A 288,358-nucleotide genomic window follows, 5' to 3' on the forward strand; every position below is an offset into this window, starting at 1 on the left:
CTTATTCCACCCCATAGGCACTCGTACGCCCTGCGCTGCTAGTCACCAGATCTCGCCCTCGATCTAGTCGAGCCCGAGATCTTCCCTTGTAAACACCCATAATCAATAAAGAGAAGCAGGAAGTAGGCTTGTTACCCTGCGGGGGGGCTGAACCTGGGTAAAACCCTTGTGTGCTCCTCATCTCGATCCGCGGATGGCTACGCTTCCCTTGCCTCGCTCTTCCGATCAGCTCGACTCGCTACCCCCGGTAGCATCTGCCGTGGTAATTCCCACGACAGTGGCGCCCAGCGTGGGGCAAGGGGCGTCAAGCCTTAGATCTGCGGCGAGACCCTACTCGCCAATCGTCCGGCCCTTCGCGACTGGCCGGATGATCGCCACCGGCTCCATACTGCACATCTAGCCGAGCTCCTACGTGCCGGCTACTGCGCCAATCACCCATGCAGTGATGCTGCCCATAGGCACCATCAATCTGTATGTTGGATTCACCGGGTCGTCAGATCCGGCGGATCCACTCCCCAGATCGGTTCCACTCGACGGGCCATACGCGTACGACGACGGCATCTTCAACCACGTCGAGCCGATCGCCGCCAACACCGAGCCCTTCCCCTCCTCGGGGGAGGAGCACGCCAGGTCATCAGATCTGGAGGACGATGCCGACTCGGCCGTCCCACCTCAGATCGCCAGATCTGAGGCATCCCCGACCTCCGAGGTCGGGTCGATCGTGGCTGCCTCCATCAACGAGTCAATCACGCGCGTCTCCAACGCCAGCGACTTCGCCGAGTCCGTCCACTCGCTCTGCGAAAGCGGGTCGGACTTCGACTCCGCGGATCTACTCTACGACGAGCCCCTGCACCCGGCCAGCGTTTTCATGGCTGGTTCGGGAGAGAATAACGAGGAGCCCGATCCCTTCACCACTCCTCTCCCGCCCAACACGACTGCGGCTCAGGTGGAGGAACACCGCAAGCGGCTCGACGCCGCGAAGAAAAAGGAGGCTGAGGAGCGCAACAAGTTCCGCCTGGAGCTGGCAACGGCGGAGCGACTCGCGAGCTACCACGACTGCCGCATCCGCAATCGACTCCGGGACACGCAGCCTATCACGCGCACGCTCGACTTCAGCTCGCCCGGCGACCCGAACGCCGGGCCTAGCAACCGTCCTGCACCAGGAGGAGCTGCTCCACCACCTCCACCACCGCCGCCAGAGCAGCCGCGGGCCAACCCGCCACCTCCACCACCGGAGAGGAAGATCGACCCCGTCACCAAGCTTCCTCTTTTCTCCACGTCGATGGATAACGTCATCGCCATCGAGGCAGCCATCGCCGACCTCCAGCCTGAGGGTGATGACGCCCTCAAGATCAACTACGCCAAAGCGCTGGTTTCCAAGGCTGTCGCTCAGCAGGCAGCGGCAGTCGACTCGCGCGGCCGCATGTACTCGCGCTCCTCGGTGAGTCGGGCTGCCTCTTCTGCCGCTCGACACGCCGGTGACGCTACGGTTGCCAATCTGCAAAACTGCCCGCCGCCTCAGCCGCGGCAGCAGCAGGTCGCTCCGGCCCTCTCCATCAACAATGGGCCGCGACCAGAACGTCGTTTCACCGCCGCCAACGGGCAGCCAATCGACGCGCGCCAGCACATCATCAACGACCAGCAGTGGCGAGCTGGCCAGCCACACGATTTGCGGCACATGCACAGCGCCAACCGCGCACACCGCGACTCCTACGGCGACGCGCCGCAGGAACCGACCGGCTCCCTCAGCCGAGTCGGGCCCAAGTGCTTCGGGCCAATGGTCCGAGGCGAGCACTACCCAGTGCCCTTCCGGGCACCGAAGGAGATCGAAAAGTACGACCCTTCCCAGGACCCAAACACCTGGATCGAGTCCTACCTCATGGCTATGGGGATTGCCGGTCACAGCGACCTGCTCGCGGCACGCTATCTGCCGCTCATGATGGATGGCGGCAAGCGCCAGTGGATAAACACGCTACCTCCCAACAGCATCGACTCCTGGGAGGATATGCGCCTCGCCTTCATCAAGCACTTCGAGGGTTCCTACTCGCATGCCACCACTGTGGAGGACCTGGAGCGCTGCATCCAGGGCCGGAACGAGTCGACTCGGAGCTGGGTCAGGCGCTGGCAGGAACTATGGATGCACGCATACGACATCCACCCCCAGCTCGTGATCCACTGCTTCAAAAACTCCTGCCGCTACGAACCCCTAGTCGCCAATTTCAAGCGCGACTCCGACCTGGTCAAAACAGTGGCCGATGCCATTACCATTGGCAAGCGCTATGCAGAGGAAGATCCCAACCAGGGGTCAGATGACGACCGCGATCGCTTCCGCCGCTCGACTCGCTCAGATGACCGGCGTAGCGAGATGCGCTACAGCAGCACCCGCCAGACGGGCAGCAAGAGGCGTAACGATTATGGTTCCGACCTAGTCGCCAATGCAAACTCCTCGCCACAAGATGGCAAGTCCAGTCGCTACGGCGGCAGCGGGGGCAATCGCCCCTATAAGAAGTTTAACGCCGACTCGCTCCTAGATCAGCCATGTGTCTATCACAACAGGGAGGGTTTCCCGTGCAAGCACACGATGGCCGAGTGCTACTCGCTGAAGAAGATCGAGAAGGCTCGACGTGCCAAGGGCAACAATGGCAACAATGGCCATAACCGCCGCAACGACAAAAACAAGGGGCCCGACCCCGCGCAAGAGCGCAACGCCGACCCCGGATTCGGGCGAGATGCTGGCGCCCTCCACACCTTCATTAGCATCGACAACAGGCACGAGAAGAAGGTGCTCGCCCGCGCCATCTCCGTCAACTCCGTCGCCGTCGACACCCCGCGCTACCTCAACTGGTCCGAGCAGCCGATCCAGTGGACTCGCGAGGACCATCCCCCGCGAGTCGAGTACCCAGGGAGGTGCGCCCTGATCGTCAGGCCCAAAGTGACTGACTACTGGCTCTCCAAGACGTTGATGGACGGCGGCAGCACCATCAACATCCTCTATTACGACACCTTCCGCCGGCTCGGCCTGAACCAGTCGGTGGTCGAGGCTCCAACTGCACCTTCCATGGCATCGTGCCGGGTCGCAAGGCCTATTCGCTTGGCAAGGTCACCCTGCCAGTGACCTTTGGCACACCGGAAAACTTCCTTACGGAGAAGATCACCTTCGAGTTGGTCAACTTCCGCAGTCCTTACCACTACGTGCTTGGGCGCCAGGCCCTCGCCAGATTCATGGCGTCTAATCACTACGCCTACAACACCATGAAGATCCCGGGCCCAAATGGACCCATCAGCATACACGGCGATCCCGCTATGGCGATCAAGTGCGAGCAAGAGGGCGGTCGAATGGCTGATGCCGTCATTGCTGAGGAGGAGAACAAGGCGGAAGCACTCGCCAAGTATACGGACGGGATCGACTCGAACGATCCCTCCATCCTGAAGAAGCCCATCACGCCGAGCTCCGCGCCGGCGCAGTTCGAAGCTTCTGCGCCCACTCGCCGCATCGGGCTCAACGACGGTGACTCCACCCACGAGGTCATCATAGGCACCGGCCTTACTGACGCATAGGAAGGCGCGCTCATCGAGTTCCTCCGTGAGAATCGCGACATCTTCGCATGGAAGCCATCTAACATGCCTGGTGTCCCGAGGGAACTCGCTGAGCACAAACTCCATGTCGACCCACGAGCTCGACCAATCAAGAAGGCGTTCCGACCTATGAACGAGGAGCGCCGGAAGGCAATTGCCATCGAGGTGAAGCGGCTACTCGACGCCGGCTTCATCGTGTTTATCAAATGCCCCAAGTGGCTGGCGAATCCAGTCCTGGTGCAGAAAAAAACGGCACGTGGCGCCTTTGCATCGACTACACCAACCTCAACGCTGCGTGCCCCAAGGACGAATTCGTCCTCCCCCGGATCGACCAAATCATCGACTCAACCGCCGGGTCGGAATCCCTCTGTTTCCTCGACGCGTACTCCGTGTACAACCAGATCAAGATGGCTGTCGAGGACCAGGAGAAGACGGCGTTCACTATGCCCTTCGGCTGTTACATGTACACAGCCATGACGTTCGGGCTCAAGAATGCAGGTGCCACCTACCAGCGCTGCATGACCGAATGCTTGAAGGACCAGCTCGGACGCAATGTCCATGTCTACATCGACGATGTCGTGGTCAAGTCGACTCGCACAGACGACCTCATCGCTGACCTCACGAAAACCTTCAACAACCTCCGGCGCTACAAGATCAAGCTCAACCCGGAGAAGTGCACGTTTGGGGTGCCCACCGGGCAGCTCCTTGGCTTCGTTGTCTCCAAGCGAGGCATCGAGGCGAATCCAGTCAAGATAGCAACTATCCAGCGACTCGGCCCGCCCGAGACGTTGAATGACGTGCAAAAGCTCGTTGGACGAGTCGCGGCCCTGAGCCGCTTCATTCCCAAACTAGGCGAGAAGGCAATGCCTCTCTATCGCCTAATGCGCAAGTCAGAGGGTCCATTCGAGTGGACCAGCGAGGCGGACGACGCACTCGCCGCCCTGAAGAAGGTCCTCTCCGAGTCGCCCGTCATGGCGGCCCCTCAGAGCAAGGAGCCAATGCTCATGTATATCGCTGCCACCAACCGCGTCGTCAGCACCGTCATGGTGGTCGAGCGGCCTGAAGAAGGCAAGGAGCGTCCTGTACAGCGCCCCGTCTATTACCTCAGCGAGGTCCTCACCGAGTCCAAGCAGCGGTACCCACGGTGCACGAGCTCGTTTACGTCGTCTTCCGCGTGACTCGGCGCCTTCCGCACTACTTCCAGGAGCACCCGATCACGGTCGTCTCCTCTGTCCCACTCGCAGACATCATCCGCAACCGGGAGGCGACCGGCCGAGTCGCCAAGTGGGCCGTCGAGATCGGTGTCCACAACATCAAATACGAGCCACGCAGAGCCATCAAGTCGCAGGCACTCGCCGATTTCCTCGTTGACTGGGAAGAAACGCAGTTGCCCGAGCCGACTGAGGACAAGCAAGGGTGGACTCTCCACTTCGATGGTTTCAAGGCCCATGAGGGCGCAGGTGCAGGTATAATACTCACCTCTCCTAAGGGAGACAAGCTCAAGTATGCTCTGCAGATCACATTCCTGCCCTGCACCAACAACGTTGCTGAATATGAGGCGCTCCTCCACGGCATGCGAATCACCAAGGAGATGGGTGTCTCCAGGCTGCGCTGCTTCGGTGACTCCGACCTCGTTGCCAGCCAAGTTATGGGCACCTGCGACGCTACCGACCCCAATATGATCGCCTATCGCAGGGCCGTCGACCAGTTCGGCGGCTCGTTCGCCGGATACTCAGTCGAGTGGATCGACCGGCGCAAGAACGAGGAGGCCGATGCGCTCTCGCGAGTCGGGTCCTCCAAGCTACCACCTCCAGCGGACGTCTTCCTCGACAAGCTTGACCGTCCGTCAGTCCTCCCTCCGAAGGAGGTCGACTTGGGAGTTCCACTCGCTCCTGACCAGGCCCTCATCGCCGTCGCCGAGTCGACTAAGGACTGGACCGCGCCTTACCTAGCCTTCCTCGAGCACCAAATCCTCCCGAGGGATGAGACGGAGGCCAGGATGATCCAGCGGCGCTGCAAGGCCTTCACCACTATCAACGGCGAGCTCTACAAGCGCAGCGTCACCGACATCTTCCAGCGCTGCATCCAGCCAACGGAGGGCCGGAAAATTCTGTACGACATCCATGCTGGAGACTGCGGCCATCACGCTGGTGCCCGCTCCCTAGTCGCCAAGGCGTTCCGCTCCGGCTTCTACTGGCTCACCGCACATGCAGATGCGACTGCAATTGTGCAGCAGTGTGTGGGGTGTCAGAAATATGCAAATCAGATTCATCTCCCCAGCTCGGCACTGAAGACGATCCCCATCACCTGGCCCTTTGCGGTCTGGGGACTCGACATGGTGGGCAAATTCAAGACAGCCCCATCTGGCTTCACCCATTTGCTTGTTGCAGTCGACAAGTTCACCAAGTGGGTCGAGGCCAAGCCCATCAAGAAGTGCGACGGAAAGACCGCCACCAAGTTCCTACGCGAGCTCATCTACCGGTACGGCTACCCGCACAGCATCATCACCGATAATGGCACCAACTTCGTCAAGGGGGAGATGGCAGAATTCTGCAAAGAAAAGGGGATTCGACTCGACGTCGCCTCGGTCGCTCATCCTGAAGCCAACGGCCAGGCCGAGCGAGCCAACCAAAGCATCCTCCATGGCCTCAAGCCGCGACTCCAAGTCCCTCTCGAGCGCACACCAGGATGCTGGGTCGAAGAACTCCCTGCTGTGCTATGGGGCATCAGAACCTCCGTTAACAGATCGACTGGGTGCACAGCTTTCTTCATGGTCTACGGAGCTGAGGCAGTCATGCCAACCGACCTCGAGCACGACTCTCCGCGAGTCATCCATTACGTCGAGGAAGAAAACGAGCTCGCTCGCCAGAACGGGCTCGACCTGGCTGACGAGGAACGTGACCTAGCTCGCTCTCGCACGGCCATCTACCAGCAAGGGCTCCGCCGCTACCACAGCCGCCGAGTCCACAGTCGCACCTTCCGGGAGGGCGACCTGGTCCTGCGACTCATCCAGGACAAGAAGGGAATGCACAAGCTGTCCCCTCCATGGGAGGGCCCCTTCATCATCAGCAGAGTATTGGGTAATGACTCATACTACTTAGTCGACGCTCGCAAGATGGACGCCGACGACGACGAAGAGACGACTCCAGCTGAGGTCGAGCGACCCTGGAACGTCAACCTGCTTCGCCGCTTCTATACTTAGAGCAACAATTGTAAGCCTCATTGGTAATAATCAATAAAAAGAGATTTTGCTCCACAATTGTGCCAACTCTCCATTCCTTCGTGCCATGCTGCACTCGACGACTCCGAGTCGCTAGAGTCGCCAAAGTGAGCTCTGCGTCACGCCACGCATCTCACCATTGGGAGTCCTCGTCCTTCGGGACAATAGCCTCATCAACCTTTGGGAGAGAAGCCCGAACCGGCTAAGTAGCCGAGCCCGAGGCATCGGTTCCGTTGCAGTCGCAATTCCAGGAATCAGTGGCAGGCCGAGCTCCGGCTCGACAGCTATGACGCCGGGGGAAGGACCTCCATTGGAGTTGCAAGCTCGACTGACCTCACGGGTCAAGATGACCGGCTCGGCTCTGCCTCCGGGCACCCATGTCCGTCTCTTCCTTGGACAGAGCGACCTGAAACGCTAAGTACTGCGCTAACGCGGTCGCCATGGCGACCCAACGCGTCCAGGAAAAACGCCGAGTACGGAGCCCTCCTTGGGGTCGCTAAGCGACTGGCCTCCCGGGCCACGAGATGCGACTCGCTTCCGCAGTGAATGAAGATAAGCCCTCACTATCCCTGGATTGAGCGTTCGCACGGCTAAGTAGCATGCTCGGGGACTCGCAAAACGAACCTCGCCGCATTCGCAAAAACAGCCAGTCGAGCCCGTCCACGCTGGAGTCACATGCGACTGGCCTAACGGGTCACGGTGAGTGGCACCGCTTGAAATACAGCGCGCCAACCTGTTGTCATCATCCACGGTTGAGGCTTCCTGAAAGGCTAAGTACTACGCTCGGGGACTCGCCATGAGTGACCCGCAGTGTTCAGAAAAAGCGCCGAGTACGGGAGACACCCTGGAGTCGCCTGCGACTGATCCTACGGGTCAAGATGATCAACTAGCCACAGTTATCAGGCAATCAAAGCAAAGCAGGATGCTCGGGGACTCGCAAACAAGCCCGGAGTGTTCAAGACAAACGTCAATAGGCGAGTCGATTAGCCAAAGCTGGCAATATTCTGCCAAGTCCAATGGGACCTACGCAATAATACAAATAACTAAGTACCAAGGAAGCTTGGGAAATAATGTTGCAGATATACACTTAGTCGCCATGCGACACCATTACATAAGGTTCAGAATTCTGGCCATTACATACGGACTGCAAAACAAGTTTGTTCATTTTATTACAGGCACAAGTCCAATATCGACGGCCTACTCGCCATCCCTAGCACCAGCGTCCTTGGCATCTTCTTCCGCATGGGGGGCACTCGCTTCCCCATGCTCCTCTGCAATAACCCATTGATAAATGGGGAAGGTGGTGAGCTGACCGGCTCGTGCTGCTTCAAGTGGCCGCTCGACAGAGTGGTCACGCTCTTCTGCAGGCTCGTCCCCTGGCGCGTCCATGGTGGCCTGGTAGGGCACCAGCGTGTCCATCCGAAGAAGGCGGTCGGCGTACGGCGCTGCTCCAGCTCGCAGCGCATCCACCTCCTCCTGGGTCACCGAGCCCGACTCGGAGGGCTAACCACTCGACATCTCGTCGTGGTTCCAGTCGGCGGGAAAAAAGGCGGCCCCAAGCGCCAGCCCTGTGGTCGCTCCGCGCCGGTACGCTGACCTCTGCAGCCATTCGAAAACAGCAGGCAGGACCTGCAGACTGTGTGCTACGCCTTTGTAGTCCTCCGGGACGGAGTCGGCGCTGCAGATTGTTTGCACCACGGCGCGGACCTCCGATGTGCAGTGCACGATGCGATCCCGCATCTCCTTCACAGCAGCGATGGGACCGAGCTGCCGAGTCGCCTCGTCAGTCACTCCCAAGAAGTCTGCAACCAAGATGTCAAGATGAGAAAGGAAGTTCAAGATGCAGAGGCTCGGGGACTCGCAAAAGAAGCAGTAGCGCAAAACCAAACACAAGGCAGAGAGGCTCGGGGACTCGCGCAAATGCCAAGGAAAGTCGAGCTCACCTAGTGCACCTCGGAAGTTCTTCAGGACATGGCCCTTCACCTTGTGGTACTTATTATTGATATCGTCCACGAGCTCGTCGCAAGCGACTTTGATCTTCTACACCTCATCCTGTGCGGCCTGGGCTTTGTCCTTCCAATCTTGTCGCGAGGTGCGGGTGGTGGCGAGCTCCCTCTCAAGCCGCAGTCGCTCCTGCTCCACTGCGGCGAGCTCCTTCTTCGCCGTGGCCTCTTCGACATAGCCCACTCGGGCATTCTTCAGGGAAGCCGCATGCTCATCTTTAAGAAGACAAAGATTACAGTCAATACTCAGAAGGGCAAGTTAAAGCATAAGCAAAAAGAGGAATGGCAATGGGAAGTCGAACTCACTTGCTGCTGCCACTAATTTGGAGTTTTCCTCCTTTAGAGCGAGTATCTCCGCCTGTGCGACTTCAATCACTCGGAGCTGCTCCTCTTGCTCGCGCTGCATCACAAGTTCGACAAGTATTAAAAAATTAGACTCGACCCGTTTTCCACGAAAACGCCTCGAGCCTCGGGGACTACTGCCTAGCATATTTGGGCAAGTGGAGCCTTACCCTGCACGCAGCTCCGAGCTGCCGATATATGTCTGGGAACCCGGCGGACGCTAGTGGGAATTGCCCAAGGCCGCTAGGGGCCACTGGTGTCCTCTTCGCCATCGAATCCACCACTTCTGCGAATGGCGACTGCGTCAACACCAAGTCTTGGGCGGGCTCGACTCGAGGTGTCGAGCTGGGTCTCGCCGTCACTTTGGCAGCTTGGGGAGCTTCTGCAGGAGTTTCCTCCCTCATTTTGCTCCTACGTTCCTTAGTCGCAGCTCGCCCCTCGCGAGCTGCCTTCTCCCTCTGTGCGGCAATTTCCGCGTCTTCGCCCTCGTCAGACGACGCGGGTGCTTCTTCGTGCTGCTCCGGCACCGCATCGTGAGCTTCAGGCTCTCCTTCCGGAAGGTCAGACTCCGGTGGAGTCGCCTTCAGCTTCTTCAAGGACTGGGCATCAGCGCTGGTCGACTTGCCCTTCCTCTTCGTGGGGTCGACTGGCGAGTCGACCTTTCTTTGCGTGACCTTGCGGACGGCTACCCGCAGTTTCGACCTGCAGGACACAATAGTGTCAGGATACGATCAAAGCAACTATGTTCTACATCAACAATGGTACTTACTTTGCTGCTGGCGGGGGCGGCGCCGCTCGACTGCCGACTGGCTTCGCGGCAGCTGGGGGCGGTATCAATGGTCGCTGGATTCCGCGGCCTGCTTGCTTCTTCGATGATGAGGCAGGAGGCTCTTCCTCCTGGGCCGCCCTTCTGGCTCGAGGCGGCGTCTTCTCCAGCGCTTGCACGCTGCTCGACGACGACTGCTCTGAGGAGCTCGACTCCTGGCTTTCAGGGGGAGTCACTGCGGGCTGCTTCATCGCCAGCTCCTTCAGAGTTTGCTGACGGGTCTTCCTGGCGGCGGGGGCTTCGGCAGGTGGGGGCAACTCGCTCTCAGTCCCCTCGTCGTCTTCTTCTCCAGACCCGCGGGCCGCCTCCTCCTCGGCGTCCTTAATTTCATCAGGCTCCTCGCCGTCGAGCGGTGGGAGCCAGTCCTCCACATCGCGAAAGTTGCCTTCCTGCGACCATTCATCAAAGTGAGCTTCGAGCTCGCACTATCTACAAAAGTCAGTTGATATTGAATTGACTGAAGCTTACCGAGGGGAGTCGATTATCAATTCCGTCGAAGGCTTGAAGCGGCTCGTCCAAGGATGTGAACTGTAACACCCCAAAATTTTGGAAAACAAAAGAAAAGGCATTTTTGCCATTTATCAAAAAAATTGGAGTCAACAAAAACTTTCATATTCAAAAATCTTGTGCTTTCTATTTTAAATAAATGGGTGTGGGACTTGTGTGAAGTGACTTTGAACCTCAAACAATAAACTTTGGTTCAAAGACAAACAAACCAATGGAAAGGAAAATATTAAGAAAATAAAAACAAAATCAAATAAAAGGCATGCATATGTCACATATGCATTTAAATTATTTTTCTTTAAATGAGGGAAATGTCACCTTGCCATGATAGCATGGTATGGAGTGTTTGAAAACATTTCCTAACTCATTTGACAACTCACTGAATCAAAGAAAACCAAAAAGAAAATAATGACTTAGCCAAAATTTGCATTTGGTCATTTTTGACCAAATTCATCTGATGCCCACTTTGAGCATCCACACAAACACTCTTCCAAACCAAACCTCATGAGGATTTTACATAGTTGCTGAGACAATGTAAAAGTAAGACTCATGACACTTGCTATTTTTCTAAAAAAATCCATTTTCTGATTTCAAGAAAATTCCAAAGTCTGAATGTTATATTCAGATACAGATCACTCACTTTTGGGATTTTCACCAAAACAATCCCATTTTGAAAACCAATGCTACCAAGTGATGTCAAATAATTCAGGCGTCACGCCCATAAAATTTCTTGCCAAAATTCAAAAGTTTTTCTCTTGCGGCCATTTAGACAAACACATTGCAGGCAGGAGGTAAACTAGAGCCCATACCCCCTCCAACGTGTCACCCCGACCATCTCTGCATCCCTGCGTCACCCCTGCCCTTCTAGCATCGCCCCTGGTCCATTTGAATCAGCCTTGAATCCCTCTCTCTCTCTTGCACCTCGTGGCATGGTAAGAAGCTCACCGTGTGCCACCACCTCTATTTGCACCGAGCAAAACCGTGGGCGCCCTCCTCAATCCAGTGCACCCAGCCGCCTCCTCTCATCTCTCTGACCACACGCTCGCACTCGCCGCTCGACTGGATGCACTGTTCGCCACCGCCCAAGCCGCGCCCACGCCGCAGAAGGACATGACCGTGCGCAAGGACGCCGACCAGCCCCGACGAACCACGCCTCGCCTCGCCTTCACCGCCCGTCCGTAGCCGCGTCATGAACCCAGAAGGCCACTAGACATGCCCGTTGGCCCACGCTCGACCTATACCCGCCGCGCACGAAGACGACCGACGACATAGGCGATGACGATCGAGCAACCTGCACCACTGTGCTTGACCACCGCCCGCTGTGCGAGGACGACCGTGACGAACGCCGTGACACCGTGAACAGAGTGCCACCCTCGCCCATGCCCGTAGCTGGCCCGAATTATCACTTCACCGTCCGCCACCGCGATGACCTACGGCCGCTCGTCGAGCCTATATAAGGCGACCTTCCCCGCACGATTTGAGCACACCAATCTCTTCCCCTCACTCCACTGATCGTTCCAGCACCGCCCCTCTGCCCAATTTCACCCGAGCCCGCCGGATTTTCATCAGAGCCACCGCCGGAAGCCGCCGGAGCAGAAGCAAGGAGGAGGTGAAGATCCCGACCACCTCTGGAGCCGCCGCTGGTACCAGTCGAACCGCCGGAGCTTCCTCAACCTCCTGAACCACTCCCCGATCCCCGCCAGACCTCCGGTAAGCCGCCGACCCCCTACCTATGCCGCCGTTAGGGTTAGTGCCCCGTCGGTCCTGTTCGTGGATAGAGATGATCGACAGCCGTCGATCTGCCCTCTAATCCTACGGCTATCGTCTCCATACCGGTTCGGTGTTTTAAACGCCACTGACGGCTGGGACCCTCCAGTCAGGCCACCCGCGTCTCCGCGGAGCCCAACTGGGCCGGCCCATTTAGTCTCCCCTGGCCTGTTTACGTTTCCCGCCTCAGCCCACATATTCAAAAATGCACTTTTCTTTTTAGTTGAGATATAATTCAGAGACCCCTTTTCTAAAATGCATAGAAATTCCTCCACAGATCCAAATTGAGTGAAACCAATTTCTATGGCAAGCTTAGGACTTTAGCTAACCCACAAAATTTGTTTCAACCTCATTTTAATTTTAGATCATCTACAGTGAAAATATTAAGGCAGTCACTTTGCTAATTTCAAACATTTATTAAAAATCAACCACAAGTCCTTTTGAGTTGATTCAAATTCTCAAATTTCACATTTCAGATACTCTATCTGAATATGTAAAAATATCATATGGGTATTTCCCATGATCATGGGCTAGACCTAAATAATGGCTATGTAGTCATTTCTAGTCCATTTAAATTACCCAAAAATATTAGGCAAATATTACGAGAGGTGTCCTCTCATTTAAATCACATTCCCCAAATTGATATGAGGTGATGACATGAGTCAACATGATCCCATATTTTATTTTGGAGAATATTAAATCTGAGTAATTTTCAATGAGTGGAAATTACTTTTCAAAGATGAAATAAATCCCAAATCCTAGTATTAAATCTTTTGGTGATATTAGATCACTTATGTGAGCAATGTGTGATCAGTAGAACTTAAGTATTGATTGGTGCTTGTGTATCCCGTATTTATTTATAGACGCTAGCCCCGAAGATTATCCGGAGGAGGAGAACATCTACGGAGAAGAAGAAGAACACTTTGATCAATACACCAACCAAGGCAAGCTAATACCTTGCAAGATACACTGATGCAAGTTAAACTAGTGCAAACTAGCAAGAGTTTACCATTGCAATTTATTTATTTAGGACACTGTTACCTATCCCCAAATTTTTATCTTGCAAGCTTTATTTATCAAAGTCTTTTTATAGTTGATCTTTGTTTGAGTCTAGATAGCTACAATGTAGTTAGTTGCCACTCACTAGTAGATCTCATCCAGGACTAGTTGCTAGTGATGAAGTTAGATATTGATCACTCTAGATGGGAACACTTGAGTCTAAGTGACTTGAAAACCTTAGAATGATGGAGCATTCTATTGAAAGTTTTGAAGGTGAATATGACCCTTGTTGAACAAGGTGAATGTTGACCAAAAATTGATGGTTGGGTTCCGATGCGATACCATTCCAATTCTACTGTACCCCCACAATACCTGAAAATGGGTAGGGCTTAACTGGAAGTTTATGTACCTTAGTATGGGTTCCCTCCGAACAAGCGTGGCATTGGGGTTACGCCGAAAGCTGCCTCCAAATGGCTGCGTGTTATCAAGTTACTTTAGTTCGCCTATGCATGTCCCAGACTGGCGATTTGTCATTACTGGGGGGCCCAGCTCATAGGGGAGGTGCCTGCACTAGGGTATGTAAGTGAAAGGTTATGATTGATGATCCGTTCAGGACGTAACCGGGACGGATGGATGCAATAGTTGTGGCACAAGTGTACGACCTCTGCAGAGTGTAAACCTATTCGAATAGCCGCGCCCGCGGTCATGGGCAGTTGGAAAGGCCATACTGTTCCGTCATCAGATGTTTTCTAAATTTGAACTGTGACTTGAAAGTTGGAAGTTGACTTGATCACAACCGAGTTGTGGGAATGACACTAATGTTCCCACATGAGTAACTTTATGCAAGTAAGAGTCTTTTACTACTAAATGCTCAGGAATAAAACTAGCTTTGTGCAAAAATAAACTTAGAGCTTAGGACACCCCTTATAGAGAATAGTGCTTACAGATTTGTTTGCAAGTACTTATAATGTACTTACAGTAGTAATAGTTTGCGAGTACTTTAAAGTACTCACGGCTTTGTCCCTGGCTATTCAAACGGCCAGACTATGAAGAGGAGAACCCGGAGGATGGACAGCAGGACCAGGACGTCTACGACAACTAGGACCGCCTCCAGGAGTAAACCATTGCTTGTGGAACAGATGGACCCTACGACGTTTTATCCGCTGTGTGACTGCACTGAAGATGGACCGCTACTACCTTTATTTCCGCTGTGTGCTTTTGTATTTGGTCTTTAGACCCACTACTGTAAGACTTGATCTTTCGAGATCTATTCGTAAGACGATTATGGTTTGTAATGAATGATGTTCTGTGATACCAATCTATTATGTCTCGCAAAAATGATATTTCTGGGATTGCGATGTATGGCATAATAGACGGCATCTGGACTTAAAAATCCGGGTGTTGACAAGTTGGTATCAGAGCCATTGTTTGACCTTAGGAGCCCTAGTTAGAATGGACGTATGAAAACCATAGTTTCAAAAACAAATGAAGAAAGTATTTATGAAAACTTATTCTCCTCTTATCTTTAAAACCTTTTCAAAAAGAGAAATACATGTTCTACTTTTTCTGGTACTTCTACTTAAAATTTTGCACACTTCTCTAATTTACTCATCCTTTGCTCAGAGATGGAGTACAACTACGAGTTCTATAAGCTGGGCCACGGAGGAGACCTAATGTTCGAGAAGGATTTGGAGCAGCTAGTTGAACATCTCAGACGCCCGTATCCTGAGTTCTTTGGAGTGCCACTCAACAATCCGTCAGGAGGACCACCTCAGTGGGTAGTTACTGCAGACCTTAGAGGAAAGATGGGATCCCCTACCTGGGAAACCATATGGTTTTCTGTGAAAGGAAACAACTGGAAGGAGGCAATAACCAAAGCTATGCAAGAAGCGCTCGCCCGTCTGTGTGGACAGAATGTGAACAAGATCAAGAACACTCGCTTCTTCTACTACCCAAGACATGACCCCATGGGAAGACCACTTACCATGCCACCACATCCGGAGCTAAGCCACTATGTTGCCTACTGTTGTGGGTATACTTCATGGGTGTACCATCGACAGTGCCTAGATCCGGCAAGCCCGGGTGGCCCACAGACGGTGATGAGGCATGTGGCCCATCGGGCGGCCCAGTTGCTGTTGATCATGAAGGAAGAAGTCCAGCCCAGGATCAGCAGGCCGGATCCGTACCGACCTTAGGAGTAACCCGGATCCAGGGAGGCCCATAAGGAACCCGGATCCAGGACCACGTGTATGGAAGGCGGATCCGTGACGTGCACGGCAAGATATTGTACCGTAGCTAGGTTATCTGTAATCCAGCTAGGACTCTCCATGTAAACCCTAGATCCGTGCGCCTTTATAAGCCGGATCCCGGGAGCCCTAGGGGCACAACCACAACTCATTGTAACAACGCGAAAGCGCCCAGATAATTCCAGACAAGCAGCAGTAGGCCCTGTCATCGTGCAGGTGTTCCGAAGCTGGGTAACTCGCGTACCACCGTCCCGTGTGCACTCCGCCCTATGGCCCCTACTTCTTCTCCCCCTCGTGAGGATCCCTCCTCCGAGGTACCGTCGATTAGGCAACGACAGTTGGCGCCCACCGTGGGGCCTGTGGCGTCTGGAGGCCGGAACCGGGAGGGTTCCACCATGGGAAGCTACGACGACACCATCGCTGTGGGGCGCGTCCTTTACGCCGGGAATCTGCCGATCGTCCCTCCGGATGAGTGCTGGATTCCGGCTAGGACAAACCCTGTCAAGCTCTCCATCGTCCCAATTGGCGGCATTCACATCTTCATCGGGGAAACCGTCGATTCCGACGGAAACCCACTGGTAAGTAACGCAGACGCGACCGCCGCAGAGCTGGACGCTGTCGCGAAGATCCGATCTGAGACGCAGGAGCTTCCCAAGGAAGATTCCGCCTTGGATCTGGAAATTTCAAAGCCCACCCAATCCGCCCCTGAGCAGGAAACAAAGGTGGAAGACCAATACAGATCCGCCTGGGTCTCCCAGGTGTTAGAAAAGCAGAGGTGCCACTTCGTACACTTCTTGGCCCATACCGCCGGAACCGCCCCTCAAGAAGACGGAGCTGGTCCTGAGCAGGTAGAGGTACCGGAAAACGGCGCAGATCCGGATCAGGCTCAGCCTGTCGGAGAAAGCGAAGCTCCGGTTGAAGAGTCGATTTTAGGCAATCTGAGCCCAATTTCCGGCGACACCCCGTCCATGGAATCTGATGACTTCGTCCGCAAGCTGGAGGAGTACGGTCTCGGCGATCAGCCTGAAGTCGACTCCGCCCAGCCTAAGCAGGTTCTCGCAACGGTAGCAGCGCTGGGACAAACTGGATCTGGAGACCAAGTCAGCCAATCTGACCCCCAACCATCTCATCAAGGATCTCCAATGTCTCGGGTGCGACCCCAAAGGGATTCTCCCTCGGAGGAAATCTTGTCAGCAGAGGAGGTGGCCGCGCGAGCAGTTCTTAACACACCTATAACCCCGGGCGACGCCGCAGATCTGGAGGCCCTAGAGACCGCCAGAAAGGAAATGCTGGCCACAGCCAAGAGGCTCGCCGATACCGAAGCTGCGTTAAGGATAGGAAGGGCAGATCATGCAGCCTGGACGGAAAACTTCGAGAGACAGGACCGCGAGATTACTGCCACACTCGAGCTGGTCAAGAACATGAGGGCTGAGTGGGAGGTAAAGATGACCTATGCGCAGGCGGAGGCCGATCGAATTGTTAGAGAAGCAATTCCGCCTCGCAGAATACCCTTCAACACGCCCGCAGATCAGCAGCCGCTGGAAACTCCAAAGGACAACATGCAGAAAGCAGCGGAATTGCTGAAGAAGAAGGACAAAGAAGTTGACATCAACTATCTCCGCACACTTGTCGCTTCAAAGAATGCAGCGAGAGCAAGGCAGATACTTCGCGCAGGTTGGAATCCAATCCGGATAACTGTGTATCTACCGCGCAGAAGGACGATGAATCGCACACCGGATCCTCGGAGCGCAGAAGAAGGGCCAGGGAGCACCCAAATCCGATCCCCGTTCCGTCACAGACGCCTCCGTCGGATCCAAGGAAGGGAAAGGACGCGATGTACTCCGGAAGAGACAAATACCGCAACCCCTCACCTCCACCCAACGGTTACCCGCGACCCCCTCGCCGCCGTAGTCCAGCCGGAAACACCAGGCCCATAGGGCATGGTGCGCTTGTTATCCGCGACAACGTGCTGCCAAGAAACAGAAACAGGGAGCGCTCGCCGGAACCTCGCCGGAATCAGAACAATGTTCATGAGCCCGAGCCCAGGAGGAGTCGGAATGAAGACCGCGGTCCAGAGCCTCGCCGGAACCGCGATCCAGAGCCTCGTCGGAGCCGTGACCCGGAGCCTCGCCGGAACGACCAGGGCAGCCAGCGCCAAGGCGAAGGCAGCCACAGGAGCCGGAATCAGCACCAGGAAGGCAGAGGAGATTCAGATGGCGGAAGCAAGAAGTCAGACCGCCCACCTCGCAGGTCTCCCTCACCACCACCTAGCGGTGGCGGCGGAGGTGGAGGCGGAGGCAATGGCCGGAGATCTCGCTCTCGCTCAAAGTCTCCTCGCCACGGCTCGCGCGACGCGCGGGACCGCCTTAACGAGTACGTAACCGACTACATTGGCCCGAAGTGCTTTGGAAGGATGATTCGAGAGGAACCAAAGCCAAGGATGAACCTCAAGCTACCCGGAAATCTGAAGCATTATGATGGCACCGAAAGGCCGGATACCTGGATTGAGGATTACTACAATGCTGTAACCTTCGCCGGAGGAACCCCTAACATCGCTCGCCGCATGCTCCAGCTTGTACCTTGTAGGTCCAGCCCGGATCTGGCTCAGCGACCTCGAGAAGAACTCCATCTTTTGCTGGTTCGACCTGAAGAACGCTTTTGAGAAACACTTCAGGGGCACCTACAAGAGACCTGCCACAACAAGCGACCTACAGGCTTGCATCCAGAAGAAGGGCGAAACATCGAGGAATTTCCTCACCCGATGGTTGGCATGCAGAAACGAGTGCGAGAACGTTGACAACCGCACAGCAATGCACGCCTTCATTGGGGGCTTGCAGCGAGGAGGATTGCTGCGACACAAGCTAACCTGCATGGTCAATGCAAATCAACTGACGTTGGATGACATGATCACCATCGCTAGGGATCACACTGCCGCCGATGACGACGCAGGCGGTGATCTCGCAGCTACAGCAATCCCCCTGCACCAACAAAAGAAGAACCGTGACAACGGCGGCAGCAGCAGCCATAAGCGCAAGAACCCTGATGACCAGAAGAGTGGCGGATCCGAAATGGTCGCCATGGCGTTTCAACGCGGAGGTCCAGGAGGCGGAAGAGGACGCGGACGCGGAGGCGGAGCCGGCAGGGGTCAGCAGCATACCTCCGAGGTCACCGCTGCCGGATCCCGCGCACCGCAAACCTATGAGGAGTACGAGAGACATGCCCTGCCTGGCCCATCTGGATCCGGTTACAGGGAAGTCCACTCATACCAACCGCAACTGCAAGTGGGTCAATGACCTAAAGAATGACCCGGAGGCCGGATACAAGCGCGCCCGGAAGCACCGCCCACGCGGAAAAGGTGGCAAGGGCAAGAACAAAGACAAGGAGGATGATAGTTCCGAGGCGATGGATGAGGATGATAACTCGCCGGATCCCAAGGCAGAGCCGCAGTAAATCCAATCCATTCGACAAAAGAGCGTGGGGGCTTACCACACTTTCCTCGGAACCCCAACAAGACGCGCTCCAAGTCAGCTACCCGGATCCTGAACGCCATAGTTCCGGCTGTGCCGCAGTACGTCAGGTGGTCGGAAATCCCGTGCACATTTGATCGAAAGGACCATCCCGCAATTGTGCCAAAGGAATGCTACGCCTTGGTTGTAAGTCCCCGCATAGACGGGTATGACTTCTCCAAGTGCCTCATGGATGGTGGAGCCAGCTTGTACATCATGTACCTGGAGACTCTAGAGCGGATGAACCTCACCAAGGAACAGCTCAAACACAGCAACACTGAGTTTCATGGCGTGGTTCCGGGTAAGAAGGCAAACTCCCTCGGCAGCATCACACTTCCCGTGGCTTTTGGCGATGTTCATAATTTCCGCGAAGAGAAGATCACGTTTGAAGTTGTGCCCTTCAAGAGCTCCTACCACGTCATCTTCGGCAGGCCCACCTACCACAAGTTCCACGCAAGAGCGTGCTACATCTACAACAAGCTCAAGATTCCGGGTCCTAAAGGTATGATTACCGTATCCGGAGACTACAAAAAGGCTCATGAGTGCGAGTTAGGCGAAGCCGCCTTCGCAGAGTCTGTGATATCCGGAGAAGAGATGAAAGGCTACAGAGCCGCGGTGGATCCGACTGAGATGCAGACCACCAAGAAGCAAATCTCCGAGCAGAAAACCTCCTTCAAGCCCGCGATAGAAACCAAGAAGCATGACCTCATCCCAGGTGACTCTTCCAAGCAGGTTTCAGTCGGAGCCAACATGGACCCCAAATAGGAAAGCGCGCTCGTCGAGTTCCTCCGCGCTAACATGGATATCTTCGCATGGCAACCTTCTGACATGTCCGGAGTACCTAGGGAACTCGCCGAGCACTACCTCAACATAAATCCGGGGGCCAAACCAGTGAAGCAAGCTATGCGACGCTTTGGAGATAAGAAGCGCCGCGCCATAGGGATGGAACTAGCAAAGTTATTAGAAGCAGGTTTTGTAATAGAAGTTATCCACACCGATTGGGTCGCGAATCCCGTCCTTGTACCCAAAAAGAACACTGAAATACTAAGAATGTGCATCGATTACTCTGGCTTGAACAAACATTGCCCGAAGGATCCGTTCCCCTTGCCGCGCATTGACCAAGTCATTGATTCGACGGCGGGGGCGGAACTTCTGTGTTTTCTTGATGCGTATTCCGGGTATCATCAGATCCGGATGAAGGAATCTGACCAAAAGGCGACTTCATTCATTACTCCGTTCGATACTTACTGCTATGTTACTATGCCCTTTGGTTTGAAAAATGCAGGTGCTACCTACCAACGTACGATGCAGCGGTGCCTGAAGGATCAAATTGGCCGGAACGTGCACGCTTACGTCGACGACATCGCGGTCATGACCCGGAAAGGATCCGACTTGATCAGCGACCTCATAGAAACCTTCGACAACCTCCGCAGGTACAAGATGATGTTGAATCCGCTGAAGTGCGTCTTTGGCGTGCCAGCCGGAAAACTCCTTGGCTTCATAGTCTCTCACAGAGGCATTGAGGTTAACCCGGAAAAGATCAAGGCAATCCTGTGTATCAAAAGGCCAACTTGTCTCAAAGATGTGCAACGACTAACTGGTTGTGTTGCAGCAATCAGTAGGTTTGTTAGCCGTCTTGGCGAGAAGGCACTACCTCTGTACAAGCTGCTGAAGAAAACAGACAAATTTGTCTGGGATGACGCAGCCGACGCAGCTCTTCGAGGGTTGAAGGAAATACTTACCTCCCCTCCTATCTTGGCAGCTCCAGTAGAGTCAGAGCCAATGCTCCTTTATCTGGCAGCTACCAACAAAGTCATCAGCCTCGTCATCGTGGTGGAGCGAAAGGAAGAAGGTCATGAATATGACGTCCAAAGACCTGTCTACTACATTAGCGAGGTGCTGACGGAGTCAAAACAGAGATATCCTCACTTTCAGAAGCTAGCTTATGGCGTGTTCCTAGGTAGCCGGAAGCTGAGGCATTATTTCCAAGAGCATCCACTAACAGTTGTGAGCAAGGCTCCGCTGTCAACAATTCTCAACAACGCTGACGCAACAGGACGTACGGCTAAATGGGGCATCGAATTATCCGCCTTCGACATCGCTTACAAGCCAAGGACTGCGGTAAAATCCCGAGTTACGGCAGATTTCGTTGCAGATTGGACGAAGCTCCGGATGCAAGTCCGGAGCCGGAACCGAGAAACATGGGTCATGCACTTCGACGGATCCAAGCAGCATCAAGGCTCAGGAGCCGGAGTCACCCTGAAATCCCCTACCGGAGAAGAGCTGCAGTATGTTCTGCAGATCCACTTCGAAGCTACCAACAACATGGCGGAATATGAGGCTCTACTACACGGTCTGCGCATCGCTAAGGAAATTGGGATCAAGCACATCATATGCTGTGGAGATTCCGACCTGGTGGCACAACAAGTAGCCGGAACCTGGAACGCCAGAAATTCCGTCATGGCGGCCTACAGAGACGAAGTTGACGAGATCGCCAAGAGCTTCCTCGGATACGAAGTCAAGTACGTCAGAGAGACGATAACACAGCGGCAGACATGCTATCCAAGCTCGGATCCGGCAGGAAACCAATTCCGCCTGGCATTTTCCTGGAGCATCTCCGGATACCCTCAGTTAAGGGCGCTAACCCGGAAAACCCAGAGGTGGCAGTATCTCCGGCTAAGGAAGTGATGGCCGTCACTCCGGCTTGGACACAGCCTTTCCTGGACTACCTCATCGATCAGAAGTTGCCAGAGGACGAGGTCCTCGCACGACAGATCGTCAGACGAGCAAGAACCTACACAATAGTTGATGGACAGCTCTACAAACGAAGTGCAGCAGGGGTATTTCTTAAATGCGTCTCCAACCAAGATGGCATTGAAATCCTCGAGAGAGATCCACGCAGGGGACTGCGGGCATCACGCCGCTCCCGGATCACTCGTTGCAAAAGCTTTTCGGTTAGGTTTCTATTGGCTTACAGCTAAAGAAGACGCTGACAAGATAGTCAAGACCTGCCGAGGTTGTCAGTACTACGCTACTCAACCAAACGCTCCAGCCCAAGAGCTGAAGACCATACCTATCACCTGGCCATTTGCGGTCTGGGGGCTCGATATGGTTGGTAAGTTAAAAAGATCATCTCCTGGCGGTTTTGAGTACCTCCTGGTCGCTGTTGACAAGTTCAGCAAATGGATCGAGGCTAAGCCAGTGAGAAAAGCCGACGGTGCTACGGCACTAAAATTCGTCTGCAGCCTCGTGATGAGATTCGGCATCCCACACAGCATAATCACGTATAATGGCACGAACTTCGCTCAAGGAGAATTGAGGGACTAGTGTGACACAATGGGGATACGCCTCGACCTCGCATCAGTGCCTCATCCACAGTCCACGGGTCAGGTTGAAAGGGCTAACGGCCTAATATTATCAGGAATTAAACCACGCCTTGAAGGACCGCTGCGACGAGCAGCTGGAGCTTGGGCTGATGAGTTGGAGGCTGTTCTGTGGAGTTTACGAACTACCCCTAACAGATCAACAGGGTTTACCCCTTTTTTCCTGGTATACGGATCCGAAGCCGTGCTTCCCTCCGACATCATCCACGATTCACCGCGAGTTTCCGCCTACAATGAAGAAACAAATTGACGAGGCCAGACAGCTATCTGTGGACCTGATCGAGGAAGCTCGGAACTTAGCAGACCAGAGATCCGCCATCTACCAGCAAAAGCTCCGACGTTATCATAGTCGTCGAGTTCGGAAACGCTCCTTCATGGCAGGAGACCTGGTCCTCCGCCTTCGACAGGTGAAAGACCATAAGCTGCAATCTCCATGGGAAGGACCCTTCGTCGTTAGCAAAGTGCTTCATAACGGGTCGTACTACCTTGTTGATTTCCGCGAGCTAAGGGATAGACCTGCTAACTGGCACTGGAAACGCAAGCGTGAGGATCCGGATGACATCTACGATGAAACAGATCGCCCCTGGAATATCGCACAGCTACGTCCTTTCTACACTTAGCATATATTTTCCGAGTTATAAACTCTGTAATAGTTATACATGATCAATGAAATAAAGCTTCTGGTTCACTCTTTGAGTCTTTTACCTCCTTTACTTGTTCATTTTAGATCGTGTATGTTTTTCCGACTAAAACCGTAGAGCTGGATATTTCCGCCTAGGCGTGTATGAAAGTTGTGATTTTCAAAATCGTCCTTTAGGACGTAAGCTTAAGTTTTCTGATTAAGTTGTTATCTGTTGCGAACTCGTGGATTCCTAGTAGCGATTTCCGGCACCTATGCCTGGGGGCTTGTTTCCGCGGTTATGGACGGACTGCCATTGGGCTTCGTCGCTGCTGGCGAGCGTTTCCGGCTAAGGTTTTCCGGCTCGTGGAAGGTCAAGCGGGCAAGCCGGAAAATAACGAAGTCAGCACTTGCTTTCCGACATAAAACGAAACATGCACATAATATTTAACGGATAGCAGGATAAGTGTTTCCGCCCCATGCATAATCGTTTCGTTCCTAGCTACTTAAGAATTTAAAGTCTTATTACAAACCCTCGCTGGGGCCAAAATGATGCATTGTTTTTCCCGCAGGAATAAAAGTTTTCACTCCCCCTTAGCCGGAGAAGTCTTGCCCTCTGGATCCTGTTCCTTGGTGCCTTCGGCCGGAGAAGACACGTCTTCTTCACTTTCTTTTTCTTCAGAGGCAGCAGTGCTGGTCTTGGGTTCCTCTTGGGGAGCATCCTTGGAGCTGGTCCAGGTAAACTGGGCTCCGGATTCCGCAGGTCGCGCCTTGGCGTTGAGTTCCTTACGAAGTTCCGCTTCTAAGGGCTCGTCGGCGAGGACGACCTTGTCGTAGAATTCCTCGTGCCGGATCCTGCGCGCGATACGGGTGTCGTAGCCGCTCACTGCATCCAGCAGCGCGCCGACATCCGCATCCGGAGGAACGCCCGTGGTCACTTCATCAAGATCAAGACCCGGAGTATGTGCTAGGCACATGGTCAAGGCCATTGCAGCTGCGCCTCGGGCTGAAGATGCTTGCAGATCCGTCACCAGCTCCGGCAAAACATCCATCTTACCAATAAGCTTGCGCACGTCGCAAGTGCGGCTCCTCTTGATGTTCAAGTTATAGCATATCTTGCGGGAGGCGGAGATGAGATCCTTGCAGTCATCGCCCGCGAGTTGCAGAAGGTCGTCCCGTGGGAACAAATTCCGGCGCTGTTCCGGGTACCCAAGCGGCTCTGCATACAAAGATAATCAGGATGTAAGCACGCAATTTGAGCGCAAAGTAAAAAACAATCGGAGCAAATATCTTGACAAGGTTCCGATATCATACCCAAGATGTTCTCATTGAGCAAGTCCCAGTGCTGCTCCGCCGTCTCCATAAATTTCCGGAGTCCATTGAGCTCTTTTTGCTGCCTCCTGATGGTCTCGCTGTCAGCATTCTTTTTCGGTTCCAGCTCGCCCTTCTCCCGATATGCTCGGAGTTTTTCTCCGCCGGTTGCTTTTCGGCCTGCTCCCTCTTAAGTTCCGCTTCCTTTAGCTTCGTCTCCAACTCTTGGTACGAGGAGCGCAGGTTCTCAAGTTCAGTCGAAGCTGTTGCAAGGGAGGAGGATGCGCCTATAATAACATAAGTTAACAGCAAATTTGAAGTCGGAATTTGGTTAATGACGAAGAAGGCGGAAACCAACCTTGGGCGTCCGCCGATTGTTTAGCCAGTTTCGCATTCTCATCCTTCAGGGTCCGGATATTTTCCGCCTGACTCAGAGTAACGCGGCGCTGCAGGGCAATGTTCTTGTGCAGCTCGTAGTGCAGCGCCTGCTGTTCCTGTAAAGTTTAAACAGTGCAGGAGTAAAAATTCCGCTTTGTAGCAGTGGTTTCTTTAAAAGCATCATTGCCGGAACTTTTCCGCCATAATGCTTGGGGGCTACTGGTCCATTCTAAAAAACTTTCCCGGAAGTAATTTTTCTCTAAGCATTTAAGCGCTAACTACTTTTTGAGTTTCCGCCTACATGCTTGGGGGCTACTGGGGAGTACCTTTTGCTTGCAGATAAGTTGATCGCAGAACTGGCCAATGTTTTTCTTGAAGTCCTGGATTTCCGATGTCCTGGAATCCGGCTTCCCCCAGGCGTTGTTCAGCATGGCGTTGAGCAGGTCTTGTTCAAGCTCCCACTTCTCCGCCTCAGTCAGCTTGTTAAAAAACTTGGTGGCATACGCCTTGGGGGTGGAAGTGGTGTCAGCCGGATCTCCGAAGTTCTTCGGAAAAACGACCATGTCGCCAGCGCCCTCTCCAGCCTTCTCGGAAGTGACTTCCGCCTCTCCTTGGCCTTGTGTTTCCGCTTCTTCTTGGGCAGGGCCTTTGGCCTTGGGATCTTCTTCCTCCGCATGCCCGCTGCTAACCGGAATTATTTCCGGTGGAGTGTTTGCGGCAGGCGGGGGAGATGGGTCAGCCTGAGGAGGCGACGGTTGAGGAGTTGGGTGGGAAGCGCTTGGTGGAACTGGAGTAGAGGGACCAACAGCCGGAGATTTCTTCATGTACTTCGTGATGGGCTCCTGGCTGGTGGTCCGCGTGGCAGCGGTTTTCGGATTCCTGCAAACAAGTGAAAGGGTTTAGACAAGAGATAATTTCGCTAAGTTAAAGTCGCATCATGTTCGGAAACGTACGGGGCGCCGGGGATGATGGGGCGTGTGCCCTGGCCAGCCGTCGAGAGCATCCTTAGACGCGCACGCTCCGCTTTCCTTGAGTCAAGCGGAGGTGGTTTCGTCGTCTTCGGCTTCTTGGCGGAGGCCTCGCCGCTAGCTCCGGCTTCAGAGCCGGAAGCTTTGGCGCGGGGATCGTCAGACGAGCAAGAACCTACACAATAGTTGATGGACAGCTCTACAAACGAAGTGCAGCAGGGGTATTTCTTAAATGCGTCTCCAACCAAGATGGCATTGAAATCCTCAGAGAGATCCACGCAGGGGACTGCGGGCATCACGCCGCTCCCAGATCACTCGTTGCAAAAGCTTTTCGGTTAGGTTTCTATTGGCTTACAGCTAAAGAAGACGCTGACAAGATAGTCAAGACCTGCCGAGGTTGTCAGTACTACGCTACTCAACCAAACGCTCCAGCCCAAGAGCTGAAGACCATACCTATCACCTGGCCATTTGCGGTCTGGGGGCTCGATATGGTTGGTAAGTTAAAAAGATCATCTCCTGGCGGTTTTGAGTACCTCCTGGTCGCTGTTGACAAGTTCAGCAAATGGATCGAGGCTAAGCCAGTGAGAAAAGCCGACGGTGCTACGGCACTAAAATTCGTCTGCAGCCTCGTGATGAGATTCGGCATCCCACACAGCATAATCACAGATAATGGCACGAACTTCGCTCAAGGAGAATTGAGGGATTATTGTGAAACAATGGGGATACGACTGGACCTCGCATCTGTGGCTCATCCACAGTCCAATGGTCAGGTTGAAAGGGCTAACGGCCTAATATTATCAGGAATTAAACCACGCCTTGAAGGACCGCTGCGACGAGCAGCTGGAGCTTGGGCTGATGAGTTGGAGGCTGTTCTGTGGAGTTTACGAACTACCCCTAACAGATCAACAGGGTTTACCCCTTTTTTCCTGGTATACGGATCCGAAGCCGTGCTTCCCTCCGACATCATCCACGATTCACCGCGAGTTTCCGCCTACAATGAAGAAACAGCTGACGAGGCCAGACAGCTATCTGTGGACCTGATCGAGGAAGCTCGGAACTTAGCAGACCAGAGATCCGCCATCTACCAGCAAAAGCTCCGACGTTATCACAGTCGTCGAGTTCGGAAACGCTCCTTCATGGCAGGAGACCTGGTCCTCCGCCTTCGACAGGTGAAAGACCATAAGCTGCAATCTCCATGGGAAGGACCCTTCGTCGTTAGCAAAGTGCTTCATAACGGGTCGTACTACCTTGTTGATTTCCGCGAGCTAAGGGATAGACCTGCTAACTGGCACTGGAAACGCAAGCGTGAGGATCCGGATGACATCTACGATGAAACAGACCGCCCCTGGAATATCGCACAGCTACGTCCTTTCTACACTTAGCATATATTTTCCGAGTTATAAACTCTGTAATAGTTATACATGATCAATGAAATAAAGCTTCTGGTTCACTCTTTGAGTCTTTTACCTCCTTTACTTGTTCATTTTAGATCGTGTATGTTTTTTCCGACTAAAACCGCAGAGCTGGATATTTCCGCCTAGGCGTGTATGAAAGTTGTGATTTTCAAAATCGTCCTTTAGGACGTAAGCTTAAGTTTTCTGATTAAGTTGTTATCTGTTGCGAACTCGTGGATTCCTAGTAGCGATTTCCGGCACCTATGCCTGGGGGCTTGTTTCCGCGGTTATGGACGGACTGCCATTGGGCTTCGTCGCCGCTGGCGAGCGTTTCCGGCTAAGGTTTTCCGGCTCGTGGAAGGTCAAGCGGGCAAGCCGGAAAATAACGAAGTCAGCACTTGCTTTCCGACATAAAACGAAACATGCACATAATATTTAACGGATAGCAGGATAAGTGTTTCCGCCCCATGCATAATCGTTTCGTTCCTAGCTACTTAAGAATTTAAAGTCTTATTACAAACCCTCGCTGGGGCCAAAATGATGCATTGTTTTTCCCGCAGGAATAAAAGTTTTCACTCCCCCTTAGCCGGAGAAGTCTTGCCCTCTGGATCCTGTTCCTTGGCGCCTTCGGCCGGAGAAGACACGTCTTCTTCACTTTCTTTTTCTTCAGAGGCAGCAGTGCTGGTCTTGGGTTCCTCTTGGGGAGCATCCTTGGAGCTGGTCCAGGTAAACTGGGCTCCGGATTCCGCAGGTCGCGCCTTGGCGTCGAGTTCCTTCTGAAGTTCCGCTTCTAAGGGCTCGTCAGCAGCGAGGACGACCTTGTCGTAGAATTCCTCGTGCCGGATCCTGCGCGCGATACGGGTGTCGTAGCCGCTCACTGCATCCAGCAGCGCGCCGACATCCGCATCCGGAGGAACGCCCGTGGTCACTTCATCAAGATCAAGACCCGGAGTATGTGCTAGGCACATGGTCAAGGCCATTGCAGCTGCGCCTCGGGCTGAAGATGCTTGCAGATCCGTCACCAGCTCCGGCAAAACATCCATCTTACCAATAAGCTTGCGCACGTCGCAAGTGCGGCTCCTCTTGATGTTCAAGTTATAGCATATCTTGCGGGAGGCGGAGATGAGATCCTTGCAGTCATCGCCCGCGAGTTGCAGAAGGTCGTCCCGTGGGAACAAATTCCGGCGCTGTTAGGGTACCCAAGCGGCTCTGCATACAAAGATAATCAGGATGTAAGCACGCAATTTGAGCGCAAAGTAAAAAACAATCGGAGCAAATATCTTGACAAGGTTCCGATATCATACCCAAGATGTTCTCATTGAGCAAGTCCCAGTGCTGCTCCGCCGTCTCCATAAATTTCCGGAGTCCATTGAGCTCTTTTTGCTGCCTCCTGATGGTCTCGCTGTCAGCATTCTTTTTCAGTTCCAGCTCGCCCTTCTCCCTGATATGCTCGGAGTTTTTCTCCGCCAGTTGCTTTTCGGCCTGCTCCCTCTTAAGTTCCGCTTCCTTTAGCTTCGTCTCCAACTCTTGGTACGAGGAGCGCAGGTTCTCAAGTTCAGTCGAAGCTGTTGCAAGGGAGGAGGATGCGCCTATAATAACATAAGTTAACAGCAAATTTGAAGTCGGAATTTGGTTAATGACGAAGAAGGCGGAAACCAACCTTGGGCGTCCGCCAGTTGTTTAGCCAGTTTCGCATTCTCATCCTTCAGGGTCCGGATATTTTCCGCCTGACTCAGAGTAACGCGGTGCTGCAGGGCAATGTTCTTGTGCAGCTCGTAGTGCAGCGCCTGCTGTTCCTGTAAAGTTTAAACAGTGCAGGAGTAAAAATTCCGCCTGTAGCAGTGGTTTCTTTAAAAGCATCATTGCCGGAACTTTTCCGCCATAATGCTTGGGGGCTACTGGTCCATTCTAAAAACTTTCCTAAGTAATTTTTCTCTAAGCATTTAAGCGCTAACTACTTTTTGAGTTTCCGCCTACATGCTTGGGGGCTACTGGGGAGTACCTTTTGCTTGCAGATAAGTTGATCACAGAACTGGCCAATGTTTTTCTTGAAGTCCTGGATTTCCGATGTCCTGGAATCCGGCTTCCCCCAGGCGTTGTTCAGCATGGCGTTGAGCAGGTCTTGTTCAAGCTCCCACTTCTCCGCCTCAGTCAGCTTGTTAAAAAACTTGGTGGCATACGCCTTGGGGGTGGAAGTGGTGTCAGCCGGATCTCCGAAGTTCTTCGGAAAAACGACCATGTCGCCAGCGCCCTCTCCAGCCTTCTCGGAAGTGACTTCCGCCTCTCCTTGGCCTTGTGTTTCCGCTTCTTCTTGGGCAGGGCCTTTGGCCTTGGGATCTTCTTCCTCCGCATGCCCGCTGCTAACCGGAATTATTTCCGGTGGAGTGTTTGCGGCAGGCGGGGGAGATGGGTCAGCCTGAGGAGGCGACGGTTGAGGAGTTGGGTGGGAAGCGCTTGGTGGAACTGGAGTAGAGGGACCAACAGCCGGAGATTTCTTCATGTACTTCGTGATGGGCTCCTGGCTGGTGGTCCGCGTGGCAGCGGTTTTCGGATTCCTGCAAACAAGTGAAAGGGTTTAGACAAGAGATAATTTCGCTAAGTTAAAGTCGCATCATGTTCGGAAACGTACGGGGCGCCGGGGATGATGGGGCGTGTGCCCTGGCCAGCCGTCGAGAGCATCCTTAGACGCGCACGCTCCGCTTTCCTTGAGTCAAGCGGAGGTGGTTTCGTCGTCTTCGGCTTCTTGGCGGAGGCCTCGCCGCTAGCTCCGGCTTCAGAGCCGGAAGCTTTGGCGCGGGGATGCTTTGTAGGTCGAGGGGCCGCCTTGCGGGGTGCCTGGTCCTCTTCCTCCTCGTCGTCTTCCGGAGCCTCCTCCGCCGTGTCGCCAGTGACGGGGACGCGAATGATGGTGCGGAAGTTTTCCTCCGCCAAAGTGTTGAGCTGGAAGGAAAATGAACAAAAGTTAAAGTTAGACATCAAAAAACTTGTGAAGTTTGAAGCAACGGAAAGAACAAAGCTTACCGGAGGACACTGATCGTTCGTGTACATATCTTTGAAAAGTTCCGGGACCTGTTGGCCCCTCGGAATCTTCACCAGCGTCTTGATCCTTCTCTTCAGAGAATCAGCCGGAAGATCATGGCGGGTAACCCGGAGAAGATCGTCCGCCCCGGTATAAGCGCACATCAGGCGCGCGTTGTAGCGAAGAGGCTGGATTCTCCGGGAGAACCAGCTAAGCGTGAGCTGGGCTCCGGTCAGTCCATCGTGGACTAGCCAGGAGATTCTCCGCGCAGCTTTCTCCAAGGTTGGGGTCAAGGCAAGTGGAGGCACGAAGCTCCAGCTTGCAAGTTCTTCTGGAGGTTCGTTGACGAATTGGGGGAGGCTTTCGTGGACACCCGGAACGGAAACATTCTTCTCGTAGAACCATCCGGCATTCCAGTACCGGACGGATTCGTGTGAATCATGGGGAGGATACATGCGGTTAGGGCGGAGCATGAACGTCATGCTTCCGCAGTTCACCATTGCTTTGTCCTTGGTTTCTTTCTTCACTCGGAAAAAGAATTGCCACAACTTGACATCTGGCCGGATCCCAAGATGTCCTTCGCAGAGAGTCACGAAGTTGGACAAGAGAAGGTATGAATTTGGGCAAATGTTGTGGGGCTGGAGCCCGTAAGTGTTGAGGATGGAGAGGAAAAATTCCGAACAAGGGAGTGAAAGTCCGCGTTCCACCCAAGCCTTGGTCATGACAACTTCTCCGGCTTCTGGCTTGGGGACGTCGGAGTCACGAGTGAAACTCCAGTGTGTGGAGATCATGCCCTCGTTCTGGAGCTCTCTAAGCTCCACGTCGGTGGTTGCGCAAGGCCACCATTGACCCCGTTCTCCTTCGCGGATCCGGGCCTTGGACGCCCTCTTGTTTTCCGCCTCCTGCACCTTTGCTGCCATCCGAGCTTGTCCCTCGAGTTCTTCTTGGAGCTCTTGGAGGGTAGGGATCCGGCTTGGAGCGGTGCTGGAAGATGCGGAAAAAGGTTGAGCTAGTCTGATGTCGGAAACATACGGTGGCAAGAATGATATGGGATCCGGGCATATGGGTTCTATTTGGTTGGGATCCGGGCTACTCGAAGAGCTACCAGTGCAAAGTGACGATTCGTGTGGCATGCTTCCGGCTGCACCCATACAAAGTGTTTGAGTACCCGGATCACTAAGCCTATCTTCTACACTAGGTTGTCTTCTACAAGTCCGGCGTACTTACCGCTAATGGCGCGGTGGCTCGACGGAGCTCCGGCGGAGATGAGGTCGCCGAACCTGAAGGAAATCGACCTGCGTGACCACGAATCGGCGGCGGAGCGAGTTTCCCGTTCAAACGTGAGAATCTTGGTGCGAGGGGAGCCTTGGTTCGGCGGCGCGCGAAGTTCACCGGGGCGAAGCTCGCCGGAATCAAGATCTGGCGGGCGGCGCGGCGCGAGGAGGAAGACGATGTGGTGAGAGGGGGTGAAAGAATGAATTTTTACCGGGCCGCGGGGTATTTATAGGCCGCGCTCGGAGATTCGGGATCCGGATCCAACGGTGGAAACTGAACGGTCGCGCCGTTGGATGGATGACACGTGTTTAGGTCAACTGCGGTAAAACGACGTGGAGGTAACTTAACCGTGCACTCCCGAAAATTCCGGCTGAAGATTTGCATCTGCGAAAATTTAGCGCGGGAAATGAGGAAGTTGTGCGCGGGGAATGTGGAACTTCCGTTGTTAAGTATGATCTAAAGGTGAAGGATTTCCGAAACCGTTTGAGTCTTTTAAGATTCCGGGTAACTTTGTGAAGATAAGATTGGCTCTCGTTAGAGCAGGGAGTAACCCGGAAATGTTCTTTAGAACGTCGATGGATGAAGTCCCGCGGGATGGGAGCATTTTCCGGCTATAAGTTGGAAAGAGAAGAAAATGCAAAGTTGGAGCTCTTCAAGTTTCTCCGCGTTACCAACGTTTGCCGGAGATCATGATGGACCAGCAAGGCGGAAACTGCAGGGGAAACTCGGAGAACTCTGGGGGCTACTGTTGTGGGTATACTTCATGGGTGTACCATCGACAGTGCCTAGATCCGGCAAGCCCGGGTGGCCCACAGACGGTGATGAGGCATGTGGCCCATCGGGCGGCCCAGTTGCTGTTGATCATGAAGGAAGAAGTCCAGCCCAGGATCAGCAGGCCGGATCCGTACCGACCTTAGGAGTAACCCGGATCCAGGGAGGCCCATAAGGAACCCGGATCCAGGACCACGTGTATGGAAGGTGGATCCGTGACGTGCACGGCAAGATATTGTACCGTAGCTAGGTTATCTGTAATCCGGCTAGGACTCTCCATGTAAACCCTAGATCCGTGCGCCTTTATAAGCCGGATCCCGGGAGCCCTAGGGGCACAACCACAACTCATTGTAACAACGCGAAAGCGCCCAGATAATTCCAGACAAGCAGCAGTAGGCCCTGTCATCGTGCAGGTGTTCCGAAGCTGGGTAACTCGCGTACCACCGTCCCGTGTGCACTCCGCCCTATGGCCCCTACTTCTTCTCCCCCTCGTGAGGATCCCTCCTCCGAGGTACCGTCGATTAGGCAACGACACCTACCTTGAAGTCATGCTGTACAAGACCCGCAAAGATTTGGATGACCTCCGTGCCTTTCACCAAACACTTTAACTCTGAAGATGAAGAACCACCATTCCAGATGAAGCGTAGTATTCTCTAGATCACTGTGGTAGAGCTTACACCTACGTAAGAGAGCACTAGTGTGAGTTTGTATCCCATCCCTTGTATCGTAGAACGATGAATGGTTCTTCAAACCAACGGTGTGTTAGCATTGTAATATATGATGTTTGGTATGAATGAAAAAGTGTTGTTGGTTTTTACCCCCTCAACACTACTCAAGTTTTCAAGTTTTGAACTTTTCAAATTTTACCTCAAATAAACCATAGAAATTTCCCTCTTATCCTATGATCTCCCTCATTGTTCAGATGGCCCCTCCAACCCGCGGCAACACTGGGAGCAGCTCAACCCAGGACCCAGTGCTGCAACTTCTGCAAATGATGATGGCAGATAGAGAAGCCGACAGAACCGCGCAGCAAGCCAACCTTGCCGCACTGCATCAGATAGCCCAGATGGCCCAGAACAACCAAGGCAATGGAAATCATGATCACCCCGGATCTAGGTTGAAGAGTTTCCAGAACACCAACCCGCCAATGTTTAGCAAGACCGAAGAGCCACTTGATGCTGATGACTGGCTCAAAACCATGGAGAACAACCTGGAAGTTGCAGGAGTTGAAGAAGCTGAGAAGGTGTTGTTTGCCACCCACTATCTGTCAGGACCTGCCAGAGCCTGGTAGAGCAGTACCCGTGCCCTGAATGGAGGACAGATGATGACCTGGGAGGAGTTCAAACTCAAGTTCAGCCGATACCACGTGCCCCCGGGTTTAGTCTTGAAGATGAGAGATGAATTCCGTGATCTGAAGCAAGGAAGGATGAGTGTGGTGGAATACCGTGACAAGTTCCTCACTTTGTCCAGGTATGCCCCCGATGGCTCGGATACCGTCACCAAGAAGAAGGAAAGATTTCTGAATGGACTGCATGATGAGATGCAGACGGTGCTAGTGAATATCAAGTTTCCTGACCTGGAAGAATTAGTTGATTCCGCCATCCAGATGGAAGGGAAGATCAACCAAGCCAATGACAACCGCAAGCGCCGGATGATGCACCAGAATGGACCCAACAATACCCAGAAGTACCGCACCAGTTCACCTGCATGACGTGCATCAAGACCCCCAATGTCAGGAGGGAACAACGACAACAATTTCAGCCGTGCACCACCAAGACCCCCGGCAACAACAACCACAACGACAACAACCATGGCAACAACAACAACAACAACTTCAACAACAATGCCCCAAGGACTGGAAGCAACGCCATACCTATTGACCCGAGAGACAAGTCCAACGTGACATGTTATGAATGTAGAAACAAGGGTCATTACTCCAATGAATGCCCCCAGAAAATGATGAAGGCAGCTAACAATGCAGCCCCCAAGCCCAATGAACCAGCCCAACAGCAGCGCCGCATCGCAGCCGGAAGGAAGTCTGGCCCAAGCAACCCGAACAACCGCAATGGCCGTTTCTACAGCATGAGAGCCACAGAAGCACTTGAAGCCCTCGCCACTGCTCTGAGTATGTTTTCTGTTAACCCATTTGCCCAATCTCTCGTAGGTTCCTAACTTTTCTTGAATCTCGGGACGAGATTCTGTTTAAGGGGGGAAGGTTTGTAACACCCCCAAATTTTGGAAAACAAAAGAAAAGGCATTTTTGCCATTTATCAAAAAAATTGGAGTCAACAAAAACTTTCATATTCAAAAATCTTGTGCTTTCTATTTTAAATAAATGGGTGTGGGACTTGTGTGAAGTGACTTTGAACCTCAAACAATAAACTTTGGTTCAAAGACAAACAAACCAATGGAAAGGAAAATATTAAGAAAATAAAAACAAAATCAAATAAAAGGCATGCATATGTCACATATGCATTTAAATTATTTTTCTTTAAATGAGGGAAATGTCACCTTGCCATGATAGCATGGTATGGAGTGTTTGAAAACATTTCCTAACTCATTTGACAACTCACTGAATCAAAGAAAACCAAAAAGAAAATAATGACTTAGCCAAAATTTGCATTTGGTCATTTTTGACCAAATTCATCTGATGCCCACTTTGAGCATCCACACAAACACTCTTCCAAACCAAACCTCATGAGGATTTTACATAGTTGCTGAGACAATGTAAAAGTAAGACTCATGACACTTGCCATTTTTCTAAAAAAATCCATTTTCTGATTTCAAGAAAATTCCAAAGTCTGAATGTTATATTCAGATATAGATCACTCACTTTTGGGATTTTCACCAAAACAATCCCATTTTGAAAACCAATGCTACCAAGTGATGTCAAATAATTCAGGCGTCACGCCCAAAAAATTTCTTGCCAAAATTCAAAAGTTTTTCTCTTGCGGCCATTTAGACAAACACATTGCAGGCAGGAGGTAAACTAGAGCCCATACCCCCTCCAACGTGTCACCCCGACCATCTCTGCATCCCTGCGTCACCCCTGCCCTTCTAGCATCGCCCCTGGTCCATTTGCATCAGCCTTGAATCCCTCTCTCTCTCTCTTGCACCTCGTGGCATGGTAAGAAGCTCACCGTGTGCCACCACCTCTATTTGCACCGAGCAAAACCGTGGGCGCCCTCCTCAAACCAGTGCACCCAGCCGCCTCCTCTCATCTCTCTGACCACACGCCCGCACTCGCCGCTCGACTGGATGCACTGTTCGCCACCGCCCAAGCCGCGCCCATGCCGCAGAAGGACATGACCGTGCGCAAGGACGCTGACCAGCCCCGACGAACCACGCCTCGCCTCGCCTTCACCGCCCGTCCGTAGCCGCGTCATGAACCCAGAAGGCCACTAGACATGCCCGTTGGCCCACGCTTGACCTATACCCGCCGCGCACAAAGACGACCGACGACATAGGCGATGACGATCGAGCAACCTGCACCACTGTGCTTGACCACCGCCCGCTGTGCGAGGACGACCGTGACAAATGCCGTGACACCGTGAACAGAGTGCCACCCTCGCCCATGCCCGTAGCTGGCCCGAAGTATCACTTCACCGTCCGCCACCGCGATGACCTACGGCCGCTCGTCGAGCCTATATAAGGTGACCTTCCCCGCACGATTTGAGCACACCAATCTCTTCCCCTCACTCCACTGATCGTTCCAGCACCGCCCCTCTGCCCAATTTCACCCGAGCCCACCAGATTTTCATCAGAGCCACCGCCGGAAGCCGCCGGAGCAGAAGCAAGGAGGAGGTGAAGATCCCGACCACCTCTGGAGCCGCCGCTGGTACCAGTCGAACCGCCGGAGCTTCCTCAACCTCCTGAACCACTCCCCGATCCCCGCCAGACCTCCGGTAAGCCGCCGACCCCCTACCTATGCCGCCGTTAGGGTTAGTGCCCCGTCGGTCCTGTTCGTGGATAGAGATGATCGACAGCCGTCGATCTGCCCTCTAATCCTACGGCTATCGTCTCCATACCGGTTCGGTGTTTTAAACGCCACTGACGGCTGGGACCCTCCAGTCAGGCCACCCGCGTCTCCGCGGAGCCCAACTGGGCCAGCCCATTTAGTCTCCCCTGGCCTGTTTACGTTTCCCGCCTCAGCCCACATATTCAAAAATGCACTTTTCTTTTTAGTTGAGATATAATTCAGAGACCCCTTTTCTAAAATGCATAGAAATTCCTCCACAGATCCAAATTGAGTGAAACCAATTTCTATGGCAAGCTTAGGACTTTAGCTAACCCACAAAATTTGTTTCAACCTCATTTTAATTTTAGATCATCTACAGTGAAAATATTAAGGCAGTCACTTTGCTAATTTCAAACATTTATTAAAAATCAACCACAAGTCCTTTTGAGTTGATTCAAATTCTCAAATTTCACATTTCAGATACTCTATCTGAATATGTAAAAATATCATATGGGTATTTCCCATGATCATGGGCTAGACCTAAATAATGGCTATGTAGTCATTTCTAGTCCATTTAAATTACCCAAAAATATTAGGCAAATATTACGAGAGGTGTCCTCTCATTTAAATCACATTCCCCAAATTGATATGAGGTGATGACATGAGTCAACATGATCCAATATTTTATTTTGGAGAATATTAAATCTGAGTAATTTTCAATGAGTGGAAATTACTTTTCAAAGATGAAATAAATCCCAAATCCTAGTATTAAATCTTTTGGTGATATTAGATCACTTGTGTGAGCAATGTGTGATCAGTAGAACTTAAGTATTGATTGGTGCTTGTGTATCCCGTATTTATTTATAGACGCTAGCCCCGAAGATTATCCGGAGGAGGAGAACATCTACGGAGAAGAAGAAGAACACTTTGATCAATACACCAACCAAGGCAAGCTAATACCTTGCAAGATACACTGATGCAAGTTAAACTAGTGCAAACTAGCAAGAGTTTACCATTGCAATTTATTTATTTAGGACACTGTTACCTATCCCCAAGTTTTTATCTTGCAAGCTTTATTTATCAAAGTCTTTTTATAGTTGATCTTTGTTTGAGTCTAGATAGCTACAATGTAGTTAGTTGCCACTCACTAGTAGATCTCATCCAGGACTAGTTGCTAGTGATGAAGTTAGATATTGATCACTCTAGATGGGAACACTTGAGTCTAAGTGACTTGAAAACCTTAGAATGATGGAGCATTCTATTGAAAGTTTTGAAGGTGAATATGACACTTTTTGAACAAGGTGAATGTTGACCAAAAACTGATGGTTGGGTTCGTATGCGATACCATTCCAATTCTACTGTACCCCCACAATACCTGAAAATGGGTAGGGCTTAACTGGAAGTTTATGTACCTTAGTATGGGTTCCCTCCGAACAAGCGTGGCATTGGGGTTACGCCGAAAGCTGCCTCCAAATGGCTGCGTGTCATCAAGTTACTTAAGTTCGCCTATGCATGTCCCAGACTGGCGATTTGTCATTACTGGGGGGCCCAGCTCAAAGGGGAGGTGCCTGCACTAGGGTATGTAAGTGAAAGGTTATGATTGATGATCCGTTCAGGACGTAACCGGGACGGATGGATGCAATAGTTGTGGCACAAGTGTACGACCTCTGCAGAGTGTAAACCTATTCGAATAGCCGCGCCCGCGGTCATGGGCAGTTGGAAAGGCCATACTGTTCCGTCATCAGATGTTTTCTAAATTTGAACTGTGACTTGAAAGTTGGAAGTTGACTTGATCACAACCGAGTTGTGGGAATGACACTAATGTTCCCACATGAGTAACTTTATGCAAGTAAGAGTCTTTTACTACTAAGTGCTCAGGAATAAAACTAGCTTTGTGCAAAAATAAACTTAGAGCTTAGGACACCCCTTATAGAGAATAGTGCTTACAGATTTGTTTGCAAGTACTTATAATGTACTTACAGTAGTAATAGTTTGCGAGTACTTTAAAGTACTCACGGCTTTGTCCCTGGCTATTCAAACGGCCAGACTATGAAGAGGAGAACCCGGAGGATGGACGGCAGGACCAGGACGTCTACGACAACTAGGACCGCCTCCAGGAGTCAACCATTGCCTGTGGAACAGATGGACCCTACGACGTTTCATCCGCTGTGTGACTGCACTGAAGATGGACCGCTACTACCTTTATTTCCGCTGTGTGCTTTTGTATTTGGTCTTTAGACCCACTACTGTAAGACTTGATCTTTCGAGATCTATTCGTAAGACGATTATGGTTTGTAATGAATGATGTTCTGTGATACCAATCTATTATGTCTCGCAAAAATGATATTTCTGGGATTGAGATGTATGGCATAATAGACGGCATCTGGACTTAAAAATCCGGGTGTTGACATGAACTCCGCCTTCGTCAAGCCCGTGACAATTCGCTCATACTCCTCCGCGCTCCATGACTCATGGAAAGTGCGCATATTGTCGAACTGCCCGGTGTAGTCGCACATCAAGCGCGGCCGGGTCCGGAGGGGTGGCAAGTGCCGACCCACCCAACAGCTGTAGACATTTACTGCCTTCAGCCCTTCAAACTTCAGCTCGCGGAGGCGATTCAGCATCACCTCCACCATTGCTTGCGCTGCTTCAGGCAGCTTCTTCACATTGAGCCGGCGAGGTCGACTCGGCTCCATGGTGAACTCCGGGAGGGCGAGCTCGCCCGATGGAGTCACTTCCTTGTAATAGAACCAGCGTTTCCTCCAGGTGCTCTCCGCCTTGCCAGGGAGCTCCGGTTTCAAGAATGCGTCATTCTCTAATTTGCCAGTGTGCATCTGGAATGTGATGCTGCCGGAGGCGATCAAGTCACCGCCTTCTTCTGGCTTCTTCCGTTGAGCTCGACCGTGGAACATTGCGAGCCAGAGGGGGAAGTATGGGGGGCACCCAAGGTACCCCTCGCATAAAGTCACGAAGAACGAGATTTGTTGGAGGCTCAGCGGACCGAGGTCGCTGAGCTTGATTTTGTAAAAGTTGAGAAATTGGCGAAGAAATCGAGAGGTGGGAAAGGAGAGCCCACGCTCGAGATAAGAGGTGAAAACAACGAACTCACCGGGCATTGGCATCGGCCATTGCTCCTTGCCCGGGATCCGCCATTGATTTTGCGCTTTCTCCGGGATCACCTTCGAGTTGATGAAGCCCCGAAGGTGTTCTGCCTTGCAAACGAATGTGCACCAGCCACTGTGCACCGCCATATCGTCGGCCGGCGGTGGGATGATCGCTCGGGATGTCGTGGCGGTGGAAGGAAAGGATCGCGAGGAGGAAGCTGACTGGGGAGAGCTCGATGAGGGCGCGAGAGTGAAGTGACTGCTTTGGAGGGGCATCTCCTCCTTTATAGGTGGCGGCGCCCGCCGTCACCGGCGCTATCCGTTAAGGGATCTGTTCCCAACGGCCGGGATCGGTCCGCCAGATCCGCGCGAGGTTCGCGTCCGTCGAAGATAACGGCACCATCTTCGGGTGACGCCAAACGGTCATATTGCCGTTTGTTTGACCGTCTCAAACGGCTAGTTTGACCGTCCATCGGTCCGACTTCCGGCGAGTCGAGTGGCTCTGTGCCGAGTGAAAACTCCAACCGCGTCGACTTCGCCAAGTGCTACACTGCTACAAGCCACTAACGCCTTGTACCTTCTACATGCTGTGCTTGCTTCATTTCAGAGTCCACCAGCGATTCGACTTCATCTTCCAGCTGGACTCGACTGCATCGACCCCGCCTGAAGCCTTGACGAATCACAGGCGCACTTGGGGACTACTGATGGGGATATACCTTTCGGGGTATGCCCATGGAGGCTATCTATTTGACGAAGTCCTGGCCCACCCGACTGGCCCAGGAGGGAGCACGGCGTGTGGAAGCCCAGAAGCCTAGTTGTAGCCCAACTCGACTCGGCCCTGCATGTAACTCGGGGTCGAGTCGGTTCATACTTGTAAACCCTAGCTGGAGCGCCTATATAAGCTCCCTAGATAGACCCTCAGAGGGATCGCATCCTTATTCCACCCCATAGGCACTCGTACGCCCTGCGCTGCTAGTCGCCAGATCTCGCCCTCGATCTAGTCGAGCCCGAGATCTTCCCTTGTAAACACCCATAATCAATAAAGAGAAGCAGGAAGTAGGCTTGTTACCCTGCGGGGGGGCTGAACCTGGGTAAAACCCTTGTGTGCTCCTCATCTCGATCCGCGGATGGCTACGCTTCCCTTGCCTCGCTCTTCCGATCAGCTCGACTCGCTACCCCCGGTAGCATCTGCCGTGGTAATTCCCACGACAATAAGACACCACTAGCCGACCCAAGCTACTTATGCATCTCGTCCACCACACAGAACCAAAGCAACTCCCATTTTCCCATTCTTCCTCAAGTTCACAACCAAACCAACACAGCAACCTCTCTGCCGTGTTATCAAATCACAAGACCTATTCCAGTGAGATCAACCACAAATCCAAAATAATTGAAATCAAGAAGAAGGAGATGATGGACTAGCTGGAGCAAGAGGAAAAGGAGCACGTCCAGGAGGTGCAGGGCAGGCTCAAGGAGGAGAAGGACATGCAGCAAGCAACAAGAGGACATCAAGATAATAGGAGATCAACTTTAATATCTCCAATCACAAGCAAATCTTTCGAGGAGATGGAATAAGGTAATAAACCAGGTCCAAAGATCCATCCAAATCATGCATCAAATTAACAAGGAATCAAACATATGGGTTTGATGAATTATATCATCACTTGGTTATTACTGCTAACCTACTGGCATCACATTCTGTGAAGTTTAATAGAGTCTCACGAATTAATGGATAAAACTAGAGCTATGCATCCTCAGGGAGGTACCACAGCTTAGTAGTAACCATTTTTATTGAGCACCATCTAAATCAAACACAGAAGGGTCACCTAGTAAGGTTACTAGCTAAACCATCAGAGTATGGTTCTAATAAGTTGAACTTATTATTAATGAACCATGGATTTTAAATCAACTTGAGGGATTAATGTAATTGCAGTGATACTCAATAGTAGAGCACCTGCTACAATACCAACTAACTACCCTTCAACTAGAATTTTCATCTAGGAGAATAGAAAGTTGGATTATCTCTCAGTCTAGCATAGAAGTGCTATGCTAAGCTCATCACAGAGATAAAAGGCAATATAGTATCTGTTCTCATTTTAAAACTGTGCCTCAGCCTCTGCATCATTGGCTAGGCTAAAAGATCAAGCCATCATTTGTTCTTATCTGAATACAGAGAGAAAGAGTGAGGATCACTAGGTCACAAGCAAGAATAGATAGCACCTAGAATCAACAGAAACCATAAATGTCTGCAATTATATAGCATAACCGAATTTTGGAGTATCAAATCCATTCCAGCAAGTTAAGTGACTACAGAGAATCATAGTGTACTATCCAGGAGTCAGACTAGCAGCACATCAAGCTTAACTTAATGAAATGGTATGAACATATCATCATACATCACAACAGTAAATATTAACATATGTATGATAGCCTAAGCATTAAAAGTCAATTAGATGAATAGGAATGAACTACTCAATTCAAACCAACGAAACAACAATACTTAGGAATACAAGGCAGCATTCCCACTTTTGTAGCACTTAGGCTTACACTAAACTTGGCATAACCAACATGTTAACTAGTTGATATTTAATGCAACCTAATCATGCATGCTTTAAAATTTAAATTCACCAACAAGCCATCAAATAAATTTTGTATTTGAAAGTTACAATACTTGCTTCTTATATATCATGTAAACCCAATAAGAATTAAGCAGTAGCATAATTGAATATCTACAGCTAACTGAAACTGTCAAACTCCAATTGCATCAGTAATAACAATACAACTAGCCATATATACCTGGGATGAATAAACATCCAAATAGAGTCCTTATAATAAACACCAGTCATTTGTTAAATGTAGAAGAGTTTGTCTATTCCTCTAACAACACATCGCACCATATCAACACTACAAGCCATTTAAGTCAGGGATGATTAACTCATCCAAGTTAAGGCATTAGATCAAGCATCATATTATCACAGCATGTCACATCATGTAACTTATCATTTGAAAGTAATCATCTTTGTATCTTATTGGTCAATCATATAGGTGCCTACAAAGTCTAAATCTCCAGTAAATTGAACTATCAATATTCAGTTGTGTCAGCGTTAGCTTACACCAGTCAAATCCTTATGCTGAGGATGTTTAAAACATCCAAATTGGAACATAAACAATAGCCAGCAGCAATACATTGATAATCTACTCATCAAATCAGAGAGCAGTAGTTATTCCACTACCACTGCCCAAATATCCATCAATTAACTAGAATCATACTAACATCATACCAACAGAGAGCAGAAGGCAAAGTAGTGAGGAGAGGAAGTATAGCTCACAGTGTAGTAGGGGCAGAAGTCGACGCCGAGGTTGCGTTGACAGCGCCGTCCCATCGGCGTCGTGGTGGTGTAGTCGAGCAGTAACAGCAGCACCATCACCACCATACTAACATCGTCACTACACCCAGCAGCATATCACCAGCAATACCAGGGCAGCACCACCACGAGGGAAACCATCACTGCATCATCAAACTGAGGCGCGGGATGCAACATCGTCTGCATCGACGAGACTGAGTCACGACTAGGGTTTGCGGGGGAGCACGTGAGCGAGGGCATAGTGAGGAGGCGCTGGTGGGGTTTGAGTGGTGGAGGTGTTGGCAGAGGCTCGCCAGACAGCATCGGCGCCAAAGGCGGCCGGCGTCGGCCAGACCGGAGGCAGAGTCGGCGGCATCGTCGGGGCCGTGGGCGAGCGAGAGAGAACGAGAAAAACCAATCGAGTAAATGGGGATGTAGAGCATGAGGAGACAGAGCTTTTGCCCATTTCTCCGACGCCGGAGCTGGCCGGGAGTGGCCGGGGGCGAGCGGCGACGCCGCGACGGCATGGAGGTCGCCGGAGAGGAATGTGTTCTGTGCGTGAGTGTGAGGAAAGAAGATTGGGGGAAGTGAGAGAGGTGGGTAGGGCCAAGCCTAACTTGGCTGATCCAGTTGGGCCGATTCCGTTGGACCGATTCGATTGGACCAGTTGGGCTCATTCTAATTAGACTATCCACATTTTTTTTAGAAAAGAATTCTTCAAATAAAATTAAGGCATATGAGGATTTTTAGAAATGAATTAAAAAAATCATCTGTAACTCAAATAAAACCAAATAACATTCTTAGAAGCTCATAAAAATATTCTCTATTACTTAAAAATAAAACCAAGAGAGGATTGTAATTTTTATAAAAATCATATGTTTGATAATAAAATATTGTTCTTTCCAATAATAGTAATGTTTACTACCAAAAACAAACCCCTATATTCCAACATGTATTTCAAATGGGATTCTTAATTCAAATACAAACTCAAGTATTAGACCCATTGGAAATTACTAATCATAATTAAATGACCTAGTATTTTATCGGTACCTTAATAATATATCAATACCTTAGTATTATACAAATGCCTTAAGATATTAGGCTAGAGGGTAAAACACACAAACAAGTTATACCGGGGGTAAAACACACAAACAAGGTATTTATTTATTTATTACTTTCTCTTATCAATAATAAAATATAGAAAGAAACTTAAAGAAATACTATCCTACATTCAAAAGTTATTTCCTAACTTTAAATTCCTTAGACCTTATTATTCCTATAATGCCTCCTTATTCAATCATTAAAAATGGTTAAACCACTTCAATAATCACTTAAAACATGATGAACAACTTTAATGGGACGAATACCATTTATGTTCAACTAAATTGTACTAATGGAATGAAATGTAATGTAAGCCTATATTCAAACCTTAACGCAACTTAATTGATATCCTCTTGTTCTCACAATAGCCCTTTAACCTGTCATAATAGTAAAGAAATATTGTGAACCCTAAAATACTACTTTCATGTCTTCATATTTAGTCCCTAATTTATGATCAACTAAGAATTTTAGTAAACCTAGAAGCAACTAGATTTCTTTTTAAAAATACTTGCTATACATTAATTCATATGTTCTTCAAAAGTTATTCTTTAAGATTCATAATAAGCACACAGTAAATCTTCTCTTTTAAGTTGAAGGTAAATAACTACTCTTAAAATGATAAAAGTAAGACTATAATCAACAATGTGTCAATATTATGTTGTTATGTTTTACTCTTTAACCCTAAGATATTTGCAAGTTAACCTAAAACACTAATACGAACCTTGTTTGTTTTCATCTTTAAAAAGTGCAACACATCCTAATAAAGTCACTACAACTCATCAAATCTAAACACGGGGTTTATTTGGGGTTTACCAAAAATGCATTGCATGCCTTATGCATATCATGCTGCCAGTCTTTTAAACATTGTCCTTACCGGATGATGATGATAATTTCAGAATTTGGAGTTATACCTTATATCGAAGACTTTGATTGCATAATCTTGCAATCAACCAGGCAAGTTCAATATACATTCCTTTGAGAGTCCTTTATTAAATGGTTTATAAAAGTGCTCTATCGTATCCTTCTGCACCTCAAAGCAAAGTATTTTCTAAATTATCAATTCACCTGCATTGTGTGGTGGGCACTGGAACCATGGTATGATTGATGATGGTGGAGGTTCCAGTGTACATGGTATGAACACCCAGGATTAATAACAAATGTCGTCCAGTGATTCTAGCGCCGTATATAACGCGCAACCATGAGATCTATAATGGCTCTGGAGAAGTCAGCTGTACCTTTTTCCTTTCGCACACTGACGGATGGCTAGACCTGACTGGTGTCCTGCTGGGAACCAGTGAGTTGGGAGACATGCACCTCCCCATCTGACGGGATGAGTGGTCTTAGCATCTATGATGGATTGTAGGAGACCGGCGAGGGTTACCGAGGGCGGAACTACCGTTGTGTAGGAGACCGTCGTGGGTAAATGAATACCGAGGTCGGAACTACAAAAGGGTGGGTGTGCGGGGTCGCGGAGAAGGGCAGTGATTGGCTTGGGTCTTATACTGAGCCCCACATCAAGGAAGTGTGGACGAGCATGCAACTCGGATGTGCAACAAGGATAAGATCTCTCATGGGTAAAGCAGTGCACCTCTGCAGAGTATAAAAATGTGGCTTGTCACTCCCTGTTCTGGGAAAGAACTGCGAACGCGGCAGGAAAGGAACTCCACGAAGTTCTAGTCAACCTGTGAAGACTGACGGACATAGTTCTTCAGAATAAAATACACCTTTGAAGAAATGTTTACGAAAACTGCATTAGCCTATGACTTCCTGGTCTACAGCTGTAGATAGTGCATCAAACACCCACCATATGGACTTGCTGAGTAACGCTGTTGCTCATACTACACTTCTCACCCCCTTCTAGGTTGGAGAACACCGAAGAAGAATCTTCTGTGGAACTCGAAGATGGAGGCAATGTCTACTACAAAAGGCAGAACTCATTCAACTGAGTCAAAGGAGTCAACGGAGAAGCATCTGTCATGGTGGAACCATAGAACAGCAGTAGATGGGAACCAGTTCCCTATTCCTAGAACCCAAGTGTTTATTGTGCTGCTAGAGCATCAGTACTAAGCCAAGTAACTCTAGAGGAAGCTCTAGTGTTAAGTTTAGTCCAATGGATGTTCGTTCTAGATTTCTATTTGGAGTTTACCTCATTGTAATTTAGGAGGCTGTGATATTCTTTTGTAAGAGTCAGAGTTGTAATTCTAAAGACATACCTTGGACCCGCATATGTTTCTGTTGTACCACTCTGAGGGATATAATACGGGCGAAACGGTGTTTCACTTGTGTTATATCAACGACTTGCATACTACACCATGCAGTGGTATGCTGGGTCACCGCAGCAGCCGCCCATCCCGCGCCCGCGCCCGAGCCCATCCCGCGCCCGCGCCCGAGCCCATCCCGCGCCCGCGCCCGAGCTCATCCGCGCCGCTCGCGCCCCCTCCGCCCGAGCCCCACCCGCGGCCATCGCGCCCCCTCCGCCCGAGCCTCCTCCGGGCCGCCCGCGCCCTCCTCCGCCCGAGCCCCACCCGCGCCGCCCCTCGCCGCCCGTCGACGCCGCCGTCTTCCACCTCGCAAAGGTAAGGCTCTGCTCCCTTTTTTTCCTCTTGTATCTAGCTAGTAGTAGGAATATAAACTAAATAAAATCGAAATTGGTACAAATGAGTTTAATAATGCATGGATATAGAAATTGAATGTGAATTTGTTTAATAAAAATGAAATGAAATAAAATCAAAATGGTGTATTAATTTGATTTTTGTTCATACATGTGAGCTCATACATGTAAATGTGAGCTCATACATGTGATTTTTTCATAGATGTGAGCTCATGAATGATATAAATGTGATTTTTTTATACATGTGAGCTCATGAATGATATATATGTGATTTTTTTCATATATGTGATTTTTTTCATACATGTGAGCTCATAAGTAGTATGTGCAATTATTTGAACTTCAATCTCTTAATAGATAGCATTTGTCTATTTTGACTTGTGCAAATCACATATTTATTTGAACTCCATTTAAATATAATGTATGTGCAATTTTTTGTCTACTTTGAATTGTGCTAATGAATAGTTTTTTCATCTTTTTTAGTGCGACATGGCTCCGAACCGCAACGCCGCAGGCTACACCGGTGTCCGCCCCCGACGGTCGGGGATGTTCTCCGCGGAGATTCGCGCCGCCGGCGTCCGGCAGTACCTCGGGACGTTCCCGTCGGCGTACGAGGCTGCGCGGGCATACGACGCGGCGGCGTGGGTGCTCGGCCGGCCACGCCATGCATTGAACTTCGAAGAAGTTTGGAGCCTGGAAGAGGCCCTGTCCTTCGCCGACCCGTCAGCAGACCGACTTGTTACCGACGAGGAGAGACGCCGGCACCGACATATACAGCGCCAGATTCGCATCGCCGAGGGGGACGAGCGCGCCATGGAAGCCTGGCGCCTGGCCTTCCTGATACGTCTTCGACGTATCGATAATTTCTTATGTTCTATGCCATATTATTGATGATACCTACATGTTTTATGCACACTTTATGTCATATTCGTGCATTTTCTGGAACTAACCTTTTAACAAGATGCTGAAGTGCCAGTTCCTGTTTTCTGCTGTTTTTGGTTTCAGAAATCCTAGTAACGAAATATTCTCGGAATTGGACGAAACGAAGACCCAGGGGCCTATTTTTCCACGGAGCTTCCAGAAGACCGAAGAACATACGAAGTGGGGCCACGAGGTGGCGACACCACATGGCGGCGCGGCCAAGGGGGGGCCCGCGCCGCCCTATGGTGTGGGCCCCTCGTCAGGCCCCCGACTCTGCCCTTCCGCCTACTTAAAGCCTCCGTCGCGAAACCCCTGATGCGAAAAACCACGATACGGAAAACCTTACTGAGACGCCGCTGCCGCCGATCCCATCTCGGGGGATTCTGGAGATCTCCTCCGGCACCCTGCCGGAGAGGGGATTCATCTCCCGGAGGACTCTACACCGCCATGGTCGCCTCCGGAGTGATGAGTGAGTAGTTCACCCCTGGACTATGGGTCCATAGCAGTAGCTAGATGGTTGTCTTCTCCTCATTGTGCTTCATTGTTGGATCTTGTGAGCTGCCTAACATGATCAAGATCATCTATCTGTAATACTCTATGTTGTGTTTGTCGGGATCCGATGGATAGAGAATACCATGTCATGTTAATTATCAAGTTATTTCATATGTGTTGTTTATGATCTTGCATGCTCTCCGTTACTAGTAGAGGCTCTGGCCAAGTTTTTACTTTTAACTCCAAGAGGGAGTATTTATGCTCGATAGTGGGTTCATGCCTGCATTGACACAGGACGATGTGAGAAAGTTCTAAGGTTGTGTTGTGCTGTTGCCACTAGGGATAAAACATTGGCGCTATGTCCGAGGATGTAGTTGTTGATTACATTACGCACCATACTTAATGCAATTGTCTGTTGTTAGCAACTTAATACTGGAGGGGGTTCGGATGATAACCTGAAGGTGGACTTTTTAGGCATAGATGCAGTTGGATGGCGGTCTATGTACTTTGTCGTAATGCCCAATTAAATCTCACTATACTTATCATGTCATGTATGTGCATTGTTATGCCCTCTCTATTTATCAATTGCCCGACTGTAATTTGTTCACCCAACATGCTTTTATCTTATGGGAGAGACATCTCTAGTGAACTGTGGACCCCGGTCCATTCTTTTAATACTGAAATACAAATCTGCTGCAATACTTGTTTTACTGTTTTCTCTGCAAACAATTATCTTCCACACAATACGGTTAATCCTTTGTTACAGCAAGCCGGTGAGATTGACAACCTCACTGTTTCGTTGGGGCAAAGTACTTTGGTTGTGTTGTGCAGGTTCCACGTTGGCACCGGAATCTCTGGTGTTGCGCCGCACTACATCCCGCCTCCATCAACCTTCAACGTGCTTCTTGACTCCTACTGGTTCGATTAAACCTTGGTTTCTTACTGAGGGAAACTTGCCGCTGTGCACATCACACCTTCCTCTTGGGGTTCCCAACGGACGTGTCAACTACACGCATCAAGCAAATTTCTGGCGCCGTTGCCGGGGAGATCAAGACACGCTGCAAGGGGAGTCTCCACTTCTCAATCTCTTTACTTTGTTTTTGTCTTGCTTTATTTTATTTACTACTTTGTTTGCTGCACTTATATCAAAACACAAAAAAATTAGTTGCTAGTTTTACTTTATTTGCTGTCTTGTTTGCCATATCAAAAACACAAAAAAAATTAGTTTACTTGCATTTACTTTATCTAGTTTGCTTTATTTACTATTGCTAAAATGGCCAACCCAGAAAATACTAAGTTGTGTGACTTCACAAGCACAAATAATAATGATTTCTTATGCACACCTATTGCTCCACCTGCTACTACAGCAGAATTCTTTGAAATTAAACCTGCTTTACTTAATCTTATCATGAGAGAGCAATTTTCTGGTGTTAGTTCTGATGATGCTGCTGCCCATCTCAATAATTTTGTTGAACTATGTGAAATGCAAAAATATAAAGATGTAGATGGTGACATTATAAAATTAAAATTGTTTCCTTTCTCATTAAGAGGAAGAGCTAAAGATTGGTTGCTATCTCTGCCTAAGAATAGTATTGATTCCTGGACTAAATGCAAGGATGCTTTTATTGGTAGATATTATCCCCCTGCTAAAATTATATCTTTGAGGAGTAGCATAATGAATTTTAAACAATTGGATAATGAACATGTTGCTCAAGCTTGGGAAAGAATGAAATCTCTGGTTAAAAATTGCCCAACCCATGGACTGACTACTTGGATGATCATCCAAACCTTCTATGCAGGACTAAATTTTTCTTCGCGGAATTTATTGGATTCAGCTGCTGGAGGTACCTTTATGTCCATCACTCTTGGTGAAGCAACAAAGCTCCTTGATAATATGATGGTTAATTACTCTGAATGGCACACGGAAAGAGCTCCACAAGGTAAGAAGGTAAATTCTGTTGAAGAAACCTCTTCCTTGAGTGATAAGGTTGATGCTATTATGTCTATGCTTGCGAATGATAGGACTAATGTTGATCCTAATAATGTTCCATTAGCTTCATTGGTTGCCCAAGAAGAACATGTTGATGTAAACTTCATTAAAAATAATAATTTCAACAACAATGCTTATCGGAACAATTCTAGTAATAACTATAGGCCATATCCTTATAATCATGGTAACGGTTATACTAATTCTTATGGGAATTCTTACAACAATAATAGGAATACACCCCCTGGACTTGAAGCCATGCTTAAAGAATTTATTAGTACACAAACTGCCTTTAACAAATCTGTTGAGGAAAAGCTCAATAAAATTGATATTCTTGTTTCTAGAGTTGATAGTCTTGCCTCTGATGTTGATCTTTTGAAATCGAAAGTTATGCCTAATAGGGATATTGAAAATAAAATTGTTACTACAGCAAATGCCATCCAAGTTAGAATTAATGAGAATATAAGATTAATGGCTGAACTGCGTGCTAGGTGGGATAGAGAAGAAAATGAAAAACTAGCTAAAAAGGAAAATGTAGCTAAAGTTTGGACTATTACCACCACTAGCAATGCTAATGATTCATATGTTGCTGCACCTCCTACTATCAATGGTAAAATAATTGGTGTTGGCAATGCTTCTACTCCTAGTGCAAAGCGCGCAAAATTACCTGAAACTGCTAAAACTACTTTGAAATCGCTTGTGATAAAACTGCTGAAATTTTTTCCAACCTTGGGGATGATAATCCCATTGCTTTAGATTGTAATGATTTAGATTTTGATGATTGCCACATCTCTGAAGTTATAAAGTTCTTGCAAAAACTTGCTAAGAGTCCCAATGCTAGCGCTATAAATTTGGCTTTCACAAAACATATTACAAGTGCTCTCATAAAAGCTAGAGAAGAGAAACTAAAACTTGAAACTTCTATTCCTAGAAAGCTAGAGGATGGTTGGGAGCCCATCATTAAAATGAGAGTCAAAGATTTTGATTGTAATGCCTTATGTGATCTTGGTGCAAGTATTTTTGTTATGCCTAAAAAAGTCTATGATATGCTTGACTTGCCACCGTTGAAAAACTGTTATCTGGATGTTAACCTCGCTGATAATGCTAAAAAGAAACCTTTGGGGAGAGTTGATAATGTTCATATTATGGTTAACAATAACCTTGTCCCCGTTGATTTTGTTGTCTTGGATATTGAATGCAATGCATCTTGCCCCATTATATTGGGAAGACCTTTTCTTCGAACCGTTGGTGCTACTATTGATATGAAGGAAGGTAATATTAAATATCAATTTCCTCTCAAGAAAGGTATGGAACACTTCCCTAGAAAGAGAATGAAGTTACCTTATGATTCTATCATTAGAACAAATTATGATGTTGATGCTTCATCTCTCGATGTTACTTGAGATACACTTTCTGCGCCTAGCTGAAAGGCGTTAAAGAAAAGCGCTTATGGGAGACAACCCATGTTTTTACTCCAGTATTTTTGTTTTATATTTGTGTCTTGGAAGTTGTTTACTACTGTAGCAACCTCTCCTTATCTTAGTTTTATGTTTTGTTGTGCCAAGTAAAGTCTTTGATAGAAAAGTAAGTACTAGATTTGGATTACTGCGCAGTTCCAGATTTCTTTGCTGTCACGAATCTGGGTCTATCTCCCTGTAGGTAGCTCAGAAAATTAAGCCAATTTACGAGCATGATCCTCAGATATGTATGCAACTTTCATTCAATTTGAGCATTTTCGTTTGAGCAAGTCTGGTGGCCTAATAAAATCAATCTTTACGGACTGTTCTGTTTTGACAGATTCTGTCTTTTATTTCGCATTGCCTCTTTTGCTATGTTGGATGAATTTCTTTGATCCATTAATGTCCAGTAGCTTTATGCAATGTCCAGAAGTGTTAAGAATGATTGTGTCACCTCTGAACATGTGAATTTTTATTATGCACTAACCCTCTAATGAGTTGTTTCGAGTTTGGTGTGGAGGAAGTTTTCAAGGATCAAGAGAGGAGTATGATGCAATATGATCAAGGAGAGTGAAAGCTCTAAGCTTGGGGATGCCCCGGTGGTTCACCCCTGCATATTATAAGAAGACTCAAGCGTCTAAGCTTGGGGATGCCCAAGGCATCCCCTTCTTCATCGACAACATTATCAGGTTCCTCCCCTGAAACTATATTTTTATTCCGTCACATCTTATGTACTTTACTTGGAGCGTCGGTTTGTTTTTGTTTTTGTTTTGTTTGAATAAAATGGATCCTAGCATTCACTTTATGGGAGAGAGACACGCTCCGCTGTAGCATATGGACAAGTATGTCCTTAGGCTCTACTCATAGTATTCATGGCGAAGTTTTTTCTTCGTTAAATTGTTATATGGTTGGAATTGGAAAATGCTACATGTAGTAATTCTAAAATGTCTTGGATAATGTGATACTTGGCAATTGTTGTGCTCATGTTTAAGCTCTTGCATCATATACTTTGCACCCATTAATGAAGAAATACTTAGAGCTTGCTAATTTGGTTTGCATATTTGGTTTCTCTAGAGTCTAGATAACATCTAGTATTGAGTTTTGAACAACAAGGAAGACGGTATGGAGTCTTATAATGTTTACCATATGTCTTTTATGTGAGTTTTGCTGTACCGTTCATCCTTGTGTTTGTTTCAAATAACCTTGCTAGCCTAAACCTTGTATCGAGAGGGAATACTTCTCATGCATCCAAAATACTTGAGCCAACCACTATGCCATTTGTGTCCACCATACCTACCTACTACATGGTATTTATCCGCCATTCCAAAGTAAATTGCTTGAGTGCTACCTTTAAAATTCCATCATTCACCTTTGCAATACATAGCTCATGGGACAAATAGCTTAAAAACTATTGTGGTATTGAATATGTACTTATGCACTTTATCTCTTATTAAGTTGCTTGTTGTGCGATAACCATGTTTCTGGGGACGCCACCAACTATTCTTTGTTGGATATCATGTGAGTTGCTATGCATGTCCATCTTGTCTGAAGCAAGAGAGATCTACCACCTTCATGGTTGGAGCATGCATATTGTTAGAGAAGAACTTTGGGCCGCTAACTAAAGCCATGATTCATGGTGGAAGTTTCAGTTTGGACATATATCCTCAATCTCATATGTGAATAATAATTGTTGCCACATGCTTATGCATTAAAGAGGAGTCCATTATCTGTTGTCCATGTTGTCCCGGTATGGATGTCTAAGTTGAGAATAATCAAAAGCGAGAAATCCAAAATGCGAGCTTTCTCCTTAGACCTTTGTACAGGCGGCATGGAGGTACCCCATTGTGACACTTGGTCAAAACATGTGCATTGCAAAGATCCGGTAGTCCAAGTTAATTAGGACAAGGTGCGGGCACTATTAGTATACTATGCATGAGACTTGCAACTTGTAAGATATAATGTACATAACTCATATGCTTTATTACTACCGTTGACAAAATTGTTTCATGTTTTCAAAATAAAAGCTCTAGCACAAATATAGCAATCGATGCTTTCCTCTTTGAAGGACCATTCTCTTTACTTTTATGTTGAGTCAGTTCACCTATTTCTCTCCACCTCAAGAAGCAAACACTTGTGATTAACTGTGCATTGATTCTTACATATTTGCATATTGTACTTGTTATGTTACTCTATGTTGACAATTATCCATGAGATATACATGTTACAAGTTGAAAGCAACCGCTGAAACTTAATCTTCCTTTGTGTTGCTTCAATGCCTTTACTTTGATTTATTGCTTTATGAGTTAACTCTTATGCAAGACTTATTAATACTTGTCTTGAAGTACTATTCATGAAAAGTCTTTGCTTTATGATTCACTTGTTTACTCATGTCATTACCATTGTTTTGATCGCTGCATTCACTACATATGTTTACAAATAGTATGATCAAGGTTATGATGGCATATCACTTCAGAAATTACCTTTGTTATCGTTTTACCTGCTCGGGACGAGCAGAACTAAGCTTGGGGATGCTTGATACGTCTTCGACGTATCGATAATTTCTTATGTTCTATGCCATATTATTGATGATACCTACATGTTTTATGCACACTTTATGTCATATTCGTGCATTTTCTGGAACTAACCTATTAACAAGATGCCGAAGTGCCAGTTCCTGTTTTCTGCTGTTTTTGGTTTCAGAAATCCTAGTAACGAAATATTCTCGGAATTGGACGAAACGAAGACCCAGGGGCCTATTTTTCCACGGAGCTTCCAGAAGACCGAAGAACATACGAAGTGGGGCCACGAGGTGGCGACACCACATGGCGGCGCGGCCAAGGGGGGGCCCGCGCCGCCCTATGGTGTGGGCCCCTCGTCAGGCCCCCGACTCTGCCCTTCCGCCTACTTAAAGCCTCCGTCGCGAAACCCCTGATGCGAAAAACCACGATACGGAAAACCTTACTGAGACGCCGCCGCCGATCCCATCTCGGGGGATTCTGGAGATCTCCTCCGGCACCCTGCCGGAGAGGGGATTCATCTCCCGGAGGACTCTACACCGCCATGGTCGCCTCCGGAGTGATGAGTGAGTAGTTCACCCCTGGACTATGGGTCCATAGCAGTAGCTAGATGGTTGTCTTCTCCTCATTGTGCTTCATTGTTGGATCTTGTGAGCTGCCTAACATGATCAAGATCATCTATCTGTAATACTCTATGTTGTGTTTGTCGGGATCCGATGGATAGAGAATACCATGTCATGTTAATTATCAAGTTATTTCATATGTGTTGTTTATGATCTTGCATGCTCTCCGTTACTAGTAGTGGCTCTGGCCAAGTTTTTACTTTTAACTCCAAGAGGGAGTATTTATGCTCGATAGTGGGTTCATGCCTGCATTGACACACAGGACAAGGATGAAAGTTCTAAGGTTGTGTTGTGCTGTTGCCACTAGGGATAAAACATTGGCGCTATGTCCGAGGATGTAGTTGTTGATTACATTACGCACCATACTTAATGCAATTGTCTGTTGTTAGCAACTTAATACTGGAGGGGGTTCGGATGATAACCTGAAGGTGAACTTTTTAGGCATAGATGCAGTTGGATGGCGGTCTATGTACTTTGTCGTAATGCCCAATTAAATCTCACTATACTTATCATGTCATGTATGTGCATTGTTATGCCCTCTCTATTTGTCAATTGCCCGACTGTAATTTGTTCACCCAACATGCTTTTATCTTATGGGAGAGACACCTCTAGTGAACTGTGGACCCCGGTCCATTATTTTAATACTGAAATACAAATCTGCTGCAATACTTGTTTTACTGTTTTCTCTGCAAACAATCATCTTCCACACAATACGGTTAATCCTTTGTTACAGCAAGCCGGTGAGATTGACAACCTCACTGTTTCGTTGGGGCAAAGTACTTTGGTTGTGTTGCGCAGGTTCCACGTTGGCGCCGGAATCTCTGGTGTTGCGCCGCACTACATCCCGCCGCCATCAACCTTCAACGTGCTTCTTGACTCCTACTGGTTCGATTAAACCTTGGTTTCTTACTGAGGGAAACTTGCCGCTGTGCGCATCACACCTTCCTCTTGGGGTTCCCAACGGACGTGTCAACTACACGCATCACTTCCCCGAGGACGTCATCCTCAAGGAGCAGTTCTTCGCGCGGAAGCGTGAGGAGCGCGAGGCGGCGCGGGCTGAGCGCAGGGCGAGGCGCGAGGATCGCAGGGAGATGCACCGCGCGATACGAGCGCGGCGGGATTTCGCCATTGAGCAAGTCGTGGGCGTTCAGACCATCTCCTGGGATGATCCTAGGATCAACGACATGCAGTTGTCCTCCCCCTCGGCTACGTCGGCGTCCTCCGGCGATGACTCCGAGTCTAGCTTCGACTTTGGGGATTACCCGTAGGAGAGCTAGCTATAGTGCCCGAGCCACTTATCTTATTATGTATGCTACTTATATATTATGTATACTACTTATCTATTGTTCTATATATGTATGCTTCAAATGAAATTGCATTGTCTTAGTATTCGTGATTTATGATGAATTTGCAGCTGCCAAATATTTTGTGATTTTTGGTGATTTTTCGTCCCGTTTCGCGCCATTTTTGCCATGTTTTGCGCCAAAATTCTGGGAGTATGTGGCCGTCGGCACAGTCGTGGACTGGACAGAACGGCGCCGTGTCGACGGCCTTGCGTGCCGACGGCCGCGTCCTGGCCGTCGGCACAGGATGTGCCAACGGCTGTACTCTGTGCCGACGGTTTTTTTGGCTGGCCCGACAGGATGCTCCCCCGACGGCGTAGGGCCGACGGCCACCGTCGGCATAGCTGGTGCCGACGGCCATACATGTTCTGCCGACGGCCTGCGGCCGTCGGCACCTTGCCTGGCTCCCGTAGTGTACGACAACGAGGAATAACGACGCTCCACCGACTCCTACAGGAAGCCTCTTTGTTTGAGCTTATTTTGGCTTTTTGGCTTTGGCTTATAAGCCAAAAAGCACCTAAATAGGTGCTATTTTGGCTTTTGGATTTTGGAAGCCAAAAACAAAGATCCTATTCTTTTGGCTTCCAAAATCCAAAAGCCAAAAAAACACTTATTTAGGTGCTTTTTGGCTTATAAGCCAAAGCCAAAAAGCCAGAATAAGCCCAAACAAAGAGGATATAGCAATGTGCCCGTGCGTTGCAACGGGTTTAAGTATTGATTTTTCATAGTGCTCAACTGCTCATATTGTGAGCTAATGCAATATCCGTACGTGTGAGAGAAAGCAGCATGCGGCTATTGGCTTCATGTATATTTTTGAGAAAATTATTTCCCATTTTCTGTCCTTGATTTTTTAGATATATTATGCTTCTTACAAAATGTCAGGCTCGCTTAGTAGAGAGGACACCACATGTGAAATTTAGTTGTAACATGATTTGGGAAACCAACTTATATTGTGGTATTTAATCAATCTGATTTGTTTCTTCTATGGATTTATAGCAAGAAGAATGAATATGAGAAAATAGATATAACTAAATCCCATTTTTCTTCGGCAACTTGGTGTTTACAAACTGCAATTCATGACATCGTCAGACAATAATGTTACACTACTTGATTATAGTTTTATTACCTACTCCTACACCGCAGAGCAGGTATCGTCTGCATCTGGACTGTCGCTGGCGGCGAGCTGGCCACGTCTCCGTTATACAATTTCGATCTCATTCGCTCACTTACTCCCATCTCAGACCAAGGATGGCAGCCGAAACCGGCCTGACCGCGAAGGTGGACTCTCGCCTTGTCGTGCATGGCAGGTGATGGCAAGCGCACGAGGTGATGAGTCTGAAAAAAGCCAGCCCGATCGTGCGTGACGGCAACGCTGGTCCTTCCTATGCCTACAGGCTACAGCCAGCCCGATCGTATCCTTCTCTTTTTTGCTCCTAGCGCAGGAGTAGCAAGAGTCCTAGCCGCACTCTTTTCTGATTCGAACTCAATGACTCGTATCGGAGATGGACTCGTATGTGGGAGCAGAAACAGTTCGTGACGTACATAGTTTTATAGTTTTGACGTACCGCCGCCAACCATCACCTTTAGCTATATTATATAGTAGAGATTATCTAGTTTAAATTTGTGTTTTATATTTGTTATGTTGAACAATATGTTCTTTCAATCATGTGTGGTCATCGATGTTTTAATTGTGCACATAGTTATTATTAAAAAAACAGAGGGAAGAACATCTCACAGCGAAAAAGTTTTTTTCGTCATACCCTAAAATGCCTTTTCAATATGTGTTTTTACTTGGATCTGCTAAAGTTGGTCCTACAGTGTTTGACAAGGTGACAGTACCATCGTTGAGAGCCCGGCCGGTCTGAGCAACTATTCCTCTTCAACGGGACTAATGTACTGCGCTCTCCCTGATTACTATCACTTCCCATTGTTTAGCAGACAATGGTTGCCATTACCTAGAGATCGAAAGATATATGTGGAGTACACAAAGGTAGCAAGAAAACACTTGTTTGGCACGCATGGAGTATAGTGTATTTCAGTGTATTATCCACAGTGTGTTGGGTAAAAACACTTCCATCACCCAATCCCCCGAATTCTCTTTTATCCAAATCCCCTGTAAAACCCCTCTTACAAAATATCGTTTGGTAGGGCAGAGGTGTAGAGCGGCAGAAGAGAGGTGCCAGCGAGCTGGCTGGTCGTTGTACGAGCGAGATAAGGAGCGACATAAAAACGCGAGGGGGGTGGGGTGTTTCCAATCCCGTTCAACCCGACGTATTTTAAGGTGTTTGATGGGGTTTGACCCGTCCAAAACTAGGCTACCAAACGATCAGGGAGTGTTTTAGCGTGCATTAAATTGGGCTGAAAAATTACACTGGAAAACCTGTCAAATCCGGCCTGCCAAACGAGCCCTTACTGGCGTCTAGTGCCGTATCTTCTGTATCCAAAATCCTCACTAATTACTCCTCTCAACTTAGACTGCTCATAGTGCAAGTAACTTCAAGAGTAACATCACTCTTTTCAAGAAAAATTGCTGATGTGGCAATGATTTAATGAGGAGAGAGGGGGATGGAGTAACATAGCTAGTTACCGTAACATCACACTTTTCAAGACACAGTGAGTCTATAAGCTAATTAATACGTGCATATATGATACTACCTTGATGTTACTACCCACTATGAAGGTAGTAACATAGACTAGTAACATGTGCATGTTACTAGTTTTAGTTATTCCCCACTATGAGCAGCCTTAGGGTACATACAGCCACGCCGTACGCTGACATGCACGGTCGAGACCGGAGTATGGATTGCCTGCGCCAAAATTAAAAACATTAAATTTCTGGGACGAGCGTTTGTGTCCTTTGGAAATAATGACCGTAGCGTTGTCGTCTAAGTACTGGAAATTGATACGGGAGTACTTACTCCACTGCGTGCAAATTAAAGAGACGTGGCATGCATTTGAATGGGAGTTTACAGGTTCAGTACGAGTTGCAGAATTTGCCGGCAGGAACGCCCGCGGGGACATGTCTTAAACTCCAGCCAGTTTTGTTTGAAAAACCAGTGACTTTGCCCCACCATAAAACGAGAGCGGTGATTTGGCTCCCGAGCTCCATGGAGCTCGGTATTTTTGAAAAATGGAAATTCACATTTTTGAGTTTCCAAAAATCGCGAAAAAAATCACAGGTGTAGGTCGTGTCGAGACACACACGCGTGATTTTTTTTATCTTCAAAATCGTTGTATTTTGGGCTGTGCAAAAAAGACAAATTCTGACAGATTTCAAAATTTTGAATCCGGGTATGTCGATTCAGAAATTTGTCTTTTAGATCTAGCCCAGAATAAAACGAATTTGGACTTGAAATTTGGCACGCTTGTAGATCTGGGTGATATCTACACCTGGTATTTTTTTCTCGATTTTTGGAAACCAAAATGTGCGGATTTTAATTTTTTCAAAAACCGAGCTCCATGGAGCTCGGGTTCTAAAAGGACTTTCCGACCATAAAACCCACATCCTCAAAAGTTTACTCGTGCGCGAATAGAAATGGTGTGAAATTTATGTTGGTGATCTAAGTTTCAACAAAAGAAAGAATAATCATGAAATTCTCGAACCCCGCTTTGTCTAACCCTAGGCGACTGCCAAATCCTTTAGGCGCTCTCTCGACACCTGGCATGCTCGCTGGCCGAGTCTTGCATGTTGAAGGAGATTTGTAGAGGTGGGCAACGTGGTGGTTTCTGCGAGAGGTTGATGTGTGGCAGCGCGGGATGTGGGCGGACCAGCAAGCGATGGCGGATCCGAAGCCCCCTGTCCAAATCCGTCCGGTGGCGGTCGCCAGTGCGGCTCATCGTGGTTGCCGCCTCTCCTTTCATCGACGTATGTTAAACCTCTTGACGATGATGGTTTAGCTGCTGGCTCCATTATGCCTTGACCAAACGGACCTCGGGATTGACGACCCGACCGGGAGAAATTCCCATGTGACGCTGACGATGGTGATGCTTGTAGGCGTCGTCATGGCCTTCGTCGTGGTTGCCCGCCTCGAGACTCGATCCATCATACCTGATCAGATGTTGGTGTCATTCCCTCCATTAGCAAATCAAAGAATATTTTAAAACCGGGGCAAGCTGTTAATTCAAAGCCTTAGAATCCTATTTTAAAAATAAAATAATAATGAAAATACACACCGCCGGCCGACCGTAAGTCCAGGCGGTAGGGGCGCTAGGTCCACCACTGATTCCTCCTTGGAGGCGTTGCCTAGGGAAAATAATTCTATCGGATCTGGTCCGCAAATTTATTCTCGTGGACCAACTCCAGCAAATGACACATGGCGAAGAGAGAAAAGAAATACAGTACATGATTTGTATGTCTATTTTTAGATCTGAACTGCCACAAATGACACGTGTCAGTTGCTTAAGTTGGTCCACGGGGTGAATTTGCGGACCAGGTCCGATAAAATTATTCTCCTACTACGTAAAAAACTTACATGGAAAGAGCACAAATGTTTGTTTTATCTATTTGGGAGCGGCGGAGAATAATTTTATCGGACCTGGTCCGCAAATTCACCCCGTGGACCAACTTAAGCAACTGACACGTGTCATTTGTGGCGGTTCAGATCTAAAAATAGACATACAAATCATGTATTTTTTTTCTCTCCTCGCCATGTGTCATTTGCTGGAGTTGGTCCACGAGAATAAATTTACGGACCAGGTCCGATAGAATTATTTTCCTACGTAGTACTTTACTACTTTTTTACCGAATTAAAGCCAGGAGCTCACGAGACGCTCCACGCATTGAGGCAGTATGTGCCATGCGCGTCGCCCATATATCAGAGCCATACTGAATTGCTGCTATTAAATCTTGTAATATGTGGTCTACGTCCAGTACTCCTGGACTCCTGGTTATCTAAATCTTTTGTGACTATGTTAATACTAGAAGGATAAGACGCGCGTTGCCGCGTCCGTTCTAATACAATCGATGAGAAATAAGTATTTTTTAGTGAAACATATATATGTATCAGTAAAAATAATTATAAAATAGTACCACTGGCTCACTCTTTTACAACACGATAAGTTAGACCTTCTCACATAAATATAGAGAAGTAGAGAAGAAAATCCAATTATATCAGTTGTAGCAAAGTTAGAAGTATATCGAGAACACATGACCCAAAAAAGGTTAAGCTCTCAAATACTTAGTTTGACGATCAGGATGCGGCCATAATTATAAAAATATCATTAAAATTAAATGTCTACATGGTTCTATGAAGATTTTCACAAAATAATTGAACAAACTTTCGATAATGTATAGACAATGTATGATGTATATGATGAACATTGCAGACTCAAGAGATATATTAGTCAAGACTTTATTAATCATCGAGACCTCAAGAGGTCATTAATTTATTGTAATGAAATTAAGTAGACTTTGCAGACATAAATATTACAAAATCAGTAATAGCTGGCATAATTATGTCCCAAAAACATACATCAATTGGATCGAGTACAATTGATCGATATTATGTAAACAGAAGAATTCCACCGCTAGATACTAAATAGTGCACCAAAAAATAAAGCAAAGTGAGACTTTAAACGGTTTATACCATCTTAATCTGTGAATCAGATTCAAATTACATAAAAAAAGTACTGACAAAAATAAATGGCATGAATGCCACTATTTTTTTAATATATATCTAAGTGCAGGATTGGAATGCTCATCTCGAGTTTGTCATGTTCGCTAAATGTTTAACAAGACACGCTCATTTATCATTTTACACTCATGAGTCGTGACTTTTCTGCACTCTAACTACTGCAGCGGGGGCTAGACACTCATAGGTTCTTTTCTGTGTATGTATCCAACCATCTACCAAATCACACGCAGTTGCTTACATAATCTGTCTCGTTCTCTTGATAATATAAGTGAGGGATAAGCAAACATAGAGAAAACGTTCAAAGATAAATACACACATCATCTTTCATTAATAATTAGGTGGCATCCAACAACGAGGTGTGTCTAACTCATCCTTCCACCCCCTTTCATCATCAAGTTTTTGCTCACGGTATGAACCGCAACTTCCACCACCACCGAGTCGGGCACCACTAACAGTAACAACGACATCGGCGGTCGATGCAAGAGATGACATGGGTATTCACATGCAACTACTGTGAGAGATATGTAGGAAGTCTTCCAGCCCACTAGTGTTGTGTGACCACCAGAATATGCACACCGACGAGGAGCGCACGTAGCTTGCAAGTTGACAATAGACTTGAGACGCGACATTGGGGACCGAGGTGCCCTGTATTCATTCCTAGGGGCTTGATGGAACAAAGGTGTGTGTGGAGAGACGGGAACATTTTACAATGGAATGACTATTTTTGGTAGAATACGACTCAAGGGAAGCAGATGGAGAGAAATGGTGTCACGTATAGGTTGCGTTATGCTATGGTGGGCGCTGGCGGCACAGAAAGTATAAGGGATAGAGTTTTAAACTCACTTTATCTCTTTTTTCTACAAATATCAAAACGATATATCCAGATTTCAGATTTGGCAAATAAAGCATACAACTAATTTACGTATTGTACGTGCAAGTTTTGTAAAAAAAAAATATTTTTATTTTAGGCTACACAAAAAATGGAAATTTTGAGTAGCAAATGGATTTATTTTTCCTTTTTCACACCATATTTATTTTTGTGCAGCTGAAAATACCAAAGTTTTTACCGAAATTTTGGCAAATATATTCAAAACATGTGTATGTGTCCAACAATTTATTTTTTTGTAGGTGTGAACAATAAAGTGGTGTGTATGTATCCCACATATTTTATTGGTGTGAATTATAAAGTAAGAAATGAGTGGGGTCCATCGTGTGGTGTGGTGTCACTACCCTATTGGAGGACATGAGAAGAAAGGAGAGGGCAATGATTCTAGGGGGATTGTATATGTAGAGATGTTATGTATATCATTAAATTGTTGATATATATACAAATATTTGCTACCTAAATTATTTTAATTTTTGATCATTATTTACCAAAACGACTATAAGGTCATAGCCCGCTATAGCCGGGTTATAGCCTCAGAGATTGTCGGGGCTAAATGCAATAACCGGCTATTTTAAACTATGGATATTATGTGTCTATTTTTTCTATGATCATGAATTATGTTTACATGTGGGGTAAGAAAAACTTGAGAAGCACGTGCGGCTTAACTACACAGAATTTTATTTCCCGTTACAACGCACGGGTTTCCTACTGATGATATAAGTATGCAGGGGGCACATAACCAAACACGCATGTTGTTTACGCCCGCACATCCTAAAACCATCAACGCAGGCAACCACCTCGAAACCAAAATGACTCAAATCCTGTATCAACCCACCAGGCTCAATTGGGCCATGATTTAAGAAAAAATAAGAAAAATAAATCATATGAGTTTTGGACTAAGGGCTGAGCGACGGCCCTGCATTACACCATATGGAAAATACACTACGCAGCTAGCCTACAGATGACGAAGAATACGTTCACGGTAACATTTCACAATTGGACAAGGAACATTTTTCAAACTTTGCGCCCAAAACTAAATTTCTCTTATAACATGAATGTACTCGCTGGGTTAGCGAAGTAACGCCTTCTACGCTTGGATGGTTCTGTACTACTGCCCTGACTGAAAAGACTCTGTAATATGGTGGGAGCCACATGCACAGGTTCTCCGGACACGCGGACATAGAGGTGCCTATCAAGCGTCAGCTTTTTCAATATGGTCCTGCATGTCTGCAAAAATTATGAAGGAAATGTAATGAGGCAAAGATTAGCGTCGATCTTTCAATTGTTGATGATACTGGCACACATAGACAAAGTAGGGCACCATACCTGAGGATTCAATACTTCCATCTGATGGATAACATCCTCCTGACACAACAACAGCAAAGCATACAATCAAAACTCTAGAATAACAATGCTGAGAGATAAAGCGAACCATAAAGCGAACGGGAATGCGATTCTTGAGTACATAACATACTACAAAAGAAATATGCGACTTTTTGTAAGTGCCAAGTGTCACCATTTAAAAATGGTTACAGCTGCAGCCACGTGCACTCTGGATTTTTTTTCTCGAACAGTAAGAAAGGACACAAGCACAATAAAGTAGTTTGGGTCTCGTGTATTAGGATTACGTTTTTATAAAGCAGGGTGTTCTTTCGCAGAACCATTTTATAAACAAGTTCTTTGCAGTTATAAGGATTGTGAAAAGGTAAAGCAAGTTCTCTTGTGGATCTTAATAACATAATGCTTGGTCAAAATCATGACAAAACACAATTTATTAATATGAATTAGGGTCAATCCAAGAAATTCACAACTTGCTATGCTACACAAAATTCTCCCAGTTCATAAAAAGCAGATATAACTGACAAAAGTAGATACACACCTCTACTATTCCTGGGTACTGCATGACGTAGCCAATAATACGACGAGTTAAACCTTCGTAGACGGTACTATTTGTACTGCCGTCACCATTTATCCATGGTAATATAGGGTGATAGATATGCCTTTCACAAGCATGGTGGCAATCACTCTCCCTGCTGTCTTCTGATGGAGTAGACATTGCTTCCTTATCTCCTGGATTTTGACTGCACGTATGAGATGAGCTCGACTTGCGTTGAACACTAAGAACTGTGACAGTGTGCCCATCACCAAGCATTTTTACAGTTCCCTGCTCACTAGACATGGCATGCTTCTCTTTCAGTATATTTTCCGCGCCTCCAGTCTCCCCTAATTGAGAAGCTGGATCTCGTGAACAGCTGCAGTTGCTGTATTCTGCAAGTGTGCTTAGATGATACTTTGATTTATGTAATGAGTCAACGATCTGGAAACCATCATACGCATTGACCTACAAAGCAATTGAGCACACATGGTGACTCCCATATGAATAAACAGGAATGAAATTACAGAAGCCATGGACAGCTTCTAATTTACGAAGTGATGAAATAAACAGGGATGAAATAACAGAAGCCATGGACAGCAATTGAGCACACATGGTGACTCCCATATGAGTAAACAGGGATGACATAACAGAAACCATGGACAGCTTCTAATTTACGAAGTGATGCATTGCTCCAACAACTCAAGGCTTCATCTCAAAAAGGAAAATAACACACATCAAAGTGTGAACAGTCCATTTGGCTGCTGAAGATCAGCCAAGTACATAGAACCACTAAAATCCTTAAAAGGCAAAGGTAAAACACTTGGTTTTAGAACGCGGCGTGGTCTGCACTTGGCTTTTCTCCATCTTACCACATCCGAAGTGCCTAGCATGTACAAGATCCTACATTGTCTCACATGCATTAAGCAGATATATGCCCCCTCTGTTATTTTTTATTTATTGTCTCGTAGATCAGCAAGGTCGCCAATAGACATGCTTGTCAAATATGAAACCATTTTCATTTGACAAGCCAAATAGTTTACGAATATTAGGAGTCAAAACATCAAAACTTTGACAGGACGTATTGGACGACGGAACATTAAATAGGACAGATGGAGTACCATTTATATACCGCCATCAATTAAGTTTAGAACAAACCAATATCAGAGTATCAGTACGAGAAGTATCTGAATTGAAAGCTAAACTTTCCTCATTTTAGTTTCATGTTTTCTCAGTTATTTCACTGGCATGATCATAAGTTGTAGCAGAGTCCTACAACCAACAGCAGACCTACATTTTTCTTAACTATGTTACCATCTACAAATTTCTATACATAGGAAGAAACAATATGTACATGGGTAACAAGAATACAAGATTATACCAAAACACAGACACAATAAATAGTCACACCTAGGAGTAGAATGAAGTGAATTTCAGTTATCACCTTGATAAACACTAATAAATCTGTAGATAAATATCTAGACAACTAGTCTACTATACACAAGTTTACAGCTTTACCTCCATGGCCAGATGAAATCTCTTGAGTGTATGAACAATCACATCAATTAACCGTGTGCCTGCAGTGCATAAGATCAAACAGGAATGAATTATACCTCCCCAAAACAAAGACTGTACCTTATGCAAATGTTTATTCATGAGACAGCAGGTACCTAATGGGTGCAGTTCCTGTGACAATTCTGTCAGATTAACTCCTCCTTCGCCACCTTGATGAATAACACAAAATGCATTTCTGAACAGATCAGAAGACAATATGCATGATTCAGTTTGATTACAAGATGATGACTGTAACTGATCAGCATATGTTTTCATAGCATCCCAAGGCCATCCGTTATAAGAGTTTTCCAACTGAGATTCAGACAGCATACGCCGACATGAACCGGAGTTATTTAAATACAGTAACGTGTTCTGGCTCTCAGCCTGAGCATCAACATCATTTCTGCTCATTTCCCTGGCTGAACTAAAAATAAGGCACTCTTCGTCATGTAACACTTGCGTGAGATGGCTTGTTTGAATTTCCTCTTGATTTAGAGCAACTTGGATACCAGAGAAACCTTTCTCGCGGCGATAACAAGGTTTGTGTTTCTTAGTTGCACTGCTTTCCTGTTCCACCATATCAGCCTTGCGTTTGTGAATGGCATCGTACAGTCCACTGGAATCTTCAACCAAAGAATTAGAGCCATTAGGCCCATCAGTGTCACCAACTCCTTCGCTTGGCAAGGAAGGTGAAATGGACAACTCTCCTAACCAAGCCAGAGAAAAGAGATGAACAATTTCCCCACATTCTACTTCTGGATACAAATAAATTCTATCATCAGTAATGTTCTTTTGCTGCCTTATAAGCCATTTAGAAAATTCAGAAGCCTTTTTTCCTGAACCAAATGGGAAGGGTGACTGAGAAGCCTCTAAGAAGAATTTCCGTGAAAGGGTGTATGGCTTTGTTCCATTTCCACTAACCTGCAAAGCATGGGGAGGAGTATGAACAACGATACAAATTGGGAGAGAGTATGAATAAAAGCACAAAAAACTGATGTCTTAAATCAAATTACACTTAAATCAATCTGCCTGCTACAGCTCATTACAGAACTGAATGAACCCTATCATTCCTTAGGTTGATGACAGTGAAGACACAGAATAGACTAATGATCATTTGCAGATGTTAGGAAAAAAGATTATTCAACGTAGCTCCACTGCAAACTCAAGTGCTTATACCACAGTAACAGTAAAGGCTGTAAATTTTGAACTACACGACATAAACATAAGTGTGTGCAGCACTGATCACCACATAAATAAATCGAGACGACGTTTGGGCAGGCAATCACATTTGAATATTAAGATTTCGGCTTTAGAATGAATTTCCAGTTATCAACATGAGAACCCAACATGTACTTCAAAGATGCACCCCGACCGAAAGCTTATATTTGTAGATGTTGGTTATGAAGTTACTTTCCTAATGGGGGTTTGTGATAGGACCATGTTTCAGACGAAAGTATAATTCTTGTGATTGTAAACCATAGTTACCAAATTTTAAATCCTATGAAACTGCTATTTCTAGGTACGACTATCTCTATAGTTTTCTCACAGCAAGAAATGAGAGAAAAACGTCTAGGTTCACATGCAATGAACCAAGAGCTGAGCTGAGTTCAGCATACTGAGGAATAGTAGAGACTGGATAAAACTGCATAAGTTAGCAAATACTAACCGTGAACTTCTTCTCGTTGAGAAAGGAAAAGGCAGCGACAATTTCACTCTCTGAATATAGCTGGAGAGTTGCCGTTAAAGAAGCTTGTACTTCTGATCCTGATGATGTGCTGAGAAAAACCAACTTCAGAAGCTCTATCGCATTTGCAACTGCTAAGGATTTGCATCCATCTCTTCTAGTAATTTCATCTTTGTTGACCTTAATGACCTTTTCATGAGATATACACGGTACGTCCACGCTTTTACTTGCATGCGATGCATTTGAATGTCTAGACAACTTTGCAGGTTCACGTGATCCAGTTTCTGGAATTACAGTGGTTGTACTTGTTGCACCTTGCATAACCTGATTAATTTAAGGTGAAAGACTGGTATTAAATAAGACATAGGTTGGCAGTCGAGATTAAATAGACAATTACTTACCAGCTCTTCGTGCCCACTTGGAATTTCCTCATTGACATTATTATCATTATTGCTCTTTGCATTATTATGCATAACTTCCCTGGTGTGGTTCAACTTTTCTACTCGAATGAATTTAAGGACTTCATCAAGTGCATTTTTTATTTCCGGATCTTCAAAATAATCCCAATTTAATATCTCAGAATCTGAATCTTCACAGTTCCCATGGCTAGAATTGGAAATATGGGAATGGCATTCGCTCACTTTCGATCTCCTTCCCTCTCTGAGAAGGCTACATATTCTCATTACAGCTTTTCTAACATTTATGTTTTTATTTAAGTATGCCATCCTTTTACGACATGTATGTGGTGCAGCTGGAAGATCAGAGATAGAGTTCCAATAACATTTGGGTCCGCGTGCTGCACAAAATCTAGTGTATACCATCAGCAGTTTTCTGCAGATAATAAAACTAATCAGGCTCAGCATCATTGAAAACATTGTTTAGCTCTAATGGCAAGGTCTACCGTGGATACAGAATGAAACTATACCTGTTAGACTCATACGTCCACTGGAATTTTTTACCAGCGGATGTGGATGATGCAGAAATGCTCCCTGGTACTTCGTCATCCTGGGTAGACTGGGCTGGTAGCTTTCCAGCAGAACCACTGGCTTGTAATTTTTGTTTAATAAGCCTTAGGGTAACCTTATTAGATCTTTTCCTTTTCTGACAGATCGATCCAGAACTAGCTCCTTGCTGCTTCTGAGTCGCGTGAAACCTGGGCTGTCTATTCTGAGAGGACGAAACACACAGCACCTACATTAATAGAAAAAGAAGTTGCTAGTCAGAAATACTGAATATGAACTATAAACGAAACAGATCAGACATAACAATATTTTAATAAGGATAATTAAACAATCAGACTAGTGATGGAGAGGATGGTTGGTCAAACTTGTCAAACTTTACAAAGTTTCACTTTGACTAACCCAGAACACAGGGTTATTAAAAACGGAGGGGGTAATTAATATTGGTCAAAATATGCCTTCCACGTACATGATTGCCCAGTTTTCCTGAATATGGACTGCCCAAAATCACGAAGTGAAAAGGGACTAACACAGAAGTTAAATAAATAAATAGTGCAGAGCAAGGTCAAATGCTTATCAGACTGGTCGTGCAGATCACTAGATGAAGATGGAGGGAAATTCAAAAGCATACCTGCTCTACAGAGAGATTCAACTCTCTTGCAATTACAAGACAATCTTTGAAAGGAATTCTTCCCTCCTCACTAATGTTCACAATACGCTTTTGTAACTCCAGCCGTTGCTCCATAGTCATCACTCTGCGAGAACTCCATGAACGAGGATGAGAAACCTGCAAGAAACAGGGTATGATATAGAACTCAATAAGCTAGAAGAACGGCAGACGCCAGACAATATTGTTTGAAGCAGATAATGATGGGTTTCCAGAGTACATATTGGAAAAAAAAAGGGCAATCAGTAAATGCTTGCAGGTGACAATGTATATGGTCAAGAAGAATGTAGAAGCAAGGAATTAGAAAGCACAAATCAGTATGAAGATATCAAGAACCTGGAAAGCAAGTTAAAGAACTCTGATACTGACTAGAGTTAGGCAGCAGCAATGAAGCACTCAATCATGCATACTCATGGAGCAGTTAACAGCAACAGCGGTGGCGAAATATGATATGAGTTCGTATAGAGGGTAAAATTGGAAAGCAACAAAACTAACAAACAAGACGGCATTGCACATCCAAATGAGCAGGAACATTCTTTGCGAGGGTAAAAAAAGCATATGACCATTTGAAATGGTAACAGGTAGACCAAAAGTACAATGTTACTACTATGAGATAATATTGCAACGATGTATAGCAATGATTACAAACCTCAGGTACAGAGCAGCCAGGGAAGGCACTCAATGGTTCAGCAAAGCCAGCTGTTAAATAGCAGTACTCTAATGTTTCCCAGTAAGCACCAACAAACTCCTGCTTTGAAAGCACAAAATCGTGCCGAATTTTTGGATGATGATTCACATTAACGTAGGATGGTGGAAGGATTCTTCGTGTAGGTTCCTCAATGTAAGGCCTGAGCTCCATTGCATGTGTAGGCACAGCGTCTGATGGTACACCCCACTCATCTACAGGTTCTTTTGCAAATTGGACCAACTAGCAAATATAGCCACACAAGTGCAGAACTGAGTCAATACAAATACGCTTCATCCTAGTGAAATAAGATATCATGCAGTCTGAAATGCAACAATCATGAACTTGAGTTCACAAAATAAGAACATGCAGCAGGCAAATATCAACCTAAAATAACTTCATCTTTGTATTCTTCTTACCTTAGTTTGAAAAAAAACACTCAAGTTTCTAAATTCTCGCAATGTTAACTGCAACCACTAAAGAGAAAGAACATTACCTTGAGCTTATCTAAAATGTTAATTAAGCGTGAGAGTCGGCCCTTGGCATGAGTATCCATGAGCTGGTTGTATTCCTTGGGAGGAATTTCTGAAAGCACTTTAGTTATCATGTTATCGATCTTCTTCGCTGATCCCACAACTTGTAGAAAAAGTTCGATAGGCATTTCATTAATAGCTGCTGCCATTGAAAATAAAAGACATGATTGATTAAGGTCCTTGTCATGATGCTCTCCTTTGGAATAACCAGATGGCATGCAGCAATTTGGCAAACCACTAACATAAATCCACAGAAATTTATGGAACAGCTTCGCCCGAATCATTTTCGCACCTATGAATCCATTGGCATACATAGCTTCTGTTACTGATGATTTGCTGCCCTCTTGCTGAAGCTTATTCAAAGTGCGAGCCAATGTCTTCCTATCCATCATTTCTCCATTTTCCTTTTCGAGCCTCTCTAACCATTTATGTAATTCCACCTTTAGTACAAACCTCTTTTTCTGCAAAAGAGACGAGGGTGTTACAGAACAATGGAAGGCAACCAGTCATGCAAGGGTGCACGGTCAACATGTGCATCCACATGACTGTGCATACACAAAAGAACAAACGATGATGGTCCTTGCGAGTCGGACTGAGATAAAACTATCAAGTGCTTCATTCATTACAAATAAAAACAATGAAGAGGAACAAATAAATGATAACATGAAACATTGTAAAGAATAAGAGGATATTAGTATTGTATGTTCTTATAAACTGTACAATTGCACAAAGTTATGGTTTCAATTGCATTTACCGAGCTCATGTATGCAATAGTGATGCAGCTAGAAGTATGTAAATAGGACACAGACAATATTAACACTCCTGTGAAGTGCATCAAGTCGAGAGCAAGATAACCTTCATGCCTTGATGCCACAGATCAAGCACTTAGTCTCCGAGAGGTATAAGAACAGTAATATACGACATTTGTATTTTAACAGATGGTTCATATGAATAAAATGGATGACGGATACTTAGCAGGCAACCTTCAACATGTGTAAAATCCTTCTTTGCCGTTGATCATCAGAAGTTGAAGAGGGGAACCGATGCCTCTTGTTACGACCCAAAGCAAGTGTATCTACAAGAGAAGAGAAAACATGTGATTATCTACATTGAAGTGACCTCTTTTGGGAGGAGGTTGCCCAAAGGGCTTATAGCATAGGCGAGGGGCTTTTGCAAGCCTTTTTTGCAAATATTTTTTCTATTCTATCTAATTGGGTGGCAGGATCGACTGCCTTAAAACTCAAAAAAAAAACCAAAATAGTGACCAGTATTTTCTCTCTGCAATCTATCCATATGACCAGAACATGTGGCTTTGTGCAAGTTAATCATTTTATTAGTAAGTCCCTCATGTACTTTGAGATTCAAAATTTGTGTACAAACATTTATTCAGAACGAAAAAATATTGGTTGACTGGCACAAAAGTGGTACCAACTGATTCAAATCTGAAAGTTCTTTAATGTAACCATATGGTTTTACAGTTGCTATTAATATTCTGTAAAAGAAATTAATGGTCAAGATTAAATAAGACCATTCTAAGTCAAACCACGCCTTAGAAAAAAACAATGCAGACAAAAAGGGTCACATATAAGTCAAAACAGGAAATTGTTCGCAAAATCAAGATTGACACTTTACCTCTTTTTGGCTGAAAAAGGTGAGCCCACATAATAAACTTTATTAAGAGAAAAAATAATCACAAGAGAAGGGGAGCGTACACCGGAGCAAAAGGTTACAGACTGTCTAGCCAACTAATGAGGGGGGCTCTATAATGATCCTTCATTCTCTAAGAAAGAAGGAAAATGTCCCTTTTGAAAGAGAAGGACCGAGGGCACAAACTAGTTAATACATTGTCAACAAAAATAGCGTTCCTAAGCTTCTCGATAGACCAAGTTGCAGTAGCAAAAGCTTCCATGAAGGTTTGTTATAAATGAGTTTGGCAGAAGAGAGCATGGCAGTAAAATCCTGATCATCATTGAGCTTGCTGAGTGGGGACATATTAGGTGGCTATTGCCTAAATGTTGCAAATGTGTGAAAATCATGACTAAAAAGTTTAAACTATCTGAAAATATAGGGGAAGCCGTGTTCTAAATCTCTGCAAATCTCATTGTATTAAGTGAACAGAGATTGCACTGTTCACAAAGTATATGCCTTTTTCAATCTCACAAATGCAATTGATTTGATCTTCACTTTTGCATGTTTTTAGCATATACTGTTCCATATGTACAATAAATTTGGGAACTCATGCACATGATTTTTTCGTATCTATGAGCTATCGAAACTCAAACTTCAAATCTAAAGATAATTCGAGTTCTAGACAGTAGCACGGCACAAATAGTAATCTTATGGCAGCGTGTAGTTCCCAAACAAATTTAAAGCACAGAGTCTTAGAGAATACACAGTTAGCAACAAAAATTTAGATAGCTTTACCTTTTTTGACTCCAAGACAAGCTTCATGGTTGCTTTGGAGGTAATGTCCAACTGGTTCATCGTGGCATTCCTCTTCAAACATGAATTTGTTATTAACAACAAGGTCACCATGCAGGCTATCAGGTCCTCTAGATGGAACTAGTGACCATCCATTGGAACAGCTGGCATTATCATCTGGGAGCCTCTCGATACTTTGCAGATCAGTAGCAGATTTGTAGTGCAGGAAATCTTGTTTAGTCCAAACTCGGTCCTGAGATATCTTACGTTTAACTTCGCGGACCAAAGTCAAATTTAATCTTTCGCACATGGATGACACACGTTCATGAAGCTTTCTTGAATTCTTGTGCCCAAGACGTTTGCCAAGCTAATTGGATGTTATATGAGAACATGAGTTAATATTCAAGAAATTTAAAAAGTAAGATGCCACAGTAGATGCGATAAACAATGCAAATCCATATTGCATAACGATGTGTATCAAAGCTACCCTATATATTCAACCCCCACATACTGTTGAGTTCATAGTGCAAGATTGTTTTGCCGCATGGAGCTATGTTTACCACAATCAGATGAATATTGTATTGCCAAGAACATACCATAAACAAAAAATCATGTGTCATTTAAGTGGGGAATAAATGAAAACTCAGATAAATTTGCTAAAGGCCATGCAGTTAGAAACAAGAAAAAAAGTTGTCCCACTGTATATGAGCAAGGAACAAGCCACAAATAAGTCTGCTAATAAACATTAAGACACCCATTTATATCCAATTATGCCACAAACAATGGACGGCACTACGATTAAAAAAAATTAACAGCTGTGGGTAGCAAACTAGCAATGGGTAGCCTGCAGGCTTCTATACATGTTGTGTTGCTGATAGTATTACAAACGTAGAAAGTTCTCATTATCAAATCTGTTATAACACATCAAAAAATTAGTTCTAAACCCCATTTTTAGTCCCACTAAAGGTAAAAAAATGAGGTTTATTAAAGTTGTCCCACTAACGTTGGAAGTTCTCACTATCAAATACTAGCAATGCAAACCATATAGGTATTGAGAAAGATATTTAAGTGGATAAACACTATCAATTCTATTATAACATAAAAAAATAGGTTTAAAACCAAAGTAGGCTGCAAAAAAATAGTTTTCAGGAGCTGTTCTACTCCTATCCTGACATCAGAAATTATTGATATCCACCAAGTTGCTAAATTAACTAAGCAGTTGCTAAAACAACAAATCTGTCAGTATTTCCATCTGGTAAGTACTATCCAAACTCAAGTATTCAACTATCAGAACACAGGAGGACAACATGTATGTGTTATAACTAGAAATGAAGCAGACTAGCACTGCAGTGCGAAGAAATATAGAAGGCAGTATCAATTTTCTGAAGGAATGTAGCGCACCGTGTTGCGAAATTGGAAGGTTCAGAGAAGTACCTCAACAAGAGTAATACCTTTTGACCCTTGAGCTTTGATCATATCATATATACACATATCTAATGGAAGCTCCATGACTTGATCAGTTGCCTGGTGTTTCTGGCCAATTTTGTAGTCTGGGATTGTACTTCTCGGTTGAAACTCAACTGGATCAAATTTCTTCAACAGGCGTAAACAGCGAACAACCTGAAAAGAGTCTCGCTAGTTGGTTGACAAATTACGCAATACAACAGAGTAGTCCCTCCGTCACAAAATATAAGGCGCACTATTTTTTATGTGGTCTTTGATGCTCATTGACCACTAATATACACTAATTAATATGAATGAGAATGTATAAATGGTATCGTTGGATTCGTCTTGCAAAATTATTTCATCTCGTATATTACTATACTAATTTTATGGACATATTATAAATAAAAATCATGGTCAAACATGTACGGCGTTGACCAGCGAAATTTAAGGTCGCTTTATACTTTGGGACGGAGGGAGTAATAGATTACAGCATGAGTGTAGCATGGCAGCTGAATATTCTGTGAAGTCTTACACCAAATATTATTATATAGGCAATACATAGTCAAGCTACAATTATAAGTTCTTAGTTAGCTATCCATGGTTTGGTTGTTTTTTAAATATGCATGACTGTATCTGCTGCCATGCTGGTCTCTAGTCTGGCCTTTCCTGTCTTCAAATTGGAGGGTAATGTCTTGGCTCTGAGGTTACAGCTACACCACCTGCTCTGCTTCTGTTTGATTTATAAAACACAAACCTCGGACCTGGGGGGGAAGGGGGGGGGGGCTATCGCACCATTGAGCTAAGACAAAATGCAAATTTCTCGTAGGACCTGAACAAGGGTATTGAATAGTGCTGGTAACTGTAACTAATATGGTCTAGCACTCTACCGTTACTGGAGATTGCAGGAAGAAAAGACTTCCAACGGACAGATGGTTTGTTAACTACAAATTCAAATCTTCAAATTCCAGCTCTTGACGGGAAGCACCAAGAACCACAAAAATGATCTCAAAATATATTATACAATGACACAAGTAATAACTTAAAATTACTTTCAAACATGAGGAAACATTAGCATCACCTTATCATCAACTTCGGCACTGAATTCTTCGACAAGCTGTGCGTCTATTAGCTTATGCAATACCTGAAGAAAAAGAAGTCCCAAAACAATCTATGAAGAGGGAAACCGGAAAGTAGAGAATATATGCAGTACACCATCATAAATATACTTACATTTCTCCATGCTCTATGTCCATTTGCCATCTTGTAATCTAAATGAATTTTTATGTCTGACACAACAAGAGCCTATCCGGAAATAACTGCACCAGGTCAGCAAGCGTGCAATCATAAACGAAATACAACAGGGTATCAAATGGAAAAAAGGTAAGAGTTGACCTTTCCACTGGCATTTTCAAGTTTGTCACATATGGCTTCCATTGCTGGAAGATAATCATGAACGGATATGTCATTCTTGAAATTTACACCAAAAGCTCCATCTTCTTGCAAAGCATCTATATTGGCCTCTTCATTGGGTTCATTAGTCCCCAGCTCTGTAATCTCAATTCTTTGGTGTGAATTCATGTTCATGCCTTTGGCATATCGGGACAGATATAGTGAGTTGGTGCTAGTAACCTTCTTATTCCGTGAAGCCTCAGCCCCATTGTCTTTACCCTTTATGATAGTTTGTTGGCTAACTATCAACCGTTGTGATGCAAGGCTCTTTACAATAAAATGAAAGTTCTTTGGTTGCATGTCCAATTTCTGGGCTAGATCTCTCTGTGTTACACAACAAGTCCTATGGCAAAAAGTAAACAGGAAGATGCATATTATTGCAGGCGCTGCTATTAAAGTCATAATATCTTATTGCCTATTTGCAAACACATTATGAAAACAAAAGACAAGTTACCAACCAAAGAATAAAAGGCCAATAATTATCATGTTGGAAAAATTTTATTATGCTAATTTACAGATATAATGTGTGCCGATGTTCAAAAGCATTTGTAGCGTAATAACAATTCAATGTTTAATATGCAATACACCCTTAGACGTCGGCGGTTAAATTTGAGAAAATGAACTTTAAGCTACCTATAAACTTGGCAACTGAGACACTGGACCTCAAACTTTTAGCAGTCGACTTTAATCAAAACAAACCTACCACATGACTTGGTTAAACTTAAGAAACAGACTTTAAATGTGCTAAAGTTAGCCAATGTGCCAATGTGGGACTAAAACTTATTTGGCTGGCAAAGAGTGATAGTAAGTACGAGAGAGAGAGAGAGAGAGAACCTGGCTTCCCCGATATATTCTAGCGTCTTCCTCTGCGTGTCAGATAGCCTCGAAGAGGAGTGGCGGTGGTCGTACAGCCCGAGGAAGTTGTCCCTGAGATTCGGGGTGGCGAGCAGTAGAGCGCCACGCCGCTCGGCCACCTCCACGTCCTTGTCCGGCAATTGGACGAGCCGTGGCGGCTCACCGTCCACCAGGTTGATGACAGGGAGCGCCATGAGACGGGCAAAGAGGACGCGCTTGACGGGTAGGTCGGGGGGGAGGCCGGCCACCTGGAACGCGCCGGAGAGTGCGGGCCAGAGGTCTGCCACTGGGAGGCCGACAGAGAGGCGGGCACACACCTCCTCCAACGCCGCCGAGACGAGCGCATCCATGCCACCCCACCCCAGTGCAAATCGATCGAGAAAGTAGAGCAAAGCAAGACAGAGCAAAACGGAATCTTTCCTTACCCTTCTGAGGCCTCGTTCGGTTGCGCGGGTTCAGAACCACTAGTGGATCAAACCACGGGAGAGTTTGGGTGAACCCCAACAGATCACCCGAATCCCCCGTAACTCCTCTCCCTGTATTCCCAACTAACCCGTGCTGTTCGGTATCATTCGGTTAATCCCCGCAGACAGCAGGCAGCACAAGTCAACAGCACGGAGTTGGAATCGCCGGATTTACCTCGCGCCGCTCGGTTGGTCGCTCTGCCGCCGGTTGGAGAGGGAGGAGGGAGTGAGAAGCACGCGTCCTTGATCTGCTAAACTGGCTACACGCTGGCGTTCGTCAGCCCCCGCCGCCGCACTGCCGACCCTTCCAGATCGCCAGAGAGAAATAGATCGGGGCGAGAGGAAGACGAGACAGTCGTACCGATTCGGGGATGTGTTCCACGGGCTAAGGGTCGTGTGTGTATTTCCCGGCGAAACGAAGGGGATTGAAGGGAAATAAGGCGGGGTCGAATTCCGGACGGGGTTAACCGAACATATCTTACAAGAGCGCCGGGATTAAACCACCGTGAGTCTGATCCCCACTAATCCACGCGGGTTTCGACCCGATCCCGGCCGGGTTGGGATGAAACGAACGAGGCCTCAGCGGGAGAGAGAACCGACGCGGGGATCTGCAGTAGTCAGCGGCACCGGGAACGAGGACCAAAGCGCCGCCGATCTGGCGACTGGCGGCGGTGTTATTTTCTCTTGGGAAAACTCGCTACAAGACAGCATTATTTTCCGGCGTTCGCCGAAAACCTAATCTCTCCTATAAAACCCGCTAGGGTACCCGCCTCCCCAGGGCATCCTCAGGCGCGCGTCGATCCGGACCATCCAATCGCGTTGCTACAGTAATTTCCCCCGCTCGTTTCTACAGTAATCTGCTACCTCACGTATGAGATCTACATGTTTTATTTTCATGTATGCTTCAAATCAGTGATTTGCTACCTCTTGCTCTGTCCTTTGATTTCCTTCGGTTGTGGCAATGGTGTAATCGAAGAGTTTGAGGTTGCTGTTGTTGCTTCTGATTTAGGCCGGACGAGGAAGACCATGCCACAGCGGACGACTTGCTGCTCCTTCATCTCCTCCCCTCCACTCAGTTGGGTGGCCAGGAGGTGCAGCGAGATGTCTTGCACCGGTGATGCGCAATGAGGAGATGGTGGGGACTTGAGGCGTGCTTGCGGCGGCGACTCCCTTGACAGTGCGGTGTCCTTGGTCAGTCCTGGGCGACCTTCCCAGCAACCTCGCCATCTCTGATGTGTCCCTAGGTATATCAGCTCCCATCATGATTTATGCTCAGTTTTAATCTAGATTATCGGCTCGGCGGTGTGTGGATGTTGTTGATTTTATCAAATCTGGTAGCATGGTTGCTGTGTTGTAGATGAACCTTGATGCATAACTGTAGTTGCTGATTAACTAAAAAATGTGAATATGTGCAGTTCTACGATTCAATAAATGTTCTTATTCTACAAATCACCAAATATGTAGTTGCTGATTAACTAAAATAAACGGGTGTTATTTGTGGTGGGACTAGAAAGATAGTGCAATTTTACTCCTTGGTGCTTGCACATTCATGACTAGACAGATTGAGAACTTATTAGAAAGTAAATTGCATGCTTTGGTAGCATGCTAGGCTGGATTAACCTATGTCAGTTCATATTCGGTCACATGTGGTTCACTGAATAAAGTAATTGTATATAAGACACAAATTAGGATAAGTATAGATTGTTCTATAATTTTTTCTCTTAAAAATCATGTGATTCCATGGTATAATTTTTTCACCATCAGGATAAAGATGATGGTCTCAATGCTTCAATTTTCGTACCTCAGAATTGGATACTGATGGTTTGATGAGCTTACTTTTCTTTCAGTTATTTTATTAAGGATTTTCTGCAATATGCAGGAGCAGAAGTCGTTTGATGAAAAGTTTGTTAAGATCTGATGTACCTTCCATGATTACTTGGAAGCTTTTTCGCTGCTACCAATTGTGCTCGATGCAGAATACGGAGGTAACTACTATAACAATAAAACATTCATAATCCCTTGATTTCAAAGTTGAATGGCCATATTTATCTAGCTTTGACATATGTTTTGAGCTCCTCATTTTGATTTGTTCCTCCCCAATTTCATTTTTATTTTCCATTTAGGGTTTAGGGTTTAGGGTTTAATGTCCAACTGGTTCATCGTGGCATTCCTCTTCAAACATGAATTTGTTATTAACAACAAGGTCACCATGCAGGCTATCAGGTCCTCTAGATGGAACTAGTGACCATCCATTGGAACAGCTGGCATTATCATCTGGGAGCCTCTCGATACTTTGCAGATCAGTAGCAGATTTGTAGTGCAGGAAATCTTGTTTAGTCCAAACTCGGTCCTGAGATATCTTACGTTTAACTTCACGGACCAAAGTCAAATTTAATCTTTCGCACATGGATGACACACGTTCATGAAGCTTTCTTGAATTCTTGTGCCCAAGACGTTTGCCAAGCTAATTGGATGTTATATGAGAACATGAGTTAATATTCAAGAAATTTAAAAAGTAAGATGCCACAGTAGATGCGATAAACAATGCAAATCCATATTGCATAACGATGTGTATCAAAGCTACCCTATATATTCAACCCCCACATACTGTTGAGTTCATAGTGCAAGATTGTTTTGCCGCATGGAGCTATGTTTACCACAATCAGATGAATATTGTATTGCCAGGAACATACCATAAACAAAAAATCATGTGTCATTTAAGTGGGGAATAAATGAAAACTCAGATAAATTTGCTAAAGGCCATGCAGTTAGAAACAAGAAAAAAAGTTGTCCCACTGTATATGAGCAAGGAACAAGCCACAAATAAGTCTGCTAATAAATATTAAGACACCCATTTATATCCAATTATGCCACAAACAATGGACGGCACTACGATTAAAAAAAATTAACAGCTGTGGGTAGCAAACTAGCAATGGGTAGCCTGCAGGCTTCTATACATGTTGTGTTGCTGATAGTATTACAAACGTAGAAAGTTCTCATTATCAAATCTGTTATAACACATCAAAAAATTAGTTCTAAACCCCATTTTTAGTCCCACTAAAGGTAAAAAAATGAGGTTTATTAAAGTTGTCCCACTAACGTTGGAAGTTCTCACTATCAAATACTAGCAATGCAAACCATATAGGTATTGAGAAAGATATTTAAGTGGATAAACACTATCAATTCTATTATAACATAAAAAAATAGGTTTAAAACCAAAGTAGGCTGCAAAAAAATAGTTTTCAGGAGTTGTTCTACTCCTATCCTGACATCAGAAATTATTGATATCCACCAAGTTGCTAAATTAACTAAGCAGTTGCTAAAACAACAAATCTGTCAGTATTTCCATCTGGTAAGTACTATCCAAACTCAAGTATTCAACTATCAGAACACAGGAGGACAACATGTATGTGTTATAACTAGAAATGAAGCAGACTAGCACTGCAGTGCGAAGAAATATAGAAGGCAGTATCAATTTTCTGAAGGAATGTAGCGCACCGTGTTGCGAAATTGGAAGGTTCAGAGAAGTACCTCAACAAGAGTAATACCTTTTGACCCTTGAGCTTTGATCATATCATATATACACATATCTAATGGAAGCTCCATGACTTGATCAGTTGCCTGGTGTTTCTGGCCAATTTTGTAGTCTGGGATTGTACTTCTCGGTTGAAACTCAACTGGATCAAATTTCTTCAACAGGCGTAAACAGCGAACAACCTGAAAAGAGTCTCGCTAGTTGGTTGACAAAGTACGCAATACAACAGAGTAGTCCCTCCGTCACAAAATATAAGGCGCACTATTTTTTATGTGGTCTTTGATGCTCATTGACCACTAATATACACTAATTAATATGAATGAGAATGTATAAATGGTATCGTTGGATTCGTCTTTGCAAAATTATTTCATCTCGTATATTACTATACTAATTTTATGGACATATTATAAATAAAAATCATGGTCAAACATGTACGGCGTTGACCAGCGAAATTTAAGGTCGCTTTATACTTTGGGACGGAGGGAGTAATAGATTACAGCATGAGTGTAGCATGGCAGCTGAATATTCTGTGAAGTCTTACACCAAATATTATTATATAGGCAATACATAGTCAAGCTACAATTATAAGTTCTTAGTTAGCTATCCATGGTTTGGTTGTTTTTTAAATATGCATGACTGTATCTGCTGCCATGCTGGTCTCTAGTCTGGCCTTTCCTGTCTTCAAATTGGAGGGTAATGTCTTGGCTCTGAGGTTACAGCTACACCACCTGCTTCTGCTTCTGTTTGATTTATAAAACACAAACCTCGGACCTGGGGGAAGGGGGCGCTATCGCACCATTGAGCTAAGACAAAATGCAAATTTCTCGTAGGACCTGAACAAGGGTATTGAATAGTGCTGGTAACTGTAACTAATATGGTCTAGCACTCTCATCACATACTGGAGATTGCAGGAAGAAAAGACTTCCAACAGACAGATGGTTTGTTAACTACAAATTCAAATCTTCAAATTCCAGCTCTTGACGGGAAGCACCAAGAACCACAAAAATGATCTCAAAATATATTATACAATGACACAAGTAATAACTTAAAATTACTTTCAAACATGAGGAAACATTAGCATCACCTTATCATCAACTTCGGCACTGAATTCTTCGACAAGCTGTGCGTCTATTAGCTTATGCAATACCTGAAGAAAAAGAAGTCCCAAAACAATCTATGAAGAGGGAAACCGGAAAGTAGAGAATATATGCAGTACACCATCATAAATATACTTACATTTCTCCATGCTCTATGTCCATTTGCCATCTTGTAATCTAAATGAATTTTTATGTCTGACACAACAAGAGCCTATCCGGAAATAACTGCACCAGGTCAGCAAGCGTGCAATCATAAACGAAATACAACAGGGTATCAAATGGAAAAAAGGTAAGAGTTGACCTTTCCACTGGCATTTTCAAGTTTGTCACATATGGCTTCCATTGCTGGAAGATAATCATGAACGGATATGTCATTCTTGAAATTTACACCAAAAGCTCCATCTTCTTGCAAAGCATCTATATTGGCCTCTTCATTGGGTTCATTAGTCCCCAGCTCTGTAATCTCAATTCTTTGGTGTGAATTCATGTTCATGCCTTTGGCATATCGGGACAGATATAGTGAGTTGGTGCTAGTAACCTTCTTATTCCGTGAAGCCTCAGCCCCATTGTCTTTACCCTTTATGATAGTTTGTTGGCTAACTATCAACCGTTGTGATGCAAGGCTCTTTACAATAAAATGAAAGTTCTTTGGTTGCATGTCCAATTTCGGGCTAGATCTCTGTGTTACACAAGAAGTCCTATGGCAAAAAGTAAACAGGAAGATGCATATTATTGCAGGCGCTGCTATTAAAGTCATAATATCTTATTGCCTATTTGCAAACACATTATGAAAACAAAAGACAAGTTACCAACCAAAGAATAAAAGGCCAATAATTATCATGTTGGAAAATTTTTATTATGCTAATTTACAGATATAATGTGTGCCGATGTTCAAAAGCATTTGTAGCGTAATAACAATTCAATGTTTAATATGCAATACACCCTTAGACGTCGGCGGCTAAATTTGAGAAAATGAACTTTAAGCTACCTATAAACTTGGCAACTGAGACACTGGACCTCAAACTTTTAGCAGTCGACTTTAATCAAAACAAACCTACCACATGACTTGGTTAAACTTAAGAAACAGACTTTAAATGTGCTAAAGTTAGCCAATGTGCCAATGTGGGACTAAAACTTATTTGGCTGGCAAAGAGTGATAGTAAGTACGAGAGAGAGAGAGAGAGAGAGAGAACCTGGCTTCCCCGATATATTCTAGCGTCTTCCTCTGCGTGTCAGATAGCCTCGAAGAGGAGTGGCGGTGGTCGTACAGCCCGAGGAAGTTGTCCCTGAGATCCGGGGTGGCGAGCAGTAGAGCGCCACGCCGCTCGGCCACCTCCACGTCCTTGTCCGGCAATTGGACGAGCCGTGGCGGCTCACCCTCCACGAGGTTGATGACAGGGAGCGCCATGAGACGGGCAAAGAGGACGCGCTTGACGGGTAGGTCGGGGGGGAGGCCGGCCACCTGGAACGCGCCGGAGAGTGCGGGCCAGAGGTCTGCCACTGGGAGGCCGACAGAGAGGCGAGCACACACCTCCTCCAACGCCGCCGAGACGAGCGCATCCATGCCACCCCACCCCAGTGCAAATCGATCGAGAAAGTAGAGCAAAGCAAGACAGAGCAAAACGGAATCTTTCCTTACCCTTCAGCGGGAGAGAGAACCGACGCGGGGATCTGCAGTAGTCAGCGGCACCGGGAACGAGGACCAAAGCGCCGCCGATCTGGCGACTGGCGGCGGTGTTATTTTCTTTTGGGAAAACTCGCTACAAGACAGCATTATTTTCCGGCGTTCGCCGAAAACCTAATCTCTCCTATAAAACCCGCTAGGGTACCCGCCTCCCCAGGGCATCCTCAGGCGCGCGTCGATCCGGACCATCCAATCGCGTTGCTACAGTAATTTCCACCGCTCGTTGCTACAGTAATTTCCCCCGCCCGCTTTTCACTGCAGCCGTTCGATGCGGTCAAATTTTTCCTCACTCGTTTAGCATTCCAGGGTGTCTATGACGTGTGGGACTGGATACGTGCGGGGTCCGGCGGTCGGAGACAGCCGCGGGTGCTCGTCCGGGTCAGCCTCCTTCTCCACGCGTGGGGCAGGGGTGATACCCAATCCGCCTTCTCACTCTCCTCCCCAATCCCTCCTCTCCTCCTCCCGAATCAGCCGCCTCCTCTCTTCCTCCCAATCGGCCGCATCCAGAGAAACTACGGGAGCCCCCGACGGTGGCTGCGGTCGGAATGGAAAGGGGCGGCGGCGAGAAGGGCAGGCACGGGTGGTCGTCTCAGCGGCGAGGAAGATCTCGTGGTGGCCCGAGATGAGATGAGGAGAGGACAACCACCACCTCCTCGATGACTCCACCTCCTTCCTCTTCGTCCGTGGCTTCGCCTCCTCGTCCGCAGAGCACCGGAGCTGGCCACGCACGAGCAGGAGGGGACGTAGGTCGAGGGGGCGCAGGTCTGCGTGATGTCGCTTCTCTCTGAGATCCATGGACGCCGGTTCTTATGGGCTTCGAGCTAAGTACTTAGTGGGAAACCTTGCCTGTTTTAGATTATTATGTCGCCCTTGTTTTAGATAGCTTCCAGTGCAACCACAATACATTATGGGCTCTGTCTTAGCTAAGTACTTAGTGGGAAACCTTGCCTGGGTACCGCCAGAGGGTGGAATTTTGGGCACGGGCGGATCCGGTAGGTGGAGGGGCTACTAAGGAAAAGCTTCGTAGTGACCTCGTCCTGGCCTTAAGGAAGATGAAGAATTTTGGCAAAAAGGCTTGGTTGCGAATTGTGGGTAAAGAGCGCAACCTCTCGAGAGTTAAACCTAAGATCTTAGCCGTGTCCCCGGTTACGGACAATTTGAGCTTTCTAGGCAAGGAATGTACGGAAGAATCTCATCACCTTTTCTGAATGCATTTAAAATTTGTATCAACCTTTGAAAACTCATGGGAGATGTAACCATGTGATTATTCTAAAACCCATGGAGGATTTAGCCATGGTGTGATTTCATAATGTCATTCAAATATTTTCAAAATGTTTAGTTTTAAATAAAATATAGGATAAAATTGGCTTTATGCAAATTGTGCCTAAACTCCACTAGCCAAATATCATGTAGATAGTCATGCCTAAAAACTGCCACCATATAAGTGTCATTTGCCAGTACATCATTGTACTAACCTCCATTCGTGGGGCTGCATATTCAAACGTGCAGGATCTTCTGAGGAGAAGTACGTATTAGGATCTCGAGTCTACATTCCAACATGTCTGCCTGTGGCGCATGAAGATGATGGAGGCTCATTGCAATTTATATTTCCGCTGTGTTTGCTCGCACTCTATTATGTGAGCTAGTCCATGTGACTATGCAATTTGTAAGGTTTTACTTTACCCTCTGGATCAAAGATGTAGTAATTTGATATTATTGCACTGATTACTATATTTTGTAATGTGTGTGCTATCAGTGATCCCGGGAATAGCACTATACACAGGTATCTTACCTTTATTAAAAGGTAGGGTGCTACAGAATGGTATCAGAGCATAGTGTTGCCTGTAGGATCGAGACCCTAGGTTTGGATTAGAAATTGGAAGACCCTAGGATGAAAAAATTGTCTAATCCTATTTCAATCAAAAAAATGTGTGCTTTGTAAAATTCTAGTACTCTCATCTACCCCATGTTCAAAAAAAATGTTTTCCTCTTGCCTTAGAAGACCTACCATATGAAACCATCAAGGAAGTACAGAGGATGACCTTGTACCCGAAGTAAGGGACTAATGCTTCATATGATATTCTTCGACTCCGCAAGAAGTGCTTCATGGAAGACCAATGAAGAACTTGAAGGAGACTTCGATGCAGACTGCACAACACACGAGGATACACCGAAGGAGTGGAATAGAAAATTGATGAATCCAATATAGAAATAGACTAGACCACCATTAGTTCTCTTTTAGCGAACCAACGATAAAGTAACAAAGTATTGATCTTACCAAAATGCGGTATGACCATACTATTTTGTTTGTGTTTGAACCATGTTGCTTGATGCTTGTTAGATGATTGTTGTTTGCTGAATTGCTTTGATCTGCTGTGTTTGGGTAGGAAAATTTTTTAGAATCTTTCTATCTATTCTCATCTATACCCAACCCAGAGAATGTTTTCTCGGCAACTCGCCATGAAGACAATAGTAGTGAAACCAACCCCGATGATTCTTATCAAGGTGTAGAAGGATATAATGTGAGATACGCAAAACCCTAGTTAAGAACGATAGAAATGTTTTCAAAACAGTTCAATAATGGGGATTGAAACACTGATTCAATTCTCCATGGAAATTTTATCAAATTGTGAGGTTGACCAAGTGTTAGGATACGAGATTCAATAAATCAAATACGGAGTAATGATCTGGGTGCAGGATGGATTGATCACCATTCCTACTACTCTTATTATTCGCTTTCGTAATATTGACCTTGCGAATCTAGAGAGACATACCTACAAAAGAGATGTCGACGAATAAGCTTAAACCCTAGGGTGGATAAATATTATGCCCTTATAGTAGGCAAATGCTGCCAACCGTAGGACTACGGTGAGTTTGAAGATCCAACCACTAGTTTAGAGTGGTGGAAGGATGTCGAAGGCACCAAGAAGAAAAGGATGAAGGATCTCATGAAGTTTTCATATTTTGGTCTCCTGATTGACCCAAAGAGTGACCCATCAGTATCAGAAGTAGCTCAACAACCAACCTTTTTGGATTAGAAGCCTTACTATGAAGGAAACCTATTCGACTCGCCTTGGAGAGATATGTTGTTCACTATATGTGAATAAACATTAACCTATTGGATATAAACTCAGAAGCCCTAAGCCATAGATGTTTTCCAAATATGACCTGTTGTCAAGTCATATCCTCAGATGTGCCAAGTCATATCCAAGTTCATCTTAGCCCAAACCTAAGACCTAAGACTACCCACAAATGTTTCTTTTAAGGGTGGTAGAAGCCATACCCTTGAATTATGGATTTACACCAGATGCCGCATGAGAGGGTATTTACACAAGGTATCACAAGGAGTTCCCCATGAGTATACTCAAAGTAAAAGATAATACCCATGGGATGAGTACCCTCATATGAATGGATACAGTGGATGGTATAACCGCATATGGTTTAGTGTAACGTTTTCCATGCCCAAGGTTAACTTCCGAAATCTCCTCGGAGATGTTCGAAAAAGAAGCTAGCAATAGTGAGTATGAACCTATTAGAAGACCTGAACCCAAACCTTTCTTTCTAGCCTCTTCAAATCTCGAGGACGAGATTCCTTTTAAGGGTGGTAGTCTGTCACATCCCGAAATTTTCTAAATTTTGGAATGTAAAGTAAAAATAAATTTAATACTTGATTGTTTGAACTTGATTAAAAATTCACAAGGAATTAAAACTTTTTGAAGTTATTTAAAAGTAATATCCAAAATAATATTTTCAAAGAATTTTGGTTTCAAAGTATTCTCAAAATTAAACATATTTTAACTTTCAAGGTTTTCGAATTCTTAAAGGATTTCTATTTAAGAAAACAAAACCCTAGAAAAGTTCTACTTGCAAAATAATGCCTAGTAGCCATATAGGCTAAGTGCATATACTTTTTATTTTATTTTCACAAATAGATTAAAACAGGTTCCTTAGATTCCTAAAACTGTATTTTAATTTTTACAATTTTTTACAAATTTGTTTGATTCCATTTGAAAACCTAAAACAAAAATTATAAATAAAAAAAAGGCAGACCGGCCCAATTGGGCCAACAGCCAAAACAGGCCCAACTAGCCAAGCCGACCGAGTCATCTTCCACCTCCCACGATGTTCTCCTGCACGTACATGGTTGAGGGCACGTAGCCATAACAGTTAACTTTTCCCTCAATTCCTCCTCTAATTATAGCCACCATTTGCTCGCGACTTCAATACAAAAATTACTCCTCTCCTAAACACGGTTCCATTCAGAGAGTTTATTTCGGAATTGGTTGCCTCAATCACCCAAACCAACGCCGTGAACCGAATGCCACCCGTCGGCATACACCTCCCGATCTCCCTCCTCGGCCCATATCAATGAGAACCAAGAGGAGCACCGTGTGTCCCTTGTTCTTCTCCACCACTTTCATTCACAAAGTTTCTCCAGATGAGCTCTGTACAGCTCGTACTAACCATGCCAAAACCAGCCACAAGCTCGAGTTCATCGCTAGATTACGCCGTCCTCGGTGATCATCTCGTCGAATCCTTGCACCAGAAGACGACCCTCGTCGCGTTCTACCTCCAGAACATGGCGGTGCATCATGATGTCGCTGTTGGCCGCGACGTCTTGGGAGTTCATTGGATCGGTACGTCACATACGTTAATCTTGAGCTTGAATCCTTTCGTTCGTGGAACTTCTCTCACTGTATCCTACCTCCAGGACACAGTTTTGCGTCTTGCCGTTCACGTTCGCCCCGCCGCCTGTCTGCCGACCGCCGCTCCATTCGCCGCCACCGTCGTCCAGAACACTACCGCTGGCTGTAGCTTATACACGGAACGGACATGCGATTACCTGCACCACACATATGTGTATACGCCACGCGCCGTCATCACGGACATCGTCCACGACTTGAAGAACTCTGAAGACCGACGGAGCGCTCCATCGACCACGTCCGAGTCCCCCATCATCGTTACCTTGCCTGCTGCTGCTGGTATGCTGATCGTGATGTTCATTTTACTTGAGAATTTTCGGATCAGTCATATTCCATTAGATCTAAATCCAAGGGTGCATGTTACCCCAATCAACATATCTATTCAGATCGATCAATCCACATGAGCCAGCTCAATAAATTTCAGCAAGTTCAAAAATTTATATTTTAAGATCCGTAACTCCATTTAAGTTGATACTTCGAGATTTGAGTTCATAATCCAATTCCCTATCCGATGATACTAGTTTTCCAAATTTCCGAATATTTGTCATTCCGGACAAATTATGCTGTGAATCCCCAAAATCATATCCGGAGATCTATAAGTCAAAAAAAAAATTACAAATAAATTACCTATGAATTCATAAAAATGTGAGGAACACAATTAACAAATAAATAGTAGAGCGTTTTCTTTTTTTCCATCTAACAACTGAACCGGTCAGCCTATCATACTCTGTCAGGTTCATTTTCAGTTTTTTTTCTTGTCATACAAGCATGGCCAAACACAAGGACCTGATCATCTCCACTAGCCTCACGCGCACATAAATCAACACTAGCAGGCTAGCTGATACAGGTTATCTTGTTGCATGCATGATCGATGCCCATACATGCATCAATTAATTTCTCCACAGGGCCAACTCAACTAACTAATCTGACTTACGCATGCATAGTGCGCAGGTGAATACTTCTCAGTGAATACTTCTCAGTAGTAGGATCATGCCGATCTGGCGACTGGCGGCGGTGTTATTTTCTCTTGGGAAAACTCGCTACAAGACAGCATTATTTTCCGGCGTTCGCCGAAAACCTAATCTCTCCTATAAAACCCGCTAGGGTACCCGCCTCCCCAGGGCATCCTCAGGCGCGCGTCGATCCGGACCATCCAATCGCGTTGCTACAGTAATTTCCCCCGCTCGTTGCTACAGTAATCTGCTACCTCACGTATGAGATCTACATGTTTTATTTTCATGTATGCTTCAAATCAGTGATTTGCTACCTCTTGCTCTGTCCTTTGATTTCCTTCGGTTGTGGCAATGGTGTAATCGAAGAGTTTGAGGTTGCTGTTGTTGCTTCTGATTTAGGCCGGACGAGGAAGACCATGCCACAGCGGACGACTTGCTGCTCCTTCATCTCCTCCCCTCCACTCAGTTGGGTGGCCAGGAGGTGCAGCGAGATGTCTTGCACCGGTGATGCGCAATGAGGAGATGGTGGGGACTTGAGGCGTGCTTGCGGCGGCGACTCCCTTGACAGTGCGGTGTCCTTGGTCAGTCCTGGGCGACCTTCCCAGCAACCTCGCCATCTCTGATGTGTCCCTAGGTATATCAGCTCCCATCATGATTTATGCTCAGTTTTAATCTAGATTATCGGCTCGGCGGTGTGTGGATGTTGTTGATTTTATCAAATCTGGTAGCATGGTTGCTGTGTTGTAGATGAACCTTGATGCATAACTGTAGTTGCTGATTAACTAAAAAATGTGAATATGTGCAGTTCTACGATTCAATAAATGTTCTTATTCTACAAATCACCAAATATGTAGTTGCTGATTAACTAAAATAAACGGGTGTTATTTGTGGTGGGACTAGAAAGATAGTGCAATTTTACTCCTTGGTGCTTGCACATTCATGACTAGACAGATTGAGAACTTATTAGAAAGTAAATTGCATGCTTTGGTAGCATGCTAGGCTGGATTAACCTATGTCAGTTCATATTCGGTCACATGTGGTTCACTGAATAAAGTAATTGTATATAAGACACAAATTAGGATAAGTATAGATTGTTCTATAATTTTTTCTCTTAAAAATCATGTGATTCCATGGTATAATTTTTTCACCATCAGGATAAAGATGATGGTCTCAATGCTTCAATTTTCGTACCTCAGAATTGGATACTGATGGTTTGATGAGCTTACTTTTCTTTCAGTTATTTTATTAAGGATTTTCTGCAATATGCAGGAGCAGAAGTCGTTTGATGAAAAGTTTGTTAAGATCTGATGTACCTTCCATGATTACTTGGAAGCTTTTTCGCTGCTACCAATTGTGCTCGATGCAGAATACGGAGGTAACTACTATAACAATAAAACATTCATAATCCCTTGATTTCAAAGTTGAATGGCCATATTTATCTAGCTTTGACATATGTTTTGAGCTCCTCATTTTGATTTGTTCCTCCCCAATTTCATTTTTATTTTCCATTTAGGGTTTAGGGTTTAGGGTTTAATGTCCAACTGGTTCATCGTGGCATTCCTCTTCAAACATGAATTTGTTATTAACAACAAGGTCACCATGCAGGCTATCAGGTCCTCTAGATGGAACTAGTGACCATCCATTGGAACAGCTGGCATTATCATCTGGGAGCCTCTCGATACTTTGCAGATCAGTAGCAGATTTGTAGTGCAGGAAATCTTGTTTAGTCCAAACTCGGTCCTGAGATATCTTACGTTTAACTTCACGGATCAAAGTCAAATTTAATCTTTCGCACATGGATGACACACGTTCATGAAGCTTTCTTGAATTCTTGTGCCCAAGACGTTTGCCAAGCTAATTGGATGTTATATGAGAACATGAGTTAATATTCAAGAAATTTAAAAAGTAAGATGCCACAGTAGATGCGATAAACAATGCAAATCCATATTGCATAACGATGTGTATCAAAGCTACCCTATATATTCAACCCCCACATACTGTTGAGTTCATAGTGCAAGATTGTTTTGCCGCATGGAGCTATGTTTACCACAATCAGATGAATATTGTATTGCCAAGAACATACCATAAAGAAAAAATTATGTGTCATTTAAGTGGGGAATAAATGAAAACTCAGATAAATTTGCTAAAGGCCATGCAGTTAGAAACAAGAAAAAAAAGTTGTCCCACTGTATATGAGCAAGGAACAAGCCACAAATAAGTCTGCTAATAAACATTAAGACACCCATTTATATCCAATTATGCCACAAACAATGGACGGCACTACGATTAAAAAAAATTAACAGCTGTGGGTAGCAAACTAGCAATGGGTAGCCTGCAGGCTTCTATACATGTTGTGTTGCTGATAGTATTACAAACGTAGAAAGTTCTCATTATCAAATCTGTTATAACACATCAAAAAATTAGTTCTAAACCCCATTTTTAGTCCCACTAAAGGTAAAAAATGAGGTTTATTAAAGTTGTCCCACTAACGTTGGAAGTTCTCACTATCAAATACTAGCAATGCAAACCATATAGGTATTGAGAAAGATATTTAAGTGGATAAACACTATCAATTCTATTATAACATAAAAAAATAGGTTTAAAACCAAAGTAGGCTGCAAAAAAATAGTTTTCAGGAGCTGTTCTACTCCTATCCTGACATCAGAAATTATTGATATCCACCAAGTTGCTAAATTAACTAAGCAGTTGCTAAAACAACAAATCTGTCAGTATTTCCATCTGGTAAGTACTATCCAAACTCAAGTATTCAACTATCGTAACACGTGAGGACAACATGTATGTGTTATAACTAGAAATGAAGCAGACTAGCACTGCAGTGCGAAGAAATATAGAAGGCAGTATCAATTTTCTGAAGGAATGTAGCGCACCGTGTTGCGAAATTGGAAGGTTCAGAGAAGTACCTCAACAAGAGTAATACCTTTTGACCCTTGAGCTTTGATCATATCATATATACACATATCTAATGGAAGCTCCATGACTTGATCAGTTGCCTGGTGTTTCTGGCCAATTTTGTAGTCTGGGATTGTACTTCTCGGTTGAAACTCAACTAGATCAAATTTCTTCAACAGGCGTAAACAGCGAACAACCTGAAAAGAGTCTCGCTAGTTGGTTGACAAAGTACGCAATACAACAGAGTAGTCCCTCCGTCACAAAATATAAGGCGCACTATTTTTTATGTGGTCTTTGATGCTCATTGACCACTAATATACACTAATTAATATGAATGAGAATGTATAAATGGTATCGTTGGATTCGTCTTGCAAAATTATTTCATCTCGTATATTACTATACTAATTTTATGGACATATTATAAATAAAAATCATGGTCAAACATGTACGGCGTTGACCAGCGAAATTTAAGGCCGCTTTATACTTTGGGACGGAGGGAGTAATAGATTACAGCATGAGTGTAGCATGGCAGCTGAATATTCTGTGAAGTCTTACACCAAATATTATTATATAGGCAATACATAGTCAAGCTACAATTATAAGTTCTTAGTTAGCTATCCATGGTTTGGTTGTTTTTTAAATATGCATGACTCGTATCTGCTGCCATGCTGGTCTCTAGTCTGGCCTTTCCTGTCTTCAAATTGGAGGGTAATGTCTTGGCTCTAAGGTTACAGCTACACCACCTGCTCGCTTCGTTTGATTTATAAAACACAAACCTCGGACCTGGGGGGACGGGGGGGGGGCCCCTATCGCACCATTGAGCTAAGACAAAATGCAAATTTCTCGTAGGACCTGAACAAGGGTATTGAATAGTGCTGGTAATCAGAACTAATATGGTCTAGCACTCTACCGTTATCGGAGATTGCAGGAAGAAAAGACTTCCAACAGACAGATGGTTTGTTAACTACAAATTCAAATCTTCAAATTCCAGCTCTTGACGGAAGCACCAAGAACCACAAAAATGATCTCAAAATATATTATACAATGACACAAGTAATAACTTAAAATTACTTTCAAACATGAGGAAACATTAGCATCACCTTATCATCAACTTCGGCACTGAATTCTTCGACAAGCTGTGCGTCTATTAGCTTATGCAATACCTGAAGAAAAAGAAGTCCCAAAACAATCTATGAAGAGGGAAACCGGAAAGTAGAGAATATATGCAGTACACCATCATAAATATACTTACATTTCTCCATGCTCTATGTCCATTTGCCATCTTGTAATCTAAATGAATTTTTATGTCTGACACAACAAGAGCCTATCCGGAAATAACTGCACCAGGTCAGCAAGCGTGCAATCATAAACGAAATACAACAGGGTATCAAATGGAAAAAAGGTAAGAGTTGACCTTTCCACTGGCATTTTCAAGTTTGTCACATATGGCTTCCATTGCTGGAAGATAATCATGAACGGATATGTCATTCTTGAAATTTACACCAAAAGCTCCATCTTCTTGCAAAGCATCTATATTGGCCTCTTCATTGGGTTCATTAGTCCCCAGCTCTGTAATCTCAATTCTTTGGTGTGAATTCATGTTCATGCCTTTGGCATATCGGGACAGATATAGTGAGTTGGTGCTAGTAACCTTCTTATTCCGTGAAGCCTCAGCCCCATTGTCTTTACCCTTTATGATAGTTTGTTGGCTAACTATCAACCGTTGTGATGCAAGGCTCTTTACAATAAAATGAAAGTTCTTTGGTTGCATGTCCAATTTCTGGGCTAGATCTCTCTGTGTTACACAAGAAGTCCTATGGCAAAAAGTAAACAGGAAGATGCATATTATTGCAGGCGCTGCTATTAAAGTCATAATATCTTATTGCCTATTTGCAAACACATTATGAAAACAAAAGACAAGTTACCAACCAAAGAATAAAAGGCCAATAATTATCATGTTGGAAAAATTTTATTATGCTAATTTACAGATATAATGTGTGCCGATGTTCAAAAGCATTTGTAGCGTAATAACAATTCAATGTTTAATATGCAATACACCCTTAGACGTCGGCGGTTAAATTTGAGAAAATGAACTTTAAGCTACCTATAAACTTGGCAACTGAGACACTGGACCTCAAACTTTTAGCAGTCGACTTTAATCAAAACAAACCTACCACATGACTTGGTTAAACTTAAGAAACAGACTTTAAATGTGCTAAAGTTAGCCAATGTGCCAATGTGGGACTAAAACTTATTTGGCTGGCAAAGAGTGATAGTAAGTACGAGAGAGAGAGAGAGAGAGAACCTGGCTTCCCCGATATATTCTAGCATCTTCCTCTGCGTGTCAGATAGCCTCGAAGAGGAGTGGCGGTGGTCGTACAGCCCGAGGAAGTTGTCCCTGAGATCCGGGGTGGCGAGCAGTAGAGCGCCACGCCACTCGGCCACCTCCACGTCCTTGTCCGGCAATTGGACGAGCCGTGGCGGCTCACCCTCCACGAGGTTGATGACAGGGAGCGCCATGAGACGGGCAAAGAGGACGCGCTTGACGGGTAGGTCGGGGGGGAGGCCGGCCACCTGGAACGCGCCGGAGAGTGCGGGCCAGAGGTCTGCCACTGGGAGGCCGACAGAGAGGCGGGCACACACCTCCTCCAACGCCGCCGAGACGAGCGCATCCATGCCACCCCACCCCAGTGCAAATCGATCGAGAAAGTAGAGCAAAGCAAGACAGAGCAAAACGGAATATTTCCTTACCCTTCAGGGCTCGTTTGGTTACAAGAAACCCGGCGGAATCCCGGCCTTTTCCCGGGGAGATTTTTCCCCTAGTCCGGAGGTCGGAAATATAATCCCGGGGGTTTACTCCTGTTTTTGCCTATTCCCGGCCGGGAATATTTTCCCGGGGAAGTTTGGCCCGAACAGCCAAACGAGCCCTCAGCGGGAGAGAGAACCGACGCGGGGATCTGCAGTAGTCAGCGGCACCGGGAACGAGGACCAAAGCGCCGCCGATCTGGCGACTGGCGGCGGTGTTATTTTCTCTTGGGAAAACTCGCTACAAGACAGCATTATTTTCCGGCGTTCGCCGAAAACCTAATCTCTCCTATAAAACCCGCTAGGGTACCCGCCTCCCCAGGGCATCCTCAGGCGCGCGTCGATCCGGACCATCCAATCGCGGTGCTACAGTAATTTCCCCCGCTCGTTGCTACAGTAATTTCCCCCGCCCGCTTTTCACTGCAGCCGTTCGATGCGGTCAAATTTTTCCTCACTCGTTTAGCATTCCAGGGTGTCTATGACGTGTGGGACTGGATACGCGCGGGGTCCGGCGGTCGGAGACAGCCGCGGGCGCTCGTACGGGTCAGCCTCCTTCTCCGCGCGTGGGGCAGGGGTGATACCCAATCCGCCTTCTCACTCTCCTCCCCAATCCCTCCTCTCCTCCTCCCGAATCAGCCGCCTCCTCTCTTCCTCCCAATCGGCCGCATCCAGAGAAACTACGGGAGCCCCCGACGGTGGCTGCGGTCGGAATGGAAAGGGGCGGCGGCGAGAAGGGCAGGCACGGGTGGTCGTCTCGGCGGCGAGGAAGATCTCGTGGTGGCCCGAGATGAGATGAGGAGAGGACAACCACCACCTCCTCGATGACTCCACCTCCTTCCTCTTCGTCCGTGGCTTCGCCTCCTCGTCCGCAGAGCACCGGAGCTGGCCACGCACGAGCAGGAGGGGACGTAGGTCGAGGGGGCGCAGGTCTGCGTGATGTCGCTTCTCTCTGAGATCCATGGACGCCGGTTCTTCGTTTGGTGCGGGGATGTGCGGTGGTTCGGCTGGCCGCGGGGGACGAGGGAAGCCTCGGCCACGGCCACAGTCGGCGAGGTACAGTTCTACTTGGTCGTTTCTCATGCTTGCAAGCAGTTCGCTGGCTTGCTCTTTCATCCGCGTACGAGATCTACATGTTTTATTTTCATGTATGTTTCAAATCAGTGATCTGCTACCTCACGTATGAGATCTACATGTTTTATTTTCATGTATGCTTCAAATCAGTGATTTGCTACCTCTTGCTCTGTCCTTTGATTTCCTTCGGTTGTGGCAATGGTGTAATCGAAGAGTTTGAGGTTGCTGTTGTTGCTTCTGATTTAGGCCGGACGAGGAAGACCATGCCACAGCGGACGACTTGCTGCTCCTTCATCTCCTCCCCTCCACTCAGTTGGGTGGCCAGGAGGTGCAGCGAGATGTCTTGCACCGGTGATGCGCAATGAGGAGATGGTGGGGACTTGAGGCGTGCTTGCGGCGGCGACTCCCTTGACAGTGCGGTGTCCTTGGTCAGTCCTGGGCGACCTTCCCAGCAACCTCGCCATCTCTGATGTGTCCCTAGGTATATCAGCTCCCATCATGATTTATGCTCAGTTTTAATCTAGATTATCGGCTCGGCGGTGTGTGGATGTTGTTGATTTTATCAAATCTGGTAGCATGGTTGCTGTGTTGTAGATGAACCTTGATGCATAACTGTAGTTGCTGATTAACTAAAAAATGTGAATATGTGCAGTTCTACGATTCAATAAATGTTCTTATTCTACAAATCACCAAATATGTAGTTGCTGATTAACTAAAATAAACGGGTGTTATTTGTGGTGGGACTAGAAAGATAGTGCAATTTTACTCCTTGGTGCTTGCACATTCATGACTAGACAGATTGAGAACTTATTAGAAAGTAAATTGCATGCTTTGGTAGCATGCTAGGCTGGATTAACCTATGTCAGTTCATATTCGGTCACATGTGGTTCACTGAATAAAGTAATTGTATATAAGACACAAATTAGGATAAGTATAGATTGTTCTATAATTTTTTCTCTTAAAAATCATGTGATTCCATGGTATAATTTTTTCACCATCAGGATAAAGATGATGGTCTCAATGCTTCAATTTTCGTACCTCAGAATTGGATACTGATGGTTTGATGAGCTTACTTTTCTTTCAGTTATTTTATTAAGGATTTTCTGCAATATGCAGGAGCAGAAGTCGTTTGATGAAAAGTTTGTTAAGATCTGATGTACCTTCCATGATTACTTGGAAGCTTTTTCGCTGCTACCAATTGTGCTCGATGCAGAATACGGAGGTAACTACTATAACAATAAAACATTCATAATCCCTTGATTTCAAAGTTGAATGGCCATATTTATCTAGCTTTGACATATGTTTTGAGCTCCTCATTTTGATTTGTTCCTCCCCAATTTCATTTTTATTTTGCAGGTAGGATTTGGATGTCTAGACGATTCACTAACGGCGAGTAGCCACCATTTGTGTTCGTGGACTGCATGGCTGCTGCAGGTATGCTTCTACTCTTCCCCAACTTCATATGCAGATTGTACTTCTCAAATCAATGTGGCAAGAGAAATACTCTGTTGTGACAACACCTTAACTGTATGTGATAAGCAAGCTCTTCTACAAAATTAGCATTGCTTTTTATATTCTTGGATTCTATGAATGAGATTGTCAGCTTGGTGTTCCATTATTCATCACGCCATTTTTCGGCGTTCAGTTCTTTCATTTTTACTGTACTACTTTTTCATCACAAGGATAAGCATGATGGTCTCAATGCAGGCAGATTGCATAATTGTTACTCTTCCACGTTCAGTTCTTTTGTTTGTACTGTACCATTTTCATTTTGTAGCAATTGGTTCAAAAATAGTTTTTTGTTACTCTTTGAATTAACTCATTGTAAAGCCTCATATATATTTTTCAGTGTGTCTATCAATTAACTCGTTGAATTTTCCTGATGTCGAAGATATTTAGAAAGAGGTGTATCACAGGCACATGATAGCCAGAGAAGGCTTGGCTATGGTTGCTTAAATATGTTGATTTCTTTTGGTATGGAGTTCGTACTGGCCTTACATAGGTGTGGGTCTCTTTTGTTTGCTTTGGTTCGCTTTGGAGTTGTGTACTTTCTGGATGAATGGTACTTGATGAGTTTCTTTTAACCATTGAAGGATATGTGGATTCATTGGGAGATAAGTCTAAACGTAATGTGGTGCAATATAAAGGCCGCTTTTCTGTGACATCTGAGAGCGTCGATCTTGCAAAGGTAAGCGGATTTGGTGGATTAATTAAGGTGACAGCACTGAGCAGAGTTACTTTGTTTTTTATATTAAATCCTTTACTATACAGGTTCAGGAAATTCCATTTAGTACCATCTCACGCAAATCACCACATGTAAGATTGTTATGAACATTAGTATGAGCAGGCTATATTCAGAATATAGTTGCATTCTATAATCTATGGCAGTCGTATATTTGTGATTAAATACCTTTCTTGGTCAGGGTGTACAGCTAAGAAAATCTGCAAGTGTTGGTGATTGGATTGTGAACGCCAAACCAATGGTATAATTCTTCTATCTCAGGTTTATTTGCTCAGTTTTAGTTTCTTAAGGAAACCATGAGAAAATGTTTCCTTTTAGCGGATAAATGAAGCCTATGCACCTTATGGGCACACTGCATTTACCTTTCGAAACGGAAATAGACCTTAGAGATACCCGTATAGCATTTCCTCCCCTTTTGCAGCTTCTGTTATAGCTGATCAGATTTTCTTGATGCATGAATGCTACAGTCTAACAGAAATCAACTAAAGGAACTCTGCAATAGCTCGGTATCATCGTCGATTCTCATTCCACACCTTGAGAACATCGTGCAACAGACTACGCTTCAGCAAGTATGGAGTAAGCTTTAGCATGCTTACGAATGCACATGATGAGTTATATAAGAAGACATTAACCAATGTTTTTATTTCCTTACTACAGGATCTGATCGTTAACCTACTAAGTAGCATGCAACATAATGAGAAAGCTGACGGTATTTTCTTCCCCTTCTGGCTACTGAGTTCTCCTTACTTCTTTGGTTATATCTTTAAATCTAATGTTTTTCTTCAGGTGCACAGTCTGAAATGTCATCGCAAGTCCAAACTATGGAGAGTGAGACAATGGTAAGCAGTAATCTGGTGTATGATTTGTCGTGTTCATAAGGTTACCCTTACCTGGTAATAGCAGTTCTCCAGAAGATTGATTGTTATCACTGAAACTGTCCTTCCTATTGTTTGGCAGTTTCAAACAGCTAATACTGAGAAAGAACGGTCATTACTTGTTAAAATTTCAGAACTCCAATCTAGGTAAGCACACTGCCTTGCGAGTGATGCCACAAATAATTCCACTAACACATCTTTGCAACAGCTCTGGCATAGTATTTACATGTTCATCTGGTACATAATACTGTCATATTTAATCTTGGAGATGTTGATTTTTGGGTTGTCGTCAGATAGTACTGATCTTATTTTTTAGTTAGATGCTCTATTATCTTTATTCTGACCTATACATGCACTGGAGGATATTTTATTAAGTGACACAGTTTACGGTTTTGGTCACTTAGTGAACAAATTTATTAATTACATTTTTTCCCGCAGAATGATTACTTTTGACTTATGAGCTGATTTCAGCCAAGCTAAAACATGTTCAGGTTGGTACCAATATTTCCTTTAGTTTGTCACGGCATTTTAACACTTGTACCGTTGTACACAGTATTAGCTATCATGTATTTGGTTTTGTTTCTGTCCTCATTAGGAAGGCAATGCTCTGACAGTCAAGAGTTCCAGTAAATGTCTTTTTCAAGCAGTACCCTCTCTATTATGAACTGGAAATTACGTACATGGGCTACCAAGCAGGCCATGTGTTGTCTTGTGCAGCTGCAGAATGTGTTCGGATATCACTTGGTCATTGTTCCTTGCTGGAAGCTAATATCAGGCTGAATTTTCCATCGCATGTACAGAGTTTCAGAATCTACTCTTAGCCATGATCGTTTTTCCTGTATCTCCTTTTCTTTTATGTATATAAGCAACGTGCTTGTTTTTTAAATCTCATTTGTTTTAAAGATAAACACATGTTCAGGGAAGGGTTCTTAGGTAATCAAGTGCATTTATTATTATAGTACTAGCCAAAAATCCATCTTGGATTTAGATCGTAGCATTTGCCCTTGTATTTTTTTCAGTGTTGTTACATGCTCTGGTTTTCAAAATTTACAAATATCCAGCGAAAGAAATCGGTCTCGCATCTCGACTTATTGTCTATACACACTTGGTTTCGTGACACATTTCTTTGTGATTTGTGTAGAATATAATTCACAATATTTTTTCTTATGCCAATAAATATACGATAACTCGGACATTTGCGCCAGTCGGCGCAACGAGTCATCTATGATGGAGATTTACATAATATATGTTACCAGAGCACATGCACATATGACTTTACTTCTGGGCCAGTAGCTAAAATTCAGTCGTTTTAAGAGTATTCTATGACATAATGATTTCTATGAACCTCATAACAAATGTATATGCATTTGATCCTAATTGACTGTTTCTACATCAAATTATTTTTTTAGCTTGGAGAGAGTGTATATCTCCTTTCTGTTGTGAGTTAGCTTGGAGAGAGTGTGTGCCTTTCTTTCTCTCCAGCTGTTGTCGCCTTGACTCCCAGTTTCATAATCTAGCATTCCATCTGCATTTCTGAATGTCTCTTGCAGATAGCATAATTGCATCAGCCCAATGAAATCCGTAGAGGAGGGATACATAGTACATATTTAGATATGCAACAATAGGTTTAGCTTCTGTATTAAAATCTATACTAGCAATGTTTGTATTGTTGTACGACCTGCTCTATATGTGGTGGGATTTTGTAATTGCTTATGCTATGTTCATGTATATAATATAAAATTTGAAATTTCATGGTTGATATTTTCTTGATGCTCTGCTATGGCATGCAAACTCTCTGCTAAAGTAAAGCTAATACATCCCTGACTGTTTTTCAGTCTTCAGCACATGTCAAATACAGCATATGTGTGAATGATTTCCATGCCTTCAGTGAGTCGCTATTTCTTGTATACAAGTTTTGGCTTATGGAATTCTAATGCCTTGGAAAAAATATAGACCCAACTTACCTGTATAGTCGGTATTCCTATGAATTCCAATGGCTTGGGAAAAAGGCTTTGATGTTGTTGTTGTTGCTGTTGTTATTGTTGTATGATGTAGAATTCAACTTTAATCTATGTACGGAGCTTGTTGGTGAGTTAGTTGGTTTTCAGGTTATTTTGCACGGTTCCAGTTTCATTTTGCACGGTTGCAGTTTCTCTGAACTTGGCAATGTAGTTTGACTGTTTAATGAGTCCCTCTTTCTATTTGTTCCCTACACTCTAATCAATCTTGTGATTATTCTCTCCCAGTCTTGATGAAATAAAAAGATCCTTTGGTTGTCTTTTCTTGGAAAAAAAAACTGTGTTTGTCTTATCATGCGGGATCATTTTGTGTATTTCAGTCTTTTGATCCACTTATGCTTTCTTCATAAGGTACACAGGTTGTAGTGTTATTGACATGTAAGTTTGTCAAAACAATTATATTATATGTTGTTCAATCATGGCCTACATATTATGTTCAATGTGTTTCTGCTTATGGGTGGTGTTTTCTCGCTTTAGCTTTTGCGGGTTGCGCCTGGGCGCAACGGGTCATCTAGTCTATATCATCTGCGGAAGGTTTCTGGTGGTATGTCATATTTTATACCGACTTTGCCCCCCACCGAAATATATATTACGCACTAATGCCATGCCACCGTTTCGTCCGTTTGGTTTCTGGTGGGACAACCAAACGCCCTCGAGCAGCTCCCTCCGACGGCGGCGTCGGGCTCGAACAGCTCCCCTCCAGCGGCGGCGTCGGTCTTCGTCGTCCCCGCGCTTTCCTCCTTTTCTTCACGCTCTCCGACAACCCCTCTCTGGCGCTTCCCTCTTAACCTCCCCTTCCTTTCTCCGATCTGGATCTCTCTATGCCCGCTTCTAATCGTCTCTGTAGTTGCTGGGATTGGAGCCTTTGGGTATATCCCCTGATGCAGTTCCAGGAACTTCCACGCCTCCGCTGAATTTGTGCCAAGCTCAGTAGTCAAATTCGCCAATGCATTCATGGAAGTGGTGCAGTAATACCCGGATGCGCCTGTGCCGTATGCTCTATGGAAATCGTTGCCCATGATGAAGATCTTGCCGATCTTACGGCCCTCCTTTCAGCGCTCGCGGGCGCTGAATGAAGGCTTGCTCCCCATGGCCATGGTGAGCAGGAATTGCGCCAGGATGAGCATCTACAGTCCAGCGTGCACATGCGAGATTATTCTGCATGCCGGTCTCCATGGCCATGGTGATGCTTGTGTCATCTATGACTTTTGTATGATTAATTTCTGAATTAATCTCTCTCATATGTATTGTGCACCCGTGTACGCACTCATTAGCACCCGCTACATGTGAGTAACGATCACGGCTACACATCAATATGAATTTTGCCTTATGAACCTTGTCCTGACACCGTATTTGGAATCATCTTATTGCTTACGAAAAAAATTACCATGTTTTGACATCAAAATTATTTCTCATCACTATCTGGTAGATCGAAGTGCGCATGATGTGCATGTTCTAAAATGAAGCTTTACTCGCGTCAATGGTCAATGGTGTCGGCACTTCAACATAAACGTTGTCATCCTTGGACTTTGAATTTATGTTTGTGGTAGAATGCATAAGCTCCTGGCCAGAAAAAAAAAGTTAGAATGCATAAGCTAGAAGTAATTGTAAATGATTTACATCCAAATGACATTTGGCTTAAGCTAATCTAAGATCTGATCCTAGACGACTTTTTTTTCCTCATTACAAACCTGCCAGTCTAGCAAAAGTGAAATGCTTCCCATCTTGCTTCGTGTAACATACTCACTCCGTCCTAAATTTGTTGAATTAAGTTTGTTCAAATGTGGATTTATTTATACTTATTAGTGTCTAGATATATCCACTTTTAAACAAATATGTGTCAACTAATTTGTAACGGAGGAACTATTATTATAGTAACGTTTGACGTAGTTTAGAAGACTTGTGGCGGCGGCGGAGGGCACTTCCACATAAGCTTAGTTTGGCTCTGAGGTCGTGCCGGTGATGTCACGACGATAATCTAAAGATATAAACGGTGAGACCCATTAAGCGCACCACAGCGATTTGAGCTTTCTGGCCGTCCAATCCTTTCCGCTCCCCACCTATGCATCCTCCGATCCTGGCCGGCTAATCAAGTCGGCATGAACAGGGATTCGCAAAGTCGCTAAGCGTACCGACCTTTGTGCACTCACTCTCGGTGACGCCCTCCCCCACATCCCACCTGGAGCCAGAGGGGCCACCCGTCAGCCTCATGCTGCGCGTTTAATCGGTGTGGCAGAGGGGCCAGATTCGCACTGTCACTACAAGAATCCCTCTATTCTGTAACGGATTTGTCGCCACGGTTCTCCTATCCGTGGCTGATCTCAACTATTTTTGACGCCCTCGGTATTTCTCGTCATGGATCCATGGGCGGCCCGCTTGGTGATGCACCTAAAATGCATCTACTTTTCCAAGCACTTTGCTTCATAATTTGCTCCGGAATCTTCCCATATTTGAATAAAACTGCTGAATCTGACGCTGTTTTTAGCAAAGTCTCTTTTCTGGTTGTTTTTGCAGGAAACTAAATCGGAGAAAAATACCACGTCGATTTTTATGGAAAAGAAGGGCATCGTGCAAAAGATGGACACGAGGAAGCGTCCGAGGGCCAAAAGAGTGGGCCCCACGCGGCCAGATTCCTTGGCCGCGTGGGCCCACCCATCTGGGGCCTCGGGCACTGACGAGGGATTAACTCGTCAATGCCTACAGATTGTAAACTTAGGGTTTCGTGGAATAGAGGGCAGGTAGAACTCGAAGGTGGTCAGGCGAACAAAGGCACCTAACTAGACGAAAGTAAAGAACTACGGTTTTGCACAATGATTCGATCCTCTCTTCTGCCTCGACTTCGCCCTTATATAAGAGGCGAAGTCGAGTTTCCTTCGGTTACAAGTATACATTACGGGCCGACATTGGGGCATTTCCTTATTTTACATCGCATTGCCTAATATACAACTTGGGCCTTCCGGGATCTTCGGGTCCATGGGCTTGCAACCTTCGGGTCCAATACCTTTGACTGTATATAATCCCTGTAAATACAAAACAGGGGTGCAAATACAATATACCTAATATGCATGCCCATGTCAGTAGCCCCCGAGATTTTATTCGATTCATCGAGTCGGGTAAAATCTCCAACTCAAAATTATTACTCATTACTTATATCGAGTCTATGACCCGAAGATTTTAATTGATTATTCTTCATGGGGATATTGGTAACAAGGCTGGTACATCCGAGCGGATCGGGAAACCAGTTAATTGCCTGAGCAAAAACCCTGGAACCTACATCAAACTCAAGTCTCCGGACTCGAATCTGGGACCTGGCGTAATTCAGGACGTGCCGCTTTAGGACTTATCGACACTGAATTCCAGTATTGTTTATCGGGTACCCAACGTGTCCGCTGGGATTTTTCATCACATCGTTGATGCGGATAAAGTAGCAGAGCGCATTCATGTGCGATGCCACGCCCACCGGACGGATCCTGGGGACTTACCTTCGTGATCCTTTGCGAATCACGGCATTCAGAAATTTCACCGCTGGCGGGTTCTGAGAATAATTTATCGAATGCCTTTTGTTCGGCTGATGGATAGACCCATTTTATCGGGTTGTGTGCAATTAATGTTGTGTAAATACACAACGCTCCCGATGGGAGTATATATGAAGGGGTTATGCCAATGATCTCGAATATATATTTGCATTGAATCATTCACAGAAATTATCTCCTTTTTTTTTTACTTCCCGGAATTTTCATCGGGTGCACGACCAGTGCTCCCGATGGGAGTAGCCCCCAAGGCTATGGTCAAATACTTGTGTTTGAGCATAGGCTCAAAGCATTTTCCTTCGACTTTCTTGAAAATATACATATTTGCCTTCCTTACTCTCTTTTATCGGGTGCACGACCAGTGCTCCCGATGGGAGTAGCCCCCGAGGCTTTGGTCGGATGCACGCATCGGATCACAGGCTCAGAAAATCCTGTCGAGTCATTACTTTTTCTTTTTCCTTCCAGAATTTGTGGGTTGCTGACATCAGTGATGACGACCGTTGCTTGGAGTCGAATTATTTGACCGTTGCTAACTTTGATTAGACCCGTAGTGGGCCCAAACGGAGCGCTTTTTTCGCCACGTCTCGCCTGTTTGTGGTGGGGCCGGCGTGGTTACCGAAACGCCCGCACACGCGGCGCAATAAGCTTATTACCGTTTTCACATTTGCCAAGTGTAGGGCTACGATGGACTCTGAATTTATCCAATGGCCACGCAGTCCGCATTTGACAGGTTAAATAGCGAATCGGGGACACCGTTGCGGTTTTACCCTAACCATTCTCCTCTGTTTCTCCGCGCTCTGAGCTGTCCGCCATTGCTGCTGCCACTTCGCTCCTAGAGCTTTTCTCCGTTGATTGCTGCTAGCTGCTCCACCACTCCCGTGATGGGGAGATCGAAACAAGTCAAGTCAGCCGCTCCGCCGCCGGCGCCACTCCGGCAAAGAAGAAAGAATCTGGATGGGAGAGGAGCAAGTTCTCCAAGTCCGACCATAACAAGCTCAAAAAGTTGGGGCTTCTCACTGACGAGACCGCCGTTCAATTTCCCGGCGACGAAATGACCCCGTGCCCACCCGACAGATGGCGGGTTATTTTCCTCGACTTCCTCGTCAGAGGCTTGTCCCTTCCGGCCCACGAATTTCTTCGTGGGCTCTTGTTTGTTTACGGCGTGCAGCTCCATCAGTTGACGCCTAACTCGATTCTTCACATAGCTGTGTTTATCACGCTATGTGGAAACGAATCTTCCTCCTTCGACGCAATGCTTCGAGGGACACCATCTTCGACGTCGGCGGCACCGTCATCGCCGTGCGACCCAAAGCCAAGTACTTCGATTTGAAGTTTCCTGACTCAGTCCAGGGGTGGCGGAAAAAGTGGCTGTACATCAAGGACCAGAAGACTGGCGCCCAAGAGTACGGCCTCGCCCCTTTTGACCCGACGAAGGAGATTGTTCGGCTGAGGTCTTGGGATGCTGAAGCAACTCCCGATGAAGTTGCCTCCACCGAGCCTTTGTTGAAGAAAATACATGAACTGCAATCTGCCTCGAAGAAAGAATTATCGGGTCTGCAGCTGATGACGCACTTCCTTCGCCTTCGAATCCAGCCTCTTCAAGCGCGAAGCAGGCCTATGTGGGCTTATTCTGGTCCTGGTGATGAAGCGAAGATCTCTGCAGACATGCATGCCGATGATTTGGCAAAGCTTGCTCGCCGCTTCACCAAGCTCACCAAGAACGACCCGATTCCCTCGGAGTGCTTGGTGAAGCCATAAGCTTCTGATCATCCTCTGCCGAAGGTACTTATGCTTTTTTTTCTTTTTTTGCATGAAACTTGTTTTTTCTTGGTTTGTATTGAACTTATAAATGCCTGTCGATGATTTTGCAGAAGCATGTCTGCTTAAACTGTCCTCCTCCTCAACCCGAAGATGGAGATATTCCTGAGCAAGCTACTGCGATGGAGGACCCGCAAGAAAGCGAAGCCCCCGAGTCTAGCGCGAAGGAAGCTGGGTCCTCCGCCGGAAGGACTGATTCTTCTCGAACGGAATCTTCCCCTGTGTCCGCTACTTCTTCCAAGTCGAAGAAAAGGGCTCGGGTGGATGACGATGAAGTTTCAAGTGCCTCGAAGCAACCGGAGTTGTCGGCAAAGTCCCCCTCTGAATGTCAGAGTGGAGGCTTTGATTATTTTACCAACGTAATTGGCATCAGCTCGTAAGTTAACTTGCCTTGAGTAATTTTCCTCATCCATTACTGTTCATTTCCACACTGGATTTTGACTTGTGTGTCCTTTGCAGCGGCGACGAAGGTCACTCGACAGAAAACGTCGATGAGGCCGACGCTGCTGCCACTGAAGCATCGAAAGTTGTGACCTCCTCTGAAATGGTGAAGGAGGTGGCCTTAGATGTTGTCACCAAAAAAACAACGCCCGTGCCGAAGAAATTGAAGAAAACCAATGCCGATAAAGGCATTGCAATATCTGATAATCCATCGGGTCCACCTATGGACGATGTAAAGTTTCTTCGCCTGCCTCCTTATGTTATTATTTCTTTTAGTTTTACCAAGTTTTGTACTTACGGATTCTCTTTTTTCAGCCGATAACTCAAGAATATCTTGACATGGCGAGCCGTGCTATCGGGTTCCGAAACGAAGCAAAAACCCTGAGAAGTAATTTTCTTTCGCCTTGATGTTTTCTTTGGCTTCATGTTCTCCTTCTAATTTATACATTTCTCTTCCAGATTCTTTTAGAATTTCTCAAGAACATGCAAAGCAACTCGAACAAAAGCTAAACGCCAGCGAGATAGCTCGCAAAGAAGCGGAAGCTAAGGCTCAGGCTGCCAATGTTCTCCGAACCAAACTTGAGGCCGCTGAGAAAGCACTCAAGGAGGCTCAAGACAAGGCAGAGGCTATGAAAGATAAGATTGACCAAATTGACGCCCGCGAAGCTGGGCTAATCAAGAGGTTCGACGCCCAATCCGAGAAATTCGGAGGTAATATTCTTTGTCGACGAATTGCTTGGAGTCGACATTTATTTTTATTTGACTTGCTCTGATCATCCCTTGTACTGCAGCAGAAAGGCTCGGGGAGAAGTATACAGAGAATCTTGAAGATGTGCAAGATCCTCTCCTCGAGTCCTTGACTGTCTTGGAGTTGAACTGCGGCTTGGCACGAACCTGCTTGAAGCGCTCTCGCATCGCGTTTGACCGCCTCTTCCGCCACTTCTTTCCCACTGCAACCTTGCCCGATAAGTTTGATCCATTGGTGACAGCTTTTTCGGGTAAAGACGACCCGATTGACGGCTATCGCCGGTTGGCTGTGAAGGTTGGTGTGGAGAGCACCATTGCTCTGGTGATAGCTAGCGGTTCAGTCATCGATTGGGGCGCGGTGGTTGCCAAAAAATATTCCAAGGGTGCAATGACTGGATTTCTGAAGGAGTCGAAAAAAATTTCCAAGAGCATCCTGTCGACCATTCTTCCATCGCCTGCTCCCTCTACCAGCACCCACACTGAGGTGCAGTAGATTTTCTTTCTCTTTTGTTGTTTTAGGTCGTAGCTTCTCGTAGTGTCCCGTGGGGACCTAGCTTTATGTAATGCCTTTTGTTGTACCCTCTGTAATATATGAAGTATGAATGAAGTCGAAGTTTCCGCGAAAGCTTGAACTCGAATTTTTTCCTTGCTCTTTTTCAACCTTTTTCTGATGACTATGTTGCGACCTCCTCTGGGTCTGTTGGAAGGGCATCAAAACCAAAGGAGGTTCCCTGCTCCGAGGTTAGTGCACGTAACTTATCGAGTCGGGGAAACACAGAGTCGATAATAATCGAGTCCCTCCGAAAAGAAATTAAAATACTAAAGGCTCAGTGCCTAGCTGCGATTGCTCAAACAAAGAAATTATCGGATCGGGAGGAAGCTTCCCGAAAACGAGCAATAGAATCTGACGAAGTTGCACATACTGCCACTGCCAAGTGGACTCAGGCTGTCGAACGAGAGACATATTTGCTAGAACTTATGACCTCGTCAAGCCAGGAATTAATTGGTAAGGGTTTTGTCGACAGCCCCCGAGCCGAATTTTGCTGCAGCTTCTTCGGGTGACTAAAGCATTTTACTTTGACAGGTTGCAGATTGGACGTTGATGCTGAAGATGCCAGGTTCGATGCTCGGGTGGAAACTCTTTTGCACATCTCTCTAGAGGCTGGCTCTGATTTCTGGGCGGACGAAAACCGATGCCGAACAATTGTTCAGTTTCAGGATCGTGCCACTCAAGCTCGTGACTTCATCAATTTCTGCCAATCCTCTTTGAAGATGGTGTATAATGCAATGTTTCCACAGAATAAACAACCCGAAAGTTTTGATGAGCTGAAGGTATTATTTAAGCGCACCGAAAATATTCATCACTTTGTGAGGGCTCAGTTGGTTGGAGGTGCGAAGCTTGCATTGGCTTGGGTGCGTTATCACCACAGGAAAATCGACTTCCACCTGATTGCCAGGGGTTTCTCTGACAAGAAGAAGTATTATTTGACGAGGCATTATGATGCTATTTCCGAACCTGCCGAACGAATGATCGACAGGCTTCTGGAAAGGGATGCGAACTTTTTCTCTGAGTTTCATTATGATGCCATGGCACAAGTTCCCAATGAACTTTTGGATAAGACTAAGTTAGATGATTGGATCTAATCATTGCTATATTTTGTGGGATTACGCCACCTCTGTAATTATTATGGACGAACACGAAGTTTCATTCTTGGCTATTTTTTCAGCCTCTGTAGACTCGAAGCTTTTATTATTGCAGCAACTGTTGTTGCCTTGTATTATCGCAGCCCCCGAGTGTTGGGGTTTATATTATTATTGTGCTTATTGTACTTCTTTCTTCGTTGGACAGAGCCTCCCGAGTATCGGGTGCACGTATTGAATTAACAGTTGCGATTCGATTGGCCCATATATTATTTTTGTTCGAGAGGCTTATTCCGCTATTTATTCAGCGTTTTCAAGCCAAGGCGAGTATTTATCGGGGGAGCCCCCGTGCATTATTTATCGGATGCGAAGAAAATATGTCCTCACCATTGTATTATTTATAGACCATAATACATGTTTAGCTGAGCAAGCCCGCCTCATTAAAAACCTACCAATCCCACTTGGTACCCTGGCAGGAAAAGAGTGCGTCTGAAAACTTGCCCGCTTTTACATAGCAAGCTCATATGGCCTTGCTAGGAGATGCCAGCCGACGATTTACGCGTAGAACCGCCGCAGCTGTGCGACGTTCCACGGGTTCCCCTCATCTTTTCCTGTCTGCTTGTCCTTCAAACGATATGCACCGCCAGGTATAACTTCCGTTACGATGTATGGTCCTGTCCATGGCGATTCCAGTTTCTCGTGTCCATCCTGCTTGAGGCGAAGAACCAGATCTCCGGCCGCAAAAGAGCGGGGACGGAGTCTTTGACTATGATAATTTTTCAAGTTCTGCTGGTATGCATTTACTCGGGAGAGTAGAACGTCTCTTGCTTCGTCGGCTGCATCTACATCATCTTCAAGAGCTTTTTGTGAAGCTTCTTCTTCATATTCTATGACTCGAGGGGAATCATGTTCTAGTTCGACTAGAAGCACGGCTTCAGCGCCGTGGACCAGGAAGAAAGGTGTTTCTTGAGCCGCGTTTGGAGTTGTGCGTAAGCTCCACAGCACGGAGGGTAATTCATCGACCCAAGCGTGCCTTGCTTTTTCGAGTGGCGAAAGTAGTCTCTTCTTTATGCCGTTGCAGATAAGTCCATTAGCTTTTTCGACTTGACCATTAGTTTGAGGGTGAGCAACTGATGCGAAGTTAAGTTTTATTCCTAGCCCTTCACAGTAGTCCTTGAACTCCCTTGATGTGAAATTGGAGCCATTGTCCGTGACTATGCTGTTTGGTACTCCGAAGCGGAACACGATGTCCTTGATGAAATTCAGTGCCGCCGTTGCATCTGCCGAAGTTACTGGCTTTGCTTCAATCCACTTTGTAAATCTATCGACTGCGACCAGGAGGTAAACATGTCCTCCAGGCCATGACTTATGTAACTTGCCCACCATATCGAGCCCCCATTGGGCAAAAGGCCATGCCAAAGGAATTGGTGTTAACTCAGCTGCTGGAGCGTGTGGTTTGGATGCGAATCTTTGATAGGCGTCGCAGGTGCGCACGATGTTCTTCGTGTCTTCGACCGCTGTGAGCCAATAAAATCCTACCCGAAAGGCTTTAGCTGCGATTGCTCGACTGCTTACGTGGTGTCCACATATGCCCTCATGGATGTCCTTAAGTATGGTTCTCCCTTCTTCGGGTGTGACGCAGCGTTGGAGGATACCCGATATGCTGCGTTTGTATAGTTCACCCTTGATTACTGTGAAAGCTTTTGACCGTCGTATGACTCGACGGGCTTCGACTGGATCTGCTGGGATTTCCTTATTTACCAGATATGCTAAGTATGATTGCATCCATGGTGCTTCAATCATCATTACTTCGTGTTCCTCCTCCTCTTCTAAATCTATCGCCTCGGTGGCCGATGCAGCCCCCGAATCTTCCTGCGGCTTCTCACCCTTCTGCTTCTGTGATGATTTTTTCTTTTTAGGTTTTATTGACCGCTCACTGATTTCCTCCCAGAAAACACCTGGTGGTACTGGCAAACATTTGGACCCGATATTAGCAAGAGCGTCGGCTTCTTCGTTGCTTCATCTGCTCACATGGTTTACTTCGCACCCATCGAAGGTTCCTTCGAGATCATTATACGCATCGCGGTATGCGATCATGTTGTCATTTACAGTGTCACACTTATTCATTACTTGCTGTGCGACGAGCTGCGAGTCGCCAAATATTCTGAGGCGAGTTGCCCCGCAAGCTTTGGCCATCCTCATGCCATTCAAAAGGGCTTCATACTCAGCTTCGTTATTGGAGGCGTTGAGGAAGGTCATTCTCAAGACATATTTCATTCTATCGCCTTGGGGAGATGTGAGTATTACTCCGGCTCCTGCTCCTTCTGTTCTCTTGGACCCAACAAAATACACCATCCATGTACTCGACAAGTCTGGGGGTCCTGTGGTTTGCATCTCCATCCATTCTGCTATGAATTCTGGCAAAATCTGCGACTTAATCGCTTTTCTTTTTTCATATGTGATGTCCCGAGGGGAAAGCTCTATGCCCCAAAGGGAGACACGTCCTGTAGCTTCAGGATTATTCAATATATTCGAGAGGGGAGCCTCATTGACTACTACGATCGGGTGAGCCGAAAAGTAGTGTCGCGGTTTTCTAGCTGTCATGAAGACTCCATATGCTAGCTTCTGATAATGCGGGTAGCGCTGCTTGGATGGAGAGAGTACTTCACTTAGGAAATACACGGGTCATTGCACACCGTGAATTTTTCCTTCTTCGTCTCGTTCTACGACCAGCACAGTGCTGACCACCTGTGGTGTTGCTGCGATGTATAGCAGTAAAGGTTCTCTTTCTCGAGGCGCCACCAGGATTGGGGGCGTCGATATTACACGCTTCATATGCTCGAAAGCCTTGTCAGCCTCTTCATTTTACTCGAAGTTTTCCCCTTTTTTCATTAGAGCATAGAATGGTAGAGCTCTTTCTCCTAACCTGGCGACGAATCGACTCAGGGCTGCTACCCGACCTGCTAGTTGCTGGACTTCTTTTAGCTTTGTTGGTTTTTTCATTGTCAGGATAGCCTCGATTTTCTCGGGGTTTGCTTCTATGCCTCTTGCTGATACCAGGTATCCCAGAAGTTCTCCTGCAGGAACACCAAAAGAGCATTTTGTCGGGTTAAGTTTGATACGGAACCTGTTGAGGTTGTCGAACATTTCTCGCAGATCGTCGAGTAGGGACGATTCGCTCTTTGTGGTGATAACCACATCATCAATGTACACTTGTACGTTTTTGCCTATCTGTGTTGCTAGACACTTCTGCATAATGCGCTGGTACGTAGCACCCGCGTTTTTCAGACCGAACGGCATCGTCTGGTAGCAGAAAACTCCATATGGCGTGATGAACGCTGTATTTACTTCATCTTCAACTTTGAGCCTGATTTGATTATAACCAGAATACGCGTCCAAGAAGGAAAGACGTTCGCAACCTGCCGTTGAGTCGATAATTTGGTCAATTCGAGGCAAGGGAAAGTGATCCTTTGGGCAATGTTTATTAAGGCACGTGAAATCGACGCACATGCGAAGGATTTCCGTATGTTTCTTCGGGACCAAGACTGGATTGGCCACCCATGTCGCTTCTTTTACTTCTTTGATGAAACCAGCTTCTTGTAAACGATGAATCTCTGAGAGCATAGCCTTGCGGTTTGGCTCGGAGAAACGCCGTAGAGTTGTTGAATTGGTCTAGCTCTGGGGTCTAGATTAAGTGCATGCTTGGCAAGTTCCCTGGGTACTCCTGGCATATCAGCTGAACACCATGCGAAGATTTCCCAGCTCTCACGGAGGAACTCGACGAGCGCGCTTTCCTATGCGCTGCCCAGGTTAGCTGCGATAAAGGTCGTTTTCTTCGGGTCTGTTGATCATCCTCTATTTCTACCTCAATTTTGAATATTAAAAGTTCACATTACATCACTTTTGCATACATACCATTACCATATTTCTACAAAATATTGCCAAATACATAGTTTACTCCATTTACACTTTCTTTTGCAGGACTGATGCGCAAAGGCATCACTTCCCTACTTCATACATGTCATTTTCACCTCAAGCCTGAAACCATACAATTGAATGCAAATTCAAATTCGAAGCTCCAACTAGTCTTGGAGAAGAAGCCGGGGGTTTAGTGCAAAACCATCCAACGCCTGGGGACTTCCTTGTGCGAAATGAAGCAAAGATGAGGGAGCCGCCTGTGAAAGCAAAGGAGGGCATCTACACGTGTCAAGAACTCAGCCATCTCGGGCTCTCTGGGTGAAGGAAAGCAAAGAAGAGGGGGGCCGCTTGCAAATATTCAGCAATGGCACCCATCGCAGCAGCGGGCAGCATTTCAGGTGATCGCCATCACCACACCTAGACAGAACCACCTGGACGATACCGACTCCACCTCCTCCTGCAGAGAAGAGGCGGGAAGACGGAGATGGCGGCCAGATCGAGATCTGGCGACGAAGGGAACTCCTCCATCGACACCCATTGCTGCCGAGCCTCCTCCTGATCTCTGCTTCGACAAGTTCAGCTACAGAGCAATTCGTCAGTGTAGTGTAATTCTCCTTCTTCTGATCTTTGCTAGTTTGCGTGGGAACCTGTTGAGAACCTGAGTTTTAAACCGTGGATTTACTCTCTTACTCCTCTTGCTTTGGTGAACAAATTCATGTAATGGATTGAGTGAGTCAGTTGAGGCCAAAACCTGTTTGATGATTTGTCTGCGTTAATTTTACTTGCTGCACTTGCTTTCCTGTTAAATCAAACCCTAAGAATCTGTGAACTAGGATGTTAGAAATCGTTCCAAAGGTAGCTTGATCCCTGAGGAGAACCACGACACTTAAACCCTACTAAATTGCTTCGATCAATTTTGGCGCCGTTGCCGGGGATCAACTTCTGTTTTGGGGCGAAAGTATAGCAGATCTAGTCTTAACCTTTTTAATTTTTCGTTGAGTTGTTATTTTACTTTGGATCTCTTTGTTTTCCTCTAACCCATAACGAGATCTTGCCATCGTGGATGTCTAAGCTTTGTTGTGTAGGAATTGTTGATGAACGAGAAGGAAACTGAGGCTAGTGAGTTGTTTCAGTTTGATCCTGAGATTGAGAGGACACTGTTTAGAAGAAGAAGAGAACTCAAGCAGATACCAGTTGATCCTATTGAGAAGATGGGAGATCAGAGAGTTTTGTTGAGGGATCTGTGGATTCCAAAGGGGCAAGTCATCTCATCAGGAATTGTGGCACCAGTGATTCAGGCTAATAATTTTGAACTCAAGCCTGCTCTGATAAATATGGTATAGCACCGTCAGTTTGGTGGTTCAGCAATTGAAGATCCTCATGAACACATCATTACATTCTTGGAGTATTGCAACACCTCAAAGCAGAATGGAGTATCACCTGATGTCATCAAGTTATCTCTCTTTCCATTCTCTCTGAGAGATGGTGCAAGGATTTGGTTACATTCCTTACCACCCACCCTGACAGATACTTGGGATCATCTTCTGCAGGCGTTTCTGGAAAGGTACTTTCCACCTACTAAAGCAGCAGAATACAGAGACAAGATCACCAGATTTGCTCAGTTTGAAGGTGAGAGTCTCTATGATGCATGGCAGAGATATAATACTCTGATAAGGATGTGTCCTCACCATGGCTTGGAAAGGTGGTTAGTGCTCCAAACATTCTATAAAGGATTGACCCATCAGACCAGAGCTTATGTTGATTCAGCTGCTGGAGGAGGGATTATGAACAAGACCTTGGAAGAAGCTTTTGCACTTATTGAGAGTATGGCGTCCCATCATTTTCAGTGGTCAAGTGACAGGGCAGTGGTTCCTCATGCACCTGGTATTCATGCCATTTCTTCAGCAGATTTAGTGGCAGCTCAAGTAGAGATCCTGAACAAACAGATGGCAAGTATACTTTCTGAAAGGTCTGCAACTTCAGTGGCCTCTGTACAATTTGCTCAAGCTATGTGTGATGTTTGTGGTGTACAAGGGCATACAAATGGTGAGTGTACTTATTATTCAGCAGTTGGACCCTCTGTTTCAGAAGTGAGTTATGCTCAAGGATAAGGACCATTTTCTCAGTCCTATAACCCATCTTGGAAGCATCACCCCAATCTGTCTTATAAGCAGCCACCTGGGTCTTACATTCATCCAGGAGGGCAGTCTAGCACTGGCTCAAAGGCGAGTTTCCATCCTCAGTCTGCATATGCTCATCCTTCTCTGTCACATGCTCAGAAGCAACCTGAAGCACCCAGTTCAGCAACTTCTCGCTTAGAAGATACAACAGCAATGCTAACTGAGTTGCTGGCTAAAATGAATTCAGAAGTTACAAGTCTTAAGGATTCAATGAGAAACATGGACAATAAATTTGAGGCAGTGCTTAGCAGATTTTGTCAGAATAGAGACGATGCTAAACTACCAGCTCAGCCTGAACAGAACCCAAAGGCTCAATGTGGTGCTATAACAACTTGTGCAGTTACAACTAGAGCTGGCACAAGCACCTCTCCCATCCTTCCAACTCCATCAGCATATGTGCCACCTCATGTGAGGAACCTTAAAAAGCAAGCTCCAAATGAACAAAGAGAAGAAAGTGATGTTGAAAAGAATGAAGGAGAAACAACAGTAAATGATGTACAACCAGATAAAGTGCAAGTCTCCCAGCCTTTAAGGATTCCATTTCCAGAAAGGCTAGAGAGAAACAAAGATGATAAGCAGTATGCTAAATTTCTTGAAGTCATGAAGGAGGTGTAGGTCACAATACCCATTCTTGAGGCAGTGATGCATATTCCTATGTATGCAAAGTTCTTCAAGGAGCTGTTATCTAAGAAGAGGAATATTGAAGAGCCAGAAATTATTGCATTATCAAAAGAGTGTAGTGCCATTATTCAGAATTCTTTGCCTACTAAATTGGATGATCCTGGAAGTTTCTGTGTGCCTTGCAAGATAGGAAGCAAATCATTTGTTGCTCTGTGTGATTTAGGGTCTAGTGTCAGTGTTTTACCTTCATTGGTGAGCAAAGAATTGCAGATGGGAGAATTACAAAGCACAGCAATTACTCTGCAATTAGCTGACCGATCCTTAAGGAAACCAGAAGGAATCCTCATGGATGTGCCTGTGTTGGTGGAAAATTTTGCCTATCATGTGGATTTCATAATTTTGGATATGAATGACAAAAGTGAGGCTGTTATCTTGGGAAGACCATTCTTGGCTACTGCTGGTGCTTTGATTGATGTACAAGGTGCAAAGTTAACATTGTAACTTGGTGAGCAGGAAGTGATTTTTGACATGAAACATGCAACTCATCTTCCTCATTCCACCCAGGAATGTATGCGCATTGATTCTATCACTTCTTGTGTCAATGAGGTACATCCAGCAGAAATAGAAGACCATAAAGTAATGGAATCCAAAGAAGAATTCTCTGATGAGTGTCACTTTGCAGTATATCAGATAGCAGATGATAGGAAGTATCTTGATAAACTGACCACGGCAAGTGGACCAGAAGTTGAACTCAAACCATTGCCTTCTCATCTAAAATATGAATACCTCGGGATAGATAAGCAATTCCCTGTCATTGTCAGTTCCAAGCTTTCTAAACTGGAAACTGAAGCAGTAGTGCAGTTACTGAGGAAGTACAGAGAAGTAATTGGATATTCCATTGCTGATATGAAAGGTATTAGTCCAGAGTTATGCAATCACAGAATATTCCTTGAAGAGGGAGCAAAGCCAACCAGAGAGCATCAAAGGAGACTGAATCCCACACTCCAGGAAGTTGTCAAGAAAGAGATCCTTAAATTGCTCAAGGCAGAAATCATTTACCCAATCTCAGATAGTGAATGGGTGAGCCCAATACATGTGGTGCCCAAGAAAAGTGGATTGACTGTGGTTGAGACTTAAAGAGGAGAACAAATTTCGACTAGATTAGCAAATGGGTGGAGAATGTGTACTGATTTTCGGAAACTGAACAGTGCAACCAGAAAAGATCATTTCCCATTACCATTCATTGACCAGATGTTAGAAAGGTTGGCAGGGCATAGGTATTACTGTTATATGGATGGTTACTCTGGATTTCTGCAGATACCAATCCATCCAAATGACCAAGATAAAACAAATTTCACATGTCCTTATGGAACCTTTGCATATAGGAGGTTGCCTTTTGGCTTGTGCAATGCCCCTGGTACCTTTCAGAGGTGTGTTATGTCAATATTTTCCAAGCATATTGAGAAGATAATGGAGGTTTTCATGGATGATTTCACAGTCCATGGGGAAAGCTTTGAAGACTGTTTAAAAAATCTTGAAACTATTCTCCAGCTGTGCAATAAGCATAATCTAGTGCTCAATTGGGAGAAATGCCACTTTATGGTTGAGGAAGGAATTGTTCTCGGACACAAAGTTTCTTTGCAAGGAATTGAAGTTGATCAAGCAAAAGTTCAAGCAATTGCCAAGTTGCCACCACCTTCTAATGTGAAGGGAGTAAGGAGCTTCCTTGGCCATGCCGGTTTTTACAGAAGGTTCATCAAAGATTTTTCAAAAGTGGCAAGACCACTTACTCAGTTACTTAACCAAGATGTACCATTCATATTTGATCAAGACTGTTTGAATGCCTTTATTCAGTTGAAGGAAGCCTTGGTCACTACACCTGTTGTTCAGCCTCCTAACTGGGAATTGCCATTTGAGTTGATGTGTGACGCTAGTGACTTTGCAGTGGGAGCTGTGCTGGGTCAGAGGAAGGATAAAGTATTGTCAGTTGTCAGCTATGCAAGCAGAACCTTAGATGATGCACAATCCAACTACACTACCACAGAGAAAGAGTTGTTAGCAATTCTGTATGCTTTTGACAAGTTCAGATCATATCTTGTGGGAAATCAATGCATAGTCTACACTGATCATGCAGCTATAAGATATTTATTGACAAAGAAAGAAGCAAAGCCAAGGCTGATCAGATGGATTTTGTTGTTGCAACAGTTTGACATCGAAATCAAGGACAAAAAGGGCGCAGAAAATGTTGTAGCAGATCACCTTTCAAGAATACAAGTGGAGGAATCAAGTGCTGTCCCCATCATGGAAACTTTACCAGGAGAAAATTTGTGGCAGAGTTGTGCAGTTCAAGGTTGCTCACCTTGGTATGCAGATATAGTGAATTACCTGGTATGCAAGATTATACCTGCTGATCTGAATTTTTCACAGAAAAAGAAATTTCTGCATGATACCAAGAATTATTACTGGGATGAACCTTTGCTTTTCAAGCACTGCCAAGATGGTATTGTCAGAAGATGCGTTCCTGATGAGGAAATAAATAATGTGATCTATCATTGCCACACTGGACCAGTGGGTGGACATGCAGCCTCCTCAAAAACTCAAGCAAAGATATTGCAAGCGGGGCTGTTCTGGCCAACTATGTTCAAAGATGTTTTCCACTATGTTAAATCCTGTGATCCCTGTCAGAAAACTGGAAAGATGACAAGGAGGCATGAGATGCCTCAACAAGGCATCCTAGAGGTGGAATTGTTTGATGTTTGGGGCATTGACTTCATTGGACCTCTTCCTTCCTCAAAAGGGTATAAGCACATTCTTGTTGCTGTAGATTATGTCTCCAAATGGGTGGAGGCAATACCCACTGTTCATGCAGATTCTAAGGTTCAGACATACCATTTTCCCAAGGTTTGGTATCCCTAGAGTGGTCATTAGTGATGGTGGCTCACACTTTAACAATCAACAATTATAGAACCTGTTTAAGAAGTATGGTGTGCACAATCACGGAGTGACCACACCTTATCATCCACAAGCTAATGGACAGGTAGAACTGTCTAACCGTGAAATCAAGTCAATCCTTGACAAGGTGGTCGCAAAAACCAGAAGTGATTGGGCAAGCAAGTTACCTGATGCATTATGGGCCTACAGAACTGCATTCAAAACACCCATAGGCATGTCCCCTTTTAGACTTGTCTATGGAAAAGCTTGCCACCTACCTGTGGAGCTTGAGCACAAGGCTCACTGGGCCATAAGAAAGTTGAATATGGATTTGAGCATGGCTGGTAAAAAGAGACTACTACAGATCTGTGAGTTAGATGAACTAAGAATGGATTCCTATGAGAGTGCCAAAATTTACAAGGAAAGAACAAAGAAGTGGCATGATAAACATATTCTGAGGAGAGAATTTCAGCCTGGTCAACAAGTGCTTGTGTATGATTCAAGATTCCATCTGTTTCCTAGAAAATTTAAATCCAGATGGTATGGACCTTGCACTGTGAGAGTGGTGCACTCTAATGGTGCCATTGTAGTTCAGAGCCCTTCACAAGGGACATTTCTGGTCAATGGGCAGAGATTAAAACATTATCACCCTGGAGAGTTTGTTCCTCCTTCGGCAGATCCTGATAGTGAAGATGATGCTGAGGAAGCTCAGGATGCTGTTGCAAAGCAGCAGCAGTAACTACTCATTCTCTTGGTCAAGCTAATGACCTTAAAAGAGCGCTCTTTCAGGAGGCAACCTGAAAACTCTGTTAATATATCCTTTTTACACTATAATTTATTCTTTTCTCTTCATTCCATAATTTTATCTATATATATATATATATGTCTATTTTCCTGTCTTTTAGTTCCCTGTTTTTAGATATTCTTGCAGTATGTTGCTTGTGGAAGTTGGTGTTATGAGAGTTGTCATTGGAAGCTTTGGATCCTTCCCTTTCTTTTTGCATGCAGTGTCAGCCAGGTGAGCCAGTTCCTTTTTCAAGCTTCAGACTTCCACATCTTTCATGTACATGACAGTCATAAAATACAGTAAACCAGCATGTCATCTTTTCAGTCCTGTTCCTGGGAAGCTACTGTTGGTTCTAATAATTTTGAAATGCTCTGCAAAATACTGATAATTGATTTGGATATTGCAATTAATATTTGGTTCAGAATATGTATTTTAATTCAGCCCTTTTTCTCTGTGCCCTGTTAAATGAATACACCTGAACTCAGTGTTGATTTTTGTGTGAACCAATCCCTGTACCTAGCCTGATTTACCCTCTGTCCTACACTGAGCTTGCTGGAATGATGGCATTAAGTAGCAGCTACGGTCTGTGATTGTTAGTTTGTGAAATCTATGCCACCAGCCAGTTTGAACCATGTTCTATTTTTCCTGATATAAACAAACTAACTCCAAACCAAATTGGGCCCATGTGATCCCTGGATTGGATGTCTGATTGTGGAAATGGAGACTAACCTAAAACCCTTTTATTGTTTAACTTTATTCCTGTGCTCAGCTGAGTGTGATGGTTGAGGATTGCACACTTGGACTGAGAGGTGGAAGCTGATTTTACTAACACTCCTGCGCCTAGCTGAGTGTGATGGTTGAGGACTGCACACTTGGACTAGGAGATGGAGACTAACCAGTTCCTGATAATCTTGTCCTGCCGAAGTGCATTGTTCTGTAAATATTGGAGATTCCTGGAATTATTGATAAGTGCTGCAATTCTTGAAAAGGGCAAAAACCTGATAGTTTTGTAACCAAAATGGGGATTTCTGTGTACAGTTTTGCTAACCTTTTCACTAACAAAATTTTTTATGGATCATTGCTCAGTTTTGGACAGTTGGTAAAAATAGTTCTGGCACGTTTTGATTCACATAGTTAGTCCTCTACCAAGTTCATGTGTACTCCTTTAGCTATCACAGAAAATCTGGATTTGAACTACTTACATAATTTGAAGCTTTTTATTAAATGCCTTATCCAAATCATGTTATCTATGTTTTGAATTGTGTTTCTTCCTTGCTAGAATTACATGCTTTACTTGAGGACAAGCAAAGATCTAAGTGTGGGGGATTTGATCATCCTCTATTTCTACCTCAATTTTGAATATTAAAAGTTCACATTACATCACTTTTGCATACATACCATTACCATATTTCTACAAAATATTGCCAAATACATAGTTTACTCCATTTACACTTTCTTTTGCAGGACTGATGCGCAAAGGCATCACTTCCCTACTTCATACATGTCATTTTCACCTCAAGCCTGAAACCATACAATTGAATGCAAATTCAAATTCGAAGCTCCAACTAGTCTTGGAGAAGAAGCCGGGGGTTTAGTGCAAAACCATCCAACGCCTGGGGACTTCCTTGTGCGAAATGAAGCAAAGATGAGGGAGCCGCCTGTGAAAGCAAAGGAGGGCATCTACACGTGTCAAGAACTCAGCCATCTCGGGCTCTCTGGGCGAAGGAAAGCAAAGAAGAGGGGGGCCGCTTGCAAATATTCAGCAATGGCACCCATCGCAGCAGCGGGCAGCATTTCAGGCGATCGCCATCACCACACCTAGATAGAACCACCTGGACGAGACCGACTCCACCTCCTCCTGCAGAGAAGAGGCGGGAAGACGGAGATGGCGGCCAGATCGAGATCTGGCGACGAAGGGAACTCCTCCATCGACACCCCTTGCTGCCGAGCCTCCTCCTGATCTCTGCTTCGACAAGTTCTGCTATAGAGCAATTCGTCAGTGTAGTGTAATTCTCCTTCTTCTGATCTTTGCTAGTTTGCGTGGGAACCTGTTGAGAACCTGAGTTTTAAACCGTGGATTTACTCTCTTACTCCTCTTGCTTTGGTGAACAAATTCATGTAATGGATTGAGTGAGTCAGTTGAGGCCAAAACCTGTTTGATGATTTGTCTGCGTTAATTTTACTTGCTGCACTTGCTTTCCTGTTAAATCAAACCCTAAGAATCTGTGAACTAGGATGTTAGAAATCGTTCCAAAGGTAGCTTGATCCCTGAGGAGAACCACGACACTTAAACCCTACTAAATTGCTTCGATCATCCGTAGGATGGACCTGCACTTCCTTTGAGTCTTTGGAGGTATCGAAAGCTTGCTCATGCAAGGATCGTCCCCCTTCTGGCAGTACATCGTGGTTTGTTGTGAATTTAGCTGCCTCAAATTTAGCTTGCATCCCGAATGATTCGGAGATTTTATTGAAGTCTCTGTCGCACTTATCTGACAGCGTGAAGCTACCTCTGATTGTTATCGGGCCTTTAGGTCCTGGCATCCTCCATAGTAGGTATGCATAATGAGGTACCGCCATGAATCTTGCATACGCAGGTCTTCCCAAAATGGCGTGGTACTGCGATGGCCAGTCCATCACTTCGAACTCGATCTTTTCTTTCCTGAAGTTTTCTGCCGACCCGAACTGAACGTCGAGTGCAATCTTTCCCAAGGGATAATTTGGCTTTTCCGGCGTGATCCCGTGGAAACGTGTTTCTGTCGGGGCGAGGTTGCTCAGAGAGATATGCATTTTCTTCAATGTGTTAGCGAAAATGAGGTTGATACTGCTTCCACCATCTACAAAGACCCGAGGGATATCATACCCTGCGATCTGTGCAGGAATAACCAACGCAGAGTGGCCTGGCCTTGGCACCTGTGGCGGGTGGTCTGCCCTGTCGAACCCTATGGGCTGATCCGACCAATTCAGATATTCGACTGTCAGGGGAGGTGCTAGTACTGCCATATTGACTTGCCTCGTTATTAACTTCTGCGCCCTGTTTGTTGGCCTCGCCTTCTGGATCATCTGCAGCGCTCCCTTCGACTGGGTGTATCCGCCATTTGTGTTGCTGGGACCCGTAATTTGCAGAACATTCTGCTGGTTGCTGTTTGGAAACGCTGGTGGTGGTGGTGGTGGTGGAAGATGCACCTCACTTCGAGGACCGTTTACGAATCCTCGGTTCACTGCTTCAACTTGAGTAGCGCTTGTGGCTTTCTGCAGGGCTCGCCAGGTTCGGCAATCCTTGAGGAGGTGATTAGACTGCCTCCTTCCCTCTGAATCTATATAGTAGTGCATTTGACATGGGTCGTTCAGCAACTCCTCTGGTGTCATATTAAATTCTTGCGGAGGTCTAGGCCGATTTTTCGGCTTGCCAGAACCAGGCGTGTCTCTATTGTTGCATCGATACCCGTCGCTACGGTAATCATCTCGACCATTATTGCTACTATGGAAGCCAGCCGCAACTTGGCTAGGACCATCGTATTCATGAAAAGTTCGGTAACGTCGACCACGCGGGTAGCTATGTCGTTGACGATCTTCTTCGGGTGATCGTGGCCGTTTGGTTAGGACAGCATCTTCCCCGTTGGCCCACTTGGTGGCGATATCCATCAGCTCAGCGATTGTCCTCGGGTTCGTCCGGCCCAGTTCTTCGACTAGGTCTCTTCTGCGGAGTCCATTGGTGAAAGCGTCGATCGCCCTTTCATCGGATACGTGTTCTGATGAGTTTTTTATGATGCTCCAGCGCTGGATGTATGATCGCATGGACTCGCCTGATTTCTGCACACATGTGTGCAGTTCTTCGATTGACGATGGCCGCTTGCATGTGGCTTTGAAGTTCTGAATGAAGACCCTCTCGAAGGCTTCCCAGTTATCTATCGAGTCTTCTGGTAATTTCTTCAGCCAAGACCTCGCGACTCCGCTGAGATGGAGCTCTATTGCCCCCGAGGAGTTTTACTGTTTCAAGATAATCGACCAACCAGTCCTCGGGATCCTGGAGGCCATCGAATTTTTTAAAGTTATCGGGCAGCTTGAAACTTGAAGGCACTCGAGTTCTGCGAACCCTACGGGTAAAGCAGTTGACTCCGCACATATCTTCGTCATTATATTCTCGGGTATCACGCTCTTCGCGAGATCTCTCCACACGTGATTTTGTGATGTTATTTCTTGCATCTCCTGTACGCGTATTGTTTTGCGCTGTTCTTGGCGATCCAGATCTTCGCCTTGCTCCTTCTCCTTGCCGAGGATTAATGTGACATCGCGGAGTTCTTTCGGGTTCTACACCAGCTATTGCAGCTCCCATAATGCCAATACCCGCCATTGCGGTATTGTAAAGGGCTGCTCGAGGATCATCGTCTTGTGGTTTTGTCGCCATCATGTATGTATGAGCTGCCATATACGTGGCCTCCGGCGTTTTTGGCGTGATGTGTCCTCTAGAATCGACTGACATGAAAGTCAAGTCTAGGTCTCGTATCAAATGATCCCCTCGATTATTTTCGGGGATGTTATTCATTCGGGGCACTGTTCTTCTGTTCCGCCCTCTATTATTTGCTCCGGAATTGCTCGACAGGTTGCTTAGTTCGGCTCGGCGCTTGCTAGATTCATCGGCTGCAGCTTTTCTCGCGTCGAGCAGCGCCGTTGCCTTGGTTATTTCACGTCTGACCCTGCTCAGGCTATACTGATACGCCATGAGTTCTTCGGCACTGGCTTGAGTTGTCATAGGGACTGTGCCATCCATAGCTTGCTTTGCTCTGCTCCAAGCTGCTTGGGATATTTTTATTTTTTCTCGGGGAGGACCCCCTTCCACAGCAGGATATTTGTTTCCTGTTCCTCTGGTTAGATCTGCGGGATCGATGTAGGGTTACCCTGTGAGTCGAAGGCCTCAGATTCTTCAGCTTGCTCATTATTTTCACCGTTCTGTGCAATGATCACACATATCTGATGACGTGCGGAGTCAGCACAATCCTCAAGTTCAGGATCAGATGCAATCTCATTATTTTTATTCGGTGTTAGGCTCGGAAGCCAGACACTTTGTGAAGGACAGGTGACACCGTCGCTAGGATCGGCGAAGACCTCCTTGCTTTGTGTGAGGTTGATATTGTCGATGGAGCTGTGGTTGGATCCGAAAGCGATCTTGTCGAAGATTTCGACGAGCCCCCTGCTTTCGACGGACTTGATGTAGTTTGGCGGGGGACTCCCCTCACCAGTCGAGTTGATGAGAGGTGCCGATGGTTTCGGCGACTCGCAGTCCTTCGCTGATGGTCCCGAAAAATCCGGGGCCAAAAAGCGGTGCGATCCTTCAGCTCCGAAGAGGAAGCGATGGCCCCCGAACGTCAGATCCATCTCTTCTTTCTGGTCGGCCCGGAGGTGCAGACGAGCAGAGGGGTAAGGTTGAAAATCAACGAAACCAGATTGGATCTGTTTACCTCTGAAAGAACATGTGCCCCATGTGTGGTTTTGGTAATTGATAACAATCACTATGGACTAATGTTTGCATTGAGTTTCACTCGAAGGTTTTGTCCATAGTCAATGCTTGAACCATATGTTGGTGTCAAGGTTGAAATAAGAAGATCAAGTGATGACCAATGTGTTATTCAAAGAATAATCCAAAGATTGGTCATGAGATGATTGAGCCTATAGCAAGTATGTCTTGAAGAATAATATGAAGTGATATATCATGTGTCTCTTCAAGAGATCAACATAATGAAGAAGACAAAAGTGAAGAAGATCAAGGATGACCAATATGTTCAAGGAGTGATCCAAACAGTGGTCAAGTGGGAATTGATCCTATGACAAGTATGTCTTGAATATGAAGATGGAGTGTGTAAGGGTATTTTACCCTTAACCATTATTTTGGTAACAATGACACCGTTGCTAGAGTATTGGACTAATATCAGTTGCTAGTATATCATCAGGTTTTTAGTTCATCAAGTAATTCTTGTATATCAATGGAACAAGAAGGAAAAAGGAGACCCCTCATTTTCTGTGTGTGTTGGTCGGCGCCTCAGCCGGTCTCACCGGATTCAGCACCGGGATGTCCGGTGCCTGGGCCGGCCTGCCGGGTTACTCACCGGGTTGCCCGGTCCATACCGGACCACTCGCCAGGCTCCACCGAAGCTTAACAGAGAAATGCCCGGTGCTTGGCCCGGCGCGTCGGATGGTGAACCGGACGATCCGGTCTATACCGGACCTCACACCGGACTCCACCGGACCACAACAGAGAACAGCCGGCGCCTGGCCCGGTCCACCGGACTGTATGCCGGCCCATCCGGCGGGGCGTCCGGTCTGCCGGGTTCCTCGACTGATGCTGAGCTGGATAAGTGGCCAACGGTTGGATTTTGAGCTGAAGCTATAAATACCCCTTCTTCCAGCTCTGGACAGTTAGGCATTACAAATATCTGTTCTTCAAGCTCACTTGCTCTTGCTCCATTGTTGTGAAACACCAAAAGCTTTAGATCTCCCTCCTCCTCCACTCAAACTCAAATCCCTCCGGGGAATAGCTAGAGGAGGTCCCGATCTACGATCCCACCGAGCCAAATTTCATTCCTTCTTGTATTGCTCGAGCTGCTAGGGTTTCTTGCAAACCTTAGGTGGCAAAGGTGGTCCGGAAGCATCCGGGCTGTGGATTTGCTCCTGAACAAGTTGTGAAGGTTTGGAGGCTGCCTCAAAGTCTACCACAAGTGAAAGGGCTATTCCTTCGTGGGATAGGCTCGGAGAAGAAGGTGAGCCTTCGTGGCACTTGGGAAATCCTTCGTGGGATCCCACACCTCTCCAACGTGACGTACCTTCTTGCAAAGGAAGGGAACACGGGAATACATCTTCGTCTCCGCGTGCTTTCGGTTATCTCTAACCGAACTCTTTACTTGTGCTATTTATCTTGTGAGAGCCTTCGTGCTTGAGTTAGTTGTATCATCATCTAGGTTGCCTCACCTAGTTTATATTAGGCTCATCTTTATATTCCGCAAAGCCTAATATTGCAAAGAAAGAATTAAAATTTGTAGAAACCTATTCACCCCCCCTCTAGGTTTACCATCTCTGAACTTTCAATTGGTATCAGAGCAAGGACTCTTTTTAAGGGCCTTACAGCCTTAAGAGTGAGATGGATAGACTATTCGAGGGGTTGGATGAAGACTCGACCCTTTCGGTTAGGGAGATGAAATCCAGATTCTTAGCATATGATGCTGAGAAACAGAAAAAGGAGGATGATCTCCATAACCGAATGGAAGAGATGAATACCATGCTTAAAAACTTGAGTAGTGGGAGTGTTGTTAGTACTGCTATCCCAGTAGAGACCTACAACCAAGTTAATCATGACTATCCTAAAAACACTTCACCCATGCCTCATATTAACCATAGTGGGAATGTTCCCCATTTTGATGGAACTCACTTTTCCTTTTGGAAATCTTCTATGGAGTCCCATATTCGCAGCTGCAGTGTGGAGATGTGGGAGATCATTGCTGATGGATACTTGAAGCCAAAAGATCCCACCAAGTTGACCTCCACTGAATTCTACAACCGTCAGCTCAATGCTTCCGCTCGTGACAAGATTAGAAGTGCAATTCACCGCAGGCTGCTTGACCAAGTCAATGATATTGATTCAGCCAAAGAACTGTGGGACAGAATTGTGGTTCTTCAAGAAGGAACCAATCTGATTCAGAAGTCCCTCTATGAGTCAGCCAAGACTGAAGCAACCATGTTCATGATAAAGGATGGAGAGTCTATTGCTGATGCCTATGCAAGACTTGGAGCTCTTCGTGTCAAGGTCAAGGGTCTTGGATGTGAGAAATATAATGATGGCTTTGAGATGAATGAAGAGTTCATAAAGTGCAAGATTATTGCAATGATTGCTGTCAAACAAAAGGATACCAACCTAGCTCTCAACCTGCGAATCCTCACCAACCAAGCAGATTTATCCGTAGACGATCTAGTGTCTTATGTGGCTGCCAATGATAACATGGCCAAGGAAGGAGAAAGACTCATGGTGATGAACCGTGCCGATGGATCCTCCCACAATCTCGCTTTGAAGGCCAAGGCAGTCCTAGCAAGGGAAGAAGACTATGAGATTGAAGAAGAAGAAGAGATGACCTCAACTAGTGATCTTGGCACAGATTTTGCATTCTTTATCAAGAAACACAGAAAGAAGTTCTCAATGCCCTCCAATGACAAGAAGAGGACATGCTACAACTGCGATGAAGATAATCACTTTGCAAATGAATGCCCTTATGAGAAGAGGGTTGACAAGCCAAGGTTTGTCAAGGGTGTCAAGCCAAAGCTGAAGCCAAACCCAATAAATGAGAGATTCAAGAGGGGAAGGGCATTTGTCGGTGCTGAGTACACTTCCGATGAAGAGGGAGAAGATGAGGAGAAGGAGGCCGGAGTGGCTGGGTTGGCTTTCTCCGAACCCGGGTCACTCTTCACCTATGATTACCTCAAGGATTACTCCACGGAGTCCTCTACTTCCAATGTTATTGGGTCCTCCTTCATGGCAAGAAAGACTAATGATGACTCCGATGACTCCTTTCCCTCCAAGGTTGTTGGCTCTTGTCTCATGGCAAGGGAAGCAAAGGTAATGCAATCCCCACCATCTCTAACTAGCATTCTAGATGATGATGAAACTGTTGATCAAAATGAGCTTGCTATTCTTAAAGGTCTTTTCAATGTTAGATGCACCCTTCGTGGTGATGCTCTTGTCAAGTTCGATTTCTTGATGGACTCCCTCAATGAAAGGGATGAGTCCATTGAGGAATTGAAATCTCATATGGCAGATGAGAAACGGAGATTCAATCTCCTAGGACAAGAGCTGAAAGATGAAAGGTGCATATCTCAAGGTCTTAAGCAACAAGTTGAAACTTTTGAACTTGATAAAGTGAAGGACCTAGAAACTATTGAGAGGGCTCATTTAATGGCCCAAGAGCTGGATGCTTCAAAGAAGGAACTTGAAGTTGCTCATGCTTCTCTCACCAAGGATCTTGACCATCTTGAAAAGGCTAACAAGCTTGTAAAGGATGAGCTCAAGAAACTTGGAGAGAACCATGACCTACTCCAAGTTTCATATAAGAAGGCTCTTGGATCATTGAGTGATCCCATTGTTGTTGAAAATGTTGCTAGTTCGACTATCTCCTCTACTTGTGATCATGCTAAACTTATTGAGGAGCATGCTGAACTGAAAGAAGATATATCGATATATATTGAGACCAATGAATATCTTGAATCTTTGGTGACTAAATATGGTCTTATCTATTATCCCAAAGACTCTACTTGTGAACAAGCAACTATTCTTGAGGAGAATGTTAGGTTGACAAAAGAACTGGCCAAGTTCACTTCCTCCAAGAATAAGATGGGATTGGATGACCTTTTGAGTAAGCAAAGGTCAAACAATAAGAAGTATGGACTTGGGTATGTTCCCAAGCCCAACAAGAAGAACAACTACAAGAAGGAGATGCCCGCTCAAGAAAAGAAGAAGAAGGTCACTAATAAAGGCAAAGCCCCAAAGGGCAAAGCCACAAGTGGTGATCGCACGGGACCAAACAATCACTATGCTTTATTTAAAGAATATTATGGTGATATTTATGCTGAATATGTTAGTCCTCGCAATGGCTATGCTTTTAGAGGGTACTCAATTTGGGTACCAAAAGATCTTGTTGCTATTGCAAGGGAGCCCATCAATCGATGGGTTCCTAAATCCTCTACTTGATTTTGTAGGGATTTTCCTCCGGCGGTCCAAAATGGGTGTTTGATAGTGGATGCACCAATCATATGACCGGAGGAAGAGGTGTGCTTGACCAGTTCATAGAAGATATCAATAAAAAGTCAAGCATCACCTTTGGTGACAATTCAAAGGGAAAGGTACTAGGGTATGGCAAGGTGGCAATCTCTAAGGACTTGTGCCTTGAGACGGTCATGCTTGTTGAATCCCTTGGTTACAGTTTGCTTTCTATTTATCATCTTGCAGATGCTGGTTATGATTCCTATTTTACTAAATATTGTGTGAAAGTCTTTAGGAGTGATAATCTCGATTTGGTCCTTGTTGGACATGTGGAGAACAACCTTTACGTGGTTGACCTCTCAAAAGAGAGTTCTTCTCTCCCCACATGTCTAATGGCCAAGCATGACGAGGGTTGGCTGTGGCATCGCCGCCTTGGTCATGTCAACATGAGAAATCTTAAACAACTCCTAAAGGGTGAGCACATTGTTGGACTAACCGACATTTCTTTTGAGAAAGATCGTGTATGCAGTTCATGTGTAGCTGGGAAGCAACTCAAGAAGAGACATCCTATCAAGAGTATCATCACCACCTCTAGGCCTTTGGAGCTCCTTCACTTGGATCTCTTTGGGCCATCTCATTATGATACTCTTGGTGGGAGAAAATATGGACTAGTCATTGTTGATGATTATTCAAGGTATTCCTGGGTCTTTCTCCTTAAGACTAAGGATGAGACCTATGAGAAGTTTATCATCTTCGCCAAGAAAGCTCAACGAATGTATGAAGCTGAGATCAAGGCGATAAGGACCGACAATGGCACCGAGTTCAAGAACTACACCATGCAAGAGTTTGTTGATGATGAGGGCATCAAGCATGAGTTCTCAGCTCCATATACCCCTCAGCAAAATGGTGTTGTGGAAAGGAAGAACCGAACTCTGATTGAGATGGCAAGAACCATGTTGAGTGAATTCAAATCACCCCATAATTTTTGGGGAGAAGCCATCTCCACTGCTGCTCATTATTCCAACCGGCTCTTTCTTCGTCCATTGCACAACAAAACTCCATATGAGCTTCTCACAGGTAACAAGCCTAATGTCATGTACATTCGTGTCTTTGGATGCAAATGCCTTGTTAAAAACAATAGAGAGAAGCTTGGTAAATTTGAATCTAGAACTATTGAGGATATATTTGTTGGGTATGCGGAGAACTCTCACGCCTATAGATACTACAACAAGTCCAATGGGGTTGTTGAAGTATCTTGTGATGTGGAGTTCTTGGAAGATAATGGCTCCCAAGCGGAGCAAGTTGTTCCATGTGCTGCAGGTAATGATGATCCTTCCAATGCCATCAAGCTTATGGGTATTGGGCACATTCGGCCCACGGAGATCCATATTAATGATCAAGCTGATGGAGAGGAAGCTTCAAGCTCAGCCCAAGTAGAGCCCAGCTCTACTCAAGCTGAACCATCAAGTGCAGCCCAAGATTCTCCTCCAACTCAAGATGAGCCACATTCCGAAGAACAAGAAGAAAACCCTCACCCTCCTGAGCAAGACCAAGTCACTGATCAAGAGTCATCCTCATCCCATGGTCAAGCTCAAGCCGCCCCTCATGATCAAGGTCTAGCAAGAGATGAATTTGTTGATCATGAAGGAACCATCCGAAAGATCAAGGCTGCTTCAAAGGCAAGTGGCATGAAGGTTGATCAAGTCCTTGGAAGCATCTCTAAAGGAGTGGTAACTCGTAGACACCATGCATTACTTGCTAGTTATTGTCAACACCATGCCTTTGTGTCTAGTTTTGAGCCACTCAAGGTACATGAAGCCTTGGTTGATACGGATTGGGTGATTGCTATGCAAGAAGAATTAGAGTGTTTCACCCGCAATGAAGTGTGGTCTCTAGTTGAGAGACCTAATGATCATCGCATCAATGTCATTGGGACCAAGTGGGTTTTCAAGAACAAGCAAGATGAGAATGGCATTGTCATAAGAAATAAAGCAAGGTTAGTGGCGCAAGGGTTTGCTCAAATAGAAGGTATGGATTATGAGGACACCTTTGCACCGGTTGCCCATCTTGAAGCTATTCATCTTTTGCTTGCATTTGCATCTTTTCATGATTTCAAACTATATCAAATGGATGTGAAAAGTGCATTTTTGAATGGTCCCCTAAAAGAAACTGCATATGTGGCTCAACCCCCGGGTTTCGAAGATCCATACCGTCCCAACCATGTGTATTTACTCCATAAGGCACTCTATGGACTCAAGCAAGCTCCACGTGCTTGGTATGAGTACCTTAGGGATTTCTTACTCAAGGATGGGTTTTGCATGGGAACCGTCGATTCCACCCTTTTCACCAAGCGGGTTAAAGGGGGTGGCCTGTTTTTATGTCAAATATATGTTGATGATATTATATTTGGTGGAACTAACCCTGAACATAACAAGGCCTTTGAGATGTTGATGACCAGGAAATTTGAGATGTCCATGATGGGGGAGTTGAAGTTCTTTTTAGGCTTCCAAGTGAGGCAACTTGCAAAAGGCACCTTCATCTCCCAAGAGAAATATGTGAAGGACATGCTTAAGAAGTTCAACATGACCGATGCAAGTCCAATGAAGACACCCATGCCCGTGAAGGGGCAGCTCGGCTCATGTGATGATGAGAAGGATGTGGATATAAAGGTATATCGATCCATGATTGGATCCTTGCTCTATCTTTGTGCTTCTAGGCCGGATATCATGTTAAGTGTTGGGATGTGTGCTCGTTTTCAATCTGCTCCTAAGGAGAGCCACTTAGTGGCGGTCAAACGGATTTTAAGGTACCTTGTTCTTACTCCTACTCTCGGGCTGTGGTATCCAAAGGGGTCAACCTTTGAACTCATAGGCTTTTCGGATTCCGATTGGGCTGGTGATAAGGTTGACCGGAAGTCTACCTCCGGGGCTTGCCAATTTATTGGTCGGTCATTGGTGAGTTGGTCATCCAAGAAACAAAACTCCACTGCCCTATCCACCGCCGAAGCCGAATACATATCCGCGGCATCTTGTTGCACTCAGTTGTTATGGATGAAGCAAACCTTGAAAGACTATGGTATGTCTCTTGGTACGGTGCCTCTTCTATGTGACAACGAAAGTGCAATAAAGATCGCCAATAACCCAGTACAACATTGTCGCACCAAACATATTGACATTCGCCATCACTTCTTGCGTGACCATGTTGCCAATAGGGACATTGAACTCACTCATGTGGGAACAATGTATCAATTGGCGGACATTTTCACTAAACCTTTGGATGAAGCCCGGTTTGTGTCATTGAGAGGAGAACTCGGTATTCTTGATCCTAAAAACTTAGATTGAACAACTTCTTGCACTATATTCCTGCTCTTAACTTGCTATCTAGCTCAGTTGTGCAGCACATGTGGGGATAGTCATCTCACCATTTCTTGGTTTGATGCATACCTAGGTGTGCAACATAAATAGACCTAATGTCAAAATATGGACCCAAGCATGTCTCTTCGCGGTCTCATGACATTTGTGCTTTAACATAGGGGGAGAAATCCCTCGCCACTCATTAGCCTCTATCTTTCTAAGTGATTTCATCTTTTGAGGCTAACTGAACTTATTGCAAAATTATTTGTTCAAAATGTTTATGGTTCTTGATATCTTTCGAATCATGCCCATTGTTGCTATTTATATCTTGTTTGGATTTCTATCCAATGGGTATGCCTAGAAAACATGTGTTCTCTACCTCATGTCTATGCTCCTCTTTCCATATCTATCTATCTATATTGTACATGTCATCATTTGTTTCCTACAAATAGCTCAAAAAGAAAAATCAGTTTTGGCTCAAAAAGAAAAATCAGTTTTGGAGAGGGCTTTTCTGGTGCCTAGCCCGGCCTGACCGGCTCTACTGCCGGGCAGCCCGGCTCCTGGCCCGGTGCACCGGCCTGTCCACCGGGCGCCCGGTCTGTGGCCCGGTCGACCGGATTTTTCTGCTGGATTTGGTCGTGAGGGTTGGTTTAAGTGTGGGCAGTTACCCCCTCAAGGGGTATCCTCCCCATTTCCTCCCCTCACGATTTGCAGCCGCCATGGAGGCCTCCCTCTGCCATCTCCACCTCTCCTAGACCATTTCCACCACTAGATCCTCCCCATAAACCACTACCATCATAGATCAAGCCCTTTGAAGCATCTCCACCAAAGTTTTTGATCAATTTCAAGCTTTTTGGGGGATTCTTGAATCTCAGCCCTCCCTAGGAGTTCTTCTTGCTCCTTTGATAAAGAAGAGCAATGTCTTCGGGTAATGTATCTTTTCCTCCTCCCTATCTCTTAGATCCCTTTATCTATTACTCCACATTTGAGGGATTTAAGTTTTTAGGGTTAGGGTTAGGGTTAGGTTTTAGCACCTCATGCCATACACATCACCTCACTATATCCTAGTTTCATAAATGTACAAGTACTTGAGAATGTGTATGATCTTGTTACAAAATTTCTGGACAAATGCAAAGATGTTATATGCCCCGGTCTGAGATCCGGTCTGCCGGACCCTGCGCCGGCTGGGCCGGTGCCCTGCCCGGTCGACCGGCTGTTGGACCGGCCAGTCCGGTCTACAACCCGGTTCTGCCGGCTGATGCACCGGCTCATCCAGACTTTTTTGTTTCAATTCCATCACTTCACTTGCACATTTGTGATTCTTTTGGCCTATTTATTTTTCCTGATGACATGTACACTTACCCCACTGCTACCTCTACTATATGCTTATTCACAGGTGGTTCCGGTGAACATTTCCGTGGTCCTTCCAAGAGGGGCAGATCTGTGAGCAGTGTGAGGCCTCCAGGGTCACGTACCAGTAATATGAAGCCTGTTCAGCCAAGAAGGGATAGTGATATGCCAGGTGGTTCTGGCACTGCTAGCCGCAAGCCCGCTGGAAAGAGGAAGAAAGGCAAGGATACAGCTGCAGATGAAGAGGAAGAGGATCTGTTGATTGAGAAGGTGCCAACTGAGAACACTGCCGTGAGCATCAAAACCTGGGGAAGACTTAGGGAATTCAATCCCTATCAGTTTGAGGAGAGAACATACTCCCGTGGTGACAAGATGTTCTGGACTAAAACTCAATACTGTTTTTGGGAAGATTTCTATAACAATCTAGAATACACGAAGACTGGATCATTTGTGCAACCCAAGGCCATCAACCAGGAAGAGCTGAACTTATATGCTCCTACTGAGTTCCGATTTGTGATTGAGACTCTGAAGAAGCTGGGCCTTTATGACCTTGTATGTCTGAAGCCTGGAGATGGTACTGGTGTGTACTGTCCAGATCTTATCCGGCAGTTCCACTGCACCGCCTACTTTCATGAAGACCCAGCTCGCACTATCACCTGGATGTCTGGGACGGAGCAGCATTCCTGCAACTATATTGATTTCTGCCAGGCAATGGGTTTTGGTGCTGGTCGCGCTCGTGGATTCAAGATCCACTCTGAAAAATCATTCACTCATGGTGCTATCTCCTTCTGCTACCCTCCTGTGCCACAGCATCCTCTCCAATGGTTTCCGGGATGTACTACTCTTATCAGCTACTTTCCAAGATATTCCGTGAGAGTCTGGTCAGCAAGTCTGGAGATGCAAGTGATGTCCGGTCATATCATCTCAACCTCATGTTCTTCTGTCGCCTGGAGAACGCTCGACAGATTGATGGCTGTGATTACCTCTACAATGAGCTGAAGCGCTCCATTCACAGGCGCATGACTCCAAACTTTACTCAATACGTTCAGCAGCTGATTGACACAGTTGTTCCTGCTCCTGGAAATAGAGTGGGCCAACAGATGAAGATGGAGCCCTTCAAGATCCCATTCCGTGGTGAGCTGCCGGAGGTTCCTGAGATGGAACCCCAGGAACCTAGGACCAAGGCAAGGCATGATCCGGCTGCTAGCTCCAGCTCCTCTCTGCGTCCCCAGTGTGGTGTTGCTCGATTCTTCTCCAATCTATGGGCCATGTGCAAGAACACCAATGATGTGGCACACCAAAGTCTGGCCATGAACTAGGAAACTAGAAGACGCCAGAATGCCTTCTTTGCTGAAAGGAATCACCCTGTTCCTCCTATTGGTCCTGAATTGGATCCTGTTGTTGCTCCTGCCTGGGAAATGCCGCCTCTGGGAGATGCCATGTTCCAGAACTTTGATCCACTACTGTATGCTCCAAGGGCTGGTGCTTCCTCTTCCAGGACTCGGTTCAGGACTGCTGATGCTACTGATGATGATGACGGCTCTGGCTCTGGCTCTGGCTCTGGTTCTGGTTCTGCCTCTGGCTCTGATGATGATGATGGCGAGGAGGCTCCTGAGGATTTGGACTTCATTTGAGTTGCACGATAGCGTCCTTGCTCTCCTCTGCCTTTTTGGTGTTCCAATGCCAAAGGGGGAGAAGAGAGTAGAGTCATAGGATTACGGGGTCATGGTGGGCTGTTTGCACAAGCCAAATTGCTACTTTATCTGCTTCTTCATTGGCTTGTGCTCCTATTTGATTTTCATTTCCGGAACAATTTGATGAACCATTTGGTGTGTTTATTATCTATGTGTGTGGACAAGTTATTTGTATGCTTAATCTATCTAGGATGATTATGCTTGCTATTCCTATCATGTATACATGTATTTACTTGTCTATACCATGCTTGCTTCCTAAAGATATTGGGGGAGCTTCTCATGTTTTAAAATGATGCACTTTGCATTCAAACGCAAACTCTCCAAGTGCATACATTATGGGGGAGCTGTCCTAATATCTTTGATGGATTCAAGGTTTTAGAACCTATCATAATATCTATATATGACTCTAGCTCGGTTTGTCATCGTATACCAAAAAGGGGGAGATTGTAAGGGTATTTTACCCTTAACCATTATTTTGGTAACAATGACACCGTTGCTAGAGTATTGGACTAATATCAGTTGCTAGTATATCATCAGGTTTTTAGTTCATCAAGTAATTCTGGTATATCAATGGAACAAGAAGGAAAAAGGAGACCCCTCATTTTCTGTGTGTGTTGGTCGGCGTCTCAGCCGGTCTCACCGGATTCAGCACCGGGATGTCCGGTGCCTGGGCCGGCCTGCCGGGTTACTCACCGGGTTGCCCGGTCCATACCGGACCACTCGCCAGGCTCCACCGAAGCTTAACAGAGAAATGCCCGGTGCTTGGCCCGGCGCGCCGGATGGTGAACCGGACGATCCGGTCTATACCGGACCTCACACCGGACTCCACCGGACCACAACAGAGAACAGCCGGCGCCTGGCCCGGTCCACCGGACTGTATGCCGGCCCATCCGGCGGGGCGTCCGGTCTGCCGGGTTCCTCGACTGATGCTGAGCTGGATAAGTGGCCAACGGTTGGATTTTGAGCTGAAGCTATAAATACCCCTTCTTCCAGCTCTGGATAGTTAGGCATTACAAATATCTGTTCTTCAAGCTCACTTGCTCTTGCTCCATTGTTGTGAAACACCAAAAGCTTTAGATCTCCCTCCTCCTCCACTCAAACTCAAATCCCTCCGGGAATAGCTAGAGGAGGTCCCGATCTACGATCCCACCGAGCCAAATTTCATTCCCCCTTGTATTGCTCGAGCTGCTAGGGTTTCTTGCAAACCTTAGGTGGCAAAGGTGGTCCGGAAGCATCCGGGCTGTGGATTTTCTCCTGAACAAGTTGTGAAGGTTTGGAGGCTGCCTCAAAGTCTACCACAAGTGAAAGGGCTATTCCTTCGTGGGATAGGCTCGGAGAAGAAGGTGAGCCTTCGTGGCGCTTGGGAAATCCTTCGTGGGATCCCACACCTCTCCAACGTGACGTACCTTCTTGCAAAGGAAGGGAACACGGGAATACATCTTCGTCTCCGCGTGCTTTCGGTTATCTCTAACCGAACTCTTTACTTGTGCTATTTATCTTGTGAGAGCCTTCGTGCTTGAGTTAGTTGTATCATCATCTAGGTTGCCTCACCTAGTTTATATTAGGCTCATCTTTATATTCCGCAAAGCCTAATATTGCAAAGAAAGAATTAAAATTTGTAGAAACCTATTCACCCCCCCCTCTAGGTTTACCATCTCTGAACTTTCAGAGTGATCACTCATGTGTATCTTCAAGACATCAACATGATGAAGAATGAATAAATAAAGTGCAAGTTCAAGATGAGCATCTAGAAGAGATCATATGCTTGAAGCTTGCCATCCTCATGGTGATCATTGATATATGAAGACATTCCCAAAGAAGAGGGTCTCCCATAAGATTATGGGGGAGCAATTTGCAAGTCTTCAACAAGCAAGTTCATGGATATGTCAAGACATGCCCAAAGAAGAGTCTCTCCCATAGGAGTATGGGGGAGCAATTTGCAAGTCTTCAACAAGCAAATGCAATCAAGAAAGAGTTCCATCTTGAGGTGAACAAGATCGTCATCATCAAGCTCAAGTGGAATATGCTCAAGGCAAAGGTATGATCTTGATAGGGTTTATCTTTTACCGGTCTCGTGGTGCTAGTTGTGAGACTGGGTTATAGGATAAATAGCCGTACTATCAAGAGGGGCTCTCGAGTGAGTACCTTCACCGTATCGTTCGGAGAGAGCTCAAACCTTTGCATCATTAGCATCATCTTTCTTGGTTCTTATTTGGTTCTTATCCATGAGAGGATTTAGAGCTTTGTGTTAGTCTCCATGACAAGCTCTAGTTCATCGAAAACGGATTTCATATGCATCCTCTATTGCGTTTTCGATATTGGTGGTTTTACCGATTTGTCTTTTATAGATAAGTAAAACCTTTCTTCAAATGATTCTATCCTCCCTTGCTGGACAATGATGTTTCTATGCATATTGTTGTAGGGCTCGTCGTTGTGATTTCAACGAGCCCAAGATCATCGAAATCGGAGTCCGGAATCAAAATATATTATCGTTTTAGTATTGTTGTTTCTGCCAGTTTTTTGGGGGCCGGATTATCCGCCCCAGGGCCGGATTATCCGCCCCCCCAGAAAAGCTGAAAACGGCTAAGGGCCAGAAAACACAGACAGAAGTTGGGGGCCGGATTATCCGCCCCTAGGGCCGGATTTTCCGGCTTAAGTGACCTCCAACGGCCAGAAATGGCTACTTTTCTGGGGCTACTATATATACCCCTTGGCCAGCACGATTTGGGGTTGCCAGCTTTGTTTATCTTCAACCTTCAACTCATCAAGAACACACCAATGTGCTGAGCCACCAAATTGCCCAGATCTCCTCCCTCATCCACCCAAAGCTCTTGATCTTTGGGGAATCGAAGGAGAAGACACCGATCTACTACCTCACCAAGACGATTTACATTTCTCCCTCATTTGCTTGAGGGCCCTGTGGTTAGTGTTTCCATTGGAACCCTAGTTCTTGATTCCTCCCATGATTTTTGCATATTCTTGAGGGAAAAGAGTGAGGTGATCTAGATATTCATATCCACCAATCAAATCCCTCTCTAAGTGAGGGGAACCCACTAGTTCTAGATCTTGGAGTTCTTTGTGAATTTCCTTTGTTCTTTCTCTCTTATTCCCCCATAAGCTTTTGTAGCTTTGGTGGAGTTTGAGAGTGAAGGATTTGCCATTTGCATTTGGTGCATCGGTTTGAGCTTTCCACGAAGATTCGTGGAAGTGAAAGTGAGAAGCTTATTACTCTTGGGTTCTTGGAACCCTAGACGACTTTGTGGCTTAGTGGTGTTCTTGAGGCCTCCAATTAAGTTGTGGAGATTCCTCAAGCTTTGTGGCTTAGTGGTGCTCTTGAGGCCTCCAATTAAGTTGTGGATATTCCTCAAGCTTTGTGGCTTAGTGGTGTTCTTGGGGCCTCCAATTAAGTTGTGGAGATTCCTCAAGCTTTGTGAGGCCTTTGTGGCGATTTCTTGGGAGCCTCCAATTCAGTTGTGGAGTTTGCCCCAAGCTTTGTGCGGGTTCGGTGACCACCCTCAAGGTTCCATAGTGGATCGAGTCTTCCATCTTGGTGGGAAGGCTCGAGGAGCATTCGGTGAGGCCTTCGTGGCGTTTGGGGATCTTTGTGCCCAACACCGCTCCAACAGAGATTAGCACTCGCAAGAGTGTGAACTTCGGGATAAATCATCATCTCCGCGTGCCTCGGTTATTTATATACCCGAGCTCTTTACTTATGCACTTTACTCTGTGATAGCTTTCGTGCTTGAAGTTATATATCTTGCTATCACATAGTTGATTATCTTGCTTAGCATAAGTTGTTGGTGCACATAGGTGAACCGTAGCATAAAGGTTTTGTGCTTAACAAAGTAAACGCTAGTTTTATTCCGCCTTTGTTAAGCCCATCTCGTAAAAGTTTTTTAACCGCCTATTCACCCCCCCCCCTCTAGGCGGCATCTGTGTCCTTTCAATTGGTATCAGAGCCTCGTCTCTCATTTTAGGTTTCACCGCCTTGAGAGTAAAGATGTCGGCTAGGGGATTAGTGAACAATGACACTTTTATATTCAATGGCACAAACTATGATATATGGAAAATTTGTATGCTTAATCATTTTCAGGCCATGGACCCAAATATAGAGCTAATTGTAGATATAGGTTTCTCTCCTCCAATGGATCCCCAAAATCCATCTTTTAAGGATGAGATAAACTTATATCTCAATGCTCAAGCTTCTAATGTGCTTGTTAGTGCTTTGAGCAATGTAGTTACTTCATCAATCATGCCTTTTCGGAGCGCTCATGAATTATGGACAAAGCTTCATGATAAATATGGTGTGTCCAACATTATTGAGGAGGATTGTATTGCTTCCACTTCCGGCCGTGATGAGTTCTAATCTTCATCCAATTCACCAATTTGTGGCAAGACACAAGGTAATGATATGGTGAGTGGTGGAATTTGCAATGTTGATATTGAGCTTTCTATTGCTGATCCTTCATCTATATCTCATTGCAATGGTTCATCTTTGGACTTAAACACATCTAGAACTAAAAATGATTTACATGCTTGTGTTGATAGTCCTTGCATATCATGTGTAAATTGCTTAAATAAATCTCATGATGATATGCTTGCTATGTCTTGTGACCATGATATAAATTCTTCTATTTCCTCTAGTTATTGTGTGTCTAACAATGTAGAGGAAACCAAAGATTCTATGGGCCAAGACAAGATCTTGAATGGAGCCTCAAGTAAATGTTATTCATCTTCATCATCTCTCTGTACCCATATGTGCCTTATGGCTAAGGCTTCCACGGTATCTCCTACCATGGAACCTAATATTTCTAGTGATGATGAGGATGAGAATAATGAGCAAGTAGAGGATCAGATTGCCTCTATGCGCGAGAAGGGTGAGATTGTCTTTCATGCTCTTCGCAAAAATAAATCTGCTTGCTCTAACTTTGTTGAAATACTATCTTTTGCTATTGAGAGCCAAAAACTTATTGAAATGCATGAGGAAACCATTTATAAAATGGAAGGGCATGCTCGTGAGTATGCCGATGAGAATTTATCTCTAAGTAATGCTCTTGAAGAGGAACAAACCACCAAGGAAGATCTTGAGGAAACCTTTACTCTAGAATTGTCTAGTGTAAAGGAAGACTATGATAGAGCTCTTGAGGTGGCAAATGATTTGAAACTAAAAAATGATAAGCTTGTGTTTGTTCATGCTGAACTCCTTGAGGATTTTGAGCACCTCAAAAATGGCTCTAGGGACATTGAGAGTGTGCTCACCAAACTCACCGAGTCGCATGAGCAACTTAAAGCTTCATATTTAAAAGAGCATTCTAAGTTGCCTTCTCCTCTTGATGTTGTTAATAATGATGCTTGTGCTACTAACTCTACTTCTTGTGAAGCATCCATTTTGAAGGAGAATGTTGAGCTAAGTGTTCAACTTGATTTGCTAACTAGCCATTATGGAAAATTGGAAGAAAGTCATGGAAAGCTCTCTAGCTCCCATGAGGATCTTCTAGCTTCCCATGATTTGCTAAAATTAGCGCATGAGGCTATTATGTCAAAGGTAACATCTTGTGAGCCTCATGTGGACATTAGCACTACTACTCAAAATGCTTTATTGCCATGTGCTAGTCCTAGTAATTCATCCACTCTTATTTTTGCTCAATCATGTGATGAGTTACTTTCCTTGCCTTGTTGCTCTAACAATGAAGCTTCTACTTCCTCTAGTACTTGTGTTGTTACTAACCATGTAAAGGAAATAAAAGACCTCAAGGCCCAAGTCACTTATTTGAAGAAAGACTTGGTAAAGAGTCATGAAGGGAGGTCCAAACTTGACCATATGTTGAGTGTTCAACAATATCCCAATGACAAAAGTGGACTTGGTTTTATCTCCAACAACAAAAAGAAGTCCAAGATCAACAACAAGAAGAAGGGCCAAGAACAAGTCAAAGACTCGGCCAAGATTGTTTGCTTCAAGTGCAAAATTGAAGGACATCATGTTAGATCTTGTCCTTTGAAAAAGAAGCCTCTTAGTGAGAAGCAAAAAGGGAAGAGGCCTCAAGTTCAAGCTGCTCAACCTCAAGTTGAAGAAAGGCCACTTCCCAAGAATAATCAAGCTAAGGCTCCCATTGTGGAGAAATCTAGTAAGAAGAAGGGTAAGAGAAGAACTTGCTACATATGCCGTGAAAAGGGCCATATCTCTTCCTCATGCACTATTGGTACCTCATCCACTCCTATAATAATTGATGATGCTTATTCTCTTAGTAAGGATGTTGGTGGCAATGTGTTTGCCAAATATGTTGGTACTCAAAGTGGTTTCAAGAAAAGAACCATTTGGGTTGCCAAGCCTATTGTGACTAACTTATTTGGACCCAACTTAGTTGGGGACCAACAAGCTCAAACTTGATCAATAGGTGTTGTTGGAGGGCATTGGAGACTTGGCTATATCATGAAAAACTAAGGGATCTTCATTATTTATATATTCTCAAGTCAAGTTATTTGGATTATCATATCTCTATCATATATCCATTGCTCCTCCTTGCGGTAACATGTACTCAACTTATTTACATTGAAAGTTACTCGCCCCTTTGCATGTGTTGGTTTTGTACCTTGCATATGTTTATATATGTTGTGCTTTCTACTTGCTTAACTTGATAAATCAAGTCTATTCATGTATGTTTGCATGTCATATGTGTGTGTGTGTTTGAGCCTATTGCATCTTGCTTATATCTTAGTGGCCCTTTTGAGAGATTAATGGACTATCCCATTGTGGGGGAGTGTGATGTCCTTTGGGTAGCTCACAATCCCAATAATATGTGTACATGAGGAATACCACTTAGAATTGATATTGAAGATTATTTAGCCTCTATGTGGTATGTCACTCTCATGAGAAATTCAAATTCTAGAATGTCCATTAATCATCTCAAGTTGAATCTTATTTGCCTCTTGTGAAAATAAATGTTTTCTCACATGATGGGGAGTAATATACTTTGTGTGTATTACAAACCATAAAATGTGTATAATTGAGGTTGTGTCACATAGATTTGATATTATAGATTATCTTGCTCCTATGTGGCACATTAGCTCAAACAAGTTCCAATTTTCTTAAAAATGGCTTCATGCTAATATATTTGTGGATCTTATTTGTGAGATATTTTCTTGGTAAGGTTTTCCTAAAATGTGGACATCTACATCTAAAGTTGGAAAACCATTTGCTTCAAGTTATTCTAATCATTGCTGTGCGTGATTGATTAACTATTTGAGTTTACCAAGAATCTCTTTGTAAGCATGGTTATTAATTTCTATATCTTACCACATGCTTTTTCATTGTGAAGATGATCTTGGAGATATGCAAACTACCACCGGGAAATATTCCCTAATACCTCTTGTCAATGGACAATTGGTAATCTTTATGAGGTAGATATTTATTGATCATCTTTACATTGGCATTTGATTTTAATTGCCTTATTTCTTGCAAATAAAATGTTTTGACTCCCATGTGTCTTCCTTCCCTCCCATGGATCCATTTCATTTAATTGATCATGTTTAGTGCTCTAGTTGATATAAGTAGAGTGATGACCCTATTTGTGTGCATTTTGTATTCAAATGCAAAATCCTAAATAATGCACTAATCTTGGGGGAGCTCTCTTATATTTATTAGAACACTCTCTCTTAATGTTCTTATTTTGATCTATATCAAGTATTTGCTTTTGGAAGACAAATCTTTTTTTTGGTACTTTGTGCCATCATAAAAAGTGTGGAGGGTTTGGTTTATTTGTTGGAACCTTGCTCTCATTGGGAGTTGGTTATCTCATATCTTAATATTTGTTTTAAACTCCTTAAAATGAGATAAGTCTTTGAGCGTGTGTGTTTTGTTTAATTCATTTTGCTCATTGGTTTTTCTTTGTTCACTTGTTGAACTTTGGAATCAACTTTATGTTAATTTGATTCTTAGATATAATTTGGACAATATTTTATTGGGATACAATTTTGTGTGCTTCTTGGTTTACTTGGTGTTTTGGTCCAAATTATATCTTCCTTTGCTCCTTGAAAGTATTGTGCATGCATCTTTATTCAATATAATGCTATGGCATGTTTTACTTTCTTTGATCCAATATATAGGGTAAACTCCATCAAATCCTAATTTGGCTAAGATGTGCATGAAATTCAATTTCATATCTATATGCACATATTTATATGGAGTTTGTCCTATGTATTGTAGTTTCTCTAACTACTTTGGACCCAATTAGTTTGGGGACCATATTATACTTACCTTTGTGTTAGGTACAATGGAGATGCATTGGATGCTTGTCTTACTCATTAGGAAGAAGTAACGACTCAATGGTAATTGGAGACAAGCCAAGATGATGGGCTAATTCATATCTACTTCATCTACACCAATGCTATCTCGGTAACAAGTATCTTCTCATGCATACTTTTATTGCATCTAACCTTGTGGGTTGCATCATGGCATGAATCTCTTTATTTGCAAATGTTGTGCTTCTAACAAAGGTTCTTATAGAACCTCTCTATTGCAAGTGTGAGTAAGTTGAGATGAGTGCATATCTTGGGAATATATAGAATCATGTAAATGATCCATCAATCCCAAATATGTCAATCTAGCAATTATATTGCATATCTTTTCCTCAACGAACTCACATGTGCAATATTGAGGAAATTTGAAAATTTAGTCCTTTCTTTGAGATACTTGTTGCCTTATTCAAATTCATTCCAACTATTTCTCTTTCCCTTAGTGATAGTTGTGATGTATTTGGAGTGTTTGTGTTTGAAGTTTATTCAATATACAATTAGATAAATATGAGCCTTTGGCCGTGCTATTAAGCAAATATCTTATTGTTATATTGCATGACTTCGTTGTGGATATCTTATTCATCCTTTAGTATCTATTTTGTGTGTACATGTTTCTTTGAGGATAAATATCTCCGTGATGATGTCCACTTAGAAACTTATACACATGAGAGATGATACCTACCTATTTGATATCCTTTCTATATCTTGTGTGGGGAGGTCATGCTAAGCACTAACCTTAAATGAAGACTATGTTGATGCTCAATGCTCATCTTTGTATTAGTCTTATAATATGCTTTGTCATGTATCTCTCTCACACATTATTAGGTTGAGCTTATTCTTATATTTTCCATTACATATGCTCAACCATTTGTTAATTCCAAGTTTATGCATCTTGTTATAATATGCTCTTTTCCACATATTACTGTTTCAAATAAAGTAGAGAGAGTGAGGATTCCATGTTGTGCACATTGTATTCAAATGCAAAAATCTAATTTGTGCATGTACCTTGGGGAGCTTCCTCAATTTATTTGCATCACCAATTTGTGCGCATCATATTATTTCATTCATCTTGGTATTTTGATTGGTCTAAATAGTATTTAGGGAATGAGGATACCATGTTTGTGCATATTGTATTCAAATGCAAATTCTAATTTGTGCACAAACCTTGAAGAGTTTTCTCGTATTATTTAGAGCATTCTCTTATATCCTATCACAATATCTATCTTTCATTTGGCATCTTCATTTTGTCAATTGATTCTTGGGATCTTTTGATTGCATGCTTCATTAGTTGATGCTTCTTCACCTTGTTACCTTTTGCAATCTTTTGATCCTCAATATAGTTTTATTCCCTCCAAATATTCGTCATAGAATATGTGCATTTGATTCTACTCACATTATGAGAAATGCACTACAAAACGGAGGAACTATCACTATATTGACCTTCTAGTTTTTCTCCCATTTTGGCAATGGATGCCAATGGGGGAGAAGTCTCGAGGGTTTAAGGGAATTGGTTTTATGCTTCTTGCTTTGTGCTTAAGCATTTGCCGTTCATGCTTTGCATCATGTTGCTTTGCATAGTTGAATATATAGAGGAAATTCCACTAGGCTTTGATTGCCAATATATGCAATGAAATTCAAGTTCAGTCACACGTGCATATATTATGGGGGAGTTTGCTCTATGTATTCAACTTGTTTTGTTCTCTAAATTCCTTATATAAACCCTCTCAAAGTGATTGTCATCAATTACCAAAATGGGGGAGATTGAAAGAACATCTGCCCCATGTGTGGTTTTGGTAATTGATAACAATCACTATGGACTAATGTTTGCATTGAGTTTCACTCGAAGGTTTTGTCCATAGTCAATGCTTGAACCATATGTTGGTGTCAAGGTTGAAATAAGAAGATCAAGTGACGACCAATGTGTTATTCAAAGAATAATCCAAAGATTGGTCATGAGATGATTGAGCCTATAGCAAGTATGTCTTGAAGAATAATATGAAGTGATATATCATGTGTCTCTTCAAGAGATCAACATAATGAAGAAGACAAAAGTGAAGAAGATCAAGGATGACCAATATGTTCAAGGAGTGATCCAAACAGTGGTCAAGTGGGAATTGATCCTATGACAAGTATGTCTTGAATATGAAGATGGAGTGATCACTCATGTGTATCTTCAAGACATCAACATGATGAAGAATGAAGAAATAAAGTGCAAGTTCAAGATGAGCATCTAGAAGAGATCATATGCTTGAAGCTTGCCATCCTCATGGTGATCATTGATATATGAAGACATTCCCAAAGAAGAGGGTCTCCCATAAGATTATGGGGGAGCAATTTGCAAGTCTTCAACAAGCAAGTTCATGGATATGTGAAGACATGCCCAAAGAAGAGTCTCTCCCATAGGAGTATGGGGGAGCAATTTGCAAGTCTTCAACAAGCAAATGCAATCAAGAAAGAGTTCCATCTTGAGGTGAACAAGATCGTCATCATCAAGCTCAAGTGGAATATGCTCAAGGCAAAGGTATGATCTTGATAGGGTTTATCTTTTACCGGTCTCGTGGTGCTAGTTGTGAGACTGGGTTATAGGATAAATAGCCGTACTATCAAGAGGGGCTCTCGAGTGAGTACCTTCACCGTATCGTTCGGAGAGAGCTCAAACCTTTGTATCATTAGCATCATCTTTCTTGGTTCTTATTTGGTTCTTATCCATGAGAGGATTTAGAGCTTTGTGTTAGTCTCCATGACAAGCTCTAGTTCATCGAAAACGGATTTCATATGCATCCTCTATTGCGTTTTCGATATTGGTGGTTTTACCGGTTTGTCTTTTATAGATAAGTAAAACCTTTCTTCAAATGATTCTATCCTCCCTTGCTGGACAATGATGTTTCTATGCATATTTTTGTAGGGCTCATCGTTGTGATTTCAACGAGCCCAAGATCATCGAAATCGGAGTCCGGAATCAAAATATATGATCATTTTAGTATTGCTGTTTCTGCCAGTTTTTGGGGGGCCGGATTATCCGCCCCAGGGCCGGATTATCCGCCCCCCCAGAAAAGCTGAAAACGGCTAAGGACCAGAAAACACAGACAGAAGTTGGGGGCCGGATTATCCGCCCCTAGGGCCGTATTTTCCGGCTTAAGTGACCTCCAACGGCCAGAAACGGCTACTTTTCTGGGGCTACTATATATACCCCTTGGCCAGCACGATTTGGGGTTGCCAGCTTTGTTTATCTTCAACCTTCAACTCATCAAGAACACACCAATGTGCTGAGCCACCAAATTGCCCAGATCTCCTCCCTCATCCACCCAAAGCTCTTGATCTTTGGGGAATCGAAGGAGAAGACACCGATCTACAACCTCACCAAGACGATTTACATTTCCCCCTCATTTGCTTGAGGGCCCTGTGGTTAGTGTTTCCATTGGAACCCTAGTTCTTGATTCCTCCCATGATTCTTGCATATTCTTGAGGGAAAAGAGTGAGGTGATCTAGATATTCATATCCACCAATCAAATCCCTCTCTAAGTGAGGGGAACCCACTAGTTCTAGATCTTTGAGCTTTCCACGAAGATTCGTGGAAGTGAAAGTGAGAAGCTTATTACTCTTGGGTTCTTGGAACCCTAGACGACTTTGTGGCTTAGTGGTGTTCTTGAGGCCTCCAATTAAGTTGTGGAGATTCCTCAAGCTTTGTGGCTTGGTGGTGCTCTTGAGGCCTCCAATTAAGTTGTGGAGATTCCTCAAGCTTTGTGGCTTAGTGGTGTTCTTGGGGCCTCCAATTAAGTTGTGGAGATTCCTCAAGCTTTGTGAGGCCTTTGTGGCGATTTCTTGGGAGCCTCCAATTCAATTGTGGAGTTTGCCCCACGCTTTGTGCGGGTTCGGTGACCACCCTCAAGGTTCCATAGTGGATCGAGTCTTCCATCTTGGTGGGAAGGCTCGAGGAGCATTCGGTGAGGCCTTCGTGGCGTTTGGGGATCTTTGTGCCCAACACCGCTCCAACGGAGATTAGCACTCGCAAGAGTGTGAACTTCGGGATAAATCATCATCTCCGCGTGCCTCGGTTATTTATATACCCGAGCTCTTTACTTATGCACTTTACTCTGTGGTAGCTTTCGTGCTTGAAGTTATATATCTTGTTATCACATAGTTGATTATGTTGCTTAGCATACGTTGTTGGTGCACATAGGTGAACCGTAGCATATAGGTTTTGTGCTTAACAAAGTAAACGCTAGTTTTATTCCGCCTTTGTTAAGCCCATCTCGTAAAAGTTTTTTAACCGCCTATTCACCCCCCCTCTAGGCGGCATCTGTGTCCTTTCAACCTCCACCCGTCGAATTGCTCGAAGCCGAAGATGTTGATGATGATGTTGTCGATGCCATCGAGATCACGTCCCTGCTGCCTCAGTTCCCACAGACGGCACCAATTGACGAGGGATTAACTCGTCAATGCCTACAGATTGTAAACTTTGGGTTTCGTGGAATAGAGGGCCAGTAGAACTCGAAGGTGGTCAGGCGAACAAAGGCACCTAACTAGACGAAAGTAAAGAACTAGGGTTTTGCACAATGATTCGATCCTCTCTTCTGCCTCGACTTCGCCCTTATATAAGAGGCGAAGTCGAGTTTCCTTTGGTTACAAGTATACATTACGGGCCGACATTGGGGCCTTTCCTTATTTTACATCGCATTGCCTAATATACAACTTGGGCCTTCCGGGATCTTCGGGTCTATGGGCTTGCAACCTTCGGGTCCAATACCTTTGACTGTATATAATCCCTGTAAATACAAAACAGGGGTGCAAATACAATATACCTAATATGCATGCCCATGTCAGGCACCGCCTCTCCTTCGGCTTTCGCGTACCCCCTCATATATACGAAAAAGTGGCTGACCTAGGAGGGGGGAAGCTTTCGCGAAACAGAGCGCCGCCACCACCACGATCTTCGTTTTCGGAGACAGATTGATCCAGGATTTCTCCCCCGGAGGAGGGATTCGGAGGCCGTCTTCATCGCCATCTTCACCGCCTTCATCTCCATCGACCATGAGCTCCTTCACCATCACCATGTGTGAGTAGTCCACTGTAGGCATATGAGGTGGATGGGGATTGGATGAGATTGATCATGTAATGATACCCGTTGTCCGAGATCTTAGGGGTTTATCTTGAGGATATTTTTGTATTGTGTTGATGCACTTATGCTATGTTTAATGCTTGCTACTAGGGCCCGAGTGGCATGATTTCAGTACTGAACTTATTTTGCCCCATCATATATTTGAGTTTGGTATTTATCTGCAAAGTGTATCACCTGCTATTATGTTGAACCTGCGAACCCTAAAAGTGACATATAGGGAAAACAAGGGGGAGATGTTTTAGTTTGAGGATTCTATGTGTTCATGAAGTGTTAATGCGTTGTTCCGGGCTATTCGAAAGGGTAGACCTTAATTACCTGTAGTTCTAAGTTGGCCCCGGTGAAATGGGCAGGTAGGACAATAGATGTTGTGCAAATTCTCTTGGTTAGTACGCACAACTATTTACGGAACACATACCTACATATATCGGAGTTAGAGATAAGTCCCATTGCTATTTGTATCTTATTATATGATCAATCTTATTCATGCAACACCCCGCTATCACCTCATGCCTATGTTTTAAATCTCTGAGTTACACTTTCACTTTTCTGGTGAAAACTAGGAAACCCTTGTTTACTACTACTGTTTTATTTTGCTTGCTTGAATCATCCTACTGCCATAACTATCACTGCTGCAAGTTTATTGATATACAGGTGCGGTTGAGAGAGACGCCTCAATTGCTAAAGTCTTATTGGTATTCTTGTGTTCCCCTTGAGTCGAACTATAAATATGGGTAATACTTCCCAACGAAGATTTCAACGATCCCCTATACTTGTGGGCATCAAGACATTTTCTGGCGCCGTTGCCGGGGAACCTAGCTTTATTGATAAGACAACTTGTTATCATTTATTTGCTGCACTTGCTTGTTCCCAACTATGGGAAAGGAACAGAATTCTCCGAAGGAAGTAAGGCCTTCAACTACTCGTAGAGGTACTGATTTGCCAAGTAGGCCAAACTTTTCACCTAATGCTGCTTCTGCTATTATTGCTAAGAAGAAAGAAAAAGCTTTATCTAGTTCACCATTGTCTAAGATGTCTACTAGTATTGAAAATAATTTAATATGTGGTAGCGTAGACAAAGAAGTGACACCTGAAACATCTGAGATAACTGAAACATCTGAATTGCCTGAATTACCTGAATCTGCTATTGTTGAAAATGTGGAGTCTGAGTTGGAAGATATTGAATATTGTGATGATGAACATGAAATTTCTTCGGAGGAAGAAGATGCATTTACTATGGCTTTTATGGATTCGAATTATGATAAATTGGATAAACTTGATAGCTATAAAAATTGTCCTCTTGATGATTATTTCCCTGCTACTAAGAAAATGAATGCTCTAGCTATTAAAATTAAAGATAAAGATTATGAGTTTAGTGTTGATCCTGAAATAATTGAAATAACTTAGAAGTTTAAGTTTTATGGGAGAGATGATGAGTTTCCTTTTGAACACATTGCTGTTTTGCATGATTTATCTCTGCTATTTGGTAAAGATGAAATCCACCAACGCTATTATTTCTTAAAGTTGTTTCCTTTTACCTTGGGAGGAAATGCTAAAACTTGGTATAATCATTTAGAACCTGGATCTATTACTAGTAAAGAGGAATGCTTGCAGCTATTCTATAATAAATATTTCCCTTCAGATAAGATCCATGGTTTAACTATTGAGATTAGCAACTTTTCACAGAAAGAGAAGGAGGATCTACCCCAAGCTTGGGGGAGGTACAGTAAGATGGTTAGGAAATGTCCTACCCATGTTTTCAAGAGTAATGAAATACTTGATATATTTTACAATGGACTAACTGAAAACACTAGAGGCTATCTTGATAGTATTGCAGGTAATGTTTTCAGGGAAAGGACCGTTGATGAAGCAACTGAGTTATTGGAGACTATCTCTAGAAATTATGAAGATTGGATATTGAAGAGATAGATGGAAAAGAGATATTTCCAGAGAAGAAAGGAGGCATTCTTAATTTAAACAAAGAGACAATGAAAGAAGCTTCCAAGGCTATTAAAGATAAGGGAATTAAAACCTCTCATCTCAAGGAATTATCTGAAATGGGGGTTAAACTTCCTATTGATCAACCATGTTTTCCAATCCAAGTCAATGCTATTAGCTCTATGGAAGGTAATGAAAAGGTAACACCTCCTATTGATGTATCGTACATTAATGATTTTGCTTATTATAACGATCCTGAGGAGCATGATATTAGAATGAGTATTATGGAAAACTCTCATAAAATTAAATTTCTTCGTGAAAATTTAAATGCTAGTGTGGGAGAGGTTAGAAGAATTATTAAACATTGTGAGATGATGAATAATCAAGTTGAACAAATGGTTTCTCTTCAAAATCAATTGTATGCAAATCTTATTGAGAAGAAACAGGTTTGTGGAGTTAATACTAGAGGTGGTGCAAGTACTCAGGATCCTGACTATCCTGAAGACCATCCCAAGAGGAAAGAGCAAGAGGTTCTCAAGAAGAAATCTTCTGCAGGAAAATCTCCCAATGAAAACGAAGATATTGATGATTCTCAAGAACAAGATAAGGATATTTCTATTTCTGATGCTGAGACTGAAGATGATAATAATGAAGAAGAGGAATCATCTCCACCTGAAAAAGAACAACATGAAGCTGAAATATTGAAGAACCTGAAACTCCTGAAAAAGAAGACCCTCAACCATCTATTGAGAAGAATAAAAAGAAGAAGCATCCAAATCAACAAAAAGGTAAAGAGAGGGATCCATGGGTACAAAGACCCATACCATATCCCCAAGAGGTAATGAAATCTTTGGATGATGCTAGGTTTGAGAAATTTCTTGAGTTGATTAAAACTTTATGTTTGCAAATTCCTCTTGTTGATGCTATTAAAATTCCTCCATATTCAAAATATATGAAAGATATTGTCACTAATAAAAGGAAGATACCTACTGATGCAATTACTGCTATGCTTGCTGATTATTCATTTAAAGGGAAAATGCCTGAAAAGCGTGGAGATCCTGGTATCCCAACTATTCCTTGTCGTATTAAAGAAACTTATGTGAAATATGCATTATGTGATTTAGGAGTTGGTGTTAGTGTTATGTCTTTTTCTTATAAGAAACTTAACCTAAACAAATTAGTTCCAACTGAAGTTTCATTACAAATGGCTGATAAATCAGCTGCTATACCTATAGGTATATGTGAGGATGTTCCTATCTCTATTGCTAATGAGTTAATTCCTACAGACTTTGTTATATTAGAAATGCCTGAGGATGATAATCTATCTATTATTCTTGGAAGACCCTTTTTAAACACTGCAGGAGCTGTGATAAATTGAGCTGAGAGCAAAGTGACATTTAATGTCAAAGGAAATGAGCATACTATCTATTTTCCCAAGAAGAATCATGTTACAATGATAAACAAGAGTATGAATTCTATTCAAAGAAATACTATTATGATTGGAAGCTTTGAATTTGCACTACCACCTCCTGCACCAAAGTATGTGCTGACGTGAAGCACACGTTCGTTGGGAGACCCCAAGAGGAAGGTATGTTGTAGTTCAGCAGTAAGTTTTTCCCCAGTATGAAACCAAGGTTATCGAACCAGTAGGAGCAGTAGCACTTCAGAAGGTTGTCAACGGCGCCAGAAAAAGTCTGTTGATGGGAGTCTGGACTGTTGACGTGGAACCTGCACACAACACAATCAAACTACTTTGTCCCGACGAAACAGGAAGGTTGTCAATCTCCCCGGCTTGCTGAAAACAAAGGATTAAACGTATGGTGTGGAAAGCAGTAGTAAATTGCAGAAAGTAAAAGAGAATAATGTTTGCAGTTAGTGGTTTAATCAATGTAAAAGAATGGACCGGGGTCCACAGTTCACTAGAGGTCTCTCCATAAAAGATAACTATGGGATCCGGGTGTCAGTAGTGGGACCAACATATTATTTTATTCAAGATATATATAAATTGTGGAAAAGATTTTTTTTTTCATTACAAATATAATAAAAAATGTTTATTATTTCAAACGGGACTTCACATTTTTAAATCATATATAATTTTTGAAAAAATAATATGCTATCATTTCTAGGACCCGCATGCGAGCTTTGGGGCCATCATATTCGCGCACTTGCGCAACAGAAGCGGAGATTGGGCCAGATCATTGGACATATGTGGTCTACGCTACAAAATAAGCAGATTTGGCTTAGATTCTGTACCTGCTTGTTAAGATCACAACTCGCGTGCGGTCGCGTGAGTTTTGGCCCGATTCATCGTGTGGTGAGAGAATTGGCTATATGCTTCGTGTGGGTAGAGAGATTGGTATAATGGGCTAACGAAGTAAAATTCCGCCAGTTTATAGGACGCATAGTAGGCCATGTAGCCCATAGCTCCGCCTGTTAAGTTGGGCCTAAATCATTCACCAATCTCGCTGCGCAACACTTATTAGTAACATCGTGGTCCAAAGATGATAGGATTCAGGATGGCTTTTGTTCGGCCATATTTTGAGAATAGCGCATAATATTTGGCCCGTTAGGACATAGGTCCGTCTGCCTTGTTAGGCCCCAATAAAACGCAAATAAGCCTTGGACACGCTTGTACTATGTAATCACCGAGGGCTGAAAGCTGAAAGAAGTCGGGAGATATTTTGGGGGGCAGGTATAACATGTAGCACAATATTAGATCAGAGAATGTTTGGTCCAGTTTTTTATTTTTTTAGATTGGCAGGTGAGTCGAGTCGTAGACTAGTGTTGTAAGCACTTCCCCTCATCTGTCCCACATGATTAAAAAAGAATGTCGCTACTTTTATTTTTTACCTGAGAATTTCGCTAATCACGTTTTTGAGTTTTTGTACCTATTTCCATATATTGCTGTTATTTTCCGAAAAACTGTTGGTGTTCTTTTATTCAATCAGCTACAATTTTGTAAAGGTACAGATATGAATTTGGGGCTTGAAAACCGGCAAGGCAAGTTGCTTTTGGCTTTTCATTCAGATTATCCAATGAGGGTTGCACAATTTACAACACATGGTGAAAGCCACCCACAAAACAATCACAAGCTTCAGGTCTTCCTTTCGAAGGAGAACTAGCTGACTGGTACTACTCTACCTTACAGTAATATTTCCTACTCTCTTTGCAGTTTGACAAAGCTTCAGGTCTTCCTTTGAAAGGCGAACTAGCTGATTGGTATTCATACTAATGTTCAACAAGACCCCCTCGATCATCAGCGTTCCTAGCCCTGCTGTAGACTGGGGACAACCTAGCCTTGCCATATTATCAGCGCTGCAGAACTTGATCAAGTACCTGTCAAAGTAGAAATTTATTATTCTACGCATTAGACTAAAAATGTGGGGCAATAAGAACGAAATTTAGATAATTAATATGTAGTAAACAAATATACTGCTGGAAGCGAGCAGTGCAAGAGAGAAGTTGATACTGCTGGTAGCAGTGCAAGCAATCAATTCTCAGCTTCAGATAACAAGCAAATGGAGCACACAAGCAAGCAGTGTATGCTGCAGACCGGAGTATTTCAGTTTATTAAATCAATGAAGACCATTGCAGGAAGATAAAGGAGCATTGCTGCTCCTACTCGAATTTGACAAACATGAGTACTCCAGAAATTGCGAACATGATCATGTACCTGTCAAAGTAGAAGTTTATTATTCTGCGCATTAGATGAAAAACATGGGTCAATAGAAACGAAATTTAGACAGTACTAATGTAGTAAACAAACAAATATACTGCAGCTAGCCAGCAGTGCAAGCACGATATTGCTACTGCTGGTAGCGTGCAACCAAGCAATACTCAGCTTCAGTCAGTGAGCAAATGGAGCACACAAGCAAGCAGTGTAGGCTGCAAACTAGAGTATTTCAATTTCAACATCATTGAAAGAAGATAAAGGAGCATTGCTACTCTTACTTGAATTTGACAAACATGAGTACTCCAGAAATTTGCAAACTTGATCATGTGCCTATCAAAGTAGAAGTTTATTATTCTGCACATTAGACTAAAAACATGGGGCAATAAGAACGAAATTTAGACAGTTACTAATGTAGTAAACAAATATACAACTGCTAGCAAGCAATGCAAGCAAGAAATTGCTACTGCTGGTAGCAGTGCAAGCAAGCAATACTCAGCTTCAGTCAATGAGCAAATGGAGCACACAAGCAAGCAGTGTAGGCTGCAAACCGGAGTATTTCAGTTTATTAAATCAATGAACACGACTGCAAGAAGATAAAGGAGTATTGCTACTCCTAGTCTCCTACTCGAATTCTGGAAAAAAAATGTACTCCAGAAATTTGCAAACATGATCATGTACCTGTCAAAGTAGAATTTTATTATTCTGCGCATTAGACTAAAAACATGGTGCAATAAGAACATAATTAGACAGTTAATAATTTAGTAAACAAATATACTGCTGCTAGCGAGCAGTGCAAGCAAGAAATTGCTACTAGACGAGCTTGACGAGGTTCGTGTGGTCGACTACACCCAGTAACTGGACTTCAGCCAGCCACTCCTTGTGTCCCTGAACGCCCTTGGGGTTGAGCCTCTTGACGGCGACCGCGGTGCCGTGGGGGTGCCCGCCGGGGAGGCGGAGGGCGCCCCTGTAGACGCACCCGAAGCCGCCCTCGCCGACCATGAGCAGCGGGCTGAAGTCGGCCGTGGCGCCGCGGAGCTCCCGGAGGCCGAACTCCCGCAGGCTGTGCGCGCCCCTCTCCTGTCAGATCCCGGAATGGAATCTGACGATAATTCCTCCGATATGGAGACCTCGCTCGATCAATCGGTGGATTTCTACGAGATCTAGATGCGAAAATAAATCTAAACTAGATGAACGAAGAGATAGCGTTTAAGCATATTCTATTCGATAGCGCTGTCTTCCCACGAAGGGGGCTCATATAGCCGGTTCAGTAGTCTCGTTATTACAACGGTAATACAGAATTAACAGAAAGGTAAATGTGCCGGACGGTGAATAGTAATGGCGTCATTGCAGCCGTCCGCTTCTCTGATTCCTTCTGGACCGTCAGATCTTCATAACGTTGATCAGCTTCTATTCTTCAGGTCACAGCTAAGACAGTCGTGACAATGCTCCCTCCTGAAAATCTACTTGTCCTCAAGTAGTAGTCGAGTTTGGAAACCATGACCTGATGGTTGTAGTATAGAATGCCGGAAAGACTGATTTGATGAAATTGGCGTCTTCCCAGGACGAGTCCTCTGGGGTTAGGTTTGCCCATTCCACCAACCATTGTGTGACTAAGACGTTGTTTCGGGGCAAGGAGCGAGTCTGAAGAACCTGTAATGGCTGAGTTTTGATCTTACCATCCTCACTGATCAACGGAAGACCAGCTTCTGGCACCGCATGAGTTCCCAGATGCTTCTTGAGTTGGCTCACGTGGAACACAGGGTGAATTTTCACGCCCGCAGGCAGCTGTATTTTGTAGGCAAGGGCACCAATCTTCTCCAGAATTCTGAAAGGACCATAGTATTTACTTGTCAACTTGATGGATTGGCGAATGCCGAAAGCTGCCATTCTGTATGGTTGCATCTTGAGGTACACCATGTCCCCCACCTCCAATACTCTTTCACTGCGTTTCTTGTCAGCATAACGTTTCATTCGGGCTTGAGCCTGAGACAAATTTTCCTTGAGCTGATGTAGGAGTTGTTGTTTTTCCAATAAGAAATCCCTGGCTTCCATATCTTCTGGACCAGGTATGGAGATCTCACTTATTATTGGGGGTGCATAACCATATAAAGCTTGGAAAGGTGATACTTTCAGAGCTGTGTGGTAGGATGTATTGTACCACCATTCTGCCAGAGGTAACCAAGCTGCCCATTTTTTTGGTTTTTGAAAGACCATGCATCTTAGATAATTCTCTAAGCATTGATTTACTCTTTCAGATTGTCCATCAGATTGAGGATGATATGCTGTGGTGAGGTTGAGCTTGACATTCATGGTTTTGAACACTTTCTGCCATAGGTGGCTGGTGAAGATGGTATCTCGATCAGTCACAATGCTAGTAGGAGGCCCATGGAGTTTAAAGATGTTGTCCATGAAGGCTTGTGCAACCGTGGTAGCAGTGTATGGGTGTGCCAGGGAAATGAAATGTGCCATTTTGGTCATTCTGTCCACTACCACTAGGATGACCTTTTTCCCATTTGATTTTGGAAGCCCCTCAATGAAGTCCATTGTAATGTGTTGCCATGCCATATCTGGGCGATCGAGAGGTTTCAGCAGTCCTGGGTACTGACAGTTCTGGGACTTAGCTCGTTGGCATACTGGACATTCAGATATGAACTTCTCGGTGTCCTTTTTCATGCCAGGCCAATAGAATATTCTCTTCAGTCGCTGATAGCTGGCAACCATGCCTGAGTGTCCTCCAATTGAAGAAGAGTGGAAGGAGTGTAAGAGCTGCTGTTGGAGAGTAGTATCTTTACCAATATAGATGCGCCCTTTGTAACGCAGTATGCCTCCATGTAATGTTACAGAGGGTTGTGAGTTGGGGTTCACTGAAAGTTTCTGTAGCAATTCCTGGCAGTGAGTATCATGAATGTAACTCTTCTCTACAGAATCTGTCCAGGCAGGTGTTATAACTGTTGTGGCCATGAGATGTGTGTCTCTACGGCTCAAAGCATCTGCAGCTATGTTTTCCTTTCCTTTCTTATACTCCACTGAGTAATTGAACTCTAATAGTTTGAGTAGCAACTTGTGTTGTATACCTTCAGCAACTTTTTGTTATGTAATGTACTTCAGACTTTTCTGGTCTGTTTTTATCACTAGTTCTGACCCTAGAAAGTAGTGTCTCCAACGTTTTAGGGCTTCTAAGATTGCAAGGGCTTCTTTCTCATATGTAGACATGGCTGATGCCTTCACTCCTATAGTTCTACTGAAATAAGCTATTGGGCGGCCTTCTTGCATAAGCACAGCCCCTAAACCATTGCCACTCGCGTCAGTCTCTAAAGTGAATGGTAGGGAAAAGTTTGGTAGTGCCATAACAGGAGCAGAAGTGAGTGCTTGCTTGAGAATCATGAAAGCTGTTGTTTGGGCATCTGTCCATTTAAAGGACTCTTTTTTCAGCATATCATGTAGTGGACGACAGATCTGTCCATAATTCTTTACGAACCTTCTGTAATAGCCCGTGAGTCCGAGAAAACCGCGGTGCTGTGTCAGGGTTTTTGGGAGGGACCATTCTTGAACAGCAACAATTTTCTGTGGGTCAGTAGCCACCCCTTTTGCTGAGATGACATGTCCTAGGTATTCTACCTGTTCTGTTGCAAACACACATTTACTCTGTTTGGCAAACAGTTTGTTGTCTCTGAGCACTTGAAGTATTAGCCTGACATGCTTCAGATGATCTTCTTTAGTGCTGCTGTAGATCAGGATGTCATCGAAGAAAACAAGCATGATTTTCCTCATCCAAGGTGCAAACACACTGTTCATCAATGCCTGAAATGTGGCTGGAGCATTAGTCAGCCCAAAAGGCATGACTAAGTACTCAAAGTGTCCAAAATAAGTCCTGAATGCAGTCTTATGGACGTCTTGTGGCTTCATTCTGATCTGGTGGTACCCAGATCGAAGGTCTAGCTTGGTGAAATACTTTGCTCCATGCAGTTCATCCAAGAGGTCCTCGATTACTGGTATAGGAAATTTGTCCTTAATTGTATGCAAGTTCAATTTTCTAAAGTCAATGCATAGCCTCCAAGTCCCATCTTTTTTTCTGACTAGGATAGCTGGTGAAGCATATGGGCTTTTGCTGTGTTGGATCACAGATGTTTTGAGCAGGTGCTGCACTTGTTTTTCCATTTCTTCTTTCTATTTGTATGGAACCCTGTAAGGTCGAATTCTTGGGGGTTCTGCCCCACCTTTCAGTGGAATGGCATGGTCACACTGACGTTCAGGAGGTAACCCTGTAGGTTCTTGGAACACATCTTGGAATTCTTTGAGGAGAGCTGCAATTTCTGGATCTTGAACTTCTTCTGGAGGATGGACAACAGTTATTGGGTACAGGCAGTAACCAACAACACCTTTTTGTAATGCTTGCTTAAGTTTGGATATGGATATAAGCTGCACACCTTGTTTCAGGGATTCATCCTTTAAGTTCACTTTCTACTTTCCATACATTTTGATATTAAGCAGTCTCTTGTGGTAATCATATGTCACTGGACTGTGTTGTAGCATCCAGTCGCCGCCCAGAACAATGTCATAGCCACTCTGTAGGATAACGTTGCATAGAAAACAAAAATTTTCCTACGGCGAACACGCAATCCAAGCCAAGATGCAATCTAGAAGACGGTAGCAACGAGGGGGTATCGAGTCTCACCCTTGAAGAGATTCCAAAGCCTACAAGATGAGGCTCTTGTTGCTGCGGTAGACGATCACTTGCCGCTTGCAAAAGCGCGTAGAAGATCTTGATCACGATCGGTTCCGGCGCCACGAACGGGCAGCACCTCCGTACTCGGTCACACGTTTGGTTGTTGATGAAGACGACGTCCACCTCCCCGTTCCAGCGGGCAGCGGAAGTAGTAGCTCCTCTTGAATCCGACAGCACGACGGCGTGGTGTCGGTGGCGGTGAAGAAGTCCGGCGGAGCTTCGCTAAGCTACGCGGGAGATATGGAGGAGAGGGGGGCGGCTAGGGTTTGGGAGGGGGTGGCCGGCCACTTCAATGGGGCGGCCAGCTTGTGGTCTTGGGGTGGCCGGCCCCCTCCCTTGGCCCCTCATTATATAGGTGGATCCCCAAGTGTTGGTGTCCAAGTCTTCGAATAAGACCCGAACCAAAACCTTCCATAAGAGGGGAAACCTAGCCCAACTAGGACTCCCACCAAAAGGTGGGATTTCCACCTCCCATGTGGGGGGTGGCCGGCCCCCTATGGAGGAGTCCACTTGGGACTCCTCCCCATCTAGGGTTGGCCGGCCATGGAGGTGGAGTCCCATGTGGACTCCACCTTCCTTGGTGGTTTCTTCCGGACTTTTCTAGAACCTTCTAGAACCTTCCATAGAACCTTCCGCGACATTTTATTTCACATAAAATGACATCCTATATATGAATCTTATTCTCCGGACCATTCCGGAACTCCTCGTGATGTCCGGGATCTCATCCGGGACTCCGAACAAATATTCGAACTCCATTCCATATTCAAGTACTACCATTTCAACATCCAACTTTAAGTGTGTCACCCTACGGTTCGTGAACTATGCGGACATGGTTGAGTACTTACTCCGACCAATAACCAATAGCGGGATCTGGAGATCCATAATGGCTCCCACATATTCAACGATGACTTTAGTGATCGAATGAACCATTCACATACATTACTAATTCCCTTTGTCTCGCGATATTTTACTTGTCCGAGGTTTGATCTTCGGTATCACTCTATACCTTGTTCAACCTCGTCTCCTGACAAGTACTCTTTACTCGTACCGTGGTATGTGGTCTCTTATGAACTCAGTCATATGCTTGCAAGACATTAGACGACATTCCACCGAGAGGGCCCAGAGTATATCTATCCGTCATCGGGATGGACAAATCCCACTGTTGATCCATATGCCTCAACTCATACTTTCCTGGATACTTAATCCCACCTTTATAGCCACCCATTTACGCAGTGGTGTTTGGTGTAATCAAAGTACCTTTCCGGTATAAGTGATTTACATGATCTCATGGTCATAAGGACTAGGTAACTATGTATCGAAAGCTTATAGCAAATAACTTAATGACGAGATCTTATGCTACGCTTAATTGGGTGTGTCCATTACATCATTCATATAATGACATAACCTTGTTATTAATAACATCCAATGTTCATGATTATGAAACTAATCATCCATTAATCAACAAGCTAGTTTAAGAGGCATACTAGGGACTTCTTGTTTGTCTACATATCACACATGTACTAATGTTTCGGTTAATACAATTCTAGCATGATATATAAACATTTATCATAAACATAAAGATATAAATAATAACCACTTTATTATTGCCTCTAGGGCATATCTCCTTCAGTCTCCCACTTGCACTAGAGTCAATAATCTAGATTACATTGTAATATACCTAACACCCATGGCATTCTGGTGTTGGTCATGCTTTGCCCTAGGGAGAGCTTTAGTCAATGGATCTGCTACATTCAGATCAGTGTGTACTTTGCAAATCTTTACTTCTCCATCTTCGATGTACTCGCGAATCGAGTGGTAACGCAGCTTGATATGCTTCAGCCTCTTGTGTGACCTTGGCTCTTGTGCATTGGCGATGGCACCCATGTTATCACAGTAAATGATTAATGGGTCCAATGCACTAGGAACCACACCGAGCTCTACAATGAACCTCTTCATCCATACCGCTTCCGATGAAGCCTCTGAAGCCGCTATGTACTCTGATTCTGTTGAAGACTTCGCCACCGTGCACTGCTTCGAGCTTGCCCAGCATCGCAGCACCATTCAATATAAACATGTACCCAGATTGTGACTTAGAGTCATCAGGATCAGTGTTCCAACTTGCATCGGTGTAACCGTTTACAACGAGCTCTTGGTCACCTCCATAACAAAGAAACATATCCTTAGTTCTTTTCAAGTACTTCAGGATATTCTTGACCGCTGTCCAGTGTTCCATTCCTGGATCACTTTGATATCTGCTAGTCAAACTAACAGCATGTGCTATATCCTGTCTAGTACATAGCATGGCATACATGATAGATCCTACTGCCGAGGCATAGGGGATACTACTCATCCTTTCTCTTTCTTCTGCCGTAGCCGGTCCTTGAGTCTTACTCAATACCTTGCCTGGTAACATAGGTAAGAACCCTTTCTTACTTTCGTCCATTCTAAACTTCTTTAGAATCTTGTCCAGATATGTACTCTGTGATAGCCCTATTAGGCGTCTTGATCTATCTCTATAAATCTTGATGCCTAATATATACGATGCTTCACCAAGGTCTTTCATTGAAAAACTATTATTCAAATAACCCTTAACACTGCTTAATAGTTCTATATCATTCCCGATCAATAATATGTCATCTACATATAATATCAGAATGCTACAGAGCTCCCACTCACTTTCTTGTAAATACAGGCCTCTCCATGACACTGTATAAACCCGAAGTCTTTGATCACCTTATCAAAGCGTCGGTTCCAACTTCTTGATGCTTGCTTCAGTCCATAGATTGAACGCTGAAGTTTGCATACTTTGTCAGCATTTTTAGGATCGACAAAACCTTTGGGTTGTACCATATACAACTCTTCCTCAATGTCTCCATTAAGGAACGCCGTTTTGACATCCATCTGCCAAATCTCATAATCGAAAAATGCAGCTATTGCTAACAAAATCCTCACAGATTTTAGCTTCGCTACGGGTGAGAAAGTCTCATCGTAGTCAACTCCTTGAATTTGTCGGAAACCCTTTGCGACAAGTCGAGCTTTATAGACAGTAATATTACCATCAGCATCTGTTTTCCTTTTGAAGATCCATTTATTCTCGACAGCCTTTCGGCTATCAGGTAAGTCTACCAAAGTCCATACTTTGTTATCATACATGGATCCCATTTCGGATTTCATGGCTTCTTGCCATTTGTTGGAATCTGGGCTCATCATTACTTCTTCATACGTCGCAGGGTCCTCATCATTGTTATCCACAATCATGACATTTAGACAAGGATCATACCAATCAGGAGTGGCACGTTCCCTTGTCGATCTGCGAGGTTCAGTAGTTTCTTCGTTCGAAGTTTCATGATCATTATCATTAGCTTCCTCTGTTGCCGGTGTAGGCGGTACAGTACAATTTCCGCATCGCGCTACTCTGATCAACGAGTATAGATTCATCAATCTCATCGAGTTCTACTTTTCTTCTAGTCACTTCTTTAGTGAGAAATTCTTTCTCAAGAAAGGTTCCGTTCTTAGCAACAAAGATTTTGCCTTCGGATTTGTGATAGAAAGTGTACCCTATAGTTTCCTTAGGATAACCTATGAAGACGCATTTCTCCGCTTTGGGTTCTAGCTTGTCCGGTTGTAACTTCTTTACATAGGCTTCGCAACCCCAAACTTTCAGGAACGACAGCTTAGGTTTCTTATTAAACCATAATTCATACGGTGTCGTTTCTACGGATTTTGATGGTGCTCTATTTAAAGTGAATGCGGCTGTCTCTAATGCATAACTCCAAAATGATAACGGCAAATCAGTAAGAGACATCATACTACGAACCATATCTAAGAGAGTTCGATTACGACGTTCGGACACACCGTTTCGTTGTGGTGTTCCCGGCGGTGTCAATTGTGAAAGTATTCCGCATTTCTTTAAATGCATGCCAAACTCATAACTCAGATATTCACCTCCACGATCAGATCGTAGAAATTTGATCTTCTTGTTACGTTGATTTTCTACTTCACTTTGAAATTCCTTAAACTTCTCGAAAGTTTCGGATTTATGTTTCATGAAATAGATATACCCATATCTACTCAGATCATCTGTGAAGGTTAGAACATAACGATAACCACCGCGCGATGCGACGCTCATTGGTCCACATACATCGGTATGTATGATTTCCAATAAGTCAGTAGCTCACTCCATCATACCAGAAAATGGAGTCTTTGTCATTTTTCCCATTAGACATGCTTCGCATCTATCAAGTGACTCAAAGTCAAGTGATTCAAGTAATCCATCAAGATGGAGTTTCTTCATGCGTTTCACTCCAATATGACCAAGACGACAAGCAGTGCCACATATAAGTAGAATTATCATTTAATTTAATTCGCTTAGCATCAATGTTATGTATATGCGTATCACTACTATCGAGATCTAACAGAAATAAGCCATTCTTTTGTGGTGCTCGACCATAAAAGATATTATTCATAAAAATAGAACAACCATTATTCTCAGACTTGAATGAATAACCGTCTTGCATTAAACAAGATCCAGATATAATGTTCATGCTCAACGCGGGTACAAAATAACAATTATTTAGGCTTAAAACTAATCCCGAAGGTAGATGTAGAGGAAGTGTGCCGACAGCGATCACATCGACTTTGGATCCATTTCCAACGCGCATCGTCACTTCATCTTTCAGTAGTCTTCGTTTATTCTTTAGTTCCTGTTTCGAGTTACAGATATGAGCAACCGAACCGGTATCAAATACCAGTACTAGAACGAGAACCAGTGAGATACACATCTCTAACATGTAGATCAGATATACCTTATTTGTGGGTCTGGACAAGGCCGCTCATCGGATCAGCCCCATACTTGGACCAATTCCGCTTGGGGGGTCCCTTCTCCTTGCAGTAATAGCACTCAGCATCAGGCTTTGGGCCGTTCTTAGGTTTCATAGGAGGCGTGGCAGCTTTCTTGCCACCCTTCTTGAATTTTCCCTTAGACTTGCCCTGTTTCTTGAAACTGGTGGTCTTGTTGACCATCAACACTTGGTGCTCTTTCTTGATCTCAATCTCAGTAGCTTTTAGCATGCCAAAGAGTTTAGGTAACTCCTTGTTCATGTTCTGCATATTGTAGTTCATCACAAAGTTCTTGTAACTTGGTGGCAGTGATTGAAGGACACGATTAATCCCCAGTCTGTTAGGAATCACTATTCCCAAGTCACTGAGTTTCTTCGCATGCCCGGTCATGGCGAGCATGTGCTCACTAACGGAGCTGCCTTCTTCCATCATACAGCTGAAGAAATGTTTCGATGCTTCATAGCATTCCACGGCCGCATGAGTCTCAAATATAGCTTTCAGCTCATTCATCAACTCATGAGGATCATGGTGCTCAAAACGTTTTTGAAGATCGGATTCCAGGCTGCACAGGATGGCACACTGAACTTGAGAGTACCGAGTTTTCCGAGTCGCGTAAACAGCTTTTACTTCATCGGTTTCATCTTCTGCAGGAGGGTCACCTAGCGGTGCATCAAGCACAAATTGCAGATTTCCGCCAGAGAGGAAGATCCTCACATGACGGAACCAGTCGGTGAAGTTGCTACCGTTGCTCTTAAGTTTCTCTTTCTCTAGGAACTGATTAAAATTGATTGGGGACGCCATCTCTACAACATATATTTGCAATAGTTTAGACTAAGTTTATGACAAATTGAGTTCAAATTTTAATTCAACATAATTAAAAATCTAGGTGAACTCCCACTCAAAACAATATCCCTCGCATTGTCTTAGTGATCACACGAACCAAATCCACTGCACCTAAGCCCGATCATCACGAGAAAAGGTGTGACTTCAATGGCGAACACTCAAAGTGTTCATCATATCAACCATATGATTCATGCTCTACCTTTCGGTATCACGTGTTCCGAGACCATGTCTGTACATGCTAGGCTCGTCAAGGCCACCTTAGTATCCGCATGTGCAAAAGCTGTCTTGCACCCGTTGTATGCACTTGTTGATTCTATCACACCCGATCATCACGAGATGCTTCAAACGACAAGTCTTGGCAACGGTGCTACTAAGGATGAACACTTTATTATCTTGAGATTTTAGTGAGGGATCATCTTATAATGCTACCGTCGCGATCTAAGCAAAATAAGATGCATAAAAAGGATTAACATCACATGCAGTTCATATGTGATATGATATGGCCCTTTTGTCTTTGCGCCTTTGATCTTCATCTCCAAAGCACGGACATGATTTCCATCATCTTCGGGCATGATCTCCATCATTGTCGGCGTAGCGTCAAGGTCAATGGCGCCGTCTTCATGATTGTCCTCCATGTAGCAACTATTACAACTACTTTGAAATACTACTCAACATGAAATTTAAAGACAACCATAAGGCTCCTGCCGGTTGCCACAATACAATAATGATCATCTCATACATATTCATCATCACATTATGGCCATATCACATCACCAAACCCTGCAAAAACAAGTTAGACGTCTCTAATTTGGTTTGCATATTTTACGTGGTTTAGGGTTTTCGAGAGAGATCTAATCTACCTACGAACATGAACCACAACGTTGATACTAATGTTTTCAATAGAAGAGTAAATTGAATCTTTACTATAGTAGGAGAGACAGACACCCGCAAAGCCTCTTATGCAATACAAGTTGCATGTCGAACGAGGAACAAGTCTCATGAACGCGGTCATGTAAAGTTAGTCCGAGCCGCTTCATCCCACTATGCCATAAAGATGCAAAGTACTCAAACTAAAGATAACAAGAGCATCAACGCCCACAAACCATTGTGTTCTACTCGTGCAACCATCTATGCATAGACACGGCTCTGATACCACTGTAGGATAACGTTGCATAGAAAACAAAAATTTTCCTACGGCGAACACGCAATCCAAGCCAAGATGCAATCTAGAAGACGGTAGCAACGAGGGGGTATCGAGTCTCACCCTTGAAGAGATTCCAAAGCCTACAAGATGAGGCTCTTGTTGCTGCGGTAGACGATCACTTGCCGCTTGCAAAAGCGCGTAGAAGATCTTGATCACGATCGGTTCCGGCGCCACGAACGGGCAGCACCTCCGTACTCGGTCACACGTTCGGTTGTTGATGAAGACGACGTCCACCTCCCTGTTCCAGCGAGCAGCGGAAGTAGTAGCTCCTCTTGAATCCGACAGCACAACGGCGTGGTGTCGGTGGCGGTGAAGAAGTCCGGCGGAGCTTCGCTAAGCTACGCGGGAGATATGGAGGAGAGGGGGGCGGCTAGGGTTTGGGCGGGGGTGGCCGGCCACTTCTATGGGGCGGCCAGCTTGTGGTCTTGGGGTGGCCGGCCCCCTCCCTTGGCCCCTCATTATATAGGTGGATCCCCAAGTGTTGGTGTCCAAGTCTTCGAATAAGACCCGAACCAAAACCTTCCATAAGAGGGGAAACCTAGCCCAACTAGGACTCCCACCAAAAGGTGGGATTTCCACCTCCCATGTGGGGGGTGGCCGGCCCCCTATGGAGGAGTCCACTTGGGACTCCTCCCCATCTAGGGTTGGCCGGCCATGGAGGTGGAGTCCCATGTGGACTCCACCTTCCTTGGTGGTTTCTTCCGGACTTTTCTAGAACCTTCTAGAACCTTCCATAGAACCTTCCGCGACATTTTATTTCACATAAAATGACATCCTATATATGAATCTTATTCTCCGGACCATTCCGGAACTCCTCGTGATGTCCGGGATCTCATCCGGGACTCCGAACAAATATTCGAACTCCATTCCATATTCAAGTACTACCATTTCAACATCCAACTTTAAGTGTGTCACCCTACGGTTCGTGAACTATGCGGACATGGTTGAGTACTTACTCCGACCAATAACCAATAGCGGGATCTGGAGATCCATAATGGCTCCCACATATTCAACGATGACTTTAGTGATCGAATGAACCATTCACATACATTACTAATTCCCTTTGTCTCGCGATATTTTACTTGTCCGAGGTTTGATCTTCGGTATCACTCTATACCTTGTTCAACCTCGTCTCCTGACAAGTACTCTTTACTCGTACCGTGGTATGTGGTCTCTTATGAACTCATTCATATGCTTGCAAGACATTAGACGACATTCCACCGAGAGGGCCCAGAGTATATCTATCCGTCATCGGGATGGACAAATCCCACTGTTGATCCATATGCCTCAACTCATACTTTCCGGATACTTAATCCCACCTTTATAGCCAACCATTTACGCAGTGGTGTTTGGTGTAATCAAAGTACCTTTCCGGTATAAGTGATTTACATGATCTCATGGTCATAAGGACTAGGTAACTATGTATCGAAAGCTTATAGCAAATAACTTAATGACGAGATCTTATGCTACGCTTAATTGGGTGTGTCCATTACATCATTCATATAATGACATAACCTTGTTATTAATAACATCCAATGTTCATGATTATGAAACTAATCATCCATTAATCAACAAGCTAGTTTAAGAGGCATACTAGGGACTTCTTGTTTGTCTACATATCACACATGTACTAATGTTTCGGTTAATACAATTCTAGCATGATATATAAACATTTATCATAAACATAAAGATATAAATAATAACCACTTTATTATTGCCTCTAGGGCATATCTCCTTCACACTCAAGGGTAATATTTTAAAAGAATTGTGGAATTTGTTCCCTTGAATTGTATAGTCCATATCAGGTACTGTTGCTCCAGTTTGTAGTTCCCCTCCTCCTGCCACAATTACTCTTTGTAGTGGTTCACTGACAGTGTTGCAGTTGAGTTTAGCAGCAAACTTGAATTCAATAAAAGTGTGGGTGCTCCCTGTGTCTGCTAAGGCCAATGCCTTTTTTACCACCAATAAGGACTGTGAAGGTAAATGTGTTTGCTAAGCTTTTGCCTTGTACTGCGTTGAGAGAGATCTGCATACGAGTAGCTGGTGCAGGAGTGTCGGCAGCAGGTTGTTCAGTATTTTCCTCCTCTGAGGTATCCTGTTCCTGAAGTGTTTCTTCTGCACTTTCATAATCTCCTTCTGCCGTCATGAGATTTAGACGTTTGTACTGCTGACAACGGTGCCCAAAAAACCATTTTTGTCCGCAGTATTTACAGTTGTTGTCCCTTGGTTTGTTCTCCATCTTTGTTTCTGGTTTAGGAATGGCCCTATCACCTTCCATTCTCACAGGAACTACCTCAGTTACTTGTTTTGGTCTAGTAAAGCTGGAACTGGTGTAGTTATTTTTGGTGTAATTGTTGGAAGAGAACAGCTTCTTGCTATATTGAGCAGCAGCCAACACACTTCTTTCCATGTTGCGTGCGTGCTCTACTGCTTGAGACAGAGTTTTGGGCTCGAATGAACGCAGCTGATGCTTAATTTCAGCATGCAACCCATTGATATAGCATTTGATGTAATATGGGTCCTTGACATCTGGATTTTCCTTTTTGTAGTCAGCCATCTTGATCTCAAAATGATCAGTGTAGTCATCTACAGAGTTAGCTCCTTGCTTTATATTGTTGAATTCCTCAACAATATCATATGAATTGGATGTGGCGAATCTTGTGATCAAGGTGCCACGGAATTGTTTCCAAGTGAGTTTCTCCTTCAGAACACCTGAGTTTCTTAGCCAAGTATCTGCCCTACCTGTGATATACATTTGGGCATAATTAAACTTTTCATCCTCAGGTACATAAACCATCTCAAAGTATTTCTCTGTTGTTCGAAGCCATTCCTCAGGGTTGCTACCATCAAAATGAGGAAAATCCATTTTTGGGGCTTTGGCAATTGATTTGTAAAATTGGGCATCTCTGTCTAGAGGCTGGTTCCTGTCATACCTCTGGTACTGACCTCTGTCATAGCCCATGTTCCTCCCTCTATCCTCAGGATATCCTTGATTCCTGTGTTCTCTATCCTCTTCCCTATGTCTCTCCCTTGCAATTGTGTTGTCGATGTTGTGTCCATTGTTTTCATGCTGCTGCTGCCTCACACCATGGTCAACTACAGCTCGGTAGTTGTTGGGGTTTGGGTGTGGAGGTTCATATGTGAAGTGGAATTGGTTTTGTGGTGGTGGGTAGGGAATAGGATTTGGGTTTTGGTAGTATGAGTGAGGATTGGGTGGGTGAGGTATATTTGGTTGTGGGTAGTGTTGGTATGGCTGATAGTGGTTTGGGTGAGGTGGAAATGGGTTTGGCTGGTGATGTGGGGGAGGCTCATATGATTGTGGGTAGGATTGGTAAGGGTGTTGTGGCTCGAAGAAGTAGGGCTGGGTCTCATAGTACTGCTGCCTCTGCTCAGGTGCAACACGATCATGCTCCTGATAGGGTGGGTAGTAGTTCTCATACCTAGCTTCCTCATTCTGACCAGCATCTGGATGTGGCTGCTCATGGTGATCATCAGGTGGTGCATGCTTGCGGCGCAAGTGAGGAGGGCCATCATGCCACAAATACTCATCCTTTTCACCAGAGCCTGAAGGTGGCTGCTTGGCTGGTTCGATCTCTTTCTCAGGAGCTTGCTTGTCCATGTTAGCAGTTAGGATTGCCTCCAGCCGAGAGAATTTCGCTGATAGTTCCTCCATTTGAGATTGAACCCCATCGACCTTTCCTCCAATTTCCTCTGCGCGTGAGTTGACACTCTCCAGGTCGAGCTTGAGAGCCTCAATTTCCTGCGCGGTAGCTTCGGACGCCTTCGACTTTGGCATTTTGTCGAACACCTTGTCTTCGTTCTACCGCCGCCAACAACCGCCACCCAAGACGCACGGAAAGAGCGCGGAGCCGGAATTTTACCTCTGCGGGAGATGATCCACAGCAACCGCTCCGCTTCACTCGATCTGCGTTCGAATGATCTGCCGCCGCCACGCCGCCTCCGTCAACCACGTCAAGAGGACGTCACCACCGCCGCAACATGGGAGTGGAGGGAGGGATTTTACCTCTGCGGAAGGTGATCCGCAGCAACCCCCTTTCGTCTCACCGGTTGAATCGCCGCCAATTTCCCCGAGCCCGCGCGGAATCGAGCTCGCCGTCGCCGTCCAAGGAAGGATCTGAGAGCTCGAGAAAAATTTTCGCCGAGAATTCACTGGCGTCTGATACCAATTGTCAGATCCCGGAATGGAATCTGATGATAATTCCTCCGATATGGAGACCTCGCTCGATCAATCGGTGGATTTCTACGAGATCTAGATGCGAAAATAAATCTAAACTAGATGAACGAAGAGATAGCGTTTAAGCATATTCTATTCGATAGCGTTGTCTTCCCACGAAGGGGGCTCATATAGCCGGTTCAGTAGTCTCGTTATTACAACGGTAATACAGAATTAACAGAAAGGTAAATGTGCCGGATGGTGAATAGTAATGGCGTCATCGCAGCCGTCCGCTTCTCTGATTCCTTCTGGACCGTCAGATCTTCATAACGTTGATCAGCTTCTATTCTTCAGGTCACAGCTAAGACAGTCGTGACATCTCCTCGTACAGCTCTGGGAGGCTCCGCGCCGAGGAGCCCGAGGACTTGCTCGACGCCGGCCTCGCGCCGCCGGAGGCCTCGGATGGGCTCGTCGCAGTAACAGTCCAGGCTGAGGCTGGCGACACGTTTGAGGCGGTGATGACCCACAAGTATAGGGGATCGCAACAGTCTTCGAGGGAAGTAAAACCCAAATTTATTGATTCGACACAAGGGGAGGTAAAGAATACTTATAAGCCTTAACAACTAAGTTGTCAATTCAGCTGCACCTGGAAAAGCACTAGCAACAGGGGTGATGTGAAAGTAGCAGTGATATGAGAGCAATAGTAACAATAACACAGCAGCAGTAATAGTAATATGAGAGCAATGGCACCAGAAAACAGTTGACATGTAGAACGAGTATATGATGATGAAAGATGGACCGGGGTTCCCAGCTATCTACACTAGTGGCAACTCTCCAATAACAAGTGTTGGGTGAACAAATTACAGTCGGGCAATTGATAGGATTGAAATAGCATTAAGACAGAATATCAAGATCATTAATCATGTAGGCATGTTTTCCAATAATAGTCGTACGTGCTCGCAATGAGAAACTTGCACAACATCTTTTGTCCTACCAGCCGGTGGCAGCCGGGCCTCAAGGGAAACTACTGGATATTAAGGTACTCCTTTTAATAGAGCACCGGAGCAAAGCATTAACACTCCGTGAAAACATGTGTCCCTCACATCACCGCCATCCCCTCCGGTTGTCCCGATTTCTGTCACTTCGGGGCCTTTGGTTCCGGACAGTGACATGTGCATACAACTTGTAGATACAATCTAAGCAATAAGTATAGAGCTCAAATCTAAGATCATGCCACTCGGGCCCTAGTGACAAGCATTAAGCATAACAAGATTGCAGCAACAATAACTTCATAAACTTTGTAGATAGACAATCATAACGTAACAATCCATCGGATCCCGACAAACACAACACCGATTACATCAGATGAATCTCAATCATGTAAGGCAGCTCATGAGATCATTGTATTGAAGTACATGGGGGAGAGAATACCAACTAGCTACAGCTAGAACCCGTAGTCCATGGGGGAACTACTCACGGAGCATGATGGAGGCGATGGCGTTGATGGAGATGGCTTCCGGGGGCACTTCCCCGTCCCGGCAGGGTGCCGGGACAGAGACTTCTGTCCCCCGAATTGGAGTTTCGCGATGGTGGCGGCGCCCCTGGAGTCTTTCTGGAGTTTCGTCAAGTGGTACGGTGTTTTTAGGTCGAAAGGGATTTTATAGGCGAAGAGGCGGCGCAGGGGGGCACCTGGGGGCGCCACACCACAGGCCGGCGCGGGCCCAGGCCAGGCCGCGCCGCCCTATGGTGTGGTGGCCCTCTGGCCCCTCTCCGACTCTTCTTCGGTGTTCTGGACGCTTCCGGGAAAAATAGGAGGTTTGGTCTTCGTTTCGTCGAATTCCGAGAATATTGCCCGAACAGCCTTTCTGGAACCAAAAACAGCAGAAAACAGGAACTGGCACTGTGGCATCTTGTTAATAGGTTAGTGATACGTCTCCGACGTATCGATAACTTCTTATGTTCCATGCCACATTATTGATGTTATCTACATGTTTTATGCACACTTTGTGTCATATTCGTGCATTTTCTGGAACTAACCTATTAACAAGATGCCGAAGTGCCAGTTGCTGTTTTCTGCTGTTTTTGGTTTCAGAAATCCTAGTAAGGAAATATTCTCGGAATTGGACGAAATCAAAGCCCAGGGGCCTATTTTCTCACGAAGCTTCCAGAAGTCCGAAGGAGAGACGAAGAGGGGCCACGGAGGGGCCACACCCTAGGGCGGCGCGGCCCCCCCCTTGGCCGCGCCGGCCTGTGGTGTGGGGCCCCCGTGCCGCCTCTTGACCTGCCCTTTCGCCTATAAAAAGTCTCCGTGACGAAAACCCCAGTACCGAGAACCACGATACGGAAAACCTTCCAGAGACGCCGCCGCCGCCGATCCCATCTCGGGGGATCCAGGAGATCGCCTCCGGCACCCTGCCGGAGAGGGGAATCATCTCCCGGAGGACTCTACGCCGCCATGGTCGCCTCCGGTGTGATGTGTGAGTAGTCTACCCCTGGACTATGGGTCCATAGCAGTAGCTAGATGGTTGTCTTCTCCCCATTGTGCTATCATTGTCGGATCTTGTGAGCTGCCTAACATGATCAAGATCATCTATCTGTAATTCTATATGTTGCGTTTGTTGGGATCCGATGAATAGAGAATACTTGTTATGTTGATTATCAAAGCTATGCTTATGTGTTGTTTATGATCTTGCATGCTCTCCGTTATTAGTAGATGCTCTGGCCAAGTTGATGCTAGTAACTCCAAGAGGGAGTATTTATGCTCGATAGTGGGTTCATGCCTCTGTTAATCTGGAGGAGTGACAAGAACAACTAAGGTTATTGATGTGCTGTTGACACTAGGGATAATACATTAGTGCTATGTTCAAGGATGTAGTCACTAGTTACATTAAGCGCAATACTTAATGCAATTGTCTGTTGTTAGCAACTTAATACCGGAGGGGGTTCGGATGATAACCTGAAGGTGGACTTTTTAGGCATAGATGCAGTTGGATGACGGTCTATGTACTTTGTCGTAATGCCCAATTAAATCTCACTATACTCATCATGATATGTATGTGCATGGTCATGCTCTCTTTATTTGTCAATTGCCCAACTGTAATTTGTTCACCCAACATGCTGTTCGTCTTATGGGAGAGACACCTCTAGTGAACTGTGGACCCCGGTCCAATTCTCTTTACTGAAATACAATCTACTGCAATCCTGTTCTACTGTTTTCTGCAAACAATCATCTTCCACACAATACGGTTAATCCTTTGTTACAGCAAGCCGGTGAGATTGACAACCTCACTGTTTCGTTGGGGCAAAGTACTTTGGTTGTGTTGTGCAGGTTCCACGTTGGCGCCGGAATCTCTGGTGTTGCGCCGCACTACATCCCGCCGCCATCAACCTTCAACGTGCTTCTTGGCTCCTCCTGGTTCGATAAACCTTGGTTTCTTTCTGAGGGAAAACTTGCTGCTGTGCGCATCATACCTTCCTCTTGGGGTTGCCCAACGAACGTGTGAAATACACGCCATCAAGCATATTTTCTGGCGCCGTTGCCGGGGAGATCAAGACACGCTGCAAGGGGAGTCTCCACTTCTCAATCTCTTTACTTTGTTTTTGTCTTGCTTAGTTTTATTTACTACTTTGTTTGCTGCACTAAATCAAAATACAAAAAAATTAGTTGCTAGTTTTACTTTATTTGTTATCTTGTTTACTATATCAAAAACACAAAAAAATTAGTTTACTTGCATTTACTTTATCTAGTTTGCTTTATTTACTGTTGCTAAAATGGCCAACGCTGAAAACACTAAGTTGTGTGACTTCACAACCACAAATAATAATGATTTCTTATGCACACCTATTGCTCCACCTGCTACTACAGCAGAATTCTTTGAAATTAAACCTGCTTTACTGAATCTTGTTATGCGAGAGCAATTTTCTGGTGTTAGTTCTGATGATGCTGCTGCCCATCTTAATAATTTTGTTGAATTATGTGAAATGCAAAAGTATAAAGATGTAGATGGTGACATTATAAAATTAAAATTGTTCCCTTTCTCATTAAGAGGAAGAGCTAAAGATTGGTTGCTATCTCTGCCTAAGAATAGTATTGATTCATGGACTAAATGCAAGGATGCTTTTATTGGTAGATATTATCCCCCTGCTAAAATTATATCTTTGAGGAGTAGCATAATGAATTTTCAACAATTAGATACTGAACATGTTGCTCAAGCTTGGGAAAGAATGAAATCTCTGGTTAAAAATTGCCCAACCCATGGACTGACTACTTGGATGATCATCCAAACCTTCTATGCAGGACTAAATTTTTCTTCACGGAATTTATTGGACTCAGCTGCTGGAGGTACCTTTATGTCCATCACTCTTGGTGAAGCAACAAAGCTTCTTGATAATATGATGATCAACTACTCTGAATGGCACACGGAAAGAGCTCCACAAGGTAAGAAGGTAAATTCTGTCGAAGAAACCTCTTCCTTGAGTGATAAGATCGATGCTATTATGTCTATGCTTGTGAATGATAGGACTAATATTGATCCTAATAATGTTCCATTAGCTTCATTGGTTGCACAAGAAGAACATGTTGATGTAAACTTCATTAAAAATAATAATTTCAACAACAATGCTTACCGGAACAATTCTAGTAACAACTATAGGCCATATCCTTATAATAATGGCAACGGCTATGGTAATTCTTATGGGAATTCTTACAACAATAATAGGAGTTCACCCCCTGGACTTGAAGCCATGCTTAAGGAATTTATTAGTACACAAACTGCTTTTAACAAATCTGTTGAAGAAAAGCTTGGGAAAATTGATATACTTGCTTCTAAAGTCGATAGTCTTGCTGCTGATGTTGATCTTTTGAAATCAAAAGTTTTGCCTAATGAGAATCATCATAATAAAATTACTACTACAGCAAATGCCATTCAAGTTAGAATTAATGAGAATATAAGATTAATGGCTGAACTGCGTGCTAGGTGGGATAGAGAAGAAAATGAAAAACTAGCTAAAGAGAAGAATATAGCTAAAGTTTGGACTATTACCACCACTAGTAATGCTAATGCTACACATGTTGCTGCACCTCCTACTCATACTAATAAAATAATTGGTGTTAGCAATGTTTCCACTTCGAATGCAAAGCGCGAAAAACTGCCTGAAACTGCTAAAACTGCTGAAACTGCCTGTGATAAAGCTGCTGAAATTTTTTCCAACATTGGGGATGATGATCCCATTGCTTTAGATTATAATGGTTTGAATTTTGATGATTGCCACATCTCTGAAGTTATAAAGTTCTTGCAAAAACTTGCTAAAAGTCCTAATGCTAGTGCTATAAATTTGGCTTTCACGCATCATATTACAAATGCTCTCATAAAAGCTAGAGAAGAGAAACTAGAGCGTGAAGCCTCTATTCCTAAAAAGTTAGAGGATGGTTGGGAGCCCATCATTAAGATGAAGATTAAAGATTTTGATTGTAATGCTTTATGTGATCTTGGTGCAAGTATCTCTGTTATGCCTAAGAAAATTTATAATATGCTTGACTTGCCACCGCTGAAAAATTGTTATTTGGATGTTAATCTTGCTGATCATTCTACAAAGAAACCTTTGGGTAAAGTTGATAATGTTCGCATTACCATTAACAATAACCTGGTTCCCGTTGATTTTGTTGTCTTGGATATTGAATACAATGCATCTTGCCCCATTATATTGGGAAGACCTTTTCTTCGAACTGTTGGTGCTATCATTGATATGAAGGAAGGTAATATAAAATATCAATTTCCTCTCAAGAAAGGTATGGAACACTTCCCTAGAAAGAGAATGAAGGTACCTTTTGATTCTATTATGAGAACAAATTATGATGTTGACACTTCATCTCTTGATAATACTTGATACACACTTTCTGCGCCTAGCTGAAAGGCGTTAAAGAAAAGCGCTTATGGGAGACAACCCATGTTTTTACCTACAGTACTTTATTTTTATTTTGTGTCTTGGAAGTTGTTTACTACTGTAGCAACCTCTCCTTATCTTAGTTTTGTGTTTTGTTGTGCCAAGTTAAGCCGTTGATAGAAAAGTAAGTACTAGATTTGGATTACTGCACAGTTCCAGATTTCTTTGCTGTCACGAATCTGGGTCCACCTCCCTGTAGGTAACTCAGAAAATTAAGCCAATTTACGTGCATGATTCTCAGATATGTACGCAACTTTCATTCAATTTGAGCATTTTCATTTGAGCAAGTCTGGTGCCATTTTAAAATTCGTCAATACGAACTGTTCTGTTTTGACAGATTCTGCCTTTTATTTCGCATTGCCTCTTTCGCTATGTTGGATGAATTTCTTTGATCCACTAATGTCCAGTAGCATTATGCAATGTCCAGAAGTGTTAAGAATGATTGTGTCACCTCTGAATATGTCAATTTATATTGTGCACTAACCCTCTAATGAGTTGTTTCGAGTTTGGTGTGGAGGAAGTTTTCAAGGATCAAGAGAGGAGTATGATGCAACATGATCAAGGAGAGTGAAAGCTCTAAGCTTGGGGATGCACCCGGTGGTTCACCCCTGCATATATCAAGAAGACTCAAGCGTCTAAGCTTGGGGATGCCCAAGGCATCCCCTTCTTCATCGACAACATTATCAGGTTCCTCCCCTGAAACTATATTTTTATTCCATCACATCTTATGTGCTTTTTCTTGGAGCGTCGGTTTGTTTTTGTTTTTTGTTTTGTTTGAATAAAATGGATCCTAGCATTCACTTTATGGGAGAGAGACACGCTCCGCTGTAGCATATGGACAAGTATGTCCTTGGTTTCTACTCATAGTATTCATGGCGAAGTTTCTCCTTCGTTAAATTGTTATATGGTTGGAATTGGAAAATGATACATGTAGTAATTGCTATAAATGTCTTGGGTAATGTGATACTTGGCAATTGTTGTGCTCATGATTAAGCTCTTGCATCATATGCTTTGCACCCATTAATGAAGAAATACATAGAGCATGCTAAAATTTGGTTTGCATATTTGGTTTCTCTAAGGTCTAGATAATTTCTAGTATTGAGTTTGAACAACAAGGAAGACGGTGTAGAGTCTTATAATGTTTTCAATATGTCTTTTATGTGAGTTTTGCTGCACCGGTTCATCCTTGTGTTTGTTTCAAATAAGCCTTGCTAGCCTAAACCTTGTATCGAGAGGGAATACTTCTCATGCATCCAAAATACTTGAGCCAACCACTATGCCATTTGTGTCCACCATACCTACCTACTACATGGTATTTCTCCGCCATTCCAAAGTAAATTGCTTGAGTGCTACCTTTAAACAATTCAAAATTTATCACCTCTGATTTGTGTCAATGTTTTATAGCTCATGAGGAAGTATGTGGTGTTTATCTTTCAATCTTGTTGGGCAACTTTCACCAATGGACTAGTGGCTTCATCCGCTTATCCAATAATTTTGCAAAAAGAGCTGGCAATGGGATTCCTAGTCCCAAATTAATTAACAAAAATAGACACTCCTCCATGGTATGTGATTGTTGGACGGCACCCGAAGGATTCGGTTAGCCATGGCTTGTGTAAGCAAAGGTTGGGAGGAGTGTCATCATAATAAAACTAAAATAAAAAGGCACTCCTTCATGGTATGAGATTGTTGGCAGGCACCCGAGGATTCGGTTAGCCATGGTTTGTGAAAGAAAGGTTGGAAGGAGTGCCACCCAAAATAAAATAAAATGGGAGCCGCTCTTTGAAGGTTTGACTGGCAAGGGGGTTAGAGTACCCGCTACCATTCGTTGACAACAACATACACCTCTCAAAACTTTATTTTTATGCTCTCTTTATGTTTTCAAAATCAAAGCTCTAGCACAAATATAGCAATCGATGCTTTTCCTCTATGGAGGACCATTCTTTTACTTTCAATGTTGAGTCAGTTCACCTATTTCTCTCCACCTCAAGAAGCAAACACTTGTGTGAACTATGCATTGATTCCTACATACTAGCTTATTGCACTTATTATATTACTCTATGTTGACAATATCCATGAGATATACATGTTACAAGTTGAAAGCAACCGCTGAAACTTAATCTTCTTTTGTGTTGCTTCAATACCTTTACTTTGAATTATTGCTTTATGAGTTAACTCTTATGCAAGACTTATTGATGCTTGTCTTGAAGTGCTATTCATGAAAAGTCTTTGCTTTATGATTCACTTGTTTACTCATGTCATATACATTGTTTTGATCGCTGCATTCACTACATATGCTTTACAAATAGTATGATCAAGATTATGATGGCATGTCACTCCGTAAATTATCGGTGTTATCGTTTTACCTGCTCGGGACGAGCAGAACTAAGCTTGGGGATGCTGATACGTCTCCGACGTATCGATAATTTCTTATGTTCCATGCCACATTATTGATGTTATCTACATGTTTTATGCACACTTTATGTCATATTCGTGCATTTTCCGGAACTAACCTATTAACAAGATGCCGAAGTGCCGATTCTTGTTTTCTGCTGTTTTTGGTTTCAGAAATCCTAGTAAGGAAATATTCTCGGAATTGGACGAAATCAAAGCCCAGGGGCCTATTTTCTCACGAAGCTTCCAGAAGTCCGAAGGAGAGACGAAGAGGGGCCACGGAGGGGCCACACCCTAGGGCGGCGCGGCCCCCCCCTTGGCCGCGCCGGCCTGTGGTGTGGGGCCCCCGTGCCGCCTCTTGACCTGCCCTTTCGCCTATAAAAAGTCTCCGTGACGAAAACCCCATCGAGAACCACGATACGGAAAACCTTCCAGAGACGCCGCCGCCGCCGATCCCATCTCGGGGGATCCAGGAGATCGCCTCCGGCACCCTACCGGAGAGGGGAATCATCTCCCGGAGGACTCTACGCCGCCATGGTCGCCTCCGGTGTGATGTGTGAGTAGTCTACCCCTGGACTATGGGTCCATAGCAGTAGCTAGATGGTTGTCTTCTCCCCATTGTGCTATCATTGTCGGATCTTGTGAGCTGCCTAACATGATCAAGATCATCTATCTGTAATTCTATATGTTGCGTTTGTTGGGATCCGATGAATAGAGAATACTTGTTATGTTGATTATCAAAGCTATGCTTATGTGTTGTTTATGATCTTGCATGCTCTCCGTTATTAGTAGATGCTCTGGCCAAGTTGATGCTAGTAACTCCAAGAGGGAGTATTTATGCTCGATAGTGGGTTCATGCCTCTGTGAATCTGGAGGAGTGACAAGAACCACTAAGGTTATGGATGTGCTGTTGCCACTAGGGATAAAACATTAGTGCTATGTTCAAGGATGTAGTCACTAGTTACATTACGCGCAATACTTAATGCAATTGTCTGTTGTTAGCAACTTAATACTGGAGGGGGTTCGGATGATAACCTGAAGGTGGACTTTTTAGGCATAGATGCAGTTGGATGACGGTCTATGTACTTTGTCGTAATGCCCAATTAAATCTCACTATACTCATCATGATATGTATGTGCATGGTCATGCTCTCTTTATTTGTCAATTGCCCAACTGTAATTTGTTCACCCAACATGCTGTTCGTCTTATGGGAGAGACACCTCTAGTGAACTGTGGACCCCGGTCCAATTCTCTTTACTGAAATACAATCCACTGCAATACTGTTCTACTGTTTTCTGCAAACAATCATCTTCCACACAATACGGTTAATCCTTTGTTACAGCAAGCCGGTGAGATTGACAACCTCACTGTTTCGTTGGGGCAAAGTACTTTGGTTGTGTTGTGCAGGTTCCACGTTGGCGCCGGAATCTCTGGTGTTGCGCCGCACTACATCCCGCCGCCATCAACCTTCAACGTGCTTCTTGGCTCCTCCTGGTTCGATAAACCTTGGTTTCTTTCTGAGGGAAAACTTGCTGCTGTGCGCATCATACCTTCCTCTTGGGGTTGCCCAACGAACGTGTGAAATACACGCCATCAGTTAGTTCCGGAAAACGCATAAAAACATTATAAAGTGCAAGCAAAACATGTAAGTATTGTCATAAAACAAGCATGGAACGACAGAAATTATGGATACGTCGGGGACGTATCAGCATCCCCAAGCTTAGTTCCTGCTCGTCCCGAGCAGGTAAACGATAAAAAGAATAATTTCTGTAGTGACATGCTACTTACATAACCTTGATCATACTATTACAAAGCATATGAAATGAATGAAGTGACTCAAGGCAATGATCTATAGTTGCTAACAAATAGATAACATATAGCAAAACTTTTCATGAAGAGTACTTTCAAGACAAGTATCAAAAGTCTTGCACAAGAGTTAACTCATAAAGCAATAAGTTCAAAGTAAAGGCATCGAAGCAACACAAAGGAAGATATAAGTTTCAGCGGTTGCTTTCAACTTGTAACATGCATATCACATGGATAATTGTCAACACAAAGTAATATGATGAATGCAAATATGCAAGTATGTAAGAATCAATGCACAGTTGACACAAGTGTTTGCTTCTAAGATGGAAGGAAGTAGGTAAACTGACTCAACATAAAGTAAAAGAATGGCCCTTCGCAGAGGAAAGCATCGATTGCTATATTTGTGCTAGAGCTTTGGTTTTGAAAACATAAAGAGAGCATAAAAGTAAAGTTTTGAGAGGTGTTTGTGAAGGAGATATGCCCTAGAGGCAATAATAAAGTGGTTATTATTTATATCTTTATGTTTATGATAAATGTTTATATATCATGCTAGAATTGTATTAACCGAAACATTAGTACATGTGTGATATGTAGACAAACAAGAAGTCCCTAGTATGCCTCTTAAACTAGCTTGTTGATTAATGGATGATTAGTTTCATAATCATGAACATTGGATGTTATTAATAACAAGGTTATGTCATTGTGTGAATGATATAATGGATACACCTAATTAAGCGTAGCATAAGATCTCGTCATTAAGTTATTTGCTATAAGCTTTCGATACATAGTTACCTAGTCCTTATGACCATGAGATCATGTAAATCACTTATACCGGAAAGGTACTTTGATTACACCAAACACCACTGCGTAAATGGGTGGCTATAAAGGTGGGATTAAGTATCCGGAAAGTATGAGTTAAGGCATATGGATCAACAGTGGGATTTGTCCATCCCGATGACGGATAGATATACTCTAGGCCCTCTCGGTGGAATGTCGTCTAATGTCTTGCAAGCATATGAAAGAGTTCATAAGAGACCACATACCACGGTACGAGTAAAGAGTACTTGTCAGGAGACGAGGTTGAACAAGGTATAGAGTGATACCGAAGATCAAACCTCGGACAAGTAAAATATCGTGAGACAAAGGGAATTGGTAATGTATGTGAATGGTTCATTCGATCACTAAAGTCATCGTTGAATATGTGGGAGCCATTATGGATCTCTAGATCCCGCTATTGGTTATTGGTCGGAGTAAGTACTCAACCATGTCCGCATAGTTCTCGAACCGTAGGGTGACACACTTAAAGTTGGATGTTGAAATGGTAGTTCTTGAATATGGAATGGAGTTGAAATATTTGTTCGGAGTCCCGGATGAGATCCCGGACATCACGAGGAGTTCCGGAATGGTCCGGAGAATAAGATTCATATATAGGATGTCATTTTATGTGAATTAAAATGTCGCGGAAGGTTCTATGGAAGGTTCTAGAAGGTTCTAGAAAAATCCGGAAGAAACCACCAAGGAAGGTGGAGTCCACAAGGGACTCCACCTCCATGGCCGGCCAGCCCTAGTGGGGGTGGAGTCCCAAGTGGACTCCACCATAGGGGGCCGGCCAAACCCCACATGGGAGGTGGGAATCCCACCTTTGGGTGGGAGTCCTAGTTGGGCTAGGTTTGCCCCCTCCTATGGAAGGTTTTGGTTTCGGGTCTTATTCGAAGACTTGGACACCAACACTTGGGATCCACCTATATAATGAGGGGCCAAGGGAGGGGGCCGGCCACCCCAAAGACTATAGCTTGGCCGCCCCCCTTGAGTGGCCGGCCACCCCCTCCCAAACCCTAGCTTTGCTCCTCCACTTCATATTTCCCGCGTAGCTTAGCGAAGCTCCGCCGGACTTCTACACCGCCACCGACACCACGCCGTCGTGCTGTCGGATTCAAGAGGAGCTACTACTTCCGCTGCCCGCTGGAACGGGGAGGTGGACGTCGTCTTCATCAACAACCGAACGTGTGACCGAGTACGGAGGTGCTGCCCGTTCGTGGCGCCGGAACCGATCGTGATCAAGATCTTCTACGCGCTTTTGCAAGCGGCAAGTGATCGTCTACCGCAGCAACAAGAGCCTCATCTTGTAGGCTTTGGAATCTCTTCAAGGGTGAGACTCGATACCCCCTCGTTGCTACCGTCTTCTAGATTGCATCTTGGCTTGGATTGCGTGTTCGCCGTAGGAAAATTTTTGTTTTCTATGCAACGTTATCCTTCAGTGGTATCAGAGCCGTGTCTATGCATAGATGGTTGCACGAATAGAACACAATGGTTTGTGGGCGTTGATGCTCTTGTTATCTTTAGTTTGAGTACTTTGCATCTTTGTGGCATAGTGGGATGAAGCGGCTCGGACTAACTTTACATGACCGCGTTCATGAGACTTGTTCCTCGTTCGACATGCAACTTGTATTGCATAAGAGGCTTTGCGGGTGTCTGTCTCTCCTACTATAGTGAAGATTCAATTTACTCTTCTATTGAAAACATTAGTATCAACGTTGTGGTTCATGTTCGTAGGTAGATTAGATCTCTCTCGAAAACCCTAAACCACGTAAAATATGCAAACCAAATTAGAGACGTCTAACTTGTTTTTGCAGGGTTTGGTGATGTGATATGGCCATGATATGATGATGAATATGTATGAGATGATCATTATTGTATTGTGGCAACCGGCAGGAGCCTTATGGTTGTCTTTAATTTTCATGTTGAGTAGTATTTCAAAGAAGTTGTAATAGTTGCTACATGAGGTGAACAACCATGAAGACGGCGCCATGAACCTTGACGCTACGCCGACGATGATGGAGATCATGCCCGTTGATGATGGAGATCATGTCCGTGCTTTAGAGATGAAGATCGAAGGCGCAAAGACAAAAGGGCCATATCATATCACATATGAACTGCATGTGATGTTAATCCTTTTATGCATCTTATTTTGCTTAGATCGCGACGGTAGCATTATAAGATGATCCCTCACATTAATATCAAGATAATAAAGTGTTCTTCCCTCGTATGCACCGTTGCATTGTTCGACGTTTTGAAGCATCTCGTGATGATCGGGTGTGATAAACTCGACATACAACGGGTGTAAGCCATGTTGCACACGCGGAATACTTGGTTTTGCTTGACGAGCCTAGCATGTACAGACATGGCCTCGGGACAACGGAAACCGAAAGGTTGAACACGATTCATATGGATGATATGATCAACATGTTGATGTTCACCATTGAAGCTACATCATCTCACGTGATGATCGGTTTTGGTGTAGTAGATGTGGATCGTGTACCACTTAACAACTATGAGGGATGTTGTATTAAGTGGGAGTTCATTAGTAATTAGATTAAAACATGAACTAATTATCATAAACATAGTCTGAGTAGTATTTTGAATTAATTTTGTAGTATTGGCATCCGTTTACTACTATGCGCTAGTCTTGTTATTGAGATAGAAATACTGTTAAAATCTGACAAGAAACTTTACGGATTGGTACCGTATTGTTAAAGAATCAAGAATTGATTAAGTCCTATTGCAAACTTTTAGTAAACCTCACATTGTTGATTCAAAGAGCTATGGTTTCAATTAGTACCTAAAGTTATCTTGTCTCCATGAAACTTGAAAGTTCAAATATGTTTGAAAAATAAGGAGCTGAAAATTTAGTTTTCAGAAATAATCAAGGTATGAGATATATGTGATATCTAAGACCTTATTGCAAGATGATAGAATATAATTTGGTGAGACTACATAAACTCATAAGTTTTATGGGAATGTATGAAGGTTGAAGACGCAAGACGTCACAATCCTCCAGCTATTGGGGCACTAATGATATTCGCATATCCATGAAGTTATCATCCTTAATATGCACCGTTGCTAAGACTCGTCGTTTCGAAGCATCACGTGATGATCGGGTGTTATAGATTCTACGTGTGCTTACAATGGGTGCAAGCCTGATTTGCACATGCGAATACTAAGGTTAAACTTTATGAGCCTAGCATGTACAGACATGGTCTCAAAAAGTTGTCATGAATTGATGGATAAAATTATGAGTGAAATTGTTCATCATAGTTACTAATATGTGAAATCTAGAACACTTGTCATATGATGATCAACTTCAAAGTAAGAACCTCAAGGTTATTGGTATTTGACCAACAAACCTAGAAGTTATTGATGTTGAAATGTTTTTCTGAATAATGAGGAAAGCTAAAAGAGAAACTGCAAAAGATATTTTGGCAACAGAAAAGAAAAGACTAGAAAGTCTAGCTCAGGTGTATATAAATGATATACATGTTATGGTTGTATTCCTAGTTAAGTCACACAATGAAATTCCTGGGTATTAATACCATATTGGTTGGTATGAAGTGTCATACAAAACAACGCAATTCAAGAATACAATGGCCTAAGTGACTGACAAGGAATATGATAAGAATGTTCGCCTGGAACAAAAATAAAGTGTTATTATGTTTGTCGTTGGCATTCTATCTAGCCCTTAGAATTTATAATAAAGAGCTTAATAAATTGTTATTTTTGCTCTGGTCAAATGAAAACAATGAGTTGTTCAAATTATGACATTACTCCATGTATGATGGATAAGTTATTATAAATCTTAAATGGTGAAACACACATACATAACACTGACGCTAAAAATGCCATAAGGCAAATGATTTGAATTCCACTTATTTGTGGAACCGCAATTTAGGTCATGCTAGAAAGGATCGCATGAAGGAACTCCATGCAAATGGATTTTTGGAGTCATTCGATTTGTTGAATCGTTTGGCACTTGCAAAATCTTTTCTAAAAGGTAATGACTGAAATACCGTTCATAGGCCGAAGAGTTGAACGGGCAACTAACTTAGTGAAAACATACATAATGATATATGTGGTTCACTGGGCATAGTTGTGTGCGGAAGATTCTTCTACTTCATGAAAACTTTCAAACAATGAATTGAGTATATATGTGGATATATTCAATAAGGAAAAGTTTGAAACATTTGAATAGGATTCAAATAAATTTCAGCATGAAGTGGAAATCATCGTAATAGAAATCAAATATCTATGATTGGATCATGGTGGAAATATTTGAATTACGAGTTTTAGCGAACATCTAAGAGAGTTATGAAATTGTTCTACAACTTACGTTTCTTGGAGTATCATAGTGATGATGAAGTATCCAAGAGATATATCCAAACTTTGTTGGATCAATGATGAGATAAAATATTGATGCCATTATATTTTTGTGGATTATGCTTTAGTGACTACCGCTTTTACACTGAATAGAGCATCATCATGATCCGTTGAAATGACACCATACAAGTTATGGCATGGGTATAAACCCTAATAGTCAACCAAAATCGGATGAATGTCTTTGTTGGTTATCCCAGAGATTTAATTGGGAATTCTTCCCACGAGACAAAGACAAAAGTGTTTGTCAATGTTTCTTATTTCCGAAAAATTGTTTCGAGTGAAGTATTTGAGTGGGAGGACAATATAATTTGATAAGGTTTATGAACCTGAGCATAAAAATCAGAGTAGCGCAGCATCGGAATTGGTTTCTAAGCGGCCACGATTTATCATGGCTCTCATGACTACAAAATGTTTTAGCCATGGAGATCGAAGTACATATTGAACCTTGTAGGTATGGTTTACTTTGTGATCAAATAAATGATTTGTGGACAAAGGATTGATTTTGATCAATGATAAACCAACTACAAAACAAAGAAGTTATGATGGGCCCTGACTCCGTTAAAATGGCCATACGCCATGAAATCCAAAATAGATGAATACTTTTTGAAAGAAAATAGATCTATAAAATTGATGGACTTGGATGAAATATCCTTGAAGAAGCTTAACTTGTCGAAAAGTTGTTTACGACAAAGTTCAAAGAGTTGACTACGACAAGATTAGATCTTCCGTAGCAATGCTTAAAGTCTATATGGATTATTCTAGTAATCACTACATATTTCCTTTATGAGATATGTTAGTAGGATGGCAAAATACATTACTTATCAGAAGTGTGTATTAAAAGGTGTATACAAGATACAACCAAGAGTTTTGCTGATCCGTGGAATACTAGATAGGTATACAAACTTCAATTTGATGAAGTAAGTATAGCGGAGTTTGAATCTTCACTAGATGAAATAGTCAAAGAGTTTTTGATTTCATCAGAAACAATGAAGAGGCTTGCATTTGCAAGAAATTAAGTGGGAGCGCTAAGACACATTTATAATACTTTATGTAGGTGACATATAGTTGGTTATAAATGATGTAATTATATACTTGATTAAAAAGGTTTCATTGAGAATTAACTTCAATGAAAAGATATGGACTGAAACAAATTTAGTGTCAAGATCTATGAAGATAGATTGAAACACATAAATAAGTTTAAGTCAAAGTACATATGATGGATATTGAAGAAGTTCAATATAGAAATATTAAGAAAATGTTCTTGTCATGTGAAGGTTTAACAAGACTTGAGTGTATCTGACACTCAATGAGTAAAAACACATGAGTGATTATAGATCACGAATAATATGTACACAATCAGATATCATGTGCTATAAAGTGTTATGAGCATATACCAGAATGATTCATATGATGATCATTGGACGACAGTAAGAATATCCTTGAGTACTTTAGAAGAACTAAGGATATACATATATATTTTTTTATGAAGAAATGACAAACAAATCACTGTAAGGTGTTACACCGATATTTGTGTTGTCACATATCAAAATAGAATTTCAATCTCAAATTAGACTAAGTGTTGTTTAAAAGGTAGCACAATGAGCTAGAAGTTGTCTATGCTAGATTTAGAAGAGTTCTAAATATTGTGACGGATTCTACAAAAGAAGGCAGAGTATGTCATTATTTTGACAATGACAAAGGATGTTAAGTCAAGAGGTTCTTTGAGAACTTGGTGTAGTTCCGACAGAATCAGAACTTTGAAGCTATATTGTGTGTGACAATATTAGTGACATATTTCAGACAGCGGAATTAAGGTTCCACCAGAAGATCAAACATATTTAATGCCAGCTCATTTGGAAATGAGTGATGCGTTGAGACGCAAATGAATTACAAAATACATACATTTCTGAGCGTGTCAGATCCGATGACTAAAAACCTCTCCCGTGAGCAATACATGATAAAGCACCAGAAGGCCAAGGTGTTATATCTTTACAAATGTAAACTAGATTATTGACTCTAGTGCAAGTGGGAGACTGAAGGAGATATGCCCTAGAGGCAATAATAAAGTGGTTATTATTTATATCTTTATGTTTATGATAAATGTTTATATATCATGCTAGAATTGTATTAACCGAAACATTAGTACATGTGTGATATGTAGACAAACAAGAAGTCCCTAGTATGCCTCTTAAACTAGCTTGTTGATTAATGGATGATTAGTTTCATAATCATGAACATTGGATGTTATTAATAACAAGGTTATGTCATTGTGTGAATGATATAATGGATACACCTAATTAAGCGTAGCATAAGATCTCGTCATTAAGTTATTTGCTATAAGCTTTCGATACATAGTTACCTAGTCCTTATGACCATGAGATCATGTAAATCACTTATACCGGAAAGGTACTTTGATTACACCAAACACCACTGCGTAAATGGGTGGCTATAAAGGTGGGATTAAGTATCCGGAAAGTATGAGTTAAGGCATATGGATCAACAGTGGGATTTGTCCATCCCGATGACGGATAGATATACTCTGGGCCCTCTCGGTGGAATGTCGTCTAATGTCTTGCAAGCATATGAAAGAGTTCATAAGAGACCACATACCACGGTACGAGTAAAGAGTACTTGTCAGGAGACGAGGTTGAACAAGGTATAGAGTGATACCGAAGATCAAACCTCGGACAAGTAAAATATCGTGAGACAAAGGGAATTGGTAATGTATGTGAATGGTTCATTCGATCACTAAAGTCATCGTTGAATATGTGGGAGCCATTATGGATCTCCAGATCCCGCTATTGGTTATTGGTCGGAGTAAGTACTCAACCATGTCCGCATAGTTCTCGAACCGTAGGGTGACACACTTAAAGTTGGATGTTGAAATGGTAGTTCTTGAATATGGAATGGAGTTGGAATATTTGTTCGGAGTCCCGGATGAGATCCCGGACATCACGAGGAGTTCCGGAATGGTCCGGAGAATAAGATTCATATATAGGATGTCATTTTATGTGAATTAAAATGTCGCGGAAGGTTCTATGGAAGGTTCTAGAAGGTTCTAGAAAAATCCGGAAGAAACCACCAAGGAAGGTGGAGTCCACAAGGGACTCCACCTCCATGGCCGGCCAGCCCTAGTGGGGGTGGAGTCCCAAGTGGACTCCACCATAGGGGGCCGGCCAAACCCCACATGGGAGGTGGGAATCCCACCTTTGGGTGGGAGTCCTAGTTGGGCTAGGTTTGCCCCCTCCTATGGAAGGTTTTGGTTTCGGGTCTTATTCGAAGACTTGGACACCAACACTTGGGATCCACCTATATAATGAGGGGCCAAGGGAGGGGGCCGGCCACCCCAAAGACTATAGCTTGGCCGCCCCCCTTGAGTGGCCGGCCACCCCCTCCCAAACCCTAGCTTTGCTCCTCCACTTCATATTTCCCGCGTAGCTTAGCGAAGCTCCGCCGGACTTCTACACCGCCACCGACACCACGCCGTCGTGCTGTCGGATTCAAGAGGAGCTACTACTTCCGCTGCCCGCTGGAACGGGGAGGTGGACGTCGTCTTCATCAACAACCGAACGTGTGACCGAGTACGGAGGTGCTGCCCGTTCGTGGCGCCGGAACCGATCGTGATCAAGATCTTCTACGCGCTTTTGCAAGCGGCAAGTGATCGTCTACCGCAGCAACAAGAGCCTCATCTTGTAGGCTTTGGAATCTCTTCAAGGGTGAGACTCGATACCCCCTCGTTGCTACCGTCTTCTAGATTGCATCTTGGCTTGGATTGCGTGTTCGCCGTAGGAAAATTTTTGTTTTCTATGCAACGTTATCCTTCAGTTTGTTGTTGTCAACGAATGGTAGTGGGCACTCTAACCCCCTTGCTAGACAAACCTTCAAGAGCGGCTCCCATGAATTATTTTTATTTTTGGTTGGCACTCCTTCCAACCTTTCTTTCACAAACCATGGCTAACCGAATCCTCGGGTGCCTGCCAACAATCTCATACCATGAAGGAGTGCCCTTTTATTTTAGTTTTATTATGATGATGACACTCCTCCCAACCTTTGCTTACACAAGCCATGGCTAACCGAATCCTCGGGTGCCTGCCAACAATCACATACCATGGAGGAGTGTCTATTTTGGTTAATTAATTTGGGACTGGGAATCCCATTGCCAGCTCTTTTTGCAAAATTATTGGATAAGCGGATGAAGCCACTAGTCCATTGGTGAAAGTTGCCCAACAAGATTGAAAGATAAACACCACATACTTCCTCATGAGCTATAAAACATTGACACAAATCAGAGGTAATAAATTTTGAATTGTTTAAAGGTAGCACTCAAGCAATTTACTTTGGAATGGCAGGAAATACCACATAGTAGGTAGGTATGGTGGACACAAATGGCATAGTGGTTGGCTCAAGTATTTTGGATGCATGAGAAGTATTCCCTCTCGATACAAGGCTTAGGCTAGCAAGGCTATTTGAAGCAAACACAAGTATGAACTGGTACAGCAAAACTTACATAAGAACCTATTGCAAGCATTATAATACTCTACACCGTCTTCCTTGTTGCTCAAACACTTTTACCGGAAAATATCTAGACCTTAAGAGAGATCAATTATGCAAACCAATTTCAATAAGCTCTACAGTAGTTCTCCACTAATAGGTTTAAACTACATGAAAAAAACTTAATCATGATCTACTTGAGAGCTCAAAACAATTGCCAAGTGTCAAATTATCCAAGACATGATGAGGCATTTTCTGTTTTCAACCAAATATAAATAAGTGCAATAGCTTCCAACTTTTATCATTGAACATTAAAAGTAAAACGAAGAACACGAGTGTTCATATGAAAAAGCGGAGCGTGTATCTCTCCCACACAAGGATTGCTAGGATCCGAATTTATTCAAACATAAACAAAAATAAAAGCACACAGACGCTCCAAGTAAAGCACATAAGATGTGACCGAATAAAAATATAGTTTCAGGGGAGGAACCTGATAAGTTGATGAAGAAGGGGATGCCTTGGGCATCCCCAAGCTTAGACGCTTGAGTCTTCTTGAAATATGCAGGGATGAACCACGGGGGCATCTCCAAGCTTAGACTTTTCACTCTTCTTGATCATATATCATCCTCCTCTCTTGACCCTTGAAAACTTCCTTCACACCAAACTTCTCATAAACTTCATTAGAGGGGTTAGTACTCAAAAAATTTGAATCCACCTTGGTCCTGTAGTGGCACATTGCAAGACCTCAATAAAACATTAGCTACAGCCCTCTACGTCTAGAAAACCTCGCTTAAAGTCCACAAGAGACAATGCAAAAAACAGAGACAGAATCTGCCAAAACAGAACAGCCAGTAAAGATGAATTTTAATAAAATACTTCCGTTGCTCAAATCAGAAAACTCAAAACTAATGAAAGTTGCGTACATATCTGAGGAACACGCACGTAAATTGGCATATTTTATGAGTTACCTACAGAGAAAACAGCCCAGATTCGTGACAGATAGAAATCTGTTTCTGCGCAGAAATCCAAATCTAGTATCAACCTTCGATTAGAGGCTTCACTTGGCTCAGCAAAACACAAAACCAAGATAAGGAGAGGTTGCTACAGTAGTAAACAACTCCAAGACACAAATATAAAACAAAGTACTGTAGCAAAATAACACATGGGTTATCTCCCAAGAAGTTGCTTTCTTTATAGCCATTAAGATGGGCTCAGCAGTTTTAATGATGCACTCGCAAGAAATAGTATTCGAAGCAAAAGAGAGCATCAAGAGGCAAATCCAAAACACATTTAAGTCTAACATGCTTCCTATGCAAAGGAATCTTGTACACAAATAAATTCATGAAGAACAAAGTGACAAGCATAAGTAGATAGAACAAGTGTAACTTCAGCAATTTCAGCATATAGAGAGGTGTATTAGTACCATGAAAATTTCTACAACCATATTTTCCTCTCTCATAATAATTTTCAGTAGCTTCATGAACAAACTCAACAATATAACTATCACATGCATCATACTTTTCATGATTTCCAAACACATAATTTTTATCAAGTTCAAGAATAGTGGAATTAAAACTTTCAAACTTACTTTTATTAATAATATAACAAGGTAGTTGATCAATCTCAATAGATACGGGACTCATAGAATAAGTCAAGAACTCTCCAATCCCATTTTCATTAGTAGTACAATTAATATTATCAAGTAACATAGGACCATCATCTAGAGCTTTATCATAGACATTTGCCAAACAAAATTCTTTAGTACCATGCATTTCGACATCAGGCACAAACAAAGCATTATCATAAGATTTATCAAAGTAGCATGGATTATCATAGATAACAGTAGCATAATTATTCTCACAAGTATTACTCATAGGTACTATTTCAAGAGAATCCACAGGAACATAACATTCAACCTCTTCCGGTAAGCATGGAGGACAATCAAATAGTGTAAGAGATAAAGAGTTACTCTCATTAGAAGGTTGACATGGGTAGCTAATCCATTCTTCCTCCTTTTGTTCGTCGCTCTCCTCTTCTTTTTCATCCAATGAGCTTTCAGGTTCATCAATTTCCTCCTCTTTTTCATCCAATGAGCTTTCAGGTTCATCAATTCCTTCTTCCATCGGTTCCTGCAAATTGTGAGTGCATTCTTGTGCATTAATGTGTCTCTCTTTATAATCAAGGATATAAGGATTCCTACTGTAGCATTCTATGCAAGAATTAAGGATAGTAGAGACATAATCTTTAAGGCCCTTACAAACAACACAAGTTTCATAATTCTCAACCATGAAGGATTCTATCTCGGAGGCTCCCATAAATAAGACAAATTGTTCTACCTCTTCGAACCCATAATGAATATAGCAATTCCGATTATAGTTCTTAATTAAAAATTCCTCACTAAAGCCACATTGAAATTTAAGATGTTTAGTATCCTGTTGAGAGCAACAGTTTATATCATGGCATTTAAGCAAGATTTTAGCAATTGTATTCAATTTTTCTATCATAGCACTCATTATTCTACCAGTTCTTGATTCTCTATAACAATTATAACATTCTATAAGCTCCAAGTAGGTTGTTGGTTCTCCCATAACAGCAGTTTTTAGTTTTTTGGTTTTTCAAATTTTTATGGATTTTTGGGTATATGAGACAAATAAAACAAAAAATAAACTAAGCTAAAGTAAACTAAGCAAACTAATACTAGACAGAAATAAACTAAGCACAAATAAACTAGACAAAAGTAAACTAAGCAAAACAAAACAAAATAAAACAGAGAGGGATGTAGAGTGTACTCCCCAGGTGAACTTATGAGTAGAGCTATGCCTCCCCGGCAACGGCGCCAGAAAATAGTCTTGATGACTCACAAGTATAGGGGATCGCAACAGTCTTCGAGGGAAGTAAAACCCAAATTTATTGATTCGACACAAGGGGAGGTAAAGAATACTTATAAGCCTTAACAACTGAGTTATCAATTCAGCTGCACCTGGAAAAGCACTAGCAACAGGGGTGATGTGAAAGTAGCAGTGATATGAGAGCAATAGTAACAATAACACAGCAGCAGTAATAGTAATATGAGAGCAATGGCACCAGAAAACAGTTGACATGTAGAACGAGTATATGATGATGAAAGATGGACCGAGGTTCCCAGCTATCTACACTAGTGGCAACTCTCCAATAACAAGTGTTGGGTGAACAAATTACAGTCGGGCAATTGATAGGATTGAAATAGCATTAAGACAGAATATCAAGATCATTAATCATGTAGGCATGTTTTCCAATAATAGTCGTACGTGCTCGCAATGAGAAACTTGCACAACATCTTTTGTCCTACCAGCCGGTGGCAGCCGGGCCTCAAGGGAAACTACTGGATATTAAGGTACTCCTTTTAATAGAGCACCGGAGCAAAGCATTAACACTCCGTGAAAACATGTGTCCCTCACATCACCGCCATCCCCTCCGGTTGTCCCGATTTCTGTCACTTCGGGGCCTTTGGTTCCGGACAGTGACATGTGCATACAACTTGTAGATACAATCTAAGCAATAAGTATAGAGCTCAAATCTAAGATCATGCCACTCGGGCCCTACTGACAAGCATTAAGCATAACAAGATTGCAGCAACAATAACTTCATAAACTTTGTAGATAGACAATCATAACGTAACAATCCATCGGATCCCGACAAACACAACACCGATTACATCAGATGAATCTCAATCATGTAAGGCAGCTCATGAGATCATTGTATTGAAGTACATGGGGGAGAGAATACCAACTAGCTACAGCTAGAACCCGTAGTCCATGGGGGAACTACTCACGGAGCATGATGGAGGCGATGGCGTTGATGGAGATGGCTTCCGGGGGCACTTCCCCGTCCCGGCAGGGTGCCGGGACAGAGACTTCTGTCCCCCGAATTGGAGTTTCGCGATGGTGGCGGCGCCCCTGGAGTCTTTCTGGAGTTTCGTCAAGTGGTACGGTGTTTTTAGGTCGAAAGGGATTTTATAGGCGAAGAGGCGGCGCAGGGGGGCACCTGGGGGCGCCACACCACAGGCCGGCGCGGGCCCAGGCCAGGCCGCGCCGCCCTATGGTGTGGTGGCCCTCTGGCCCCTCTCCGACTCTTCTTCGGTGTTCTGGACGCTTCCGGGAAAAATAGGAGGTTTGGTCTTCGTTTCGTCGAATTCCGAGAATATTGCCCGAACAGCCTTTCTGGAACCAAAAACAGCAGAAAACAGGAACTGGCACTGTGGCATCTTGTTAATAGGTTAGTTCCGGAAAACGCATAAAAACATTATAAAGTGCAAGCAAAACATGTAAGTATTGTCATAAAACAAGCATGGAACGACAGAAATTATGGATACGTCGGGGACGTATCAGGCGGCAACGGATGGCGGTGTGGTACTAGTACAACCAGTGGCGTAGCTATGTTGAAGCCAGTGGGGGCCGCCGCCCCCCCAGCCCAGTACTGTTTCCTAAAGGATTTATACATATCTGGCCCATTTGCCCCCCCCCCCAGTTTGGGCCAAGACAGTGCATTTTTTGTCCTCTGAGCCCATTTGCCCCCCCATTTAACCGGCCCAAGCTCCGCCACTGAGTACAACCGTACAAGTCGTGGAAGAGGTGTAGGCAGCCCATTCCTTGGAGGAATTCAGCTCGATTGTAGAGTTCGTTTGTAGCCTACCCGTATTACAGTACAAAGGAAGAGACCAAGATTTGGTGATAAAAATACAGAGAACTTTTGCCTACTGAACTTTTGCCGCCGGTACCCTCACCTACGTCCTGGAGCACATCGCCGCCGGTAACCAGCCGCGCCTGACGATGCCATCGTGCCCCCCGCATGTTTCCTGGCGCTTCGGTGCGTCGTGGATGCCCAAGAGGATGGGCACCGGCTCGTCCTCCTCTTCGTCAGGACCCCGCCTGTCGTCCACACCCAGCTCCACGCCGCCGACGACACTGTTCTCTCGCGTCAAGGTGGAGATGAAGGAGACACCGCGTAGGAGGCCCAGCGACGACCTCATCCTTAACTCCGACCGCCACGTTCCGTCACCACCCCACGGCCATTTGAGCCTCGTCACACCGAAGACAGAGCCTGGCACCGACGGCGCGTCGTCGAAGAAGAAGAAGGCCCCGGCGATTGAGTTTTTTTTTTTTTGCCTCCATTCGACGCTAAAGGCATATAGGGTTTCCGTCTCGTCCTACAAAGGCTCCTCCCGCCGCCCCAACCCAGAAGCGTCCAAAACTTCCCTCCCCCACCACAGCCAGGCTTTCGTTCCTGCGCTCGGCTAACCCCTCCCCAAACCCTAACCACCTCCCGCCGGCCGAGTAGATCTCTCCGCCGTTGCCCGAGAGGGGCGGCGCGCGAGGTGGAGCCCTCCCTGATGGCGACGGGGGTCGCGCAGGTGGAGGTCGAGCAGCGGCTGCGCGACATCGGCGCCCGCCTCGGCTCGCTCCCGGCCACCAGCGAGGAGTTGCTCCCCAGGCCTAATCGAGGTGAGCGGCCGGCGCCCCCAGCGAGTTCGAATCCACCACTTGCTTTTGCTGCCGTTATTATCTCCCGCCCCCTTCATAGAACCGACGCGCACATCCACAAGCCCGTTCTCCAGTTTGGGAGTTACCCGTGCTATAGGGGGTTTAGCTCTAGATTGGATATGTACTCTCCGTGGTCTACCCTAGCCCTAGCTGGTTACTCATCTAACCTGGGGCTACGGTAAAGGCTGGCTATTTGTCTGGCTTAGAAACTAACAATTGCTGTTTCGTTTTCGCAGGAAGCACAAATCTGGTTGTCCAGGGTGGATCAGTCCCCGTCCGACACCATGACCGAGGCACTCAAGCCCACCATGGATGCTTTGGTTGGCAGTCAGCTACTAAACAACTCTTCCCAGGGCGTTAAGGTCGCTGTTGCCTGTTGCTTAACTAAGGTTACCAGGATCACCGCGCCAGAGCCCCCCTATGGGGATGATGTGATGAGGGTGAGTCTTCTTCTTCTTCTTCTTCTTCTTCTTCTTCTTCTTCTTCTTCTTTGTTTGATGAAACGGTGTTGTCTAGATGTACTTACGCTTCGTATTTACCTGGCTCCAGGATGTGTTTACAGTAGTTGTGCAGTCTTTTGCTAAGTTGGATGATACGGAAGGCCCCTTGTTTGCAAAGAGGGTTTCGATACTCGAAACCGTCGCAAAGGTGCAGTCCTGTGTCCTCATGTTGGATCTTGATTACGATGACCTGATACTGCAAACGTTTGACCATTTCTTGAGCACCGTAAGGTATGGAATGTATTTCTCTGTTTATCTTTTGATTTCAATAGTTTCTATATAATTTGAGTATGGGAGATGCCAAAGGGATTAAGGAGAAGAGGTAATGTAGTTGTTTTCTTTACTTTGAAATAATATGGATGATGTCAAATGAATAGGGAGGGGATATAACCTAGTTGTCGGCTTTACTTTGAAAGTTGTATGGGTGATGGCAAATTGATTAGGGAGAGGATACACCATAGTTTTGGTCTCGACTTCGAGAGATCACTAGGATTGACTGCATCACGCACATGACATGATTATAGATGTAGTGTACACTGTACTACTTTTATGCGGAACACGATGTACCCATATGGCTATTATGATGTTTCAGTTTTGGCTTTGGTTATAATGTATCAGTGACTTAAATCGCCAACTCATTGGTCACACTGGCCCTAACACTGAAAACATTCATATTTAATCCTTCACTATTCTCGTGTAGCAACTTTTTTATATCCGTGTCAATAACTTGTGTTTTTGTTATAAAATTAGTCGCTAGATCCTTTACCCAGGATTTCCGAATTTTCATCCTATTTCACCTTTATTTTAGCTCCTGAACATTACTTAGGTCCAGTTCAGGCCACGTCATAAACAAGATGAGAAGCCATATCAAATATTTGTTATTTCTGTTGTTGCTATCTATTTATTGGTTCTGAACTTGCTATCATTTTGTCTCCAATATAATAAATGTGCAAAGTACACATGATTATTTGAATTGCTGCAATTTAGGTTGATACAACATCTCAGTATGTTTTTATGAATTGAAATTGATTTTGAATTAGGAACTTGGTAAGTCATAACAGATTGCTATTTCATGGATCTTATTGTTTGTGTGTGCGTGTGTGTTTTCTTGTGCATGCTACCTCTCTTGTGTGACATGTCTTTGTTTTATGTTGTTCATTTCTTCTATTTTTGTTAACTGCATTTTTTCTCTGTCTCATTCATTTGCTTGATTTATTTATTTCAGCTCATCACATCAAGAAAACGTCATCACCTCTATGGAGAAAATAATGATGGTTGTAATTAAAGAGAGTGAGCCTGTCCATCCAGCTCTGGCATCCTGCCTCCTTCGGTATCTTAAAAAGGAAAAGAAAGTAATATATCTAACACATTGTGAGCATTATTATATAATTCATTAATTCTTATCATCTTCACTAATCCTTTTAAACATGATTTTCCAGGATTCTCTTCCAGCATCTTTTATGCTTGCAGAGAGGATAGTAGGTCTATGTCCTGAGAAGTTAAAGCCGGCATTTGTTAAGTCACTTCAGGGTACTCCTTTAAATGTTTACAGCAAAACTGTTGCATCGTTGGTAGAAGGTTCTTCAGATACTGGAAGAGATGACGAAGTTGATGCTGTTGGAGAAGACACGGTCAGTTAAACTTCTAACAGTTCACAAATCATATTCAATTATTGACGAATTTATTATGGAAACTTGTTGACCGAACAGTTTTTATTTGTTGCTACATACACTTCATGCATTTATGTGTGTTAGTATTGAATGGGCAAGGCTGCTCTGCACAAAATTTCTTTTTTCACAAGAATGGTCAAGCTGGGTCGGCCAGTGCAATTTATTTCTTCTGGAATCCATTAAATTGTTTTGCTACTAGAAACTGGGTTATACAACATATCATACTTGAAAAGGTTTGCACTCTGTTCAACAAATTGTCCTTCCCTTCTCAACAAATTCTCCTTCCCTTTTCAACACAAAACCAGTATAACTGTCACTAGCACTAATATTTCCAGCTTGCGCGATGTAGTAATACAGGTTTCCATAATCATCCGTGTCAGACTCTAAGCTGCATGAGTTAGTCAAAAAGAGCGCTACAGTATATCCTCTACTCATTCTATTTCAGTGCACACGAAAAGGGAATCTAGGAGAAATGCAAATCTCACAGTGGAAAGTTTTTTGAATGCTTCATATCCCCTTTCACCTGGGAACGGCTTGTTACTCACTGGAAGTAATATAATAGGTTTCTGCCTTGTCGCCCAGAAGCGCAATACCTTTCGCTCTGCCTTGTCCGTTGTCCCTTACCTCGCTGTTCTGACGATGTGGTTTTGTTTGTGTTTGGTTCTCGCAGTCGACGGAGAAGAAGCTGGCGAACCCCATGCGGGACATCAAGAGGCAGAAGCTCGTCCACAGCAGCGCCTCCGAGGTAGAAATTTGCCCATCTATTTATCCTGTTCCTCTCCCCGTTGGTGCGGCGCGCGTGTGGGATTCATATTAGTTTTCGTCTAGATATTTTAGTATGCTGGCTGTTAGTTTTAGTTGAGTCTGGGATCAGCAGATTGTTCTACTTCGCTTGCAGCAATCTAGCGCTGTAGTTTGTGGAATTGTGAGCCAACGATGATCTAACCCTCCTCGTCTCCTCGACACTGAGCTATTCTATCTGTGGTTTTGTCGTGTGCTAGTAGGATATGCTTTCGATACTGATGCTGCTACCTTGTAAACACTATTTTTTCCGTTGCGACCAATCTTGTATGCTCCATTTCTGATAGATATAGAGTGACCTGAACTTATGTAATCTGAGTGGCACCATAGGCATTTCTCCTATGGTGTTTCAGTCCCCTAAATAATAAGAGTGGCACCGACCATTTAAGGGTAATTTATATGAGTTTGTCTTGTCAGCAAAATACTCCTTAATTGCAAATCATTGATGTATGTAGTATGAATCTTAGGTTGAACCATACTTTTTTAACTGCTTGGTCATACACAAGCATGCTGCATAGGGATAATGTGATACTCAGTAGCGTTATCCCTGCTTGGTCATATAATCATACTTTTTTAACTGCAATTATAAAATAATAATGTGATACAGTTATATAATCTGACTTCTTTTAACTGCAATAACTAGGCAGTGGACAAAACCGCCGCGGGCGTCCCGGAGTTAAACTCAGAAACTTGGTCTGCAGTATTTCTGCGTCTTGATGCCTCAGATGTGTACAAATGTCAGTTTTTATCACCTGTGTGGCGACGTATCATCCGGACGCCAGATTTTGTTGCTAGCTACAGGGACATGGCCCTCCAATCGCCCAATCAAATGTTTCTTTTTCGGAGCTATGCGGATCCATCTTTAGATGTCAATGGCTCTTTGGCCTGCTTCACTGACATTTATGGTCTTAATGAGACTCCCCATGGTCATTGCATCCTTCGTTCTAGTGAGATATTTCTTGCCGATGGAGCTGACACTTATCATGAAGATGATGATGACCGTACTGAAATGGAACTGAGTCGTGCTAATCAGGCTTATTATATTCATGACTCCTGTGAAGGAATGCTGCTGATATCGATGGGCACCAGATTGGTGGTCTATAATCCGTTTATCCGTCGGTGGGGGCGTCTCCCGGAGCTTGGGGATATCAAGTTGGCTGATGGTAAAACAATCTGTGCCTTCTTTGCCACTGGAGAAGCCAACAACAGGGAGTTTAAGATTCTTTATAGATCTACAGCTGCCTTCAACATCTATTCGCTGAACAACAAGACACACAAAGTAGTCCCCCACATTGATGAAATTGGTTCAGGCACTACACCGTTATCAACTTGTTTGGCAGATCGTCTCAGCTATGGTTTTTCTATGGCAGCTGTCAAGTTTGAGCACTGGTTGTGCTGGTATGACGGGGGTCATCATACTCACAGTGTATTGTTCTTTGATACCAAGACAGAAGTTTCAGCTTATTGATATTCCAGAGGTTGATGAAGAACTAACAGTGTTTCAGCTTCTAACTATGAAAGGGAAGCTTGCTGCTGTGTACAGTTGGAATCCTGACAACATTGATCTTCCAATTGAACAGCGTCTGATTGGTTGGCCAAGCTCCAGTATTGATGTGTGGGTACTTGACGACATGGCGGCTAGTTTATGGAGGAAGCATCTCAGTCTAGAACCACCTGGAACAACTTTTCTAAGGGCCAACGACTATATGGGTGACATCGAATATGGTGTCCTTTTAGTCAATGATGCTGAAACTGTATTGCTGCCCTGCATTCATGATCTATTAGTTTGTGGGCTTGACTGGTCTATTAGAAAGAAAATTAGAAAAGACAATCATCATGTGATTCCACTGTGCATATCTATTGAGCAAGGATTTGAGACACACTCTTGGCTTGATCAAACAGAGGTGCCTTTTGTCTTCAGCCAATCTGATGTAAGTGCAAAGTGGGAGCTTATAGCCACTACTACATTATGAAGAATTAAAGTTCCATATGTTTATGTATTTTTTTGTCCATGTGCATATTATGATTCAATCTTGTGTTTTAGACTGATCAAGATGCAATTGGAGACTCTTCTGAAGAGAGTTCTGGAGATGATGCTGATGGAGACGGCGATGGAGATGATGTTGATGGTGATGACGCTGGAGATGATGAGAGTCACGATGACAGTGATGAGGCTGATGGTGATGAGAGTCACGATGACAGTGATGACGCTGGAGATGATGAGAGTCACGATGACAGTGATGAGGCTGATGGTGATGAGAGTCACGATGACAGTGATGAGGCTGATGAGTCTGATTCACCTCCCTCTAAGAGGAGGAAATGATGTACTGTGAGGGAAACTATCCTTGTTACAATGGTGTCAACTTGTTAGAGGAAACAATCCTTGTTAGAGTGCTGTTGACTTGTTATCCAGCAGTACTATCCTGGTAATGATTGATTATCTGCTATCTAGATCATTACCAGGATAGCCTTGTGTGGGACAAGCCTTGTTAGAATGATGTCAACTTGTAGAAAACAATCCTTTTTAGAATGTTGTAGACTTGTTATCCAGTACTATCCTGGTAATGATTATCTGCTATCTAGATCTTTTACTGCTATATATCTGTGATATAAGCCCCGCTCTCAGGCTTGGTAGTGCTGGTGTCCTTAGCGGGGACGTTGGTGTCGCCGCCAATTCCCATCGTGTTCATCACCACATCCTTCGCCCCCACCGCCGCGCCCTTCACCGTCTCCCCTGCCTACAGACAGTATCTGCACAAAAGGAATCAGTAAGAGCGTGTTTCTACAAAGATTCAATAAACACTACGACTATACGAGCAGAAAGCAATAATGTACCTGTGCGAGGAGGTTGGCCGGTCTTGTCCACAGCGGTGTCCATGGCGTACTGCTTGGCGACCTCGGCAGTCTGCTTCGTGTCCATGGGCGGTGTCCACGGTGTACTGCGCGGCGCCGGACGCCTTCTGCTTGGCCGCCTCTGTCCCCGCCGCCTTGTCCTTGGCCTCGCAGCCCTTCTCCTTGGTCGCCTCCGCCGCGCCGCGGCCCTTGTCCATGGCGCGGCCCGTGGCGTCGGAGGCCACGTCCTTGGCCTCGTACGCCTTCTCCTTGGTCGCCTCCTTGGCGTCGCCGCTTCTATCCATGGCGTGGCCTGCGGCGTCGGACACCGTGTCCTTGGCATCCCGCGCCTTCTCCTGCGCCGAGCCCATCACGTGCCCCGTCTTCTCCTGCAATGTACGACGCGAAACCATCGTAAGTGCCTGAAAATTTGGCATGTCGACAAGGTGGGAGCGCGTAGGAAACTCACCTCGGCGCGGGCCTTGGCCTCCCCGTCGCGGTAGCTAGCCTGATCCTGTCGAGAAGCCATTCTTCGCAAGCTGATGCAGCAGGCTCAAAAGATACGAACAGAAACTGGATAGATCAACAGAAGTGTGCAAACCAAAAGCTGGATAGGATTCGAAGAGTGTACTTGGTTGCTTCGGACGTTGGCGATGCTGAGCTCTTTGCTGTGTGATGAGACGCTTCGTCGCCTGGTATCTTTATAGCGATCGAGCTGGAGAGGCGTCGGGGAACGTGTCGCGCCATGGCTTGTACATGAGTGCCACGTCGGGAGTAGGGGCGGAGCCAGGAAAAAAGGTCGCCGGGGTCAAAACACAAGTAGCACTTAATATACATATTTTAGAAACCGACATATATCTCTACTATATAATCTATACTACTATTAAAAGAGCAAACATGTTGCGGATACATTAAATTTGAGTCGTTCGATATCAGATCAACTGACCAGATCGTTCCAACGCGTTGAGCACCTCAACACACCTTTTCAGTTTTGTTATAATGACAAGAATTGCCATCGGTTAAAAAAACGGGCTGAGGCGGCGTGGTGCACGATGACGCCAAGAGCGAGGTCGCCGCACAGCTGCGGCATGGTGGCCTGGACGGCAAGGAGCGATGCCGATCGTATCGGACGGCAGGGTTCAGGCGCCCGCTTCCGGCTGGTTGGCTGCCAGTTTCCTCTATGTCTATAAGAAGTAATGCTTAGAATCCTACAAAACATGCTCACAGTAATCGCAGAAAGTGTTTTTTTTGTTTCCGCAAAATGTAGGTCTCGCTCATATTTGAGTTTTAGTTTTGCTAGATTGAAAAGTGAGTTTCTCCAGCAGCAGAGCAACATTGAGTGGTGCTCTTCTCTCTGGTTGGATGTACCCTGTTTAATGATAATGCCGTTGGTTTAGGTCATTTCTCGGAATTTACCAAAAATGGGAGGCCGATAGCTACTTGAATTCAAGTGGGTGACAATATCCAACCATTTTTTCTGGCTCTTCCAAAGGACAGAGGAACGGTCTCCAATGATGAGTTCCGGCACGAAATATGTTAGGTATATATTGATGTGTTTAAACACTTTTCTGACGGTTTGAAATGTTGTTTCACCGAAGAGAAATATGGTCCATACATTGGCATTAGTTTCCTCAGGAAGTACCTGGAATCTGAACTTTTACCATAGCCACTACTTGTGAGCAGAGATTTAATTGGCCAGTTTTCTTTCATTATTTGAGATATGTATCGTGTCAGTTATAAAATGGTTATGTTTCATGTATACACAACTTCATAACGACTAAAACAACCTCCAACCAGGGGAAGTTTATTGTTCCTGTGCATTGTATCTTATTTCTCCTGCTAGCTTATACTAAATAAATATTTAAGAATGTTTGCTTGCTACTGTTTCTATTATATTGGGCAGACGAAGTATATATGGGAAGAGAGCCAAGATACCTGCCTTCTTATTTGTTTCATCTCTATTAACTATTGTATGGATTTTTTTATTGGATTCTTGCAACTCAATCTTCATAAGTTCTCTATTTTTTCTATCTATAAATATATGTAGCTCTGTTAGCTTCTAAATTAGTTTTCACAAATACATACCTATAGAGAAGAGTCTGGGTAGCCTTCTTGCTTCGCAAAGACAAGCTTAGGCCTAAGACCAAAGAAGAAGAAGCACATTGGAACTTAGACATCGAAGCCGCAAGAGCCATCTATGCTGTGTATCAGCGGGAAAACTTTCTATTGCTGGCAAGGTATAGCATGGCCTGCCCCAGGTTGCAAGTCTCCAACAACAAATATCAGTTGCTGAAGGAAATGGAGAATTTTAAAAATAAGGAGATGTGAACCTGATATTATGACAAACCTAGACTTGCCCACTAGCTGATTCTGCTGAGAAGAAACTGAGAGAGTTTGCGACTTAAATAGATGTATGATCTAAGCAGAATGTGTTTCTCAATGGAGATCTGCTTCACCTGTTTCTTTGAAGTTCCATTTCCTCACCTTTTTTGGTGCCATCAGGTGCAGGATCTTATTTATCTTTCTTTCTCTGGATCTGATGTGACTTTGGAACCAGGAGGTTGAACAGCAATATAACCTGTTGTCTGGAGAGACATAGTAGGAGCCGGTTATAACCTCTAGTTAGTTCCTACTATTTGAGACCACCCGCAAATTACAGTGAGATTTGATATCTATTTTCACACGTAGATACTCTCCAAACAACAGAGTTCAACAGTAGTGCTACAAGAATCTTACAGAAATTGATACAACATCACAGGCGCGGCGTGCCGCTGCGCCAAAGCTTCCGAGTAAATCAATATGTTCAGTTTGAGTATCCTCCTCTGTTTCCAAATATATGCAATTCACTAATTAATTTCCAGCCTTACAATTCTGTTTCTAAAAACATGTCATCCTACAGTTTCAAGGACGCCTACAATGTATCTCTTCCTAAATACCCCCCGACCACTTAAAAACTCAAATTTTCCAAGAGAAAATAATACCATGATCATGCATGAGTGTTCACAAATAAGGTAAAACAAATGGAATAGCAAAAAAAAAAAATTGGTACTGCAGTACCAATTGTGTAGTCAAATTTTCTGATAGGAAGACCTCTAAACCAGATAAAACCATGTTAAATTGCAGCTAGTACACTTGACTAAGGATCAAAGATATTGGATAATCTCATATACCTGTAATTCTTCGTCCTCTGAATCAGGTTCTAAAACCAGAAGAATTGGCATCCTCTTTGTCAACTGTCGACAACCTTGGCACAGCACAAAATTCTCCACTGCATATGAATTGCATCTTAACCATGAACAACCTGAATTATCTCTAGGCATCACAATATAGGGGAGAGCTGGAGAGCTGGATCGTGTTCGATATTTTTAGGTTTGACATAAAAAGCAACATATTGGCGAGGACAATCTTGATCTTATTTCCAGCAGAAAGCTTACATTTAGTGTAAGAAGGTAAAATTACAATTAGACTACAAAATACTTTATATACATGATTGTTCGTTTATTTGGCTATCTGCTTGCACCAGAAGCTCAACCCATCAAAGAAAAGGTGTTACACAAGAAAAATGCACACCTGAGGCATGTCCGATAGAAATAGGGTAAAAGTGCCCAGAGATTGCTTTGGGAGAGAATAACGATCTAATTTTCGAGATCATGGTTCATCCCCGAAGATCAAATTCTAGGTGTGTGAGATAGAAAGGTGGAGGAGACCGAACACACACCTTCTCGATCTTGGCAGGGTCGAGATGGGAGACCTAGCTCTAGCAGCGGATGACCCGTCCAGCGCTGCTGCAGCACGTCCTCATCCAGCGGAGCGGCGCATGGGGAGGGCCGTGGTGGCCTCATATAGCTTCGGCGTCATCCGCTCTCGGGCGCGTCCCCGCATGTCTCATCGCGGAAGAGGGAGAGAGGGTGGAGATCCGTAGAGCGGTGGGATGGCAGCGGCCTGCGGGCTGTGCTACTGCCGTGCCCATGTGGTGCGTTCATATGTCCATCTCTGAAACTGAAACCGACCTAAAAATCGACGCCGCCGACCGACCCTCCAGTCAACCAGCAGCCAATCCCCAAATTGCTTGCAGTAGGGCCCACGATAGAGACTTGCGGATCGCCTACAAGCGCTGGCAACCCTGGGAGCTTAGAGCTCTTTAGGATTTTGTCAGACCATAGCCCAGTGCGTGATTGACGATACATACCATAATTACCTCCGGCGTGGAAGATACCGTAATTAACTTCAGCGCGGATTGCGTGAGATAGTAGGATCACCACGTCGTGATTGATGATATACTGTACCATAATTAACTTTTTTTTAGATACATAGTACAAACGCAGACGCTCATATACACGCGCATACACTCACCCCTATGAACGCACACACGCACACCCTACCCCTATGAGCACCTCCAGAAGACTGAGCCGGCGGATTGGATCTTGAAATTGCCCCACAGGCGCCTCACTGTCGACGGGAACGTCGCCTCCCACTGAATGAATATTTCGCCTTTATGAGACACACAGATGTCAAACCTGGAGTTTGAACTCTGGTGGGCTGGGGGTACAACCACCCTGCTAACCACCCAACCTCAGGTATAATTAACTTGAGCGTGCACGATATTTGATGTGACTTGATCAGACGAAGCAGAAATAGGAGATTAGATTAAACGGTCTGGATGCTTTCAATGACGACCATCAAACGCGTTGAGTGACAAACGATCAACTCCAATATAATAGTATAGATAGATACTCCCTTAGTTGCAATGATAAAACTTTTTTTATATAGTTAAGCTAAATAAACTTTGAATAATTTTTTATAGAAAACTATTAATAACTTCAATATGATATATATATCATATGAAAGTATATTTCATGATGCATCTAACGATATTGATTTTGTATTGTGAATATTAATAATTTATTCTAAAAACTACGTCAAACTTTTCAGAGTTTGTCTTTTCAGAAAAAAAGTATAACCCTTATTCATCGGAATGGAGTACTTAATTAGAGAGCCATATGCATGCCCCTACCACCACCATGACATGCTAATTAATTAACTTTGCTAATGACGCCACATCAAGTCACAATTGTCACAAGATGGATGACAGAGGAACCAAACTGCATATGAGGCAGACATCATTATAGAAAGTTCGGATTGACCTGACATGCTACATTTCTGAAAGTTTCAAGCAGGGTGTGCAAAAGTTGAACCTTTCGTCTCTTTCAGCGGCAGAAAGTAGGGGGGAAATAATAATAATTATTATATGAAATGAAGAGCGTGTTGTGTCATCCCACGTGTGTGTTTCCATGCTATATTGCACAGCGCACCCTGAGTTTGACCAGAATTACAAGGATAAACCGGGGTTGGGTTGACCACGTGACCATGATCACTTGATTGTGCAAAGCCCGATAAAAGAAACGATTGATGACCAGGGAGCTTATTTTGCTTGGTGGGTATCAGTAAAAGTTGGTAACCATCGTATAATACACTTTACCAAAGTTTTACGCTATGATCATGTTTGATTTAGCGCATGTTTCAGTATGTAGTAATCAGTGTATTCTCAAGAACCAGAACATGTGCAGCGGTGTGCCGGTTTGTATGTTTTCAAAAGGAAAAGGATAGACATCCTGGTATCTACATCCTCTAATAATGCATATATTCATAAATACAGTACAATTTAACTGAAAGTAAAATGTTTTCGTGGAGTTCTGGTCCTGCGGAACACCGTCTTTCAGCCCTACGGTTCGTCATTCGGTGCTCTGGATTGTTCAACAGTTGTTGAAGCTAATGATGGTGGCACATCTAGGTGTTTTCTAGATCCGGTTTTATTGCGAGGCATGGCTGCCTTTCTGCATTCAAATACTTGTTTTTCACATATTAGGTTGGTCGGTTGGGGCCGCATTTTTTTAACTGTAGCACATGCAAATTCGGTCTTATCTAGTTTTCTTCATTGTAGTTATGTTGGCATGTCAAGATGCAAGATTTAGGCTTGATACACCGGATCAAGGAGCCTTGATGTATAATATTTATTTTAACTCTGTCATGGATCATATTCGATTAGTAGGTGGACACTAATACGGTACGACACAATGAGGTCATCCAAACCAAAGCTTGCCATGTGGCAACTTAAAAAGTTGAAGGGCCGCACTGGTGTCCTAATCGGACTGTAATTACGCACTAGTAGAGGGGCCGGACTGGGAGAAGGGAACCCGGAAGTAATAATAACAGAGGAAGGAAGCAGGGGAAAGGATCCAACACGTCAACCCATCGGCCACGCCACGCAACAAGAACAGGAACAAGAACACGAACACGAGCTGCCAAAAAGATTAGATTTCCCCTCGATACTCTTATTTCTTTGCCGAATCCGCCCTCTCCGCCGGCCAGTCCTCTCCTCCGTCCCTCCATCGCTCCGCCCGATCTGAACCCCTCAGACCCGCCTGATCAGATGGCGTCCAGCACCGGCGCCGGCAGCAAGATCCGCAACGCCAAGCTGGTGAGCCCGCCCTGATCCTGGCTTTACGTCCGTTCCGTTTCTCGGCTCCGGATGCAGGCGGCCAGGACGAGCACGCGTTACCTTTCTGGTCATCGGATTTAGGCTCATCTCGTCGCGGCTCGCTCCGTGCGTTCATGCTCGCCTATCATCTCGTTCGATTAGGAATACTAGCTGTGATCATCAAATTGATCTTTTTTTTTTTTGGGTGCTGCGAGGATTTACTTTGTTTCTCTCTGCCATACAATACTGACATATAATATATTTCTTCACTCGTTCTGTCGGATTCACCAGGTCCTTCTCGGTGATGTCGGCACCGGCAAGTCCAGCCTGGTGCTCCGGTTCGTCAAGGGCCAGTTCGTCGAGTTCCAGGTGAGCCTTCCCTCCTCGTCTGCCCGCATGCTTATGTATCTGTGTGTGCTGGTGGTGCTTAACTAACTCTGCCCGTCTGTTTGTTTGCTTGGCTGCAGGAGTCGACCATTGGCGCCGCCTTCTTCTCGCAGACCCTGGCCGTGAACGACGAGACGGTCAAGTTCGAGATCTGGGACACGGCCGGGCAGGAGCGCTACCACAGCCTCGCGCCAATGTACTACCGCGGCGCCGCTGCTGCTGTCGTCGTCTACGACATCACCAACGCGGTTAGTATGAGCAAGTGGAGCGTGTGTATGTCTTGCTTGAGAAATGAGTTTGTGGCAAATTTCTATTCGACAGTACAACACCACAGCCATGATTAGTATGAATTGCTTGTTAACTGGTAGTATGACACCACATGAGTCTGAATTACAGCGTCTAAATGACTTTTGCTTTGGAACCGAGTATGTAGCAAATACTGACTCGGTAGGATTGAAACCACGGCCATAATTTGCAGAAATTACTTGTGATTGGTACTTCTTCACTCACTCCTAGTACGTCTTTTCAATGGAAATGTCCTGGTGGGCTTGTTGTTTACTTTCCTTTCGAACAATAATATCTTGGTGGAGTGATATTTGTTTAAACGTAGTGTTGTCTTTTTTTAAACAAAAGGGGCTAACAGAGCCCCTGCCTCCTCCCCCAACTTAAAGCATAGATGATAAAACTTATGAAACATTTTGATCAAATCATTATCATTTGCACCCACTACCATGCACTATTTTCTAGAGAGCTATGCATGTTTGTCCTGACGACCATACGTGCTTCTTTATCCGAAGAATCAATCTGCAACTCAAATGTGATGATACAAAAATTGTAAGCACAGTTATCATTTTGCTGCCGTATAACTGTATGTAACTGTATTCTGGAAGATTAGTCCTGCACTAGTTCTGACAGCTTACACACTTTTATGTGCGGTCTCTGCCTGCTGACCGCTTTGTCTAAGTTGGACTGTATAGCGATTTCTGATTCGTATGGATCTATTGCTGTATATGCATAGTGCCCGTACGATTCAACAGACTGATCTCTCAAGGGACGTGCTACATTAACCTGCTGCTTCTGTGTATGTTGCCAAAGTTGCCTTGCTATACTTTAGATTCAGAACTGTAGTATGATGTTGTAGCAAACCTAAACAAACAAACCCTTGCATCTTGTGACTGAGCCAAATTCTGATCCAACCATTAGCACCCACTACCCTGCCCTGTTTGACAGAGCTATGCTTGTTTGTCCTGACGAACATATGAATCTTCAACTGAAATGTACTGACACTAAATTTATTAGCACAATAATAATTTTTGCTGAGCTGGCATATAACTTTAACTGTAATCTGGAAGAGAGTAGTTCTGACAGTTGAGCACCTTCCTGTGTGCTATCTGCCTGCTGACCTCTTACTCTAAATTGACTTTTTAGTGAGTACGGATGTATCGCTATATAAGGGTATAGGCATTGTAGCGGTTGTATGATCCAGCACGCTGATCTCTCATGGGATGTGCTGTTTTAACCCTACTTTTGCATATGTTGCCAAGTTGCTTTGCTAAACGAGAATTCAGACTGAAGTAAGGTGTAGTTCCAAATCACTTTGTTACTCCATGCCTGCATTTTGTGAGCAAGTTAAATGCAGAGAAGATGATGCTTCTTTGTTTGTTTGATTTTAGCAAAGTTATATAGTCTTTTGTGGGTTGTTATTTGACAACTACAAGGGAATCCTGATGAGGGTCTTATATATTGCTACCAATACTTAGTTATCTTAGGTTATATGTACTCCCACACAATGCATAGCTGGTGAACCACGACTTGACCTGCACCACATCCAAATTTAATTACGTACTGATTTGAACTGTGAAAATTCAAACCAACCCTGATTTGTTCCACAAGTCCACAAGCAAGTTTGAAGCCATTCTCATTTGCTCCTTATCCATATAGTGTACCTATTATGTAAAAGTAGGTGAATATATATTAGTTACTTATAACATCATCTTTCTACCTTACAGGCCTCTTTTACACGTGCAAAGAAATGGGTTCAAGAACTTCAAGCACAAGGTAATCATTTTACGCCTTTATGGTACTAATTTCTTTATTTGAGACTTGGAAATATGTATTTATGTGGCTATTGTTTGCTCAGAAAATTTGATCTTGTGAGTGCAAGGACAGCACTGCTAGTGCCTGGAGAGGGTGTTTTTGTGTAGATGTGCTGGCAGATGACAGTTTCTAAATCTAGATTGTTTCAATGCAGGAAATCCGAACACAGTAATGGCTCTTGCTGGGAACAAGGCTGATATGTTAGAGGCAAGGCAGGTGCCAGTTGAAGTATGTAACCCTGCTTCTTGAATCTCACTTCTAATTGTTTCCATGCCTTGACATCGTAACTTTCACAATTCTCTCTTACATGGCACTACCAAACCAGTAGCAGATTGCCCGTTTCTTATGTATATTTGGAGCTGTGTTCTCCGTGAAGCTAGAGAACAATGTTTAGGAAAAAAATCATTACTTTACATGAAATATCACAACTGAAAAAAAAATGTTATGCTTGAATTGCAAGAGGAGTATTATGCTGATTGGTTTAATCATTTGGGAGTTAATAAGCGACAAACCTGCAAACAAATGCATGCATCATTTTCAGCTTGTTTGGTTCTCGTAGTTTTTCATTACATGCGAGAGAACAACATTTTGGTTTCCTGTCATTGGGTTATTTGAACGGTTTATTAAGGGGTAAATTACTTGCGGTGCAGGAAGCAAAGACTTATGCTCAAGAGAATGGACTCTTCTTCATGGAAACATCTGCTAAAACAGCAGCCAATGTGAACGATGTGTTTTACGAGATCGGTGGGCATAAAATACTGTCATTCATTTTACTGTTGTCTGCATCCAAAAGAAGGAAAGTCCATTACTTGCTCCTGCAAATTTCTAATCACTACTTTGTTGGCACATCCGATTTCAGCGAAGAGATTGCTCCAGGGACAGCAGTCCCAGAACCCGCAGGCAGGGATGGTCCTCTCGCAGAGACCAACTGAGAGGATGGTGAGCAGTTCATCGTGCTGCTCGTCGTAAAATGTCCTGAAGAGACCGCTGCCAGGGACAGCTAACGGCCTTTGAAATCCACAGAAAATGTATATGCGCCGCAGATGATGATGATGATTGCGAAAAATGTGTATCCCTGCTTGCTACAGTTCTAGCCCTTGTTTCTTGTCATGTTCGTTCTGTAAATGTGAATAGTAGAATGTTTCTGCTGCAGATATTCAGATATGTTACTACAGTGCATTCCCATGTTCAAAAGTTTCTTAATGACCAGAGTGAATATTCACGCTTTGGTTTAATATGTTATATAATTGGCGCTTGAAACAAACCACAGAATTATTGGAATTGAAATTGTGCAATTTGTGACAATAAAATTGCTGATTCTATTCAGCACAATTTGTCACAAAAGTCATTAGTCAAGTAACAGAAGACAATTTTTTTTAATAAAAAGAACATCTTTGGTGATCCAAAGATACCAGAAGAGAATGAATAAAGGGAAGCCAAGCAAAGGTATAGATGCATATAATTTTTCCTTGTCAATTTTCGACAGGTTCATGTGAACACATTATTCCGACTGGAAATCAGTATGTGCCATATTCTTTTCTCTCTAATGTTATCTATGATGTTCAAATTCTTCATTCACTGGATGTAATCGTCGTTGTAGCTGTCGCTGATCACCGACACGAACCGCTCGAGCCATGGCAGCTGGTGGAGGTCCTTCATGGTGTCGACAACGTATGAGTCTGCGCATCGGGGCGGTGACTGACTCTGACTCGGGTGGTGGTCACCCCCAAGGCTGAACCCACCTGCGAGGAACCGCTGGATAAGCGCCAGCTGCGCCCTCTCCTGCTCCGAGTAGCCCTCGATGGCCGTGGGCATGCAGTCAAATGTGTCCCATGCCCAGATCTCGGACGCCTGGCATGACTGTGCCGCCGAGGGCTCGGCGATGCTATCTTCGTCCCAGAAGACACACTGGCATGTCTGCACGCCGCGGTTGTACTCCGCACCACAGGAGTAGCAGAACTCATGGCCACACCTGCCGAAGTTGCAAAGAGGACTTCAGCATGGAGGTTAAAACTAGAAAATTGCTTACAGAATTAAGTAGACTGGTACAGCAGAACTTAGTTCGACTTCTGCACATACTTGTCTAGAAACCTCATGAATCTCAGGGCATCTGAGGGTTAAACTGAAACAACCAAAAAGCTTTTATACAACCAGAAAGCATACCAGCAAGTCATATGGAAGCAGCCTTGCGTGAGCTCGATCATGCTTCGACACCCGTTGCAACGCCTCCATCTATTGTTCTGTGCCAACCGATGCAAAGACAAGTCTCCCGCGTCTCTGTCCTCAAGGGGCAGGCTCTGGTACTCATCGCAGCCCATCATGATGTGCCACGGCACTCCACAGTTGATACAGATATCCCCATGGCATTCTGGGCACTCGATGCAGTTGAGATCCGACTGACTAGACGAGCTTGCCCTCGAGAAGTGCTGGCTAAGGTCTAATAAAACCGAACAGTTCGGAAAGGGGCAATAAAATCTTTCCATCACCGACGTGCCAGCCATTGCAAAAGCCCTCTCCAGGGATTCGTAGCTGCTAACTGGCAGGAACGATTTACACTCACCAGCTGAAATGTGATATTTACACCTTAATTGCGGGCATCTTATAGGCAGCTTTGACGCGTGCAGCTTTTCCTCGACATAGGCTATCAAGCAGCTGTAGCAGAATGTGTGGGAACAGCCCACCTTGATCATCTGGGAACCCCGTCTTTCCTCGCAGCATATTGGGCAGGTGACGACCTCGTAGGGAGATACATACATGACGCCTATTGCTTCTTTGGCCAACTTCAAGGGCCTCTCGAGTTCGAAGCTAGGAAGCAGTATTAGATCGAAGTCTTCCAGCTTATCGACCAGTTCCAGAATCCTGTGTCCTAAAGCTACTAAAAGCTGGTCTTCGAGAATTTCAGCTTCTGCTATCTGTTGTGAAAAATAAGAAAATAAAGACTTGTTGAGTTTATCAAAATATGAAGAACGGGTAGTTAATTATCCAAACTAAAATAGCGCCGCGGAATAGAATGAACTATATAGCTTCTGTACAGACTACCTTAAATAGGGCACTGCATGCACATTCACTGCCTTTTCACTTTTTAGCACTCTGTTCCTCACATTATAATTCATACAAGATTTTCCATATTTCTGACTTGATATAACAATCTAACGGCTATGTATACACCTATTATTGACTAATTTGGAATAGCCACAAGGGGAAAAGGTCATTCATCGGAATTGTGGATTTCCAAGGATGATACAAATCATCCTGTGAAGTGTCATCACACCTCAAGAAAGCAACCATGATAGTCATTTTTATTAAACTGAAGAGTTAAGTGATTTTTTAAGATCAATTAAGTGACTCTTTTATTCTGATTAACAAAGACTGAACAAAGATCATATCAGTCAGTGAGCTGACTGAAACGAATTATCTCAATGTATTCAATTATACTGCAAGAATCAGAAACTCTTACCTGAAAGTACAACTTCTCCGAATTGGTGAAGGCGAAGATCTTCGTTATGCCATTCTGCAACGCAACAGACAGGCCATCCATCAGTGCCAGGTGCTCAGCCACCAGCTCGTCCACAAAGAAGTCGAGCTTCTTCTGCACCCTGAGAACAGGCACCCCTGGTGCCCTCTCCATCACCACGCCAATCCCAGACAGCTTCTTCCCCTCGGCGTCGTCCGAGCTCGACGACACGCCCTTGAAGAATAGGCGGACCGAGGTCTCGTTAAGCTCCTCGTCGGTGATGCCGGCCGTGAAGGACTCCTCCGTGTCCTCCCACTCCTCCTCGTCCCCGCAGCAGCTCCTGAAGTCGTCCTCTCCTCTCGGATTGTCGGCGAACCCGTCACTGGCAGACTGCCTCTCCTCCATCTTGGAATCCAATCCAGTCGAAATGCCCCTCACTCAAAAATCAGTTAGAAGGTCATTTCTTGCCCAATTTTGGCAATACTCATCCAATCGACCCCACGGATTGGGGAATCAGAAACTGGGGGCAAAAACGGCCAGGAGGCAAAAATCAGTCAGAAGGTCATTTCTTCCCCAATTTTGGCAATCCTCATCTTATCGACCCCACGGATTGGGGAATCAGAAACTGGGGGCAAAAACGGCCAGGAGGCACCAGGCGGAGCTCCACACCGCGAATTCCACTGCCGCGATGGCGAAATTGGCGGGGACGGCGACCAAATTCACCCAGATGCCGGAGCTCTCCACGAACCTCCAATTACTCATATATGCGCCACTCGATAATTCCAGCCTCGCGAGCAAAATTGGCCGCCACGAGCTCCAGTCGCTGAATCTGCAAGACAAAAATACCACGAACCATGACCAGAAATTAGAAAGTGTAGCTCCATCATCGACTTTGGGTGAACTCGGCCGGACAGATCTAAAAGATTTCGAGCAGTTGGTCAAAGGCTGCAGCTTCGAGCTCCAAAATTAAGAGCAAAAAAGTCGCTGACAGCAAGAGATATTCCCCCTCTCTCCCGTGCACCACAAAGAAAGAGGAATTTCCAAGAAAAAAATCGGGGATAAATCACACTCCCAGAACCGGCAATCAGTCAACAGTCCTCGAATTTCAGCTCGGAAAACAAGGGGAGAGAAAATCACCTGCGGGGGACGGGGTCACATGGAGTGCGGCGTCATCGTGGCCGACACGAGAGGGATGAGAAGCTGCGGCGGGTGAATGGGGACAAAGATGGAAGCTTTCCCTCTCGTCGGTGGGGAACGGGGAAGGTGGAGGTGCCTTCCGTGTGGCAGCGGTGGAAGAATCGATTCGGAGAGAGAGAGAGAATGAGGTGGAGTGCAGTTAAAGCAAGAACCCTAATTATTCCTTCTCATTACAGACCGTGTGTGTCGAATTATTGCCTCCATTTATTTCATTTTTACACTTTGATTAGAGCATCCCATCATATGGTGTAGGTGTAAAAAACCTGTCATATACACCACTTGGGTCCAAAAAATGATTCCCATCGGATGGTATAGGTGTAAAAAATGTGGTGACGGGGCGTGGTCTAATTTTATACCAGTGTTGTATATTTGGCCCAAGTGGTGCAAATATACACCACTTGGAGAGGTGGTGTAAAACCAACCGGCCGGCCACACGCCCGACCGCCGCGCCGCCATCGACGACTCGACCTAAATTCGGCCATCCGTAGCTCCCCCGCCGCCCGCCGACGTGTCCCCGTAGCCCGCCTCGCCCCGCCGCACCTCGTCGGACTGCCCCGCAAGGAGAGATGGCCGGAAACGCGTTGTCGCGACCGTAGCAGTCCACCGCCCGGCGGCACGATTCCGGCCGGATTCCGGCGCGCCACGCCCTTCTACAGCGGTATGTGGGGCCGCCCGAGCTAGGGTGGCGTCGATCTGCCGTCCGCGAGCCCCCGCGCGGCCAAGTGCGGCCGGAATCGACCGGGGATTGACCGGCTCCGCCTCGCGCCGCCGTCCGCCAACCCGTCGCCGCCGGCCTCGCCCGCCTCCCCTCGACGCCGCTAATATCCTATCGGCCTGCAGCTCCTCCGTCCGGCCTTCGACGCGCATGGGCACCATCGTCGAGCCCGCCTCCCATCGACGCACAACCGGTGTTCGACAGGAGGCCGAAGGTAGTTTCTTGATCATTTTCTCAATTTGATTGTGTTATTTTGATCTACTTTTTTGTGCTAGTTTGTTAATGGTAGAATTATGTTTTGTATAGATGTCCTTAAGCAAGAGTTCAAGCTCTTTTGACTACACGACGTCGGATGAGGAGTTTGACATGGAGGAAGAAGAAGACATCGCCATGGTTCTTGTGTTGCACGAGCGCAACAACAAACGTCCGAAGCGTGGCGGCTCGGTACTCGGCACGGTGAAGCTTCGCCGAGAGAGGATCGATGCCGACCAGCGGCTCATGCGCAACTACTTCATTGAGGATCCCATCTATCCCGAGCGGTGGCTCCGTCGCCGGTTTCGGATGGGGACGGAGCTGTTCAGGTTCATTGCTAAGGCGGTGACCTTGCGTGACCGCTTCTTTGAACAAAGAAGGAATGCCGCCGGCCGGCGAGACTTCGGCTCGGGAGACGACGTGGCACGTGCCTCATGACATCGTCTTCAAGATCCTGCTTCTCCTCGACATCAAGCCGCTGATGCGGTTCGCCTGCATCTGCAAGGCCTGGCACATCACCGCCGACCGGTGTTTCCAGCATGAGTACGACAGTCCCCATGAGGCGTGCGTGCTCATCGCACCGCAGACCAAGAGCAGCAGCGGCAGGGGCGTTCCTCTCACTATCACCACCCATGGCTTATACCGATGGGAGATCCAGCAGGGCGACTCCCAGGCGACCCTCGTTGAGGCCATGCACTCCTTCCCAACAGTGGAGGAGCCGAGGCGGCACACGCTCTCGCACTGCGACGGCCTCGTGCTGGTGCCGACGGACAGCGGACTGGTGCACGTGCTCAACCCGGCCACACGACGCGTCCTTAAACTGCCCCCGAGCACGCGTGGAGTTCCTTCGTCTTTCAGTAATTTGACCATGGGTTTCAACCTGGCGCTCGGTCTGGGGCACGACCCTCGCTCCGATACATACAAGGTTGCCTGCTTCTTCTACCGGTCTAGATATTCCGCCCATGATTACCGCTACATACCAGGGCTGGAGGTGTTCGCCATCGGGAGAGACGAGCACTGGCGCGACATCGAAGTGACGCCGCCGTACCACGTGATAGCCGAACGAACCGCTGATACGTCCAAAACGTATCTACTTTCCCGAACACTTTTGCTGTTATTTGCCCTCTAATTTGTGTGTTTTGAACGCAACTAACACGGACTAACGCTGTTTTCAGCAGAATTGCTCTGGTGTCTCGTTTTTGTGCAGAAATCCAACTTTTAGGAAAATTCCCGGAAAATAGCGCAAAGTTCATATTTCACCTGAAGACTCACGGAGCCAGAAGACGAGACGGAGGGGGGCCACGAGGGGCCCACACCTGCCCTAGGCGTGGGCTAGGATTGGCCGCGCCTAGGGGTGGTCTGGCCGCCTCGGCCACCCCCTCGATCTCTCCTCCCGACTATATTAAGCCTCTGACCCTAAAAAACCGAGGGGGGGTTCGACGTTTTTCCAAAAAGAGTTCCGCTGCTCCGCCGCCACCAGAAACCCCAATCCGGGAACCAGAAACTCCGTTCTGGCACCCTGCCGGGACGGGGAATTGGAGGAGATCATCGCCATCGCCATCACCGACGCCTCTCCATCAACCATCCATGATTCCCCCATCCATGTGTGAGTAATTCCCCGCTGTAGGCTGTAGGGGTGGTAGGGATTGGATGAGATTGTTCATGTAATAGCTATAAGATTGTTATGGGCATAGTGCCTAGTATTCGTTGTTAGTATTCTTGACATTGTTATAACTTGTTATGATTAATGCTTGTCACTTTGGGCTCGAGTGCCATGATCTCAGATCTGAACATGTTATTGATTCATGAGGATAATTATTATTTTTTATCATATCTGCAAGTTGTATACACATATCGTTGTCCGGAACCCGAGGCCTCAAAGTGACAATAATTGGGACAACCGGAGGGGATGGCTATGATGTGAGGATCACGTGTGTTCACGGAGTGTTAATGCTTTGCTCCGGTACTTTATTAAAAGGAGTATATTAATTACCAGTAGTTTCCCTTGATGCCCCACTGCAACGGGCCGGTAGGACAAAAGATGTCGTGCAAGTTTCTTATTGCGAGCACGCATGACTAAATAGGAACACACGCCTATGGTTATTTTATACTAGGATGATTTTATCATTGTTACATGCAAATGCCCATGCCTTGCTTATTATATGAACTATCTTATCCATGCAGCGCCCGTTCATCCATCCATGTGCCTACAATATTTTAATCATGCTGTCTACTGCAATCATCACTACTGCTGTTTTTATTTCACTACTGCTGTTACTTCACTACTGCTACTGCTACTGCTATAAAACTGTTACTACTGATAAACTGTTGCGAGCAAGTCTATTTTCAGGTGCAGCTAAACTGACAACTCATCTGTTAAGGCTTATAAATATTCTTTAGCTCCCCTTGCGTCGAATCAATAAATTTGGGTTTTACTTCCCTCGAAGACTTTTGCGATCCCCTATACTTGTGGGTCATCAAGACTATTTTCTGGTGCCGTTGCCGGGGAGCATAGCTTTATTTACAAGCCCACTTAAAGGTGATATTGTTCTCTGTAATTTATTTATTATGAGAAAAGCTCCTGAATCGAAGTTCCCTATATTGCCATCCACTACAAGAAGAGGTACAACTTTGAACACCTCTGTTGCTCTTGATTCGCCATCTGTTATGAGTAAGCTTCTTACTCCGCCACATCCACATGCTACACATACTGCTACCTCTGCTGAATCTAAAAATGCTCCTGATGATTTTGATGATGCTTCTATTGTGCTTGATAAGACTGGTTCGTTAGGTCCTTTTCTAGATACTACAATTGCTAGAGCTAAACAAATTGAAAATGCTAAAAATATTATTACACCTGTTAGTTCACCTGAAGCTAGGGGGGATCCTAGTGATGATCTTGATGCAACTTATATTAAACTTGATGATGACTTCATTGAAGAATATCATGCTACTAGAGATGCAAGTGCTATTAAAAGTCTTCTTGCAAGACGAGCTGTTAGATATAATTTGTCTCCTGATTCTAAGTTTGCCACATCTCCCATAAACATTAGAGATAAGGATTATGATTTCTCTCTGGATTTATCTTACATATCTATTGTTGAGAAAGAACCTTTCTGTGGTACTGAAAATGAAAGTGCTATAAAACATATGAATGAACTCTCTACTTTGAGCAATTTATTCTCCGATGATATTAAGATACGCACTTACTTTGTCACTAATTTTTTTTTCCTTTCTCTCTGAAAGGTGCAACTAAAATTTGGTATGATAATTTGTCTCCTGGATCTATTGATAGTCCTATTGGTTTGGTTAATGCATTTTTCAGAAATATTTCCCTGCTAGTGCTCAACATGCTGCTTTGCAAAAAATCTTTGACTTTGTGCAGGTAGAAGGAGAGAAATTGCCTGAATCTTGGGCAAGATTTTGTTCTTTAATTAGAGCACTACCTAAACATCTATTAGCTAAAAATAAGCTCCTTGATATATTTTATAATGGACTAACTGTTGAATCTAGGATATGCCTGGATAGTTGTGCTGGTTGTGTTTTCGGGAAAAGAACTCCTGCTGAAGCTGAGGAATTATTGGCCAAAATAAGCAAAAATTATGATGATTGGACTACACCGGAGCCAACACCAACACCGAAGAAAAGGGGAATGATTGAATTAAATGATGAAGTGATGAGGGAAGCCAAGAAATCTCTTAAGGAGAAGGGTATTAAATCTAAAGATGTGAAGAATCTACCACCTATAGAAGAATTATGTAAGCCAATCGCTCGTTCTTCCACTATTGATGTACACTCTCTCTACCATTTTGATAGTAGAGATATTCCCTACTACTCCAAACCTCCTGATCAATGCTTAGTTGAATTTGATAATTATATTGTTAAGCAAGATAATTTTAATAAGAGAGTGGAAAATCACCTAATGGAAAATTCTAGAGCTATCAATAATTTGCATGATATTGTGGAAAGAACCTCTAATGATGTTAAAATGCTTATTAAACATTTCCATATGGTTCAAACTCAAATTGATCAGCTCACTAAGGTGCAAAAAGATTTGCTAGTTAATGCCTCTAGGAAAAAAACATGCTTATGAAATAAGAACTAGAAGTGGTGTTTCTACTCAGGATCCTTTATATCCTGAAGGACATCTAAAGAGAATTGAACAAGATTCTCAGCGAGTTGATAATACTAGGACTAAATCTAAGAAAAAGAAGAAGACACATAAAACTGTTGTGGAATCCTCTAAACCTACTAAAGATCCTAATAGTATATCTATCTCTGATACTGAAACTGAAAGTGGTAATGATAAAAATGATGCTTCCGATAAACAAGAAATTGAAGAGGAACCTGAAAAGCATACTAAGAATACAAAGTACACTAAGGAAGATTTCATTGCTAATAAACATGGTAGTGAGAGAGAACCTTGGGTGCAAAAACCCATGCCTTTTCATGATAAGAAACACAAATCGAAAGAAGAAGAACACTATAACAAGTTCTGTGAATGGATGAAACCTTTGTTTTTGCAAATTCCTTTGACTGATGCTATTAAATTGCCTCCTTATTCAAAGTATATGAAAGATATTGTCTCTAATAAAAGGAAGATTCCAAATGAGAAAATCTCCACTATGCTCGCTAATTATTCTTTTAATGGTAAGGTTTCAAAGAAGCTTAGTGATCCAGGTATACCCATTATTCCATGCTCCATCAAAAATAATTATGTTAGAACTGCTCTGTGTGACTTGGGAGCGGGAGTTAGTGTTATGCCTTTTTCTCTCTATAAGAGACTTGATCTAGAAAAATTAATACCAACTGATATATCTTTGCAAATGGCTGATAAGTATACTACTATTCCTGTTGGTATATGTGAGGATGTTCCTGTTCAAGTGGCTCATAATTGTATGATATTAACTGACTTTGTTGTGCTGGAAATACCTGAAGATGATAATATGTCTATTATTCTTGGGAGACCTTTTCTTAACACTGCAGGGGCTGTTATTGATTGCAACCAAGGAAAAGTAACTTTTAATGTTGATGACAAAGAGCGCACGATTTATTTTCCCAAGAAGAATGATAGGAAATATGGTCTAAATTCAATTAATAATATTGATACCATCCAAATTGGGAAATTCCATTTACCTTTGCCAATGCCCAAGAAAGAGAATGATATTGTCATGATTGGGACTATGCCTATCAAGATTGAGGGAACATAATCATTTAATGAAATGCAAAGTTTTGATTCATATAAAATTGTTTTAGTAACAAGACTTGATCAACCTTGTTAGCAAAGTGATTTTGAATGAATGAAACTATGTTTTCACCTATGTACCATTGATTAATTTCATATTAGAATGTCTTAGAGTTTCTGTAGATTTGGTTTTGAATTTGTTTTTCATCATTCCATAATTGTTTTCATGCGTTAGAATCATTATTCAAATTCTAAAAATTGCCCAAAAATAAAGTTTCTCAAAAAATTCCAGAAAACATCTACAAAAAATTTACGCATGAAAAGGGGCAGAGAGGCACCTTGGGCAACCCAGGGGGACCCACTGGCCGACCAGACCATGTGGTGGTGCGGGGAACACCCTGGCCGCGCCAAGGCCAGGTGACATAGGCATCCCCAATGGGCCTGCCGAAGATGGTACCCGGGGTTTACTGAAGGCCCACGACTCGATGAATATTGTAACAACCCAAAAATTTCAAAACAAACAAAATGAATTTCCCTAGTTCCAAATTTTGGAACCAACAAAAACTTTTATTAAAATAAGATTTATACATATAGATCTTGTTTAAATCTTGTGTTTTGCCATGATGAGTGTTATTATGCTTAGGTGCTAAACCCTAAAACCCTAAAGTGATCAAGTGAAGATCACCAACCCAATAAAATAAAAGAGAAAGAAATCAAATAAGAAAAACCTTAAACCCTAATCTTCTCCAAAAATCATTTGGATTTATTTTGAGAAACCAAAATAAAATAAAAAGACATATGGGGGCATATAGCCCTAATAGGTAAATCTTGAACCCTACCTTTATTAATTATGCTAAATGGTGGTGAACCATTGTGAACCCCACTAAACCCTAAACCTCACCCCTCTTTTCACCACCCTAGTTAAATTTAAATAAAAGGAAATTAAATAAGAGAAAGGCATATGTGCCTATGGCTATTTTTATAAAACTTTACCCTAAGACTTTCTACTTTGCTTAGAGGTTTGGAAAACCTTCATACACCTTACCTAGTACTTCTCAAACCAATTCCAAGTTGAAACCAAAGAAAATAAAAAGAAACTAAAAATGCCATAGAGGCATATGAGAGTAAAATGCAAATTTGTGAATTTGAGAGGATTGACCCTAGGACTTGTTGTGAATGGTTGGATCACTTCCATATGCCATTTCAACACCCAACAACATCAAATGGGCCAAGAACACTCAAATCAAAAATCAAATGCAACATATGCATAGAAGCATATGTGGCACATAGCCATTTCACAAACTTTGACCTATGACTCTAAACCTTGACCAATTGATGGGAAACCATCTCTCAACCTAATATAACACTAAATTGACCCTAACCCATGCCCAAGTAAAGCAAGGTGAACATTTTACAAAAATATTAAAACTTAACACATCACCTCTTATGTGTTATGGCCATTTTTGCAAATCTTCACCCAAGGCCACTTTGGCTTGTGCCATTGCTTGTAAAACCCTTATATATGAATAACAAACATAAATGCATCAAAGAAACCCAATTCCAATCAAAGAAATTTGCAAATGCAACTTACATGTGATAATGGTCATGTGACCCATTTATAATATCTTACCCACTTTGCACCCCTGGCTTTGACTTTTCCCAAACTAACCTTGACCAACTCTTGCCATGTCATCCAAGACCTCATCAAGGTGAGCAACTTTTGTGTTGACCACTTTGACCAGATCATTGACCATTGACTAATAAAGTCAAGCCAAGTGGCAACTTTGAAACCAATTCTAGTTTCTCTCAAAATTTAGAAATTTTGCAAAACAACTTCAAACCTCCAACCAAGACCACCAATAAGTGTCAAACCTTACTTAGAACCCCTCCATGCAGAAATTTGGTCAAAAGTCATCACACAAGAGACCTTGTTAAACAATCAAAGATGATTCCATAGAGGTACAACCACTATTCCACCCACTCTCCATCACTTCAACTCTCTCTCCCTTGTGCTCATCCACACTACCTGGTGCCCAAAACCCTCTAGCATGACCTCACCAAGTGCATGGTCACCTCCCATCACCACCATGCTCTAAAAATCTTGTCTCATGTCACATACACTTTGAATTGTATTAAATGTACAAACCCTAGACCTCTCCAACCTGGGCCACCATGTCAACCACCATGTCAACTAGCCTGGACTCACCTCACACACCAGTGCCAAGCCCTCAGAGACCAAAAGAAAGGCTTAAACAACCCTAGAACATGCCATGCCGGCCACCCTAGTCACCCCCATGTCACCCCTCTCTCCCTTCACCTCAGCCCTGCCCAACCATGTCCTGGCGAACCCTCATCTCACCCTGCATCTGCTGGCGCAAGCCCTGGCCCAGGAGAGGACCACACAGGCCAGTCCCCGACGTGATCACCGCGTCCAGACGCGCTAGCGCGCGCACGAGCACGGTCACGGGCGCGCCAGTACGCCTGCTCGACCCGTCGCCTCAGGCCACCTCGCGACCCCTCCTTTCACCCACTTGCTCGCCAGGATCCCAGCTCCCTCCTGGACATCGCCATTGGCTCGCCAGAGCCCTGTCACCATCGTCGAGGACGACGACCGTCCGCCAATACCGCGCCAGTGCATCTCCTCGTGTGACCCGCTCAGTCCTTCCCTGTCCTCGCCACGTCGCGCTTCTGAACCGCCACGACGTCGCCTACAGGACGCCCCCATCCCTTGCCCCTTCTCCGCCTTGAAACGACGACGCCGTCGACGACCTCACCCGCAGCCACGGCCACCACCTCGCGCTATAAATAAGAGGCCACCCCAGCCGTCGTTCTGCACCCCCACTCTCCTCCCTCACCTCACAACTCCTCCTCGAGCAGCGCCGCCCCTCAATTTAAGCCGTAGCCGCCCAATTGCAAGCCGGAGTTCCGCAGCACCGCCGCAGAAGCCGCCGACGATTGCGTCCTCCTCAAGCCCTCCCTCGACCACCGTTCGACGCGCCGTCCTCGACAACGTCGAACGCCGCCGACACCCAGCCTCGCCGGAGCTCAGGTGAGCCGCCAACCCCCGCCTAGCGCCGCCAGTAACCCTGCCCCTCGTCGTCGACGACGACGACTGTGGACCGTCGATCCCAAATCTAATCCTATGGCTCACATCGCTGCATACCGGTTCGGCGTGTTAAGCCCGCTGACAAGCGGGGGCCACCGTCAGGCGGCCCGCTGCGTGCGTGGCACGCTAGCTGGGCTGGCCCAACTTTTTTTCCCCCTCTGCGGCCCAAACCCTTTCCCGCCAGCCCACAGTTTAAATTCAAAAATTCCAGATTAGATAAATATTACAAACTGGTGTCAACTTCAAAAATAAATAGGGACAAATCCACTCGGCCAAATTTTACAAATTTTATATTTTTAGAAAGCTCATGAAAGGCCCCATCCAACCACACTGGATTCAAATCAAAATATGTTGTAGAATTTGAATAGTAAAAATAACAAGGCAGGTACTTTTCTGCCTAAGAATAATTCTTAAAAATCAACCCTTTTGAATTTTGAAGTGATTCCACCTCTCAAAATTTCACATTTCACAAACTCTAATTGTTTATGTAAAAATATGATATAGGTTCTGTGTATGATCATGGCCTAGTTTAAAGATTGGCCCTATGGCTAGTTCTAGATCATTTAAATTAGGCAAGATAATTTATTAAAATGTATGAGAGCTTCCCTCTCATTTAAATCTTGTCTCAACTAATTCAACATGAGGTAGATACCATGGTTAGTTAAATCTCATATTGAATTAGTTGATGATATTAAATCATTATTATGTGTTATTAAAATGCATGAGGTGCACCACCTCATTTAAATTATGTTCAAAATTAGGATTCAAATCTATGAGGTGTAGCACCTCATTTAAATCAACTTACCAAGTGGCCTAAAGTAATGTGATGACCCTTATTGTTTGGTCTCATATATGCTCACTGGAGGTTATTAAATCAAATAGGATTTAAATAGCATGAGGTATGGAACCTCATTTAAATCATTCTCTCAAATGATAAGTATGAAGAGGTTGACTTTGGTCAACCTAGGTCATATATTGTTCATAAGAGAAATTAAATCTTAATAAGATAATGAGAGGAAATTATTTCTCTAAGAAATTGAAAGTAACACCTTAATTAGTATGAGAGGAAATTATTTTTCCTAAATAAGAAAACAACACATTTACCCACTTAATAGTAATGAGTGATGCTAGTTTACTTGTGTAAATTATATGAGGTGTTTCACTTCATTTAAATCTTGTCCCAAGTATTTTCATATGAAGTTTGAACCCCTGGTCAAATACTCTCACATGAAATACTTGGAGATCTTAAATCATAATAGGCATTATTAAATGGTATGAGGTATCCCTACCTCATTTAAATCATTTTCTCAAATGATGACGATGAATGGTTGACTTAGGTCAACAGAAATTCATGTGTGATAGTTTGAGAAATCAAATCTTAAAGAAGATTCAATGAGAGGAAATTATTCCTCAAGAACTATATGGAAACTATCTTTTACATATAAAATGAGAGGAAATTATTTTTCCCCAAAGCAAGACCACCAATGCACCAAATTGTATTAATTGTGTGAATAGAATAGTTTGTGTGAATATATGTGATGTTTGGAATAGCCAATGAATTGTTTGGTGATTGAATCCTCGTATTCGTATTTTAGACGCTAGTACCGAGGAGTATCAAGAGGAGGAGGAGGTCTACTTCCCAGGAGAAGAAGAGAACTTTGACCACCACCTCAACCAAGGCAAGCTATATTATTGCAAGCTAACACCATTGCAAGCTAATATTCTTGCAAGATAATACTCTTGCGAAGTGCAAAGCTCACCATGAGCAAGGCATTACCCCATTTACTTTATGTTTACGATCCTATTTCCCAGTTTTACTTTACAAGCTTTATTTACTTTTGTTTTATCAAAGTACTTTTGATTTATGATTCACTTGGTTAGTATTAGATTAGTACAAGAGTATCAAAGTTAGCCTAGAAGCAAAGCAAATTACTTAGCACCCCTCATCCTTAGATGCTAGTGCTAAATTGAAAATGACTACTCTAGTTGGGAACTTGTGAAATGAAATGACTTTGAAAACCTTGGAATGATGAGTCATTCTATTGAAAGATTTTGAAGGTGAATATGACTGGTGAAGGACTTGGTGAATTTTACCAAAACTGATGTTTGGGTTCGGATGCGATACCATTCCAATTTTGCAAGTACCCCCACAATACCTGATATGGGTAGGGCTTAACTAGAAGTTTATGTATCTTAGTATGGGTTCCCTCTAAACAAGCGTCATCGGGGTTATGCCAAGGGCTGCCTCCAACCAAATATGAAATGATGTGATATGACGTGAATATGAGGTGAATGTCCGGCCCAAGCCCTGTGCAGTTCCCAGGCTGACAGTTTGTCTTCACTGGGAGGCCAAGCTCATGGGGAGAGATGCCTATACTAGGATATGTAAGTGAAAGGTTATGGTTGGTAGTCCGCACACGGAGTGTGGTAAATCAGGGCCGATTAACCTCGACGGATTATTGCAAATGTTGTGGCACAAGTGTACGACCTCTGCAGAGTGTAGATCTATTCGAATAGCCGCGTCCACGGTTATGGACGGTTGGAAAGGCCATACTGTTCCGTCATCAGAATTTTTCCAAAAATATGAATGGTGACTTGTGACTTGAGTTTGAAAGGTGACTTTGACTTTGAATCACAACTGAGTTGTGGGAATGACACTAATGTTCCCACTTGAGTTAGTTGAGCAAATGAAGGTTTTTGAATTATTAAAGGGTTTACGAAATAAAACTGGCTTTATGCAAATGAAACTAGAGCTTAGCATCCCCTTCCATAGTTGATAATACTTACCTTAGTATTCATTTGCGAGTACTTTAAAGTACTCATGGCTTTGTCCCTGGCTATTCAAATGGCCAGACTATGAAGAGGAGTACCAGAACCCGGAGGAAGGACAGCAGGACGTCTACGACAACTAGGATCACTCCTGACGTCAACAGTTGCCTGTGGAATAGATGGACTACTACTACGCTACTTCGCTTCCGCTATGTGTTTTGTAATTGATCAATAGATCATCTACTATTGTAATGAGACTGGATCATGTGATCCTTTGTTGTAAGACAATTACGATGTTGTAATAAATGATGTTCTTTGATATCAATCTATTATGTCTCGCAAAAACAATATTCCTGGGATTGCGATGAATGGCATAATAGGCATCTGGACTTAAAAATCCGGGTGTTGACAAGTTGGTATCAGAGCCATTGTTTGACCTTAGGAGACCCTAGTTAGAATGGACGTCTGCAAAACTTAGCTTCAAAAACCAAAGAAGTGAATAATTGTGAAAAACTTATTCTCACTCTTATCCTTGAAATCTTTTTCAAAATGAGAAATTCATACTCTACTTTCTTTGCAAGCCTACCTAAAATTTTGCACACCTGACTACTTCTCTAATTTACTCCTCCTCTTTGTTCACAGATGACGTACCAATGGGAGTCCTATCAGCTTGGTCCCGGAAGCAACCAAGGGTTTGAAAAGGAATTGAAGCAACTAGTGGACTATCTAGGACACCCGTATCCCGAGTTCTTCGGAATACCCCTCAAAGCTCAGTTAGGAGAACCACCTCGGTGGGACGTTTCTACTGATCTACGAAGGAAGCTTGATGCCCCAGTATGGGAAACCATATGGTTTTCTGTAACGGGAAACACTTGGAAGGAAGGACTAGACAAAGCTATGCAAGAAGCAGTTTCCCGTCTGTGTGGACAAAATGAGGACAAGATCAAGAACACTCGTTTCATCTACTACCCAAGACATGACTCCATGGGAAGACCGATGACCATGCCCCCACCACAACCAAAGATGAACCCCTATGAAGCACCTCAGGACTTCAGGCAGTACAAAACCCGCAGAGATTTGGACAACGCCCTCGCCTCTCGCCAAGCACCTCACCCGTGAAGAAGAAGACTTCACCCGGAAGAGTAGTATCACCCCAGCACTTAAGTAGGTGTGAGTTGTATCAGGATCCCCTTGTATCGTAGAGCGATGAATGGTTCTTCAAACCAGCGGTGTGTTAGCTTTGTAATGTATGATGCTTGGTATGAATGAAAAAGTGTTGTTGGTTTTTACCCCCGCAACACTACTCAAAATTTTCAATTTGTGAACTTTTAAAAATTTAACAAAACAAACCATAGAAATTTCCCTCTTATCTTATCATCTACTCCAATGTTCAGATGGCCCCACCAACCCGCAACACCACCCCAGATGCCATGATGCAACTGCTGCACACCCTGCTGGCAGACCGAGAAGTCGAAAGAGCTGAGCGCCAAGCCAACATTGCGGCACTACAACAGATAGCTCAGAACAATCAAGGCCATGGAAATCATGATCACCCTGGATCGAAGCTGAAGAACTTTCAGCACACCAACCCTCCGGTATTCAACAAGACTGAAGAGCCCCTTGATGCTGATGACTGGCTCCAGACCATGGAGAACAGCCTCGAAGTTGCGGGAGTTGAAGCCGCAGAGAAAGTGCTGTTTGCCACGCACTACTTAACAGGACCAGCCAGAGCTTGGTGGACCAGCACCCGTGCCATGAATGCAGGACAGATGATGACTTGGGAAGACTTCAAGCTGAAGTTTAGCAAATACCATGTGCCCCAAGGACTAATCAAGAAGATGAGAGACGAGTTCCGGGAACTCAAGCAAGGAAGGATGTCCGTGGTGGAATACCGCGACAGGTTTCTAACGCTGTCAAGGTACGCCCCGGATGAGACCGACACCAATGAGAAGCGGAAGGAAAGATTTCTGAACGGACTGCACGACGAGATGCAAACTGTGTTAGTGAACATTCCGTTCGCTGACTTAGAAGCCCTTGTAGACTCAGCCATACAGATGGAAGGAAAGCTACATCAAGCCAATGAGAACCGCAAACGCCGGATGATGAACCAGAATGGACCCCACCATAACCAGAAGTATCGAAATAACTCCTCTGGAGGATTCACCCCAAGATACAACAAGCCAACCACTCAGAATTATCGCCCCAACTACACCAACAACAACGGAGGACCCCCGAAGCCCGGAGGGAACAACAACAACAACAACAACCGCCCCAACAACAGCAACCACAATGGAAACAACAACAACCCCAATACTGCCCCAAGGACGGGAAGCAATGCTACCCCCGTCAACCCCAAAGACAAGTCCACCGTCAACTGCTACGAATGTGGAGTTGTGGGTCACTTCTCCAATGAGTGCCCCAAGAAGCTTGCCAGGATTGCCGCCAATACCGCAGCACCTGCTCAGCAACAGCGCCGCTTTGCTGGAAGAAGGAACCAGAACAACAACAACGGCCGTCTCTACCACATGACTGCCACTGAAGCTCAGGAAGCACCCCAGACCATGCCAAGTATGTCTTCCTGTTAATAAAATACTCAATCTCTCTTGGGAACCTAACTTTTCTTAAAATCTCGGGACGAGATTTGTTTAAGGGGGAAGGGTTTGTAACAACCCAAAAAGTTCAAAACAAACAAAATGAATTTCCCTAGTTCCAAATTTTGGAACCAACAAAAACTTTTATTAAAATAAGATTTATACATATAGATCTTGTTTAAATCTTGTGTTTTGCCATGATGAGTGTTATTATGCTTAGGTGCTAAACCCTAAAACCCTAAAGTGATCAAGTGAAGATCACCAACCCAATAAAATAAAAGATAAAGAAATCAAATAAGAAAAACCTTAAACCCTAATCTTCTCCAAAAATCATTTGGATTTATTTTGAGAAACCAAAATAAAATAAAAAGACATATGGGGGCATATAGCCCTAATAGGTAAATCTTGAACCCTACCTTTATTAATTATGCTAAATGGTGGTGAACCATTGTGAACCCCACTAAACCCTAAACCTCACCCCTCTTTTCACCACCCTAGTTAAATTTAAATAAAAGGAAATTAAATAAGAGAAAGGCATATGTGCCTATGGCTATTTTTATAAAACTTTACCCTAAGACTTTCTACTTTGCTTAGAGGTTTGGAAAACCTTCATACACCTTACCTAGTACTTCTCAAACCAATTCCAAGTTGAAACCAAAGAAAATAAAAAGAAACTAAAAATGCCATAGAGGCATATGAGAGTAAAATGCAAATTTGTGAATTTGAGAGGATTGACCCTAGGACTTGTTGTGAATGGTTGGATCACTTCCATATGCCATTTCAACACCCAACAACATCAAATGGGCCAAGAACACTCAAATCAAAAATCAAATGCAACATATGCATAGAAGCATATGTGGCACATAGCCATTTCACAAACTTTGACCTATGACTCTAAACCTTGACCAATTGATGGGAAACCATCTCTCAACCTAATATAACACTAAATTGACCCTAACCCATGCCCAAGTAAAGCAAGGTGAACATTTTACAAAAATAATAAAACTTAACACATCACCTCTTATGTGTTATGGCCATTTTTGCAAATCTTCACCCAAGGCCACTTTGGCTTGTGCCATTGCTTGTAAAACCCTTATATATGAATAACAAACACAAATGCATCAAAGAAACCCAATTCCAATCAAAGAAATTTGCAAATGCAACTTACATGTGATAATGGTCATGTGACCCATTTATAATATCTTACCCACTTTGCACCCCTGGCTTTGACTTTTCCCAAACTAACCTTGACCAACTCTTGCCATGTCATCCAAGACCTCATCAAGGTGAGCAACTTTTGTGTTGACCACTTTGACCAGATCATTGACCATTGACTAATAAAGTCAAGCCAAGTGGCAACTTTGAAACCAATTCTAGTTTCTCTCAAAATTTAGAAATTTTGCAAAACAACTTCAAACCTCCAACCAAGACCACCAATAAGTGTCATACCTTACTTAGAACCCCTCCATGCAGAAATTTGGTCAAAAGTCATCACACAAGAGACCTTGTTAAACAATCAAAGATGATTCCATAGAGGTACAACCACTATTCCACCCACTCTCCATCACTTCAACTCTCTCTCCCTTGTGCTCATCCACACTACCTGGTGCCCAAAACCCTCTAGCATGACCTCATCAAGTGCATGGTCACCTCCCATCACCACCATGCTCTAAAAATCTTGTCTCATGTCACATACACTTTGAATTGTATTAAATGTACAAACCCTAGACCTCTCCAACCTGGGCCACCATGTCAACTAGCCTGGACTCACCTCACACACCAGTGCCAAGCCCTCAGAGACCAAAAGAAAGGCTTAAACAACCCTAGAACATGCCATGCCGGCCACCCTAGTCACCCCCATGTCACCCCTCTCTCCCTTCACCTCAGCCCTGCCCAACCATGTCCTGGCGAACCCTCATCTCACCCTGCATCTGCTGGCGCAAGCCCCGGCCCAGAGAGGACCACACAGGCCGGTCCCGACGTGATCACCGCGTCCCGAGGACGCGCCGGCCACGCGCACGAGCACGGTCACGGGCGCGCCGCCGCCTGCTCGACCCGTCGCCTCAGGCCACCTCGCGACCCCTCCTTTCACCCACTTGCTCGCCAGGATCCCAGCTCCCTCCTGGACATCGCCATTGGCTCGCCAGAGCCCTGTCACCATCGTCGAGGACGACGACCGTCCGCCAATACCGCGCCAGTGCATCTCCTCGTGTGACCCGCTCAGTCCTTCCCTGTCCTCGCCACGTCGCGCTTTCGAACCGCCACGACGTCGCCTACAGGACGCCCCCATCCCTTGCCCCTTCTCCGCCTTGAAACGACGACGCCGTCGACGACCTCACCCGCAGCCACGGCCACCACCTCGCGCTATAAATAAGAGGCCACCCCAGCCGTCGTTCTGCACCCCCACTCTCCTCCCTCACCTCACAACTCCTCCTCGAGCAGCGCCGCCCCTCAATTTAAGCCGTAGCCGCCCAATTGCAAGCCGGAGTTCCGCAGCACCGCCGCAGAAGCCGCCGACGATTGCGTCCTCCTCAAGCCCTCCCTCGACCACCGTTCGACGCGCCGTCCTCGACAACGTCGAACGCCGCCGACACCCAGCCTCGCCGGAGCTCAGGTGAGCCGCCAACCCCCGCCTAGCGCCGCCAGTAACCCTGCCCCTCGTCGTCGACGACGACGACTGTGGACCGTCGATCCCAAATCTAATCCTATGGCTCACATCGCTGCATACCGGTTCGGCGTGTTAAGCCCGCTGACAAGCGGGGGCCACCGTCAGGCGGCCCGCTGCGTGCGTGGCACGCTAGCTGGGCTGGCCCAACTTCCCCCTCTGCGGCCCAAACCCTTTCCCGCCAGCCCACAGTTTAAATTCAAAAATTCCAGATTAGATAAATATTACAAACTGGTGTCAACTTCAAAAATAAATAGGGACAAATCCACTCGGCCAAATTTTACAAATTTTATATTTTTAGAAAGCTCATGAAAGGCCCCATCCAACCACACTGGATTCAAATCAAAATATGTTGTAGAATTTGAATAGTAAAAATAACAAGGCAGGTACTTTTCTGCCTAAGAATAATTCTTAAAAATCAACCCTTTTGAATTTTGAAGTGATTCCACCTCTCAAAATTTCACATTTCACAAACTCTAATTGTTTATGTAAAAATATGATATAGGTTCTGTGTATGATCATGGCCTAGTTTAAAGATTGGCCCTATGGCTAGTTCTAGATCATTTAAATTAGGCAAGATAATTTATTAAAATGTATGAGAGCTTCCCTCTCATTTAAATCTTGTCTCAACTAATTCAACATGAGGTAGATACCATGGTTAGTTAAATCTCATATTGAATTAGTTGATGATATTAAATCATTATTATGTGTTATTAAAATGCATGAGGTGCACCACCTCATTTAAATTATGTTCAAAATTAGGATTCAAATCTATGAGGTGTAGCACCTCATTTAAATCAACTTACCAAGTGGCCTAAAGTAATGTGATGACCCTTATTGTTTGGTCTCATATATGCTCACTGGAGGTTATTAAATCAAATAGGATTTAAATAGCATGAGGTATGGAACCTCATTTAAATCATTCTCTCAAATGATAAGTATGAAGAGGTTGACTTTGGTCAACCTAGGTCATATATTGTTCATAAGAGAAATTAAATCTTAATAAGATAATGAGAGGAAATTATTTCTCTAAGAAATTAAAAGTAACACCTTAATTAGTATGAGAGGAAATTATTTTTCCTAAATAAGAAAACAACACATTTACCCACTTAATAGTAATGAGTGATGCTAGTTTACTTGTGTAAATTATATGAGGTGTTTCACTTCATTTAAATCTTGTCCCAAGTATTTTCATATGAAGTTTGAACCCCTGGTCAAATACTCTCACATGAAATACTTGGAGATCTTAAATCATAATAGGCATTATTAAATGGTATGAGGTATCCCTACCTCATTTAAATCATTTTCTCAAATGATGACGATGAATGGTTGACTTAGGTCAACAGAAATTCATGTGTGATAGTTTGAGAAATCAAATCTTAAAGAAGATTCAATGAGAGGAAATTATTCCTCAAGAACTATATGGAAACTATCTTTTACATATAAAATGAGAGGAAATTATTTTTCCCCAAAGCAAGACCACCAATGCACCAAATTGTATTAATTGTGTGAATAGAATAGTTTGTGTGAATATATGTGATGTTTGGAATAGCCAATGAATTGTTTGGTGATTGTATCCTCGTATTTGTATTTTAGACGCTAGTACCGAGGAGTATCAAGAGGAGGAGGAGGTCTACTTCCCAGGAGAAGAAGAGAACTTTGACCACCACCTCAACCAAGGCAAGCTATATTATTGCAAGCTAACACCATTGCAAGCTAATATTCTTGCAAGATAATACTCTTGCGAAGTGCAAAGCTCACCATGAGCAAGGCATTACCCCATTTACTTTATGCTTACGATCCTATTTCCCAGTTTTACTTTACAAGCTTTATTTACTTTTGTTTTATCAAAGTACTTTTGATTTATGATTCACTTGGTTAGTATTAGATTAGTACAAGAGTATCAAAGTTAGCCTAGAAGCAAAGCAAATTACTTAGCACCCCTCATCCTTAGATGCTAGTGCTAAATTGAAAATGACTACTCTAGTTGGGAACTTGTGAAATGAAATGACTTTGAAAACCTTGGAATGATGAGTCATTCTATTGAAAGATTTTGAAGGTGAATATGACTGGTGAAGGACTTGGTGAATTTTACCAAAACTGATGTTTGGGTTCGGATGCGATACCATTCCAATTTTGCAAGTACCCCCACAATACCTGATATGGGTAGGGCTTAACTAGAAGTTTATGTATCTTAGTATGGGTTCCCTCTAAACAAGCGTCATCGGGGTTATGCCAAGGGCTGCCTCCAACCAAATATGAAATGATGTGATATGACGTGAATATGAGGTGAATGTCCGGCCCAAGCCCTGTGCAGTTCCCAGGCTGACAGTTTGTCTTCACTGGGAGGCCAAGCTCATGGGGAGAGATGCCTATACTAGGATATGTAAGTGAAAGGTTATGGTTGGTAGTCCGCACACGGAGTGTGGTAAATCAGGGCCAGTTAACCCTGACGGATTATTGCAAATGTTGTGGCACAAGTGTACGACCTCTGCAGAGTGTAGATCTATTCGAATAGCCGCGTCCACGGTTATGGACGGTTGGAAAGGCCATACTGTTCCGTCATCAGAATTTTTCCAAAAATATGAATGGTGACTTGTGACTTGAGTTTGAAAGGTGACTTTGACTTTGAATCACAACTGAGTTGTGGGAATGACACTAATGTTCCCACTTGAGTTAGTTGAGCAAATGAAGGTTTTTGAATTATTAAAGGGTTTACGAAATAAAACTGGCTTTATGCAAATGAAACTAGAGCTTAGCATCCCCTTCCATAGTTGATAATACTTACCTTAGTATTCGTTTGCGAGTACTTTAAAGTACTCATGGCTTTGTCCCTGGCTATTCAAATGGCCAGACTATGAAGAGGAGTACCAGAACCCGGAGGAAGGACAGCAGGACGTCTACGACAACTAGGATCACTCCTGACGTCAACAGTTGCCTGTGGAATAGATGGACTACTACTACGCTACTTCGCTTCCGCTATGTGTTTTGTAATTGATCAATAGATCATCTACTATTGTAATGAGACTGGATCATGTGATCCTTTGTTGTAAGACAATTACGATGTTGTAATAAATGATGTTCTATGATATCAATCTATTATGTCTCGCAAAAACAATATTCCTGGGATTGCGATGAATGGCATAATAGGCATCTGGACTTAAAAATCCGGGTGTTGACAAATATGAAGATCCGGAAGCCCAAGTTAGTATTAAGGAAAGCTAGAGTTGTATTACGAAAAACATACTTGTAATCTTACGGGATGAGTTAGAAACCTTCCCGGACTCTGTAACCTGTGTATTGTGAATCCCTCGACTCCATCTCCTATATAAGGGGGAGTCGAGGGACAAAGAAATGATCGATTCATTGTTTCACGCAACCCTAGCTTTTACATCATCGAGTACTTTTCGGCTAAAACCTTCGAGATCTACTTGCCCTCTACTTCCGCTAAAACCCTAGTCTACAATCCGTAGGCATTGATAAGTTAATCCCTTGTCAATTGGCGCCGTCTGTGGGAATTGGAGGTGTCAAGGATCTGATCTCGATGGCACGTTCAAGATCGTCGACTTCGTCAACTACAAGCAACGCGATGGACAGAGGTAAACAGATCGAAACTGGTCTAATTGATTTTGTCACCAGGTGTGGGGCCCCCTGGCCCTCCACTTGCTCTCTCCTCTGCCATCTCACTCTCTCTCCCAAAAAAACACATCTCCATTGCTCAAACCCGTGTTCTTGTTGTTCTTCCTCGTGAATTTTTGATCTCCTTGCTCAGCCCATATTTCCTGCTGAAATTTGAAGCATTTGCTCTCCGGTATGTGACTCCTCCGATTATCCAAGTAGAATTTTGTTTGGTGGAGTATTTCTTGAGTATTTTGCTGTTGTAGATGACATGTTAAGTGAGCCTGCATGCTTGCATTATGCTTAGATAAGTTGTTTTGATGCATGTTTAGTCCTCTTACAAGTCTCCACAGTGTTCTCCTTCATTTGTTTGTCTTAAAATCACTTTTTATGAGGTTTGTTAAAAATTTCAGAGAAGAAGGATGGACAACCACACCTATGGAGAAATCTTTGAGAGAGAAGCACCAAGGGCAAAAAGGTCTTCAAGATCATCTACTCAATTTAGGCAATCCTAGAATGAAGATCTTATTGCACCAGACATTGCTGAAAGGGATGATGGAGAAGCACATCCATCCACTTTCCCTTGTGCTAACTTTATGATAGATGTAGGGATCTATGAGGATTTATTGCTCCGTGTTGGCAGGGTTGGCTTGAATACTTACATGAATGATGAGAGTGAACAATATGCTTTGCTCACTAAGACCTTTGTTGAGAGTTTTTCCTTCCATAACACTGTCTACAAGCCATATGTTGCATTTAAAATCTATAATAGGTCTTTTACTTTGCCCTTGTCGAGATTTTGTGATATTATAGGTATTCCTAATTTTGGGACAACGAAGAGGATCAAAGCCAGTCCCACTGATTTGTTGGAGCTCTACCGAGGGGTGACAAATGATGATGACCGCAGAGCTCAGCGTGGCAAGATAAGGAACATCCAACTCCCAGCTATTCGATACTTTACTTATTACCTTGCCACTAGTATTCTTGGTAGAGAAAACACTAGTAATATTTCTCATTATCACTTGGCTTTTCTAGCTACTGCACTCAACAATAGTACTAAGTACAACCTTGGTGCTCTTATTGCTCGTCGCTTATCTGCTAGAGGACCCATCTATGGGGGAATTATTGCTGCACGTATTATAGCTGCTTTGGATTTTTCTGTTGATCCAAATGATGTGTTGTTGGCACCACAGAGACTTGATCTTGCTACTATGAAATACCATCAATTTGTTACCGCTAACTCTTGTGCAGGAGGTCTGGTATATATAATGTTATTTACTGATGGGGATGAAAGGGAGGTTCCCCTGCCACAATCTAGTTTGTTTAGTGTTGTGGGTATACTTTATGGGTATATCAACGGCATGGCCTAGATCCGGCAAGCCCGGGTGGCCCACAGATGGTGATGTGGCATGTGGCCCATCGGGCGGCCCAGTTGCTGTAGATCAGAGAGGATGAAGTCCAGCCCAGGAGTAAGGAGCCGGATCTTAGCCAACCTACGAAGGAGGCCGGATCCGTGAAGGCCCATGAATTATCCGGATCCAGTACGACATTGATGGAAGGCGGATCCTTGACGTGCATGGCAATGTAATGTTCCGTAGTTAGGCAACTTGTATTCCGGCTAGGACTCTCCATGTAAACCCTAGATCCGTGCGCCTAAATAAGCCGGATCCTGGGAGCCCTAGAGGCACAACCACAACTTACTGTAACAACGCGAAAGCGCCCAGATAATTCCAGACAAGCAGCAGTAGGTCCTGTCCTCGAGCAAGTGTTCCGAAGCTAGGTAAATCGCGTACCACCGTCCCGAGGACTCTCCGCCCAATGGCTCCTACTTCTTCTCCCCCTCGTGAGGATCCCTCCTCTGAGGTACCGTCGAATAGGCAATGATAGTTGGCGCCCACCGTGGGGCCAGCGGCGTCTGGAGGCCGGAACCGGGAGGGTTCTACCTTCGGAGGCATCGGCGACACCATCGCCGTGGGGCGCGTCTTGTACGCCTGCAACTTTCCGATCGTCCCTCGGGACGAGTGCTGGATTCCGGCTAGGACAAACCCCGTCAAGCTCTCCATTGTCCCGATTGGCGGGATACACATCTTCATCGGCGAGACCGCTAATTTCGACGAAAACGCTCTGGTAAGTCACGCTGACGTGACCGCTGCTGAGCAGGACGCTGTCACGAAGATCCGATCTGAGATGCAGGAGATTCCTAAGGAAGGTTCCGCCTTAGATCCAGAAATTTCAAAGCCCACCCAATCCGCCCCTGAGCAGGAAATTACGGTGGAAGACCAATGCAGATCCGCCTGGGTCTCCCAGGTGTTAGAAAAGCAAAGGTGCCACTTCGTGCACTTCCTCGCACATACCGCAGGAACCGCTCCTCCCCAGGAAGAAGCTGGACCCATGCAGGTTGAGGCTACCGGAGACAGCGACGCCCCGGATCAGCAGGAAGCTGCCGGAGATAGCGCCGTTCTGGACCATCAAGAGGATGCCGGAGACAAGGAGGAATCGATCTTGGGCAACCTAAGCCCAACCTCAGACGATGCTACCACCTTGGACATAGAGGAGTACAATCGCCTCACGAAGGAACTGGAAGGCGACCAGGAAGCCGAAGCATAATCCGCTCTGCCTAAACAGGTGCTTGCAACCATAACTGGGCTAGAGCGGGAAGCTAACGAAGAAACTCCGACTGATGATGAACTCCTGGACCCGTCCACTTCAGAGACTCCGCCTACGCGGCCTCGCTACCGCGTCGCGCCGGAATCCGGAGAAGGGCATATCTCCGGGCACACGGAATACATGTCCGTGGACGAGCTCGTCGAACAGGTAGGCCGAGGCGCTATCGCGCACTCAGAAATCCTCAACAAGCCAATAACCCCGGATGAAGCCGCAGATCCTGAGGTTCTAGAAGCAAAAAGAAAGGAGATGATGGCCACCGCCAAGGTATTTGCCAACACTGTAGCTGCAATGCTGGAGGAAAGGCAAGAAGCAGGAGCAGTGATGAAAAGTTTCCTCAAGAGAGAGCGCGAAGCCGCAAAATGCTTGACAAATACTAAGAAACTCCGAGCACAATGGGAAACCATGATGGAGGACGCTGGTAAGGAGGCAGATAGAATCCGCCGGGAGGCCATTGGCCCCCGAAAGATCAACTTTGCAACCCCCACAAACCAGCAACCACTCGCCACCCCAAAGGATAATATGAAGAAAGCTGCGGAGATCTTGGCCAAGCAAGATGAGGAAATCGACATCGCACACCTCCGCATGCTGGTAGCTTCAGCAATGAAGCAACAGAGTAAGGCAGACACTTCGCGCAGGTTGGAATCCAACCCGGATCTATGTGTATCCACCGCGCAGAAGGATGCCTCCGGAAGACAGCATCGTGATGATGAATCGCGCACCAGATCCACGGAGCGTAGAAGGAGAACCAGAGAACATCCAAATCCGATCCCGGTACCCTCGAAAACACCTCCGACGGACCCAAGAAAGGAAAAGGATCCGATGTACACTGGAAGAGACAAGTACCAGAATCCATCACCTCCGCTGCGGAACCAGGCACCTCCCCCGCCTCCTCGCCGTCGTAGTCTAGTCGGAAACACCAGACCCCATGGGCCTGGCAGAATCAACATCCACGATAACGTGGTCCCTCAGAGGAATCGGAACATGGAGCGTACGCCAGAACCTCGTCGGAGCCGGAATGAAGAACGTGAACCGGAGCTCCGCAGAAGCCGGAACAATGGAGGCGACCGCCATCATGGGGAAGGTAGCCACCGAAGCCGGAGTCAGCAGCGTGAGGGGCGTGACGAATCCGAAGGCGGAAGCAAAAGGTCCCACAGCCCCCCCCCCCGCAAATCTCCCTCCCCGCCACCCAGTGGCGGAGGCGGTGGCCGGAGATCTCGTTCCCGCTCGAACTCTCCCCGCACCGGCCCGCGTGACGCAAGGGAACGTCTCAACGAGTACAGATCTGAATACATTGGCCCGAAATGCTTTGGCAGGATGATCCGAGAGGAGTGATACGTCTCAAACGTATCTATAATTTCTTATGTTCCATGCTAGTTTTATGACAATACTCACATGTTTTATATACACTTTATATCATTTTGATGCATTTTTCGGCACTAACCTATTAACAAGATGCCGAAGCGCCAGTTCCTGTTTTCTGCTATTTTTTGTTTCAGAAATCCTACATAGGAAATATTCTCGGAATTGGACGAAACAAAAGCACACGGTCTTATTTTCCACGGAGCCTTCCAGAAGTCCGAAGAGGAGACGAAGAGGGGCGACGAGGCGGCCCCACCCCTGGCCGCGCCGCCCTATGGGGTGGGCCCCTCGAGCGTCCCCCGACTCTGCCCCTTCGCCTATATATTCTCTCCGTCGCGAAAACCCTAGTACCGAGAGCCACGATATGAGAAAACATACTGTGACGCCATCGCCGCCAATCCTATCTCGGGGGATTCAGGAGATCGCCTCCGGCACCCTGCCGAAGAGGGGAATCATCACCGGAGGGCTCTACACCACCATGCCCGCCTCCGGACTGATGCGTGAGTAGTTCATCCTTGGACTATGGGTCCATAGCAGTAGCTAGATGGTTATCTTCTCCTCTTGTGCTATCATGTTTAGATCTTGTGAGCTGCCTATCATGATCAAGATCATCTATTTGTAATGCTACATGTTGTGTTTGTTGGGATCCGATGAATATGGAATACTATGTCAAGTTGATTATTGATCTATCATATATGTGTTGTTTATGATCTTGCATGCTCTCCGTTGCTAGTAGAGGCTCTGGCCAAGTTGATACTTGTAACTCCAAGAGGGGGTATTTATGCTCGATAGTGGGTTCATTCCTCCATTGAATCTGGGACAGTGATAGAAAGTTCTAAGGTTGTGGATGTGCTGTTGCCACTAGGGATAAAACATCAATGCTTTGTCTAAGGAAATTTGTATTGTTTACATTACGCACAGTACTTAATGCAATTGTCTGTTGTTTGCAACTTAATACTGGAAGGGGTGCGGATGCTAACCCGAAGGTGGACTTTTTAGGCATAGGTGCATGCTGGATAGCGGTCTATGTTCTTTGTCGTAATGCCCTAAGTAAATTTCATATTAGTCATCATGATATGTATGTGCATTGTTATGCCCTCTCTATTTGTCAATTGCCCAACTGTAATTTATTCACCCAACATGCTATTTATCTTATTGGAGAGACACCACTAGTGAACTGTGGACCCCGGTCCATTCTTTTACATCTGAAATACAATCTACTGCAATCATTGTTCTCTGCTGTTCTTTGCAAACAAACATCATTCTCCACACCATACGTTTAATCCTTTGTTTACAGCAAGCCGGTGAGATTGACAACCTCACTGTTAAGTTGGGGCAAAGTATTTTGATTGTGTTGTGCAGGTTCCACGTTGGCGCCGGAATCCCTGGTGTTGCGCCGCACTACACTCCTCCACCAATAACCTTCATGTGGCCTTCATCTCCTACTGGTTCGATAACCTTGGTTTCTTACTGAGGGAAAACTTGCTGTTGTACGCATCACACCTTCCTCTTGGGGTTCCCAACGGACGTGTGCTTTACCGTCACAAGCAACTCTTTTTCTGGCGCCGTTGCCGGGGAGATCAAGACACGCTGCAAGGGGAGTCTCTCACATCCAATCTCTTTACTTTGTTTATTATCTTGCTTTACTTTATTTTATTTTCTGTCTTGTTTGCTTTCTTTATATCAAAAACACACAAAAAATTAGTTACTTGCATTTACTTTATTTAATTCAGTTTGCTTTACTTATTTTTATTGATGTTAAAATGAATACTCCTGAGAACACTAAGTTGTGTGATTTCACTAGCACCAATAATAATGATTTTATATGCACTCCTATTGCTCCACCTGCTACTACAGCAGAATTTTATGAAATTAAACCTGCTTTACTAAATCTTGTTATGAGAGAGCAATTTTCTCGGTGTTAGTACATGATGTCGCTGCCCATCTTAATAATTTTGTTGAACTTTGTGAAATGCAAAAGTATAAGGATGTAGATGGGGATATTATAAAACTGAAATTGTTTCCTTTCTCCTTAAGAGGAAGAGCTAAAGATTGGTTGCTATCTTTGCCTAAGAATAGTATTGATTCATGGACTAAATGTAAAGATGCTTTCATTGGTAGATATTATCCTCCTGCTAAAATTATATCTTTGAGAAGTAGCATTATGAATTTTAAGCAATTGGATAATGAACATGTTGCCCAAGCATGGGAAAGAATGAAATCTTTGGTAAAGAATTGCCCTACCCATGGACTGACTACTTGGATGATCATCCAAACCTTTTATGCAGGATTGAATTTTTCTTCAAGAAACCTATTGGATTCAGCTGCTGGAGGTACTTTTATGTCCATCACTTTGGGTGCCGCAACAAAACTTCTTGATGATATGATGATCAACTACTCTGAATGGCACACTGAAAGGACTCCACAAGGTAAGAAGGTAAATTCTGTTGAAGAAACCTCCTCCTTGAGTGATAAGATTGATGTTATTATGTCTATGCTTGTTAATGGTAGATCTAATGTTGATCCTAATAATGTTCCTTTAGCTTCATTGGTTGCTCAAGAAGAGCATGTTGATGTGAACTTCATTAAAAGTAATAATTTCAACAACAATGCTTATAGGAATAATTTTGGTAACAACTATAGGCCATATCCTTCTAATAATGGTAATGGTTATGGTAATTCTTATGGTAATTCTTACAACAATAATAGGAGTGTAGCCTCTGGTCTTGAAGTCATGCTTAAAGAATTTATTAGTACACAAACTGCTTTCAACAAATCTGTTGAGGAAAAGCTTGGTAAAATTGATGTTCTTACTTCTAAGGTTGATAGTCTTGCTGCTGATGTTGATCTTTTAAAACTGAAAGTTATGCCTAATGAAACTAAAGATATTAAGTCATTTTCTACAGCAAATGTTGTACAAGTTCGAATTAATGACAATATTAGAATGATGGCTGAATTGCATGCTAGGTGGGAAAGAGAAGAAAAACTAGCTAAAGAGAATAATGTAGCTAAAGTTTGGACTATTACCACCACTAGTAATGTTGATGCTTCACATATTGCTAAACATCCTACTATCAATGGTAAAATAATTGGTGTTGGCAATGTTTCTACTTCTAATACAAAGCATGCAAAATTGCCTGAAACTGCTGAAACTGTTTGTGATAAAAGTGCTGAAATTTTTCAGAGTATTGGGGACAATGATCCCATTGCTTTAGATCATAATGGTTTTGATTTTGATAATTGTCATATCTCTGAAGTTATTAAGTTCTTGCAAAAACTTGCTAGAAGTCCTAATGCTAGTGCTATAAACTTGGCCTTTACAAAACATATTACAAATGCTCTCATTAAAACTAGAGAAGAGGAATTAAAACTTAAAGCTTCTATTCCAAGGAAGTTAGAAGATGGTTGGGAGCCCATCATTAAAATGCGGGTCAATGATTTTGATTGTAATGCTTTATGTGATCTTGGTGCAAGTATTTCTGTTATGCCTAAGAAACTCTATGATATGCTTGACTTGCCACCATTGAAATATTGTTATTTGGATGTTAATCTCGCTGATAATTCTATAAAGAAACCTTTGGGGAGGATTGATAATGTTCACATTACGGTTAACAATAACCTTGTCCCCGTTGATTTTGTTGTCTTGGATATTGAATGCAATGCATCTTGTCCTATTATTTTGGGAAGACCCTTTGTTCGAACTGTTGGTGCTATTATTGATATGAAAGAAGGAAATATTAAATATCAATTCCCTCTTAAGAAAGGTATGGAACACTTCCCTAGAAAGAGAATGAAGTTGCCTTTTGATTCTATTATTAGAACAAATTATGATGTTGATGCTTCTTCTCTTGATGTTACTTGATTTACACTTTCTGTGCCTAGCTGAAAGGCGTTAAAGAAAAGCGCTTATGGGAGACAACCCATTATTTTATTTCTGCAATTTTTGTTTTATATTTGAGTCAAGGTGCTTGTTAATACTGTAGCAATACCTTTGTATCTTTACTTTATTGCATTGTTGTGCCAAGTAAAGTGTTTGATAGAGAGTTGATACTAGATTTGGATTTCTGCGCAGAAACAGATTTCTAGCTGTCACGAATTTGAGCTGTTCTCTCTGTAGGAGAATCTAAAAATTCTGTAAAAATTCATGAGTAATCCTCAGATATGTACGCAACTTTCATTCAATTTGAGCTTCTTCATCTGAGCATGTTAAGTGCCTCGAAAAAATTCGTCTTTACGGACTGTTCTGTTTTGATAGATTCTGCCTTTTATTTCACATTGCCTCCTTTACTGTGTTTGAGTGGATTTCTTTGCTCCATTAAATTTCAGTAGCTTTGGGTAATGTCCAGAAGTGTTGGGAATGATTGTGTCCTCTCTGAACATGTGAATTTTTGATTATGCACTAACCCTCTAATGAGATTGTTTTGAGTTTGGTGTGAAGGAAGTTTTCAAGGGTCAAGAGAGGAGGATGATATAATATGATCAAGAAGAGTGAAAAGTCTAAGCTTGGGGATGCCCCCGTGGTTCATCCCTGCATATTTCAAGAAGACTCAAGCATCTAAGCTTGGGGATGCCCAAGGCATCCCCTTCTTCATCAACAACTTATCAGGTCACCTCTAGTGAAACTATATTTTTATTCCGTCACATCTTATGTACTTTATTTTGAGCGTCTGTACGCTTTTATTTTTGTTTTTGTTTGAATAAATTCGGATCCTAGCATTCCTTGTGTGGGAGAAAGACACACTCCGCTTTTTCATATTGAACACTGGTGTTCTTAGTTTTACTTTTAATGTTCATGGCGAAAGTTGAAAGCTGCTTCATTTATTGCTATTTGGTTGGAAACAGAAAATGCTTCATGTGGTAATTGGTATGTTGTCTTGAATAATTTGATACTTGGCAATTGTTTTGAGCTCTCAAGTAGATCATGTTTAAGCTTTTGCATCATGTAGTTTAAACCTATTAGTGGAGAACTACCGTAGAGCTTGTTGAAATTTGGTTTACATGATTGGTCTCTCTAAAGTCTAGATATTTTCTGATAAAAGTGTTTGAGCAACAAGGAAGACAGTGAAGAGTCTTATAATGCTTGCAATATGTTCTTATGTAAGTTTTGTTGTACCGGTTCATACTTGTGTTTGCTTCAAACAACCTTGCTAGCCAAAGCCTTGTACTGAGAGGGAATGCTTCTCGTGCATCCAAAACCTTGAGCCAAAACTTATGCCATTTGTGTCCACCATAACTACTTACTATGTGGTATTTCTCTGCCACTCCAAGTAAATTGCTTGCGTGCTACCTTTAAAAATTTTATTCCTTGTCTTTGCAATATATAGCTCATGGGAAAGTAGCTTAAAAACTATTGTGGTAAAGAATATGTCGCTTATGTATCTTATTTCCTATAAGTTGCTTGTTGAGCGGTAACCATGTTTCTGGGGACGCCATCAACTGTTCTTTTGTTGAATATCATGTGAGTTGCTATGCATGTTCGTCTTGTCTGAAGTAAGGGTGATTTGCCATGAGTTGAATGGTTTGAGTATGCATATTGCTAGAGAAGAACATTGGGCCTCTAACCAAAGCCATGTATCATGGTGGAAGTTTCAGCTTGGACACTAATCCTCAATCTCTTATGAGAATATTATCTGTTGTTGAATGCTTAAGCATTAAAGAGGAGTCCATTATCTGTTTTCTATGTTGTCCCGGTATGGATGTCCTCAAGTTGAGATTTATCAAAAACGAGAAATCAAATGCGATCTATCTCCTTGGACCTTTGTACAGGTGACATAGAGGTACCTCTTTGTGACACTTGGTTGAAACATATGTAATGCAATGATAATCCATGGAAATCCGAGCTAATTAGGACTAGGTGCGAGCACTATTGGTATTCGATGCATGAGGCTTGCAACTTATAGGATGTTTTATGCATAACACATATGAATTATTACTACCATTGACAAAATTGTTTCCATGTTTTCAAAATAAAAGCTCTAGCACATGAGTAATCCCTGCTTCCCTCTGCGAAGGGCCTTTCTTTTACTTTATGTTGAGTCAGTTTACCTACTTCTTTCTATCTTAGAAGCAAACACTTGTGTCAACTGTGTGCATTGATTCCTACATACTTGCTTATTTGCACTCATCATATTACTTTGTGTTGACAATTATCCATGAGATATACATGTTAAAGTTGAAAGCAACTGCTGAAACTTATATCTTCCTTTGTGTTGTTTCAAAACCTTCTATTAAGAATTTATTGCTTTATGAGTTAACTCTTATGCAGGACTTATTGATGCTTGTCTTGAAAGTACTATTCATGAAAAGTCTTTGCTATATGATTCAGTTGTTTAGTCATTATCTTTACCATTGCTTTGAATCACTTCATTCATCTCATATGCTTTACAATAGTATTGATCAATACAATAGTATTGATCAAGATTATGATAGTAGCATGTCACTTCAAAAATTATCCTTGTTATCGTTTACCTACTCGAGGGCGAGTAGGAACTAAGCTTGGGGATGCTTGATACGTCTCAAACGTATCTATAATTTCTTATGTTCCATGCTAGTTTTATGACAATACTCACATGTTTTATATACACTTTATATCATTTTGATGCATTTTTCGGCACTAACCTATTAACAAGATGCCGAACCGCCAGTTCCTATTTTCTGCTGTTTTTGGTTTCAGAAATCCTACACAGGAAATATTCTCGGAATTGGACGAAACAAAAGCCCACGGTCTTATTTTCCATGGAGCCTTCCAGAAGTCCGAAGAGGAGATGAAGAGGGGCGACGAGGTGGCCACACCCTAGGGGGGCGCGGCCCCACCCCTGGACGTGCCGCCCTATGGGGTGGGCCCCTCGAGCGTCCCCCGACTCTGCCCCTTCGCCTATATATTCTCTCCATCGCGAAAACCCTAGTACCGAGAGCCACGATACGAGAAAACATACTGTGACACCATCGCCGCCAATCCCATCTCGGGGGATTCAGGAGATCGCCTCCGGCACCTTGCCGGAGAGGGGAATCATCACCGGAGGGCTCTACACCACCATGCCCGCTGATACGTCCAATTTGCATCACTATTTTATATCATAATTTGCTGTTATTCATTGATATATTTCATATTGGGACACATTACTTATGTTATTTCATCTATTTTGCATGTTTCATCGTTATTGGAGGATCGAACACCGGAGCCAGGATTCTGCTGGAAAAAGCACCGTCAGAACGCAATATTTCGGAAGATCAACTCTGGAAGGAAATTATACCAAAAATCCTATTTTTCAAGATGACGAAGGAAGCCAGAAGGAGGAGCCAGGAGCAGCCAGGGTGGGCCCACACCCTAGGGCGGCGCGGCCCAGGCCCTGGCCGCGCCGGCCTGTGGTGTGGAGGGCCCACGACCCCTTTCGCCTCCTTTTCTTCGCCAAACCCTTCGTCCCGAAGACCTAAGCCACAGAGGGTACCTCGCGAAGAGTTACAGCCGCCTCTGCGGGGCGGAGAACACCAGAGAGAAAAGAGCTCTCCGGCGGGCAGGAATCCGCCGGGGAAATTCCCTCCGGGAGGGGGAAATCGACGCCATCGTCACCGTCATCGAGCTGGACATCATCACCATCACCATCATCATCATCTCCACCATCATCACCGCCGTCATCACCGCTGGACACCGTCATCGCCATAGCAATTTGGGTTTGATCTTGATTGTTTGATAGGGGAAACTCTCCCGGTATCGATTTCTACTTGTTGTTGATGCTATTGAGTGAAACCATTAAACCAAGTTTATGTTCAGATTGTTATTCATCATCATATCACCTCTGATCATGTTCCGTATGATGTCTCGTGAGTAGTTCGTTTAGTTCTTGAGGACATGGGTGAAGTCTAAATGTTAGTAGTGAACTATGGATGAGTAATATTCAATGGTGTGATATTTAAGTTGTGGTGTTATTCTTCTAGTGGTGTCATGTGAACGTCGACTACATGACACTTCACCATTTATGGGCCTAGGGGAATGCATCTTGTATTCGTTTGCCAATTGCGGGGTTGCCGGAGTGACAGAAACCTAAACCCCGTTGGTATATCGATGCAGAGGGATCGCAGGATCTCGAGTTTAAGGCTGTGGTTAGATTTATTTCTTAATTACTTTCTTGTAGTTGCGGATGCTTGCAAGGGGTATAATCACAAGTATGTATTAGTCCTAGGAAGGGCGGTACATTAGCATAGGTTCACCCACACAACACTTATCACAACAATGAAGATTATTTAGCCGTATGTAGCGAAAGCACTAGACTAAAATCCCGTGTGTCCTCGAGAACGTTTGGTCATTATAAGTAAACAAACCGGCTTGTCCTTTGTGCTAAAAAGGATTGGGCCACTCGCTGCAATTATTACTCTCGCACTTTACATACTCGTACATTATTCAACTGTTACATCAAACCCCCTGACTACTTGTCTCGTGAGCATTTACAATTGAATCCTTCATCGAAACTGCTTGTCAACACCTTCTCGCTCCTCGTTGGGATCGACATTCTTACTTATCGAAGATACTACGATACACCCCCTATACTTGTGGGTCATCAAGACTATTTTAAGGCGCCGTTGCCGGGGAGTGAAGCGCTATTGGTAAGTGGAATTGGTAAGGAAAACCTTTCTTGTTGTGCTGATTTTATTTCTGCTGCTGCTATAAGTCATTATGGAGAGATCTTCTCTTCAATTTCTATTTGGGAAATCTACTACTACTGCAACGGTAGTGGATGAAGCGCCAGGTGAGGAAGTGATACCATATAAAATACCTATGAAAATTATTGAACGTGTTATGGATAACCGCTATGAAGGGGATGGAACTGTCCATCCCGGTGATCATTCTTGTTTTTGCATGAATTATGCGGGTTATTCAAATGAGCAGGTATTGCCATGGAGGATGTGAGGAAGAAACTATTCTCTTTATCGCTGTCACGGTAAAGCGGCGCATTGGTATAAATTACTTGGATAATGGGGATTCTCTTGAATGGAATGATATTGTGCCCGGTTTTATTCTAAGTTCTATCCTCCAAGTGAAATTCATAAGGATCGGAATCGCATATATAATTTTTGGCCTCATGATGGAGAGAGTATTGCCCAAGCTTGGGGGAGACTGAAGTCTTTAATGCTCAAATGCCCCATTCATGAGCTTCCTGGTAATGTTATTATTGATAATTTCTATGCAAGACTTTCTTTTCAAGACAAGACCTTGCTGGATACTTCTTGTTCTGGATCATTTACACGCAACAAAGAAGAGTTTAAAAGGGACCTTCTTGATCGAATCCAAGAAAATACTGAAGGATGGGAGAACGACAAAGATCGAGAATCAGGTATAATTTATGATTATAAATGCATTGAAGCTTTTATGGATACTGATAAATTTCGTAATATGAGTGCTACATATGGTCTTGATTCTCAAGTTGCTGTAAATCTTTTTAAAGCTTTTGCCTCTCATTATGAATTGCCAAAGAAGAACTTTGATAAGTATCATGAACCATATAAAGATAAAATTGATTCATCTATTAATAAATGTGTTGTAGTTGAAACTGCTGATCATGTTATTCCTGAGGTTTATATTGAAAAAACTCCTTTCCCTGCTAAAATGAAGGAGTACTCTGTTATAAATAGTGCGGTTCATAAAAGTGAAAAGAAACCTGTAGAACCTGAAGAACAAATAAAAGTTGAACCTGCTGTTGCAATAGTTAAAGATCTTGTGACGGAAAATGTGGAGGATGGTCATATTATTTTCTGTGAAGATGCTTCACATATTGTTTCACATCCTAATAAACCCAAACAAGCTAGTGTTCCTATGCTATCTGTTAGAATTGGTGATCATTGCTATTATGGATTATGTGATATTGGTGCAAGTGTTAGTGCTATTCCGTATGAGCTTTACACGGAGATTATGCACGAAATTGATTCTTGTGAACTTGAAGATATTGATGTGGTTATTCAGCTGGCTAATAGAGAAACTATTTCTCCAATTGGTATTGTTCGAGATGTGGAAGTTTTATGCGGTAAGATTAAATATCCTGCTGACTTTTTGGTACTTGGTTCTGCTGCTAGTGATTATTGTCCTATTATTTTTGGTAGACCTTTTCTAAATACTTGTGGAGCTATTATAGATTGCAAGAAAGAGAAAATTTTGACTAAATTTGCTGGTGAATCTTATGAGTTTAACTTCTCTAAATTTACTAAAACTCCTTATAAAGCTGATTTGCCTAGTAATGATATTAAAATGGAGCAATGTGCATCTATTGTTCTTGTTCCTAATAATCCTTTGCAGCAACATTTGGAGGATAGCGAGAGCGAAATTTTTAGGAAAGAAAGAGATGAGCTTGAGGAAATTTTTCTTCGCCAACCTATTCTCAAGCATGATTTACCGGTGGAAGATTTGGGTACAACACCGCCACCAAAGGAAGATCCTGTTTTTGATTTAAAGCCTTTACCTGATAATCTTAAATATGCTCATATTGATGATAAGAAAATATATCCTGTTATTATTAGTTCTAAGCTTTCAGAGATTGAGGAAGAAAGGTTATTGGAAATATTGAAGAAGCATCGAGGCGCTATTGGCTACACTCTTGATGATTTGAAGGGGATTTCTCCTTCTATTTGCCAACATGCTATTAATATGGAAGATGATGCAAAGCACTGTTGTTGAACCTCGGCGTCGTCTAATTCCAAAGATGAAAGAAGTGGTAAGGAATGAGGTACTACGACTCCTTGAAGCTGGTATTATATATCCTATTGCTGATAGTAGATGGGTTAGTCCTGTGCACCTTGTGTTCCCAAGAAAGGAGGTATGACTGTTGTGCCTAATGATAATGATGAGCTCATTCCTCAAAGAGTAGTTGTAGGGTATAGAATGTGCATTGATTTTCGAAAAGTTAATAAAGTTACTAAAAAAGATCATTACCCTTTACCCTTTATTGATCAAATGCTAGAAAGATTATCTAAAAATACTCATTTTTGCTTTCTTGATGGTTATTCTGGGTTTTCACAAATTGTTGTTAAAGCTAAAGATCAAGAGAAAACCACTTTTACCTGTCCCTATGGAACTTATGCTTATAGACGCATGCCTTTTGGTTTATGTAATGCTCCTGCTACTTTTCAAAGATGCATGTCTGCTATTTTTCATGGTTTTTGTGAAAGTATTGTAGAGGTATTCATGGATGATTTTTCCGTCTATGGGAATTCTTTTGATAGCTGCTTGCGAAACCTTGATAAAGTTTTGCGAGAGATGTGAAGAAACTAACCTTGTTCTTAATTGGGAGAAATGCCACTTTATGGTTAATGAAGGAATTGTATTGGGACATAAAATTTCTGAGAGAGGTATTGAAGTTGATAGAGCTAAAGTTGAAGCAATCGAGAAGATGCCTTATCCGAGGGATGTTAAAGGTATTCGTAGTGTTCTTGGTCATGTTGGGTTTTATAGGAGATTTATTAAAGATTTCTCTAAGATTTCAAAGCCTCTTACTAATCTTCTTCAAAAAGATGTACCATTTGTTTTTGATGATGATTGTAAGGAAGCGTTTGAAACTCTTAAGAAAGCCTTAACAAGCTGCTCCTATAGTTGAACCCCTGATTGGAATTTACCCTTTGAAATTATGTGTGATGCTAGTGATTTCTTTGTAGGCGCTGTTCTTGGACAGCGAGTAGATAAAAAACTGAATGTTATTCATTATGCTAGTAAAACTCTTGATGCTGCTCAAAGAAATTATGCTACAACTGAAAAGGAATTATTAGCTGTAGTTTTTGCTTGTGATAAATTTAGATCTTATATTGTTGATTCAAAAGTTACTATTCATACTGATCATGCTGCAATTAGATACCTAATGACAAAGAAAGATGCTAAGCCAAGGCTTATTAGATGGGTACTTCTTTTGCAAGAATTTGATTTACATATTGTAGATAGGAAAGGTGCGATAATCCTGTTCTTTGCTAATTTGTCTAGATTGGAAAATATTGCTTATGATCCTGTTCTCGTTAATGATAGTTTTCCAAATGAACAATTGGCTGTAATAAAGGTGAGCTCGCGAGACAGTCCTTGGTATGCTGATTATGCTAACTTTATTGTTTCCAAGTACTTGCCTCCAACCTTTTCAGTTCAGCAAAGGAGGAAATTCTTTTATGATTTGAGGCATTATTTCTGGGATGACCCATACTTATATAAAGAAGGAGTGGATGGTATTATGCGAAGATGTGTTCCCGAATATGAACAACGGGAGATATTGAGTAAATGTCATGGTAGTGCTTATGGGGACATCACGCCGGAGAAAGAACCGCGCAAAAGGTTCTACAATCAGGTTTTTATTGGCCAACTCTCTTCAAAGATGCGAGAAAGTTTATTTTATCTTGTGATGAATGCCAAAGGGTTGGTAATATCTCCAGACGCAATGAAATGCCTATGAATTATACTCTTGTTATTGAACCGTTTGATTGTTGGGGATTTGACTTCATGGGACCTTTTCCGTCTTCAGAAGGTAACACTCATATACTTGTTGCTGTTGATTATGTTACTAAATGGGTGGAAGCTATACCTACAAAAAGCGCTGATGGTGAGACCTCTTTAAGAATGCTCTTAGATATTATTTTTCCTAGATTTGGAGTACCTAGATATATTATGGTGATGGAGGTTCTCATTTTATTCATGGAGGTTTTAGAAAAACTCTTGCTAGGTATGGTATTAATCATAGAATTGCTTCTGCTTATCATCCTCAAACTAGTGGTCAAGTAGAATTATCAAATAGAGAGATTAAATCTATCTTGCAAAAGACTGTTAATAAAACTAGAAAGAATTGGGCTAGTAAATTGAAGGATGCACTTTGGGCTTATAGAACTGCTTATAAAAATCCCATGGGAATGTCACCTTATAAAATGGTTTATGGGAAAGCTTGTCATTTACCTTTAGAACTAGAGCACAAAGCTTATTGGGCTGTTAGAGAATTAAATAAAGATCCTAAACTTGCCGGTGATAAGAGGTTGTTGCAATTGAGTTCCTTAGATGAATGGAGAAGTGAAGCTTATGAAAATGCTAAACTCTTTAAAGAGAAAGTTAAAAAATGGCATGATAGGAGGATTATCAAAAGAGAATTTAATATTGGGGATAAAGTCCTATTGTATCGGTCTCGTCTCAGATTCTTTGCAGGAAAATTACTCTCGAAATGGGAAGGACCATATGTTGTCGAGGAGGTGTATCGTTCAGGAGCAATCAAAATTAGCTCTCTCCAAGGCAATGCTACGCAAGTGGTGAATGGACAAAGACTCAAGCATTATATCTCAGGTGATTCCTATAATGTTGATGTTGATATTATTCAAGTGGAGACACCGGAAGATTTCATCAAAGGGCAAATTGACGATCCGCGAACTCAACTTTGAATAGGTAACAGTACTGGTAATGAAAAGTACGCAATTTACCTTCCGAACTATATTTTTGCTGTTTTTGGAAAATATGAGAAATTACGAGTTCGAAACGGAGTGGAAAGGACGCACGAGGGGGTGCCACCATAGGGCGGCGCGGCCTGACCTGGGCCCGCGCCGGCCTATGGTTTGGCCGCCCCGTCGCCCCTTTCCGACTCTGGTTCGATCTGGTACTTTCCGTTTGTCGTGAAAAATTTTGCTATATAATCCCCCGGACCCCTGGAGGTCCGTATATCGTGTTTTCGACGTGTTTTGTTTCGAGCTGTTTCTGCCAGGATCTGTTTTCGGTTTAGAAGCACCATGGTTTCCAAGAACAAGGGCAAGGAGTTTCCGGATGAAGATGATCGAGATCTTGGGTGGAAAGAGGAAGTCAAGGACGTCAAGGAAGAAGATGAAGAAGAGGTGGAGGAAGACTCGCGCGCAAGCCCGCGTGCTACCATCGCAAGCATCAAGGTGATGGACAACCCTTTTAGTGCAAACAAGAGCGCAAGAATTCGCCTTTGGAGGAGCGGTTCCACGTCATTACCTAGCTCCGAGAACATCTCCATCAGGCACTCATCACCCCTTCCACAATCTAATTTTCAATAATCAAATTGAAGGGACTCCCAAGGCAGCATTGCCTAGCCAGTGGGATATAGATCGCTCTAACACTGCTGGAGAGAGAAGGAGCACTGAAGGCTGAAGAGTGGGAAATAACTCCAAGAGCTGGGACTCGCCATCAGACAGACTCTTTAACCGCGTCGAGCACAACTCAGAGATGATTCGCAATCTCATACACAGGATTGACGAGCTTCAGGAGCTTATTGAGAAGCTTGTCAGGAATTCATCACCACCATCGCCGAAGGAGTAATTCATCATCGGTATTGGCATCCCCTTGGTTTGTTCCAAGCTTGGGGGAGTGCCGCGGTATCACATTATCACTACCTTTTACTTTTATTGTCAAGTAGTGTCATATCATGAGTAGGGAAGTTATCATATAAGATGGGTTGCGTTTGGAAGTATCTCTCCTTTAGTTGGTTGTCTATGTATCCCTTGGTGTGAGTTATCGTTATGGAATATTAATGAGAAGACTTATCATTTACATATTGCACATCTTATTTTAGTTTGCAATCTTTACTATATGATTCACCTTGTTGTTAGTATTGGTATCACTTTGGGAGCATTGAATAAATCTATTTGGTTTTGGCAAACTTAGCATGGGTCAATAGCAACAACACTTTAAGGTTTAAATAGAAAAGAGAAATACCTGTAGATGTTTCATTGTCTTTCTTGTTAGCTCATAGCTTACTATTCTGAAGTAAAATTGTTTGTGCTTACAAGGAAGATGCATGATTGTTTCTATCACATGTATATTAGTTTGTTTCCCTCGACTCTTATGCTTGCTAATTAACCTTGCTAGCCAAAGACCTGTACTGAGAGGGAATACTTCTCGTGCATCCAAACCTTAACCCAAACCTATGCCATTTGTGTCCACCATACCTACCTACTACATGGTATTTTCTGCCATTCCAAGTAAATACTTCATGTGCTACCTTTAAACAATTCAAAACTTAGTATCTCTTATTTGTGTTAATGTTTCATAGCTCATGAGGAAGTATGTGGTGTTTTATCTTTCAATCTTGTTGGGCAACTTTCACCAATGGACTAGTGGTTTCATCCGCTTATCCAATAATTCTGCAAAAAGAGCTGGCAATGGGATTCCCAGTCCCAAATTAATTAAACTAAATAGACACTCCTTCATGGTATGAGATTGTTGGCAGGCACCCGAGGATTCGGTTAGCCATGGTTTGTGAAAGAAAGGTTGGAAGGAGTGCCACACAAAATGAAAATAATATGGGAGCCGCTCTTAGGAGGTTGTCTGGCAAGGGGGTTAGAATACCCGCTACTGATCGTTGACAACAACAAACACTTCTCAAAATGTTACTTTTATTCTCTTTATATGATTGCAAAACTGAAAAAGCTCTAGCACATGATTTAATCCCTGCTTCCCTCTGCGAAGGGCCTATCTTTTACTTTATGTTGAGTCAGTAAACCTATTTCCCTCCATCTCAAGCAAGCATTTGAGTAGTTGTGATCAAACCATTATATTGTGATTTGCTACATCATGTCTTTTATTCTTCCTTGTTTAGTACAAGTTTTATCTGAATGAATATAGCTTTGCAAGTTATCAATGATCATGAGAAGACCATTATGATTGAGTATGCAAGTTGTGCCTTATAAACTCTAACATGAGAGCGCTGCTCAATAAGATAAATATAATCTGTTAGTTGTTCTCTGACCAAGAACGAAGTTTGCCATCACCAATCATGATTTCTCATGCACCTTTACTTGTGATTACCCTATACTTGTTTCAATATGAGTTATAAGAGGTTGTCTACTATAATGTCCTGTGTGAATGAATATGATGCTTCTTGTCCGTATTTTATTTATCGACTCTTCACTCCATAAACATGTGGTCATGTCTATCGAGCTCAGTTTCGCTTGGGGACAAGCGAAGTCTAAGCTTGGGGGGAGTTGATACGTCCAATTTGCATCACTATTTTATATCATAATTTGCTGTTATTCATTGATATATTTCATATTGGGACACATTACTTATGTTATTTCATCTATTTTGCATGTTTCATCGTTATTGGAGGATCGAACACCGGAGCCGGATTCTGCTGGAAAAAGCACCGTCGTAACGCAATATTTCGGAAGATCAACTCGGAAGGAAATTATACCAAAATCCTATTTTTCAAGATGACGAAGGAAGCCGAAGGAGGAGCCAGGAGCAGCCGGGGTGGGCCCACACCCTAGGGCGGCGCGGCCCAGGCCCGGCCACGCCGGCTTTGTGGTGTGGAGGGCCCACGACCCCTTTCGCCTCCTTTTCTTCGCCAAACCCTTCGTCCCGAAGACCTAAGCCACAGAGGGTACCTCGCGAAGAGTTACAGCCGCCTCTGCGGGGCGGAGAACACCGAGAGAGAAAAGAGCTCTCCGGCGGGCGAGGAATCCGCCGGGAAATTCCCCCTCGGGAGGGGAAATCGACGCCATCGTCACCGTCATCGAGCTGGACATCATCGCCATCACCATCATCATCATCTCCACCATCATCACCACCGTCATCACCGCTGGACACCGTCACCGCCATAGCAATTTGGGTTTGATCTTGATTGTTTGATAGGGGAAACTCTCCCGGTATCGATTTCTACTTGTTGTTGATGCTATTGAGTGAAACCATTGAACCAAGTTTATGTTCAGATTGTTATTCATCATCATATCACCTCTGATCATGTTCCGTATGATGTCTCGTGAGTAGTTCGTTTAGTTCTTGAGGACATGGGTGAAGTCTAAATGTTAGTAGTGAACTATGGATGAGTAATATTCAATGGTGTGATATTTAAGTTGTGGTGTTATTCTTCTAGTGGTGTCATGTGAACGTCGACTACATGACACTTCACCATTTATGGGCCTAGGGGAATGCATCTTGTATTCGTTTGCCAATTGCGGGGTTGCCGGAGTGACAGAAACCTAAACCCCCGTTGGTATATCGATGCAGGAGGGATCGCAGGATCTCAGAGTTTAAGGCTGTGGTTAGATTTATTTCTTAATTACTTTCTTGTAGTTGCGGATGCTTGCAAGGGGTATAATCACAAGTATGTATTAGTCCTAGGAAGGGCGGTACATTAGCATAGGTTCACCCACACAACACTTATCACAACAATGAAGATTATTTAGCCGTATGTAGCGAAAGCACTAGAGTAAAATCCCGTGTGTCCTCGAGAACGTTTGGTCATTATAAGTAAACAAACCGGCTTGTCCTTTGTGCTAAAAAGGATTGGGCCACTCGCTGCAATTATTACTCTCGCACTTTACATACTCGTACATTATTCAACTGTTACATCAAACCCCCCTGACTACTTGTCTGTGAGCATTTACAGTGAATCCTTCATCGAAACTGCTTGTCAACACCTTCTGCTCCTCGTTGGGATCGACATTCTTACTTATCGAAGATACTACGATACACCCCCTATACTTGTGGGTCATCACCCGCCTCCGGATTGATGCGTGAGTAGTTCATCCTTGGACTATGGGTCCATAGCAGTAGCTAGATGGTTGTCTTCTCCTCTTGTGCTATCATGTTTAGATCTTGTGAGCTGCCTATCATGATCAAGATCATCTATTTGTAATGCTACATGTTGCGTTTGTTGGGATCCGATGAATATGGAATACTATGTCAAGTTGATTATTGATCTATCATATATGTGTTGTTTATGATCTTGCATGCTCTCCGTTGCTAGTAGAGGCTCTGGCCAAGTTGATACTTGTAACTCCAAGAGGGGGTATTTATGCTCGATAGTGGGTTCATGCCTCCATTGAATCTGGGACAGTGACAGAAAGTTCAAAGGTTGTGGATGTGCTGTTGCCACTAGGGATAAAACATCAATGCTTTGTCTAAGGATATTTGTATTGTTTACATTACGCACAGTAATTAATGCAATTGTCTGTTGTTTGCAACTTAATACTGGAAGGGGTGCGGATGCTAACCCGAAGGTGGACTTTTTAGGCATAGGTGCATGCTGGATAGCGGTCTATGTTCTTTGTCGTAATGCCCTAAGTAAATCTCATATTAGTCATCATGATATGTATGTGCATTGTTATGCCCTCTCTATTTGTCAATTGCCCAACTGTAATTTGTTCACCCAACATGCTATTTATCTTATTGGAGAGACACCACTAGTGAACTGTGGACCCCGGTCCATTCTTTTACATCTGAAATACAATCTACTGCAATCATTGTTCTCTGCTGTTCTTTGCAAACAAACATCATTCTCCACACCATACGTTTAATCCTTTGTTTACAGCAAGCCGGTGAGATTGACAACCTCACTGTTAAGTTGGGGCAAAGTATTTTGATTGTGTTGTGCAGGTTCCACGTTGGCGCCGGAATCCCTGGTGTTGCGCCGCACTACACTCCTCCACCAACAACCTTCACGTGGCATTCATCTCCTACTGGTTCGATAACCTTGGTTTCTTACTGAGGGAAAACTTGCTGCTGTACGCATCACACCTTCCTCTTGGGGTTCCCAACGGACGTGTGCTTTACCGTCACAAGCAACTCTTTTTCTGGCGCCGTTGTCGGGGAGATCAAGACACGCTGCAAGGGGAGTCTCTCACATCCAATCTCTTTACTTTTTTTATTGTCTTGCTTTACTTTATTTTATTTTCTGTCTTGTTTGCTTTCTTTATATCAAAAACACAAAAAAATTAGTTACTTGCATTTACTTTATTTAATTCAGTTTGCTTTACTTATTTTTATTGCTGTTAAAATGAATACTCCTGAGAACACTAAGTTGTGTGATTTCACTAGCACCAATAATAATGATTTTATATGCACTCCTATTGCTCCACCTGCTACTACAGCAGAATTTTATGAAATTAAACCTGCTTTACTAAATCTTGTTATGAGAGAGCAATTTTCTGGTGTTAGTACTGATGATGCTGCTGCCCATCTTAATAATTTTGTTGAACTTTGTGAAATGCAAAAGTATAAGGATGTAGATGGGGATATTATAAAACTGAAATTGTTTCCTTTCTCCTTAAGAGGAAGAGCTAAAGATTGGTTGCTATCTTTGCCTAAGAATAGTATTGATTCATGGACTAAATGTAAAGATGCTTTCATTGGTAGATATTATCCTCCTGCTAAAATTATATCTTTGAGAAGTAGCATTATGAATTTTAAGCAATTGGATAATGAACATGTTGCCCAAGCATGGGAAAGAATGAAATCTTTGGTAAAGAATTGCCCTACCCATGGACTGACTACTTGGATGATCATCCAAACCTTTTATGCAGGATTGAATTTTTCTTCAAGGAACCTATTGGATTCAGCTGCTGGAGGTACTTTTATGTCCATCACTTTGGGTGCCGCAACAAAACTTCTTGATGATATGATGATCAACTACTCTGAATGGCACACTGAAAGGACTCCACAAGGTAAGAAGGTAAATTCTGTTGAAGAAACCTCCTCCTTGAGTGATAAGATTGATGTTATTATGTCTATGCTTGTTAATGGTAGATCTAATGTTGATCCTAATAATGTTCCTTTAGCTTCATTGGTTGCTCAAGAAGAGCATGTTGATGCGAACTTCATTAAAAGTAATAATTTCAACAACAATGCTTATAGGAATAATTTTGGTAACAACTATAGGCCATATCCTTCTAATAATGGTAATTCTTATGGTAATTCTTACAACAATAATAGGAGTGTACCCTCTGGTCTTGAAGTCATGCTTAAAGAATTTATTAGTACACAAACTGCTTTCAACAAATCTGTTGAGGAAAAGCTTGGTAAAATTGATGTTCTTACTTCTAAGGTTGATAGTCTTGCTGCTGATGTTGATCTTTTAAAACTGAAAGTTATGCCTAATGAAACTAAAGATATTAAATCATTTGCTACAGCAAACGCTATCCAAGTTCGAATTAATGACAATATTAGAATGATGGCTGAATTGCATGCTAGGTGGGAAAGAGAAGAAAAACTAGCTAAAGAGAATAATGTAGCTAAAGTTTGGACTATTACCACCACTAGTAATGTTGATGCTTCACATGTTGCTAAACCTCCTACTATCAATGGTAAAATAATTGGTGTTGGCAATGTTTCTACTTCTAATACAAAGCATGCAAAAATTGCCTGAAACTGCTGAAACTGTTTGTGATAAAAGTGCTGAAATTTTTCAGAGTATTGGGGACAGTGATCCCATTGCTTTAGATCATAATGGTTTTGATTTTGATAATTGTCATATCTCTGAAGTTATTAAGTTCTTGCAAAAACTTGCTAGAAGTCCTAATGCTAGTGCTATAAACTTGGCCTTTACAAAACATATTACAAATGCTCTCATTAAAGCTAGAGAAGAGGAATTAAAACTTAAAGCTTCTATTCCAAGGAAGTTAGAAGATGGTTGGGAGCCCATCATTAAAATGAGGGTCAATGATTTTGGTTGTAATGCTTTATGTGATCTTGGTGCAAGTATTTCTGTTATGCCTAAGAAACTCTATGATATGCTTGACTTGCCACCATTGAAATATTGTTATTTGGATGTTAATCTCGCTGATAATTCTATAAAGAAACCTTTGGGGAGGATTGATAATGTTCACATTACGGTTAACAATAACCTTGTCCCCGTTGATTTTGTTGTCTTGGATATTGAATGCAATGCATCTTGTCCTATTATTTTGGGAAGACCCTTTGTTCGAACTGTTGGTGCTATTATTGATATGAAAGAAGGAAATATTAAATATCAATTCCCTCTTAAGAAAGGTATGGAACACTTCCCTAGAAAGAGAATGAAGTTGCCTTTTGATTCTATTATTAGAACAAATTATGATGTTGATGCTTCTTCTCTTGATGTTACTTGATTTACACTTTCTGTGCCTAGCTGAAAGGCGTTAAAGAAAAGCGCTTATGGGAGACAACCCATTATTTTATTTCTGCAATTTTTTCGTTTATATTTGAGTCAAGGTGCTTGTTACTACTGTAGCAATACCTTTGTATCTTTACTTTATTGCATTGTTGTGCCAAGTAAAGTCTTTGATAGAGAGTTGATACTAGATTTGGATTTCTGCGCAGAAAGATTTCTAGCTGTCACGAATTTGAGCTGTTCTCTCTGTAGGAGAATCTAAAAATTCTGTAAAAATTCATGAGTAATCGTCAGATATGTATGCAACTTTCATTCAATTTGAGCTTCTTCATCTGATCATGTTAAGTGCCTCGAAAAAAATCGTCTTTACGGACTGTTCTGTTTTCACAGATTCTGCCTTTTATTTCACATTGCCTCCTTTACTATGTTTGAGTAGATTTCTTTGCTCCATTAAATTTCAGTAGCTTTGGGTAATGTCCAGAAGTGTTGGGAATGATTGTGTCCTCTCTAAACATGTGAATTTTTGATTATGCACTAACCCTCTAATGAGATTGTTTTGAGTTTGGTGTGAAGGAAGTTTTCAAGGGTCAAGAGAGGAGGATGATATAATATGATCAAGAAGAGTGAAAAGTATAAGCTTGGGGATGCCCCCGTGGTTCATCCCTGCATATTTCAAGAAGACTCAAGCATCTAAGCTTGGGGATGCCCAAGGCATCCCCTTCTTCATCAACAACTTATCAGGTCACCTCTAGTGAAACTATATTTTTATTCCGTCACATCTTATGTACTTTATTTGGAGCGTCTGTACGCTTTTATTTTTGTTTTTGTTTGAATAAATTCGGATCCTAGCATTCCTTGTGTGGGAGAAAGACACGCTCCGCTTTTTCATATTGAACACGGGTGTTCTTAGTTTTACTTTTAATGTTCATGGCGAAAGTTGAAAGCTGCTTCATTTATTGCTATTTGGTTGGAAACAGAAAATGCTTCATGTGGTAATTGGTATGTTGTCTTGAATAATTTGATACTTGGCAATTGTTTTGAGCTCTCAAGTAGATCATTTTTAAGCTTTTGCATCATGTAGTTTAAACCTATTAGTGGAGAACTACCGTAGAGCTTGTTGAAATTTGGTTTGCATGATTGGTCTCTCTAAAGTCTAGATATTTTCTGATAAAAGTGTTTGAGCAACAAGGAAGACAGTGAAGAGTCTTATAATGCTTACAATATGTTCTTATGTAAGTTTTGTTGTACCGGTTCATACTTGTGTTTGCTTCAAACAACCTTGCTAGCCAAAGCCTTGTACTGAGAGGGAATGCTTCTCGTGCATCCAAAACCTTGAGCCAAAACTTATGCCATTTGTGTCCACCATAACTACCTACTATGTGGTATTTCTCTGCCACTCCAAGTAAATTGCTTGCGTGCTACCTTTAAAAATTTCATTCCTTGTCTTTGCAATATATAGCTCATGGGAAAGTAGCTTAAAAACTATTGTGGTAAAGAATATGTCGCTTATGTATCTTATTTCTTATAAGTTGCTTGTTGAGCGGTAACCATATTTCTGGGGACGCCATCAGCTGTTCTTTTGTTGAATATCATGTGAGTTTCTATGCATGTTCGTCTTGTCTGAAGTAAGGGTGATTTGCCATGAGTTGAATGGTTTGAGTATGCATATTGCTAGAGAAGAACATTGGGCCGCTAACCAAAGCCATGTATCATGGTGGAAGTTTCAGCTTGGACACTAATCCTCAATCTCTTATGAGAATATTATCTGTTGTTGAATGCTTAAGCATTAAAGAGGAGTCCATTATCTGTTTTCTATGTTGTCCCGGTATGGATGTCCTCAAGTTGAGATTTATCAAAAACGAGAAATCAAATGCGATCTATCTCCTTGGACCTTTGTACAGGTGACATAGAGGTACCCCTTTGTGACACTTGGTTGAATCATATGTAATGCAATGATAATCCATGGAAATCCGAGCTAATTAGGACAAGGTGCAAGCACTATTGGTATTCGATGCATGAGGCTTGCAACTTATAGGATGTTTTATGCATAACACATATTAATTATTACTACCGTTGACAAAATTGTTTCCATGTTTTCAAAATAAAAGCTCTAGCACATGAGTAATCCCTGCTTCCCTCTGCGAAGGGCCTTTCTTTTACTTTATGTTGAGTCAGTTTACCTACTTCTTTCTGTCTTAGAAGCAAACACTTGTGTCAACTGTGTGCATTGATTCCTACATACTTGCTTATTTGCACTCATCATATTACTTTGTGTTGACAATTATCCATGAGATATACATGTTAAAGTTGAAAGCAACTGCTGAAACTTATATCTTCCTTTGTGTTGTTTCAAAACCTTCTATTAAGAATTTATTGCTTTATGAGTTAACTCTTATGCAAGACTTATTGATGCTTGTCTTGAAAGTACTATTCATGAAAAGTCTTTGCTATATGATTCAGTTGTTTAGTCATTATCTTTAACATTGCTTTGAATCACTTCATTCATCTCATATGATTTACAATAGTATTGATCAATACAATAGTATTGATCAAGATTATGATAGTAGCATGTCACTTCAAAAATTATCCTTGTTATCGTTTACCTACTCGAGGGCGAGTAGGAACTAAGCTTGGGGATGCTTGATACGTCTCAAACTTATCTATAATTTCTTATGTTCCATGCTAGTTTTATGACAATACTCACATGTTTTATATACACTTTATATCATTTTGATGCATTTTTCGGCACTAACCTATTAACAAGATGCCGAACCGCCAGTTCCTGTTTTCTGCTGTTTTTGGTTTCAGAAATCCTACACAGGAAATATTCTCGGAATTGGACGAAACAAAAGCCCACGGTCTTATTTTCCACGGAGCCTTCCAGAAGTCCGAAGAGGAGATGAAGAGGGGCGACGAGGCGGCCACACCCTAGGGGGGCGCGGCCCCACCCCTAGACGCGCCGCCCTATGGGGTGGGCCCCTCGAGCGTCCCCCGACTCTGCCCCTTCGCCTATATATTCTCTCCGTCGCGAAAACCCTAGTACCGAGAGCCACGATACGAGAAAACATACTGTGACGCCGTCGCCGCCAATCCCATCCCGGGGGATTCAGGAGATCGCCTCTGGCACCCTGCCGGAGAGGGGAATCATCACCGGAGGGCTCTACACCACCATGCCCGCCTCCGGACTGATGCGTGAGTAGTTCATCCTTGGACTATGGGTCCATAGCAGTAGCTAGATGGTTGTCTTCTCCTCTTGTGCTATCATGTTTAGATCTTGTGAGCTGCCTATCATGATCAAGATCATCTATTTGTAATGCTACATGCTGTATTTGTTGGGATCCGATGAATATGGAATACTATGTCAAGTTGATTATTGATCTATCATATATGTGTTGTTTATGATCTTGCATGCTCTCCGTTGCTAGTAGAGGCTCTGGCCAAGTTGATACTTGTAACTCCAAGAGGGGGTATTTATGCTCGATAGTGGGTTCATGCCTCCATTGAATCTAGGACAGTGACAGAAAGTTCTAAGGTTGTGGATGTGCTGTTGCCACTAGGGATAAAACATCAATGCTTTGTCTAAGGATATTTGTATTGCTTACATTACGCACAGTACTTAATGCAATTGTTTGTTGTTTGCAACTTAATACTGGAAGGGGTGCGGATGCTAACCCGAAGGTGGACTTTTTAGGCATAGGTGCATGCTGGATAGCGGTCTATGTTCTTTGTCGTAATGCCCTAAGTAAATCTCATATTAGTCATCATGATATGTATGTGCATTGTTATGCCCTCTCTATTTGTCAATTGCCCAACTGTAATTTGTTCACCCAACATGCTATTTATCTTATTGGAGAGACACCACTAGTGAACTGTGGACCCCGGTCCATTCTTTTACATCTGAAATACAATCTACTGCAATCATTGTTCTCTGCTGTTCTTTGCAAACAAACATCATTCTCCACACCATACGTTTAATCCTTTGTTTACAGCAAGCCGGTGAGATTGACAACCTCACTGTTAAGTTGGGGCAAAGTATTTTGATTGTGTTGTGCAGGTTCCATTTTGGCGCCGAAATCCCTGGTGTTGCGCCGCACTACACTCCTCCACCAACAACCTTCACGTGGCCTTCATCTCCTACTGGTTCGATAACCTTGGTTTCTTACTGAGGGAAAACTTGCTGCTGTACGCATCACACCTTCCTATTGGGGTTCCCAACGGACGTGTGCTTTACCGTCACAAGCAAGGAGCCATATCCAAAAGGCTTGAACCTTAAGCTACCCGGAAATCTGAAGCACTATGATGGCAGCGAAAGGCCCGATACCTGGATCGAAGACTACTTCAATGCAGTAAGCTTCGCCGGAGGAAACCAGAGAATCGCCTGCCGCATGCTTCAGTTGTACCTTATTGGTCCAGCTCGTACCTGGCTTGGCGACCTCCCGGAGAACACCATCTTTTGTTGGTTTGATATGAAGATTGCCTTCGAGAAGCACTTCAGGGGCACCTACAAAAGACCTGCCACAACAAGCGACCTGCAAGCATGTATCCAGAAGAAAGGCGAAACATCACGGAATTTCCTCACGCGATGGTTGGCAACCAGGAACGAGTGTGAGAACGTGGATAATCGCACAGCTATGCACGCCTTCATCGGTGGACTGCAGAGGGGAGGATTGCTCCGGCACAAGCTTACTTGCCTAATCAATGAAAACAAGTTAACATTGGATGACATGATCGGCATTGCAAGTACTCACTCCGCCGCCGATGACGACGCAGGAGGAGAACTTGCTGCTACAGCCATACCCCTGCACCAATAGAAGAAAAACCGTGATAATGGCGGCAGCAGCAACAACAACAAGCGGAAAAATCCCCCCGACGACCAGAAGAGCGGCGGATCCGACATGGTCGCCATGACGTTCCAACGCGGAGGTCAAGGAGGCGGAAGGGGCCGCGGACGTGGAGGCGGAGCCGGCAGGGGCCAACAGCGCACTGACGAAGTCACTGCTGGTGGATTCCGCGCTCCCCAAACTTACGAAGAGTATAGGGATATGCCATGCCTGGCCCACATGGATCCGGCTACTGGCAAATCCTCGCACACTAACCGCAACTGCAAGTGGGTCAATGACCTAAAGGGCGACCCGGAAGCAGGATACAAGCGAGCCCGGAAGCACCGCCCGCGCGGCAAAGGAGGCAAGGGCAAGAACAAGGAAAAGGACGATGATAGTTCCGAGGCGATGGACGAGGATGACGCTTCGCTGGATCCTAAAGAGGCTTCCACAGCAAACAAATCCAACCCCTTCGTCAAAAAGAGCGCTGGTGCATATCACACCTTCATCGGAACACCCACAGTCCGTGCCAACAAATCAGCTCTCCGGATCCTGAACGCCACAGTTCCGGCTGTGCCGCAGTATGTCAGGTGGTCGGAAAATCCTTGCACATTTAACAGGGCGGATCATCCGACCATCATTCCGAAAGAGTGCTACGCCTTGGTTGTGAGTCCCCGCATCGACGGTTTCGACTTCTCCAAGTGCCTTATGGATGGTGGAGCCAGCTTGAATATCATGTACCTGGAGACTCTGGAGAAGATGCAGCTTACCAAGGAATAGCTCAAGCACAGCAACACTGAGTTTCATGGTGTGGTTCCGGGTAAAAAAGCAAATTCTCTTGGCAGCATCAGACTCCCCGTGGCCTTCGGCGATGTCAATAATTTCCGCGAAGAAATGATCACGTTCGAAGTCGTGCCCTTCAAGAGCTCCTACCACATCATCTTCGGCAGGCCCACCTACCACAAGTTTCACGCAAGGGCGTGCTACATCTACAATAAGCTCAAGATTCCGGGTCCTAACGGCATGATTACCGTATCCGGAGACTACAAGAATGCTCGAGAGTGCGAAATAGGTGAAGCCGCCTTCGCAGAATCTGTAATATCCGGAGAGGAGTTGCAAGGCTACAGAGCCGCGGTGGATCCAACTGAGATGCAGACCACCAAGAAACAGATTTCCGAGCAGAAAAACTCGTTCAAGGCCGTGATAGACATCAAGAAGGTCGACCTCAAGGCAGGAGACAGCTCCAAACAGGTGTCAGTCGGAGCCAACATGGACCCCAAATAGGAAAGCGCGCTCGTCGAGTTCCTCCGAGCTAACATGGATATCTTCGCATGGCAACCTTCTGATATGTCCGGAGTACCAAGGGAACTCGCCAAGCACTACCTCAACATAAATCCGGGTGCCAAACCGGTGAAGCAAGCTATGGGACGCTTTGGTGACAAGAAGCGTCGCGCCATAGGGATGGAATTAGCAAAGTTACTAGAGGCAGGTTTTGTAATAGAAGTTATCCATACTGATTGGGTCGCAAATCCCATCCATGTACCCAAAAAGAATTCTAAAATACTAAGAATGTGCATCGATTACTCCGGCTTGAATAAGCATTATCCGAAGGATCCGTTCCCCTTGCCGCGTGATACGTCTCCAACGTATCTATAATTTCTGATGTTCCATGCTTATATTATACCAATTGCTACATGTTTTATATGCACTTTATATCATATTATGGCATTTATTGGACTAACCTATTAACAAGATGCCACAGTGCCAGTTTCTGTTTATTATGTCTGTTTATTGCAGAAAAGGCCCAAAAACCAAAGTGCTCGGAAAAATCCAGAAAAATCACAGAAATTCTATTTCGCCAGAAGACTCACGGAGCCAGAAGGGCCAAGCCAGAGGAGGCCCAGGGCCTCCACACCACCAGCCGGCGCGGCCAGGAGAGAGGTCGCCCCACCCTATGGTGTGGGCCCCTCGGGACTCTTCCGACTCCGCCCTTTCGCCTATATAATCCCTCGCGACGCGAAAACCCTAGACCAATCGACGAAACTCCAGAAAGACTCCAGGGGCGCCGCCGCCATCGTGAAACTCCGTTTCGGGGGACAGAAGTCTCTGTTCCGGCACGCCGCCGGGATGGGGAATTGCCCCCGGAGTCATCTCCATCGACACCACCGCCATCTTCATCGCCATTGCTGTCTCCCATGATGAGGAGGGAGTAGTTCTCCCCCGAGGCTGAGGGCTCTACCGGTAGCTATGTGGTTCATCTCTCTCTCCCATGTGATCTTTATGTGATCATGAGCTTTGTATCACTATTAATCTATGTGCTACTCTAGTGATGTTATTAAAGTAGTTTATTCCTCCTCCATGATGTAAAGTTGACAGTGTCTACATCATGTAGTACTTGGTGTAGGTTATGATTGTAATCTCTTGTAGATTATGAAGTTAACTATTACTATGATAGTATTGATGCGATCTATTCCCCCTTTCATAGCTATTGTTGACAGTGTGTATGCTATGCTAGTACTCAGTCTAAATTGCAACGGTCTATTATGCACTCTAGAGGTTACTTTAATATGAACTCCGGATGTTGTGGAGCTTGTTTACTCCGGCTTGAGGTGTGCTTTTATAGCCCTACACAATGAATGGTGTTTGTTATCCAACAAGAGAGTGTTTGAAGTAGCACAAGTGAAGAGAAGTTATTTATTTATGTGATCATTGTTGAGAGTGTCCACTAGTGAAAGTATGATCCCTAGGCCTTGTTTCTAAGCATTGAAACACCGTTTCCAACAAGTTCTGCTACATGTTTACTTGCTGCCATATTTATTTCAGATTGTTATTACCACTCATATTCATCCATATCACTTGCATTTTACTATCTCTTCGCCGAACTAGTGCACCTATACATCTGACAAGTGTATTAGGTGTGTTGGGGACACAAGAGACTTCTTGTATCTTAATTGCAGGGTTGCTTGAGAGGGATATCTTTGACCTCTACCTCCCTGAGTTCGATAAACCTTGGGTGATTCACTTAAGGGAAACTTGCTGCTGTTCTACAAACCTCTGCTCTTGGAGGCCCAACACTGCTCTGAGGAATAGAAGCGTGCGTAGACATCAAGCTATTTTCTGGCGCCGTTGCCGGGGAGGTAAGGTAAAAGGTATTCACATTCTCCGACTACTAAGCTATTTCCTAGCACTGTTGCCGGTGTGTGTGTGCTCGAAGTTATTTCCTTTAGATTCTGCAATTATATCTTTTTTTTTCTTGTTTTTATTTTTCACTAGTTAGGCTTAATGGAAAACAACAACAAAATTAGAGATCTTTATGAAATTTATATTGAATTAGGACATGATACTTTTGAAGAGAAAATTAAAACACCTATGGAAGTTTGTCTGCATAATAGTGGTAGTAATGTTATTAGTATAAATTCTTTGGACACCATTATTTTTAATGCTATGGAAAAACCCAAGCTTGGGGAAGCTAGTTTATCTAAAAATCCTTTTTGCTCCTCAGCTTTGGAAGAAGTATTTTGCCTTGATAATGCTTTGTCTCCAATATGTGGTAATTCGAATGATGCTTGTGATATTCCAAATCCACCTGTTGAAAGTATTCCATATAAAATACCTATGAAAATTATTGAACGTGTTGTGGATAACCGCTATGAAGGGGATGGAACTGTCCATCCTGGAGATCATTTACTGTTTTTACATGAATTATGCGGGTTATTCAAGTGTGCAGGTATTTCTATGGATGAAGTTAGGAAGAAACTATTCTCGATGTCGCTGTCTGGTAAAGCGGAGCATTGGTATAAATTGCTGAAGAATAGGCATTCTCTTGATTGGAAGGATATTATGCCTCTATTTTATTCTAAATTCTATCCTCCAAGTGAAATTCACAAAGACCGAAACCGCATATATAATTTCTGGCCTAATGATGGAGAGAGTATTGCCCAAGCATGGGGAAGATTGAAGTCTTTAATGCCCAAATGCTCCATTCATGAGCTTCCTGGTAATATCTGTTGGGATTCGTAGCATAGAAAACAAAAAATTTCCTATCGCAAGAACGAAGAACAAGCCAAGATCCAATCAAGAAGATGGTAGCAACGAGGTGAAGATCAACATACCCTTGAAGTTCACAAAGCGTTAACGAGATCAGATCTCGTGGTGGATGTAGACGATCACTTGTCGCTTGCAAAAGCGCGTAGAAGATCTTCGACGGTGCCACGAACGGGCAGCACCTCCGTACTCGGTCACACGTTCGGTGTTGATGACGACATCCTTCTCCCCGTTCCAGCGGGCAGCGGATGTAGTAGATCTCCGTGGAATCTAGAAGCACGACGGCGTGGTGGTTGTGGAGGAGAAATTTCTGCAGGGCTTCGCCAAGCCGGCGCAGATTGAGGGGGGAGGAGAGGGGCGGCTAGGGTTTGGGCGCAGGGTGGTGCTGCGACTTGGGGAGGTAGGGCTGCGACTTGAGGTGCCCTTGGGGTGCCCCTTGGTCCCTTTAAATAGGTGGCCAAGCCCCTTGGGTCGTCCATAAACCTGCCCCCAAGTTTGACTGAGTTCCGATAGGTTTCCGGTTCCGAAAACCTAGTCCTACTCGGACTCTTTTGCCAATTCCGAAATTGCATTAAGGAAAGACTCCTTTTCCCTTAAGGCAACGTGGTTGCACCTATTATGGAACCCTCCGGACTTCCTTAGACATCCCGGGTCATCCCGGACACTTCCGGAACCTTCCATAATATTCCGGACTATTCCGGTCCTTCCAAAACCTTCTAGAAGCTCCGGTCAAAACACCGGACTTTTTCCGAACCCCGGAAAATGACTTCCCATATATGAATCTTATTCTCCGGACCATTCCGAACCTCCTCGTGATGTCTCGGATCCCATTCGAGACTCCGAACAACATTCGAGCTCCATTCCATATTCCATATCTACTTAAACGACATCAAACCTTAAGTGTGTCACCCTACGGTTCGCGAACTATGCAGACATAGTCGAGACTCTTCTCCGACCAATAACCAATAGCGGGATCTGGAGATCCATAATGGCTCCCACATATTCAACGATAACTTAGTGATCGATTGAACCATTTACATACGATACCGATTCCCTTTGTCTCGCGATATTTTACTTGTCCGAGGTTTGATCATCGGTATCTCCATACCTTGTTCAACCTCGTCTCCGACAAGTACTCTTTACTCGTACCGTGGCATGTCATCTCTTATGAACCATTCATATGCTTGCAAGCTAATCAGATGACATTCCACCGAGAGGGCCCAGAGTATATCTATCCGTCATCGGGATGGACAAATCCCACTCTTGATCCATATGCCTCAACTCATACTTTCCGGATACTTAATCCCACCTTTATAACCACCCATTTACGCAGTGGTGTTTGATGTAATCAAAGTACCCTTCCGGTATAAGTGATTTACATGACCTCATGGTCAAAGGACTAGGTTACTATGTATCGAAAGCTTATAGCAAGTTGAACTTAATGACTTGATCTTATGCTATGCTTACTATGGGTGTGTCCATCACATCATTCACCTAATGATATGATCTTGTTATTAATAACATCCGATGTTTATGATCAGGAAACCATGATCATCTATTAATCAACAAGCTAGTTAAATGAGAGGCTTACTAGGGACTCTGGTTGTTTACACAACACACATGTATCAATGTTTCCGGTTAATACAATTATAGCATGGAGTGTAAACATTTATCATGAACATTAAGATATAACAATAACTGTTTTATTATAGGCATTCTCTTGATTGGAAGGATATTATGCCTCTATTTTATTCTAAATTCTATCCTCCAAGTGAAATTCACAAAGACCGAAACCGCATATATAATTTCTGGCCTAATGATGGAGAGAGTATTGCCCAAGCATGGGGAAGATTGAAGTCTTTAATGCCCAAATGCTCCATTCATGAGCTTCCTGGTAATATCATCATTGATAATTTCTATGCAAGACTTTCTTTTCAAGATAAAACCTTGCTGGATACTACTTGTTCTGGATCATTCACACGCAATAAAGAAGAGTTTAAATGGGACCTTCTTGATCGGATTCAGGAGAATACTGAAGATTGGGAGAACGACAAAGGTAAAGAATCAGGTATAAACTATGAATATGAATGCATTAAGTCTTTCGCTCAAACCACTGATTTTCAAGAGCTTAGTGCTAAATATGGTCTTGATCCTCAAATTATGGTCGATTGCTATAGAGCCTTTGCTTCTCATATTAATGTTCCTAAAGAAAATTGGTACATGTATCATGAACCTTTTAAAGACATCAGCATGAAGGATGAAACTGTTATTAATGATTGCAATGAACATGCTCAAACTTCTGAAACTGCTATTTCCTATAAGCATGTTAATTTTTGTGGAGTTCATAGACCTTGTGAAAAGAATAAAATTGAAGAAGAATATTGTATCCATCACAGGAATGAAAAAACTAGAAAGTGGTCTAGGGCTCTAGATGATCTTGGTGAAAAAGTTTGTGCCCTCTATCCTTTTATTTGTGAACTTTGCCATAGAGTGGGTCATTTTAATTTTCAATGCTCCTCCAATGATAATTCGAACCCCATGAGTGCTGCAAATTTGTATTGTGGTGATGAAATCATTCCTAATCAGCATGATGAACTTACATTATTTTTGGAGTGTGAAGAGTTATTGAGAAAAACTTCTTTGGTGGATATGAGTGCTCTTGATATTAATAGTGTCCTGCATGGGTGTCTTTCTTATTGCATTGATGATTGCCATACAAATACTTACATACAAAATATTTTAGAAGATGACACTTTGCCAAAATATGATAGGACCGGTGTGTGTTTTGAACTTATTAATGAAAAGGAGGAATCCTCCCAAGTTTCTTCTATTGTTTCTGGAAATAAATCAGGTTATGTGGAGAAGCCTCCCTTCAAGCCTCTTCCTCCTAAAGAAGGGAACGAGGAGAAGGAAAAGAAGAAGAAGAAGGAAACGAAGAAGAAGAAGAAGAGGGGGAATAAAAAGAAAGAGGTAACGGCATATCCCTGCGTGTATGAGATAACGATAGGTAACCGTAAGTATGTTGCTCCTAATGATTATTATGATAATGAATCTGAGTACAATAATCTTCCTATGCCCTTTACCTACATTAGTGATCATGATTTAGAAGAGCACACTACTTTTGATATTGAAAATCTCTGGGAAACTAATTCTGAAAATGATGATGTTAATAATTGCCATAGTATTAGTACTATCCATGCTTCTTCCCATAATGATATAGAAAGCTCTAAGCTTGGGGATGAGGTGTTTGAAAATCCTTTTGCTACTGATGATTATATGTTTGATACATCTCCTTCTAGTAAGAATGATGGTATGGTTACAGATGAACATACTGTGGAAGATAACTATTCTATTTCTTATGATGACACTATGCCTCCAATCTTTGACAATTATTATAAAGAATGCTATGACACATGTTATAATTATCCTTATGAAACTTGTTATAGTTATGATGGGATTGCCAAAAACCATTCCCTTAGTATGCAACTTGTTTACCATGTTCAAATTCTTGATAATGATCCTGCTCCAATTACTATTAATGAGAAGAGTTTTTCTTATGCCAAAATTAATGATACTTTTATGCATATGAACCATGATAAGAATGTTTTAAGTGATGGGTATATTGTGGATTTCATCAATGATGCTACTGAAAGTTATTATGAGAGAGGGAAACATGGTTATATGCATCTTAATAATATTAAGTTTCCCCTCTTTATGCTGAAAATCTTGAAGTTGCGCTTGTCTTGTTTTCCTATGCTTATTGTATTATGCTTACATGACTTGTTTATTTACAAGATTCCTTTTCATAGGAAGTGGGTTAGACTTAAAAGTGTTTCTTATTTGCTTTTGATGCTCTCTTTTGCTTCAACTCTTATTTCTTGCGAGAGCATCATTAAAATTGAGCCCATCTTAATGGCTATAAAGAAAGCACTTCTTGGGAGATAACCCATGTTTTTATTTTGCTACTGTTTTGTTGTGTCTTGGAAGTTGTTACTACTGAAGCAACCTCTCCTTATCTTTATTTTATTGCATTGTTGTGCCAAGTAAAGTCTTTGATAGAGAGTTGATACTAGATTTGGATTTCTGCTTGAGAAACAGATTTTTAGCTGTCACGAATTTGAGCTGTTCTATCTGTAGGAGAATCTAAAAATTCTGTAAAAATTCATGAGTAATCCTAAGATATGTACGTAACTTTCATTCAATTTGAGCTTCTTCATCTGAGCATGTTAAGTGCCTCGAAAAAATTCGTCTTTACGGACTGTTCTGTTTTGACAGATTCTGCCTTTTATTTCACATTGCCTCCTTTACTGTGTTTGAGTGGATTTCTTTGCTCCATTAAATTTCAGTAACCTTGGGTAATGTCCAGAAGTGTTGGGAATGATTGTGTCCTTGCTGAACATGTGAATTTTTGATTATGCACTAACCCTCTAATGAGATTGTTTTGAGTTTGGTGTGAAGGAAGTTTTGAAGGATCAAGAGAGGAGGATGATATAATATGATCAAGAAGAGTGAAAAGTCTAAGCTTGGGGATGCCCCCGTGGTTCATCCCTGCATATTTCAAGAAGACTCAAGCATCTAAGCTTGGGGATGCCCAAGGCATCCCCTTCTTCATCAACAACTTATCAGGTCACCTCTAGTGAAACTATATTTTTATTCGGTCACATCTTATGTGCTTTACTTGGAGCGTCTGTGTGTTTTTATTTTTGTTTTGTTATCTTAGTTCTCTGAATAAATTGGATCCTACCATGCTTGTGTGGGATAGAAACACGCTCCGCTTTTTCATTTGAACACTTGTGTTCTTCATTTTACTTTTAATGTTCATGGCAAAAGTTGAAAGCTGCTGCATTTATTGCTATTTGGTTGGAAACAGAAAATACTTCATGTGGTAATTGGTATATTGTCTTGAATAATTTGATACTTGGCAATTGTTTTGAGCTCTCAAGTAGATCATGTTTAAGCTCTTGCATCATGTAGTTTAAACCTATTAGTGGAGAACTACCGTAGAGCTTGTTGAAATTTGGTTCGCATGATTGGTCTCTCTAAAGTCTAGATATTTTCTGGTAAAAGTGTTTGAGCAACAAGGAAGACAGTGTAGAGTCTTATAATGCTTGCAATATGTTCTTATGTAAATTTTGCTGTACCGGTTCATACTTGTGTTTGCTTCAACAACCTTGCTAGCCAAAGCCTTGTACTGAGAGGGTATGCTTCTCGTGCATCCAAAACCTTGAGCCAAAACCTATGCCATTTGTGTCCACCATAACTACCTACTATGTGGTATTTTTCTGCCATTCCAAAGTAAATTGCTTGCGTGCTACCTTTAAAAAAATTCATTCCTTGTCTTCGCAATACATAGCTCATGGGAAAGTAGCCTAAAAACTATTATGGTAATGAATATGTCGCTTATGTATCTTATTTCTTATAAGTTGCTTGTTGAGCGGTAACCATGTTTCTGGGGACGCCATCAACTGTTACACTTTTGTTGAATATCATGTGAGTTGCTATGCATGTTCGTCTTGTCTGAAGTAAGGGTGATTTGCCATGAGTTGAATGGTTTGAGTATGCATATTGTTAGAGAAGAACTTTGGGCCGCTAACCAAAGCCATGTATCATGGTGGAAGTTTCAGTTTGGACATTAATCCTCAATCTCTTATGAGAATATTATCTGTTGTTGAATACTTAAGCATTAAAGAGGAGTCCATTATCTGTTTTCTTACTGTTGTCCAATGATCACATGAATCATTCTGGTATATGCTCCTAACTCTTTAGAGCACAGGACAACTGATTGTGTACATTTTATTCGTGATCTAAAATCACTCATGTGTTTTTACTCATTGAGTGTCAGATACACTCAAGTCTTGTTAAACCTTCACATGAAAAGAACACCTTCTTAATTTATTATATTGAACTACTTCAATATTCATTTTATGTACTTTTAACTTTAAACTTATTATGTGTTTCAATCTATCTTCATAGATCTTGACACTAAATATGTTTCAGTTCATATCCTTTCATTGAAGTTAATTCTCAATGAAACCTTTTTAATCACATCAAGTACATGATTACATTATTTATAATCAATGATATGTCATCTACATAAAGTATTATAAACATGTCTCAGCGCTCCCACTTAATTTCTTGCAAATGCAAGTATCTTCATCGTTTCTGATGAAATCAAAACTCTTTTATTATTTCATCCGGTGAAGATTCCAACTCCGTGATACTCACTTCATCCAATTGAAGTTTGTATACCTATCTAGTATTCCACGGACCAGTAAAACTCTTGGTTGTATCTTGTATACATCTTTAATACACACTTTTGTTAAGTAATGTATTTTGCCATCCTACTATCATATCTCATAAAAGAAATATGTAGCGATTACTAGAACAATCCGTATAGACTATAAGCATCGCTACAGAAGATCTAATCTTATCGTAGTCAACTCTTTGAACTTCGTTGTAAACAACTTTTTGACAAGTCGAGCTTTTTCAAGGATATTCCTATCCAAGTCCATCAAATTGATAGATACATTTACTTTCAAAAAGTATTCACCTATCTTGGATTTTATGGCTCTTAGCCATTTAACAGAGTCAGGGCCCATCATAACTTCTTTGTATGTAGTTGGTTTATCATTGTTCAAAATCAATCCTTTGTTCACAAATCATTTATTTGATCACAAAGTAAACCATACCTACAAGGTTCAATAGGTACTCCGATCTCCATGACTATAACTCTTTGTAGACATGGGAGCTATGATCTTCGTGGCCGCTTCCAGAACCATTTCTGATGCTGCGCTACTCTGATCATCATGCTCAGGTTCATTAACCTTATCAAGTTCTATTGTCCTCCCACTCAAAAACTTCGCTAGAAACAATTTCTTGGAAATAAGTAAGAAACATCGACAAACACTTTTGTCTTTGTCTCCATAGTGGAAGGAATTCCCAATTTATTCTCTGGGATAACCAACAAAGACATTCATCCGATTTTGGTTGTAAACTTATTTACATATGCTATGCATACCAAAATTTAAGAAAGGACTATTAGGGTTTATACCCATGCCATAACTCGTATGGTGTCATTTCAACGGATTTATGATGACGCTCTATTTAGTGTAAAAGCGGTAGTCTCTAAAGCATACTCCACAAAAATATAATGGCGTCATAATATTTTATCTCATCATTAATCGAACAAGGTTTGGATACATCTCTCGGATACTCCATCATCACTATGATACTCCAAGAAATGTGAGTTGTAGAACAATTTCATAACTCTCTTAGATGTTCGCTAAAACTCGTAATTCAAATATTTCCACCATGATCCAATCATAGATATTTGACTTTTCTATTACGATGATTTCCACTTCATGCTAAAATTTATTTGAATCCATTCAAAATGTTTCAAACTTCTTCCTTATCGAATATATCCACATATACTCAATTCATTGTTGGAAGTTTTCATTAAGTAGAAGAATCTCCCGCACACAATTATGCCCAGTGAACAACATACATCATCATGTATGTTTCCACTAAGTTAGTTGTAGGATAACGTTGCATAGAAAACAAAAATTTTCCTACCGCGAACACGCAATCCAAGCCAAGATGCAATCTAGAAGACGGTAGCAACGAGGGGGTATCGAGTCTCACCCTTGAAGAGATTCCAAAGCCTACAAGATGAGGCTCTTGTTGCTGCGGTAGACGATCACTTGCCGCTTGCAAAAGCGCGTAGAAGATCTTGATCACGATCGGTTCCGGCGCCACGAACGGGCAGCACCTCCGTACTCGGTCACACGTTCGGTTGTTGATGAAGACGACGTCCACCTCCCCGTTCCAGCGGGCAGCGGAAGTAGTAGCTCCTCTTGAATCCGACAGCACGACGGCGTGGTGTCGGTGGCGGTGTAGAAGTCCGGCGGAGCTTCGCTAAGCTACGCGGGAAATATGAAGTGGAGGAGCAAAGCTAGGGTTTGGGAGGGGGTGGCCGGCCACTCAAGGGGGGCGGCCAAGCTATGGTCTTGGGGTGGCCGGCCCCCTCCCTTGGCCCCTCATTATATAGGTGGATCCCAAGTGTTGGTGTCCAAGTCTTCGAATAAGACCCGAAACCAAAACCTTCCATAGGAGGGGGCAAACCTAGCCCAACTAGGACTCCCACCCAAAGGTGGGATTCCCACCTCCCATGTGGGGGTTGGCCGGCCCCCTATGGTGGAGTCCACTTGGGACTCCACCCCCACTAGTGATGGGGATATGCCCATAGGGGGTGGGTCGCCAGTCCCAGTCGCCATGAAGATAGAGGCTCGGGTGGATCGCCAGTCGCCTAAGCGGCCCAGGCCCTAAAGCGGCCCAGGCCGTGATCCCAAGGAGGAGGTCCACACGGCTGGACAAGAAGATTACTTGCGAGGGGGATAGCGGATCCCGGATTAGTAGCAACTGATATGATTCGGAGTTATCTCCATGTAACCCTAGATCGGGGGTGCTTATATAAACCCCCGAGCTTAAACCCTAGAGGACACCTTACTCGAGATCCAATCTCCCCCTGTAAGCTCTCGGCGTAGCCGCCGACTGAGCCCCCCCATTGTAATTCTCCACTGAGCAATAGAGATCTAGCAGGACGTAGGCCTTTTACTCTCCGGAGGGGCTGAACCTGGGTAAAACCCTTGCGTCTCTTGCACCTCGACCCGTAGATGGCAATGTTCCCTTCCCCTCGCATCAATGAAGTGCTACCCCCTGTAGCATCTGCCGTGGCTACATCCACGACAGTGGCGCCCACCGTGGGGCATGGGACATCAAGCCTTCGAGCTACGGCGAGGCCCTACTCGCCAATACGGCGGCCGGTTGCTTCCGGCAGGATGATCGCCACCGGCAATTTCTTCCACATCCAGCCAAGCACCTACCGGCCCGCCTCGTCGCCTCTCAAGCACGCCTGGATGGTGCCGATCGGCTCCATCAACCTCTTCGTTGGGCTCGCCGGCGTCAGCGCCCCCACCGAGCCGCGTCCCAGTCGCGCGCACGCCCCCTGCGCGCCCGGGCACCGCCTCACTGCTACTCGCCCGGTCACCGGCGAGGTATACGCGGAGGCCGAGGCGGCCCTGGAAGACGATGCCGAGTCGGCGGTCGTGGCACCGACCGCTAACTCCACCGTTGCCTCGGCAGCCACCGACTCCGCCGACACCGCTCCAGTCGCCGATTCCGCCGACACCATCCCGGCCATCAAATCCATCATCGCTGCGATCGACGCCGACTTCACCGACATCATCGCTACAACGTCGGTTGCGGGATCCACCGCTGCGTCCCCGACTGCCCGCTCCATCGCCACAGCATCAACCAAGGACTCTATCTCCCTGGTCTCCCACCCGAGCGACTTCGAAGGTGGCTTCGAGGACGACTCCATCCTCTCCCTCTTCGGCAGCGATTACGACTCGGACTCTGTCGAGGCCCCGCGTTACCGCTACCCGACCGCAGTCTTCATGGCAGGGGGTGAAGGAGAGATCGACGCCTTCACCACTCCCCTCCCCGCAACCGCCACCGCGACCGAGATCGAGGCGCACCGGGCGGCCCTCGAGGAGCAGAGGAAAAAGGAGCTCGCCGAAAGGCAGAAATTCCGCCTCGAGCAAGATGAAGTAAGGGCCGTGTCCCACTATCGTCGGCAGCGAAACCGCCGGCGCATGGAGCGCGCCCGCGAGCGACTTTCCCAGCGCACGCCTTAACTTCGACGACCCAGACGGAGAAATCCGGGTCGCCCGAGTCCAAAACCCTGACATCCCGGAAGGAAGTCGGGCTGCTGCAGATAGAACAGCGCGCGGTGCACCACCGCCACCCCCACCACCACCACCCGAAGTTCCTCGGGCAGAGGTCGACGCCAACGGCCTACCACTGCACTCGTCTCCAGCCGACAACGTGGCAGCTGCGCAGCCGTCCTCGCAAGAATCCCCGAAACGGAGACGGCGCGATCCTCGTCCCGGAAACACGCCAAGGCTTTGGTAGCCAAGGCATTGGAGCAGCAGCACGCCGCAGCCGCCTCGCCGCGGCGACTCTACTCGCGCACATCCGCCGGTCGCGCGGCGTCGTCGGCTGCGGCAAACCGCGCAATCGTCAACGCCAACAACGGCCCGCCGCCGGCACCGCGCGCGGCCACTCGTCTAACAACCGAGTCGAGCCGCGCCCCGCGCGGGTGATGGTCGCCGCTAACGGGCAGCCAGTCGACGCCCGAACCCACATCGTCAACGACCAAGAATGGCGGGCGCGCAATCGATTGAACGACCGCCACGCCGATGAAGCCCCGCGCCAGAGCGCGTTCACCCGAATCGGCCCCGCTTGCTTCGGGCCGATGATTAGAGGCGAGCCGTACCCTGTGGGGTTCAAAGGACCCCGCGACATCGAGAAGTACGATACAAGCATTGACCCCACTGTCTGGATCGACTCGTACGCCATGGCAATGGGGATCCAGGGCCACTCCGAGTTACTCGCAGCGCGATACCTGCCCCTCATGATGGACGGCGTCAATCGCCATTGGTTCAACACCCTCACCGTCAACAGCATCGACTCCTGGGAAGAAGCCCGCGCCGCGTTCATCCAGCACTTCGCCAGCGCATACACCCGTGCCACAACCATAGAAGACCTAGATCGCTGCGTCCAAGGCCCGCGCGAGTCGACCCGCCGGTGGGTGCAGCGGCGGCGGGACATGTGGACGACCTCCGGGCTGCATCGGCACGGACACGGCAATCTCCATCGCTTCCGACGCTGCTGCCGGTACGAACCACTAAGCGCCAAGCTCCGTCGCGTCAGCAGGGACAATATCTCAATCTCCGAGCTCTTCGACATCGCCACCCGCTACGCCGATGAAGACCCTACAGTCGACTCGGACGACGAGTACGGTCAACGCCGCAATCGCCGCCCGGCGCACACGGAGCCTCGGCGTGGCGACTACCGTTTCGCCGGCCGGTCCAACAACGGCAAGCGCTGAAGGAGAGGGAGGACACAACGAGCTAGTTGCTACCACCGATTACGAGCAGCGCGAGCAAAATCGTTTCGGCGCGACACTCGTCCACCTCGGGAGGATCGGCCTCAGCCCAAGCGCTTCGACGCCCGCAGCCTCCTAGACGCACCATGCATCTATCACAGCAAGGAGGGCAAGCCCGCCAACCACACGACGGGAAATTGCTACTCCCTGAAGCAGATAGAAAGAGCTCGCCGCGCCAAGGAAAACGACGGCGGCAACCAGCACAAGGAGCGCGGCAAGGACCAAGACCAGCACAAGGGAGAGGGCTTCGGTCGCAGCGCCGGCTCGCTCCACACCTTCACCGGGGTCGGCGACCGACGGGACAGGAAGGTCCTCGCAAGGGCAGTGGCGGTACACGCAGTCATACTTTCCGACGTACCCCGGTGGCTCAACTGTCCGAGCAAGCATCACCTGGAGCCGCGAAGATCACGCCCCCGCATCGAGTACCCTGGGCGAGTGGCGCTAGTCGTCGAGCCCAAGGTCGCCGACTACGGCTACCAAAAACCACGATGGACGGGGAAGCTCCATCAACATCATGTACTACGACACCTTCCAGCGGCTTGGTCTGCCGGACTCACGCCTTGAGAACACCAAGGTCACGTTCCACGGCATCGTCCCCGGGCGGAAGGCCTTCCCGATCGGCAAGGTGACGCTGCCAGTCACCTTCGGCACGCCCGTGAACTACCGCACCGAGCGGATAACGTTCGAGGTGGTGAACTTCCGAAGCTCTTACCATTGCGTACTCGGCCGACAAGCGTTCGCCCGCTTCATGGCGACCCCACACTACGCGTACAACATGATGAAGATGCCAGGGCCTCGAGGCGTCATCACCATCCACGGCGACCCGGAGATGGCATTGGAATGCGAGGACGACAGCGCCAAGCTCGCCGACGCCGTCATCGCCGACGAACAAGACAACTCCGCCGAGCTCGCCAAGTACCCAGTCGACCGCAACGACCCCGCCATCCTGGAGAAGCCAACCGAACTCGACTCGTCCGCAGCAACCTTCAAGGCCGCAGCAGGCACTCGCCAAGTAGATCTTGTAGAAAACGATCCAAGTAGGCAAGTTACCATTGGGACGGGCCTGTCCGCCCAATAGGAAAGCGCGCTCATCAAGTTCCTCCGTGAGAATCGAGATATCTTTGCATGGAAACCATCTGACATGCCAGGTGTCCCGAGAGAACTTGCTGAGCACAAATTACATGTCGATCCCACCGCGCGACCCGTTAGGGCAGGCAATGCGCCACAGTGGGAGAAGAACGGCGACGCGCAATCGCCGAAGAAGTAAACCGGCTACTCGCTGCCGGCTTCATCATAGAAATCAAGCACCCGAAATGGCTGGCAAACCCAGTCCTAGTGCTAAAGAAGAACAAGACGTGGCGAATGTGTATCGATTACACAAGCCTCAACAGCGCGATGCCCCAAGGACCCATTCGTCCTACCGCGAATCGACCAGATTATCGACGCGGTCGCCGGGTCCGAGTCGCTATGTTTCCTGGATGCATACTCCGGGTACAATCAAATAAAGATGGCCAAGGAAGACCAAGAGAAGACTGCATTCATCACACCCCTAGGCGCCTACTGCTACACGTCCATGACCTTCGGCCTCAAGAACGCCGGAGCAACGTACCAGCGGTGCATGAACAGCTGCTTGGAAAGCCAGATCGGCCGCAATGTGCATGTCTACATCGACGACGTGGTGGTCAAATCGACTCGACGGACCGACCTCGTCGGCGACCTCGCCGAAACATTCGCCAACTTACGGCGGTACAAGATCAAGCTCAACCCTTTGAAGTGCACCTTCGGGGTTCCATCGGGACAGCTGCTAGGCTACGTCGTCTCCAAGCGAGGCATCGAACCTAACCCGGAGAAGACATCGGCGGTCATGCGCACCAAGCAGCCAGCATGCCTAGTCGACGCGCAGAAACTCGCCGGTCGAGTCGCCGCCCTCAGTCGCTTCATACCCCGGCTCGGAGACAAGGCCATGCCACTATACCGCTTGCTCAAGAAGTCGGAATCATTCCGATGGACAGACGAGGCGCAGCGGGCCCTAGAGGAACTCCAGCATGCTCTCTCGAATGCCCCTATCCTCGCGGCCCCGCTGCCAAAAGAAACCATGCTCCTATACGTCGCCGCGTCGAACCGCGCTATAAGCGCGATCATGGTCGTCGAACGGAAGGAGGAAGGAAAGGAGCAACGGTACAACGCCCGGTCTACTACATCAGCGAAGCCTTAATCGAATCCAAGCAACGGTATCCACACTACCGTGAAGCTGGTGTACGCCGTCCTCGGGGCCCGGCGGCGGCGGCCCCCTTACTTCCACGAGCACCCCATCAAGGTAGTCGCCTCAACACCACTCGCCGACATCATCCGCAACCGCGACGCAACTGGCCGGATCGCCAAGTGGGCAGTCGAGCTCGGCGTCCACAACATCACCTACGAGTCACGCCACGCCATCAAATCCCAAGCACTCGCCGACTTCCTCGCCGACTGGGAAGAGGCCCAGCAGCCAAGCTCCCCCGCGGACCTCAAACATTGGACGTTGCACTTCGACGGTTCTAAAAACCTCGAAGGAGCAGGCGCGGGAGTCGTCCTCACATCACCAAAGGGCGACACAGTGAAGTACGTCCTGCAACTCAGATTCGAGCCATGCACCAACAACATGGCCGAGTACGAGGCGCTCGCACGGCATGCGAGTCGCAAAGAGATGGGCGCAACACGGCTGCGCTGCCTCGGCGATTCCGACCTAGTCGCCAGCCAAACTTCCGGCACCTGCGACGCCACGAGACGCCAACATGATCGCACACAAACGCGCGTCGACCAAGCCGGCGCTGGCCGCCGGTCACGTCGTCGAGTGGGTTGACAAAGCGCAAGAACGAAGAAGCCGACGCGCTAGCCAGAATCGGGTCCAAGCGACTTCAACCTCCTCCGGCGTCGTCCTGGACATCCTCACCACCCCTCGGTGCGCGCACCGCGCAGGCTGGACATTGCCGAGCCACCTGCTCCCGACTCCACCTTAGTCGCACTCGCCGTCGACAGCACCGATTGGACCGAGCCATACATAAGCTACCTCGAGAGCCAGGCACTGCCGATGGATGAAAACCAAAGCACGCGCCATCGTGCGCGGATGCAAGTCCTTCACCATCATCAACAATGAGCTATACAAGCGCGGTGTCTCGGGAGTGTTCCAACGATGCGTCACCACGGCGGAAGGGCGTAACATTCTGCGCGACATCCACGCAGGGGACTGCGGCCACCACGCAGCGCGCGTTCAATCGTCGCCAAGGCCTTTCGTCACGGCTTCTGCGGCCAACAGCCCACGAAGACGCAATCGCCCTTGTCCGTTCATGCGCCGGGTGCCAAAAGTATGCAAGCCGATCGCACATGCCAGGATCGGCATTGAAGACCATCCCCCTCACCTGGCCCTTCGCCGTATGGGGCATGGACATGGTGGGAAAAATTCAAAACGGCCCCGGCGGATATACTCACCTCCTGGTAGCGGTGGACAAGTTCACCAAGTGGGTAGAAGCAAAGCCCATAAAGAAGTGCGACGGGAAGACGGCTACAAAGTTCCTACGCGAGCTCATCTATCGGTACGGCTACCCTCACAGTATCATAACCGACAACGGCACCAACTTCGCCAAAGGGGAGATGGCTGACTTTTGCGAAGAAAAGGGCATCCGACTCGATCTCGCCTCAGTCGCCCACCCCGAGTCGAACGGCCAAGCAGAAAGGGCAAACCAGAGCATCCTGCACGGACTCAAACCACGCCTGGTCGTGCCCCTAGAGCGCGCAGCCGGTTGCTGGGCAGAGGAGCTCTCTTCAGTACTATGGGGCATCCGCACAACGCCTAACAGGTCAACCGGCTTCACGCCTTTCTTCCTGGTATATGGCGCCGAAGCCGTCATGCCCACGGACATCGCCTACGACTCGCCTCGGGTCGCCAACTACGCCGAAGAAGACAACGAGCGAGCTCGCCAAGACGACATCGATCTCCTCGATGAGGCCAGAGACCTCGCACTCTCGAACCGCCATTTACCAGCGGGACCTCCGTCGTTACCACACCGCGCCGCGTTCGGAGTCGCTCCTTCCAAGTCGGCGACCTGGTACTCCGGCTAATCCAGGACAAGAAAGGGATGCACAAGCTGTCCCCGCCCTGGGAAGGACCATTCGCCGTTAGCCGCGTACTCGGCAACGACTCCTACTATCTCATCGACGTCCGCAAGGACGACAAAGGCGAGCCGCTCACTAAAGAGGTGGAGCGCCCCTGGAACATCAACCTTCTCCGGCGGTTCTATACCTAAGGAAAAAATGTAATCCGAAAATTCAGAGGTTAATAAAAATCGCCGACCATTTTTGATCTCAAGCTCCGACTACCTCTCCTTCACCCGCCAGATATCGCCATCTCTCATCCCGGTACACACCGGCTTAGTCGCCGCAACAAGCGACTAGGTGCTGAGAGACCTCCGGTCGCCGCTGCTGGAAGAGAGAAGTCCACGATCGGCCAAGTAGCCGGGCTAACACGGGATGGCGGCGTAACCGAGGCGCAACACCAGGCCCGGTCACCCACCATCTCTAACGCCGTCGGGTGAAAACGGCGGCGGAACCCACAGCGCAGGCCGCACGCTCGGCCAGCCCCACGGGCCTCGGCGACCGCCTTGTGCTACGCTATAAAGCACACCAATGCCCTCCTCTACCTTAGGTTGGCGAATTGTGCGGCTAAGTACTTCGACTAGGGACTCCGCAAAACGGACCCGCGGCTCGCCAAGGAAAATACGCCCGCAATGATCCCCTTTGGAGTCGCCTAGCGGCGGCTCACCGAGCCACGACGAGTGGCGCGCTACATCCGAACAGCGCAAAATACAACTCACCACTACTCCACCCATGAGGCTGCTATTCGTACTATAATGACTACGTCTTGCGGCCCAGGGACGCCCAGCTCGAAAAGGAAAACGATCAAGTCGATAGCCTTCATTGGGGTCGCAAGGCGACGGCTCGAAGGCCATGGATAGTCGGAACCAACTCCAATGCATCGCCGCCTCAAAATAATGCAAAAGCAAACACCGAATCATATTTAAGCAAAAGTCATCATTTTATTTACAACTAACTCCCGCTCGCGAAATCCAACCACTTCCTACACAGGTACTCAGGAAACTACGAGGACGACCCGGAGCCCCCTCTACGACAGGCTCGACGCCATCATCGCCGTGACGAAATTTCGGCGTGTACACCACGACCGGATATGTCGACAAACGAGCCGGCGGCAGCGGCATGGAAGAGCGCTCCGCGGGGTAGTCCACCGGGCCTGGCTCTTTCTCCGCGTCACCAAAGCCGCTTGGCTGGGGATATGAGTCTCCAAGTCCGCGGTCGCCGGTACTCGGTCGGCGAAGGGGCGCACCGCATCCATCAGCCGCAGACTTCGGCAACATCGAACTCGCCGGTCTCCGAGGGAAGCCAGCGGTGACCTCCTCCACGTCGAACCCTTCGCAGTAATGCGCCAGCACCATACTCGTAGCCATGGTAATGCCAACGCGGCAGAAGAGCGGCGAAGCCAGTCAACAACAGCCGGAATGTTGGACACCGCCTTGAAGACGGATGGCGTGTCCCGCGGAATCACCTCCCGCGGGCTTAGGTACTGGAGGCGCGCGAGTATCTCCCCCGCGCAGGCGATGATACGCGCGGTCGCGGTCGACAGGCATTCCCGCGGAGTCGCCGTCTCCACGAAGTCGCACGTACCTGCAGTCAACAACACAAGGAAAAGGGAAAATGAGAACTTCCCCTTCAACGCCAACTGGCCCCGGAGCCGACTCGCCACGCTCGGGGACTGGCCCCCAGGAGGCCGACTCGCCACGCTCGGGGACTGGCCCCCGAGCCGACTTCGCCACGCTCGGGGACTGGCCCCGGCCGACTCGCCACGCTCGGGGACGGCCCCGAGCCGACTCGCCACGCTCGGGGACTGGCCCCGGAGCCGACTTCGCCACGCTCGGGGACTGACCCCCGAGGCCGACTCGCCGTGTTCAGATGCTCGAACCCCCGGCAAATAAACAAGAAGTGCGACGACAAGAACTTACCAAGAATCTGCCGCGACATCTCCCTGACGAAAGCCTCGAAGTTGGTCTTCTCGGCCTGCACCGCCAGGACGATGCCCTCGGACGCCTCCCTCTCCGCAGCAAGTTCTTTGGCGTGCTGCTGCTTCAAGGCCGCCACCTCCTCCCGCAGAGACGCGGCAGCCCCACGTGCAGAGTCCCGCGCATCAGTCGCGGCCTCCAGCTTCACCTTGTATTCGGTGATGACGTCCTCCAGCTCCCGGCCCTTCTGCTCCAGGACCTTCGTCAATTCCGCCACCTCCGCTTTCGCCCTTTTCCGGGCCTCTTCGGCCTGCTGCGCCCGGAACTCGGCTTCACGGTAGAAGGACTCCTTGACGAACCCTTCCCGAGCCTCGGCAAGAGCCTTTGCCTGCGCCTCTGCTACAAGAAAAGGAAACGGTGAGAACGAACGCCCGGGCCAGTGACACTGAATGAGGACGGCGAGTGGGCATGACTTACTGCCCAGGGCAATCAGCTTCCGGTTCTTCTGCGCCGCCTCCTCCACAAGCGCGGTCAGCCGCTTAATCTCCGCCTACGGAAACCAAACAAAAGTGCCAAGGTCAACAAACAAAAAGCAAATAGAGACTCGACTCGCCCTTTCAGACCAAGTCGACCCTCGGGGACTGGGGGTGACTAGGCCACGTGTTCAGCGACACTTACCACATGCGCCTCGCCAAGCGCCGTGTGGAGCTCGGTGAAGGTCAATGAAGACGGCGGCGGATGACGCGACTCGGTCGCCCGTCCGCGCGCATCCCCGCCTCAGTCGACGGAACCTCGCCCGTCCGCGTGTCGGTGTCGCTGGGCGGGGCGCGGTCCCTGGCGGCCTGGGACCGGCGCTCTTTCAGTGGCTCCGACAGACCGCCCTCCTCGACGATGTCCTCTTCAACTTCGGGTGCCTTCGCCCCTCGGTCGATCCAATGTCGGTCGACTCCTCCTCCACCACGGGCGAGCAACGTCCGGACCCGTCGCCGCACTCGCCATGCCCCCGCGAGCCATGCTGGGTAGAGGAAAACGTTGGCGGTGGGCTCGACGTGGCTAGTGCTCTCCTTCTCCGCTTGACTCCCGGCGGCGGGCTCTTCTGGAGCCGACCCCGCACCCCCAAGGTCGGACGGCGCCGCCTTCCTCTCCGCGGCTTTCTTCTTTGCCTCGGCCGCCCTCGTGGCCGCCACCCCGGCCGCGGGCGGCTTCGCCAAGGTCTTCTTCTTGGACCTACAGAGAGGCGAGGTGAGTCGACACTCAGTCCAGTCGCAGGAAGGATAAATTCGACAAGAAATACTTACTTCACCGTGGGAATCGCTTTTACGCCCGGACCGGCCCGAGCTCCCGCATCGATCGCGTCCTTCAAGGGACACCGAAGCCTCATGGACCCTTCCGGAGAGTGGGGCGCGATCGCTTCGATAGCGGCTCGGCCCCTTCCTTGGCGGGCTCCGCGTTGTCCTCCGGACGGGAGGTCGCCTCCTCTTCAGCCGCGCCCTGGGACGAGGACTCGGCACCCCTCTTCGACCCGCGCGGGAGTCTGATGAAGTCCCGCGCTTCCGAGTCCGACTCGGTGCGCTCCTCCTCCTCGTCGACCTCTTCCTCCTCGCCTTCGGTCATCTCCGGTGGTTCCTTTCCGGCGAGAGGAGGGAGGTGGTCCGCGATCTTCCGCCAACGCTGCAATCGAATCAAAGGAACGAGTCAGAAAGGAAGAAGCGCGGCTAAGCCGTGCGAAGTCGCCATGCGAAGCATTACCTGAGGCGCTGGGGTGTCTTCGGTGTAGGGCTGCAAGCCGTCCTCGAAG

General features: G+C 44.6%; 8 protein-coding genes, 1 long non-coding RNA gene, 1 other non-coding gene and 1 pseudogene across 11 annotated transcripts; 5 read left to right on the forward strand and 6 right to left on the reverse strand.

Moving 5' to 3' along the window:
- Positions 1 to 62,902: 62,902 nt before the first annotated feature.
- LOC139830945 (uncharacterized) lies at positions 62,903 to 76,630 on the reverse strand. Its single transcript, XM_071819685.1, has 18 exons — positions 76,186 to 76,630; positions 75,295 to 75,694; positions 75,133 to 75,204; positions 74,981 to 75,043; positions 73,891 to 74,076; positions 72,460 to 72,823; positions 71,019 to 71,110; positions 69,999 to 70,496; positions 69,467 to 69,745; positions 68,782 to 68,937; positions 68,117 to 68,382; positions 67,593 to 68,022; positions 67,174 to 67,515; positions 65,624 to 66,428; positions 65,472 to 65,530; positions 63,960 to 64,421; positions 63,407 to 63,445; positions 62,903 to 63,307 (listed from the first exon to the last, which is right to left on the reverse strand). The coding sequence occupies exons 1-18, from the start codon at positions 76,554 to 76,556 to the stop codon at positions 63,125 to 63,127; spliced, it is 5,067 nt and encodes a 1,688-aa protein (XP_071675786.1). The 5' UTR covers positions 76,557 to 76,630; the 3' UTR covers positions 62,903 to 63,124.
- A 2,180-nt stretch (positions 76,631 to 78,810) lies between these two features.
- Positions 78,811 to 82,942, reverse strand: LOC127319788 (uncharacterized). Of its 2 annotated transcripts, none has more exons than XM_071819686.1 (6): positions 82,496 to 82,942; positions 81,604 to 82,000; positions 81,442 to 81,513; positions 81,290 to 81,352; positions 80,202 to 80,387; positions 78,811 to 79,134 (listed from the first exon to the last, which is right to left on the reverse strand). In XM_071819686.1, exons 1-6 carry the CDS (start codon positions 82,864 to 82,866, stop codon positions 78,811 to 78,813), a joined length of 1,413 nt encoding a protein of 470 aa, XP_071675787.1. In that variant the 5' UTR covers positions 82,867 to 82,942. The 2 variants fall into 2 exon arrangements, with proteins under 2 accessions (XP_071675787.1, XP_071675788.1); XM_071819687.1 differs by having other exon boundaries at positions 78,943 to 79,134; positions 80,219 to 80,387.
- A 7,230-nt stretch (positions 82,943 to 90,172) lies between these two features.
- On the reverse strand, positions 90,173 to 94,311 carry LOC127319789 (uncharacterized). Its single transcript, XM_071820537.1, has 6 exons — positions 93,858 to 94,311; positions 92,967 to 93,366; positions 92,805 to 92,876; positions 92,653 to 92,715; positions 91,564 to 91,749; positions 90,173 to 90,496 (listed from the first exon to the last, which is right to left on the reverse strand). The coding sequence occupies exons 1-6, from the start codon at positions 94,226 to 94,228 to the stop codon at positions 90,173 to 90,175; spliced, it is 1,416 nt and encodes a 471-aa protein (XP_071676638.1). The 5' UTR covers positions 94,229 to 94,311.
- A 3,386-nt stretch (positions 94,312 to 97,697) lies between these two features.
- Positions 97,698 to 205,702, forward strand: LOC139831188 (uncharacterized). Its single transcript, XR_011745851.1, has 3 exons — positions 97,698 to 97,744; positions 97,852 to 97,911; positions 205,594 to 205,702. It is a non-coding gene; the product is annotated as an uncharacterized lncRNA (long non-coding RNA).
- On the forward strand, positions 98,129 to 100,042 carry LOC127319790 (uncharacterized; annotated as a pseudogene).
- LOC127319795 (small nucleolar RNA R71) lies at positions 114,248 to 114,354 on the reverse strand. Its single transcript, XR_007862684.1, has one exon. It is a non-coding gene; the product is annotated as a small nucleolar RNA R71 (small nucleolar RNA).
- LOC127319792 (uncharacterized) lies at positions 195,699 to 201,029 on the forward strand. Its single transcript, XM_051349773.2, has 7 exons — positions 195,699 to 195,916; positions 196,026 to 196,207; positions 197,202 to 197,328; positions 197,416 to 197,607; positions 198,317 to 198,391; positions 199,091 to 200,378; positions 200,492 to 201,029. Exons 1-6 carry the CDS (start codon positions 195,761 to 195,763, stop codon positions 199,913 to 199,915), a joined length of 1,557 nt encoding a protein of 518 aa, XP_051205733.2. The 5' UTR covers positions 195,699 to 195,760; the 3' UTR covers positions 199,916 to 200,378; positions 200,492 to 201,029.
- Positions 200,943 to 205,277, reverse strand: LOC127319793 (uncharacterized). Its single transcript, XM_071819688.1, is given in 6 exon segments — positions 200,943 to 201,185; positions 201,266 to 201,362; positions 201,364 to 201,668; positions 201,749 to 201,818; positions 201,911 to 204,547; positions 204,998 to 205,277. Coding segments are annotated over 5 exon segments (822 nt in total). The 5' UTR covers positions 202,117 to 204,547; positions 204,998 to 205,277; the 3' UTR covers positions 200,943 to 201,041.
- Positions 205,703 to 207,508: 1,806 nt separating the features above from the next.
- LOC127319743 (ras-related protein Rab5A) lies at positions 207,509 to 211,420 on the forward strand. Its single transcript, XM_051349711.2, has 7 exons — positions 207,509 to 207,757; positions 208,049 to 208,126; positions 208,225 to 208,392; positions 210,154 to 210,202; positions 210,396 to 210,469; positions 210,892 to 210,985; positions 211,101 to 211,420. Exons 1-7 carry the CDS (start codon positions 207,710 to 207,712, stop codon positions 211,208 to 211,210), a joined length of 621 nt encoding a protein of 206 aa, XP_051205671.1. The 5' UTR covers positions 207,509 to 207,709; the 3' UTR covers positions 211,211 to 211,420.
- Positions 211,421 to 211,667: 247 nt separating this feature from the next.
- LOC127319742 (E3 ubiquitin-protein ligase RSL1) lies at positions 211,668 to 215,035 on the reverse strand. Its single transcript, XM_051349710.2, has 4 exons — positions 214,833 to 215,035; positions 213,699 to 214,524; positions 212,405 to 213,153; positions 211,668 to 212,213 (listed from the first exon to the last, which is right to left on the reverse strand). Exons 2-4 carry the CDS (start codon positions 214,098 to 214,100, stop codon positions 211,817 to 211,819), a joined length of 1,548 nt encoding a protein of 515 aa, XP_051205670.1. The 5' UTR covers positions 214,101 to 214,524; positions 214,833 to 215,035; the 3' UTR covers positions 211,668 to 211,816.
- Positions 215,036 to 216,241: 1,206 nt separating this feature from the next.
- LOC127319763 (putative F-box protein At4g38870) lies at positions 216,242 to 217,081 on the forward strand. The gene is made up of 2 exons (XM_051349742.1): positions 216,242 to 216,910; positions 217,067 to 217,081. The coding sequence occupies exons 1-2, from the start codon at positions 216,242 to 216,244 to the stop codon at positions 217,079 to 217,081; spliced, it is 684 nt and encodes a 227-aa protein (XP_051205702.1).
- Positions 217,082 to 288,358: the final 71,277 nt, after the last annotated feature.

This window comes from Lolium perenne, chromosome 5 (assembly GCF_019359855.2).
Source record: "Lolium perenne isolate Kyuss_39 chromosome 5, Kyuss_2.0, whole genome shotgun sequence".
Taxonomy (NCBI): Eukaryota; Viridiplantae; Streptophyta; class Magnoliopsida; order Poales; family Poaceae; genus Lolium; species Lolium perenne.

Bases quoted from the DNA above. Each gene is read 5' to 3' on its own strand.
- LOC127319742 (XM_051349710.2), bottom strand. From the start codon at position 214,100: ATGGAGGAGAGGCAGTCTGCCAGTGACGGGTTCGCCGACAATCCGAGA. The intron at 213,154-213,698 runs GTAAGAGTTTCT...TTTTCACAACAG, and splicing joins CGGAGAAGTTGTACTTTCAG to ATAGCAGAAGCTGAAATTCT. The intron at 212,214-212,404 runs GTATGCTTTCTG...CAACTTCGGCAG, and splicing joins TGCTTCCATATGACTTGCTG to GTGTGGCCATGAGTTCTGCT.
- LOC139830945 (XM_071819685.1), bottom strand. From the start codon at position 76,556: ATGGATGCGCTCGTCTCGGCGGCGTTGGAGGAGGTGTGTGCCCGCCTC. The intron at 75,695-76,185 runs GTTCTCTCTCTC...TTTTTGCCATAG, and splicing joins GAATATATCGGGGAAGCCAG to GACTTGTTGTGTAACACAGA. The intron at 68,383-68,781 runs GTATGCTTTTGA...CTATTAATGTAG, and splicing joins TGAATCTCTCTGTAGAGCAG to GTGCTGTGTGTTTCGTCCTC.
- LOC127319789 (XM_071820537.1), bottom strand. From the start codon at position 94,228: ATGGATGCGCTCGTCTCGGCGGCGTTGGAGGAGGTGTGTGCCCGCCTC. The intron at 93,367-93,857 runs GTTCTCTCTCTC...TTTTTGCCATAG, and splicing joins GAATATATCGGGGAAGCCAG to GACTTCTTGTGTAACACAGA. The intron at 91,750-92,652 runs GTGATGCTAATG...GACTCTTTTCAG, and splicing joins GTGCCGAAGTTGATGATAAG to GTTGTTCGCTGTTTACGCCT.
- LOC127319743 (XM_051349711.2), top strand. From the start codon at position 207,710: ATGGCGTCCAGCACCGGCGCCGGCAGCAAGATCCGCAACGCCAAGCTG. The intron at 207,758-208,048 runs GTGAGCCCGCCC...CGGATTCACCAG, and splicing joins AGATCCGCAACGCCAAGCTG to GTCCTTCTCGGTGATGTCGG. The intron at 208,393-210,153 runs GTTAGTATGAGC...TCTACCTTACAG, and splicing joins TCTACGACATCACCAACGCG to GCCTCTTTTACACGTGCAAA.
- LOC127319792 (XM_051349773.2), top strand. From the start codon at position 195,761: ATGACCGAGGCACTCAAGCCCACCATGGATGCTTTGGTTGGCAGTCAG. The intron at 195,917-196,025 runs GTGAGTCTTCTT...ACCTGGCTCCAG, and splicing joins ATGGGGATGATGTGATGAGG to GATGTGTTTACAGTAGTTGT. The intron at 196,208-197,201 runs GTATGGAATGTA...TATTTATTTCAG, and splicing joins CATTTCTTGAGCACCGTAAG to CTCATCACATCAAGAAAACG.
- LOC127319763 (XM_051349742.1), top strand. From the start codon at position 216,242: ATGCCGCCGGCCGGCGAGACTTCGGCTCGGGAGACGACGTGGCACGTG.
- LOC127319788 (XM_071819686.1), bottom strand. From the start codon at position 82,866: ATGGATGCGCTCGTCTCGGCGGCGTTGGAGGAGGTGTGTGCTCGCCTC. The intron at 81,514-81,603 runs GTCAACTCTTAC...ATTTCCGGATAG, and splicing joins TTGAAAATGCCAGTGGAAAG to GCTCTTGTTGTGTCAGACAT. The intron at 79,135-80,201 runs GTACTTCTCTGA...ACATCCAATTAG, and splicing joins AAGGTATTACTCTTGTTGAG to CTTGGCAAACGTCTTGGGCA.